This window comes from Streptopelia decaocto (assembly GCF_964273445.1).
Source record: "Streptopelia decaocto genome assembly, chromosome: 3".
Classification (NCBI taxonomy): domain Eukaryota; kingdom Metazoa; phylum Chordata; class Aves; order Columbiformes; family Columbidae; genus Streptopelia; species Streptopelia decaocto.
Window position 1 is genome coordinate 45720316 of NC_138656.1, and position 280535 is coordinate 46000850.

Consider the following 280535-nt stretch of genomic DNA (forward strand, 5'->3'; position numbering starts at 1 on the left):
TGCTCCAAGTGTGTGCACAAAGCCTCTGCTGGCTTCTTCCCATGGGGCAGGCAGGGTGGGGTGGCCAGGCCCAGGGGAGGAGGGAGGTGGTGGCTGTGCCCATGGAGCAGGTCAGGCAGGGTGGCTGTGCCCAGGGGTGGAGGGATGGGGTGGCACTGTCCACGAGTCTTGGCTGTGGGGTGCGGACCTTCCTCATTCCCGTGACAAGGTGACAGGGTGGCTTGGTTGGGAATAGCCCTAAACTACTAGACCATCCAGTTCTGTATCCTCCCTGGTGGCTTTAGAAGAGCCATAGAAAGGACCACAGACATATCAACATCAGCTTTTAACAGTAGTTTCAAGGGAGCTGCCTTGCAGCCTGGAGATCTTGTTCTTACCTAGCCTTGCTACCCAAACTCAGCATAGGATTTGGTTTCTTAGCTTGTCCTAGGCACAGGCACCACCACTGTGGAAGGACTTGCAGGATGGTGTCTGAGGGTGCAGGATGATGTCTGGGCACGCAGGATGCTTCAGTCACCAGGCAGCTCTCAGAGAGCAAAGGGACACTCTGAAGGTTGTCCTCTTGCTTAGGCAGCACCCACCCCTACGTGCATGGTGGTATCTTCCATAGGAAAAGGATCACCCTGCCTTCCATTTTCAGACCAGCCTTCCTCGTGGCTGCACACTATGTCCTTCAAGAGTAATTCTCCATGTCTTGGCAGGGTCTGGGTTCAGGCAGAGCTGGCTCTTGGGGCAGCACAGTGTTAGGAGCAAAGTGACCATGGACGAAACTGCTGCCTCATTTATCCTTCCCAGAGTGCCAGGAGAACTTCCCTGCTGGCACTGGGAAGAAGCAGGATACCTGCCAGGGCAGAGCTTCAGGGAGGTTTTATCGCATGTAGGAAGAGAAAAGCCTTAACGTGATGTGGATAGCCTTCAACCCTTCAGTAGGCTCAGAAAGTTTTGAGCAGCTATGTTGTAAACAACAACTATGTTTTCCGACAGGCTCAGCTCATGCCATGCAATTCTGCTATGGGAACTGACAAAATTTCACTTAGCCTCCACAGGACATTTTCTTGCTGAGAGAATGTGCTCTGTACTGTGGGATTGTCAGGTACAAAGGAAGGAGCTTGTAAGGGAACTGGAAAGAGGTAGGGAGGGATTTCCAATGCCAGGAAAAAAACTAGACCACAAAGAGTGATGCAGAGTTTCCCCCTCCACATGCTCAGTGGTCCCTGCCAAAAAGTGCTCCATAAGCTCCCTCCTGGGAACAGCAGCTGGAAGGTGGTCAGGGACCAGGGAAGACAGGTGGGTAGGAAGCAAGGTTTGGGCAGGTTAAAATTTGTCACTTTGCTTTTTATTTATATCCCAAAAGATTTTTCTCCCCTCCTTGCTCCATCCCGGCCCCAGCTACTGAAAGGCAGGGAACCTCTAGAAGTGCAGCCACTCCAAGGGTCTTGTACTGGAGAGACCCAGAGACAGACAGCCCTGGTCCCTGCTGCAGCACCAGGTACCCATCTGCTTGTTTCAGGAGGTGCTAAACCCCCTGATTTCCCACTACTCTACATTGCCCATCTGAAAGACAAGAGTTTATCTATTGAGAAGAAGAAACATGCAGGCATTCACTTGACCGCAGGCTGGAATATGCAGCTCATCTCCACTATAGACTTACCAAAAATTTAAAATAAATAAATTAATTAAAATATAAATATCTGTCTCAATATATGCTTAGAAAACTACTCACAGGTAATTATCACTTCTATTACACACATAAGAGACTTTGCCCCCTCTCTCCCCCCTTCCCTCCCCATGCTCAGAGCCCTTCATGCACAACAAAGAGGGAGGCAGAAGCCTGTATTTTATGTCCCTTTTGACCTACAACATGGATCTGTTCCAATCTAGCAGGTAATTAAGTGATGAGGCACCTTTTTAATCCACATTTTATGTTCACAATCAGGTCTTTGGGGTATTGATATAATTAAATCATGTGATCCCCTATAATGAAATCCTTAATTAGGGAAAATATAATTAAACTAGGTTTCTTAAAAACTGAATGTCACAGTGCTTAAGCGTGTTTTTCTTTTAAACATGCACAGCATTTTCTTTTAAACATGCACAGCAATCAGGCTAAATGTCCTGCTGATGCTTTGCTCAATTTTCTGTTTAAAGCAGTACTATCTATATTTATAAGTCTAAATGGAACAAAAGGATTTGAAACTAATTTTTAAATATAGCTTTTAAAATTAGCTCTTGATGCATGACTACCAGATCCCAGATATTTTACTTCGCAGAACAGGAAAAAACCTACCCAAGCTGAGACCTGTGTTTGGCAAATCTCACACTCATAACGTTTACACTTCCCATCACGAAATACTGAAAACGAGACATATTTTTGGCTTATTTGTTTGCTTTTTAGCATTAAACCATTTCTTTATAGAAATTGCCATGCTGAGAGCTGCTGGAGACCCAGAGGAGCTATTCCTGCCTCGGTCCCTAACCTCATGCTGTAAAGTTATTCAGCAAGCTGCTCAGGTGGACGCAGAGTGGGACCTGGCCCACCCTTGGCTCTTGTCTTTCTACCCCTGCAAACTGCTACTTGTTAGAGTTTCAGATTTTGGGGGAGGGATGGTCTTTTTATCCTGTGTTGGTACAGTCCGTGGCACAGCACTGCTCTGATTCGTACTTGGGCTTTGTACCTTATCAGGTTGTGGGACCAGTGACATCCAGGCAGCAGTGAAGGGCACTGGTCCCTGCTGCAGGCCAGGTTTTTTGGTGGGTGCACATCTGATGCACTCCAGATGGGTACTAGTAGGTGGGCACTGTGGAGACCTGAGGATGAGATTTTTGGGGTAAGCGTGTGAATACCCTGACATGAGTGCAGAGAGACATCCCTTCATGCTACCTGGCACATTCATCTACTGTGCTTTCCTGAGAGGGAAGAGATCCTGGTTTTTTGTTTGTTTGTTTGTTTGGGGTTTTTTGTTTGTTTGTTTGGTTGGTTTGTTTTTCTATTTATGATAATACATGGTAGATTGGTAACAAAAAAGCTTTGAGCGTTCCAGATTTGTTGAAAGGATGAAGATCGTAAGTTGACAAGTGTCATCATCCATCATCTTCTAGCTGCTCAGGGCTGCAGGATTTGCTCTGGGACTGCTGGTGCCAGGAAGGGTTTTGTTAGCACCTAAGGAACAGGCAAACAAAAAGCCTGGCTGTGCTTTTGCGCAGGCCTTTGCTGCCAGTCCCTCCCGTAGGGACTCTGGGCTGGTGGTGACACTGTGGCTCCTGTTTGGCCAAGCAAGATGTTTTATACTGGTTTAGGCAGGAATGAAGAAGGAATGAAGGAACAGAGAAGGTTGCAATACTAATGCCTTAGTTTTTGTCTGACACTGGTGAAAAACAATGTTTTAAATAAGAAATATAATTTTATGCTATGGTTGTGCAGAAAGGAAAGAAAGCTTTCTCTGTTTCTATTGCAGCAAAGTCAGCAGTAGCACCTTTAGTAATGAACATAAAAAAAATCTGTTTTAGTTTGATAGCCAGTGAAATGCACTGTCTTTTAAAGTAATTTGTTTATAGCTGCAAATGCTTTGCCACTTTAAGGCAGTGTTTGCCTGCTTGTTTGGGTGCAAGTCAATCTGCTGAGAGGATAAACACCACATCTTAGACTTGCCAGTGACATTCCCTGAGGAACTGAGCTTGTTAGAAACATGTCGTCAGTGACAGGTTTTCAGGGCCCACATTCTTCCTGACTCCTGAAGATAAGCTTAGAAAATATTTCTGGAAAGAAATAGCTCCATCAGAGAGCAGAAGCTTCTGACCAGTCTCCTGAAGGAAGCAGGTGAGTCCCAATCTGGTGGTTGATGCTGATGCTCCAAGTAACATTCATATTTTAGGATTCGTTTTGCAGGAAAACATTAGCAGGTCTGAAAAATAACGAACTTCACAAGACACATGATTTTACCCTTAAATACTTTCTGACTGAAACTGGCAGCGAGATTGACATTTCATCTATGGCTTATCCATGTCATCCTTCTCTCACAGATGGGACACATGGTTCTCCACTGACCTTGTTCAAAACTCTTGTACTTCCCACTATCTGCTGTGTGGCTGGTCATTAACAGTGTTTCTTAAAGCGCATTTGCTAATAGGCAGTGTTGAAGCACACTCCTAACACCTAGTAACCTTTACAAGGGAGCTGTAGTGAGTCAGGTTTCCCATCTGTCTTTCTGAGTTTCAGCTTCTCCTTGACAAAGCAAATATATAACAGTACCTATCTAAGGTGCTTTCATATTTGTATTTCAGTTCAGATCTGTAGTGCAATTCTGAAGTGAATTTTGTGGTAGTCCCCATTTACCATGCTTCGGTTTGTACCGGAGAGCAGTCCCAGAGATCCCAAATTGGAATCCATTTGTGCAAAACTAAACCAGAAGACACGTTGCAAGAGCACAATCTAATTTGCTTTGACCACTAGTGGACATTCAGTCCATGGGATTGGATGAGGGCTAGAGTCGAGAAACTCCAAAGTATGAATATGGTAGAGGTCTTGTCCTCAGCGTCAGCTACACTCGTCTGTTGGTGCACTTGAGGAGGTGCCTCCAGGATTCCTGGTCAGGCTGAAACTGCAGCCAAAGCTCCTTCCCAGCTTTGAGACACAGTGCCATCACTGCAGCAGTGCCTGGGTGGGACGGGGCTGCTGCAGAACCTCTTGCAGTAATCACAGACATGGCACAAGGATGCCCAGTATTGTGGAGTGAGCCATGCGTATGGAACCTCAGCAATATGTACCTAGAAAGCTTGAATGAGGAAGGAGGAATGCAAGCCCAGCAACACAGTGCAATCTCCTGCCTGGTGACTGTAGTACTTGCAGCAAAACCACTGGCAGTTGTGGTTTAGTCTCTGGACCACAGGAAAAAAAATATCTGTTGTGGTTATATCCGCCTTTTACCACATTGCATCATGTCTGTGGTGCAGTATGAGAGAAAAAACACCACTTCTCTGTATTGGGAGATGCAGTTACTAGCATGGAAGCAGGCTGGTGATGCCAGCCTTGCCTTAGCAGTGGCTTTGAACCGGGGCAGGCAGCGCTACAGGGCAGCCAAGGCTTTCCGCATCTTCTGGCTTCTGCAGTACGAAATGTCAGCAAGCACTGGAAACCATGGCCACAGGCCAGCCACACAACCCTTCCTATGTAGCAGCCCTTATTTTCCAGTAACACCAGAGCCCCGATGGGTCATTGCTACTGGTGTCACTGTAAATTAGAATACAAAATGTGGAGAGTAAGAGGAGGTGGGAGACAGCTTGCTTGGACACATATAATCAAAATTCAGTCCGTGCCATGTTGATCTTGTTCTTGTCATGTCTGCTGGAAACAAAAAAGAAAAAAACTCCAGTGCACAGATTCACTAAATAGTAGCATTGCTGATAATATGAGGTGGCTATTGCACACCTCAACCTGAGCACACAGTGCAATGCTGCTTTTCAGAATTTTTTTCTCAGAAAGTGAAAAAACACATCCTTGACTGGTCAGCACACTCATCACAGCCATTGAAAATACTTATTTCAAATACTTCTGAGGTCTCAGTTGGGTTAGTGAGCCTGGCTTTGGGCTCTGAAGGCAGATAATAGAATGCGGGCCAAAAATATGAAGTTCAGAATGCGAGGGAGAAAAATCATGGACTCCACACAATCCAATATGAATTCAAGCAAAGCCATTTATTACAGAAACAGGCCTCCTTATATATGCAGTTATTTCCTGATCACGCGTCCACGCTCCAAGCATGCATTAGCTGATTGGATATTGTCCATGTTCACGAGCTGTCCACGCGCCTGAGTCTCACTGCTGTTTTTCAGGGTGCTGTTTTTCAGCCTTCAAGCTGGCCTTGAGATTCCTTTGGCTAGTTCAGAAATAAATCTCCATCTAATAGAAACCCATCCACACAACAACCTCAAGAAAATCCCTCAAATCTCCCACATCAGAAACCACAAAAGGCTGTAGGAAGAAGCTGGCAGAACTGGGTCTGCCCTGCCAGGGAGGAGGAAGAGTAACACAGGCTGCACAAGGAGAATCTCCCAGTATATAAAGGGACGCTGTGTTAATGAGTATGGTCAGCTATCCCTCATCATCTCCAGCAGTGTGACAAGATTAACTCATTGTGAAGTAACGAAAGTGATATAAGTAATTCAGGGTGAAAACATAACAATTAAAAAAATATAATAAACTCTGTGGTTTAGTACAGTCACTGGTTACAACATTGGAGCAGTGTAGCTTGCAAGCCCCAAATGGTCCTCCCTGGTGTTTACTCACATAGTCAGGAAAACCCATGGTCTCAGGGGAGCAGAAGTGTTGCCCTGCCAGGAGATGGGCTATTGAGGGTCCTGGGGGCCCCTCCAGCCACCCATTTCTGTCGGTCTTCCCATGAGAGACCTGGAAAGAAGTAACAAAGCTGTTTGTGCTTTTAGCATAAGATTCTTATTTTCCTGCTGATTAAGAAAGCAGCAGTCAGGAATAGTGACAGTTATTACCAAATTTAATGAAAACTAATAGCCAAGTTGACATATTTGGGCTATTGTTATTTTTCATCAGTACTGTATTTTAGTAAACAACAATATTTACAAATTTTTTTGTCATGGAAAATGGTGTTGAGACAGGCATCTTTGATAGATTATATTTACCATTGTGTATTAAATTAAACTACTTCCACGCATACACTGTTATTTGTCTATCTTACTGTAATTGCTTGTGTTTAGAAAGAGGCAATTTGAAGGTTGTTTATCTTCAGCTCTGATTTGCAGTCTGAAAAGAAACAAAGAGGAAGCCTTCCCGTGGCATAGTATCAGCATAGACAATCAAGTATAAAAGACAGTAAGTTAACTAAATGATTCAGAATGTTCCTCTGCTCCAAAAAGAGAGTTTTTAGCTGATGTAACCAGAGAGAAATTGTTCCAATGCTTCTCTTTGCATTCTACTTTCCTTAGAAAACAAGTTTACTTCTCAGCACTAGGGAAACTTACTTTCATACAGCAATACTGTTGTCTGTGGTTTTACTAATATGCTCTTCTTGCAGATGAATGCAGTGGCTACCTTTTTTTTTTGGTAAATAACATCTCTATTAACAAAGTACTTTTTTTTTTTTCTGTTGACTGCTTTATAATTTCTCTCATTTCTGAGGAGAATTTTAAGCTTCATCACTTTACAGATGTTTGATATGATTCTCCCAAAGTAAGAAAATCAACTTTATGGTCCTCATTGCTGTGTACATGTTGTGCTGATTTCAGCACCGTCAGAGCAAAGCTTAAACCACATGCAAGTGTTTCACAACAGCAGCATCCTCCACACAAAGATCAAAATAGAGCCTCTTGTTTGCACATTTGAAGATAATAGAAAAATGAGCAATCTTTTTTCTTTTTTTTCCCAGTCAGCATTGTCTGTCTTCAGCACCATGAGATGAAAAGTGCATGAAACACCCAACGAGCTCAAATGAACATGACTCCTAACACTAGCTTTTATGACACTGAAGTGCTGCCGATGCACACAGTTTTCCCAGGAGTGTAGATCCCCCCCAGATTGCTGTTTAACAGCAGGCCCCAAATTGATGCTGCCATTGAATCAACACTTAGAGCACAGTTTCTAAACTTAACAAACTTTGTGCAAAAACTTATTGCAAAAAACATTAACTACTAAAGCACTCCTGATGTCAGGCTTCCCATTGCACCCTCAAGCTTCTTCAGCCACTAGACAATAATGGAAACTTTGCAAACTGTCAGCTATTTGTTTGATAACTGTCATATGCCTCAGGAAGATGTATTGTCAATAGTTGTCATCTCAGGAGAAATGTTTAACAAGAATGCGTGTTTGTTTAGTAAAACTAACGAAGGCTTGAAAATGGGGCCCACTCATAACACACACAGCGTTTCACAGCACCTCACCCACCAGATCTGCTTCTCTGTACTCTTGTCCCAAACACAACACTCTCAAGTTTTATGAAGCTTTTTTCCCAGGCCCTAATTTGATGCAACTCACAGGTTTGTGGGGTTTTTTTTAACTATTCAGAATTTGCTTGCTTTACCATTTGCTTCATCACCACAATGTTTGTGGCTTGAAAATATAATATCCACACTTTTTTTTTTTTTTCCAAACTTTTACTTCCAGCTCTTTACACTCTGTGTGACACTCTTTAGTGGCTTCTCCATACATTCCTTTCTCACAAACTGGCTTCACATTTAATTAAATGTACATCTTTTTTGCATCTAAACATCAGAATTTTATTGACAGGTTTGTTTTGGCAGGGAGGGAGCATGGTGGAGGAAAACTAATTATAAATTTCTTCTTAAGCAAAAAAAAAGGCACTACAGTCCACCAGTGAGCCTTCTAGTGAGAAAGAGCACACAGGATGGGAATTGCTTCAATGCAAAGCACAGAAAAGCTTCTTACTGGATAGTGTTTGTACTTTTCTCTCTCCTGGAGCACCCATACTCACAGACCACATTACAGTACATTCATCTTTTCTTGCCTTCTCCTCTCTGCAGGGAGGAAACTTCAAGGAATACATAGCTGAACAGAGGGTATTATAGAAGCTCACCCTCTTTGGTTATGGAGAAGACAGAACATAGATTATCTAAAAGCTGCAGGGAACACGTGCCTTTCCGTCCTCTCTTCTCCTATTTTCTAATCACATCCTCTTTTCCTCTGTGTTTCTTTTATCTTATACACTTTTCCATTCCAGGGAAGAAACACGAGTTAATTTGGTGGGCTCACAGGTATCCTTGACACAAAAGCTGCCATCGCACATCCCCAGGGCATCTTCCAGCACCCAAACAGCTCTGCCTTTAGGCCTCACAGCTTTTACAAGAGCCCTGCAAAGAACTCAAATCCATTCCTTGGCAAGCTTGCAGGATATGGTCCCACATCCTCTGCCTCGTTATCTTCCAAACCCTTTATTACTCAATATGCTCCTCCAGCACGCAGACCTCTTTCCTTGTTACTGGAGTCAACAACCTTATGTTCTAACAACTACATAAAGATAATATCACAGATAAAAACAAATAAATCTTCCTTTCAGCTGCAGCATTACCATCCCCAACACAGAAACATCTTTACTCCCCAGGACTAAGGAGCCCTCCTGTCCCCCATTTATCTGCACCTGTCCAATTAGCACCTCATTAAGAAACACACCTGCAGTGGCTTTACTTCCAGCCACTGCACTGTAACCATTAATTCTCTGTGGTACATTACATGAATAGCATCCTCCACTTCAAAGCCACTGAGACTTTTTCTTGGTTTTTTTTTTTGGTTATTAATTGAGAATTAACCTAGTCTGAGACTTCCACTGTAACAAATACGTTGTAATGTGAATTCACACCTGAGTAACACTGGAAATTCATGCTGGTGTCTGTGAGGTGTCAGTCTGGCACTTTGGGCTGTTTTGTGAGTTGTGTATATCAAGGACACAACCCACCCTAGTGACATGTTGCTGGAGAGAGGGGAGTTACATCACGTGGAGTACAAAAGCACAAGCATCTCTAGGTAGAGCGACGTGAAATTTATTTTCCTTTTAATTATTTTCTACGAGACAGCACTATTTTAAATTCACAGGCAACTGGAAAGGACAACAGAGTCCTGTATGATTAATCTCACAGGCAAAAAATAATTAAGACATTCTCTCTGTACTGCTGAGGACATGTAAGTAGAGTTCTCTCTGATCTTTTTATTTTTTATGTTTTTGCTGGTATAGCCTCTGAGAGGCAACAGCCAAGGGAATTTGTAACAGTAAAACCTGTGCCAGATCACATCACAGCTGACATCGTACCTCCAGCAGTGGCCTCCCACTAGATGCTCCAGGCAAAGACAACAAGAGAAAGCTCCAACCCAAACCTCGTTCCCAATGGGCAGTCCCTCATCCTTTAGCTGCAAAAATACCAGGATCACAAAGAAATCAAGGGCACCACTACTTGAAACTGTATGAGGACTCAGCTGATTGAAATTCTTAATAAAACTCCTGGTGTCTCTCATGAAACAAGCTTAGGCTCAGCTCCCAGTGAATTGGAGTGGGCTTCTCCTGCCTCTCAAGGCCTTCACAGAGCACATATCACTCTTTCTATGCTACTTGAAGGAGAAAATTCTTCTTAAACGTTCTAGAAATTGGTCCGTTCCCTAAAGCAAGTTCAGCTTTTTGTGTGGATGAACATAGGATCTCCCTCTCTTTTTTTATTAGGATCTGTTCACAAAAAAACCCCACTAAACTATTTCTTTATTTTGCCCTCAATGTAGAAATTTTGCAGGCTGATCATCACTGTATGAATGAGCCTGTTCTTATTTTGGGTGTAAATTTTCTCCCCAATTATTTAACATGATGTTAAAATTGAAAAAAAAACCACAAATGTTCAGAAAGAATGAACTAGCCTTCTCTTAATATTTCTTAATTATCCCACAAATATTTTTTGATAAATGAAACTGAAATAAACTCAAGATTTTCATGGGTTTGTCTTCTGTTAAAATTGTTTTCTGATCAAATGTAATCATAAGTGATAAAGCTGGGACCACTCTGATCATCCTGCCTTATCTTCTCTCTAACATGGGATGCAAAATTCCTCTGAATCAAGTAAACTATGTCCTTTTTTTTTTTTTTTTTTTTTTTTTTTTTTTTTTTTTTTGGGGGGGGGGGCGGTGCTTAGGCAGGGGAAGAAATGAGGAAATTCTGCTGTGATTTAAAAGTTTCCAGTGAAAGAGAATCCCTCAGAGCCCTCAGTAAGTAATTTCAGTGGTTCATTATCCTCTGTTACAAATCTACCCTTTATTTCTAGCTTGCATCTGCCTGACTTCAACTTCTTGCTCTAGATTTTGTTATACTTTGGCAGACTGAGGACTGATGCATTGCCAGATGTCCTTTCCCAGGGTAGGTGCTTGGGCTGGGCAAGGAGCCCTTTCTGTTACACTGGAGATAAATGTTCTGCTGTTTTTTAATCAAGCTTGTAGCTCTGTCCAGCTCCCTTCCCTGAAGCCAGCTCTTTCTTATTTACCTCCCTTGCAAACTTTGCTCTCTGCCAATCTTTGTCCATAATATGGCTTTTTTTTTTTCTTCCAGATCACTGATAAAAGTGTTGAAGAACTTGGTTCAAGAACACATCCTTTGAGAGCCACTGGAAACATAACTTTTGCTTTCTATTAACTTTGGAGTTGTATCAGCTGCTTCCTGTCCAATCCATTTAGTGCATTTTATATCTTTCTAGCCTCTCCATTAACAAATCTTGCAAAACCAAGGCTTCCTTACACAGCTGAAGTGCTTTAGTCACCCAAATGTACAAATTCACTAAAAAAAAAAAATCACATTGCTTGCATAAGATCTGTTTTCCTTAACTCCTAATACACTGGCACAAACTATATGACTCCCTTTTAATTCTCCATTAAGTAAATCTTACATTAGCTGTTGACTCAATATTATGTGTTTGTTGTCACAAGAAAACAACCTGAAAAAAAGTAAAGGTCAAATGTAGGTAGGAGGCCGTGTGGAAGAAGAACATCTGTTCTCATTAAAAGCACTGGTTTATTGCATGGCATTGCTTGCCGGTATCAGGATGAGACAGCAGCCTTTCGGAGTGTAACCACCCAGCACTCCAACATTTTAACATCAGCACAGGCCTTTTAAACAGCTGCGAGCAACATTAAAGTGCTCGTGCTTCTCTTTGCTTGTGTGAATAACCTTTCCCAGAAATGCATCTAACATGGAAAGCAAGGGTTGCTTCTCTGGGAAATCAGAGGAAAAATAAGGCCTGTCCAAAAAACACACAGCACAGCCTTTTTCTCTTCTTCTTCTTTTTTTTTTTTTTTTTAAGGGGAGGGGGGAGCTGGGAGGAGGATCAAGCAGAGACAAAAGACAATGATTTGTCTTCAAATAGCAGCACTTAAAGGCTAAGCCCCGACCACGGCAGGTGTTTCAATCCTTGATGAGCAGGTGCAACAAACTGGCTATTGGGCCTTGCAATGCCCTCCAGCCAGATTAGACCATTAATTCAGGGAAAGAAAAGGAATGTGCAAAGCCATCGGGGATCTGGCCAAACACCGGGTGACTCTCAAGACGGCCACCGCTCCTAAAGTGCCCAAGGCCAAAATAATGAGAGCCTCCACTCTTGCTGCCTGCCTTGCATCTGTTGCTCAGTCTCCCCCGAGAGAGGGACAGGGTGAGCCCAGCAAAGCGGCTGCCAGCCACCCTGAGCCTGCACCACACGTGGCCTCATCCTGCACCCCATCCCCTGCGGTGCAGCCATGTCCTCCTGCCCTGGGTAGGTGAGCCTGGGCAGGAGGACAGTGAAGGGAATGTTGCTGACATGTCCTCTTCCCCCTTCAGAGATGACGGATGGGTGATGGGGGGGCCAGGGAGTACCCTGCATCCCCTGCCTCATGGACAAGGCATGTGGTCTGGGAAAGGAGCTGCACCACTGTCATGGAGCACACAGGGGAGCGCAGGGTTGGCCACCACAACTTGCGCATCTGGGTTCACCTCAAATTTTGCTGAGAGTTTCCCCTAACTTGCTTCAAGCCTACACTTTGTACTAGAAAGTGTTCTGACAGTGAGCAGGGTCCCAAAGGTGTCCCCTCTGACACAGAGGCAGCCCAGCCAGGGTGAGCACTGGGAGACGGGCTTCTCTCCATCACCCCCTCATCCGGCAGCCAGGACCTATGCTCTGTGTGGTTGTGCCTGTGTGGAATAGTGGTGATGACACAAAAATGCTTTGCAAAATGCAAAGCAGCTGTGTGCCACCTGCCTGGGGTGCCCCGTGCTGCTGGCAGCCAGCCATACCCAACACAGCCCCATGGCTGCCAATGGTGAGCAGTGCACCGTATGCATTCCTGGGGGTCATGATGCCCCCACGCAGGCTGGGAGGCTGATGGGTGAGCATAAATCCATGTGGGGCAGGTCGCTCTTGGTGACATACATGGGTGGCACTTTTCACCCCTTCACCTCCTTCTTGGCCGCTGGTCCCCACACAGCCGTGCATTTTCCTGTACTCTCCCAATATGAGGCGACAGCAGACATGGTTGAGGCAGACCTCAAGATCTTGCTGCTTGTCATTTGTGGATGGGATATGTGGTTGCCCAAAAGCCAGCAAAGAAATCAAATTTGTTGGCAAAGGGCAGGATCCTTCCACCTCCTACTTTTAGATCCATGGCTGCCATTAAAACAGACACCTCATTAACAGCTTGTAACCAACACCAATAAAGCACGTGCTGGTAAATAATAAATATATGTGGTTATCCAATATGGCAATTACAAGCATAGCTGATGTTCTTCGATGACTCAGTTCTGAAATATTATGGTTGAGCAGGATTGCACTAGCTAGTCACAGCTCAGTAACAAGGAGGTGGCAGTTTTGTCTGGTCTTTCTCACCTGTGCAGGATGCTGCCTTCCTTTCTTCCATCCTCACAGGTGACACGAGTTGGGCTTGCTAAGTGGGTGTGAAAAAAAGCATGTTCTTTGCTGCATATTTGCACAGAAAATCTCTTACTGCCTGTAATCCCAATCGTGCCAACATATAGCTGCACCTATAAATCATTTCTGCAAAGAGTCAACCTATATGGCCAGGATCTGGGAATGCTCTTGGCAGAATGCTGAACTTTAAGCATGGGTTGCCTCGTTGCAACAGGTATAGAAGTGGGCATAGCGCGTTTGTGGGATGCGGGCAGTCTCAGAGTCCAGAAACACTTAGCAAAATGCGAATTAAGCTGCTGAGCCCATAGGTAGGTAAGAAAAGTGTAACTCATTCAGAAAAAACAAACACAGGTCTGAAGAAGTCAAGAAACAAAAGACATCATTGCAGGGTATCCCAGCAGGGCTGATTGCGGCAATGGGTGACAGGCAGGGGGTGGGCAGCAGCACAGTGGGTCCCTGTGCATAGGAGCTAGCCAGCTGTGGTTGTCTGCTCCCTGCTTGTGGCTTGTCCTTACAGTGTAGCTTCTGGAGGATTTTAAAAATCCAGCTTGAACTCCTACAGTAGAAAGTGTAAAGCGTTGTTCCAACTGTGACTACAGTGGGAACTGAAACCTGAAAGCTGAGTCTGTTATTCTGGTAGAGGTACTCTCATGAGGTGTTTGTAAAGCAGTGATGAGCTGGGTGGCTGCCCTGATGTCACATGTGACAGGTCCATCAGCATTACTGGGGACCAGAGCATCCTGCGAGGCTTGCACAGCCAGAGCAGCGCTAAGCACATCCAGGGCAGGGCAGGCTATGAGGCAGCTCTGGACAGACACTTTTCCCCAGGTTTTGGGTAATGGCAGATAGAACCTGGGAGGACTATTACAAGCCCATGTCCAGACCTGTCAGGACAGGCTTCCTATGGGCACCTGCATGAAGGACCATCTTGCTCAGACTCCACTGCCTCAAAGCATCTCTGTGCTGTGAAGCCTGCCTGTGGATGAGGCTCTGCTTGGCATGGAAGAGACACCCCATATGCAGCCTTCAGTTTACCAAGCTTTGGCACCACCTTATTAATTTACACTGGTTCTGCCACCCACAAGCTTGCTGGCCTAGAAAAGAGGGCTGAATTTGTCCCAGCTGGCCAAAATACTATGAAAAAGGCTATTTCCATAATCTGCCCAACAAGTCAGTGCTAGAAAGCCCTTAAAGGAGCCTGAATGACTGCTGTTTTGTGAAGCTGGTTCATCAAAGGGAAAGGCTTTAAAAAGTGAGTCACAGGCAAAGTAACCTGCCTTATTCCCTCACATGCAGGGGCAGGAGAACAAGAAAAGTGGTTTTCTTAGCAGCTGCCCTCCGAAACCAAGCGACAAGGCTGGAAGGCTTGGTGGGCATGAGAGTGGGACAGTTCATATGGACACGCATGGGACAGCAGTGATTTTGCCCTGCAATCATAATAAGCATTCGGGGAGAGTGGAAAGGGAAGATCAACAAGCTTTCATAGGGCAAACATACATCCCAGTCTGACAGCAACACATCACAGCCATCGTCTCTCAGGCTCCCTGGGTGGGCATGTTTACAGCAGAAAGCACAGAGCACTAGCAGGGGCATGAGGAAAACATCACAGCTGCAGCAAAGAAAAGTTTGGTTAGACCTCCTGAGTTCATCAGAGCATTCCAGATTTTGGGAGTCAGATGACATCTCCTGTCTATAGCAAGTGAGCCCTCGTACACACAGGATTTGGCAGAGTGTGGTCCTCCCCGAATCCTGCACACACCAGTATCACCGAACAGGCAGCCCTGATTTTCTGGCTCTTCATTTGCCTTGGTACATGGTCTAATGCACCTGTCAAAATGCTTTTCAAATGAGCTGCCTTGTGCCCTGAACCTCTGATGCAGTAATGAATGAAAGGTGCAAAGTGGCAGGTTTGCCCTTGTTTTCTCATGTTCTGTGGATATTTCATGGTTTACATTTTGGAGCCATCTTTCTCACTCCTTTCATCTACACAGCCTTTAATCTCTGAGAAATCATTGTTCAAAACTTTGAGAGTTTGGGTAGCTCTCCTTATCCATCCAAGCTGTGCTGGGAGCAGGGTGGGGCTGGGGAGGGAAGATGGCAAACCCCCATTGCATCAAGTCACTCTACCTCACCCAGGATTGTGGGGCAGACAAGCACTGTTTGCATGTCTACAACGTGCTGGGAGGCTGCAGGTCCAAGCACACAATGCTATGTGCCATTTCGCACAATCAAAAAGTGACTGACGAGGGTGAGCTCAGATTACTACTGGAACAGCTTGCACACTTTCAGGCTGCTTCCTTGTGTGTGTTTTTTTATGTTTTTTTGTTTGTTTGTTTGTTTTTGTTGTTTTTTTTTTGTTTGTTTTGTTTTTGTTTTTGTTTTTCTTTTTTTTTCACATCCAAAGCAGTGAGTCTAGAAAGTGAGACCAAAGAAACCTAGGGCTTGAAAAAGCCTGACACACTATCATTTTCACTGCCGGTGCTGCAAACGCCTCCTTTGATACGTTCCAGATGGATGCATTATTTGTGTTGTAATTTGGCATGGATTTTGCTCCCCTATTTGTATAGTGTGCCAGGTGCTTTGCTGCTCATGAACCCAACTCCACTGCTACTAAGGAGCCAAGAAAGCAAACAAGCAGTGGTGATATGCCAGTGGCACAAAACACTCTCATCTCTGAAGGCCAGCAGTGAGGGCAGGGGTGTACGGCATGAGCTAATACCCGAATGGCAGCCAAGAGGTGGAACACGCCTTCTCATTTCCTCTGCTTCATGAGGTTAAAGGTGGGCCTTTCATGTCCCTTAAGTGCAGCTTTGGTTTTGATGATTCAAACTAATCATACATGGTTGGACACCCATATTTATATTAGATTGTGTCTCTCGCCATCACAGAGCTCTCTACCCTTTTAAGGAGGAGCTGGGAATTATCAACTAGTTGATACTCATTTTGAATTGTGTACCCGTTTCAAAAGCTTCATCCTTTTTTCTCCACGGGTGCTTGCTGCTGAGAGCCCATGATCGCTTGTTTCCTTATCTTGCATGCCCCTATCACTCGCATGCTGTCCCTGGCTTTTTTGGCAGAACGCTCTGCAGACAGAGGACTTGTCCAAGTTCTCCTCCCAGCTCTCCTAGTAACCTCTGCAGGAAGAAGTGTCCCATTAAACGTGAGGTGTTAACTGCTCCCCTGCCTACATATTCCAAGATGTTTCCTGTTCATATTTCAGGAGCGGTCTGCAATGTTGCAACCCCCACTGGGGCCGTTCTGTCAGTCCAAGCATTTAATTAGCTAATTACAACCTGCTGACATGAATACACAGAATATGGTGTTCGAAGAGCAATTTTTTTTTCAATTCATTTATTATTAACCCCCAGTAAACATCTGATATGCTCTTCCCTGAGGGGACAGAGTGGTAATTGGTCCCTTGAACACCGAGTTCCCTTTCTAATCTGCCTGAGCTGGAGCCGAGTGTCACCATCTGTCAGTGTTTGCATATACAGCCCACCGCGCGTTTCATGTGGTGAAAGGGGAGAAAGAGAAAAAGGAAGCAGGAAAATCTCAGGGAAGGATTTTGAACATGGTCAAGTCCCAGCTCCTCTGCCTGTCACTCACCACTCGCACATCTGCACTCAGCAGGCGGTACAGAGGGCCCAGCTGAAACACCCTGCCCAGGGTGCTGCGCTAATTGGGCTGGCCCCCGTTAGCTGAGCTTTCTTCTGCGGTTCATCAGGCATCTGCATAATGTCTGAGGTAGGGGTGGAAATGATTCTCCCCTCCAGTGCTCTGACCAAAGCCCTACAAAGCAGCAATAGCTGGGTTATGTGTTTCAAGGAGGCAAGGATGCCTTACAAATGTAAAATGTCATGGGCGTTGTCACGGAGGCATCCCAAAAGTCAATTTAGGCAGGCAACAAGCTCCAAACAGACTTTGTTCTAACCAGAGCTGTTTAGCAGAAAACCAACTACAAACAGAGTTTATCCAAAATTATTCAGCACTCCAACAACATTATAAAACACAAGTTTGGATACTGGTTAGGAGTGCAATCACTGCACGACTGACTCAAACTCAAGGGGATCAGATCTCAAAACTCTAAAACGATGATTCAAAATGCGCACCTTCCTACTCTTTTACAAAGCAAGGACTCTCAAGGGTACCCTGATCGCTGACCAGGTCGGCAAGTTGTCTCAGTCCCCAGGGAATGTTCCTTAGTCCAAGGAGGAGAGTCTTTGACTGCAGACCTGCTGCTCCAAGAAGACCAACTCAAAGGAGTCTCCACCTTCCTCCCACTGTACAAGACTACCTCCTCAGAAGTGTTAGAAAGATTTAAACCAAGCTCCTAAATATTAGTATAAAAAAAACTCAGAAAAACCTGCCAGAATAATTGTTCATGGTATTTTAAAGCAACCAGGCTTCAACTGCATCCATGCTGCTCTGGTACCTGCTTTCCATGAATGCAGCACTGATTGCCAAAACACAGTAAATGCTGGGAAATATCTAGAAAAATTGAACTTTTATACTTTGATTGTGCCAGTAGAGACATTTCTGCATAATGTGATAAGGAGTCTCTCCAATGGGTACTTTGTCAGCAGCATTTTCACAACGGTACATGTCAGGCTTCCACAGTCAGAAAGCAATGGCAAGGTGGAGACATGGAAACAGGTGAATCTGAGAAACCACAGGAAGAAGGGATCTTTGGTTGTAGGTGACAAAAGTTAGCTTATAGTATCATCAAAAGTTTTCAAGATTTCAGCAACATGAATCTTTCTTTGGTGTTATAAAAACATGATTTGCACACATCTGTCACGGAGGAAAAAGCAGCATAATCCAGGGGAAACATAATAATAATTTTTTTTTTTTTAAATGTTTCAAAGGAGGAATGGGGGAAGAATTGGAGCTAAGTGGTTGAAAGCCAGATGCCCGCCTGTAGTCAGCTTGTCTTGGTGCCACCCTGCCCAGACAGAGGAAGCTGGTGGTTACCCAGAACTTGTCCTGTACAGGGTGAATCAAGCATGGGCAGGTGCAGGTATCATCACTGATCCTGACTAAGACACTGTCCTGGTTTTGTTAAAAACAAGTTTCTCTTTCAGTGAATTTTGCCTGTCAGCTAAAGCCTTCATATTAACTGCATTTTCCTGGAGAACCAGACCCATGTTTTGGTAAACCTAGCAATGGAATGCAAACATATTGATAAGCATGGATGGACATCTCGCGAGAGGGGCGATGAGAAACAAGTGACCAAGAAACTGACCAACTGTGTATAACATTCCATTCACGTGAATACTTCATATAAAAGTGGGAGATCACGAGGATCTCGTCCCTTTTCCCTTTTCCTTATGGCCGACCTTAGGAGAGGATCTAGCTGGTCGTCCCTGAGAACTGAGGCCTGGTGAGAGACTGAATCCAGCTCCGCTTGGTTGCAGAGTCTAATCCAGGACTTTGGTGGCCAGCTCTGCAGTTGCTGAGACTTTCAAGATTGGTTTTGTATATTTTGTATTATTTTCTCTATTCTTATTAGTAGCATTAGTAAAACATCTTTAATTTTTCCAACTCTCTTCTCTCTGTTCTTCTTTCCCTCCCGATCGCCTGTCCTTAGTGGGAAGGGGGGAGAGGGAGGGGCAAAACGGGGGAAGGGGGGGGGAGAGGAGGTTAACAATACATCTGCCAGGGTTTTATTGTCACCCCGCAATCTTAACCCTCGACAGACACAAGTGTTCAACCCTGGGAGCAACAAAAAAATTATAGTGCAGGGCCTGGGTGTTTTAGAAAGAGTCTACTTCTGGCTACAGTTCTTTGGCTTCAAACATGGGGTTTGACTCTGACCCCAGCTTGGCCTTTTTGTGGTGGCCTATGGGCACATGGCACAGAATGTATCACAAAGCCATTTACTTTGTACTGCATTGTAGTAATTTTGAATTGTTTCTAACGTAAAGCATAAGAAAATGTTTTTGCTTTAGGAGACCTTGTTCTTTAGAAAGTCTTGGGCTGCAGTTCAGGTAAAAACTAGTGACATTCTGGCACCTTGGAAGATCATTCGAAGCTGCTGAGGGAAAAACTTGTGCTATGCAAAGTGTTCAGGAGGAAAATGCATGATCTAAAGCAGAAAGTCAAACATGCTGTTTTTACCTAGTACAACAGCAGGGTTCACTTCAGCCTTTAGGTCTGAAAACCAAGCATGACCTTCATCTTACTTCAGAGACATTTGGGGGTTGCACCTGGTCTTTCTCCTCCTGCAAAAGGAAGTTTCAGTTCTAATACGATTGTTTGCATGTGGTCCACTACAGCAAAGTTGCATGCACATCTTCCTTTGGGAAATGCTTTATCTTGAAGGTGCCTCTATATGGATGACGTGACCCTCAGCGTACAGGCTAGCAAGGGCAGTTGTGAGCAGCCTCTCCTGAGAGAAATCCTGTCAGTCATCTCTTTGGTGTCAGGGCACCCCCTCTTATGTGATCACAGGTGTCCCATTTTGCCCTCCAGTAGAGCCTGGTGGATACCATTCATCGGGAAGGGGACAAGCTGTGTGTCTCTGCCCTGGGGGAGGTGGCACAGCCATGGCAGTGGCCGAGGGCAGAGGGCTGCTGGCAGTGTCACATGGGGAAGTGTCTGCTCTTGGACATTCAATTACAGCTGCCTGGGGTGTTGAGGCATCCCTGACACAGCTCCACCACTCCACTGCCGCTCTGTTCTGCATGCAGCTGCCCTGGGGGCTAAAGCAAAGTCTCTGCTGCCCCTCTGAACACCACTCAGGCAGGCACCAGCCTCACACTTTTACACCTTCCTTCCATGGACTGGCGATTTCCATGCACAATCCTGGTCTTTTTGGATGATCAGAGGACAGGGCCCTTGTTGTGGGCCTCGGCACATTTGTGTTAAGCAGGTTTTGGGTAGGTGACATGCACAGATGGATATAAAACATTTCAGCTGTTCTCTTGTTGTTTGCTGCAACAAAGGGATACAATAATTTCACTGAACCCTGCTAATAGTGTAGAAAATGCTTCTCTTCTCTTTTAGCTGCCCGCTCTTTTTTTTTTTTTTTAAATATAGCATTATTCAAACAGGTTGGATACTGACAACTGAGATCATGATAGCAAAGACAGCTTAAAAACGTATCATGAATTAATTATTTTCTCCCATGCTCAGCAGTATCACTTATCAGGCCTTCAATGGGAGCACTGGCCCAGCTCTCTTACCACGTGCACACTAATGGCTTGCTCCTCTATTATCCCTTTCGATCAGACACAGGTGGACAACAAGGCCTCCTCCTTGTCTGTTGAAAAAGGTGCACACTGTTGTCAGGGTGATTATATCTAATTACATCCTGGTTAATTATCAGACATGAATAATTATAGCAGAGCTACTCTCCTCCAGAGATAGGTGCATCTTCCAGATGTCTCACCACGGTCTCCACAAGGCAATTTCCTGAGACCTTTTGTTGGGATGAGCCGGCTACAGGAAGGGGGTGCGAGGGAACTGCTGGGACCCATCAGAAACCTAACAGTCCAGTGGTCTTCACTTGCTATCCCTGATCTTAGAGCTGACAGGGCTGGCTTGCTTTCTGTTATTTAGACTGGTAACAGAGTCATGCACCCCTACAGCCACGTTGTTTGGGGGCAGATGCATAAAGGAAAATGTGTCCCCCCCTTCTGCCACATAAATGCTGGCAGGCTGGCTACTGCCCAGCGGCTTGAGCACAGACACATCCCACCTCTGTTCCCTGTCCCCCTGCACTGTCAAGCTGAGCCCAGTGCAGGAGGTCGGTCCCAGGCCCTCTTCAGGAAACCTTTCATTTTCTGGCAGAGTCCTAACATGGGTCTAAACCCCCCAACAAGACTTTTTGAATTATTGCACTGGCTTGGCTATCAGAGCTGAGACACTTCTTGTCTCTCCTGGTCCCATTTACTGTTTGAGAGATGATAGCTGGTAGATAGTTTCAGAGTATTATTTAGGCAAAACCTAAATAAGGAACAAATAGATACTATTTATATTAATAATAACAATGTCTATCTCCAGCTAAATAAGTCTATGGTTGGGAGAGCTGTCACTGCACAAGCTTGTGAGGTCAACTCAAATGCAACCAGTTCTCAAAACACCAACCTGTCTTCAAATGTGTCAGAGAGCCACCTACAGTGCAGATACCAAGGTGCCCATTGTGCTGTGGGTATCCAACACATGATATTGCTCCCACTCTAGTGATATTTGCAAGAGCAATCCTAACGAGTGTATCTTGATGAACTAGATCCAGTGGCAGAGATAATCTCAAACCCCATGTGTTCATGTAGCCCACTCCACTGTCCTACTCCCCACCCTGTAACTCATTCTGTAAGGTCTCCTCAGCTTGGCTCTAGTTGTTCTGTGAAAGATGGGAATATCTCTGACAACCTGAAAACAGCAAAATAATTTTTAAAATATTGAATCTATTGGATTTGGTGTAAGATATTACTGTTTTCACTTCAAATGCTACTCCAGGACCTGCACTGTGGATAAAAGTAATAAAGAAACAGCAGCACAAAAAACATCCTAGAAATTTAGCTAGATAAATGCATGTTAAGCATTCCCTCCACAAACCCACTCCTACCATGCCAAACCACTTGCTGCTACAGGCTGAGCAACTGATGTCTGGTGACATTGACAGCAATGATACAGGTACAAAACATTTTCTGCTCTTTATCATCTCTGAAATTGATACTTTTGCAATTCATTCTCTTCCCTCTTGCTTCTGAATTGTAACATGGGCCAAATAGGTTTCTATTTGCTAGCTGTATATCCCAACTTACCTTTAGGATATTTATACCATATCACCTCTTTTTCACCTTTTTTAAAAGGTAAATTGTCCAGCCTTTTCAGTCTCTTCTCATGTGGGAAATTTCACATGTCCTTTTCCATTCCTGTCACCTTGCTCTGAACTCTGTCTTGCTTTGGTGCAGGCTTCTTGTGAACTTGGGAGTATTGGGTGACCAGTCCTGCATATGTTATTCCAAATGTGAATGCATCAACTTACATTATTAATTGCTTGTACTTTACACATTATTCTTTATCCTGTTTCTTTCGCATTCTAACATCTTGCCTGACCCATAAATTAGAGTTGTGCTCTGCATCCAAATGATCACTGAGCCGTCCACAGTGACACTCAGCTGCCTTTCCCAAGCTGCTGCAGGTAATTGAGAGCCCTGTAAGGCACATGAGCACATCCATTTTCTTCTCCCCTTCAGTGTGCAACACTTTGTCTGAACAGACTTGAACTTTGCCTGACACCATGTCACCCATTCATCTAGTTGGATTAGGTGCCCCTGAAGTTTCTCACAGCCTTTTCAGAATTTGACTAATTCTTTATTCTTTGCAGATTTGGTGGATTCACAGACATCTTTTTCCAGATCCGTCCCGAATATCCTGAGCAACCCGAGGCAGTATGGAACCTAAATAATCCAAAAGGCAATTTTTTGCAATGATGAAACATCCACATTTGAAACAACCCACCTTTTGGTTCCTATCCCAGAGTTAATTAAAATTCTTCTAAAAACAAACGTTATATGGGACTTTTTTTTCCTTTTCCCTCTCTCAGAACCCAGGGCTGTCCCATCCTCATAGCTGCAAGCAGAGAAAGAGAGAAAGCAAGAGTCCATTAAGGTTAGTGAGAGGAGGAATCTTTCCCTAAGACCACTGCAACACACTAAGGATAGCTGTGGTTCCCAGTGGTATCTACTAACAGCCCTACACTTCCTAGGGGTAATTCCCCTCTATTCTATTGTAATTAAAACACCACCATTTTCCTTTATTCCTCTGTCAACCTATATTTGCCTGAAGTTTCAGGAGTGCTGTGTGTCTGTCCCTATCTTTACTTCTGCTTTATTATGAAGAAGAACAGTGCACGATATGGTGTTGCCCAAGAGTGTCAGACTCAAACATGGCAAGGAGGAGAGAGACAGGAAAGGTGCCAAGCATGAATTAAGTCTGCATTCTGCCAGAACAATGCTGCATCGTACAGATGTGTCCTGAAGCACACAGCACCCTAGTGATAATTTCACAGAATTAATTTTCCCAAAATGAAAAAAAAAAAAGGCAACAGCACAGAAAGGATGAGGCAAATTACCAACACTAATCAGTCTCCCTCTCTCTCTTCTCTTTCCCCTTGTATGATAATTATGATAATTAACAAGCTAACAAGCTTCTAGAAAAACAGTTCCAGAATTTCAATGTATAATTAATATTTACATCCATAACAAGTTGTCATTTATGGTGCATGTTGATTTTCTTTTTTCAAAAGAAACTGCACTTTATGCTCAGAAAAGAAAAATCCTTTGAGAATATGCACTAAAAAGGCATCCTAAATTCAGAAACCTTGTGCTTATTTGCTATTTATTTATGCAGGGATGGGCAAGTGTTTTAACATCTGGGTTTCTTACAAATTATGAGTACACAGATGTAAACTAATGCAGTTTCCCTTTTTATTGTTTGTTTTTTTTTTTTTTTCCACAGAAGAGAAGGACACAAATCCACCACCATACCCAAATTTAAAAAACCAGAAGCATTCACAATTCACTTGTATTTCAGGTGGATCCTCACAAATAAACCTTGTATCATTATTTAGTGACCTGTAAAACCAAGTTCAAGTGACTGCTCATTTGCAGAAATTTTGCACCCTTAGTATGCAAAACTCTGCCACTTGTTGTTCTGTGTTTTCTCCAGGAAAGCCAGATCTGTAGTTTTCAACTGGCTGGGAAATACAGAGCAAGAGGAGAACACTTCACTAAAATAGGCTCAAATTTCTCAGTCCTCATGCAGGGGAGCAGCCATGCTCGGATATCATAGTGATGATGGACAAGAGTTGCATAGAGAAATAACAGTCAACAGGCACTTCCCCTTTGAGTATAAAAGAATCACCTGTGGAGAGCTGGATAAACTGGCTGCAACAAACACCTTAAAGCTGCAGCTTCTGCTTTACAGCTGAAAGATTTTATAACCTGAGAAATAAGAATGGTACTGTCTCAAGGGCAGGTACCAAATAAGTTCCTCTTGACCCATCTGTATGTGAGGGCTCTCATCCCACCCTATGGCAAATGGTCATCCTCAGACTCTCACAACATGATGGTCCTTCAAAGGAGTAACTGAAGAAGACAGGACAATGACTTACATAGCATCAAAAAATAGGTTAAATGATGAATCCAGTCTCTGTGGAGATACAGAGAAGAGAAGCAATGGGAGATACAGCCCAGAAAAATTCTGGGAAGACTTACTGTCCTTATTCATTAATATTTGACACAACAACATATGTTCTTTCGCCGGGGATGATTTTCAGGTTTTCTCTTCCCCACAACTGCAATAACCAGACTTTCAAAGGAGGCATGGTTGGTGTGTGAAGGGCTTGTTTCAGCAGCCCAGCCCCACAGCAAGGACAATTCTGCTGTGGGGTGGGAGCCAAGTCATCTTCTGGCTCCCTCCGGTGGAGACAACCCATGCTCCTGGTGTAGTTGGTTGGTGGAAGGACTGGGAATGGGGAACAAGGGGAAAAAAAAAAGAGGGAATATACACCTGGAAAACTAGGGTGGCTTTGAGTCTCACTAAGCCACAGGTATTCAAGAAAAAGAAGGGCGCGGTGAATATCCGCAGCCTAGAGCAAAATTCATAGACGTAGCCAACTTCAGCAGGGAGTCAAGACTTGGTATTTAAGTTGGAACTGAAGGCAGATTTCTATAAAAGGGAAGTTGGACCTGAATTTTGGCATTTACTTCCTTGCTAGATGAGATGAAACATGTGGCCTAGATATACAGTCAAGTCCACAGAATGTGAACTGATTAAAATAATTCATTAAATCAGCCACTCACATGCAGCTGTGGAAGTATGCATAAGCATTCATCTACACCAAGTCATCATTTTGTACACTATTTCCGAGGGAAAAAAAAAAAAAAAACAACAACAATAAGGAACCTGTGCTTCTTCCAAACTACTATGCAGATAGATCCCTGCCTAATGGAGTCATCTCGTGGTTGTTTCCCAGGGGACCAGCCAACTTTGAGTCAATTCTCTACAAAGAACAGAGATTATGGCTTACACCCACTGTGGCTGGATGCTCACAAAATTGATTAAACACACATAAAAATAGGTCTTGTGTACAAAACTAGAAGACTCTTAAACTCTGACTTCTGTAGTTATTTCAAGCTTGGAGGAGAGTACTTTGCCACAATGAAATGTATAAAAAGTATCATACACAGGATGCTCAACAGCTGTTGAACCACACATTTGATGAATAAGGGCAAAATAATGACCCAGGATTTAGATTTCTTCCACAAAACATCTCACCTGGTACCATATAGCATTTTAATTAAGAAACTAGGACATGACAAGGTAAATGCTTTTATATTAAATTTGCTAAAAATTAACTGATAGTTCTCCAAGTGCAATTTGAAATTGGAAATCTTTATCATAGGAGTCAATCTCCCATGACTGTGACTTCTATACATATAATGTATAATTATATATATTTTTATCAGTTGGAAAAATGAGTTTGAACATTGCAGGTGACACAAAACAACACTCTTCTATTTATCTATATGCAATTTAAGAATTATGGTAGAAGTCAGGCCATTTAGATGGCCCTGCTAAGACACAAAACATTGCAGTGCACTGAAACTCCACTTCTACTGTGGAAACCAAAGCATTTCTCTACTTGGGAGTCAGTCACTTACTAACTGTGCACTGATCCAAGAGTGGGAATATTTAGAGGTTGCTTAGGCAAGGAAATAGTTCAACATTGTTCAGCTATACAGAGGCAAATTAATAGCAGCAAAGAAGCCTGCTGTCAGTAGGGAGAAGGAAAAAAAACTGCTTAAATAGTGACTAAATAATAAGCTTCAGATGAAAAAGAGGAAATGCAGGCACAATTCTTGCAGGAATTTCAGTTGAATCAGGGAACCTTCTAAGGCAAGTCTACCTAGACATGATTCTGAGGAGAAACTACCAACTAGAAAAAGGAGTTGAATGATTAAGAGCGCTTCACCCTTTTCCAACTCCTGAGAAGCATAAGAAATAGAAGAAAGGTATATAAATGTGCTTATTATTTCTTCAGATCTTTATATTTTGTATTCTGCTAAGTAGTTTGTAAGTATGGGGTCTGTATACAGCAAAAGACGGGAGAGGAAAGGGAAGAAAGGGGAGAGGGGAGAGGAGGAGCAAGTCCATATCCAACACCAGGGACCTTGACTACACCCATTACAAAACGTAAGGACAGGTATAATTCTCCTCACTTTACTCATGAGAAAGTGAAGCACTATCTCACTCACATGCTCTTTCTTAATGCTCGCAGAGACTTCTCTCTTTAATCAGTCATCCTTGCTGTAAATTTAAGTCATAACTGGATAATCTTTCAGATTCTGGGGTGCCTTTGTCAGAGGAATTCCTTGACAAAATATCCTGTGTTGTGAAATTGAGAGTTGCTAAATTAACAAAGGACTGACTAAAGATATAATTCTTTGTAGTAGAAATCCTGTTTTACCAGCAACTATTTTTAAGGAACATTGTAACAAAAAAACACATGCTTGTACATTCATGTTATTGTATTTTATGTCAAATAAGACTCTGGATTTATTAACACTGTGGCCTGTGCATGTGTCTTATTGGGAATTTGGACCTTAGGCTGCATGCTTGCTGCCCTCAACCTCAGCATCCCAAATGTGTAGCCACCATTTGAACTAATTTCCCCAAATCTGTTCCATTTTTGCATTTTGAGTGTACACGTAACTCTTAGCTGCGTGCAAAAAGCCCCACACATAACAAGCAAGCTCTCATTAGAAAAGGAGCCCAGGGATGTGCCAAGGACACAGCCACAGCCCCCAGCCCGTGTTTCCTGGAGTGTGGGCACGTGCCCTCTGCCCGCCTTTCCCTCCGCAGCAGGTTGTGCCTTCTGGCCTTCTCTCTGCACCTGTGTGGAAGTAAAATGCCCATCATATTGCCTTCTTACAGGCCATTCATATAAGGGAAATTCAAGAGCTTTGCCTTAGTCGGGACATGCCAGCATTTGATTCAATGGCAAACCTGATTTATTTTTTCTCCCAGTAGGTAAGAATGCGCTTCTGTGCAGAGTAACAGAAGACATCCTCCACCACCCCCTCCTCCCTGCCTATTTGTTTTCTCTCAGTTAAGTCTGTGAGGAAATCCTCTTGGTAAAGCCAGTTAATAAGATTAGATAAATGTCTTTGAAACCAAAATGCTGATATAAAAATCAGAACAACAGAGCACCAGCTGGCTTTTCTTTTGCTCATTCAAATGCAGCTGGAACACTGAAGCCAGTAACGTGCAAACTGGGAGTGATAATCAATAAGCAGTGAAACAAGAGCAAGACGCCTCTGGAGGAATTTTCCCTTGGTGAGATAGATGGATTAACTTTAATTCTCAAGGCAACTCAACAAAAAACATTTGCCTAAATTCAGACACAATTTCAATACTGCTTCAGAGAAATGTGACAGCCTGAAGCAGCAGTGAAACAAGATCCTCCAGTCACAGCCAATGATACCTTTTTTTAATGCAAGGTAGCTGCTGCACAGTACAATAAGGAACACATATTAATGATGTATAATGATTAAAGACTGTTTAGTTAAGGACACCAGGTGAGAGAATGATATTGCTGACTATTGTATCTCTGTGCATACAGAGGCACACAGTTCTGGGCAGCTTATCCAGCAGGGTGCTGTGTACACAGCAGGCTAAAGACAGAAACATTAACTAAATCACAAGATTCGGATCATTTATCTTATCGTCGCATGGGGGAAGAGTTTATCTTTCAAGCAGGCACACCTGCTCTCCTCGTAAAACTTTACTCGTGCCATTACCAAGCGTGTTATTGTTTCTTGTTCAAACATGCCGCTGTAGAAGTGGGACGGAGCCGAGGGTGGGTGTCTGTCCATCCCTCTTTGAGCAAGCACCAGGCCCTGCATCTGCACATCCTCACTGGCTGGGGAACACCTGCCCCAGCTCGGGGCACCCGCGCATGGCAGCAGCGGACACGCTCCGTGACCCATTCACCTTACCCGTGAGAAGGGTGCTGAGCTAAAACCAAACACACTTCAGAAGCTTTTAGAGAAGCAACACAAGCTTTTCGTTTGTGTTTCTGTCCTATGGGATAAAGTGATGGGAATTAAATCTGGGAATGTAATTAAATTTGAGAATTTAATTGGAAGTGTTAATGTAGTGAACTGGGTTGAAAATGTCATTGACCAGGATTTCAGAAGAAACCTGGAATTTCTTTTTGTTAAGACAAAATTCACGTGAAATGTCAAACCTCTGGCCAAAGGGAGAACTCTGTGAGGGTGGTATCAAACCCATGTGAATGAATGAACCCGTGTGAATGAATGATAACAATTGGATTAAGCAAAGATCATATAAATACTAAAAATTGGAACTGGCCTCTGAAGAAGTCATAATAAGAACGAGAAAGTGTGCCACCAAAGTCGAAATTATTCCAGTTGATCTGACCTCAATCTTACCCAACAAAACAAAGTAAAAATACCCCAGCCATTAAATATAATGGAAACCACAGAAAATGAGGCTCTTCTGAAGTTATAGACATCACAGATGTTCTTGTATAGCCCGAAATCTAGATGAAGGCTTCACCATCACACTTTGTGAGGAAGGGGGATGTAAAAGGTGGAAGAAAAGGTAGGATGGCTAATGGGAAGTGGGCTGTGGAGATGGAAGCCACTGCATCCTAAAAAGCTGTAAATCAAGAAAGAGACTAAGTAGAAGCCTGAAAAAAAAAGCGTCATGGGAAGCTGCAGGGTCAGTGGCAATATTTTGAAAAATATCTCAAGTGAGGAAGGGGCAAGGGAGATCTAAGTAAGTGCATAGCATTGATCCAGAGTAAAAATCCAAACCCTGCCTGCCTACTTAAGGAAGACCAAGAGGAAAAAGTCCTTTACTTATCAGATGATCATAGAATGACCAGGACCCATCAACAGGAGATGTTGCAAAGGTAGATACGGTCCTAGTGTGTAGCATGTGAAGTAAAGCCAGTGCAGACAGGCAGATACTTCTGCCGTTATGTCAGGTGGTGGCGTAACCTCCTCTGCAAGACTGGGAGGGTTGTGCAAGTCTGGTCCCATGGATGAGGAACTGAAACCAGAACAGGTGCATGGAAAGGCTACTGTGTATATCCAGGAACTAATGAACCTATTTTATGAGGCTGAGCTTGTTTAGCCTACAACATGAAGACTGAGTAAGGATATGGTTCTTTATAAATACATCAAAGTGATGTGTAAACACGAGATAGAGAGAAGAGCTACCCAACAAGGGGACAATACTGGCACAGGAACAAATGAGCATGAATGGGCCATGAAAAAAATTAGATACTAGAAGAGGGTTTCTAAGCAACCTGAGCAAGGTTCTAATACAGCAGCACAGCAAACAGAAAAGTAGGAGAGACAAATTATTTCTGGTGTTTGATACAGCTGAAAAAGTGTGCAATCTGGTTGGCTGTAACAGCACTATATAGTACCTAGGAGGCCCCTTTTAGCCCCATCCTTGACGTTTCTAAATGCTTTAACTAATTAGACAGGAAACTACAAATACAAAGGTTAAACTCAGGATCTTTGGAAAATTTGGATATAAACACCTGAACAAATAGAACTTACATTAGGCCAGTCCGTAAAAGTCAAAAGGAAACGATAGCTTCCTCTCGATTGCTAACAGCTGCAACCCCTGCCATGCACCAAGGGTGTTGGCAAGTGAATCCCATCATCACAGACCCACCGACGTACACAACTAATTCGCACTCACTGTTTCCTATGAGCCTGCAAAAGACACATCTATAGATCTTCATGCTGCAGCTGCAGGGATGCAAGGCTCCATCCATCAGGCACCCTGCCTTTCCCACAGACAGGACTGCACCTTGCTTGAATGTCAATGAAAACAAACTATCAAAATACCCATAGCATAGCTTTTACATAGTCCATGTTAAACTAATCTCTGTGAACTAAGTACATGTATTCACAGAGGTGTTTACTCACTCCTTATTTGTACATAGCATCACACAATGAAACTGAGAAATTCAGTTCAGTTGCTTTATAATCTCACTTTGGAAATCCAGTCAGAGCCACAGTGCAAATAATAAACAAAATGCAATTGTAATGTTCAGGTCCCTCACTTGAGATCACTAATGTCTTTCTTTCTGAAGCACATCAATCTGGTTTAAAGTAAGGGATACTAAAAATCCATGTTGGACACTATCACGTATTACCTGGTAAAAACAGTCAGCAAAAAAAATGCCAATAATTCCCCAGCTCTACACATATACAAATCACACGGGAGACTTAAGCCAAAAAAAAAAAAAAATTACAAATCAGGTTAAATTGGCCAGTATTTCTAGCAGGAATAATAGATTGTAAATAAATAAACAACAATGGTGTGTAGTAAAGCTTTACAGCTCATAATGTGATTCCTCATGTCAAGCAACTACTGATTAATCTGAATAGAAATTAACAGCAAACTGGAAGATAATTGTGTAGCAGCTCTGTCTCTCCTGGATCCAGAGCGCAGGTGTTGGGCCACATCTTCCCCTGAGGATAGCACAGAGACCATTATTCTTACCCGGAAAACGCCCTGTCCCACTTTTACAGCAGAAGACTCAGGAGGACAGAGAAATGCTATCAATTTGATGGCCATCAGTTCTGTAATCATCCCCCAGCCATCTCCCCAGAGATGTATTTAGTATCAGATGCATTTTTCAACCAAATAAATATTCCAGACTTCAGTGTTAATACACCATTAAAATGACACCATCACGCTACATAGAATACTATAAATTAGACCTTGAATATAAAGGCCAGACAGAAATAGCTATTACTTTCTCCACTGCCTCACTTTTCCCATCTACGCCTACCCTCCCGAAGAAAAATATTTGTAAAGGAAGCAGAAAAATTGCTTCCTTGTAACAATGTCTGTGATTGCAAACTAGATCCTCTTTCTCTGCTGATGCAGGTCCCTAAAATATCAAGAAATAAGAGCCAAGAGGGCAAGCTGCAGGATGTTTTCAGTTCAGAGCACAGTGCTGAAGAGGTGAGCTGGGTTTGCTTTACCTTCCCTCCTACCTCTTTCTCCCCTCCCTCTTCTCTCATCTCATGTCCCCGTATCCCCTCCCTCTGGCACTATATAAACCAGAGGGCAGGGCATCCAGCTGCTTCCACAGCAGAACAATGTTTGGGCAGAGTCCATGTTGACACAAGTGCATTATATCCTGAAGGGTCAACTGTAGCTTCTTTTTTTTTTTTTTTTCTGGTTACTTTTTCTTTACCAACTGCGTAGAATTAATCTTCCACTTTTGCACAAATGCCATTGGTCCAAAATTGATGAGCTCATCTAACTGTCACCTCCTATCATTGTAATATCCTGCTGGTTTAAGAGTATCATTATTTTCCCATTAAAACAATTAGAAACCCTCCCCTTCCTTAACATTTATTAAAAGTTACACCTAGAAGATGCACGTAGGATTGCTTAGACAATCAAGACCTCCTTCTCCCATCTCGGGCTTTTCTGAGCAAGTATTATCTCAGCCAAAGGTCAAACCCAAAACCATGGTATAGCAGACCATGGTCCAAGTGCTGCCTAACTTGGTACCACAGTTTCTACTCTCTTGTGCAGTGTAGAGGTGTCCAAGGGGTTGGTACACTGCACATGACCTCTCTCCACAGCACACCTATGCTACTCAGTCCTGTGGTACTTAAGAATGGTAAATTTACATGGGAGAGCCTACAGCGGACAGCCTGTTTGGGAAGTACCTTGGGAAATGCTGCATCCTACAGCTCTGAAGGGGCAAAACAGCTTCACGCACCTGGAGGCAACAGCTCAGCCAAAACACTCTGACTGCTCTTCCCAAGAAGCAGAAACGTTCCTCACCTTTTCAGAAAAGATCCTACTTCACAAGCTGCGCTTAAGGTGGAGTTTAGTTGGTGGAGCTGCTTGTGGAGAGGTGTATCAGACACAGTTCCACCTGTTACACAAGGAAGCAGCATTACTAGAAAAGCTCCTCCCAAATTTGAGACTGACATTCTCAGGAAATGAGGCCTGCAAGTCTTCTAGGTCTTCTGAAGACAGTGTTTTCTCCACACTGGAAGAGATTTTTTTTCCAGTGGCAATATACTCTAAAATCTATTAAAAATGGACTACCTGATGGTGCTTGAGTTTTCCTTCTCTAATGGGATCTCCACAAAAATCAACATGAGGAACTTCAGAAACACACCCCAGCCCATCCCACTTCTACATATAGACTGCATATCAATAGTTCAGTGTCCAGGCATTTAACCCAAAACAATCAAACAAATTAAAGAGACTCTTTTAAAAGAAACTTCCACCATTCGTTTTACCAGGCAAAGTCTTTTTGTGTTCGTTCTTCCAAAACAAGTGGCAGTGTAGGCACTGTACTCTTATGTTTCATTGAGTGCTCCTTCAAAACAGCTGTATGTTCTATATAAAACATGTTTACATAGTAAATGTACTTCCTGTAGACACAACGAAATGTTAATGAATAACCATTCCTGCATTTCAAATTTTGCAGGGCTGTGGGAAGGATCAGTCCATGACAAAATAGTTAATGTTCACCCACTTTCTGGCACATGAAATCTGTTACTACAACTAATCCCTTACAGAAAAAAGAAAACATGAAAAACAAACTGGCGCTGCCTGGTTGTACTATGCTTGTGTGTGCGTGTGTAGGGAAACTGTGAGATTGCATATACATGGGAGAGGAACAGAGGAGGTATTCAGTGGAGAATGCCAGAAGGCATGGACTCCTTTTGGTAGGCAAGGCTGTTGGCTTTAATTGCATATATTGTCTTGGATTCTCACCTTCAGAAAAAATGCCAGTTTGATCTCACACAGTATCTACTACCCATATTTACACCGCATTGCCTGGGGCCCAGGGAAGCAAACAATAGAAATTGACTGAAAGGAAAATACCTATCTGAAAATCTATGTGGCTTAAAAGACTTCTCAAGTAACAGATCTGCATTTATCCTTGAAAATTTTCAAAAATCAAAATTCAGGTGAACTAACCTATAGCATTGTCCCTGTAAAAGCCTCAAATACAAAACTGATTTCTATTCTAGGTTAAGTTCTTTCTGAAACACAAAAGTATTAAAGAATTAAGAATTTGCTATAGAGCTGTGAAATCCTACAAATGATCCCCATTTCTCTGTGAAGTAAGCCATTCATTCATTCATTAGGCTTTGCTATACAGAAATTTTATCTGAAATACATAGATCTTTCTTCCAAGTCCCCTGGAACATACACAAGTCTGGAAAGGCAGCGCAGATATGAACGAACCCACTTCAAGGGAAACCCAAGCAGCAAGGGGCAGATCCTTAGTGGAGTAAAGGATTTGCACTGAAGTAGATGGGACCCATTTACATCAGCCAGCAATCTGCTCCGCATCTGCAGACCAAGTTATGAAAAAAAGGTGATACACCATACACGGACCAGATGCACTAATGTAGTATAAGGCAAAAACAAGCTCTGCTGGGGATGTTCCAACATTTCTACATGAGATTTCACAGCATACAAAAATTATTTCATGTGAATAAAAATCTTTTTTAACTGCAAACTCTCTGCATGGTTTGAAAGTGCTACTGTGGACAAGGTTTTCAAAGGCCACCCAACAAGCCATGCTCAACTATATCTTCTTCACAGGGTGGCATATGAATAGCACATTTCAGTTCTAACAGACTGAAAAATCATTACCAAAGCAATAAGGCTGAGACCTCATAGCAATTTTCTTGATAAACACACTCCTTGACAACTATTATTTTTGTTCAAAAGATATATTTTCCTTTTCAGTGAAGATTTTTTTGGTGATATCACAGTAATTAGGACAATCTGGATTTTCTTTAGCAATGTCAATACCTTCTTATGTTTTGCAATAAACAATAATTTATTAAAATAAACTATTTATTAAATTCAAAGAACTACTCCTCCCAAACTGCCTGAGGAGAAGGGGAGCTAATGAGCTTCTGGCAAATTTGAAGTCTTCAGCAAGTAATGTGGTGAATGTAATGAACTTCTACCTAATTATTAAAATGTTGTTTGCAAAACAGATTTTCAGAGGTGTTCAATTTCTACAGAAATTATCTGAAACAAATGAGGAGAGAAAAAAGTTTCACCAGAAGCAATGTCTACAAATGAAGACACATAAAACAAAGCTGATGAAACCAGAAGAAAACTTGATTTTTTTACACACATTCTAAGAAAAGAGGTAAAGTAAATGTTAGGATGCAATTCTATTTTGAATTACCAAACACTGCCACCATGTGTTCACTTCAAAGATTATCAGGCTGCTTGAAAACAGCTGCATGATAAGTACTAAAAATAAAATAAATCCAATTTGTTGCTCTCTCTCTTATGTAAAATGTTTGTGTATAATGCAAGTGATGACAATCCCAAAAAGGTTTTATATGTTTTTAGCCACTTCTGTGACATTTGTAGGGAACACATGGCTCTGTTTCTAATCCCTCCTGTCATCATTGTGGAAAGCACAAACTAGAGAATGACACAGAGGAAATATTGGACAAGTTTTGTTTCCACACACAGATTCCTACCAAAATTAATGCTTCATTGTGTTTGTGCAGTGCCCACCTCAGTAAACTTCTAGCTCATGTTGATGGTCCCCAGAAGGTACACAAATGTTCACACAAATGTTCACACAATTACAACATAATTATTTCAGAGATCTTTTTTTTTCTTCCAATGTTTACACATATGAACAAAAACATTGATATAATTATGGAGACAGGGCTTCCTACATTTTCACTAGTTCTAATGTAAGTAGCAAAGGATTTCTACTCTTACCTGAAAACTATATTCATTCCAATTTGAATTAAGATAATTCAATTTCTTATTATTTAATACAATTTCTCACCTGAAAACTCCCCTTAAGGTGGAAGGCAGGCAGACGCACTGCATTTCACTACTGAAAAGCTAAAATGATCAGAGATGCTCCTCTTCTCATTTGGATAGGATATTCAAGAAGAAGCAAAGGAATTCCAATGACTTAGCCAAAAAGATGGATACCTGATTTTCTTCAAAGTTTTCACAACTTCTGTAATAAATTCTTAAGTTGGGATGCCTAACATCAGCTTGTAAGATCAGGAAGTATTAGAAACAAATTCTCAGCTACTTTTAAATAATGGAAGAACTGACTGAAGAATCACCACTTGCTCATCAGCATTATCCAGGTAAAGAAATTATTTGAAACACCTTCCTCAGAGGATGCTATAGATTCCACATCTATGTCTGTATAGATTCACTGAGTGAATACTAGCTCCAGAAAAATGCAGAGCTCAGGGAACAAGGCCAACAATTAAAACAGACAAAAGTGATACTTGGATGAAAGAACCACACTTGCAAGAAAACATTCTTTAGTACAATTCTAGATATTTGAAATTTCAAGAATGAAAGAATTTTGAAAAAAGACTGAACAACTACGTGAATGCCTAATGGGTGACTGCAGTTTTGAATGGCTCAGCTCCAGAATGAATTCCCTTTAGGGCAACAAAAATCGGAACACTTGCATTTAAACATGATGTGTTTTGTCAGCATTACTTATGCATGCACCTGCTAGATGTCTTTGGTTATTTCAAGCTTATTTTGCTCTCAGAAATTATTTCTAATATCTTAAAACATTAAATGACTCCAAACAGATGACAAAGGTGAATACCTGAAATGGAGAAGTCATTTCAAATAACTGATAAAGGACAAAACCGACAATCTTTTCCATGTCTCTTACCATTCATTCTTCAATGGGCATTGTAGAATAAACACTTACTCTGCAGCTCTATTCTGCAAGTCTTTTAACAGCAGGAAGAAACCATAAGCCCCACATGAAGCTTTAACGGCAAATGACAGCACAAAGTCAGAATAAATTTGATTGTCCCACTCTGTTCCAGATTTGTCTAACTACTGATGGTAGCAACATTCCCATCAGAGAGTTTCAGAGGCAGGAAAAACAAACTGGAAAAGCATCTTTGACAAAACTGCCAGAAGTCCATCATGTTTCTTACTGCAGACTTACAGCAGTAAATCACATATATGGCACTAATTAGTAAAGGAGAAACTATCAATGTGCTCCACCTTAGGTAAAAGCACATGAAGAGAATAGCATGCAAGATCATTTTAGCAAAGTTTAAATATAGGAGCAAAAGGAGAACTTATGTTGTTGAAAATATACATCCATGGCCTATAAGGTACTTTTCAGTACATGAATCTACTTTCAAAAGGAGAAAGTATGTCAGCTGTTTACATACTTCTAAACCATGACTCTGTATTTTCATTTCTTGATTTCTTTCCTACAATAAATATGAAAAGCTTCCATATTTTTTTTGCCTTGCAATACTTATAACCACCCCCTTACAATACTTAGCCCCATCAAAGCAAGTGTCATCATACATGTCACTAACAAGCTATGCTTAGTTAAAACTTCTGAGCAAAGGCAATAGGTACAAAATAAGCCTTCAAAATATAATTAGGATTTGCCAACTCAGAAGTTTGAAAAAGCTGAAATTTCAGACTGTGGTTCATATACAGCATTTGATTCATTATTATATATTCATATGTTTTAATCTTTTTTTTTTTTAATCTATTTCACAATTCTTCACATCGTTTAGTTCCATAGTCAGAAAAAACCTTGGGAAGTGGGGAAGTGACAGAGTTACATGTCAAACATGCACAATATATTGCAAGAGTAGCATAAAGGAAGCAATATGATCTTAGTTTATATCCATCCCCTACACCAAATAAACTGGACTGGTAATTGTCTTATTGTGATTTCCAGTCAAGAAACATTGCAAATAATCTCATTAAAATGTCACTTGAATCTCTAACACTTTGTAAAGCCAAACACTATCCAGACATTACCCTCTGGTTTTTAGTCTCCATAGGAGAAAGCAAATGGATAGAGATAGGTGGTCTTTTCTGAATCCATTCCTCAACTGACACATTCCTTTGAAATTCTTTGGGGATGATAAAAGGGGATAATTTATTCAAAAAAAAAAAAAAAAAAGAATCTTGTGTGCATCAAGAGCATAACTTTTTGAAGCACAATCAATATGTGTCTGTGAGCATGTGCATGTGAGTGTTCATACTTCATCTACATGAAAGTAATTCACTAACTAGATATGTATTGGGAATAAGCAAATGAAATTAAACAAATGAAACACATATTGTGCTGAAATTATTCCACTCGACCTCTTTTAAATCCTGGTACATAAACAACTGGTTACTGTGTTACCAACTCTACATCAGTGCAAGATCTAACTCTATTTTGAGTTAATAACAACAACCACAACTGCCAATGACCACTGCTTTATGCTAAATATTCATTACTTCTTAACCTGTTGATCACATTGTCTGAGATTATTTCTGGTGTATTTCAAAGTAAAAAAATACTTTTTAGATTTAAAATTCTCCAGAGCTTTTATTAATACACTTTTTAAAGATATTTTCAGTATAATAGAAAACTACCAAAAAAAAAAAAAAAGTCAAGCTACAAAATGCATAATGTCCTTAAAACAGAACTTGCACTACCCTGATTAAACTCACAGTAAATCTTTTCCACTGGATTTGGCAGAGAGTCCATTCTTCAGAAGCTTCATCATTCAACTCCAGTCTCAACAGCCATCTTCTCATTAAAATACTAAATTTTGCATCCAAAATTTTACAATGATTGATGAAGTTTGTCTTTAAATTAGACTTGTCAAATTTGAGGACTTAAGAACTGCTAAGATATATATAACAATGTCCCAATAATCTTAAAACCATTGAATTTATGTAGCTAGCTGCATTAACATTAACTTTCTGTCACTGATTTTCCTTATTTTTATCAAAGCCTTGTTTGTAAGTGCCACAGTTTCATCCCACTTGTTTTTCTCGGGGTTTGTGTACGTCACCAAGTTCTCAGTGTACTGCAAGACTGACTTCAAAAACCTATGAGAAATAAAACCAAAGATGAAAAATTTGTTGATGCATTGAAAAAGAAAAAAATAAATAAAGAAACATATCTCAGTGTCTGGTTTAAAGCTGCTATGTCTCCAGATTTCCAAATCTCCCCCACGATGATCAATACATTAAGGTTTCTTCTACTTGTAGAAGACAACAACTCCCCCATTCTCACAGTAAGAAGTGATGATTTTCAGAAACGCAATTAACACTGTCATAGAAAGAACGTAGTGATGAAATGTGTGACAGAATTTTCCCCAAATGGCTTCCTTTCCTTTCTCAGTCCAATGTTTCACAATGCCTATGAGTCCAGCCAGCTCTTAATTGACACACAAGGAGCAAAATTACCAACTTATTAAATACAGCTTTTACGTATTAATAACTTTGAGTGCGTGACCATTTTCTCACTATACTAAGGAGGAGTCTAATAAAAAAATCTGAATAACTGGACTATATATGTTTAACTAAGTTATTTTAGTTCTTGAGCAAACATTGTCTAAGATATGATGACCGTAATGATAGAAAGAATGATGACAATTTACTAAGACTAATACTATTCCTTATTATTTTTTTCTCTCCAGGATTTATATTACGGATCAAAAAGGAATGTGTACAACTTCCTATTACATCTTATATACTCACTTTAGATACTGCTGATAATCAAAAAGATTCTTCTTGCAAACCAAATGCACATTGACTAGTTCCAGAGTAATCAACACTAAGATGAGCCGTAACACTGGAGACAAAAACTTAATGCTAGAAATAAGCACAAATTTTTTTAAATAAAAAAACTAAAACCAAACTAAACAAGAACCATTAATATAAAAAATTCTTCAGACTTCTGGATCCATACTAAATAGCCAGATATTGCATAGTAGGGGGAGAGGGGAAATACTATAAAAAGTCCTTCAGCAAAGAGCAGAGTAAATATCAAAGTGATAAACTAAGACCATAAAGTACAAAACCTCAAAAAGAGGAAAAAAAAAGATAAATACATATACTTAGGACTCCAAAGCAAGCCTCACCAGCACCCATTACTCAATAGATAATAAAGTGGAGTTCAACTGAATTGTAAGTATGTATTGTCAGCTGTCAGTTTCAGCTATGTTTCTTAAATAATATGGTTAATATTTTCAGGAACACAACCTGACAAAAAATATAATATTTATAGCTTTCTCAGTTTTTAAAGTAGATTCATAAATCCCTAAAAAACACTTCTGAATAGGAACAAAATTAATGTAATACTAAACAATCTCTCTTGTATCTATAAAGATGCTGACCCAGGTATAATGATAAAAAGCAACAGAACTGAAGTAGGTAAAGTCTTGAAATCACTTTAACTCATTGCATTCAGATAAAGCATTTACAAGCTTAAATAGGAAAAGCTTGCGACTAAAGAATGCAATCTAACATTTAAATGATACTTTTATTTGAAAGCTTACAACTGACAGTGAACTAACCTAGCAATGTTAAAAGTACCCATCCAATTATTCTCCAAGTTGAGATTTTCTTGTTATTTCAATATCACTATGTAAGAGAAATTTGAGTTGCCACTTTGAAACAATTAAGAACACCACACAAATACTTTTGACTTGAAACTTCTAAGACAAACCACTGTAAGCCAGCAACAGCTGCATGCAGCCACTCTCTCATAAACCCAACCACAAAGTAAGGAAAAACCACCAGCCAACCTGTTCAGCATTCGTAGATAGTTGTGCCTCTGGCGAGAACGTAGAGTCTTGTTCATCCACTGTTTGTATCTCAGCTCAGCGCTGGCAATAACTTGTTCAGACACTTGATGGCACTGTGTGCTTATTTTACGAAGAACCACCAATACTTCCAGAACAGGTCGCGGCGAATAAAGTGTGCAAATATGTGTATCGCAAAGTTCAATCAACAGCCTCCAAAACAAGAAGGAATTGTTAATTTCAATCTTTTGTTAGCTGGATTTAACATGAGATATATTTCATATTCAGTGTGGTTTGATTCATAACAATTAACTTAGAAAACCTGGAAATAGATGACTCTTACCTCATGACAATAAGAAGCAAGGATCTGCATAGAAGGGGTAGTGATTGTGTTCTCTATCACTTTAGTGAATATAAATGCAAAATTACTGTTTTGCAAAATTATTGATTAATGTTTTCCTTTTCAGATCAAGGAAATATAACCACAATAAACAAAACTGCCTGGCTGAAATGATACACTGAACACATCAAATCACAACAGGGTTGGGGTTGAAGCCTCCCACCACAGTCCAATTCACAATGGATTAACATCCACCATAATAAAACTCACTCAAACAAATGGTATTAATTAGTACTACCATTAGTGTATGGTCTTTCTCCTGAGCAGAACAAGAAGCAGACTTAACTTTTTGTAAAATGCACATGGTGAAGTCATTGTTTTGATAAACACCACACGAGATGATGCTTTGTTAAAGCACCCAAATATCTTTATGGTGTCATATTCTAATCTGCTAGCCTAATGTATCATACATCACTTTGAACATTCTGTTAGTATAGTAGTGTTTCTTAAACTCCCTCATGTCCAAATTCTCTCTGAGACAGCAAAACATTAATGACTAAAAGTGATAAAAACAGAAAACACCAGAGGCAATGTAGGCCCACTGATGAATGGGGTGGGTGCCCTGGTGACAGAAGATACAGAGAAGGCAGAATTACTGAATGCCTTCTTTGTCTCTGTCTACTCTGCTGGAGGCTGTCCTGGGGAGCCCTGTACCCCTGAGACCCCGGATGATGCCAGGTCAATGGAGGAGTTTGCTTTAGTCGATGAGGACTGGGTTAGGGAGCAATTAGGCAATCTGGACATCCATAAATCCATGGGTCCAGATGAGATGCATCTGCGGGTGCTGAGGGAGCTGGCTGAAGTAATTGCTAGACCACTCTCCATCATCTTTGCCCAGTCTTGGGAAATAGGAGAGGTGCCCGAGGATTGGAGGAAAGCAAATGTCACTCCAGTCTTCAAAAAGGGCAAGAAGGAAGACCTGGGTAATTATAGACCGGTCAGCCTCACCTCCCTCCCTGGGAAAGTGATGGAATGGCTTGTCCTTGATGCCATCTCAAGGCATATCAAGGATAAGAGGGTTATTAGGGGCAGTCAGCATGGCTTTACCAAGGGTAAGTCATGCTTGACCAACCTCATAGGCTTTTATGAGAATGTAACAAGGTGGATGGATGATGGCAGAGCGGTGGATGTGGTCTACCTTGACTTCAGCAAGGCATTTGACAGTCTCCCATAGCATCCTAGTTGCTAAGTTGAGGAGGTGTGGTCTGGACAATAGAGTAGTGAGGTAGATTGCAAACTGACTTTAGGAGAGAAGCCAGAGAGTGGTAGTCAATGGTGCGGAGTCTAGTTGGAGGCCAGTATCTAGTGGAGTGCCTCAGGGGTCAGTACTGGGGCCAATATTATTCAATATATTCATTAACGATTTAGATGAGGGAATTGAGTGTACTATCAGCAAGTTTGCTGAAGACACTAAGCTGGGAGGAGCGGCTGACACGCCAGAAGGCTGTGCTGCCATCCAGCGAGACCTGGACAGGCTGGAGAGTTGGGCGGGGAATAACCTGATGAAATTTAACAAGGGAAAGTGTAGAGTCCTGCATCTGGGCAGGAACAACCCCAGGTTCCGGTATAGGCTGGGGAATGACCTATTAGAAAGCAGTGTAGGGGAAAGGGACCTGGGGGTCCTGGTGGACAGCAGGATGACCATGAGCCAGCACTGTGCCCTTGTGGCCAGGAAGACCAATGGCATCCTGGGGTGTATTAGAAGGGGGGTGGTTAGTAGGTCCAGAGGGGTTCTCCTTCCCCTCTACTCCACCCTGGTGAGACCCCATCTGGAGTATTGTGTCCAGTTGTGGGCCCCTCAGTTCAAGAAGGACAGGGAACTGCTGGAGAGAGTCCAGCATAGGGCAACAAAGATGATTAAGGGAGTGGAGGATCTCCCTTATGAAGAAAGGCTGAGGGAGCTGGGTCTTTTTAGTTTGGAGAAGAGGAGGCGAAGGGGGGACCTTATTAATGTCTATAAGTATAGAAAAGGTGAGTGCCACGAGGATGGAGCCAGGCTCTTCTCGGTGGCAAACAATGATAGAACAAACGGTAATGGGATCAAGCTGGAACACAAGAGGTTCCACTTAAATTTGAGAAGAAACTTCTTCTCAGTGAGGGTGCCAGAGCACTGGAACAGGCTGCCCAGGGGGGTTGTGGAGTCTCCTTCCCTGGAGACATTCAAAACCCACCTGGACATGTTCCTGTGTGACCTCATCTAGGCATTCCTGCTCTGGCAGGGGATTGGACTAGGTGATCTTATGAGGTCCCTTCCAATCCCAAACATACTGTGATACTGTGATCAGGCTTCTTTTTCATAAATGAGAAAAGTGCAGACTGATGGTTAGGAAATGGAAGGCACACATGCTACAGTTAAAATCCTCTTTGCACTATCCTGACCACACCTAATGCATTTGATTAGGAGAGTTTTGTTCCAACATATTCACTCATGGGACTCTTAAGACTGCTACAAGAATACAAATTAAAAGTCAAATTGTTTTGATCATTATTCCAAGTCAGATATATTTAGAACATACCTCCAAGTCTGACAACAAGTATAACAAGCTATCTTCTATTTCAGAATCTTGATACTAAAGCATGTAAGAATAGAACTATGTAGCAGTATATTACTATTTTAAATGTCACACAGCTGTGACACCAAGCACATTAAACAAATTTCTGATGCAGTTTCAGCACACAAAACAGATTAAAACCAACTTCATCTAGTCAGTACATAAATAGTTAAAACATTTTGCTTCCCCAATCTGAAAGAAAAATGGTTATTTTTTGTGCTAATTTCCAAATTAAATCTCTGCTGTAATAACATCCCGAATCTACGTCTCATCTTCATTTTGAAGATGATATTCAGCTGCATTCTTAAGATTTTTAGATTAAATTAGCAGCAATGTCAGAAGAGTGTATGAAACATTTCAAGTATTGTTCTAAAACCAGAGAAATTAGTAACTTAGGTTTGAGAGTTCTTCTGTTGGGCTGCATGCAGGAGCTGACAGCAAGCACCAGGAGGACATCAAACTCACCTCTCTGTTAGGACACTACTGACTGGATCATCTGAACTATAGCAATTCTGGGGCATATATTGCTGCAACTGAGATATAATTTCAGATATCATAAAAATGAAAGTATTAACTTCAGCATTTCCTTCCAACCTTAAAAACAAAAGAAAAATAATAAGATTTGAAATTATAAAACTGTGTAGTACTACTTATTTCTCAAGTGGCATAAATTGGGATAGCAGTGTATTCAATGTCCACTGTCATGAGCTGATATTATGGTTCCTTTCCCTCCATTTTATTCGCATGATTTTATTTCTCCAATAAAAAACAACCTTTTCTCAGTCTCAGCAGCCTTCTAAACCCCTCTTAATCCTTTCTTCTTTCATCAAAATCCTGCAGTGTATTGAGTACATGCCAGATGCATTGAATTTTCACCTCTCAGTTCTGAAGAAGTATGATTTCTTCAGTTATTTTGTTAATGACTTCCTCCTGTTCAAATAACATGAGAATGCTACATTCTTTTTCTAAGTAACAACTCACATAAAGTCTTCCACTTTTTAAGTTACCAAGCCCTTTTCCAGAGTAAGCAATTAATTTCTGTTCTACATCTGGTGAGGCATCTTTTTGTTTTTATTGTGATGTACTCGAGCTCTAATTTACCTTCCTAACAGCCCCTTCAGCATATCTCCAGAAACAGAAAGTGTACATTTCAGATATCTTCTCATTCCCTTCAAGTTAGCACACTGTTTATAGTTTTTATAGTGTCTGTACTGATGTGTATAGCACAGATTAAGCCAAAAAGAACAAACAAATCTTCTCACAACATGGCTGGTGTCTATCATCTTCCTGGTAGAGTATTTGACTAGACATTTCACCACCTCAGATCCCATTTTTCCTAATTATTTTGAGAACTGTTTCTTTTTAATAGCATATACATACCCCTTAATTGTTTGAACGTGTTCCTCAGGCACCGTTGGCAATTCAGGCCATAAGTGAATGCTCTTTGTACATCCCAGCACCTCAAAAAGTATCATGAAAAATGTTATGTAATGTGTAGCCTCTGACAGACAAGACAACATATTTTACTTTTCTTAGTGGCTATTTAAAAAAAAAAAAAAACTGCAGTGGGTAGTAAGTTACTTGTTCAGTAGTCATAATTGTGTAAGCCAATATCAAGTGTTAAGGTTTATGTTAGGGCAAAAGATCCTGATGTACACTTTCATGATAAAACATAATCTAAACAAACTTATTTACTATTATTTCTTCAATTTATTTTATATAAATAATTAACTAACATGAATTTTGTAACATGGTCTGAATGCTGTTGAAAATGAGCAGTACTAAGTGCATCTACTGTGATTTTGAATCAATAAAAGAACATCTTAAAGCAGTTCAATAATTCATAAACTGATCAGCAGAGAACTACCACAACATTCAAAAGTAGATTCTGCTACAATAACAGAATCTTAATCAGCTGGCTTTTATGCAATAAAAATCTGAGTTATAGCCTAATCTAGGATTCCTAGAGACGTGACCAGAGTACACCTGACAAAAGAAAGCACAAGGAGATAAAAGTACAAAACAGCAAACATTCAGGTAAGGATAAAGCTATTCAGTGATCTAGAGCATAAACACCAACTGCATCAACAGAAGGCTTGTGCTTAACTACATCTCATTTTAGCAACTGTAAATTCCAAAAGATAAAACTAAAAAATTCATCAAAATTATGTAGGATTTTGACTTTTTAGGACAATCAAAGCATGAAGACAACAATTAGACCAACTTTAAGGATAAAAGTGCTTTCACGGTTGGAAGTACCTACCTGTTTCTTGAGTCGGGAAATAGGATGAAATCGAGAACGGTAGCAACTTGCACAGTTCATCAGTGGTTTTATGACCATGTGTTCCTGATTTACAAATTCATAGACAATACACAACAGTTTCTTTAAACTGTCCTAATCACATGCAGACCTAGACTTATGCTTAATTCTACGCAAGCCACCTGTAATACTAAAGTCAATAAAGACTTCCAGTTGTCTGAGGGCTGAAAGCAGTAACCAGCACAGTGAGCGTTTAAAGCTTAACTTTTTTGACACATTTTAACTATGAAACCTGACAGCAGCTGAGAGAAAAGCAACCATGTATTCTCTTAATGCAGCACTATGCAATATATCTTGAGAAACTAAAAAGAGCTACAACTAATAAACAGAAGATTTATCTCACAGGTTGCTGCATGATACTGAAAGAAGTACTCCCAAATATTAACAGGAAATTGGGGGTAGCAAATATAATAATTGATAATGTTGAGAAACATGTATTGCCAGACAAAAAGCGTTCACAAATTCACAGAATAGAGTGTGGATACAAATTACACTTCCACCAGTGAGCCACCACAATTTATAGGGCCTCAGAAAAAAAAGAAACCTTCATATATTACATATCTCAGTGGCTGAGCTACAGCTGTTCTACGTACCATTCTGATAATTCAGCACATAAACATGCTAGGTATCAATACAACTTGACAAATAAAATTAAGTGGAATCACTGTAATTTATGGATCAAACATGTAAATAAGGAGTGGTTAAGCAAACAAATTAAGGTAAAGTATGAAAGGACAATCTTTTGGAAACCTTTTTGCATTTATTTCACTACCAAACTAGAAGAAAAATATCTTCACAATTTTTTACTTGGAGGAATACTTAATTTCCACAAAAAGCTGTTGTCAAGAAAGATTCAGTCACGTAAGACTCCCTAAAATCAGATTTGGCATCCAAAACAACTGAAAAAAAAAAAAAATCTTCTGAGAGCATACTATCGATCCCTACCTTAAAAGCAAATATGTCCTCATCTGAGAATCTGCAGACAAGAGTAATTGCAAATGCAACTATCTGATTAGCTACTTCTCTGGGAAATGCTTTTAGATTGATCTCTCCATGGCTTAAACGATCTCTTATACGCGGACCCTCCTGGTGGTTCAAGAAATCCCAAAGAAATTCCTGTGGAAACATACACCAAGCATATAGAATTTATTTTATGTGTATTCACATAGAGCAGAATATATTCAATGTACAGGATGCCCCTTTCCTATAGACATGATCACAGAGGTATTTAGATGGTCAGAAAAAGCAATACAAACTATGCTTGCAGAAAAAAAAAAGGCAACTCGTCCATTCATCCATCTTGTTAGCTTCTGAGGAAATTAAAAACTAATATACATGCTATTATGTGAGAGATAACAACAGAGCTTGTTCAGCTTTGTGTCCCAAGTCCTCCACAGCTGAAATGCCTCTGGCAACAGGACAGTAAGCTCAGGTCTCCCATACATTCTCAAAAAGCTGCTAAATTCAACACCCCTAGCTTTCACGTTCACTATCTTTTCGGCTGGCAAAATGCAGGATGTGCTCTGCTAAGTTTGCAGCTATGTTTTGGTGCCATCTGCCCAGGTCGTGTAAGATGTGTCCCAGAAGCAATCAGAAATAAGTTTTTATTTTCCCTGTACAAGGCAACAGTTTTTCTTCTGCTTCATACAGCTGACCTTCAGAAGTCTAAAGACGTATCTCCATGACTTCCATATTTCAGACACAAAGATGGTCTTATATCCTAACTGCATATAGCTTTTCAGATACTACTTTCTACCTTTCACAATTAGAAATGTTACAACCTTCTGTTTCTAAACTGATAGAGATAAGCTATGTGAAATAAATGAGTATTAGGCATAATCATAAATATATTACTAAATTTAAACACAAACAAAACAATGACAAGGAAAAACAAACAAACAACAAAAAACCCCAATCAACCAACAACAAATCCACAAAGAACCCCCCCCCCCCCCATAAAGACCAAAAGACCCCCAAAAACAAATAAAAAAAACAAAACAAAACAACCTTTCAAAATACTTGCCATAGCAGGTTCCTCAAGAACTGCAGGAAGCTGGTTGAGTTCTTCATTATCCAAATGCTTTGCTAGCATCTAGAAAAAAAGTACTTTGAATAGAAACTTACTATTGGAAGCCAAACAATCAAAGAAAACACATCAACTGAAGTAATTAGTTTCCCTAATTTTAAGCAATTATTTCTGCCACTCAAGAATCAAGGTGTCTAATTATTATTCACAGGCAATTTGAGATAATTCAAAAGAGTTGCAAATTTGAGTATTTCTGCTTGCAATGTTTATTTGGTTTTATTTTGAATAACTGAATCTAGGAAAAATGACAGAATGTTTGTTTCTGTGAGATATTTCAAGATAAAAAGAATTAGAATAAATTAAAGTCTGTTCATTAAAATTTGTATTAATTTTCTAGGGGATTCCAAATAGAAAATATTTACTGTCCATCATCTTTTATTTGGAAAAAATCAGAACTGAAGTATTTTCCAACACAAGAGCTTTCCGGTCTCTAGTAATAGAAAACAAGCATGTGCTTAAATTCTGACATAGATATCTATATTAAAAAAAAAAGTCATAAGTACCTCATCGAAAGTGGTGTAGAGAGCAGAAGGCTAGAACAAAAGACAACATTATTTGATTTTCAAACAGAAACAATTAACTAGACATGTATTCCACGCTTATATTTTTTCATTTGCAGGAGATACCAGAGGTGCATTAATAGCAAAAAAAACCCTTATAAATGAAAAAAGGGACTGTTGGATTTTGTGCAACTTTTTTTTTTTTAATACATACAACATGATATCCTTTCCACCCTAAACTGTTTCTGAACACTAACCTTCAAGCACTTTTTCAGACCTCTTTTACTGACAGACATCTTTACAAAAAAATAAGAGGCATTCATGAAACTCTACTGTAAATTTGTAAATAAAGTTCTACAATTGATTGAAATTTTTGGGGTAAAATCTGTAAATGTTTAGACACTATGCTTGTAGAAGAATTATTCTGCAAAAATCATTAGCACTAAATCATAATTGACTTTAGACAGAAATTTTACCTCAGCTGTTAGCAATCGATTTGGACAGTTATTAATTGTAGTGAAGAGCAACCTAAGTCCAGCTTCCAGCTGAGGAAGTAAGAGAATCACACAGTCAGCATACCTGAAAAAATAACAGAGATACCCAAAGGGGTTTCCCCCCTTATAAATATAATCAAAATAGAAATTAGAGCCATCTCAGAGTTACACTGTCAGGCCAAATGATCCAGACCAAAATTCATTTGTAATGCACTTTATAAACAAACAGTAAATGACTACCTGTGCCCAACAGAAGCTGACCACTGAATTCAAAGCAGCTCAGAAATGATACTAATTTACAAAGTGGATCGTGGAAGAGGAAAACAAAACAATACACTATTTTTCCTCTCTTTTAAATCAACATGTCAATATCTGAAGATTTGCTTCCACTTGATTTGTAAATCTCTCCTTTTTGGCTGCATCGACAATTTTTTTTTAGGTTTCAAAACACAGTTTATAATCCTAGTTGGTACAAAATACTCAGTTCACAGACTTTCTGGGATATTACCATAACAGTACCTAACTATATGTTGTTAAGCAACAGATTTAGCAAAAAGCTTTGAAATCTACAAATGCTGCTATTATTCTACAAATATAGATTATTTTTATATTTTACTAAAAATAAATAAATAAAATTGACTGTTACCTGCTTTGCTTGAAAGCTGTTAAAGCAGCCATCCAAAATGGTAACATTGTTTTCAATACGAAACTGGACAGTTTTACTAGCTCTTCAGCTATGGAAAGTGTTTCGTGACAGAGATCTGCAAGTTCGCAAAACGATATTAATAAACAACATACAATCTGCGGTTTACTAATTCACTCTTAATACAAGGTATTTCAAAAAGATGGACTCAATTTTAAATCATTATGTCTCTGCATGGGTGTCCTGAATGTGGAGGTGACCTTTAGAATGTGCCAGGGAAAAACCAGTTGCTTCTGGTATGACAGGACAGGTTGGTAACAAAAAAAGAAAATGGACCCATGCAGAGATATAGTGATTTCAAACTGGGTCCATCTTTTTGAAACACCTTGTATTTCACAAAAAAATATAAGATTATTTCAGCATTGGTAAAGGGAGACTAAAAAGCTATCCAATCTGTTTTAACTATCCAGGTACAATGGCAGTCATATTTAAGATGAGAAGCTGAGTTTGTAAGATTGCATTTTTAGTGATAACATAAAATTACAGAGTAAAAACAGCTGCTTTTTACTGAGACTAAAAGACTACACAGCAACTGGACCCAGGTTCTGTTGGGTTATTTTACACCTGCTTCAAATACTTTAAAAAAATTGTAATATATATTTATCATTTTAATTCAGTAAGTAGTATGAACATTTGAACATGAGCACATTGTTCCTACTTTATCAATTTTCTGTGCTGACATTTAATAAATTAGCACTTCATACTACAATGCTGAATCTCACACTTATGAATTCACATTATAAATATTTTATCCAAGAGAAAGCATAAAATGGCAAGTGCAACTTGACTGCAGTAGGTGTTTTTTTGAAGAAAATCAAATGCTATAGGATTTATACTACATTGTGATTGGAATGTTATCAGCCTGAGTTGGTTCTCAAAAGCCCTCTTTCAGTTCCATGAGCAGATGTTCCACCAGCAAACTGATTACGTAGCACAAACTGACCATGACCACCATTAACACCAACACTCCCCATATGCTGTTGTTGCAGCAATAGCAGAAATAAACTAAATAAGGTCTGTAGCCAAGGAGATAAGAAGATTTTAATCTGACACTTCAGGTCCTTTCCTAAGACAAGCATCACTGTACAGAAGATGTGTCACCATCCTTTACCCTGTTTCAGTACTACCTTCCCTGCAAAATACTGGGCACTCCTGCTGGGACCCTTGCAGCTGGAAACACATAATTCTGGAAAGATCTAGATTCTGTAAAGGCAAACTAGATGACTGTTACATGAAATGAACTGTCATAATAATAATAAAATAAAAACAACTGGAACACACAGTTGAACTATTTTAGAAGCAGTAACATTACGCGTTTCAACGTGTTATAATTATTTTAGAAAGCAGTATTTTTTTATTCAATAGTCAAAGTGCCTCCTTATCAAAGATTTGTTTTACAAGCATGATTTATTAATCTAATGACAGGGTATACAGGTATCTTAGTTAAGAGTGTATCTTAGAACTGTGTAAAATACATTATTTTCAACAGCACTCTTGGCCAATTAAACAGCAGAAAATATAGAATAATAAAAACTTGCTAATGGTTAAATACTTGCCTGGAAATATATCAAGCTCCTCTAAACTAACGAAGAACACATAAGGTCGATGCACTAAAATGCATTTAGTTTGCAGGAGATACGTCTGTAGCAACTGACCCAATCCTGCAGTTAAAAAAAGCAGCATAGCACAATATCTAGGGAGAATACCATAATATATTAGAAAAGCTTAGACAACTAAAACTTTTGCAAAGAAACAACATTTGTGGGACAGGGAAAAGGGGTTTTTTGCTTTTTCAAAGAACAAAACCTAAGCTTCCCGTCTCTTTTGACTAGGGGCACTCAATAATTAATTGCATTCACAAGCATGAAAAGCACACTGTGGAATTAGGAAAAACCATTACTGTATTATACATTGGCTGCTGTTGCTCCTCCTCCCACCCCATTCCTCTGCCTCTTATTCCGAGTTATTCCTGACTACCCTCACAGGCAAGGAAGCGGGTTGCAGAACAAGACCTTAACCTTTCTGCTGTTCCTGCTCATAAAAACACACTGGTCCTAAAACTGAAGTAGTCTATGGAAATCCCTTTTCCAAAAGCAGCAGCAAGGCAAAACAGTCAGGATATTGTTTTACTAATGGCTTTTCAAACACTCAAGTCTGACTGGTAAGAAAATGAGATTCTTTTTGGTAACTTACTTCACAGGAATTTCTTGTGGGGATGCAAACCCATGCCACAAAACATTACGAAGGTTCAGACCATATGGAGATCCAATGAACACCCTCAGTACATTCATCTAATTAACAAAAAACGTGATTACTGCATGAATAAATCTATTGTTTATTACCCTGTACCCTTCCCTGACTGAAAAGTTTAGAAGTTATTGAGAAACTACAATTTCTACTATCAAAATGACTGTCCAGAACTTGTCACAGTAATAGCAACTCGTTATTTGCAATTCCCAGTATTGTCTGAAAGGAAATATTTCAGATTACTTCTACATGCTATAGAATATAATAACGGAAGAACAAAACTATTAGACATTTTAAACAGTTAGGACAGGTAAACAAATGAGATCAAGTTTAGCTCTTGCTTCTTGTAGGATAAATCCAAATAATTTAATACAAATTAACATAAAATACAGAATTTGCATTCAAAGCTATATTCCCAAAATCACTGTCTAACAAAAAGGGAAACTTTGTTTTTGTTTTTATTCCACATGCCATCTAAATTCAAGAAATGATCATGTTTTTCATATAGAAAAGCAATCAAGACCTTATGAGCTTGCCTTAAAAAATATTTCCATTTACAATATTCACTATTTTGCCATATATCCCCATACTGTAACATATATGACACGAAAGTTTTTCCACTATATTACAGAATTTGCAAACTCTTCTTCAGTGCAAGCAAAAGCTATACTTGGAAACCTGCCATTTGGCAAGAAGAAAACTAGCTCGGTATTTATACTTATTTCAAAACTATAAACTTACTACAGCTTGTCCAAAGATAACTGCAAGCTGCTCAGAAGCAAGCAAGTCTCTTAGAAGGAAAGGGCAATCTTTACCAATCAGTAAATATACCTATTAGAAAAAAAAACAAACAACACATAAATAATTCAGTATACGTCTTTGTATTTCAAACATACAACTTGACTATTCCACCCAGTAACCATTTTCATTATTGTAAAAACACAAATCAAACAAAACCCACCAAATCCTTTAAAAGGTTTTGAATTCTGTAATTTCATGACAAAGTAAAATTTACAGAACATATCAGGAAGGACCAGATATCCTACTTAATGTTTCCACGGTGTAGTGCAGGTACTGCTCTTCTCTTGGAGAAAGAAAGAAAGAAAAAAAAAAAAAAAGAAGGAAAAAAAGCCAACCAAACAAACCAAAAGTAAAGCACAACAAAAACATGTAATTAAGGGAATAAACTCTGCCCAGGACACCATACTTCATTCTTGCTCTAAAAAGCCATAGGGTTTCCCATTGTTACAGTAAGAAGACTTGTGGTTTGTCTTCTAATTCTGGGTGTTCCTTAAACTAGATTTTATCATATTTGAGCAATCTCAGTATCTCTAGTTTCAACTGGTCTTTGTATTTCCCTGATGTTTTTTTTCCAATCTTTGGTAATTTTTCATTACTTCAAAATTTATCACCCCTCATACTTGGGCAAATTGGTTTGTCTAGGTGTGAATTAGCCCATTGTTCTTTCTCTGGCATTTCCTTCTCCAGAGCTTCTCACAGAGATTTAACCACCAGCTATTTTATCTGTGGGCAATATACCACAGCAGCAAAGCCACTTAACACAGCTGTTGCTCCCTTCTCCCTAATTTGCATGCCCATAAGTAGTGGCTGCATCAATTTGTGCGGTCATACAGTGAAGCAGACCAATGAACTGATCCAGCTGAAAAACAAAAATTGGGGTAGTGGAAAAAGGTGGAAAGGTACCTAGATCAGTTCATCAATCTAGCTTGCTAATGGGCCTTCAAATATTTGCACTCATATAACATATAGAATACCAGTAAACAAGGTAGATGGCTGTGAAGATTGATTGAATAAACTTAAGTAGTGCTAACACTAAATGTTAAACCATACCCTAATTCATGTTACATCAAAAAGGATTCACAATACAAGTTTCTTAATACCAGTCAGAATTCCTAAGTCTAAGTCATATCATGTACGTACTCCTTGTCTCATGCTGGTCATGGAACTCCTGCAGTATTACTTTTTAAACTTAAAAAGAGTGCATATCTTTACTAACTGTTACAGGGTAAAGGAAGAGAATGTGTTAACAAGACAAACATTCAGTACTTCAAGATGGATTCCAGATCTATCCAGCTCATCAGTTAGGTCAAGAACTTGAGCTGTTAGCTGGCTTCTACATGTTTTTGCAGTGTAAGACTTGTGTTGAAGCACTTAAAGAGACATATACTCTGTGAACAGAGCTCTGAGGAAAGAGCCCATTTCCAGCTGCATGCTTCTGCCATTCCTCACAGAAGTTATTACATCATCAGATCTTCTGTGGAAGCTGTGCTGCTTCCTGTTTTGGTTAAATAAATCAGAGTAACAAAGACCTACTGTATGTACACTGATTAAGCAAACTTTGTTCTTTTTAATGAAGTTGGTTAGTAACAGCACTCACACAAGCAACTTTACATACACAGCTGAAGGAGCCCCAGAAGATGCTTCCATTACCACAACTGGATCCAGAAAAGAACATCTGTCCAACTCAAAATACAGCTGGGCTACCAGTATACTACTACAGTACAGGGTATTCTCACTTTTTCAACGTGCAATTAAATCCAAGAGATCATTCCCATCTTATAAAACCAAACCTGCAATAGACTCCTCATGCTGGCACTTACATCTCCCAAGGCTCGCTCCAAGCATGATGTTAGTTTCATTAAGCCAAGAGCAATTCCTGTAGTTTGTGTATCTTGTAGAACATCAAATACTTCAAGAAATAACTGTATGATGGGGGAGAGGGAGAACATTGTGTTAAATCTTCAGAAGGAAAAAACAAATTGTCAAAAGCACAGAGAAACGTACATACTCCTCTATGACAGTCACTGTGCAAACATAGAAATAAAACCATGCCAAGGAGATAGAACTGTAGATGCCAGGAAATAAACTACCCTAGAGTAGATCTTGTATTTTTAGCTGCAATGTATCTAGAGCCTTACATCTATAAAAATTATCGACAGTAACTTTACACAGTAAAACTTGATATTAAGTATAGATTATTAGGAAAACAAAATCTTAGGCTAGAACAGGCCCAGAGCACCTCATGTTCTCTTTGTGATAACTTACACAAAATCTAAGCACAAGGTCAGGAAAATTGGAAGCAACTAGGTATTAAGAAGAACAAGTAGTTACAAATTCTAAGCATTTTGTTCATTGACATCTCTTACATTAAACTTCCACAAAGGGTTCACGTACCAAAATACAAGTTGCCAACAGACATTTCCATACCTCTGTGCAGTTTGTCCAGTTGAACCATAATGCGTACTGAACTACAAATTGCTCCTTGGTCAGAGATTTGAAGTACAAATTAACAGATTCACATACAGGTCCTAATGATCGTATGCTTTTGATATAATCCACACTTCGATCTTAAATTGAAAAACAGAAGGCAATTAGAATACCCAGCTTCCTGAAGGTACAGTATTTTAAAGCTCACTAGGAGTAAATCCCACTACAGCTTGTGTAACTTTTAGCACAGAGAATTTTATCCAGACTATTTTAGCACAACTTACACACTACAATTTACTGTCCAAAAGACCATACAGATAAGATATAGAAAAGTAAAAGTGCAGTGTGAAACCAGATAAAACTAAGAACCTTCTCCAAATAATAATTTTAAAGAATAATGCAAGAAAATATGGAAGAGTAATGTTATTTTCTGGTTTTGTTGCAATTGGAAAACCTACTAGAGAACATATTATTAAATCCACATAATCAAGCTGTAAGCTAGTGCAGGTTCAGAGGGATCAGTCAAGGTACTTATATCCTTTAAAGAACACAGATGGATGTACTACCTTACAGAGTGGTATCACTGGTCCTCTTCAGTGGGACACTTTAATAGGAAAATAAATTCTTCTGATTTACTTAGAGATATTGCTTGAGACAGAAACATGTATTATTTTTACCATTTCTGGAAATTTATAACAGAGCTTTAATGATGCAATTTGGAAAATTAAAATTCACCGAGTTCATCAGGGTATGAATACTTTGTTCTGGTTAAAAACCAGTTATTCTGTTCTACACACAGATGGAAACCAAACAGTACTTCTGGAAAGGCTAAAGTTGGGGAAACAAAACCAGAAGCAAGAGCAGGAATACTGATGGCCCCAGAGTGTTTTAAATTTAGTGTAAAAAGGATATAAAAAACACAAAAGCAAGCAATTCTGCTTGAGGAGAGAAGCAGAACTGAACCCCTTATATATAGGTGCATGAAGCTGGAAACCAAGATGAATGAGGAAACAAAGGAGGAGCTACTGATGTAGCACAGATTACAGGAATATTAGGAGCTAACAACAACCAAATACCAAGCACAGACGAAAAATGTAAAGCTCCTTGCGGATATGAACTGTATATACTCTAATCTGCAGCAAAGTTAATGCTGTATTGTAACAAAATATTATAACTAAGCTAGGATTGCTATGAACTGTACTGAGATACTACATCAGTCTTAAATGCATCATTATAACAGCAGGCAAATACCAACCTGATTCAAGGTAAAACACATGCTCTGAAATGGCTTGCCAAAATACTTCACCATTTTCAGATAAAATATTATTAATATCATAGATGTCTTTCTTCTCAAATCCAAGTTTGCAAATCACATAATGCACAGGTGGAGAAAGACAAGTAGTGACGAAGTCTGACACCATCTAAGACACACAAAAAAAGTCCTCACATTAAGAAAGTACAGGAGAACAAAGAAAATTATTATTAAAGTATACCCATAAGCACAGTGATCCAGACAGCAATACACCATCTCTAAACAAGCTGTAAGTTTTGCAATGCAATTTTCATATGTGCATATGATTAAATGAGCTGTCCAAGCAGAACCACTCTGTGAAAAACTGAGAGGAAGAATTGCTCTGTTTGCATGCCAGGAGGGTCTATTTTCAAATGGTTATATCTACTGAACTGATGCCAAGATAGATGGAAGCAAAAGATCCCAGTTTATATAGTTGTTTTGCCTAATCTCTGAGCTTTCAGGGAAACTGATGCTGCTTCAAGCAAAGCCAAGAGCTTCAGTCCTTATGACCAGCAAAATAATTGGGTGCAGGGGAGGAACATGTGAATTCTGTGTGAACTGGCAGTAATGGTAGAACATTGTGAGCATAAATATTATTTGCATAGTAGTCTAAACAGAAAGACAGACTGATTCAGAAGCACATATTTAAATGAAAGAATTGGCAACGATAGAGCTGCTCATTCTAACAAGGAAGAAAATTCTTCTGATTTAGTAAAAAAGTTACACTTCCTCATTAATCAAACAGAAAAGATAGACAAGAAATCGTTTGAAGTTTAAGAAATAGAAAAAGATTGTACTAAAGTTAGATTAAAAACATTTTCCCCTCTTTAATTAGGCAACAGAATTAACCCTCACAGTACATAATTTCTGAATTAGCGGTTTCAAGGAGAGATTATGTATTCATACGGGAAACAACACAGAACAAATATGACAATTGCTATAAGGAACTCCTGTTAGCTGTCATCAGGAGTATCCTATCCGCTACTAAAAAATAAATGTTCATAACACGTACTTCAGTATTTCACTTTATTTTGAGAACCCCCCACTCCCCGTTCACTGTCAAGAGACAGGAAGCCAAAGCAAAATTTGAACTACCACAGCCACCCTTTGTTGTCTAAAATATACCAAACCAGGAGCAGGTACCTGACTTTTTCAGGGAGACTACGCGACGAAGTCCCGGGTTTCCGCCGGTGACAGCGACGCAGAGGCACTGCTGCCCCTGCTGCTGCCCCTGCTGCTGCCCCTGCTGCTGCCCCTGCTGCTGCCCCTGCTGCTGCCCCTGCTGCTGCCCCTGCTGCTGCCCCTGCCCCGCCGCCCTGCCCCGGCCGCAGCGCCAACACTTCCCCAGGGCCGGCAGGGGCCGTCGAGAACCACGCAGCTCAGTGGAGACAACGGCGACCGCAACCCCCATCCCAGAGTCCCGAATCCCCCCTCTCGTTCACGGAAGCAGCCTCCCCACCCCGCCATGGCGCCCCGCTGCCGTTACCTCCGTCATCGCTGGGCCCACCCGCTCTACGTCATGACGCTGTGCTAGCGCGCGGCGTCACGCCTGGCTCGCGCGGGAAGAGCCTCGTTCTGGCATGGGGCTGGTCCACGCCGCGGAGCACGAAGGCGGCTGCTTCCCGCGGCCTGTGGGGCCGGGAGTGGGAGGAGAGGGGGCCGCGCCCGTCTGCCTCGCCTTGGGGAAAGCGCTGCTGCGTGCCGCCAGCCATGGAGAAGAGCTCTAAGACGCCGAAGTTCTCCAATGCTGCCCTAGAGGGAGGAAAGCAGCGCGAGAGCCTGTCGGAGAAAGACAGCGTGAGCGGCCGCCTGGGCGGGAGCGGGACGGCAGCCTCAGGGGGGTTTAGCTGCTGGAGGCCGGTGCCGGCGGCACGGCTGTGTGGGAAGGGAGCGGGTGTGAGGGCGGAGGAAACGGCCACAACGGCTGTGCGCGTGTCACGTGGTCTGGTGGGATAGGGGTACCGGCCGCCCCTCCAGCCACAGCATGGACCTCGCTTGAGGCCGGGGCGCTGGCCCGGGGCCGCAGGGCTTCAGCTGGTGAGGGAAGGAGAGATGGATGGGCCTTGGGTGCTTAGGAAGGATGGTGCAGTGTGTGGAAGAACACAGGGCTCGGTAACTGCTTAAGAGGTGAGTCTGATTTTGTGAAAACCTGTATGAGAAATGCTTTTCTACTGTTTCCATCTGTTTTACATCCGGTTTGGGACAGCTCATCCCCTTTCTGCTTGATTGGATGTCGTTTTCACATCCATCTTGCAGCTGGTTTGCTGCCTTTGGCATTGGGAGACAAAGTTGTTAAAGCCTTGTGAAGGTAAAAAGAAGGCTAAGGTGGTCCTCCCTTTGATCTTTCCAACTTGGGGTGCTATTTTAAGTTCTCTAAGTTAGGAGAAGGTGTGTTCTCTTCTGAAGAAATAAACAAGAGCTGTTTCTTTAACTTTAAAGCAACTATTGGTTATTAAAACAAACTTATTAATGAATAGCATTTCTTTCAAACAGCAAAAGCTTTTTTCTCTCACCAATTTTGCTTGCATATGTCCAATTTTAAACCAATGTAATAGAGTCCAGTAACATAAGAATAGGCTTTTGTATAGTCAAATGCAAAGTTGGTTCTTGAAATTTTGAGAGATTCTTTCAGGAGGGATGCAAATCCTATATAGAAATGCAATTACAATGTTGTGCTGAAGCTTGGAATCTCAGTATTTGTATTGTGAAACACGGAAGTAGGTTTATTTATTAACTGTTTGTGTAGAGATATCAATGAGGTTTTTGATTACTTCAATATTAAATGGCTTCTTGCAATGAGGTAATGATTATGAAAATTCCTGTCACTAATAATAGTGGTTAAACTTGTAGGTAACAGCATTGTTAGAAGCTGAGTGCTATGGACGTGAATTTTCTTCCATCAGTAATGGTATAGGCTAAAGGTCTTGTGACTCATGCCAAACCAAGCCAGCAAAGAATTACTGATTGGATTGCGACCTTTTTTACAGCTTCATTTCTAGTGACATGGATTGGGATGGCCATTTGAGCAACTCAGATGTCAGAGTGGAGGTGGTTTTTATTCTGTTAGGGGACCTATGATAGGCATATAGGGTCAATCATGGTTACAGATCTGAGTTTAAGTTGGAAGATAATGATTCTCCACAGCCTAAGTGCAAATGTGTTTCATCCTTGTGTTTTTGGTGTAGTGTAAGTACTATTCAGAGTTTGCGTTGTTGTCATGGTATCAATAAACACCTGCAGCCAGTTTGCACTAGGGCTGCCAACATCATCATTTTTTAACAGAATTATCTAACACTAAGGAAGCAAAGGAGATATTTAGGTAATACTCATTGAGAGGGCTAATGTGTTAAGTGATTTCATAGAGAAGAAACTCCGTTGCTTCCCTTATTCTTGAACTCTCCTGACTGAAAGGTTTGTGAGCCCTTGAGTAGTGCATCTTTTCAAATAATTCTTACTAGACTTTAATATTATCCATATTTTATTCCCTATGCTTCTTAGTGTAAGCCTTGCACTGTGGTGTTACGTCACCTTTGTGCGCTTTCCTAGGTCCTAGTTGTAGTCAGAAAGTGAAACAAGGGACTGAACAGTCAGCAGAACTTGAAAGTGATTAGTTAGGAGGTAGCTGGTATGGAAGACCACTGCCTGTAGCATTTGTTATAATCTCATTGGTTCCATTTGCTTTTCTGTCTCTGTCTTGTTTTGTTATAATTTCCAGTTCTGTTTTAAGGCAGCCATGAAGGGCGTGTGTAAATGAAGCAAGCTTATAATTTGGGTTTTGTGTAGGCTGTTTGAATGAAAAGCTCGAAGTTGTGGTTAGCAGTCCTGGACACATGGTTTTTCACTTGGACAATGAGTGCTAGTATGGTGTGTCTGCACGACTGAGTTTGAATGTGAACTTCAGCGTCTGTTGCAGCAGGTTAAGGGGTAGATTTTAGGCTAGACATGCGTGGAGAAGAAAATTTTTTTACAGTGGGGGTGGTGAAACACTGGAACTTGTTGCCCAGAGAGGTGGTAGATACCCCATCCCTGGAGACATTCAAGGCCAGGCTGGACGGGGCTCTGAGTAACCTGATCTAGTTGAAAATGTCCCTGCTTATTGCAGAAGGGTTGCGCTAGGTGACCTTTGAAGGTCCTTTCTAACCCAAACCATTTTATGACTCATTTGGATTTCAGCAGAAAACAAATTAAAATTGAGCAGAAGTTAACCACTGTTCCTTTTTTTCAGTCAAAGTGGTAGTGTCAAAACAGCCAGAAGATGATACCCATTTTCTAGCTTTTCTTTTTTCATAACATATTCCTAGATTAATTGTGTTTTTCCCCTCTTAATTGTACACCATAAAGTATTATATAGAGGCTGGTAAATGCTAAAATATTGACATGTGATGTGGACTTTTTAAATTCTTTTGCACAGATGAAAGCAAAAAGGAGACAATCCCAATACCTACCTTTTGGTATGGCTCCAGTGGAAGAAGAGCATTACAGTGATTCAAAGAAAACTAAGCAGTTTGCATCGAGAGCTAGTAGGGCTTTAAAGATAAGATATGCTAATACGTACCAGCTGGAGCCACATAACAAATTTCGGGATTGTTTAGTAAGAGGCAAAGCTCAAGCAATACTAACGGTATAGTATTTTTTAAAATTAGTTGTCTAATTGCAAAAGTAGCTTGTCTTGCAATGTCAATGGAAGAGTGTAAGTTGCATAAACTTCAACATATGCATAAATCTTTGCAAACTTCAATTTTTAGCAAACAAATATAATGTGAATGTGCTGTTTTGCAAAGTGCAGAAGGTCCTCTGCAAGGTCACCACTGAGCATGTGCTTTTAAGATGAAGCTGAAAGTTTCTTAAACTCTTATCCATGTCTAGATCAAACCGAGCTATGGCACAGTTCAGAGTACCCTAATCTGCAAAATATCCAGTTATCCAAAGATCCTGACCTTGAATTTGTGGAATTTTATACCTCGAATTTGTAGAATTCTGTTCCTTCAATAAGTTCTACTAATTATCACATGACCTGCATAAATGTACTTGATGTACTTGACAGTCTGACTGCCACAAAAAAAAAAAAAGCCAAAATGAAGGAGAACGATCTGTTGATAATATGTAGCTGATGGTTGAGATAATATGTAGCTCTTAGTGATAACTTGGATACTTACAACCAACTCTATTAATTCTTCTGTCTGGAAAACATCCGTTGGGTATTTCAAACAGATATTTGAAGCACTGTTTTCCAGGGAACTGAGCCCATATGATGGAGAAGCAATACACTAATACACTCCTGTTTGTTAAATGGAGATTGGCTGGATGTCTCTGTCACTTTCAAAAAAATAGATAAAACATTTTAGAATAAAAAATAGTGTGGCTTTTGCTGTTTGAGAGCATCATCTTTATTGGGTACTCTACTCATTGATACTAATGTTCTTGTAGTAGAAATGACTATAATTTTATTTATTTTTTTTTTTTTTACCAAAAGACTACCAGGGTGAAAACTAAGATCTTTCCAAATTGTTTTTGATAGAATAAACTTGGAGAAGGCAAATACGATGGAGTTTCTAGCCCTTCCTTGTGTGCTTCAATCTCAGAAGAAATATTAAGAGCTGTGAAGGAATTGGACTTTGACCGTTATAAGTATGTGGTATCCGTCCTAATTGTGGAAAAGGCAGGTCAGGCAATGAAAGTGAGCCAACAAATTACTCATAATATCTTTTGCAAATTTAAAATATTGCTTAGAACTATACGTTATATCTTAGGTGTTCATCTGCATTCAGCAGCCTAACTATTGTGAGGTGGTTTTGAAGCCTTTAGATTCTTCATGGGGAGTAGTATGCCAGGTGATCGTTTAAGGTACTGCTGTGATTCTACCTGTGAAAATTGTCTTCTTTTTGAGTTCAGGAACAGTGATAAGCATCCCACGCTGCTCTTGCCTGCCAGCCAGTTGTTTCTGCTGTGTGCTGTGCCAGTACAATTGCATGATTGCAGTGAATTTTCTTTTTCCAATGTACTGTGATCTCCAGTTGGGTTGTGGCATTAAATGCAAAATACTGTGCAGTTGTAGTGCAGGGTGACATGGAAAGGAACAGGTGGAAGGGAGATGGAAACTGTTTCAACTGTTTAGCTGCCCCCAAAACATACTCCTGGGACTACAAATTAACATTAGTAATCTGAATTTGGCACACCCAACACGAAAGTATTCTGGGCTTTCCTGTGTTGTATGCAAACTTACATGTATTGCAAGCTCCCATTGGCATTCAGCACACTTTTTGGTGTCTTGCCTGGTGTTAGAGAGCACTTCTAGTTTGGAGTGTTCATTGTCAGCCCTTGCAGCCTGATGAACCATACCTGGTTTTAGTGGGTTTATGTGAAACAAACAAAAAAAGCTAAGAGTCCAGTAATTGGGCACAAGTAGACTGCTTGGAGGTGGAGTAGTTGGGAGTAGGGGGTATGACTTCTCAGTTATATATGTTCCCAAAAACTAGTGTCTGTTCATGTTGCTATTGAAGGAGTGCTGTTATAGTATGCTAATGTACTTAACAAGCAAGCATGAGAGAGAACTGAGATTTTCGTGCAGAGATTTTTTTGGATCTGTCAGGGTGGGAGCTTTACTGTGAAGCAAGAACATGTTTTTTATATCAAACAGGACTTGCTAATTTTTACTGTAATTTTGAGGTTGCTTTTACTACTCGTAACTCTCATAATGCAAGTATATCAGCATTTGTATAATGCTTTGTGTTCTTTTAAAAATATAAAAATGGTGCTCTATATAGATTCACAAATAGCTTTTTCTTTTCTTTCCTTTAGGTTGCCAGCAGATGGGTCTGGGATGCTCAGAAAGACAATTGGGTTTCAGCTAAGTGTGAGACTGAAACATTTATTGCACTGGCTTTGGTCATGGCTTGTTATTACGAGTAATATTCTAAAAGCCACAGCTGGTTTTGTGTGTCACGGTACCTGGTATATTTGAAAATTTTCCGAACACTTCAGTACTAATTTTTGTTCTAATGCTGTTGGTACATTGAAATTGACATATAGTTGAGATAATTTTGCTAATTTTTTTCCTGCCTAAAAAAAAAAAAACCACACCACTTTTGAAATGTGTATGGTTGAGTACATATGGGCGTCATCTGTTGTAACGCTCTGCTGTGGAAGTTGAAGCAGCTGGTGTTAAGGACAAACTGCAAAATTTTTAATGTTGCTTGTCTGTTGCATGCCTGGAGTTGTTAATGTTTACAATAAATTTCAGGTATCCATATTCTTTGAAAGAAAAGGCCATGGGTTTTTTTTTGTTTTGTTTTTCCTAGTTGTATCTTTGATAAAATGCCAGTTTATGTAGGAACCTGGCTGGGAGGGAAGCCATCTCTTATATGCTTAGACATTTGTGTGGATTTCCAATAGTTTGCCTCAAATGAAGTGTTAGTTTAGTCTTTAGCTTCCCTGGGCCTTAAATTCGCATTAAATATCAACTGTGTTCAAGCTGGTGTTTAGGTGCCGAACTGGATGAATTGATAATTTTATTTGAGTGGCTGCTGACAGCAAAGGCAGGAGGACAAAATGGTCGGTAATGAGGCTATTGATGGCTGGTCCATAGAATTGGCAAGGATAGAAATTGTTATATTTTGAAAAACAAGACCCCAGCAGATATGTGAAGTGCTTTTGGAACTGCCGCGTGTGGAAGTCGAGTGCCGATTCCTTTTCCACGTCGGTCGTACTGTTAATAGCTGATAGCAAACGCGTGCCGACACGGACAAGGCGGTGGTGCTTCTGCACGCCCCTTGGCCTGCTAGGCTCTGAGCGCCTTTGGGGCCGAGTACGGGCAAAGCGCGAGGGCCAGGGAGCAGTCTGAGGTCCCGGGGGTGTGTGGGCGCAGCCCCGCAGCGAGGCGAGCCCCTAGGGGCGGCGGCCGGGACTCCCGCCGGGGAGCGGCTCAGCGCTTTGTTCGCCGGAGCGGGGGCCGTGCGCGGCCACGGAGCCCGGCTGCGCGCGTGCGAGCGGGCGCGCGCGCCGCCCCGGCGCCGGCGGGACGAGGGTCTCTCGTGCCGGGGAGGACCATGCTCCGCCTCAGCCCGGCCTTAGCGGCGGGAGCGGGACGTGGTGCGCGGCGCCTTCGGCGCGCAGCTGGCTCGGCGCTTCCGCGCAGCGGCGGGGCTGGCTTCAAGCGCCCCCCTCGCAGGGGCGAGCGCGCTCGTGCCGGCTCCTCCGAGTGCGCCCCCCGCCCCCCGTACACCCCTCCTGCGGGGGCTGATGGTTCACAAACGTAGCTCGTCCCCGGCTGACGTTCCCGGAGACGGGAGCCTGGCGGCGGAGCAGCTCAGCCCTGCTGGGTGCCAGCTCCCGCGCTGGTCAGCGGCGGCGGCGTTCGACGCTAACCACCGCGGGGGGATGCTGCCCCTCCGCCCCGCGCTGCTGCCCAAGCGCTACCGCGGCGGCTCGGCTCCGCGCTCGCGGACGGGCCGCGCGGCCGCCCGAGCGGCGGCAGGAGGAGGAGGAGGGCGCGGCGGCGGCGGCAGCAGCAGCGGCAGCGGGGCCCCGGCGTTGGGCCCCCGCGGCGGCGTAGTTGGCAGCGGCGGGGCGGGCCGGGTGCCCGTCCGGAGACGCGGGCCGGGGTCGCCGCGGGCTGCCCGGAGGGGGGCGGAGCAGGAGCTGCGCGAGCCGCCGCGCTCGTGCGCGAGCTGGCCGGTAGGGGCCGTTGCCACCCCCCGCAGGGGAAGGGGGGGCGGAGCCGGGCGCGGCGCGAGGCCGGGTCGCGCGGCGGCGGCGCTTCTCCTCGCCCAGCCGGCGGCGGCCCCCGCGGCGGTCATGGCGGCCGTCCTGTCCCCGCGCCTCTGCGACAGCGACCCGGCCACGCCCGGCGCCCAGTCCTTGAAGGTGAGAGCGGGCGGCGGCCGCGGAACTGCGGGCCCAGCGCGGCGGCCCGGGGCTGCGACGCAACAGCCGCAGCGGCGGGAGGCCTCGCCCGGCTCCCCGGCGTGGGCGCCGTGACCCCCCTGTCCCCAAGGCTCCCTTCACACTTCCCAGGGGATCCGGGCGGCCTCTTGTTGAGCTTTGGCGCCCTCCGCCGCCCCGGGCGGAAGTTCGAGTGCGTGTCCGGGGCTGGGGGAAGGAGGCTCCTCGGGGTGCCCGGGCTGTCCTCCTCCCGAAAAGTCCTTACGCGACTTCCCGGCTGCGGCGTGGGGGCTCGTTCGGCACCGCTGGCAGCGCCTCAGCGTCGCACCCGGCAAAGTTTGGGTATAGTCGCAGGCTGTTCTGCGTAGGCCTGCTAAGTAGTGCCCACTCTTCCCGGGAACTCCTTGGGCTTGTAGCACCAAGTACTTGGCTCTTGTTTCTGCAGCCGCGCTCGGCTGCAGATCGGCAGTTACTTTTTGAAGACGTCTTGGTAATTCAGGCTTTCCGATTGCTTAGTAGAGGATTGATACATCGATTTTGTAGTCGATAGACGTACCAGGAATTCGTTAATATAACCTTTTCCTGGAGTGTTTTAGTCTGTGAGCCTGTGACTGAATTTGCTGAAGTTTTCAGCAAATAGGAAAGCAGAGATGGAAATAGAGGACATTTATCTCTCCTGTGGTATGGGTGCTCATATTTTTAATGATATCGAATTGAATAAAAGAAAATTTCAAAGCAAAAGGAGAAACTGATGCAAAGCACTTCCTCTTAACTGTCAGATTGAGATCTATCTTTTAAAAATGTTTTGAAGTCTCGTTGTAGCTGTGGTGTAGCAAAGCATGGGCTTGGCCCTGTTCATGTTTTTGTCTAATAGTTAAACAGGTTTGGAGTGCATTATTGTTCTATGTGGGAAGTAGGAATGAACTACACAGACATAGCTATGACACAGCTGTCACAAAATAGTGCAATATTGGTTTGATTTGGGACTGCTACTTGGTTTGTCTAATAAAGTTTATACGTGGTTTTCTCAGAAATACTAGGAAATAGTATTATTAGTAATACTAGTGGAGACTAGCTACTTACCTGCTTCTTTAAGTATAGCTGCATTAAGAAAGCATGGTTTCATTAAGTTTTACTTTTAAGTTTTTGTTCCATGGTATGAAAGGTACTACTGCACAAGAAAGAAAAAATGTAAAGAATTGTGAAAAACATGAAATAAACAAAAAATACAGGAGACTAATGTTTTTTCCCTATGGCTTGTCTTGTTTATAGTACTGTGAAATGATGCATAACAAAAGTAATGCGTTCTCATTTGCTGGAATCTTTTTAAAGGATATACATGGTCATGTGATACATGAAGCGTACTAGAATGAAAAACATCAGCTAAGGTTATATTAGCTAAGGCCACATTACCTTAATAGTTGTTCTTATTGTTATCTACTACATGAGTATAGTTGTGGGCTTGATCTGTTTATTTCTGACAGGTTTAATTCTTAAACTTTTCACAAAAGTTACGAAACATGATTCTTCCATACTACTTCACTTTAGGATTTTGGTTACTTAAAGAACTATCTTGTTCTTGCCTCTACTGATGTTCACAATAGGTGATTCACTTGAACACATCTGCCTTCTGTTTATCAGTTGTAATCATGCAAGGCTGATCACTGAACACTTTGAGAGTTGTTGATACTGAGCACTAGGTAGGACTTATATAGCATTATTAGACAACAAAGCAGTGAAAAGGACAAGAAGGCAAATGGAATTATTGGTCTCCTAGATTTTACAGAACTCTATTTTTTAAATTTTTTCTTCACCCTTCATTCCCTTTCTTTATTTAGATCCTATGAAATCTGAATAGTGACACCTGTAAGTTAACTTCTTAATGTTTCCTTGTAATAGCTTTGTTCTGAAAACGAAATTTGTCTCTGTATCTGTTGCTATACAACTTCAGTTTTCTCTCTTTTTTTTTTTTTCCCCTCCCACAAAAGTCTTTGCCACTTGCCATAATCATATATTTTGTAAGCTATATACCATTCCTTTTATTTTAAACTGTATGTCTGGAAACTCCTGTGTTGCATTTGGTAGTAGGTAGTATTTCCCTTGATTTTATAAGCATCAGCTTTTAGCAAGGGCTTGGTGTTTTTTGCTCTGCCGTTGCTGTTGCTTTTGAGAGATAGCCTGAGTAAGTGAATTACTCTTGTCTCTGACTGCCACTGGTGAGGGAAGTTTGCTGGGTCCTTACAGCTGTCTGGCCATGCTGATGCTGTAGGTAGTTTACATCAAGAACGATGAAATTGGTGGTCAGAGCCACAGCTCTGTCTTTTCAGTGCTTCACCTATGCAACAGGTAAGAAACAACTAAATTCTCCATCTGTGCCACTATGTGTCATGCGGCTAGTTTACAGCAAATAATAGTTTGCTGTGGAAACTGTTCTATGAGTTGTTTGTAAAGAGTGTTATTAAATAGCTCAGTAGTTCAAGTATTCTTAAACTGTGGATTGCCTTGCAATATTTTTTTATGCTTTATGTTATCTGCTGAATACTCTTAATTTTTTAAATATTTCTCTGCATTTCTGTTTCAGGATGACACAGAAGAAAATTCCAATGATGGCAGCCAGCCATCCAAAAGACGACGTATGGGCTCAGGGGACAGTTCTCGGAGCTGTGAAACTTCTAGTCAGGACCTCGGGTAATACCATTTTTTACAATTTCCACTTTTTTATTGCTAGTCTAATTGCATTGTTCAATATGCTTCAATATTAGCTTTTCTTTCTTTGGTTGTATATTCTTCATATATCTTTCTAAATTGAGGCCATGACCTGTGAGTAGCTAGCTGTCTTTTTTTCGCAGCATATTTTAAGACGTTTTCTTTTATAACAACACAAAATGTGCTGCATCTAATTTACAATCAGAAGCACAGCTTATGTGGTTTTATAACATTACAGATTTTTTGGATGAATTTTAACACTGTAGGACCTTCTTTTCCTTGTGTCCTGTCTGGTATCATGGGTATCCCTTTCTTCATGTTTTGTCCTTCAGCATATTGATGAATGGTGCTTTGGAGAAATATATGTGAAGTGGGGTGTAACAAAGTGATTTTGAAATGGGTTAACAGGATGCATTCTAAAGTACTGGTCCAGCTTCGTAGATGCTCATTGATCTAAATAATTTAATTAATCAATTAAATTATTGAATTTCTCAAAACGTAAGTACCCCTTTTAAAGGTTCTTTGATTTGTTCTAACATTGGTCTTAGATACAGCTATTTTCCTGCTGAAAACTTGATAGAATACAAGTGGCCACCCGATGAAACGGGAGAGTACTATATGCTTCAGGAGCAAGTCAGTGAATATTTGGGTGTGACATCATTTAAAAGAAAATATCCAGGTATTTATTTCTAAAAGTTGTTTGTTGTTTTATTTTTCTAAAAATCTTGGTCTTTATACAGTTTGGATGCAATCTGTATCTCTTTGACTATAGCGTGAGCCAACTGATTAAAAAAAAGAGACCATGGCAAAAGCAGATCTGAGTTATGTATGTTGTACTCTCTGTTTTTGTTACTGGCATATGGAAAATGTATCTTATGGTTTTCAAAGTAGTTTAAGACTTTTTGGTATTGCCACTGAAAATCTGTGAACAAGTCTGATATGGGGCTTAGATCAGCAAGTAACATTGGAAAACTGACCTCAATTTTATTTTGAAGCATTTTGTTCGTGATTTCCTACTATATAGCGATATGTCTATGTTCTTTTTCCTGAGCTGTGGCAACGTTTCTACGCTGTGGAAGAATTTTAAAAAATTAATTGGGGATGTTCTAGGATTTGAGCCTTCATTATTAAGAATTGTCAAGTCTGATTCTTCTGTCATGGAATTTATTTTTTAAAGGCATTTTAAAAGAAAAAAAAAAAAAAAGGAATATACCTTCAGTGCTTGATAGTGTTTTCTGCATCCATGCTCATATGTCAGGTTTCTTCAGTATTTCTGTAAATCGTAACTACAGGCAGGGTACTCAGGAAAGTTGACCGTGTCCCTACAGTGTATAGTAAATTTAAAATTAATGTTTAAAATTATTTTGTTTGTAGGAATAGTAGTATAATACAGACTCTCGCTGCCTGGAAATAAAGTTGTCAGAATACTTTGGCACTGTTTACGGGGGAGTTTGAGTAACGACACACATTTTTATTGCTGTTTTTTGTTTTCTTTGGAGATTTAGAAAGACGAGATCTGTCTCATAAGGAGAAACTCTACCTCAGAGAACTAAATGTTATCACAGAGACACAGTGCACACTAGGTAAGAAAACAAATTGTTGAAGTCTTTGTTACAATATTAGAAATATGACATACTGAAAATATGATTCAGTTTGATAGAGAGTAATTGTATCACTCAAAAAGTAAATTCCAAAATGAAAACTGGTTTAATATTTGTGTAAATTTGCCATGAGGTATCACTATTCAAGATTTATGATTAAAAAAAAAATTGAATCTATTCTAGTTACTTAGCAAAATCCATTCTATGTTGTAAATTAACTTTTAGAACCCTTTTCTCCCCCTAGAAAGGAGAACACCATAATTTTTCAAATTAAAAAGTACGTCAGTCTTGTTCTATTGAGTAAGTTGGAGTTCAGCAAACCGTAGTGTATCATGGTTCAGCTTACGTTTTGGAAGTTAGAAAGGTGTGTATTAAAGCACTTCAGTGTACTTGAAATGGAATTATATCATTGCGACTTATGTTGAGAGAGCTTGAAGTGTTTTTCTCTTCCTCTGCTAATACATGTGACTTGAAGCATATTAGAGATTAAATGGTGCCGCTTGCATGTTTTTCTGTATATCTTGGGGCTGTAAAAACATAGTTTCATTTTGTATACTGACAGTGTTTGGTATACCACCTTTATTTCCCACCTTCCAGCTCTCTTTAATTTTTTGTTTGCTTGTTTGTTTTTCTACTTAAATATGCGGGAGAGAACAGTGTCTTCTTTTTATCAGTAGAAGCAAAATGCTATATTCTGCCTTATTTATCCAGTAGAGATATGTGCTGAGTTAGCTATCCTAATTTTTTAAGGTTGTATTTCTAATCAGTGGTAGTAACATAAGTCAACCTCCATTCTGTTGTCAGTGGTTGGAGATTAGTTGTGTTGGAACCTCTAAAGGAGGAGTTCTGCTTTGTAGCTGCAAACTGAGGCATTCCAGCTTCTGAACTTCAAATGCTTTAATTAGGAGTCAGGAGTCTGTGTGGTTTGCTGCTCTGAATTGCCCTCGTAGTGTTTCTTCATTGATTTGTATAGAAGAGGTTGTGTAAACATCGTAATTTCAGTTATGGTTCTGCAAGTTAATGAAACTAGCACTTCACCAATATTGGAAACTGAAACTAACAGTTGACCAGGTCCCACTTAGAACAGAGGTTCTGTCTCATAGGGAAGTTTAGTAGGTGGCTGCATCATTGTGAAGGGGTCTGTAGGTGTAACAAGAAAAGAAACGAGCCTTACCTCCTTGGCTAGAGGCAAATTCCTGGTCAGCCTTGAAAGCTAAATGGCACAAGTTTCACTCCTTGAGAGAGAAGAGCATTGTGCACAGCAGGTTATTGTCTTTAGCTACCGAAAATCGGGAGTTGTGGGATAAAAATAACCTACAGTTAGTTTTGCCAGGTAACATCATTATTACTTTTATCTATTTTAGGTCTAACAGCTTTGCGTAGCGATGAAGTAATTGATCTTATGATTAAAGAATACCCTGCCAAACATGCTGAGTATTCTGTTATACTGCAAGAGAAAGAACGTCAGCGAATAACAGATCATTATAAAGAGTACTCTGTAAGTCACTAGCATATGTTAAGTGAACCAGATCTGTAACATGGAGTATAAGAAAAGGCTGTTCTCAAACTGATAGTGAAATCTATGTGAACTAATAAAATCATTTTTATTCTAGCAAATGCAGCAGCAGAACACACAGAAAGTAGAAGCCAGTAAAGTTCCAGAATATATTAAAAAAGCTGCCAAGAAAGCTGCAGAATTCAACAGTAATTTAAACCGAGAGCGGATGGAAGAAAGAAGAGCCTACTTTGATTTACAAACACATGTAGGCACATTTCCATTTCTTATCAATGTCAATAGGTAGCTACTTGCTTGTTTTAGTAAAGTTGACCATGGTACCATTTTAACTATTTTAGTATCTAGGCTTTTGATTTCTTTTGTTTCAGTCACGTAGGGTCTTAAACCATTTTGCTGTTAAATGGGTAATGCTGCTAAAATAATAATCTCAAGTATATTTAATGTGAACACTTTTAACTTGAAAATACTTGTCCCAGGAAGCTTTAGAAATTTCAGTGTTACTTTGTGGTCTTGCCTTTAGCCTGACGATTAAAATTAAGAGGGATGTTTAGCTTACTAAAAAGCTTCTGTTGCTATTGTGTCTAATGATATAAATGGCTAAGTCTTTTTTGGAATACTTCCAAAATTTTGCCTGAACAATACCTGAAGTTGAAAAGTAAGCTGTCCTCTAAAAGAGTGCTGCCTGTCAATTTTATACCCTTGTTTTTGTTAGGTATAACACTGTTTTTGTATTAGATATATTTCATGCTTCTCTGTCTGACTTAAAAAAAATATTAGCTGGCATTTTGGAGCAGGACTGTTCTGGTTGTATGGAGACAGTAGAGCAAAAATTTTCTCTATGCGAATTACTATGTGACAATCTATTAAGGAAAGTTAACATTTTTCTGATATTGCCCCATGTTAGAGACAAGATAATGGACAGGGTTGGGGTTTTGTTGTTTTTTTTCTTTTATTTCTCTAAGGGAAAGAAGACTTCCGTGTAAGCTTCTCCTTTCCATTTATGTGCATTTTAATGGGATTTTTTGAGACTACACTGTGGTTTCAGGATTAGATGGGCATATTCTTGCTACCTGCTACCAATATGGCATAGCAATGATAATTCATGCTAAAGATGCTAGTCACAGAAGTTAATGTTTACTGTTTTAGTTGTTAGGTGTGATTTTTTTTAAATGATTTTGCATAATACACTGTTGGAAGTAATATTTGTTTTGCTTACTAGACAGCTACTGATCGGACTTAATCCGTAACACTGTGTTGTGGGTGGTATTTCTTACCATTTTAGCAAATTGGATTCCCCACAGGAGAACTTGCGTAGCTGTTACAACTCAATAAAAGGGAGAGTCTGGCTAGTTAAAATAAATTGGGGGGGGGGGGGAGGGGCAGGTTAGAGGGTAAGGAAGATTCAAAATTTTGTATTTGAAATGAAAACTTCATTGTTTTGCATTAAACAATACAGATTATCCAGGTGCCTCAAGGAAAATACAAAATCTTGCCTACAGAGAGAACAAAGGTTAGTCCTTATCCAGTGGCTCTCATACCCGGCCAGTTCCAGGAGTACTACAAAAGGTATTTTATAAGCATCCTAACTGCAGATTCTGTTGCACTGATCTGTTTTCTCTACATCTAGCAGATGGAAAATATGTCAGTGTACTGACTATAAGGTTTTGAATTAATTTTTTGCTTGAGACACTTGCTAGTCTAATAGATGCATAGCATGACAGCTTTTGTCAACAAAACATTACTGGCTGCAAGAGTTATTGTCTCTGCTGACGTATTGCGATGCCTGAGATGTGGCCTGCTCAGATACTTGCTGTGGTAGGTGGAGACACTGATTTCACTCTTGCTCCTTGCATGTGTTTACTTATCATTCGCCTCTGTGTGTGTGCTGAGATTAATGTTGCTGTATCAGAATGTTGTAATGCTGGCTTGTCATCAGATGTTTTCTATGTGACAGTCTTACTGTCCTTTTAAAAATTTTTAGAAAGTTTTTAACTTAAAAAAAACCCACAACTGGTCTTGTGGGCCAAGTTTAATGTTGCATTTGTGAGTCAGAGGAAAAGGTGTTAGTAGTTGGATCTTTGTATTTTATGACAAATGTGTACTTGACTGTCTACACAAATTTAGGACTCTACTGGTGGCATGTTCCCATTTCACAAACACATACTGATTTGAAAATTTTTGCCTAAGTCTTACCAACTGTACAACAGGGAAATGCTCATCCTATAAATGTGGTTTTCTTTAAAGAAGCTCTTCATCTGCATATGCCTTGCTCATTCCAATACGTGTGTGTACAGCCCATCCCAAATTTGCATGTTACAGGGCATTCTTGAAGGACTTGAATTTTATTAAATTAATTTAATTATTAGATATCTTCTTTGTTTTGCGCTTGGCTGCAAGGGAAGCTGCTTGTCCTTCTTAATGGAGGACATAACCTTTCAAAACAGGCATCAAAATAATATCGTACCTCTTACAATTCTTGTCCTTGATAGTAGAGGACTTTCACTTTTTTCTTAGTATTTCAGGTAAAAAAAGGTGGATTACACATGTTAAGCTGTATCTAGCTATAAGCAATGTGATTAGATCTTCACATTCTTCTGAAATTACATTTTTATTTGCATTTTTCGTTCTTCAGTGACCAAGTAACTCAGACATACAGCTATAATCTTTACTTGCTTTGCTTTGTACCCTTGCTTTTTGCGTGCCCTGGATTAGAATTGTTGTACACATGCTACGTGGATACTGTATGTTTATAAACAAAGTATAGTCTGCTGGACATAGTAACCTGGATTGATTAGAGGTTCAAGTGGCCTTTTATGATGATGTAAGTTTGGAACATTGCAAATATACTCTTCCTGTGTTCCACAAATATCAGCTATGCAAAGATGACAAGTCCTAGATGGTATTACATTTGTGAGGATAAATTAATATGTTTCCTGTGTTTTCAGAGCTTCATGTTCTTATGCGGCTTCCTGGAAAAAAGCAGCTTTTCTTACTCTTTGTCATTGAAGTCCGTATATGCTGTGTTACTTAATATTTATGCATGAAGTACACATGGATTAATTTTTTTTTTTTTTTTAAAAACTTAAGATACTCTCCAGATGAACTTCGTTACCTGCCGTTAAACACAGCTCTTTATGAACCTCCTTTGGATCCAGAGCTACCTGCGTTAGACAGTGATGGAGATTCAGATGATGCAGAGGAAGGGCGAGGTGATGAAAAACGGAAAACCAAAGGCAATTCGGTGAGACAAATTAAAAGTATTCTTCAACAAAAAAATCCTTTGCCTTCACTTTTGTTAGTTTCAATAATTTCTTTGTAGAATCTTTAGCATTTGCAAAATGAAGGAGAATCATAGACTAAAAATATTCCCTTTTTTAGTACTTCTATTTATTTTATAACATTGCTCTCTGGCTTTCCATTTTGCTCCATTTTAAAGTAAATTAAACCAATACTTGGAATCTCAGGCCCTTTCTTCCTTCGTTTTAAAGAAATTTCAAGAATCTTTGTTACCTTGCAGCTCTTAGTTATGCCCTTTTCCCCAGGGCGAAGCTGCTAGCATTTCTGAGGGGAATGAACATTGTAGTTCAGATTGCAGCATATTTTGCTATTTAAGTCCTGCAGATTCTTACCACTGAAGCAAAGACGTTGATAGTCTGATAACTTTTTCTTCTTGTGGTGAAGCACAAAGTACTCAGTACAGAAATAGTTACTTAATTACAATTTAAAGTAAAAAGTGCTGATTTTTTGCTTTACAATACATCTTTAAAAAGATGTTTACAGTCCATTTATGCAAATGGAAAATTACCTGTTACTGGAAGTTAAGGGAAACTTTCACATACCTACCTTCATAGTAGTAGCTCAAGAGCATTTGAGCTTCAGATGAGCTGTCCAAGTAAAAGTGAACCAGTGGCATACTGGTGTAGTTAGTATGTTGGTGACAACCACTTTCCAGAAGCTTAAGAGAAATGGAATGTAAAATCACAGGTGCATTTAACAGTTTCTAGTTCAATTGACAGACATGTTAGAATGCGGGTATATATAATGCTAAATTTGGCCAGATAAACATTTATTTGGTTTGGATAGTCATAAGATACTCATAACTGAAGAATAAAGGAAGGTGTCAGCTTGTACTCTAACAAGGGAGAGATAGCTGTTTGTACACCCTTTCTGCTTGCAGTTTTTGAGGGGTGGGGGGCGGAAAGCCAGCATATAAACTTAGCATACTAAATATGAACCTAAGACTTTGGTGTAATCATAGTCCATTTTTTTACAGTTGATCTTTAAGCATTTCTTCTCAGTTCACTTTTCACTGACTTCCATTCCCATTAATGGTAAAATAACTAGACCAAGCAGACTATCCTTTCATTTTCCACAGAAGTTTAGAAGTCATTTTGGTGGCAGAATGCAAAATGGAAAATGTTGTCCTTGTGTTGGAAAAGTGTAGGGAAAATAAAAAATGAGGCTCCTGTGAAGTGGGTTTGACTATGGGAGTAGAGGTTCTTTGCTAGTCGTTGGAGCATAGTGTTCAGGAAAAATACCTGTTGAACACAAAGGTGGGCAGTTGTCAGGCCTTTTTTTCTGCAGTTTTGGGCTACCTACCATTAGTCAGATCTCCCTGGTGAGTCCTACAATATGTTTTATGCTTTTTCCTTTAGGACCTCCCCATTGCTGGAGTCAGGTAGCAATTTTCCTGTTCCAGTGTTTTAATGAACCTTTCCTAAATAACCATGGCCCTAAAAAAACAGTGAAATATACAATTTCTTTTTGTCACGGTTTGTATTACTTTTGTGTTACATTCCTCCTTTGCCTGTGTCTGTTTTGTCTGTTTTGATTTTAGGCCCTGGGGCATAGTCTGATTACTACTATGTTTGTACAGAGTGCCTTTTACTGTAGGGCACCGTTGTTATTTGGCCTTTTTGTTTTTGTTGTAATAAATATGTTTAATCATACTGCTTTATTCTGGAGCTTTTTGAAGGCCCTAATTAACACTTTCCTGGGAAAAATCTTGTGCTGCTGCTCTTAATTATGCTTATATCAATCTCACCCTCTTTGAACCTCTTCCCTGCTTTCCAGTCTCCCCATTCCTCAAAATGGGGGATATAACTGCAGCATAAATTATGTTGTTTAGTACTGTATTAAATACCAAAGCGTGTTTTGCCTTTGGCATTCTTGTGCTGCAATCCAAATGAAATATTTAGATTGTTCCTGGTGAAAGTAACAGATGAGGGTGGCAGAAAAAAAAAAAAACCTTCACATGTTTAATTCAAGGCAGTGCTATCTTGTAATACACTTTAAAAGCATGGCAAGGGCACTTTAAACTTTTTGCTGGCCCTTTATTTTGTAAACATCTTGCATATAGTGGATTTCTTGCTGACTTTTGAAGGAAAATGGTTCAAAGAATTACACTGTTATGCTCCCCATTCTGGTGTCAAAACCAATTGCAAGACATGAGTACTTTTGCTAATGCCAGTGTCTTAGCATGAGAAAAAATAATCTAGAACATCTTTGCTCATAATCTACATTGTGTTGTACTCCATGCTTTTGCAGAAGGAAAAACGTATCCTTCTCAGTTGGCTCTAAGGCATAGGAAAGACTTGTCTGTCTACCCAAAAAAATAAAAAATATAGCTATGGTATTTTTATTATAGGACAATTCGTCTGGCAATGTATCTGAAGGTGATTGCGCCACAGACAACCAGGAGGATTCTTTTCAGGGAAGACAAAAAACAAGAGACAAAAGTGCTACTCCAAGAAAAGATGGTTCCAAACGTTCTGTATTATCCAAATCAGTTCCTGGGTACAAGGCAGAAGAAAAGAGCCCCTGACTGAACTTCTTTCTTGATGAGCCTCTCCCTGAAATATTTGGTTTTATTCAATAATATGGAACTTCTGCTTGCTGTACTTCACTAGCTGCTCTCCTGTTGTGCGCTCCATCTGTTTGCTTCCTTACTTCCTTTTTGCTTTAATTTCACGTGGGGCTTTCCTTTACTCTAGCAATACAGTGGCCTCTATTTCTGTTAACTTCCAGATTCCCAGTCAGTAACACCAGAAAAGTCCATTGTGGGTTTATCATTGGAACTCTGCAGTTTTCCGTCTGCCTTAACGTAGCAGTGAGAATGACTTACCAGTTCAAAACTAGCATTCAGTATCCGTTATTTTTTTCTACTGTTCAGTATGGCAGCATATCCAGAGATCAGTGCTGTAAAGTGCAGCTGTGTGGCTGAACATATTGTTATGATATTCATCTTAAATACAGCCTTTCATCCTGAGATTAACAATGCACAGGATGGAAGGCAAGAAGCTTACTACAGTTGTATAGGCAACACTATGTAACCATTTCAACAATTTATGGAGAATAGCTTTTTATGTAGTTCATACTATGTAGAAACATTTGTGGGCGATATGCTTTTATCCAAGCTGAAAACTCGATGAGGTTATTAAGGCATTTCAGCTGTCAAGCAGGGATTGCCAAACCTAAAACCCAAATCATCAGTGTTACTGCGTAATAATTTCAGAATTTAAGATAAAAAATAATAGTAAGATAAAAATACTTCTCCAAAGAAATGGGTATTGACATGCATTTTTTGTAATTATTCTGCATACTAAGAGAGGATCTGTATATAACACTTTCAAAGCACATTATTTCCTAGTCCTGTTCTGCTGAAAGGAATTTTCTATTGAATAGACTCATAAAGAGGGAAAACACTACATTAAGATAGGCTTTAGTATTTAGCAATCAGGAATGCTTGTTAAGAGACACAGAAAAAAGAAAATCTTTGTCAGTGACAAGATTGTGCATACTGAGAAACTGTCTCAGCAAAAGTGAGGTGTTGATGGCTTGTATTTTATATTCATAAATATTTACTGTTTGTGTTTACCAAGTTAACAGTAAATAAACACTAACCTTAAGAAGCTAAATTCCAGCAAGAATTAGACAGCTTTGATAAATTTTCTCCGCATACGGTATCTGTACAAGTTCGTAACAGATAGTGAGCTCTAGTTGCGTTTTCTCTTTTCAGGAATTTATTAAGAAATATGCAAACTATGGAGATTTAGACTGTGGTACCATATGTATATTTTTTTATATGTAACTTTACAAATTATTGTAGAGACAGAATGCATGCTGATATTCCCATGAACATGAAATCCAAAAATGGAGCTTGACATTTTTTTAGCCTTGTTTAACTTGACATTAGAGATAGTGTGCCACTGGTTTACGAAGTTTAACTTAGCTGTGAGCTGCCTGAGTGTTCGGTTAGTTAAATCTATTTAATGGCCTTACAAATGCATAGAGAGGGGACTGGTGGAGCAGAACTTTTTTGCAAAGTTCTGAACTTCAAATTGTAGAAGAATAATGGTAGTGTACAGCATTGCATTTTGAAAATGGATCCCCATAGCAATTACTTCTTGTTTCAGAATCGTGTTAGTAACAAATGTTTTACTGTAAACTTACAGTGCCACATCTTTGCAATGTCAGCCTACCCTGCTTGTATCAGCCATCAGGCTGTTGATAAGTAAAAGGTGGTGATGTTATGTTGGGAGGGTGAGAGGATTTGCTTTCATGTTTGTGGGAACATTTAAACACTTTCAGTAAACCCAATTACATGAGCTCTTTTAACTGATAGGACAGAAAGATTGTTGTGTGTTATTATATAAAACCACCAGATAATGATATACCATATGTGCCTAAACATTAAGGCACTTCGGGCTGAAAGCTTAACTGATTTTAAATGTTGTCCCTGTGAATTCTCAATCTTTGTAATACTTTTGATCTGTATTGTTCTCTAATATTTGACTATTTTTGTAGGATAGTAATCTTTTGGTTATATGTAGTTGAAATTGAAGGATAATTGCTATGGCATCAATGTGCAAATATATAGTTATAGACACATTATGAATTTTACAGGATTCATGCATTTCCAGTGACTTATTTTTGAGTAAAAGAAATAATGTATTTTATATGGAGCCATTTTTATTGTCGGTTCTTTAACAAAGAACGATTAGCATGTGTTTTACATTTTGTCATGTTACAAGTAGTGAGTCTTTGTTGCAGGACTGGCTATTACAATTGCACACACAGGGTACTGTTAAAAGTACAGGATATTTTTTGCACATAAGACTGAAATGTATTGAGAAACTATATTTTGCAACACTTCTTTTTCAGGTCACTGTATATGAAAATGGAACGCTTTGCATTCAGAATAGGACCTTATAAAAATGGTGTAGTTGGAATGCTTACTTTGAGACCTGCACCACAGCAGCATGAAAGTGAAAACTTACAGAGCAGGCAGTCATCATTTTGACCCTCCATTAATTTTCCCTCCCTTCCTTATCCCAGTAAGATGAGGACGTAGAAAGTAAAATCTACTCTAATCAGATGGGCTATTATGACATCCCATTTGGATTTGATAGACTTTTTTCATAACATTTCTAAAAGCCATTTATGGTGGTAGAACTTGAACTGTTTTGAAATGTGAATAGTCTTGCTTTTTTTTTTAATTTTCATTTTTGTAAAAATACTTCCATACTGTTGGAACTTTATTACTAATAGGCTGTGATTCTCACCCCCCAACATGCACGATTTCTAATGAACACAATTGAGTGAAGTAAGAATATATGGAAGCATTGTTAATAAATGCATCTATATCAGTGTCTAACTTTAGAATTGTGTGTTAACTGCACATACCCTAACGCAGGTACAGTGATTGAAAAGTAGCTCACTTTAGTTTTGCTGGAGCACAAGGGAGTATGCTGCTGTACATGAAAGGCAGTAAAATACAAATCTCAAACTAGAATTCTGATTAGAAAAGTGCACTTGCTAGTCTAGAAAGGTTTGGTTTACTTAGAAATAGATAAAAACACAATTTAAAAAAAATTAGAATGTAGCCTAAACAACGGAAGGGTAAATGCTGCCACACTGACAAGGTTTAAGCATGTGCCACTTTTGTTGGGAGGAGCAGGGTATAAATGTATACATGTAGGACACATAGAATAGTTAACAGTAAAAGAGTTTATGTGTGGTTTTGCTTCCATTATATTTATTATTTTGTAGAGACGTTTGTGAATGTTAGACTTCTTTTATTGTTTTATTATATTTATGTATAAAACAGGTTGACTCTGCTTTTTTAAAATAAATAAGCAAAAAAAAAAAAGTACGAATGCCTCTGTCATCTTTTGAAGGAAGTTACCTATAAACATCTGGTATGGTGTTTTGTTTTCTTAAATAAAACTCTTTAGACCAGACAGTTTGAAGCAGACTGTAGCCATGTTTTAACTTAAAAAGCAGATTGAAAACTTCAGAAAACATGAGTCAAGATATTAATTACCTTGCTAGGTGCTACCAAGAAATGGATGGGGAAATAAACACACTTAAAGATACATTGTATTGCAAAAGTTTTCAGTATTTTTTTTTTTCATATATAGCTTTCAGTTTTTAAAAATTTATTTTACAATGAAATTTCATTCTTCTCCCCACATGTGGTTGGTAGTTGACTGGGTCTCTCCTCTTTTACTGATGAGCCATTCAGTTCCTTAGAAAACAGGGTATGCCTTGAACTCCCTCTAGTAGCTGCATCTTTGCAGCAACATTTTTTTAAAAACTCTGGCACTAGTGGATTTAACATCAGTGAGTACTATGGTAATTTCAAACCACATTTCTCACTAATTTCATGATGCAGAGGTCAAAGTTCAAAAATATAACTACCGAAATGTTTCTGAAATCTGTAATGCCTTACTTCTTCCTTGGTCCTCATCAGGATACAACTCCATTGGTTCATCTCTTGGGTTGGGACACACAAAACATACATCAATGTTACTCATTGTAACAGCTTGTTATTTCTCTCTTACCTTTTAAATTGATCTCATGGCCCCAAATACACTCCAGATGGTCACTTAAGAAAGATTATTAATGTAAAACTGTAGTTAAATGCCAGGGTGTGTATTTCTTACAGAAATTATGACTGGATATAAAAAGAAGGGCAAAACAGATATAACTGTGTACAGCATAGCTAACTGGGTATTTTGAAAGAAAACAGACAAAAATCCAAGTTTGTTGCTTTTGTAGTTAATTCTCTATGTCTGGGGACAAATGTAATGCAAATGCAAAGTTGTTTTTAATTTCTTCCATAAATGGAAATCTACATGGAGATTCATGAAGAAGTATTCTATATTGAAAAAGAAATACTGAATTTTTTTAATGCTATGTCACATTTAATTTACATTGAGGGGTATCTTAGCTGATGAATTCATAGGAAAAAGTGAGTACATGCTTTTTCTTCAATTTGATTTACATATAACTTGCTACATGTGCCAAACGTAAAATTTTATGTAGGTAATCTGTGATGTATTTCAATGCTGCTGCTCATCAATTATTGTCATATGTTTTAAGGGTCACACATCATAACAGTTCATTAATTTTAAGAGTTAAGGAGATATATGACATTTCCTGTTAGATCTGTGAATTCTTCTGGAATGAATTTATAGCCCTCTTCTACCCTTCCAGCCAAAGGTCATTCCAAATGCTATATGTGGAATTTGTCTGAAGGGTAAGGAGTCCAACAAGAAAGGAAAACCTGAAGCTCTTATACATTGCTCCCAGTGTGACAACAGTGGTAAGTATCTGCATATACACTAAGCGGATTCCGAAGGGAGTTTGACAGATCTTTTTGTGGAAATACGTAGTGTACTACAGTTGTCTACCAACCGTTCAGTTGCCTTTTCTCTCCTTGGTTACGACTCCATCTCTATCTAACGTTACATGTACTTGCACGGGCCGTGCACTGTGGGATCTCACCAGGAGGTGAGCTGAACTTTCGGCATCTGTAAAAGCAAACAGTCTAGCTAATTTTACATTTTGTTTCAGATACAAAAGTAATAATATTGGTTTTAATCTAGGCCACCCCTCTTGCCTTGATATGACCCCGGAGCTTGTTGCTATGATTAAGACTTATCCTTGGCAATGTATGGAGTGTAAAACGTGCATTATATGCGGACAGCCTCACCACGAAGAAGAAATGATGTTCTGTGATGTATGTGACCGTGGTTATCACACTTTCTGTGTGGGGCTTGATGCTCTCCCTTCAGGTAATACAGTAAGAGTTAATTGTTCCCTTCCCACATCCTCTGAGTACTGGGCTTTCTCTGTAAGAATTAATATATGCATTGCTTTTGAAAGTACAGTTTAAAACAAGGGAGAAGGGTAGGAGTAAGTAACATTCACACTGTAGGACCCAATCTTTTTAATAAGCTTTATTTCTGTATATTTGGTTGTGCACAGTTTAACCTGGCAATTCCTGTATAGGAAACATAATTGGCTTTTACAACAGAATCTGAACAGACTCTCTCAGAACTAGGTGTTTTTTTTCCCATATCCACAGAATACTGAGAATGATTACCTGTTCCCTTAAAAGAAACCTGTAAAGAGGCTGTATTGCTGCATATTGCTGGATATAGCTTTCACATTAATAAAGTGTTTGTGCTGTTATTTCAGTTTCTAAATTTAAAAGTATGCTCAATATTTGTAAACACCTATTTAAATCCCTTCCTTTCTAAGTTTTTCTTAAACATCAAAGCTGGAAGTGAAGTACATAGATGCCAGGCAGCCTGTACCTTTAAATTACATAGTCACTCTTATCAGCTGGCCAACTCAAGGCAGTGTCAAGAAAAAAACTGGTAGTACTGTTGTTTGTCATGTAATACTAAACCTGTGGTGAGTTAGTTCATGAATAAGCATTCAGTGGCTGCAAGTTCTAAAGTGACAGTATTGCCTGTAACTACAGCACTTCAAATGCACTGTCCATTCGCATTTTGGGAAGCACGGGTGGTTCTGTGGCGGACTTAACTTTCACGCTGACCTAAGGACAGAATCTAAACAAAATGGATTATAAGCCTACAAATCTATAAAATTACCAAAGCAGCCTTTATGATTCCAGCTGTTGTAATATAAACAGTTAAATGCTTCTGTTGTTCGTTCAACCCTTTATTTGTTCCCTTGATAAATAAGTTTAGCTCAAGCTTGGTGATGAACCCCTGCTAGCAGTTTAATCCATGCTGCCTGACTGCACTGAAATAACTGACCCTGGTTTGGGGAATGGGACCCTGTACCTGTGGCAGAAAAGCAAACATTTCCCAACTGCTGTTTGCTTCTACTCTAACTGCCCATAACCTCAAACCGTGGTCATTCACATGAAAATACAACTTGCAGACTCATCAGTTGTCAAGTTCTTTCCTAACAACCACCTCCTTAGCAGTGCTGGCACTTCTTGAGGTCCATAAATACCAGTGTAGGCAGCTGTTACATGTAATGAGTCTGTAATGGAGGATGAATTTTACATGCTGCTTTCTATACCTTTTAGAAAATATGCTTTCATTTGAAAGAAAAGCACTGGTTGTTTACATTAAAGGAAGTACTGCAAATAGATAAACACATATTAGAATGGTGAAAGGTGCATAACTGGATGAGTAACAAAGGTAGTTTCCCAATAATTGATAACTTTCTTTTCTTAGGTCGCTGGATTTGTGATTGTTGTCAGAAAGACCCTCCTGTACCCAGAAGAGGAGGAAGAAGGGGGAAGAACAGCAAGGAGGGCTAAAAAAACCCAAACAATTTGCTGTTCAAAACTTAACTGCACAAATCAAAGTGATACTTTGGTGCTATTTAACTAACCACTCTTAAGAGGAACAATACCACTTTTCTTTTTACCAAATAAACTTTTAATTTTGGCTATATGATTTTTTTGTGATACAAGTGACTAATCATGTCCTGTAAGATGTCTAGACAGAGACAGACAAGCCAAATTCTCACTTAAAAAGAGAAGGCTTTCAGTAATGAAATCTAAATTGTACATGCACCATTTCTGTAAAATTATAGTAATGTACTTGTTTATTTCAGTGCACTCATCAGTAAGCTCTGTGAAAAGATGATTACAGAGCAATTTAAATACACACTATTTGCATAGCAACTGGTTCTTTTAAAAGACTCAACCAAAGCAAAAAATACTCCTGGAATAACTAACTTTCAAGGAAGAGTGGACGTGACGACGTGACCTGATCTTCTTACGATGTACTGTGAATTCCTTTCAGCAAATTTTCTTTGCAAGCCAATGACATTCATAAAGATGTACTAAAAAAAAATAAATCACAAAAAGCTATAAAGGGAGGTATAAGAAAACACCTCTCAAGTTTGAGATACTATATGCTGTGTTGCTTTTAACGAAGAATGAAAATGTCATATTGACAAGTAACAACAGCTGAAGGCTCACTCTCCCTGCAGTAACAGTAAAGAAGTAACATGCACTTGATTTCAGGTCATGGATTTGAAGAGGTGATGAGTGACTGGACAGCCCTCTGCTTGACAGATGGTTGACTTGATGTAGAACATAAGCAGTCAAAATATAGATCATCTATCCCCTTAGGTGATTGATTGGTTTTTCCTTCCTTTACACTAGGCTCCTCAACTTGGATGTATACAAAAGCCATTGCTAATTAGTTTTACTGGAGATACTTGTTTAGAAAAGGAATAATTTTCAATATGCTCTTAAGTTGAGAGGCAACACTGAAGTGCAGCAGTTTGTTATTTTCTTTATAAAAAAAGGATAGAAAATACTGAATTGGAGTTGATTTTCCTAAGCACCTGTTTAAAGTTAATTTAACGAGATCCCAACTGTACATTCATTTTAAGCCTTTGATCTCCAAAGAACACTGCAAATACTCATTGTACATATAGCGGAGGGATTTACAATATAAAATTAAATATGGCTTTTTCCCCCCACTTCCTTTATGGTGTAGGAAAAGTAACCTGAATACCTCTTCAGGAAACAACAAATGTTACAGCAAGTCATTCATGTTCAATTTCACAGGCTGAAGTGTGATTTAGTCCAGTGTATTTCAATTTTAAAAAAGAATTTCAAGTATTAATTTCAAGATTCCAATAAGTATAGTCCAGAAAACAGACTCCTCATCCTGAGATTCATCTTCTGTAGAGTGTGAGTACTTCTGGTTTGCCTCCATCTCCTCAGGGTTGTAGGAAGCCTCACCAAATGGATACTGTACAACTGTTCGATCATAATACACTTTCATTTCAAACTCACTCTCCAGGTGAGAGGGGTGACCGTAAATCCCTATTCCCACGGGGCGGCGGAAGTGCGCAGGGACGTGGACAACATCTTGGCCGCAAGTTACAGACTGTAACTCATATTCGTCAAAGCTGGGGTGAAGCGTCATGTCAGATACATACAAGTCTGCATCACCTTTTAAACTCTGCATCTGAAGTACTATCTTTCCCTCGTGATTTAGTCTCAAATAGCTGTAATTTCCTGCTCCGATCTGACCTTGAACAACATGAAGAAGAATCCATTCTTCAGGAACATCCTCTTCTTCAAAGGTATTTACCACAAATAGTACTTGAGCTGCCACAAATATTACCAGGATTCTTCTCCAGCGTGCTGCCATGATCTTAACCTCTATTCAGATTATTCTTGTGTTCTGTGCACTACCCTGTGAACACAAAACATAATTCAGATTTTAGCATATTCCATTCCTGGAATGAACTGATTTTTTTTAATTTGATAATTTGTAGAAATCCCCTCTAGTCCATACACAGTTAAGTAACTTCAGTTAAGAATTGTCATTACATTTTCTTCTTTTTTAGTAGTAACAACAACTGTTGCTAAGATTCAGAACTCTGTAGGATTAAAATAGCTTGAATGTCTTAAAGAAGTTAAACAGAAATTAATCACGCAGGTGTTCTTTCATCTGGAACTGACACAGAGACTTCAGCTTCATTGCACTTGCATGCATGCCAAATTTGACAGATATGCAGAAGAGCTGAAACCCAATAATGATTTTAGCCTCAGTTTAGAAAAAACAGTAAAAAATAAGGCTTTTGCATGCCTGAAGAAGCTTAACTTTGTATCAGGTATTTAGAGCATCCTTTTTTTTCTCCCATCCCCTCAACTTCAGAAGACAGTAAAGGTGCAAATCCGGATGTATGCATTGAAGCAGTATGCCTTCTGACTTGCAGTGGGAATGGAGTTAGAATTAAAAAGTTATCTAGTGAGATAACACATTATTTCTGCTGTGTGGATTGTTTCTAGGACTAAACTTGGCATATTTTCCCTGAAAAAATGCATTTACTTTCCTGAAGATTTTCTTACCATACAAATGCTCAGCTCTTTACAGCACTTGCTTACAAAACAGAAGGATGAAGTTACAGGAGCAAAGGGGAGATGGAAAGGACTGCTTCAAGATTAACACTCTTGTACCCTTTCCCACCTTGTTGCACACACCCAGTTGAGTAGCCTGAGCGTGCCGGCAGCACTCCGGTCCTTTAACCGTCGCACTAAGTGTGTGTGTACAAAGAAGCAAGCTCCGATCCTTGCTGAAGTCTTCCAAAGCATACAGCTGGCTGAATTTGATATGCAAATCATGGGTAAGTATAGGAACCACAAGTATAAATGCTTTCATGTTTCAGATGAAGATTTTCATCCTCTCATTACTTCCATAACAACACTACAATTATCTTAAACATAGAGGCTACCAGTAAGTTGTTTTGTACTCTGCTAGCATCAAAACAAACTGCATTACTTCCACTGAGATGTCACTTAAACCTTAGAAGTTTTACAGTTAAACAAATATTTTTGTAGTTCCAAGTTTTCTGCCCCGGAGGCCTCTATACTGCAAGGCCACAATTCTGCAAAGACAGCATAAAAGAAGCACAGCATTTGCAGAAGCTGCCAGGCTGACAAACTGCCCCCCTTTCCCCAATAGTGACAGGAAAAGAATACTCTTCTGCCTTTTGTCTCCCTGTATCAGGGGACTTACTCTCTGCCACTTCTAAATTGAAGTGCTGATGAAACATTCGAGGAACAGGAAGAGCTCCCCAACTGAGCAGAAAATAATGAAGTTACCTGGGGACAGAGGAAGCGTCCTGCGGCTCTAACAGCACTGAGAAGCAGAGGCGATTTCGGGAGACCTTGGACAGAGCCACGAGCGCCTCTGCCCACCCCGCTCCCTCCCTCCCCGCGGGCGGGACAGCGGCTGGAAGCAGCTGCCGGCTCGGACGAACGCGGACCGACCCTGCCAACCCGCCCCTGCCAACCCGGGGCCCCACCAGCGGCACAGCAAGCGGCACGATGACCGGTACCGACGGACACGGACGGTTCCGGCGTCCCCTCGCCGAGCGAGGGCCGGAGCGCGGCTCACCTCCGACCCGCCACGGGGCAACGGCGAGGCCACGGCGAGGCGGAGCAGCAGCCTTCCCGGACGTGCGGCAGCGCGGCGCGGCCGGGGCGCCGCGGGCAAAGCCCTCCCCAGGGCGGGCTGAGGCGGGCCCGGGACACCCCGGCGGCCAACAGGAGGCGGGCGGGCGCGGAGGCCGCCCCTGAGAAGCCAGTAGGCAGGGCAGAGCGCCGTCCCTCCCGCCTCGCCGCTCCCCGGCTCGTCCCGGGAGCCGCACCGGCGGCGACTGGCCCAGCAGCTGGCGCCAGGCGGCTGCCAGCGGCGGGGCTGGCTAGAGGAGGGGAGGCCTCCGCGCCGCCCCCTCGCAGCCGAGCGCGGCGCACGCCACTCACCGCCGCTGCCGCCGAGCGCTCCTGTCGCCGCCCGGCCTTTGCCCGTCCCCCTCCCAGCGGGTGGCGGCCCCGCTCCGCACTGCTATCGCGAGAGCGGGCGGCGGGGGCGGGGTCGCCGTCATGGCAACGGGAAGCACCTCGTACAGCCCGCCCTGCGTCGGGCGCTGCGGCGGACGTGCTGCGCCTAACTGCGTGGGTTCCCACTGCCCGCGGCAGCGCCCGACAGCGCCTCGGGCCTGTGCGTCCCCCGGCTGGCGTCGTTTGCTGTGCTGTCGGAGGGGCCCCGCTCCGGAGCCTGCGGTTGTGCTCCCTCGGGCCGGGGGACTGTGGCGGAGTTCGGGGGTTATATTATTAATGGCCAAAAGCAGGGGGACCTTGCACTGTGTCAGCAAGCGCCTCTGCTCGGTCTGGGTGTACTGGGAGGGCAGCGACTGCGGCCGTTGCAGGCGGTGGCGGCGCCTGTATGGGCAGATGGGAGTGCCGGGTGTCGTGCTCTGGATTCAGGGCACGGCTGGGGTGGGGGTCCCCACGGGAAGGGCGAGAGTGTTGCAGGCTGGGGTCTGCCAGGGTGGGTGGAAGCTTTGCCTGGGAGCAAGCCAGGTCTGTGGCCGTGTCTGTGTCCTGTCAGGGCAGTGGTCAGCCTGGCCTTCAGGAGCTACCTGGACTGTGGCCGGGCAAGGTTAAAGCTTTGCTGGGTTGTCAGAGGGCCTGTGTTGGGGGCAGTGGGGGAGAGAATGGCTTCAGAGCACCACACACTTGTAAGTCCAGTAAAGAAAGATTTGCTTAGTTGTAAATTCTGGATTATGGATGACGCATTTGAGGAGGATGGTGAGACATTGAGTGACGGAGTATGTGGATTTTTCTCCAACACACTACACATTGTTCACAATGAAATCCTAAAATTAGAGAAACCTAATTTCATCCACACCTGTCTGAATTGTTCTCAATCAGATTGATTTTTAGTGGCTCAGGGTCTTGGACAACTCCAAAGGTAGAGATCCACAACCTCTTTTCAGAAACTTATTTTAGTATTCAACCACACTCATGATGTTTAAAAAAAAAATAAATTAAAATTTTGATATCTAACTGGGTTTTCCCAGATTCCAGCTTGACTTATCACTGTGCACCTCTGACAAGAGTCTAGCTCCATCTTCCCTGTGTTCTCTGATTATGTAGCTATAAACAGTGATGAAGCCTCAGCTGCCTCTTCTCAAGGCTGAAGAGGCCCTTTTCTCTCAGGTTCTCCCTGTACATTACCTTCTCCAGCCCCCTGACCATCCTGATTGCCCTCTACTGGGCTCACTCCATCATGTCAATATCCTTGTACCAACAATCCCAAAGCTGGACACAGTACTGCAGATATGGTCTTACATGTGGCCAAATGGAGGGGAAGGATCACTCCTGTGGTCTCTTACTAATACAGCCCAGGATGCAGCTGTCTGTCTTCAAGGGTGCAGTGGTGGCTCACATTCAGCTTGTCCAGCAGGATCTCCAGATGCTTTTCTGCAGAGCTACTTCCCAGTCAGCCATCCTCCAGTCTGTCCTGTTGAATGGGGCCACTTCATGCTAGATGCAGGATCCTCCACTTGCTCTTTTTGGACTCCACAAGATTCTCATCAGCTTGTTTCTCCTGCCTGGTGACTTCCTCTCACTGACAGCCCTGACTGCCACCATGGGGACTGCTCCACCCTATTTGGCATTGTCCACAAACTTGGTGAGAGCATGGGTTTTGTTTTTCTTATTGGTGATTCTGCTCCATGCACTGTTATGGGCTGGTGGCCACTGTCCTGCTGCATCATAGAACTAAAGAATTCTTTGGGTTGGAAAGGACCTTCGAAGATCATCTAGTGGGCAGGGACATCTTTCACTAGATCAGGTTACTCAGAGCCCCATCCAGTCTGGCTTTGAACACTTCCAGTGATGGGACATCCACAACTTCTCTGGGCAGCCTGTTCCAGTGTCTCACCACTCTCATTGTAAACAATTTCTTCCATATGTCCAACCTAAATCTACCCTCTTTCAGTTTAAAACTGTTGCCCCTTGTCCTGTCCCTACAGGCTTTGATTAAAAGCCTCTCCATCTTTCTTATAAGCCCCCTTTAAGTACTGAAAGACTGCTATAAGTTGTCCCCAGAGTCTTCTTCAGGCTGAACAACCCCAAATGCCTTCAAGCCTTTCTTTCCAGGAGAGGTGCTCATGGCCGTGCTCTGGCCCGTGTCTGCCTTGTGCTGGGGTCCCCTGAGCTGAACGCAGTTCTCCAGGTGGAGTCCCAGGACAGCGGAGCTGAGGTGCAGAATCACCTCCTCCGACCGTGCAGTTTTCTGTGCGGCCCAGGATACGGCTGTGGAGAGCGAAGGCTTCTCGCCGACACCGGCGTGTTTTAGAGAGGTAAAAACGGCCTCAAGCGGCCGTTGGCGGTCGCTGGGCCTGCGCTGCGCTGAGCGCCGCCGGAGGGCGCGGGGAGCCGTTGCTCGGGAGGGCTGTCCCGCTGCCCTGGTTACGGGGCGGCCGTTGAGCGGCGGAGGGAGGCGGTGGGGCCGGGCTGTGCGGCCGGGTAGAACGGGGACCGCGTTGTCCCATTCTGGGGCCGCGGGGGCGGGCGGGCCCCTCCGCCTCCCCCCGCGCAAGGGTGCCCCGCGGCAGGCTGTGTGGCCCCGGTACCCCCGCGCTGGCAGGCCATTCAGGACGCAGCCGTTTGGGCGGAGCCGGCCCCCTGTGGTGCTCCGCCGCGGGGTCCGGTTTCAGCCGTAGGATGGCGAATGACGGGGACTTCTGTTCTTCTGGAGGAAGCTGCAATCCTGACGTTGTCTGTGAAAAATACGTGTTTAAATCCAAGCAGTCGGAGTCTCTTGTTCAGCTGGCATGTAGTCAGCATCACTGTGCTTTCCCGTTGAACCGAAATGAGTTATGCATCTGGAATACAGCAACTGCTCAGGTAAAACCAGAATATATCTCTTCATAGGCTGTTATTTCCAAAGGACAAGAAAAAGGAAGATATAAATGAAATATTTGTGGGTAGCGTAGGACTGTCAGGTTTCACTTTGCTGGTGGGAAGATACTAGTGTTTGTTATGAGTTTTGCTTTGTGATGAGAATAATATAAGCTATTGTGGTGGGTTGACCCTGGCTGGCAGTTAAACCACTACCCAGTCTCCTACTCACTCCTTCCGAGCAGGGTGGAGAGAGAATTGGACAGATAGTCGTGGGTCAGAATAGTTTAATGAGTGAAGGAAAGAGGAAAAAAGAAATTTTACACTCATCACCTCCTACAAGCATAGCATTCCCCAGTCAGGCTTTAAACAATGGCCAGCTTAAAAGGCAACCCCCCAGTTCTCCAACACCTCTTCATCCAATATCCCAGTCCTATTGCTGGGCACAGCATCATATGGTAGGGAATACTCCTTTGCCACTTCAGGTCAGCTATCCTAGCTCTGACCTTCCCAGTCTCTTGTGCAGCCCCAGCCTATTCGCTGAGGGTGGAGGGGCCAGGACAGAGTGGGAAAAAGAGAAAAACTTGATGCTTTGCAACCACAGTTTGTCAACAGCCAAAACACTGGTGTGTTATCAACACTGTTTTAATCATAGAATCCAAAGCACTGCACCATGCAAGAATGTTAACTCCATCCCTGACAAATCCAGTAGAACTACATTGTAGTGGTAATTTAGAAAGAGATTATAAAATTATAAAGAAAAAATAGTTATTGCTTTGTTAATTGTACATACATTATCCATTTGTAATTTTGTATTGTTCATAAACTTAGTGATTAAACTTAGTGATTCATTTAACTCTATCTGCATTTGTCAGCCATTATGTTTATCAGGGCATCATTACTCAATTTCTGCGGTGTCATTTGGAAGTAAAACCAATCCACTTCTTGTCTGCTCTGCTTCTCGTGAACGTGTGATAGTGTGGAATCTTGATGAATGCATGCAAAAGGTGCAAGAAGGTAGAGTATTCTTTAATAACATATACATTTTATGTATATACAAAAGAAGTGATGCAATCACTCACCACCTCCTACAAGTAGACTAATGCCCAGCCAGTCTCTGATAAACAGCCACCTTAGAAGACAAGTCCCCAACACCTTTTATTCCACTACTGCTTTTATAAAAAGATTATGTCTGAGTAGCAGGCATTAGCCACTCAGATTCAGCAGCCCTATCAGTGATAGCATTTTATTTCTCTGTTGCTCTTCTTCCACAATACCCAGCTGCATCAGGCCAACTGTCCAGCCAGTCTGGTCATCATACCTTCTCAGAAGACCCTACAATATGAGCCGACTCACTCAGCGCCCACCGGACCGCTGGCCCCGGGCGGGTGCAGCCTCCGCAGCGGCCGCTGTGCTGGACCGGGGGGTCCCGATGCAGCCGGGGGGCGGCGGCCCCGCCGGCGGCCCCGGGAGCTGGCCAAGGTGCTGTGCCGGAATCTGCGGGGGCTGGTGACCTCGGGGGAAACACAGAGAAGTGCTGCCGAGGCAGTCAGTTTCTACCACCGTGGAATAAAAGGGACAGCAACATTTTTAATCACAGCAGCACTATGTATCCTGCCTCTCCTTCTGCCTCTGTCTGAAACACTGCTATCGTGTGTGAGAGCAATACGAGTATCTGATTTGAGAGGAGAACGGATGAGTGAGAGTTACAATGACCTAACACAAAAATAGCAGAGGTTCTAGTATCCTGACCACCATCTTAGTTTGGAACCTTAACCAATGAACTTACATTCTAGGGAGCAGTGCTAGCTCCTCTTCAAGCCTAAATTGATTGGAAAGTAGAGGAATAATGAAAGAGAAAGAAAAGGAGCAAGATCCCCAGCAAGAAAAGGAGAAAGTCATGACTCACTGGAGTCTTGGTGACACTTTGTCCAGACTATATTGTTGTGACATGATAATTGAGAAGTATTACAGTCCCCTTTCAGTGTCAATATTAAGAACTGCATGGCATTGTCCAGCACTATTAAAAGTTTCCTCCTTGTTACCTGTAGTTAGAGATTTGCCTATGTGTGGGACTTGTCTTTTGTACTCTACTCCATATTGAATTTGCAAATCTACATATTATGAAAATTAATATTGTAAAGAGAAGTGAACATTTTGAGCGCTTTTGTAACAAATTATTAAATTTTAATCAATGTAAGAGTAACATAGAGAATCAAAGTCCCATAAAACGTGACTATAAATTTGGAGGGAACAAAAATGGAAAGTAGAAATAGGCAGCAGCAGAGAGAGTATGTGTAGTTTTAATACAAAGACATGTGACAGCCAGGTTCTCTGCTGCTGGATTTTTTCTTCCTCTCTTTCTCTATATCCACTGGCTCTTCAGCAGATGCTGCATAGCCTTTCCCCAAACTATGCTCTGCACAGTCTTGGCATGTTTTATCTGACCATATTAATATCAGCTGTATCCAGGCAGTAAAGCGCATCTTTGTGTTATTCATCCTGGTAGATCTTGACACATTCATCTGTTGTAGAAACACTCCACAGCATCTAGGATAAAACCTAGAAAAGAACACATAGAGTTGTTGTGCCTGTATCCTAGTTAGTTTGTTGCTTATGAAATCCTAAAATTTAATGAGATGTCCAAAATATCTTCACATAGTTAAAGGTAGCATCATAAAATAGGGATCTCCAGAAACCAGCCTGCTTGAACCAGGGAGATGACCAGAATGAATTGAAGAGAGGGATGAAACATCAGCCTTGTTCTCAAAGCTTGCCTTCTCATCTGATTCTGTAATGGTATTTAGTGTTGTTCTTCCTCCTTCAGCCCTTTTCCATGGAAGAATTAAACACAAGAGAAGGAAAGTGCTCCTTGCTTGATGGCTTAGTGGCTGGGATACTCTTCTGGAAGAAATATTTTTCAAACCCCTGTTTTCCTGGGCTTTAGTCAGGATTTTTGTCTCTAAAATGAATGTGGCACTACTGGATTCCTTGAGCACATTATCCTGCTCTGAAAATCCTGTCCCTGGCAGTATTCAATTCCAGTATGATTTGATGGGCACATTTATTATTAGTACCTCAAAAAGTAACAGACGCTGTCGAGGCAACAATGCAGATGAAGGAATTCTGGTGGTGCATAGTTCTGTGCTTTGCTTTCCAATAGCCTGGTATATTGTGGGTTGTTCTGTACATAGCCTTGACAGAAACTAGGAGAGCTCTGTGGTTAGACAGCTGCTATGCAAAGTCTTTAAGAATCTCACTGCACCAGAGTTTTATATTTCATTGAATCTCAACAACAATAAAATTGTTGCAGGGTTAACACCTCAAGGAATTGTCATAGGAACCCTTTTGGGAACGGTACTTCATGTAAGATTTAGTCCAGATGATCAACAAGTGGCAGTATGTGCTGGAAATCAGATCTATATGTTAAATGCAAAGGTGAGATACCATCCTCTGTAACCATGTTGCTGGTATTTCTTTAGTTTATTCACTTTCAAATAAAATAATGATACAGAAATGCCAGAGTAATGAAACAAAGGCATTTGTTTATCTCATATAGATGAAAATAATCATAAGCTAGTGCTTGATAATGCATCATATGCCAGATAGAAGACTAGATTAAAAAAGCTGAAGTGAAACAATATCTCAATAACTTAGAAGAAGAAAACATTCCGGCGGCATCTGAATAATTACTCATATATCATTCATTCTGAAAAAGCAAATGTAATGTGCAGTGGTTTTGCCAGTAAGACGATATACAGGGCTGCAGTTTCTATAAGAAATATCTTACTGAAATATGGTTTTGAATAAAAATCTGACAATTCTTAGAAACAGGTATTAATGATAAAAACTTTAAACTAATTTTCGTTTTTAGTTTGAAATCTAATCTGTTTTTATCTTGACTTGATTAATCACAGAATGAAACTATTCTAGCTGAATTGGATGGCCACCTGGCTCCAGTGACTGCTGCTGAGTTTTGCGCATGGGAGAAAAGTATCCTTATATCAGTGTCAGAAGACAGAACCTTTAAGGCAAGGAAATCATAGAGCTGCACCTTTGAAAAGTACAATTTAGTGAATATGTGAAGCAATCTTTTTTTTTTTTTTTTTTTTCCTTGAAAGTATTTTCTGAAGATTAAGCAAAAAAACATCTCTGACTTTATAGAGGCCAAGACATCATAGCTGCTTGTGAAATTATTGTAAAAATTAATTACTCTTTTTGAAACAAACAATGCAGGTTTTGCATATTCAAAAGTTTCTACAATTGTGTGCTAACTTTGGTGATTATTATCTTCTGGCAAATGGATATAAAATATTTCGATCAGTTTGGCTGTAACCGAAGTGTTTCAATATGCTGAAATGAATGAAAGCATTTCACTTTGAGTCTGCTGACAGTGACTGCAATTTTCCCTCTCGGGAATATGGTTTTGAGTTATTGCATGCCATGGCTGGGTTATTGCATACTAGTCGTTTTTTTTTGCGAGACAAGATTTTATATGATGACACCATGAATTGCTGCTACTGTACATTATGACAATGGAAGACAGCTTAGACAGTAAGGTGGAACAAGGAGCCTGAGTAAACCCTGGTGTATCTTTCAGGAGACACTGGGTGGCTACCTTGGTTAGATATTGTTTCATCTACTACTGATTGTCTTCTATAAGATTCTAAACATAGCCAAACATTTAGTTCTACAAGCTCAAGTAAAATTAAAGTTTGCTGTATTAAAAGTTTTTGGGGTTGTTGTTGTTGTTTTTATTTTGTGTGTATGTGTGTGTTTTTCTTTGCTTGTTTGTTTTGTTTTGTTTTCCAAAACTTAATTTTAAGTAACTCTTTTTTTCTGGAGAAAATGTTGAGTTTTGTCCTGGTCTTGGACAAAAAATGCAAAGATTGAATTGAAATACTAAGAAATATTAATAATTTCTGCTTTTTGTTTGATTGTTTCTTGTTTATTTTGATCTAAGAAATTAAATCAAGGTAAAAATGGCTGAAGGAAAAGAACTATATGCTTCTTCATATTAATTTAATGAAGACTTGATAAATTATACAAAATCCTAATGAATAAGTTGATTTTTTTTTTTTAACCTAGGTAAATGTTTGCACTAAAATAACAATCAAATGAAAATATTTTGCAAGTCTCCCAAGTAATTTAGTAAGTCTTCAGGTTTTATTTTTTCTGCCTGATTCTGCTGATCAGGGGTAATTCCCCGAGGGCAACCACACTGGAGTCTATAATAGTTTCTGTGATTGCAGGACTTGCAGTGTCCAAAACCTTATGCTCCCCTAGCCATTTGACTTGGCTAAAGAAGTTAGACAGGTGAGAATGTCTTCAGACAAATTTGTGAAATAGATATTAGGAAACAGCTTTTCAGAATAATTATGTTTACATTCAGAGAAAAAGGAAACATGAAAAAAGAGAAAAGCTTTTGAGCTGAACAAAGACTCATAGCCCTGTTTAGAAAGCAGGAACTGCTTGGCTGTGATTTTTTCAGTCATAGCTGTGGTAACTATGATAAACATCCTGGAAGTATTTGTGGAGAGAAAGGCTCATAGAAGTAGCAACCTGAGAGAAAAAAAAAAATTGGTTTTATTTAGCTTTCTTAATCAACTATTAGGTATTCAATACATCATGTAGATACATTCATGTTAGTAGTGCAGGTTGACTAATATGTGGGTCTATAGGTCATAATAAATCTCTTTATTATTAATAATTCCCAGAGCCCGATATGAAAATTATGAAATTATGCAAGCTTCCTGTGTGAAAACTAGTACCAATTCAAGCATGTCTTTTCATTAATTTAGCTTATGTCACTAAGAGATCAACTTAAGCAAAGATGATAGTAATTATTTCTAATTACTTGTATATCCATACCAGGTGAGTTTCACCTTTTTCACTATAGATACTTATCAATTAAACAAAGCCCTAAATAAAATCCTGAAAGAAATCCTTACCATATTGCACCACTTTCAGTGACTGCATTTCTCAGTTTTCACCACATGATGGCCGTTGAAGTTTGCGTTTTCTTTTCCTTCCTTTTTTATTTTCTGAAGGTGTGGGACTATTCTACCGGCCAGTTAAGATATCAGTCAGGAGTATTAACGGGTAAGTTTTCTTTTTTATATATATTTTTTCATATAAAAAAAAATCTCTCTAAACAATAACTTAAAATTGTTATAGAAGTGTTTAGTTGGTTGATTGAAAATAATTCTAGTAGACTACCTAGTAGTAAACATATTTTCTTTTAAAGTACTTCCAAGTAGTCAGTTTTAGCATGCTTTCATAAACAGTTATTTTTGTACAGGATGTGCCTGTAACTGTTCCAAATTACTGAGATACGCAAATGGAGCTCTCTTGTCTCATAGATACAGTTCCACTGTCTGAGTACCCTGTGCTTGTTTCCTTTCAATTTTGTATATGATATGGAAGGAAATACTCAAAGTATATCATATGCAGATTTATTAGAAGCGTCTATAGCTGATGGCATATATTGACTTTAAAGGTGCAAGCTACTTTTGTGGAAAGATGAGAGCAAAAAACGTTGTCTCCAGTACAGCAGGGACCCCTCCTCCAATAGCACTTTTTCTACAGGAACCATATAATTTTCAACAGGACCTGCTCAAACTCCCCTTTTGTTGCTCCTGCTTCTGGTGCTTTTAGTGGTGATTGGAGCACACTCTGGGGGCATAAGCTGCATGGAGAACAGTTGTGCATACATATTGTTGGATGATCTCATGTAAACTAAAAACTAAAACCGCATGGTAGGAAAGGAGAGGAAGCAGGGGTGATTCCCCTCTGGTTGCCCATGGCAATTGATTCCCTTGAAAGCCTGCCTTAACTGCGATATTAGGGTTTGCAGGTGCAAGGCCGTGAGAATAACAGCATGGAAACAAAAAAAAGGAAAACTACTGCTACAGGGGCTCTGAAAACCATGCATAGCAGCTTGGGTGAAGTGTTGTGGAAAGCCACTGCCATGGTAGCTTGGGTAAAAGGCAGGCCACAGACCTGTAACACAAAGGCTAAGGCATGCAAAGCATTGTGCAATTGTAAGAATTGAAGTAAGGGATTTTTTTTTTTCCTCTATGAATAGGAGGATTCAATTTTGAATAATGTATTTTAATTAAATATCTGATTTGTGTCTAGTCTGAAAATAATTTTATCTTTTTCGAAGCAGCATTTCCTTTGCTAAGTCTGCTAGTTGATGAAGAAAATAAACAGATTATCACTGGATGTGCTGAAGGGCAGGTAAGAATTACCCATTAATCTTAGTCTCTGTGTGGAAACAGTCAACTATTATTAATGTATCTGGCTATAAAAAAGCTTCACAATCTGCATATGTGTTTTGAACTGTTAGAACAGTTTAGTAAGCATAATTCAATGCTTTGTGTGTAAAACATATATGGTAAATAAGACCTCTATTACAAAATGGAAACTTCTTTCTGAAAACCAGGAAAGTTTTTAGAAGTAAAATCAGTGATTATATAAGAGGAGTACACTGAGAGGCTATAAATAGGTCTGTTTTAAAGGAAAAAAGGTGAAAAATAAGATTCTCCTATTTTGACTAAGGAAAGAAGCATATGACAACAAATGGAAGAGACTAGGATTTCAGCATGTTGGGATTCTAATCAAAATGTGATAAATGTGAATAAGCAGTTTACCTCCTCTTTAGTTTAATGTTAAGAATATATTTACATGAGATTTTCCAGCTGTTTTCTTTCAGTGTTACTCTTCAGTGAACTGTGAAGAAAATTAAAAATTTAATGATAATGCTGCCTAAAAAGAGAAAGATATAAATGAAATTCATATATATGACTCAGTGAGTAATTACGTGGAGGTTACTTGTGATTTTTAATAGCGGGAAATAGTCAATGAGGAGCTTTTCCAAGACATAAGCATATGAAAATTAGATGTGACTTAAAATTTATATTGGCTGCTTTTGCTAATATTGAATATATCCTTTGATAATCTTAGAAATGCTAATAATTAAATTTCTGGTCCAGGGTGAGATTCCAGATATAAAAATTGATTAGTTACATCAACAGTTTTAAATATTGGATGTTTAGTTTGTATGCATGTAAGCTTTATGTTAGATGTCAAAAAGTTACTGCAATCGCTTTTTCTTTTTTTTGCAGCTTTGGATCTTCAGTTTAATCAACGGTCATAATTACCGTTGCGTGGCACACATCAACTTAAAGAAAGAGCAAGAAAGATTCTGCAATAAAGTGTGGAAATCTGGAAAAGAAATAGGTAGCGCAGTGCTTCTAAAATGCTCTTCATGATCTGTTCTAGTTTTTATTGGCTACTGAGTGTGTGCTTTTTATGCCATGAGAATTTATTATAAGTGATAGTCTCAAACTGTGGCATGGAGTCTTACTGAAGCTGACTGAAGTTGGGTATTGGCATATCTAGAAAAAATTATGGATGTATGTCTGTAATATAATGATGGCAAATGCATCTGCTTATAAAACATTGCATGGTGTGAACTGCTAAGTATTTGTTTTTTATTGAAGTCATTTCTCAAGGCTTAAGTGAGAACTGACTCAGTGCCTAAAAATTCATCCATTGTCTAAGTGGAGTAGTGTTTCTTGGTTACTTTTGAAGCTTGTGGGACTTATCATTATTATTTTTTTTTAACCCATAACAGTACCTTCATGATATTTCTCTGGCTGTGGTATTTCTACTGGTATAACACAGAGTACTTATAAGTCTTTAAAGACTGCACTGATAACCCCAGTAAAGTGACTCCATGCTCCCAAATGAGCCATTCAGACTATCTGCACACTAGCTGAAGCGAGTTGAGGTCCTCCTAAAGGCAAGCAAACGGGAGCTCTCTTTAGGGAAGAGGGAGATCTGGTTTCCCCTGCTTGCTCTTTTTCTGCCTCCACTGAGTGTTGTATTCTTAGTAATCCTAAGGTCCTAATGTAATGAGAAAGATTGCTATATTTCTTATTGTTATTTAAAGCGTGTGAATGTTACTTTCATCTTTGGGTGTTTAGGCGTGATGTAGTGTCTGCCTAAAGCTGAATTCGCTGCTAGTAGTTCCTAAGTGTGAAGTGCACATGAATAATGGATTGAGGACTCCTTGGGAAGATGAAATTGAGGTGGCTTTCCATCTTGTTTTTGGATAAAGTTGTAACTTTACTGTCAAAGTAATTTCCAGGCTAAGTGGGAAGGTACACAGCGTATTTAAGGGGTTTTAGAATACAACTTTTTGAGATGTCAGTTTCTCAGATAAACACACCTAGATCCCGCCAACTCCTTTTCAGTCCTTAAGTAGGCTCTCTGGATTGTATCTCTCTGTCTTTGAAAGAAGATGATACTGAAAATAGCATGATAATGAGGAAAGATATTTAAAGAGGGCTGGCTCTTAGGAAATACCCATCTTTTGAAATAGAAACTTCTTGAGTATGGTCTTAATTCATGCTACTTTACTACTTCTAATTCTCTCTTAGATCCTATGTGTTTTCCTTATTTCATTGTTTTTTGATGGCTAGTATTGTTGATTGTTTTTCTTAGGTGAAGGGCGAAAAAATTCCAAGCTTTGCAAAACAAACAACATGAGACCAGGAGGATCAGTGGAAACATCATTGCCTATCCTATTAATTGAACACTGTGAATTTTTAGTATGTTTCCATAATGAAGAAAACATGTAAGTCTTTTAAAATGCCACAAAGTCTTTGGCTGAAATCTGTTACTAGAAGTTCCTATTGGTCCTTGGATTATTGTCACTGCAGCTTGCTATTAAAAAAAAAAAAAAAAGATACAGTAGGAAAATCAAAGAATGTATTTAGGGATCTACAAGTTTTGGTGGCCTACTCTTAGGCAGATAATATACACAAACTGATACAAAGTTAAAACTGGTTTCTAGTCTGAAAAATAATTTTATAAAAATAGCACTGGGAATATTCATTTTAGCATCTATTGATACCAGTTGATGAGGGAAGGTCAGTTAAACAAAAAATTAAGAAGCCAATTAGAATGAAAAAGCCAAAATTATTTTTAGTTTGCTTCCCTAAGGAAATAAGTTTGATGCAGCCACTGTATGCCCATGTCATTCGCCTTCCAAATTTAAATAACTTTTGAACACATAACTTGTTCCAGCCAGACTTATGTCAGAGAGACATTTCAAAGCATGGTGGTTTTACTCCTTCTCATGCAACTGATTGGCCAGGTAGAGGAGAGATACCTGAATTAATCCTTATATTGCATTTCTTTCCTGAAGAGAAGTGTAACCATATTATCAGGCACCTGGGGGATCTGTTCAGGATACTTCCATGAGAACTGCTTCATAGAACAATTTGGTTTTGTTGTTATTTATAATTATCATTTGCATGAATTTATCAGCCACATCATGTTCTAGGAAACACTTATTCCTTTGCCCTATAGCGGGTTGTACGGGTATAACTGATTAATCCTCTGGTTAGATATATGGACTATTTTTGATACACAGAGAAGAGAAATATCTGGCAGTCATGGTTTATTTTGTTTGTCTTTATGTCAAATTGGGTACTTATTAACAAACAGTTATTTTCATAATGCCTATGTTTTTAGAAGGACTACCATTGAGAGGAAGGAAATGGTGATTTTTAAGATGTGTATCTCAGACATATTTAATGGAATGTCAGAACTCCAAGGCCAGAAGACAACTTATTACAGTCGATTGGTCTTATTTTTTGTATAATACTACTCTCAAATCAATAAAACTTTGTCAAAACTATAGGTTTGATTTGAATTATGACACAACTTTAAAGATGTCTAGTTTTCCAATGATGAAGAGTCCACCATGTGTCAAGTTAAGTTTTTCCAGAAACTGATTCATTCAATTTCTAATCTGAATTACCCTCTTTTCCTGTACAGTTATTGGCTCTTACTATGTTTTTTATTCTGGTAGTCTAGAGTCAGCTACTGTCAAGTTCCCCCCTTGCATAGCAAATTATAGCTCACAAGTAAGTTACCTCTGCACTTCTGGATAAAATACCTTGCACCTTGTATAAGGCATGTTTTCTGTAACATTTTTAACATTTGGTTTTGAACGTTTTCATTTGTTTTTCAATATCCCTTTTGGACATAGTTGCCTAAAGCTGATCCACAGCAGCAGTTTAGTTGAAATAATTTTCTGAATTGAGGTAACATCACTTTCCAGTTCCCACCTGATACTGCCTGGCATTGTACATCTAAGGACTACTTACCTTTTCAGCTATTGCATCACGGTTGGAGGTTTTGTTCTGCTTATAAACAACCATAACCATTAAATTCTTACTATTAATCCAGTTCAATTATTTTTTATTTTAGAGTTTTGTATTTAGAAGTATTTATCTGTTTACTTTTTAAACTACCATGTGTTTGTTTTAGCAGGTGGTTCAGATTTGTCTGAACACCTGAGTAATGCCTGATTTACCAGTTTTCCTGCTTTTAATGAAATGCAATACTGAAACATTTTTGAAACAGTGATGTGAAAAAAATTATGGGTCTCACACATTCGTAAGATTTTTGATGTTGAGTAATTTCATCACAGTGGATGACGTTTTACTATTGTAAAGTGGGTGTAAAATCACTTCCTGTATCTATCTCTTGATACCACTTCTTCAAAAATAATTCAGAGAACTGGGAAGAATATAAGGCTGTTGTCAGAGGGTGTAGGGAGGCAACTAGCAAAGCTAAGGCCTCCTTAGAATTAAACCTGGCGAGAGGGGTCAAGGACAGCAGGAAGAGCTTTTTCCAATACGTGGCAGATAAAACTAACACCAGAGGCAACGTAGGCCCACTGATGAACGAGGTGGGTGCCCTGGTGACAGAAGATACAGAGAAGGCAGAGTTACTGAATGCCTTCTTTGTCTCTGTCTACTCTGCCGGAGGCTGTCCTGGGGAGCCCCGTACCACTGAGGCCCCAGAGGAAGGCAGGAAATTGGAGGAGTTTGCCTTGGTTGCTGAGGACTGGGTTAGGGAGCAGTTAGGCAATCTGGACATCCATAAATCCATGGGTCCGGATGGGACGCACCCACGGGTGCTGAGGGAGCTGGCTGTGGTCATTGCTGGACCACTCTCCATCATCTTTGCCAAGTCTTGGGAAACGGGAGAGGTGCCTGAGGACTGGAGGAAAGCAAATGTCACTCCAGTCTTCAAAAAGGGCAAGAAGGAGCACCCGGGTAACTATAGACCAGTCAGCATCACCTCCATCCCTGGAAAACTGATGGAACGACTTATCCTTGGTGCCATCTCAAGGCATATCAGGGATAAGAGGGTCATTAGGGGCAGTCAACATGGCTTCGTCAAGGGGAAGTCCTGCTTGATCAACCTCATTGACTTTTACGAGGACATAACAAGATGGATGGATGATGGCAGAGTGGTGGACGTGATCTACCTTGACTTGAGTGATGCATTTGACACAGTCTCCCACAGCATCCTCACAGCTAAACTGAGGGAGTGCGGGATGACCGGGTAGTGAGCTGGACTGCGAACTGGCTGAAGGGAAGAAGCCAGAGAGTTGTGGTCAATGAGGCGGAGTCTAGTTGAAGGCCTGTATGTAGTGCAGTGCCTCAGGGGTGAGTACTGGGGCCTGTACTATTCAATATATTCATCAATTATTTGGACGAAGGAATAGAGCGCACTATCAGCAAGTTTGCTGATGACACGAAGCTGGGAGGAGTGGCTGACACGCCAGAAGGCTGTGCTGCCATCCAGCGAGACCTGGACAAGCTGGAGAGTTGGGCAGGGAATAACCTAATGAAATTTAACAAGGGAAAGTGTAGAGTCTTGCATCTGGGCAGGAACAACCCAAGGTTCCAGTATAAGTTGGGGAATGGCCTATTAGAGAGCAGTGTAGGGGAAAGGGACCTGGGGGTCCTGGTGGACAGCAGGATGACCATGAGCCAGCACTGTGCCCTTGTGGCCAGGAAGACCAATGGCATCCTGGGGTGTATTAGAAGGGGGGTGGTTAGTAGGTCTAGAGAGGTCCTCCTTCCCCTCTACTCTGCCCTGGGGAGACCACATCTGGAATATTGTGTCCAGTTCTGGGCCCTTCAGTTCAAGAAGCACAGGAAACTGCTGGAGAGAGTCCAGTATAGGGCAACAAAGGTGATGAAGGGAGTGGAGCATCTTCCATATGAGGAAAGGCTGAGGGAGCTGGGTCTCTTTAGCCTGGAGAAGAGGAGACTGAGGGGTGACCTCATTGATGTTTATAAATATATAAGGGGTGAGTGTCATGAGGATGGAGCTGGGCTCTTCTCAGTGACAACCAATGATAGGACAAAGGGTAATGGGTTCAAGCTGGAACACAAGAGGTTCCACTTAGATTTGAGAAGAAACTTCTTCTCAGTGAGGGTGCCAGAGCACTGGAACAGGCTGCCCAGGGGGGTTGTGGAGTCTTCTTCCCTGGAGACATTCAAAACCCGCCTGGACGCCTTCCTGTGTAATCTCATCTAGGTGTTCCTGCTCCAGCAGGGGGATTGGACTAGATGATCTTCTGAGGTCCCTTCCAATCCCTAACATTCTGTGATTCTGTGATTCTGTATTTAATGAATTAAATTAGTCTATTACTGCCATGCATTAACACATGTAAACCACAAATAAAACTCTACAGAGCGCACAGAAGTCTCACAAACCGGAACTGAAATTATCTGTCCTCATCTGTTTCTTCAGTATTTGGCTGTTTCTGTTATATATATATGCACTTATATATATAAGTATATAAAGTATTAAGCCACTGTGGTGACTCTTTTCATGCCAAGTTTCAGCTTTATATTTTTCCATACTCTTGCTTCAACTCTTGTAGTCTGACTTTACAAATCAAACCAGTAAGTTGACTCATTCTTATTTGGAAAATTTATTGAAATGTCAATGCCAATTTTTATTAACTGTGGCACCAAATCATTTTTAGTGTTTGAGAATGACAAAGGTTATTTTGTTAATATCATCGTATGCTTGATAATGTTTTTCGTCTGTGAGGGTGTTGACTGAAATTGTAACCAGTTGGTCTACTCTCTGGTGTTTGCAAAGGCTGGGTTTCATTACCTAACTACAATGCTACTGCCACTAAGCACACATTGAGACAGACATTCCAGGCTTATCTAGTGTTATTTATTTTCCCCTTAGTTTGTGCTGTTTTTTTCTCTTGTATTTTAACTATGTACAAACACACCTTAAATTTAACTGCATTTTGTGTGTTCATATTACAAGAGGTAAAAGTAAGAATATATGTTGATTTGCCTCTTTCTTTGAATTTACTCATTGTGTGTACAATGCTTTTACAGCATCTCCCAGATGTTACAAACCACAGTAATTTTGGAAGAAAAGTATTTCCTATGCTGTTTTAGGCTTGCCATGAGCACTTATATAAATAAAGGATTATGTTCCATTCTTAGTCTTCAAAACTTCACAATTTGATTGAAAACTTTTACTTTGAGCTACAGATTTGAAAAAATGCTGTAAATGTAACTTTTTTGGGGGGGAGGAGTATTTTTTAATTGTTGCACTGGTATTGGGTAATGAATATTAAAAAAAAACCCAGTTGCTGTGTCTTGTACAGTAATAAGAAAAGCTTCTTTGTCATACTCAGATAATTTTTTCTCCTTTTTTTTTCAATAGATCTTGTTCCCTGAATGCTAGCTATTTTTGGATAGGAAGCTCTACAGGCTTGTTAATAGTGAATCTGGCAAACTTTGAAATAGAAGGTTTTTTGTCTTACAAAGGTATGATTATGAAATATCTGACTACACCATAATGTGATTTCTTTCCTTTGTATCTGATATAAATAGTATAAGAATTAGTTTGTGACATAGCAGAATACAGTAGAAACCAAGTGGGTTTATTTTGTTTTGTGTGTTTTTTGTTTTTTTTTCTTTGTAATTAATTTGTGTTCTTCTGTCATTGCTGACTTGTTTCAGAAGATGTGTCAGCTCTAGATTTCTGTAGTGGGTAGCAATGAATGTTTATCTGATTTTGCAGTTTGAGTGTTAAATATAAAGAATATTATTCTAATCCTACTTAACAATGTATGCTTAAACCATGCAGATATAAACTGAAGACAGTGATTATGGTGGTGTCAAATTAGTAATAGTAACTTATTTTTCCTATCTTAGTGATAGTTTTTTCTTTTGAAATGTAAATACAATTTTATGACACTATGTTCTTTTTGGTAAAGATTACAGTGACCTCAGCATTTGGTTTGCTGGATCGTGTGCGTTAGCAAGGAAGACAGTTAATGGAAAAGTGAGTATACAGTAAGCATTGTTTTAATGAATGTTTACATTTCCAGTTGTTTTCAATAAATATTAATTATGAATTTTCATAACAAATTAATGTACACATTTGCTCTGATATGAATGACACAGTAATTTCTCTGGAGAAGGTTGATTCTTCTTTATGGAATCTACTAGTTTAAATAGCTGTGTGGTTTTAAAGCTCTCACAGTTCAGGTACTGTCCAAAGTGATTAATAAGGAAAAGGTGAATTGCTTTTTATACTGTTTGATGTGTAATTTGAATGTTAAGAATGACTATTGGGGAAGCAGAGGCAATATTTTTGAGGAAAAAAGATATAAGCATTGTTACACCTTGTCTCTCAAACAAATGTTATGATGAACTGCTTCTGAATCCTTCCAAGAAATCTGTGAAAACAATTTAAGTTGTGAGAAAATTTGTGGAAAGTCACTAAAAGTGTTTTTAAGGAAATGAAAGACATTCTTGTTTGTATAATCCATATTTAATGTTAGAGTTTTCTTACAAAACTGAGCTGAATCTAGGTCTTTATACATATTTAACATATAAGTGGTTTGTTTTAAAGAAGGATTTTGCTTTAAATTCAGTTTCTAGCATGTTCTCAAAATGTCTCCAAAGCCAATCTTTCTTCCATATGTGCTTCTTTTCTCAGAACTCTTACTGCAGAAATATGTCTGTTGTAGACAGTATTGGAATTTCTGTGACTGTTAGGTACTGAACTCTGTTAAGACACGTATTTAAGCAACGTAAGCATATTTTTGAAGGACAGCATTAACCAATTTTACCGTTTCTTGCTCTGCAAGACTAAACCCATGGAAATTTTTGACTAATTTTCATAAATGACACAAAGTGATTTCATTTTCCATTATAAATACTTCAGAGTTGGAGCTTAAATTATGAAGTAGATGGAATGTTATTTTATGGTATAATTGCTGCAGGTTTTATGCTTGATCACATCAATGTTCGAAGATATGACTTCTGTGTTGGAAGTTAACCTTGCTGCATTGGTGAGAATGCAGCAGAGTGATTTTCTCCTATGTGGAAATAAAAACAGTCTATCAGTTATTGCCAGGTACAGAATAACTTTAAATGTTTTTTTTCCTCTGAGCTGGGTGACATATTTGTTTTCCTGACACCAGTGCTATTTGTTGACATGGTTTTATTTTACCTGATTTCCTGTCATGCTTTTGTTGTGTTGAGTGCATTTTCCATGAGGAATCACAGAATGGTTGAGATTGTAAGACATCTCTGCATGTCATCTTGTCCAACCCTCCCTCCTCAAGCAGGGCCACCTAGAGCCAGTTACCCAGCACCATGTCCAAATGTCTTTTGAATATTTCTGGACAGGGAGACTCCACAACCTCTCTGGGCAACCTATGCCACTGTTTAGATGCCCTCACGGTAAAAAAGTGTTTCCTGGTGTTCAGATGGTACCTCCTGTATTTCAGTTTTTGCCCATTGGACAGCAAGCATAGAGCCTGGTTCTCTCTCTTACAGCCATATACTGATGCATGGGGTTGTTTGTTCCTCCCCAGGTACAGGACTTTTCACTTCCCCATGTTGAACTTTATGAGGTTGCTGTCAGCCCATTTCTCCAGCTGGTGGATGTCTCTCTGGATGGCAGCACAACCTTCTGTGTATCAGAAACTCCTCTCATTTTTGTGTCATCAGCAAACATGATGAGGGTACACTCTGCTCCTTCATCCAGATTGTTAGAATCCTAGAATAATTTAGATGAGAAAAGACCTTTAAGATCATTGAGTCCAACCATTAACACAACACTACCAGGTCCACTGCTAAGCCATGTCCCTAACCACCACATCTACAGATCTTTTAAACACCTCCAGGGATGGTGACTCAACCACTTCCCCTGGGCAGCTTGTTCCAATGCCTGACAACCCTTTCTGTGAAGAAGTTTTTCCTAATACCCAATCTAAGCCTTCTCTGGTGCAACTGGAGGATATTTCCTCTTTTCCCGTCACTCGTCACTTGGAAGAAGAAACCCAGCCTCCTCACTACAATGTCCTTTCACGTAGTTGTAGAGAGCTACAAGGTTTCCACTCAGCCTCCTTTTCTCCAGGCTAAACAAACTCAGAAAAACGCTGATGTCTTGAAGACAATAAAAAACCTACAATATACACTGAAGTGCAGATGTCCATGTTTATAATAAAATAATCAGTTATTATTAATAGAAATGAGATTTGACAGTTTAATGCAATGATCTGCGAATCTAGTCAGCGCCAAGGCTTGTCTGTGATGCTGGGTTTTTGAGCTGATAACTAATCTACTCTGCATGATTTGTATTTATGAAAATCTCACTGGTATCACACATATACATACACACATGCACACAAATAGCTAAAAGAAGTTTTGACAACTTTTCCTAATCCGATGCTTTGGTCCATTGCACTGACCAATTTTTGTGCTTGGTTTTAAAACTTAGGTCTTCTATATTGACAAATTCTCCATTATGTAAAGGTTTAAAGAAAAATTTGAAAGAACCTTCTAGTAAAAGACTTGGTAAGTAGGAACCAATCTTAAAATGAATTAATAAATTATGTTTCTAATAGCAGTAACTGACTCACAACTGGCTGTTGTATAGTACAAGTCAATATATCTATTTTTGTTTTAAATATATATTACATTATTTTTTTATTTTAGTAGGAAGAATTTTATACTTCTAGTAGTATTTCACATCCTACATATTTATTTGTAGTGAAAATGATGGTAATATGTTTTTTTTTTTCTTCTAAAAACAATCCTCTGAGAACTTTCAGTGGATTTTCAAAGAGTTAGAGTGCAAAATGTTTACATTTTTTCATAAGTGATTCTTTTGCTATAGCATGCAATATATTTTTCTGTATAATTTGTTGTTTCTTTCTTAACTTTGATTACCTGTTTTGGTTAATTTAATTGTCCTGAATAGTCTTTTGTCAATACCCGCAAGTTTAGGAAGTTAATTTTTGCCTCGATGTTCTGTGGTTTAAAATAAATAAAGAAATCTGACTTTCAGTTGGTGCTGGAGCACTTGTAGCTTCTTTGCTTAGCAACAGTAAAGCAAAGTCCAAAAAATACCTACAAAATAATTTCTTTATAATCAACTTTTCTTTTGGAAATATATTAAAATATTGATAGCTGTAGACATGTACAAATATTCTATTTTTACTATATTTTACTATATTGTACTTGTTGGACCTATTAAACTGCCAAAGGTTATATCTTTTGTGTTGTATGATATTCCAAGTATGTATTTAGAATGTTTTAGGTAGAATTTCAGGCTTCTTTGGACACACAGCACTGGTGCCAGTACTACCTCTGCTGATACCTCACACTCAGATGGATTAGGTACTGTAAGGAAATCCCATGATCTCTTATGGCTAGTGGTACTGGGAGCTCCTCAGGAAGGATCTTTTTCTGCCTCATTAGTACATAAAGAATAAGTGGTGGGAATCACAGGAGCTTCTATCCTCAGCATAGGTAAATGTGGCCACAAGATCACTCCCAATGCATCTGAAGATTTTCCCTGGGAATATCAACAGGATTTCCTCTTTACAACTTTTATTTAATTAGGTTGTTTCTGCTAATATGAAATGCTAATATTTAGTTTTGGGCTGGAGGCTGTCCCTCAGGCTTCTTAGTAGACTAGTGTGGAGACATTATTAATGACTTAAAACATGTAAAACCCCAAACATTTGTGTGCACCCACCAGCCAGTTTTTTAATTCCATAATCCACATATAGAGTGTGAATATGTTGTAGCTATTGCGTATGAAGTCTAAGCATAAAATAGCCAACTACAAAACACATTTGTGAATGAATGATGAAAAGAGTTGCTCAGAACAATGTTATTATTACTTCAAAGTTTAAAGAAGTTCCTACTCATCGATATTACTGGAGGAAAGATGTTATGCAATGTAACAGTTTGTATTTCTTTCCTTTTCTCAGTAATCATTATTTTAGAGTGATTGGTCATAAGTGTGTTTTGTAAGGAGACATCAAGTATTTCTACTAGCTTAACTATGTATCTATCTTAATTGTAAAAATATAAAGTTGAAAAAAAAATTGATGAAAATTAAATTATTTTGCTATAGGAGTGAAAAGCATGGTGAAAGATCAGCCATTGTTTTTCCATAATAAAATTAAGTCATCAGGTTATACAGTAGCACCACAGTGAGTATATACAGTATTATTTTGTCTGTTTTCTTAGCGTCTGATATTTTTTCACATAAGACAGCCATATAGTTTCATGATTGTGAAATTAATCACCTGTGAAAAACAGGTATGATGTTATCAAATGAAATAATTTTAAAAAGATGCTGTAAACCAGAATTTTCATACCTCCTGGTCAGTTTCCAACTTCCTTTTAAAATCCACGTTAGGTGTGCTCCCTCTTCCATACGATTAAACTCTTCTTGTTTCTTCAGCTTGCAGAAAGAAATGTTTGAAGATTTTATATGAATGGATTTTGACCTTTAGAATGCATTATCCAACAAATAACTCACAGAAAGCAAAACTTTAAGGTGCAAACTTGAGCATTAGATCATTAGAAAGTTATCTTGTCATCAATGTGTACATTATCTTACCTATGACATTACTAGTAGACATAAATAGTAAGAAAGAAGCAGGATTGTTTTTTGTTTGAAATAAAATATTTCTCTCATGCAACCATTAATGTTTCATATAAGAGAGTTTGTGTTGTTTCTTGTAGAATGACTATGTTTTCTCCAAATATTAACCTGAAGAAAAATGAGATATCAAAGTGGAAGACCACTTCTAAACGGTAGGTATTGTAGCAACTCCATTAGAGGCAGAACAAATTAAAATGAGGATAAACACAGTTCTATTGGAAATAAGGTTTGTAGCTGTTTGTCTCATTGGAACTTTTTAGTTAGGAGTATCATTGGAACTAAAAGGCTTTGTAAATTTGCTGTACAATGACTGCAGCAAGTGATTCAAATTATCAGACTATCAATTAAATTTGAGTAAGTCTTACATGTAAAATAAAATATATACATTTATTTTCTTAGATTTTTGTTTCTAGAAAGAAGAGCAGGTGCTAAATATGGTTGGAGGCATAGTCCCAACACATTCTTAAGCTGCAACTCGAGTCAGAAAAATAACTGAATGTGACACAGTGAGACTTAGTGATTTCAGATCATGTGCCTCGTGCATCCCTAAAATCATGGTATATTAAGATAATGCAAGCTTACTCTGGTGGAATTAATCAGATTATATGTAATGGTACAATTTGACCAGTGGATTTATCATTGCTGTAGACAGAATGCAAAGAACAAATGCATTTTTAGAGCTGGCCTTTCATCTGAATTTGTGTGGTATGTTAAATGGGAATATTACACACATTTTTTTCTCATTAATATTATAGACTTTGTTCTTTGTAATACAAACATAAAAGTAAAGCATGATTAATGCCATGATGTTTTTACTTTTAAAGAACTGTTTCTTAAACACTTAATAGCTCAAAACTCAATTTTTGTAATCATTGCACACATAGGCAAGCCTTTAGATAAGGACTGGAGATGATTTATAGATTGGTGTGCTCTGTTTTATGACAGGTTAAGCTAATTAGCACTTTATTTTTTAATATATTTTAAATAGATGACCACTGTAATTCTTACTTTATATATGGAGATATTCTTCATGTTGATTTTTGTCACAACCACGTGGAGTTTGCTTTCTTTGCATACTTCTATTAGATAGGTATGCAACTTAAATTTGATTTCATGTACAATTCCATGTTAATTATTGGTCTCGTGAATTCATAACAGTTGATGATAACAGTAACTTAAGTATGACAATTTAAAATTCATTCATCTTCTCATCTTGGATTTAATGTAAGTTTTCCAGGAAATATTTATATAAAGATGTTTAGAATATCTCCCAAAGCACGTGTATTTCATAACTGAAATGAAAATATACTTGGTTTAGATATCTTAATAGTTTTCTTCTTTTCTCTTTGTCTTTTTTTCCTTCTTTGAAGTAAAAATAAGGAATATCCATTGGAAAGTTATCCTCCAATCAAATATGAGAAAGAAATATCTGTTACATGTAAACCAACTCCAATTTGTTGCATTCGGTATGCTGGTATGTACAGGCTTTATAAAATGCACAGTTCTGTGAGTCTGCAGATGTAAAACCAAAATTTGTGTGACAGGCATTGTTAAGACCATGAATGTACTAGGTAAATTCACAGAAAACTTCCTGGCAATACCAAGTGCTGTTTGTTCATAATTTTTTAACTTGCAAAACCATGCAAGCTGCTAGCACCTATTCAAAAGTATTCTAATTCTTCTCAGATTTTATATCTTGTTTCCTTTGGATTTATTTTGTGACTTCCCACTGCAATTTGAAAATTAGTAGTCTAACAAGTTCTTTCACTGGAGAACTGATTTTCTGAGACAGTTACTTGGTGTCATTAGGGTGTATTAGAACCTGAAGTTCTGTTTCAAAAGAATCAGAATAGTCATATTTCTTATATAATGACTATTCATTTTTTATATATGAAAATATATATATATAAATTCTTCCATATGATCCAGAGAAGGATATTTTTCTTAGCTGCTTTGGAGAAGTGAGTCTTCTGAAAGTTTTAGTGATTTCCAATTCATATAAATGTTATTATACAGAAAAAACTTCTTAGATAAGCTATCAAATATATTACCAAGTATATAATTATGTCGATGTACACTCTGCAAATCATAATATTTTCAAAATATTTAAAAATGCATATCTTTATAAATATTTTGTGGAAAAGAGCAACTTTCATCTTCAAGAAATAAAAATAATTAGATGCAATCAGTAACTTTTCTAAAACATATTTCAGCTGTAAGTGTTCCCTAGAGAATGGGAAGAAATTATTTTTATGGCTCCTAAAAGAAACTGGTTGCAGAGAGCTTATTTCTAGGAATGTTACGTGCACTTAAAACGAGAAGTCCGTTTTTAGCATAGAAAAGCTTTGCTATAGTTTGGGTGATACATTTTAAGTATAAGCCATCTTTTACTTTTTCTGAGGAAGGAACGTCTTTGTTTCTGTCTTTGTCTTTCTCACACGTGCACACATAGGTCTAAACAATGACAATTTAGGAAAACAAGGTTTGGCAATACTTACAGAGTTTCTTTTCCTTGGAATAAATATTGTATCATTGTAAGCTTGTAAAGAGTTATGTTATTGTTGTAGTCTCTGTTGAACAGATGGTTCCTAGCTTTAGAGTACATTTTTTGTTGCAAATTTGCAACTCGGAATTGCAGTTTAGAACACTCTTTCAAGTGGTCTTATGCATCTTTAAACATAGCAGAAAGAAAATTGAATAGAAAATTTAAGTAAAATTTAAGGTGTAGAGCTGCGTTAATGAGTTAGTGCAAACCTTCTTGGACTTATTACACATTCTTCTGTAGTAGAGGTGTTATAACTTGTTGCTCTGTTAGAAAACAGTTTTCTTCAGGATTTGAGATGATGATCCATTAAACAAGCCTCCAAAATTCAGTGGAAAATTATTTCTTCTCATTCTGTATGCACAAGAAATTTTATGTATTGTTAATTATGTATGTATGAATTTCACCTTTTATCACCTACCTGATATACTTGCCAATCAGATCTCATGCTGAAAACATATACTGTCAAAACTTTAGGAAAAATGGAGGAAATCTGCAGAAGACCACTGTCCTTTAGCTCAAAGACTTCACACCTTTGAGTCTGTGGGACACATGTATCTTGGAATATGTTGTCCAGGACTATTTATTTTTGTGATGAAAATATTTAACAGCATTATTTAGTATGTGCAATTATTATTACTTGGAGGAAAGTCAACTGAAATATTGCTTGTCAGATAAAATAAAAAATATTTTATAGAGTAGTTCTTTGCCAGTTTATTGTACCAGTGCATTTAATAACTGGCAACAGAAAAAGAGATTCTGGAATGCCTCTTCTTAGCATATATATGTCTACCCCATTGTGTGTCCCACTTAAAATTCACTTTCAGTAGATGACTTTCAGATTAGAAATATGGATCTCTTATAGGTTTATATTGCCAAAATATGAGGAAAAATGTTCTTTGGAACATAGTATTCTGAACCTGCAATGTGAATGTAACTTGGACAGTAGATAGCAGCGTTTATTGCTGGTGAAATCAAGCATGATGTTTATTTCTTCTGCCTTTGTAAAGAAACTCAGAAGTTCTGTGAAGGAGGTGTTCCAAGGTACCTCTTTTGAAATACTTTTCACAGTGAACCTAGTAGCATTGATTTGAATAATGCAATTCATTTCATTAATTTTATTGCTATCTTCTCTTTCTCTGCCCTCCTTTATTTTTTTTCCCCATCAGTTGATTTATCTGCTCTTTATTATTGTAATTTTTTCAGGAAAAGTTTTTGAGCAAACAGTTAAATTTCACAAATGACTGCCATTATGGAGACATAGTGAGTCTATCCCATCATTTTGTGCCCCCACTGATTACCAATATAAAAGAACAATCTGACTGCACTTGGATAGATTTTAGAATTACCTTATGAAAGAAATTAATCATCTTTAAGAAGTGATCTAGAATTACTAATATGTGCCTTTTATTCTAGTATGTATGAGAAGGTGATATAGTGTTAATAAGAAGATATTAAAAAATGAGTGTAGAGAAATAGGTTGAAATGCTAAAAAATTCTGCACTTAAATTTTGTAGCACTTTTCTTTGTGAAAAGTGAACTTCCAACTTGTGATGAATAACTGCTTTGAGAATATGTCAGGACAAGAAATGGATTTTGTACAAATTCCAATCAAATTCTGCAATATGAGTTTGTGGTGTTCATAAAAGTATGTGTTAAACATATGAAATTAATAACTGGTGTGTGTTTTGTTGTAATGGCATATGTGATATTTATGATTAAAAGAAACAACATATAAGGTCCTTGTTTTCATTAGACACTCTTCCTTACAGGGGATGGAGAGAAGCTGGCTTGTGGCCTGGCTGACAAGACTGTGGTGATATTCAGTTCCAATCTTACTGATACACATAATGTTTTTTCAGGTAAATTTATGAATTATATTATTAAAGAAATAGTATCTGAGTTTAACCTAAAATAGCATAGTAATTAGATTCCACTTACATCACCTTGAGAAGAGTGGGGTAGAAAAGAATTAAACTGCCTGTCAGATTTTTCCCATTTCTCAGTTTTCGGGAAGGTAAACAGTGATGTATCATGATATAGATTGCATTCTGTATTGCATATGTATTATAGTACAATACATATGCAATCTGCATTGTGTATGTGTTATGATATGTTACAATCATTAAGTAGAATTAACAAAGTCAATATACTGTAATGATAGTGCCTGTGTATATTGCAGTAACATGTTGTAACAGATTATTGCTAAAAAAGTTGACTTCAATGACTTGGCAACAAATGCGATTGGTTTGCAGCTTCGGACTTCTAAGAAAACCTGTTTGAAAAAAAAAAAGAGGACTATTCCTATGGAAAATCCATATCTGCAGAAGTGCATATTCATGCAAACACTTACTTAGGGTTGTAGATAAGCTCTAGAAAAATTAATTCTAAATTTCTACTAGAACTATCTGTTGAAATTTTAGTAACAGTAAATATTATGATTTAAAATTCATGTAGCTGGATGGATCTACTGTGAAAGTTTGTAATGGAAGATGACTGTCCTTTACTAGTAGACCTAAACAAGTGTCAAAGTAGATTAAGTTGGTTTAGAAAATGATTTCTAAGTAAAAAACTCTGAAAAGTGATTTCTGGCATGGCATGAGAAACTGAAAATTCTTTGACTACTTAGCAACAACTAAAATGTCAGTCTATTATCAATATTTTTCTCATTCTAAATCCAAAACACAGTACTATACCAGCTACTAGGAAGAAAATTAGAAAATTTACTCTATCCCACCTGAAACCAGGACATTGGGGTTTTTTGAGTAATTTTCATTGTATTTTGTGGAAGCAGCTGTGGCATTCTGACAACTAATGGGGGTAACATTACTGATATTTTCCTCTTTGTGTGAAGAAATCGATGAAAATATGCCTCAAGGGCAGGGTAGCAAGGTCTTTTTTTTCCCCATAATTTAAAGCAATCATTTTGTTTTTATATAGAACTCCAGTTGATTAAAGAGAAAATGTGCACAAGAGGGCAGCATAAGAACTTTGAATGTTTAAGGTCAGGTGAAATTCATCAGACTTCATTAGACTAAAATGGACCAAAGTTCGTTAAAATTGTTTGACATAGTTTATTGGTTTTTGACCTTTTTGATCAGCATCAATATAATTATAGACCAAATTAATAGTTTCTATTATGTTTCTATTATATTAGTTTCTGCATTATGTTTTTGGATTTTCAATTTCTTTGTAAATTTCTAATCTTGTTTTTAACTCTGTGATACAAAACTGAAAAAGTCTGGGTTTTTTGGTAGAAGCTTAAATCTGGAGAAATGTATAAATGCATTATTATTATTATTATTATTATTATTATTATTATTAATATTAATATTTTATTTTATTTTTTATTTTATTTTTGTTTAATTATTTTTATTAGGTCATGATGGTGCAGTTAACTCTGTTGGATGGAGTCATGACAAGAAGTTCTTAGTTTCTGCATCAGAAGACAGAACTTTAAGGGTCTGGTCAGTCTGCAATAATGAATCTGCCCTAATTCTGGTAATTAGAAACTTCTGTCAGTTTGGTTCATAGAGGACACTGTTTTGCACTTTCATCTACTGCCATTTTAAGAGCCTGCTTTTCAGAGCTACTGAGTGGTGGTGATTCCAACTGATACTATGATCTGCATAGGACATACTTAGAAATGAAGAACATGTAGGTTTAATTGCAGAGAAAATAATCTGCATTGATAGTGCCACTTGTTTGAGGGACCACAATGGATTAAATAACATTTGTTGCTTTCCTACATTTTTAATTACATACGGCTCAATTCCAGAAAATTGTGGGGTTAAAGTTTTCTCATCTTTTACAATTGGGGCAGATGTTAAGTGAGAAGTAGTGGATATTGTGCTAGGCTCAGCAATGTCTGTTTTGAATTTAAATGATTGTCCCACACTCCTGCAAGCCCAGAGGCAAACTAACAAAACCAGGTTGTACTAAGGTAAAATTATACGAGAAGTCCAGTCTTTCAGAGGTGCAAAGCTTTCTATCCTTTGCTACTGGATTTGTTGCAGTGTTGTATACAGAAACCTGAGATGCCTTTTCATGACTCAACCAACTGATATCCAGCATCCTGTTTTAATTTCTTCCCTTGCTGTTCACTGAAGTAGGAGAACTTTACCATAAAATTTATACCAGTGCCACTCATTCTCTAAATATACTTCACTTCTATGCATGACCACAGTGGAAGGATTTAAATTTTCCCTATTAGAATGTGTTCCCATACTCCTGCTATACTTAATATGAGCTTGAGACCATGGCCACTCTGGGGTTCTCCTGTTTGTGGAAACTATCCTCCCTTCAGTTTTGCTAATTGTCCAGAATATCCTTTGAGATGAGGTATATGCATGATTTTATCATGATAATTTATGAAAATTAAAAAAACCAACCTTGGTAGACAAAACTAGTAGGCATGTCTGGAAGCCTTTGTTTTATTGTCTGCTCTGTGTATTCTATTTTTGTTGGCTCAGCTCTGCTTGACTTTATAGGCTACTCAATTCAAATGGAAGTTTGAAGTATGAAGCTAGATTGTATTAGATTCAGTTGACTACAGATACTTTTAACTTCACTGTCAACTAATCTAAATCAATTGAAGAATTCATTTTGAGATTAATAGATGTCAAAAATAGGAAAACCCACTACAAAGTAAACTAAGCATCTGGCATATCATCAAGATAAGAGGGAGACGACACCTTAACACCAGGAATCTCTGAAAAAGTATTTGTTATCTCAGAATCCATTCTTAATAATTGTCTTTGCATTTCAGGGCAAAGAGAAGTTCCAGAAGACAGTACGCTTTGCACAGTTTTATTTTATAGATACATTTATATTGCTGTGTTGTGGAGCCGAATTTCATCTATTACGTTTCCACCCAAACACAACAAAGGACGATCTCAAACGGTGAGTACAATTCCTCATTAACAGAGAAGTGAAAGTACTTGTACTGTTTGACGTGGAATTTTGTGGGTGTTGAGGTGGTCTGGGGGGTGAGAATATTACAAAAGAAAAAAAAGAGGAACAAATAGTAAAAGCTAATTGTAAAAATAACTTTGTTCTGACATAATAAGAAAAAAAAAATGGAAATGTCAAATATATAGTGCATACCTTAACTACTGCAAATTGTGTTTACTACTACTGTTACCATTTGGGACCTCCTGAGCTTTCCCTTCTGCCTGTTTACATCTCAGTGTGCGTTAATGTCTTGAGTTATGTTTGAGTGGCTATGGGAAACTTTCCTCTTGTGGGAATATTCTAAATACTTTCTAACTTTCTGTGACTTTCTTCCTTCTCTGTCAAATGGAATTAGATCACTTTCATGATTTTCCTTTACTTTCCAACTATTATATTGCATCTAATTAATTATTACCCTATTTAGTCCTTGTGTTTCTTCATTGTTAGGCATTCTTCATGCACTTATTGCTAATACTATTCTGGTTAGCATGTTATGGGTTTAGATTTTGAGTGGAAGAGCAAACAATTAATGCTACAACATCGAAGTTTATTAGCTGATATTGTGTATGGTGTGTTCTGTCTGTTCATGACAGTAAACAGCACTGGGCTTCATCCTTAAATGGGAAAAAGTAGCCTATTTTCTTAAGCACAGGCTTAAGTATGTTTTTGAACAGGAGTTCTTTCCTGGACTGAGACATGAACCTGGTAGTTGGAACTTCACTGAAATTTTAAGTGATCATACAGAAAACAAAAGGAGAAACACTTACCAAAATATATCACTCCTTTAAAATACACTTTTTAAAGAACAGAGATTCCTTCTTACTTGAAAAAGCAGCTGATGGATTATCATCTAAGACCTGTTTAAAAGTTTTTCAAAATGGTGCATTAATTGTGCTTTTCAGTCACTTACTTGGTTTTACAGTTAATCCACTGTCATTTCTGATACTTCACTTTCTATTTCTGGTCAAAATCCTAAATGGAGGGTGTTGTTATGGCTCTTATTATTATAGCCATATACTCTATTTGGAATAGGAATAAAGTGAGCAGCCTGGAAAAGTAAATACAGAGGAATACAAAATTTCCTGCTTTGATTTTATAGTATATACATTAACTTAGGAAAGTAAAACTAATAGAATAAAATGAAAACAAAATACTTTCCCAGCATTTCTTTCTTTTATGGAACACTGCATCATTCCTTCAGTTTCTCTCAACTCTCTCATTCCACCTTCTGAGTTTGGAAGAATGCTTGAATGAAACTGATTCAAGAAGATGCTTTATACTCTTAATTAAAAGGGCATGGCAATGCAGTCTGGCTAACCAATAGATTGCTACTGTGTTTCAGAGGTGAAGACAGTACGATGACAAATCATGTAACTGTTTCTTTGTGCATAAATTTCAAAGAACTCCCCATAAGTATTAATTAACTAAGCAGCACAGCAACTTAATTCAATGGTTAAATATTTGTTCAGTTTTAAAGGTGAAACTGAGAAATGGAAATAAGAAAAAAGAACATTATATTTCTTATTGGCTTATTTAAATATAACCTTATTTAAAAACATCACAGAGGAGATTTATTGTAGTTCCGGGAATAGGGTACAGATGTCCTGACTTCTGCTTCTATGATTCATCTCAAAATGACTCACAACCTAAACAATTTTCTTTGCATTCTCCAAAATTACTAACTACTGAATTTCTACTCTCACCAACAGCTACACATGCTGGTACGAAGTGTAACTATTTGCTTCTAAGTGTTTTTAAATTTAATTTTATTTCTTATTTATTAGTTTTAATTCACGTAAGAATTTGAGCAGAACAAAACACCTATGGGTTGTTATCTCATTTTCATAATCTGATTTGTTTTAAAGATTAGAATAAGTGATTTGAAAGCACTTTAAAAGGGAGAAAATTGTGTTCCATTAGCAGAAACAGTACCTTTTAAAGACATTTTCTCTAGCAATTGGTTGTACCAAAAATAAATACAGTAAGGGAAGTAATAGTAAAATATCTACTCTAATTAAATGGGAATCTATACCAGAACATATTCTAGATGGACAGTGCAAAGTGGGTTTAAAATTTAGCATGCTAATGATATAAAGGCGGGTGTTCATTGCAGGTTATTTGTGGAAAGTTAATGCAAACCACTTTAAGCCGGTTTAAACTTTTGAAGTAAATGGGCTACAAAGACCTGATTCAGCAGTATGATACTGAGAATATTCTAAGCTTGGTTCCTTTGAGCTTTAGCCATTAGATCAATCAACTTAAAACTGTTTTTTATCAGGAAAAGAACGGAAACTAGATGAGAAGCACATAAGTCGTAAGATGAATTCTAACATCATTCTAACAGCAACCATCTCAAAATGCTTTACATTTTCTCATCCTTATCTTTTCCTACATCTAATATTCATTACATAGTGTGAGTGAATGACATCTACCCTCTGTAGTGTAAGAGAGAATTTTTTCAGTTACGATAAATTCTAAGCATTCTAGCATATTAAGTGATGATTTTCTTTTTCATGTAACCGATTTTCTTATCTTACTGAACTTAACCTGTGTCTGGATATGTATAATGGGACTTCTGTTTGAAGACTATTTTTACAGTGCATACAAAAATGTTTGTAATAGCTTGACACTTTATGATCTGTTATACTGATGATGTTTGTGGTCTGTCACTTAGTTTTGAGTTTGTCATGTGCAGCCATTTTCCTTAAAACTTCCAGTGTCAGATCTGCATTAAGCTGTTTTTTGAGAGGTTTTGAGAGTTTTTTTTCAGGTGCCTATTCGTCTTATGATTTTAACATAATAACACACTTTCAAACATTGAAGTTTTTTATCTTTCAACAAAATGTTTCTACTTTACCTGGGTCTCCTGAAAAATTATTTCAGCAAAGGACTTCAAATCTGCTGAAAAGCAGATATATCAGTCTCTGCAACTATTGCAGGAAGTGTTTGTATCTTGGAATCTGGTTTTATATTTTATTTCTGAAGTTATACCAGTCTCCTGAAAATAACTATATTCTGTAAATATATTCCCTGAAAATGATTACATGTCCAAAGTATGTGGGATACAAGAGATTACAGAGATGAGTCATTTACACTGTTTCCAGAATTCTAATGACTAAAGGCATCAAAGGAAGACAGAATTGTAGTTTGAGTGTATCAACCTCAATGTGATTTTATTTATATACCTGATCTATAAGATTGTCATCTGAGATTATGTGCCACGTATAGAATTGCAGACCTAGAAAAAATTTGGTAAGAAGGTACTGGTCATCCCTTTTTTTTGCCCCCATCACAAGCTATTTTGTGGCTTGAGGAGGTGCTGGTCTTATCTAGACAATTTTTAGGACACATCTGTGCCACAGTAGCCTCCCCAGTTGACTTGTGAGAAGGAATTTTGCCTTTGTTCCCTTCACAGTCTTGGACTTCATCTCTGCAGCATTTTATGGGGCTTGTAGTGTTTTGTAATAGCTGAAAAACAACTTCACAATTGTCTGTAACAGTGCATTCTTATTTGAAACCCTGCAAAAAAGGAACTAGCTTTTCTAATGGCAGACAGTCAAATTTATCTATTTAAAGTGCTCAGACCTGAGATGGAATTCCTAACCTGGTTGTATATAGTTTTATTTTCAGAATTTGCTTCTGGTAGGAAAATAAAAATATTTTTTCTTTCCTTTTGGAGATTTCTTATCATATTCGTTATTATCCTTTTTTTTTTTTTTTTTTTTTTTTTTTTTTAATGAAGTAACCCTTGTATTGACAGAAATCTGTTGATGTTCTGCAGATGAAAGCACAGTTACTTTGTTGAATGCACCTTCTTACTGACAAATTGTAATATCTTTCAACAATCTAAAAAGCTTCTCTTTTGTGTGCTCTTCATGCCTTTGTCTTGATAAACATTACAACACCTTCTAACCTTTACTGGATTAATTCCTCTGATTAATTCCTCAACAAACCCTTTGTAAGATATATAACAATCTTTTATTTTGAATTAAAATGTAGATTGTACACGTTTGCTTATGTTTCATATACACTTTTTTTCTCAAATTCTGTTCTTATATATTATAAGTGAGTGACATTTAAGTTTATATCTTGTATTTGAATGATGAAATATCTTTCTTCTACAATCTGATTACCTGCCTTCTATGTTATCTGTTAATTCTTAGTTTATGGATGTATTATTAAAGCAATAAAAAGGTAACCCAAATTGTTATATAGACTTTAATCTCCAATAGAGAAGAAGTAATGTACAGCATCCAGCTCAGTGTGTCGACAAAGTCTGTCTAAGTTCACTTGCACTTTGAATTATTAAAAGTGTATAGGACATGTGGCAAATGCATTGTGTTCAAAAAAAATAAGGTCTTAAATATGCTAAAATACCTCTTTACTAATGGTTACTCTTGCTCTGTTCTTTTTTCCCTGTTACAGTTTTGTCCTAACTTGTTTTTTAGGAATCTCAGTTTACTGTGTTGGTTGAAGATTTGCTTTCTAGGTGAAATTCTATCTGGATTACACTCTATGAGGCGCTTAAGTATGTAGCAGACTGCATTGTAGAAGAGAGATACTTCAACTAACTCAAAACAATTGTTCTTGCATTTGGGAGCAACCTAACTGTTTCAGTATACCTCTTTCGGCAGAGAAAATTGGACCAGAAGCAGCTTCGTGCTGCCTTCATTAGATTGTTCCTATTATCACAGAATCACAGAATGTTAGGGATTGGAAGGGACCTCAAAACATCATCTAGTCCAATCCCCCTGCCAGAGCAGGAACACCTAGATGAGGTTACACAGGAAGGCGTCCAGGCGGGTTTTGAATGTCTCCAGAGAAGGAGACTCCACAACCCCCCTGGGCAGCCTGTTCCAGTGCTCTGGCACCCTCACTGAGAAGAAGTTTCTTCTCAAATTTAAGTGGAACCTCTTGTGTTCCAGTTTGAACCCATTACCCCTTGTCTTATCACTGATTGTCACTGAGAAGAGCCTGGCTCCATCCTCATGACACTCACTCTTTACATATTTATAAACATTAATGAGGTCACCCCTCAGTCTCCTCCAAGCTAAAGAGACCCAGCTCTGTCAGCCTTTCATCATAAGGGAGATGCTCCACTCCCTTCATCATCTTTGTTGCCCTATACTGGACTCTCTCCAGCAGTTCCCTGTCCCTCTTGAACTGAGGGTCCCAGAACTGGATACAATATTCCAGATGTGGTCTCCCCAGGGCAGAGTAGAGGGGAAGGAGAACCTCTCTCAACCTACTCACCACCCCCCCTTCAAATACACCCCAGGATGCCATTGGCGTTCCTGGCCACAAGGGCACAGTGCTGGCTCATGGTCATCCTGCTGTCCACCAGGACCCCTAGGTCCCTTTCCCCTACACTGCTCTCTAATAGGTCATTCCCCAACTTATGCTGGAACCTGGGGTTGTTCCTACCCAGATGTAAGACTCTACACTTTCCCTTGTTATCTCAGGTTACTCAAAATTAGCTGGGATATCTTTACCCAAAAATGGAAATAAAGCAGTTGTTCCTGAAGTGTAGGGCAGTTTATTTTTGTAGTTTACTTTAATAAAATACTCTGGAAATAATAAAAAACTTATTGGATTTAATTGAAAAACACTCTATTTTGCCATCTGCTTCACCATCAGTGTTGAAGTAGCTCTAACATCTACTTGGAAAAGCTCAGCAGATCATTGTTTGAGAATGACAAAGAAAGGCAAGAGAAAATTATTGAGCACTTTTCTTTTGAACTGATCAGGCCAATAAACATATTTCTTTTGTCAAATGTTTTATCATTTGCAAATTTTTAGCAAGAAACAGTAATTATTCCAACAAGTGTGTCATACGTGGACTTTTGTATTGTCATTAGACAATTTGAGACATGCTAAACTGGAAGTATAACACGGTAACATTGGAATTATTTTACTGTGTAGAAGTATCTGCATTTAGAATATAATGTAGAAATGTTGAAGTATTGTGGTGTGTTGACATTCACTGACAGCGCCCACCCAGTCACTCGCTCGCTGTCTCCCAGCGGGATCCCCCAGTGGGATGGGGTTGAGAATTGGAAAGGCAAAGGTGAGGAAAGCTCATGGGATGAGATAAAGACCATTTGCTAAGTGAACAAAAAGAAAGAAAAAAAACAAGTGCTGCAAAAGTGATTGCTCACTAGCTCCCACCGGCAGACTGATGCCCAGCCAGTCTCCACATAACAGCTACTTTCAAAAAACTGTCCTCTCAGTTTTATTGCTGAGCTTGGTATTTTATCTTATGGAATATCTCTTTGGATAATTCAAGCAAGTGGTCATGGCTGTGTCTCCATCTGGCCTCCTGCACTACCCCTGCCTACTCACTCTGGGGGCATAGTGGGAAACAGACTATCTTAGTGCTGTACAGACAGTTCAGCAATAGCTAAAACTCTGATGTGTTATCAACACTGTTTTGGTCACAAATGTAAGACACAATATCATACAAGTGACTATGAAGAAAATTAACTTCACCTCAACCAGACCCAGTACAGTTGTTAACAAGTCTGTTTATTTACCTTAGGTGACAACTTCTATGGAAATCACATTCTTATTGCCCAATATATCCATATACATACCTATAACCATGGATGAATGCTTTCTGTTGACTTCAGTGGATTTAAGATCTCTGTTGTCTGTGCCAATAGATTTCAGTAAACAGAAAGATCTAGTCACATTGAATCACAACACAGTTCTACCTATTTAATAGAGTTCAGCAATGAGTCAAAAGGTCTGTGGCTGTAATTTTTAATAATGAAAGAAAGCTTTCTGTTTTGCTTTGTGATTCCAATGGGAGTTTACTGGTGGTGACATATCACAACTTATTTTGTTAACATTAACATTAGTTTGATATTTTTTGCAGATACAAACAGAGAAGTGTTTGCAGATTGGTGCAGAAATTTTCCATGGCCTCAACAATGGAGATTACCAGTCTTTCAGCAGTAAATGATTTCTACTCTTGTATCCTTTGTTTTTCTTATTTTTTTTTATAGTTCTTTGGATTTAATGACATGGAAATCACTTAAGTTAAAGTAATTAGCATTTGATTCTTTAATACTCTTTTTTTTTTTTTTAATTATAGTAAAAATTCTGTCTTTCTTGTGGTATTGAACTTCATCCTTGGACATAAATTTTTAGGACTGTAAGATTTTTGGTACTGCTTATAGGGCACTAAATACAACAGTCTTGATATCTGTTTATCCATCTTTTTGTCTGTGTATATGCTTTTGTTCCTTTAAATTGGTTTAACTTTAACACAGAGAACTGTACAGATATTGTACTTACAGCTGGCAGCAACCGAGCATTGGAAGTTTTTGACCTCAATGCAGGCTGCAGTACAGCAGTGATACCAGAAGCTCATACTAGATCGGTCCATCAGATCTGCCAAAATACTGTATATGCTTTATTGAATTTTATTTGTAGTATGATCACAATTCCATCAGCAAAGGAATTGGAGGCTGAAGATACAAATGATACCCATCAATAGAGGTTTTTATATGTTGGGAAGGATGGGCAAGGTCGTAAGTCAGTGTGATAAAGGCACCTAGATCTCATTTGTTCTCTAATGAAACGCAGGGAGCAGCAAGAATGACTGAACAAGCTTGCTAGTAGGGAAGTGTATGTTACCCTTTGCCTTACTTGCACCAGACTGTAATATTGCACTTCAGCATGTACTTTTCCTTATGCAACTGTTCTCCTCCAAAGTTGAATCTGAAGTCATCTGATTTTTATACTGAAACTTCAGAAACAGCAACCAAAAAAGAAAAATTGCTCAGTCCTGAAATGGACTAGATGTCTTCAGCCCCCTCATCCTTGCTTATTTTTTTTTCACTTGAAGATTGATTTGAATGTTTGGAGATCTTATGGTACAGTACAAGCTTGAATGCCTACTGCATTACGTTTGGTTGAGTGTGGTTCTTCATTCCCACTTGGAAAGTCCTTTCTTCTGTGGGTCCAAAACAGTTCCTTATTACTACTTTTGTAGAACTCTTTATGAGTTTTCCTGAAAGATGTGATCTGGCAAAACACTTAAAATTGTGCTAACTATTTGAGTACTATTTGTGACACATATTGGCTTAAAGTTTTGGCTTTTGTTTTTGCTTGGTCAGCTTACTCTCTTCAGGTTATCTATCTTTAAAGCTGCAGGATACTATTCACTTGGGAAAAAAACCTGGAGGTACATGGTATAGCAAAGAAAATTGACCATTTTTTTGGAAAATTATATATCAAGGTTTTCTGCTTTTTCAGTTATATGAAATTAGTAGTTTCGATAGGTCAACAGGAAAATTACACATCAACTATTTTGTTACAGTTGTATAATTTAAAACTGTTAGAGTTATTATAAATTGGTGAATTTACATTAAGATGATATGCTAAAATATTTTATCGATTTATAAAAATATGCAGAATGCTCTATGTAAATCATATCCCGTTTAAAGTGTGAAACACATTGGAATCTAAAGTGAGCTAATGATGAAGAGTGGTGCAGTAGAAGGAAATTTGTGGAGTGAAAGAGCTAATGAAGATCCACTGCCTACACAACAAAATTTACAAAGGCTTTCCTTTGGACTAGTCGTAGTCTAATCTTGTGGACTAAATGATCAAAAATCACAGAATCACAGAATGTTAGGGATTGGAAGGGACCTCAAAAGATCATCTAGTCCAATACCCCTGCCAGAGCAGGAACACCTAGATGATGTTACACATCATTAGCAATTAATGTATATATGTATTCTTGAAGTACATTTTCTGGTTTAGATTAATCCAAACAAGTTCCCGTGTTCCAAGACTGCTTTGTGATGCTACCTGGACAGCAGTAAGTGGGGACGATCAGGAAATGTGTTCTTTAAATAAATTTTAGATATATATGTATATTTAGAAGGTCTTGTAAAACACTAGGAAATATATATTCTGATTAAGTCTGGGAGAAACCTGTTAGAAAATTATTAAATACAGAGGATATTCTAGAAGCATAGGTGAGCAACATGGCATTCTATTATTTCTGATTTTGGACAGCAGCAGCTGTAAGCAAGTATATATAATCTGCAATGTAATGACTTAGATTTTAAATTATTCTTTTGGTCTGTTCTAAAGATTTTTTGCAAGAATTGACAATGTATGACATTCATTGCAGCCTACAGTGTACCTGATTAAGCTTATTATATAATTTGAAATATGTTCACAGCGGACAATAACTGATATAGAATAGAACGGTAATCTGAATCTTCCTCCAGAACAGTTTAGCAGAAAATATTGCAAATGCATATATGAGTATATTAATATAAAAGATTTGGCAGCTGTGACTGTTAGACAGTACATCTCTTAGAAGACGATAGGGTGGGAGACCACAAAAGACATTTCTAACTCTTGAAGCTCCACATATGATTAAAGCTTACACCATAAAATTGCTTTCAGAGCTTTAGGCCTTATACTGCTTGCTTAGAACATCCATCATCTTGATTTAACTAAGCATATTAATATTTATTATTCAAAACCTCAGTGCATTTTTGTTCCCTTAAAACGCACCTTGGCACCAAATTCCCCTGAAGTGCTTGGAGCATACCATATAAGGACAATACAAAGCTTGTCTTTGTATAAAGATTCTTCCAGCAGTAACAAAACTATGCATCCTTTCTACAGGACTTTCAGCCTCTGTCCTTAAAACAAAAACTACAATTTGGCCGTTGTGTTCTTTGTAGCCTTCACTTCCTCACTACATGCACTTTCAGTTTTGTTCCTTGTGTTCCCTAAACACTCCTCTCCTGTCAGAACCTGATCTTCCTGTGATGTCCTTATGTCATGGAGGAACCCCAAAATTAGTTTTAGGCAGACAACAAGGTCCAAAACAGACTTTATTCTGGCCGAAAGAGTCCGGCAAAACAACTGTCTAGAAACAGGGTTTATACAATTAGTTAGCATTCCGGTAACATAAAATACAGGTTTGTATATCAGTTGAGGAGATTATTGAGGTACAGCAAATAAGAATAATGGAGATCCACAGTGTGCATGCACGCACTCACAAGAAACAAAGCCAGAGCTCCCTGACTTCAGGGTACTACACTCACCTGAATTAGGCGAGGACTTACACTTGCTTGTCCAGTAAGGACTTACACTTGCTTATCCAGCAAGGAATACACTTGCCTATCTGTCAAGGAATTACTCAATGATATCACTCACCCAAATGAGGAGGTGAGGTGCTTCCAGTCCCGGGAAGTTACCTTAGATGGTGTTCTCGTCTAAACAGAGGGGTCTTGGTTTCAGCAGACCTGCAGCTGTGAGAAGACCACACAAACGGGATCCTCGGCGGGCACCCTGTTTTATAGTCTGCTCAGATCTGGCTGTGGGCATTCCAGAAGCTTCTCAGCTTCTCTGCATCCCCCCTCCTCTCCTAACGACCCTGGCCAACCAACTCGGGGGTCTCACAAAAGAGCCATTAACTGCCCCATTGAAGCAGATGGGGATGTGCAACTGCCACATTGAAGGAGAGGGGGATGTGCATACAAAAATAAACTTTTAATGAGTACTATCCTTTGGACAACTACTGTCTTTGTCTTTTACAATTCTTATTTTTTTTTCATATAATTATACACAGCTAATGTGATAACATGTAGAATTTGTGGGGAAATCTGTTGCACAGTGCATCTTAGTTCATCTGTCAGAGCAGGCTGTGATAATCCATAATTTAAGAAGGAAACCTGCTTAAAACAAAGCAAGTGAAAGCTCCTATAGTATTTTTAAAGCTGAGTGCCCCTCTTTGTCTTGCCATTTGGTGAATTTTGTGGACTAAATACCAGAGCATTTTCCATCTATAGGCCAGTTTTCATAACGAATAGAAGATTCCTGGCAGTCAAGCAGTGATTGCGGGAAACGACCTTGAGGTTTCTGTGATGTATTCAGCCAAATCAAGAATGTGAATGGTGGGGAAAGGAAAGAAGGAGTTTTAAATGTTTATATTTAGTTTCTTGGAGAAAGAAGTTTGTAGCCAGCAAAAAGGCCAGGATCTGCCAATGTGGATGTTAAAAAATCAGAGGTTTAAAGAAAGACTGGATTTAATTATTGAAAGATATGAAGCCAAAATCAGTCCTATTATGAATTAATGCAGTTGCTACTGAAGTCAATGGACAGTGTGCCCACTTATGTCAGGACTAAACATGGCTTATAGTTAAATGATGGACTACTCTTTGATCTCTTCCTTTCCTTTTTCCTCCTCTAAACATCCCATAATATCTTGTGTAATCAAAAAATGATCTTTCCTCACGTACCATAATGGATCCCATACCCTGACAGGTACTAATCCCCATTAGTCTCTGAGATGACCCAGAGAGCCTCTCTTGCTGACCCATCATGGTGGGTGTCAGCCTTGGACCAAAAGGGTCATGGCTGTCCTGGGACAACACTGAGAGAAGGCAAGGCACTGCTCTGTTTCTCTGACTGGGTTATAGGGGTTCCTCTAAATGCCAACTTTCCTCTGTGCTCCTTTGTGTGTGTGCAGACAAGCTTTTTATCATATAAACTGACAAAAACTGTTTTTTAAATGGACTAAATTCTTCACTGAGAGAGTGGGTGGTCACTGGAACAGGCTGCTCAGGGAAGTGGTCACAGCACCAAGCCTGTCAGAGTTCAAGGAATGTCTGGATGGTGCTCTTAGTCATATGGTTTAGTTTTAGGTAGCCCTGTGAGGATCAAGGAGTTGGACTCAATGATCCCTATGGGTTCCTTTCAAGTTGGGATATTCTGTGATTCTATAAATATTTAGCACCATCAGAATAGTTATCTGAAACTATTATGAATTTTACAGGGCTCATCCTTCAGCACTCAGCAACCTGAAGCTTACAATCTTTTCATGACCACAGCTGCAGGTGATGGCATCAAACTGTGGGATTTAAGGACACTGAGGTAAGGCTGGATTATGTATTTTGGAACAAAAAAGCCACGTTTCATCTTTATTTAGAATTGTCATACTTGCTGTGGTATAACGGTAGAAATTTGGATGTGGAATCAGATCTACAGTCAGGCCTTTAAAAAAGAAAGTTAAAGGCTAATCGGAACTTATTAATTTTACAAGATCAAACAAATGCTGGTTCCTCAATTGTAGTTGGTTATGTGGAAGCCATTAAATGGTTGATATTTATCACCCATGTTTATCTACCTTTGGAGGTGTAATTGTATATATAAAATAGTATATTGAACTGAATGCTAACAGTATTTCCAAACCAGCATGTCATCATGGCTAGAGGAGGTAAAATTTCAAATCCAGCTTTTAGAAGACAAACGTAATTGTAACAATGTTATTACAAATCATGTAGGCAGTGTTATAAATTTGCATAATACATTAACATAAACTAAAGATAAAATGCTGCACTTTTCCTAAAAAACTTTCAGTATTGTACTTGGGAAAACTGTGGGACAAAGGGAGACAGTGACAAGGAGGGAACATTGCTCAGGAAATGAAATCCTCTGTGCAATCTCTGTTGTGCAGGCTAAAAGAATTATGTCTGAAAGAAAAGGGTTTGGACAGAAGGATTATTTCATATTTTATTTGTGTATATCTGAACATAATTTTCCTAGTATGAATTTTTTAATTAGGAAATGCTTTATGAGCTTTTCATTTATTTCCATTTTTCTGTGGTAAGAATACATTAAACCTATAGGGGGCATATATGTTCTTACTGAAAACATTGCTGTATTGCCTGCACCAAATTGCAGAAAGTAATGAAACTAGAGTCTGCTGGGGTTGGAATCTGTTACCTTCTTATGTTTTTCTAATAAGCTACTCAAACTGTGTTGCTGAAGAGCAATGAAAAAGTAGAAAGTTTTTCACAGATCACTTATCTGTCTATTCCTAAAAACTAATATAAGTAGAGCAGGTGAATGGTAAAATAGTTAAAGTGTAAAATCTGGGCAATCAATTAAATGAATATGTCCTGGGTAGACGGGAATAATTTATGTATGTTCTTGCTCTATATTTAATTTGGCAAAGTTGATGTATTCTAGTGTCCACTGAGTTCTACTAGCCAAACTTCAAAAAAATAATTCAAGTCCTTAATGACACATATTTTAAGGGCGCTTATTAGGTATTATGTATATGTGTACATTTGTTACACATTGCACAGTGACCAATAGCAGTAACTGTTGTGGAGGAGAGATCGAGAAAATAAAGCATTATTTTTCACTTTCTAGTAGCTTTCAGGGGTAAAAAAAAAAAAAAAAAAAAAAAAAAAAAAAAGAAAAGAAATTTTCTCTCATTGCTCAGACCAGATATTGAGTTTTCTGCATTTTAAAATCTATTCTTGAGTTCTTATAAGGAAGAAAACTGTTCACTTTTTCCTAATGCATTCACCAGCTGGTTTTCTCATAAATAAATTTGAAATGGCTGAGTTTGGAAAGCTCTGTCTTAACTTGGAACAAGTCTCCATTGAAGCGTTAGGTCTACTATATAGTCACATTGACTGAAAACTTTTGGTCTTTTTTTGTTTGTAGTTCTTGTTCAATCAAATCCACTCCATCCCTTGCACTGTTGGATGCTTACAGGAGAGATTAGTTCCCAAACAATCTTATGGTAGGCCAGTACCTTTAATCTGTTAAAGTTGTTGGTTTGTAAAGTCAGTGCATCATTTTTTACTGTGTTTTGAATGGTCCCTCTGGAACAACATCTCTTCTCTCTTCCTCTTGTTTCTGCTTAGAGTTTGCCAGAATAGGGTTTGTTTAGTTAAGTCTTTGTCCAGTGTTCTTGAAATAGCAAAGGTAAGTCCACCTTCTCATTTATACTGTTTGTAGTGTTGTGGATAGTAACACTAACTGCAAGTTCTCAACTTGTTTATTGATTTTGTTCTAAATATTTGACCTAGATATCCACAGTGAAAACTCTTTTTCTTACTCTGCTTGTTGTCCTGAACAAGTTCTATCCATTGTAACTTTATTTAATAATACTGTAAAGTACAAAATTCTGATTAAAGAAGGGAAAAAACCTCCAGCCTGGTGCTCTTGAAAGATATAGTTGAAAGTAGGGCAAATAATTTTCAGAGTAACTCTGCACAAATTCCTTTAAACCCTTAGTTGTTTCTTTTTTTTTTATGGTTCCTTTTTTGTTATTCTTCTGACATGCATTCCTTTTCTCATAATTCACTGAGGAACCATACCAGGATGCTCAGGTTATTTTCTGATCTTTATTTTAAGTAAACCTTCAGAGATGTTGTCCTGGCCTGCAGTTTTATAGTTTTTAAATATATTGATTTTTTTCTCTGAATTCCACGAGAATTTTTCTATTCAGTCTATATTATCAAACTACATTTTTTTCTTGTGAAAATTCATTTAACTTATCTTTTAGTTTGTTCTTGAAGTCGGTGAGAGTATTTTGCAGCTTCCGTTTTCATCATTCTTACTGGATAAAGCTGTGAATCTGTCTGTCTCTTTCACTACTGATGATCTGGAGGCATTCCAAGCTTGCTTCAGAGAGTGCCAGAATGTCTTATGGGTTCCTCTGAAGGTGGTACAGGAAAAGGCATTTTAACTTTCTGATGTTGTCAGCCAGCCTCACACAGCCAGGTCATCTTGCCAGTAAATGAGGGAATCTCAGACACTGCTGTTTACTTCTGAATTTACTCAAGACTCCTGCTTCATTTGCTTTGAAACACATGGATTTGTAAAGTTCTATCTGAAGATTTTGAATATTTTTATACTTCTCCTACATTCTCCTCATTATAACTGTATCTAAGAAAAGCTCCAGCAAGTCTATGAAGCAGACTTATGAATAAAAAAACAAAGAGTATTGATCTTTTTGGAGGAAGAACCAACTCTTGGCTACTCTTTTTCCAGGTTAGGATAACGAACTATGAGGTTTATGAATACATGCATTAGCATAAAATAATGACCTTTGAACAACTTCCAAGACATTGTAAAGAGCAATTTAATTCTATTGTCTAAAAGAATGTCTACTTGGAGAACAAGTAAAAATACTTTCTATGGGGTCCAAGATGGAAGCAGTGAACACAGGAGTTAGACTGAGAGGCAATGGGGGTCTGCATGAGAAGAACATTACCATTACCAGCTTCAGGATTACCAAGATGGAGTCAGGCAAACATTTAATGATCATGAGGTACAAAAGGTTGGTGCATCCTTACATTTTCTGAAGGAGTCTAAATGTTCTTTAGGATCAAACATTGTAGACTTTTAATTGTCCATAAGACACAAGAAACTTTACCATTCTACCTCCTTATGCTGTCTCTCTATTGAATGCATTTTAGAGACATCACAACTCCTTCTGGAGTTGAGAATCAAGCAGTGATTCATAAGCATCTGTACCTATTGTCTCCACCACTTAATTTTAGTCTTTTGGGAAAGTCTGGATTGGAATGACACAAGATGGTGAGTCCTGTAGATTGCCCAGGCTCGATATATCAGAAAATTCCAATATACTAAGCCTCCTTATCTGACAGTCCTGCCTGTTTTTAATAACTATGTTCACGAATATATAAGGCAGTGAGAGACAGATATAGTTTGCCATCCCAGCTCTGTAAAAACAATGCAGAGAAAGAGTGTAGAAACTTAGAAATTAAGGAAAATCCATTGCCTTACACAGTAAACATATAACAACCCAAAATGATAGACTAGACTAAATACCAGCTGTCTTAATATGTTCATATGTCACTTAAATTCCCCACGACAATTTTAAATCGTGTTTTACTAGTCTAGCTCCTTTAAATTTCTAATTTCCTCCCACTTGTAGATTAGATAATTTTATGCATTAAAACATCCAGAAGAAAGGAAGTTTCCTTCATTATGTTAGGAGGAAACTTCTCAGTTAGGGTGCATAGATCTGCAAAATGCACACTAAGGAATGCCTTGTAATGTTTTTCTTTTTTGTTTCTGCTCAAAAAAAAAAAAAAAAAGTGCTGGTAAGTTGGTCCTGGTAATTATCAAGCATGTGATTAACATAGTTAATTAAAACTTAAAAACTGCTTAATGTTTTAAGCAATGCTCCTAACTTGAAAGTAATTCCTTCCACTTCTGAAACAGATAGTAACATAAGTAGTATATACACAACTCTGGACCGTATTATACAAACAAAGTAGTATATACACAACTCTGGAGTGTATTATACAAACAGAATAAGATAATTAAAGGTCAATACCTCTGTGCAGAGGAGCCATGCACTGATAAATTTGTTAGTCAGTGAGCACAATTGGCATATGAGTATGCTGGTCATTCAAGCTAGGTGAATAACTGAAGGAAGATTTACTGATTTTGCAGAGGTTATCCCATAGAAACTTTTTTGCGTGAGTGAAGAGCTGCTCAGGCCTTTTCATCTTCTAAGACAGGAAAAAATACTCTTGTTGAGTAAGGTAGCAGGATGGACAATAACAGCTGAAGTTGGGAATTAATTTAGAAGGAAAGAATGGGAGAGTTGTGCTATGCTGTCAGATGTGCTCATTATCTACCCAGAAATGGGGAGAGCAGGGCATAGTTATTTCTGCCCAATTTAGAGGTCTGGGTTGCTACTATGGTAGGGGTGTGGAGGCAGATTACTGTTGCAGGTAATGTGATTGGCAGGGACAAGCCAACCACCACAATAACACCTTTGGAGCAGGAGCAGCCTGCCTCTGACTCATACTCTGAACAGTTGAGAAATAGAAGTTCAGCTGCTCTAATGTTGTTTGCTGCTGAAATAGCCATTCTTCATGTCTTCCTGGAAAAAAGGCAGTGGGTGCTTATTAGACCACAGCAAAGATATTTGAAGAATATTGGACTACTTACGCATACTGAATTTCTTCGGCAGAATACTCAGGTGTGCGATAATGCTTTGATGCATAATCCCAGGCAAAAACAGTTTCACCCTCCTTCAGCCTTTGAAAAGATTTGCCAGCTGTCTTAAGATAGTTTTAGACATTAGGGTAAAATCTCCAACCAGTATTGTAATCCTGCGCAACTAGATCATAAGCTTCCTTGGCAAAGTATTTTAGTAGAATTCTTGCAGCCACATGGAACTCATCTCATACAATTTCTAACAATCACCCTTTGAGAGCCTTCAGGTCAGACATGCAGTTTGAATGGCCCTTCCATTTTCAGATACTTTTCAGTTTGCATCTCCGCTGTGAACTAACTGCTTGACATCATCCTAAGCAAGATACACATTTACACATACTTAGAATTTGATTAATTTTTGGTATCTTCTGAACATAAGGATCCCATGATTTGCCATATATATATGTGTGTGTGTGTATATATATATATATATATATATAATTTTTTTTTTTTTTTTAATCCCCTTGACCTTTGAGGGAAAAAGGGATAAAGCAGTGGCTGGAGTTCCTCCAAGTTTGGGACTAGGGATTCATGAAAATATACAGGATGGGGAACATGTAGTCCCCGCTGGATGCTGTTGGTGAAAACATGCTGAGCTCCTATGTGAAGGGTTTGATGTGTGTTTAAAATGAAACTTGTGTACAGAACATCTAAGGCAGCTACTACTACTGTTAAGTTATATTCAGATTTCATAGAGCCTCAGTGGTTCTGCTGGTACTGAAGATCTTCTGAACAAAAACACCAGAGCACTGGAACAAAGTAATAAAATACAAGGAAAAGTGGTTAAAAACCAACCAACCAAACACACAATTTGGTTTGCAGTCAAGATATATGTTTAATGCAGTAAGTAGAAAGAAATAGACTTATTTGTGAGAGTATTCCCTGATTTATAAACACATGCACCATTTTGGTCTCTTTCTCTTACAACGGCAGAAAACACGTTACTTTTTTTTTTTTTTTTGTGATATTCTACAAGTTGTTTGCAACATAAAAAAATACATATTTTGGAATGTAGACTAAAAGCTGTATGATGGAGAACACAGGGAAAACTTGACTGTTTGCTGTCCCATGCAATTACCAGATGTTTGTCATGGTAACCCCTGAAAAGCTCTGACCAGAAAAGCATTCTTAAGAGCTTGGACAGCATGCCAGCTGGCCACATAAAGCTTGTGATATCCAAAATAAATTTGATCACCACGTGTTGCTACATTTTTTTTTTTGAGTCTGAAATAAGAGAACTCCTAGAAAAAGCTAAAGTTATAAAAAATAATATCTATGTATTCTAGAAAATTTGATCCACTTTTTTACTTTGCTGTGATACCTGGAGATATCTGGATTTAACAGATTGCATAATAAATTGTTGTCTACTGGATTCTGTGGAAAGTTTAATTGGAATCAGTTTTTTAAAATGTATTTTTAGAGCAGAATTTTGAGGGAGTGGGGAAGTACCTATACTTGTAATAGAACATACATCCTGATTTTAATGGAAAAGTTGAACAAGAAAACAATTAAGAAAATAGAATCCAGGATGTTAGTTACTACCGTGGCCATAATAGCACAAGGAAAAGTGGCACTGTCATATGATGCAGATGCTGCTTTATATTGCTATGTTATAGCAAGGAAAAGACCCGTGAAAGCCTTGGAATCCTGTTAGTTCTTGTGCATCCATTCATAGGTAATTGAGTCACAGATGCAGAGGAGTAAAACTCTTTTCAAAGGAAGCTGTTTGCAGCTATTTATTAGGAGACTCTTCCGTGAAAACAAAACACCTCATTGATGAAGTTAGCTTTTACAGGCCCTGAGATTGAGGTCTTACACACTGACAACTAGTGCTGATGGCCAGTGCTCTACTTAAGAAAGAATGGTGATCCTGAAGGCATACTCAGGAGAGAGAGAGGATATGTGAATTTTGTTTATTTTTCTCAAGAGGAAATTTTTGTCACAGGATGCCTTTGTATCTTACCAGTATAAAATTAAAAAGAAACGTTTTCTTCAAACATTTCTACAAACATTGTCCATGTGTGACAAAAAGGAAAGGCACTGAGGTCTGTATTTTTGGGGTGACTGTGAAATTCACAAACAATGCAACTGGGACCCTAGCAGAGACAAGAAAAAAGTGCTTGAGGCTCAGTTGTGGTAGCCATCTATTCTACACAATGAATGATGTTCAGTAAGAGCCTGACTGAGGGCAAAATCTTGCAATGCCACATGTGACCATGAAGGGGAACAGCAGACAGACAAAACACATCATGCTTCATTTTTCTTTCTGTATATTTAAGATATTTGAAGGAAAGACTTGCCCACAGTTACAATAATGACCTTTGTAGGTCATCTTGTCCAACTTCCTGCTCAAGCAGGGTCACCTACAGGTGGTTGTACAGGACCATGTCCAGATGGCTTTTGAATATCTTAAAGGAGGGAGATTCTACATCCTCTCTGGGCAACCTGTGCCAGTGCTCAGTCATCCTCACAGTAAAAATGTGTTTCCTGGTGTTCAGACAGAACCTCCCGTATTTCAATTTTTGCCCATTGCCTCTTGTTCTGTTGCTGGGCACCACTGAAAAGAGCCTAGCTCTGTCTTCTTTAAAGCCCACCTTCAGCTCATTGATGGTTGATGTCATTGTGAGGCCACTCTCAATTATCTTTGAAAGATCATGATGATCAGGAGAGGTGTCTGAGGACTGAATGAAAATAAATATCACTCCTATCTTCAAAAAGAGCAAGAAGGAGATCCCAGGGAACTATGGACTGGTCAGCCTCACCTGGATACCTGGGAAGGTGATAGAAACCATTTCTGGTGACTGAGCATTGGCATGGGTTGCCCAGTGAGGATGTAAAGTTTTGCACTTGGAGATATTCAAAAGCTGTCTGGACATGGTCATCAGCAGCTGACTCTAGGTGAAGTTGGACGAGATGACTTCCAGAGGTGCCTTCCAACTGCAATCATTATATGAGTCCATGGAGGCTGTGGTATGGGAAGCAGGTGCTACCCTTTATATTTTAAGTTACCACTGAAAAAGTAAAGTTCTTTAAAAGTATAAATCAAAGATCTGTTCTGTGACTTGTCCTCCATTTCCTAACCTTTGGAGTCATATATGCATTCGGGAGGAGACTGAGGTAGCTAGAATTCTCCTTTACTGTTGATGGGAAGTTTGAGTAGAGGCTGCTTATTAAATGGACAAAATGCAGCCATTGGTTTTTAAAAGTCTCTGAGTATTTATGCAAGAGCTTTGTGCAACCTGAAGTTGAAGAATGTTTTTACATCTTAGTCACAGTAATTGACTGTCTTTATAAGTTACTTCTCTTTGAACTGTGGTGTTCTCTTAAATTGTGTCGTTTACAACAGTTTTAGGGTAGAACTAGCCTGAGGTGAAAGGCTTGGTTACTGTATACTTAAAATGTCCATTGATATCAGTAGTTTTGTTATACAGAAATTCAGCCAAATATGTGCTATCTGTGAAAGTTCGGAGTCAGGCTCTGTAAAATGATGCATTTTCATGCATTCAGAAGTGTCTTTTTTATGCTTTACTAAGTGAAAACCATTGGATCCATCAAAAAGTACTGGTTTTGTTTAGGTATGCCTGTTTCACCTGAGTGAATGAAATCAACTAGGCATTCAGTGCATTCTTAAATGTACATGAGTGTCTAAAACAGAATAATGTGGTATAAAAATTTAGAGATTTCTGCACATGGGTTCCGTCAATCGAATTAACACATCATCTGTGATTTCACTGGCCAGGAAAAAGTGTATATCACAGGTGCTGGCAGGAAACGTTATTCTTTCAAATTTGTTCCTGGACCTAGCGTACATAAAAAAAAGATTGTGTGACAGCTGTATTATGGCAAAGTATAGAATTTTGTTTTGTAAAAAGAAGGGCAGGTTGATAGGATTCATCATAAAGGCAAAGGTTTTGAAATGGTGCCTCACGGTTATAAAAATAAAACTCTGAAATGAGCTTAATAGTAGGCACCACAGATACTGATTTCTAAATGCTATTTATGTTTCTATCTTTGTAAACTAGATAATGCTAAAGCATTATTAGCATAATGCTAAAGGTTTGGGGCATTGTCCTGGGGTAGTTTTATGTGTTTATTTTAGTTTTAGTCATTAATATTCTTTAATATATTTCAGTTTAGTCAAAAATCCTACTTCAGAGATATTTAAAACTCGATTTGTGGCTTTGTCTTAGTAAATATGTGGACTAAGAAAAATGGGTGAGACTTCAGCAGGACTTTGTGAAAATGGCAGTAAAAGAGATAATTTTAGTTAGTCTCAAGACTGAAATTTCTCTGAAGGTGTGAACGTCGTTTTGAAGGACACAGCAGCCGCTGCTATCCATGTGGAATTGCAGTATCTCCCTGTGGGCGGTTTATAGCCAGTGGATCAAATGACAAATATGTAAGTAATGTTTTTGCTTACTCTTCTCCTAAGCTATAGGAGGTACTCGTACACAAAGTAGTCTTTTTATGCATATTTCTAGGATTCAGCTTAATGTGCAAACCTGAGGTCTATTTCATACACTTCATTTATATGTAGCAGTTACATACAATTCCTGATCTATATGTTCTTTATTTTGCCTGAAAAAACCCTGAACAACCAAATCTTAGTGCTCAAAGTAACTGTTGAAAGCTTGTTTCTAAAAGTTTTTGTAGTACTTGACTCTGAATTGTCACATGCCATCAAAGATGAGAAGAACGGTGTCCCCTGTTGCACAGCGTTCTGTAGTGTGTGCATATCTGGCCACTAGGAACTATGTAGCAACTATGTATGAATTTGCTCTAGCTTGCAAATACAGGGTGGTTTCTTATGAATCAGTCAGCTGAATACAAACCAAAAAGTCATTCAACTGTAATTAGAACTTTAATATTACATGGTATAACTTTGTGGTTTTTTTCCTCTCCAGACAGGTTATCTTCTCATTCAATGTCAAGTGTATTTAAATTATTACACTTAACAAAGAGTCCTGAGTAAAAGTGTACTACTACCTTTTCGTGTATGAATCTAACTTTACTTCAGTAAGTCTTCCATTGTTCGCACAATGTTTTTCTTGGTGTTTGCTAAGAGATCGATCATTGCTAGCTTGTAGTATCGGCCTTTGAAACCGGACTGGGGTCAGGTTAATTGTAAACACTTCTTTTCAAAAGAGCTGGGTAGGAAAGCTGTTTAACTTTCTTCTAGGTCTTTCTAGGTGACTCATCAGGACTATGACACAGGGTTTCTGGTCAGCTTAAAATTCAGAGGAATTTACTGTTGTGGCAAATGTTGAAATACTGTCTCCAATTGTGTGAAGGTTAGAGATTTCATTGGCAGATGGCTGGGGATTGGGCAATAGCTACTATGTTTTTGACATTTCCATGATAATTTATATTTTTCAAGTTTCTGATAATTTGCATTTCAAAATGTAGTTTGCAGTACAGAAGACAGGCTTTTTTGCTTTGTCTGTGAAACAAAATACATTTAGTATTGATCTCAATTCATTACATATGATATGAATATATTTAGTCAAGATTACTAATTAAGGAAGATTTTGAATAGTATAAAAAGAAGTGCAGTCACAAGACCTTTTGTCTTCTTTTTTGCATTAAGGTTATTGTTTGAAATTACTCCTGATACAAGAAAACAAAAGTATAAAGCATGATTTTGCCATTACACCATATTCACGGCACATGGCTGCTCAACATGGGAAGCTGACTATCTGGACTGCATCCTGCTCCAGTTGGCATGTGGTCCCTGGTGGGAACAGTGCCAGTCAATACTTTTTAGTGTGGCTCCTGGGTTGGAATTTAGCATAATTTGCATCGTATGTCTGTAGAGAACTTTCATTGTTCTTGGTGTTCCCTGAGGAAAACTGAGTCAAGTTTCGGACTCTTGCTACAACTGTACTGTTAGGACAAAATACAGTTTTGGTAGCTTTTTAGGAGGCTTCTCTTTGAACTGTTGAGACTGGATATACTTTTGTGTTTCTTCTGAAAAAGAAAATTGAACATGACACTGAATGGTCCATTCATATTGTTAAACAAATAGCATCCTGACAGATGTACTGATGTGCGACTGGAACAGTTTTAAGAATATCAAGAAGCCACATATTTTTGCAAATTGTATTCTATGAGGGAATGTCTATTGGAATTCAAAAAGCTGCATAAAAATTCAGCAGTGTGGATACAAAGTGTTGTCTTGAAGTAACACATTCTGGAAATAAGTTATGTAACTTTCCACTGACCAGCAACTGCATTGTCAATCATCTTGGAGATTAAATTATCAAGTGCAATGCTTGCACCCTATGGTTAACATTTTTTTTTGTTGTTTTAAAGCCAAAAGAAGCAGAATTGGAATGTAACTGAGAGATGTTAATCTTGAATTGCCTTTTATATTTCACAATATCTGAAGTGTTTGACAGAAGAATATGTTTGGTGCATCAATTAATATCAAAATCAAAACCATATTCCTACAGGGCATAGAATCAGAAAACCAAAAAATGCTGTTGTAAACAAAGAGATGAACATTCAGTCTGCCTTTTTCTATACTTAAAAAGCATATGACATATTTTATATGAGAACAACTTGGTATAGCATCCATGTGGCTGAAGTAGCCAGTTGATTTTATTTGAACTGCTTTTGTGTTAGTATGAGATTTTTACGCACTGTAAACCATGGGTTGAAATTGTTCCCCACACTGATTACTCCAACTTCTTTAAGAGAACCTTTGTCAAGATCTGTGCAGGACCTGACAGTCTGATCAAAGCAGGTACCCACACTATCCTGTTTTTGAACTGTCATTATATTTTCCATAAGTCATTGTGGTTAGAAAGTGTAGTAAGTTAACACTTCTAATATAAAATCTTCTCTTTGTCTTAAGTAGCTTAAAGTCACAAGTGACATGGGTTGACTTTTTCTTAACAGAATACACATAATATTTTATGTTCTAACCATTTTACAAGTGGACAGTTTGAGGCTTCTGACTAACAGACAATATAATTAAACATGTTTAGATTTCTGTCTTCCTGGGCTCTGCACAAAGATGTTTACCTAAATATTTGTTGATCAAAGAAATCTTAGTCTAAAAGGAGAAAAATATCTGGAGAGCGTGAAATGCTACTTTTAAAAATAGAAATAGCTAAACTTCTCCTCTGCTCCATGTAGTTCTAGTTTGCTGATTTACTTCATGTCTAATTAGGTTCTTCATTTTTGTCTTTGAAGACCTTTAGGCTTGCTGAATGAATACCAAGTTTCAAGAAATAAAGTAGGGAATGCAGAAATGAAGAATTGGCTCTTTAATTGTTTTTGGATTCATTCTTGCTAGCTCTCTTTGAACTGTAGACTTTAAGGAGAACATTTTGATCTTAGTGCTGAAATGGAATTTACTAACATAAAACTGTCCATGTCAAATTTTAAAGCCTGAGCTCACAGTTCACACTGACTGACCCATATTGCAAACCCAGAGGTTTTTCAGCATAACAGGTTGGTACATCAATAGCAAAAATGCATGGGTGATGTATGAAGTAGTGTTCCATTTTATTTATGCCTTTAATCAAAGTGTAGGACTTTGCCTACTAACACTGTGTTTGAAACACATTCTAAATCCAGAATTAAGTTTATACCTTCCAACTGTGAAGGCAGCAAATGTAGAGAGAATAGGAAGATTGTTTCTTCTTCTTCAGACGGCATCAACACCAAAAGTAAGAGAGGACAGGAAAAGGCAATCTGATGCTTATGCATAGCACCAGAGTACTAACCACTTGTTAATCCCTGAATGTTAACATTTATGCAAACCTGTGAATGGTGGCTGGATGCAAACCTGGACCTATTGGTGTTTGCAAACTCTGTTTTCAGATACACCTTATTGTTAGTGACACCTTATTTTGAAATAGTTACACAGGTTAATATTCTGAATAGAATGTCAGTACTGCTAAGCAATATACGTTAGTATTTTGCTACCCGATATTTATTTAGTCATAAAATTCACTGTCTCAAATCACATAATACCTTTATGACTTTCTTTGTTAGATTAGACTAAGAACTTTATTTGATAAGGACACAAAAAGTATGTATTATGTAACAGAACTCAGTTTTATTTCTATCTATTCTTACATCAAGATGGATACCTTTAAAAATAGTATTTCTTATTTTCTCAGTCTGAAGTGCATTCAAAATGCCATGCTGCTGTCTGTTAAACTCATCATCTACTTTACTCAGCCACATATATTTTGGCTTTGAGAAACCATAGTGAAAAGAACTCTATAATTTGAAGTAGTTTAATTTTTAAAGTGTTTCCCCATATTTTCTCTAGAGTATGAATTGCACTGCACTGGTGTAGAGTGAGTAATTGCGCTTTAGTTTGAATAAGGAGTGTGAACACCACTTCTTGAAGCACATATTCTTCCCATTTACTGTGCTTTGATTTGTATCACAGAGAGGTCTTGGATCATGCAGATCAATTCCTCTCAGGTGAGGCTGGAATAGAAGAGCAACTCCTTAAGTAAACTGAATGCTCTATACACTAATGGTATTTAGTCCACAAAATCAGAGGTAAGATAGCTCAAAGTAAAAAACCAAATGCATTTGGAGGTTGGCTTGTCAACCTCCAAACCTCCTATTTTGTTCTGTACATTTGCTTGTCTTGCTCTGCACTACTTCCTAATGCAATAATTATGATAGGAGTTTGAGATCTGTTTCTTGACTGCCATAAATATATTATTAGTCATGTTAGTCTTTCTGTGGCTCAGTTCTGATTTATGAAATGGAGATTAACAATGGTATCTTTCTTCTTTCCTTTTCACTTTAAAAGAAGAATTGAGATGAGGCCTATCTCCATTTGTCACCACTACAGGCAGTTACTCTGATCTTATATTAAATACTTCCGCCCTTGTCTCTGGTGTGATAAGATTAAATAATGCATCTGATTTGGTATAAAATTGCATTAAATATTCTATATAGCAAAGAGAAAACCACCCCAAGAACTGAAAATTATGAATGATAAAATCATGTGGTTGTCTGTTTTCCCTTTGAGGCCACAATTTCACTACAACTTTTGATGTTCTAATGAATGAAAGATAAAAGAGTATGGATGAGGAAAGAGGCAGGGAGTTGACAGAGGTATTCTGGTATGGATGGATGTAAATGGAAGAGACAGGGCATACTAATAGCTCAGAATCTTTAGTTTGTTGTCTTCTTGAGATTGTATCTTGGAGGTATCACTGATGTTTAAATTAGGTATCTTTGATACAACGGACTATACTGTGGTGTTGACTTTAATTCTGGGTTTGGAAAAATGGGAGGGCATTTTCTTTACTGGAAAATTACTTTTAGAAATATCTGATAGTGGTGTTATCTGGTATTTATTGTCTTGGCCTACGCTTCATATCAGAGGGCTTGCAGAACAGAATGCATAATATGAATCAGTGGTAGGCAGTATCTGGGGTATTTTGGTTTTCAATGTCATTGGTATCCCAGTTTTATGATGCTGAAGTTTTATTTCACATGTCCATACTGTTTAACTAAGATAGGCTTTAAGAGAAACCATCTGGAGAAAACAACATTAGTACTGTTTACTGTGGAAAAAACAGGACTGGAATTTCTTGGCAGAAGGAAATCTATGACAGAGACTGTGACTTCCTCTCTTCCAGCTATTGCTGAAGAAAATCTATCACTTTCCAAAGAAGAACACAGTTTTTTGTTACATTTCTTGGATCTTTGGTAGCATCATTGGCTTTTAGGCCTATTATACTGGAAGGAAGAGGTAAATATTGCTTTCTTGTTAATACAGACATGACTTTACAGTGTGCTGTTACTTTACTGTCTCTGGGTATATCTCTGAAAATGTTTGAAAATCTTAGCCTTGATAGATTATTTTATGAACCATGGAATTTTGTGATTCTGAGCACATTCGCAGCTCTTGTTTGCTTCTTGGTCAGTTGAGACTATTGCTTTAGTTATGCCTCTACACCTCAGACCTGACCACCATAAAACCAGACTAGCAGTTGAGAGCAGTGAAGGATTTTCTTCTGGCTATAGACATGTGCTTATTTAACTACTACAGAACACCCTTTTTCCCAGTGGCCTGTCAAACTGAACTTTATGAGGTACAGAGTGTTACTCTGTTAACCTTTAAGCCTGATATCACAGTATCACAGTATGTTTGGGATTGGAAGGGACCTCAAAAGATCATCTAGTCCAATCCCCCTGCTGGAGCAGGAACACCTAGGTGAGGACGCACAGGAACATGTCCAGGCGGGTTTTGAATGTCTCCAGCAAAGGAGACTCCACAACCTCCCTGGGCAGCCTGTTCCAGTGCTTCATCACCCTCAGTGAGAAGAAGTTTCTTCTCAAATTTAAGTGGAACCTCTTGTGTTCCAGCTTGATCCCATTACCCCTTGTCTTATCATTGTTTGCCACTGAGAAGAGCCTGGCTACATCCTCGTGGCACTCACCCTTTATATATTTATAAACATTAATAAGGTCACCCCTCAGCCTCCTCTTCTCCACACTAAAGAGACACAGCTCCCTCAGCCTTTCTTCATAAGAGAGGTGCTCCACTCCCTTAATCATCTTCGTTGCCCTACGCTGGACCCTCTCCAGCAGTTCCCTGTCCTTCTTGAACTGAGGGGCCCAGAACTGGACACAATACTCCAGATGGGGTCTCACCAGGGCGGAGTAGAGGGGAAGGAGAACCTCTCTGGACCTACTAACCACCCCCCTTCTAATACACCTCGAGATGCCATTGGCCTTCCTGGCCACAAGGGCACAGTGCTGGCTCATGGTCATCCTGCTGTCCACCAGGACCCCCAGGTCCCTTTCCCCTACACTGCTCTCTAATATGTAATTTCCCAGCCTATACTGGAGCCTGGGGTTGTTCCTGCCCAGATGCAGGACTCTACACTTGCCCTTGTTAAATTTCATCAGGTTATTCCCCACCCAACTCTCCAGCCTGTCCAGGTCCCGCTGGATGGCAGCACAGCCTTCTGGCGTGTCAGCCACTCCTCCCAGCTTCGTGTCATCAGCAAACTTGCTGATAGTACAATCAATTCCCTCGTCCAAATTGTTAATGAATATATTGAATAATATTGGCCCCAGTACTGACCCCTGAGGCACTCCGCTAGATACTGGCCTCCAACTAGACTCCGCACCATTGACTACCACTCTCTGGCTTCTCTCCTTAAGCCAGTTTGCAACCCACCTCACTACTCTATTGTCTAGACCACACCTCCTCAACTTAGCTGTGAGGATGACGTGGGAGACTGTGTCAAAGGCTTTGCTGAAGTCAAGATAGACCACATCCAATGCTCTGCCATCATCCATCCACCTTGTTACATTCTCATAAAAGGCTATGAGGTTGGTCAAGCATGACTTACCCTTGGTAAAGCCATGCTGACTGCCCCTTGGTGCCTTGAGATGGCACCAAGGATAAGCTGTTCCATAACTTTCCCAGGGACAGAGGTGAGCTGGGTGGAAGTATGAGAATTTAATCTTTTTGCTAAAGAAAAGTAATTTTAGAGAAAATACTCTCTATTTAAAAGCAGTCAAAACAGGAACTCAAAACAGATAAGAATACTCAAGGTTCATTTTCATATGCATGCAGCAGTGAGGTGCTAAAAGTGGATATGTATAGATTTATACCCACAGGGCTTGTGTTTTCTATATGTATACCTCTTCATCTGCAACTATGACAGTAGCTGAATTTTCTGTATCATGTTTACATATGCCCATAGTCCTGCTAGCTGATGGCATTTTGCTTACAAATTTGTTTGTAAAGCTAATAAAATTCCTTGTTATGCCTAAGCATCTGAATGAAGTTCCTCTGCATAATGTGAATCTTGCAGTATTTCTGTTAGACTGTCAACACCAGCTCTCAAACAGGGAGTGCATTTTTTGGTACAGCTGATACAGAGACAGTCTTAGCAGTCGTCAGAAAAGACACATTTCCAGAGTGGGTGTGATCCATCCATGATGCTTCATAATGAGAGGTGAGGTAAATTTTCTTAGAACAAAACCTTCAAGTAAGAATATTATAAAAGTAGAAGCAACCTAAATACAGTAGTGTTTGGTGCTATATAAATTCCACAGGCAGACAAATAAAAACAACAATATACTTGAGGCTTTGAAACTGGCTAATTAAATAGAAACTATAAAATTAGGAAAAGCTTCTAAGAAGGGTGGCTTACAGAGGCAAATCTGAGATATGGTTTAGATCTGTTTATGTAACCCTTTTAGTGAAGAAAATTCAAAGTGTGTTAGTTATAACTGTCAGCATGCTGATCCATTTGAAAAGCATCCCCTGTATCTTGAAACGTGACTGATCTTGATAATGTTCACTGTTTTAATAATAAAGAACATTATTAATTTTTGCTGTTACTCCTTTTGTAGTTATGTAAAAGGAACTCAGATGGAAACCGCAGTCTTACTGTAGTGGGCAATTTGCTGTGACTACCAGAACGGCAGCTCCATAAGTGACATTAGAAAGGGAAGGGACTCTGAGAGGCCAAATTGTATGTAATGTTTTGGTGACAGGCTTGGATAGACTTTCCACGCTACCATGTGGCAAGTGTATAAGATATCTCAGGACTGAAAAACTTTAATCAGTGTTTAGGATAATTTTTCATTTTAGTTTAAGTAGTCCAGGTGCTTTCTGAGCTTCAGATGAAGGAAGAATATATGGTTCAGTGGGAGACGTGCCCCAGTGTAAAATGGGGCTGGTGGAGTGCAAGGCAAACAATTCTAACATGTAGTGGGGAAGTGAGCATCAGGTTTGATGGCACTAGTGGAGGTGAATGGAGACTAATGTCTCCTTAATAAATCCAGATGTCTTTCATAAAAGTGTAAATAAGATCATTTATTTATTTTTCTATCAAGAGGCTTTAATGCTGCTCAGGGAAGTGCTGGAGTCACCATCCCTGGAGGTGTTTAAAAGACATATAGATGAGACTCTTAGGGACACAGTTTAGTGCTAGAGTTAGGTTATGGTTAGATTCAATGATCTTAATGGTCTCTTCCAATCAAAATTATTCTTTGACTCTATCATTCTGTAGCTCATTTGAAATATTAGAGAAAATAGTTGCAGGGAAGAGATGACTTTGACCAATTCATGCAAACCTTCTAAAGAAAAAATCTCTATTTCCATAAAATCAAATTAGAAATCTTAGATACCAGGTTTTGGGGTTTTTTTTTTGTTGTTGTTGTTTGTTTGTTTTTTGGTGTGGGTTTTGTGTGTTTATTTTGTTGTTGTTGTCGTCCATCCCCCCCCGCCCGTCATGATCCATTTGTTAAATATATGCTCCAGTTTCAAGCCACAACACTTACAAAGGGTTTTTCTTGAAACTGGTGTTGCTTTTCTGGGCCCTGTGCAAGAGCGGGTAACAAGGAGAACTTTTCTGTTATGTTTCACTGATTTGCTTCCCCCTCTTTCCCTTCCCAGGAGGGAGTAGAAGTGTAAGTAGTTTGACTCAAATGCATGTGGCCATGTATTGGACTAAAGGGCAGTGGGAACAGTTGGGGACAATTTTGCTTTGAAGACAGAGTATAAGAAAACAGAGTAAAGAATTTATAGTGAAACTCTGCAGATAAAGTCAATTTATTTAGCATACTCTCTCTACCAATGCAGTAGAATTAAGTAGTTTTCCATTTGGAGAAAATTTCTTCCGTCGAGGAGGGACCTTCACCCTTCTTCCCTGTCTCTTGCTACAAATTTAAAGAAGAAAGCACAAGCTTGTATATACATATAAAATGTTAAATACACTCTCACACTGTGGGTTAATGAAAACTGACTAGTCCAAATTTTCTTCAAACTTCAAGTGAAAGGAAACACAAGTAAGTATGTGGTTATGCGTGTAGGAAACTTGCTTGGAAGCTATTGGTACAGGTAAATGATTTTTACTTTTGGCTGACCCTTGGACAGAAAAGGAAAGGAAATACCAATATATACTGATTCAGTATTTTTATTACAAGAAATTGGTCTTAATATAAAAAAAAGGGATTGACTTTGGCTAAAGTCTACAACAGATTATATACACATATGCATTTTGGGTATTGGTGAGTACTTCCTAGACTGTTTTGCTTTCTTTTTAATTACATTTGGTTTGCTAAAAGTCTGTTCTTTCTCTGTCATTGAATGCATATTTTCAACTTTTCTTTTTCTTCTGTGGCTAGTGTTGTGGTATCATTTATAAGTCACATACTGTTATTTTTTTTTTCTGTATAGAAGAATATGCTAAAAAATTCTAGTAGGTATAGAATAGAAAAACACTTTGAATGACATCAGAAATGTAATAAAACTAGGATGATGGAAGACTATACTCAGAGAGAGTTTATACTGGAGGTATTCCACTTCTTATGAATACCTGAATGTCATTTCTCTTTTTCCACTATTGAAGTTAAAAATAGTTTTACTGAAAAGTTTATTTTCAAACTTGCACCAAGTTAACTTTTATTCTTAGAATTTAGACTATACCACTGACTAGCTTAAATATCTGTGACCAGAGTTACTTAAACAAAAGCTGCTTTTATATAATTTTTATGATGATGTTTTTCTTTTAATCACATTTTACTGTGTTACATATAAAAATTACTCTGATTTAAAATATTTGCTATTACTTTCCTTAAAAGCACAGTTATTGGAAGGGAAGATGATAGCTACCAAAACATAAAGAACTATTCTGGGGTGTAGTAGGGACTCTGCCACTTCTTCTGTTGAAGCTGAACCACCACACCTAAATATTTAAGGTATATAGGGCTAGAAATACAGTATCAGAAAGAAGTTTAGCACTAGTTCTATTAGAATAGAATAGTACAAATGAAATACAGTGGGAAAGCTGTGTTCCCAGCCATGTTCTGTGTGTTTTGTTTACCAGCTGTTCAATATGAAAATAGTCTCTGTAGTAAAGATGAGAATAAAAGTCCCATGCTGATGAGTGCTTCAGTGGTTTGCTACAGGTGGGCTTCTCTCTGTACTTCCTTGTCATTACTTTTTGCTGGCCCGGTGAATCTTGTTATACAATGTGACAATCCAGCAGAGTGCTGCACCCCAGCCCAACACTTAGGAGCATTTATTGAAAGGTGGGAGGTAAGAGTTTGAATGCTTTTTAGATTGAGAAGTGTGATTAGCTAACACTTCTTTTTAGACAACCGAGTACGCACTTGCTAAATTCTACTGAAGCTCCACAACTGCTTCAAGGCATTTTTTGAAAAAAGGGTATGAGCCAAATGGTTGATTTAGGAGCTGTGTGGAAGACCATAAATTACTAGAACACCTGGGTTTCACAAACATCGGATTTGTCTTCAAAAATCAGTGAAATATTATCACACCTGTTTTACAGAGAGGAATTGGGACATAGAAATTAAGCCAAAAATGAATGTGCAGCTCCCAAAGCAACACAGCTTGACTCTGAAGAAGAGAACAGAACAATACAAGTACTGACATAATGCATTGGTGTCAGCATATGATAATTTTGATACCAGTTGAGACATGGTACAGTATTATGACCAATAATCAAATGCTTATTATTATGACCATTTTTCTGAGATGTTTAAAAAGCATGGAGGAGAGCCTTACATTTTAAGGCAGATTTTCCAATTAACAAGCATTTGCCATAACCTTTTAGGAAGGACACAATGATTTTAACACATTACTGAAGACTCTGCTACTTTCCCAGTTATTATGGCAATATCTGTATGGAATGTTACAAAAGATCCAGAGGTTAAAAATGGATACCTACATTTCTGTCTGATTTTAGGTGCTTCATTTATGCCAGTAGATGGTTTTAATTTCATATCCTGGACTGAATCCAGAACATGTGATGTGTATAAACTGGATGCAATGGATTAGATTTATAGTTGGCCTCTTGGTTTGCTTTTCAGTGCTTGTTTGGACTGAAGAGTCTTTGGAGCTGGCTAAGGTTTCTTTTCTGAGTGAGGCATTAAGCGTTTTTCAGGACTTACATTGGTTCCTGAATATTTTCATGAATTGGGAAGACTGTTAGTTGAGTTCACAAGTTTTTGAGGCATATATCTTGTAGCAGTTTGGCATCTGCTAGGGAAAGCTCAGCTGCCTTGGGTCTGAGTGATTAAACTCATTTTAGGGTACTATCAACAAAAAACTTAAGCCACAGAGAAATACAGTGTTGCAATAGTGCCTATGCACAGTTTGGTTTAGTTTATGTTAGGCTGTACTCTGAATTCCAGGCTCATAGTCTTAACTACAGAGATTTAATAAAGACAATGGAATATTTTATTTTTTTATTGAAATGTAAAGTCTGGATTTCCATCTTTGTCTCACTTTTTTGCAAGCTTTACAATTTTATTTCTTTTGAGATGCACATTTTTAATGTACCAAATAAGTCTGTGTATTTTATATGTATGTTATATGTCTTTTCTGATATACCTTGTTATACATACTGTCTGACTGTATCCGGCAAATAATTGTTATTTTTGCTAGCTAAGGCATAGTCTAAAACAATCCAATATGTCTGCACTTGTTTCTCACAAATTTTCTTATGTGGGGGAAATATACTACAGGATTTCCTTTAAAACATTTTCTGTTTTGTTTGTGTAAGATAATGCTAATTTAATACCACAATCAAAGCATTTTCATAGTATCAGTATGTCTATGACTTTCACTGAACTTTGGATTGTTTCTTAATGTAGTTTTGCATTCCCACTTTTTCATTATTTGAAGTTGTACCAATAAGAACTTAATTATTTTGCCACTAAATTTTATTTATTCCTTGAAAAGCACTTTTCCTTTTTCTTTTGAGAAGTAAATGCAGGCAGTATGCTTTTTGTCATTAATGATACCCATATCACTTGAAATAGAATTGATGTATTCTTGAATTCTATGCTGTTCAATTAAAAACTGCAAAGACCTATGTAGAAATGGAAAAATATTACTTAATATAACATCAAACATAAGAGTTTTAGAAACTGAAGTTTTAGATTCTGCATATTTCTACTTAAAAGAAAGGATTTTAATTCTGAAGAACATCCTTAAGAATATATTATTAAAGGGCCTTTTTACCTGTCTGCTTGATTTATACCTAATGTTTAGTTATTTAAGGGGAAAAGATTGCATAACTCTTTCTATTTTTTTTTCATTTGAGTTAACTTAAGCATTTCCTAATTATCCTGAGTTATAGAAATCAGTTCTGAGATGTTGATGTCTTTTATATCTTTTTAGATATTATACAATTTTTCTAACGTCTCTGTAGGCTGAATCTTTAGTCATCTTATACTATAACTTAGTGCTTGTAGAATGTGATATATTTCTTTAAAGTGAAAATATAATCTCATTGTTTTTCAGGCTTACATATATGAAATGCGTTCAAGCACTTTTTCACATAAACTGGGAGGACACACAGAATCTGTCATCAATGTGGCTTTCAGTCCCTCATCTCCACAGGTAAGTCATTGCTTTTTTTCCTCTTTGTAATGAAAATATGTAAAATCATCACTGTAAACTTGCCTTTTACTACTCTTCTGTTTACCTACCAATATGCTGTGCATCTGTAAGTCTGTTCATCTACTTCCAACTATAGTGTGGTTACTGTGTCAGTTGTAAACTCACACAAAATGCTGCATGCTACAGACAACTGCTCTGTCTAACTGCCTACAAAGAAGTGTTGCAGCATGGGAACTGCTGCAAACCTGTACTTGTTGGATGTTGGGAAGATGTACATTCATCTCAAATTACCTGAGTAGACCACTCCTGATACAGAGAATTTAAGAGAGAAATAATTAGGGACAAGGAAATAGCAAGGGGCTCAGGCCTGCTGTAATTACTCAAAAGCTTATAAGTTTTAGAAAACAATTATATTTTAAATGCGCTGTGTCAGAATAAATAGTGAAATAGCTTTCTCACAATGTTTTGAAAAACTCTTGCCATTTTGTTTTGAGACTTTCAGATATCTACAGATAAAAAGTACTCCAAAGAAGCTAGGTATTAGGCAATAACAGTTCCTATTTTTTCACTGATCATTGATAATATGCTGTGTTAACAACATGATATTTCAATGTAATGGTTTAATTATACTGCTGCAATATATACACAGGAGTCTGTTTTCTAAGTTTTATCTCAAAACCAGAGCTTCCCTACAGCTAGTTTATCGTGTGAATTCTTCATATACTGTTGTATACAGATTTGAATCCTAAACATACCATTTTTGTTTTTATGTATTGAAACTTCATTGAAGGTTTCTGCTTTCTACACTTCTCCTTCCATTAAAGAGACAACAATGATCACTATATGTATATCTGAAAGAGTGCACTGTAACCTCTTCAATACTGGTTTTACTTGCTACTATTAAAAATATTTATGGAATACATATAAGTTCTTTATATGTGGGAGTATTGTCACTAGCTTCAGGTTTAGCACTGAACACAGTTCTGCAGAAAAGGATGTTATATACTGGAATCAAGGCTTTGAAGTAACTAAGTTCAGGCAAACCAGTTGTTGATCGGGGGGCAGAATCCATAAATGGTAAAATAAACATTGACTGTGGATCCAAGCCAGACTGATCTAACTCTGAAAGTCTGCCTTGGGGCACAATGCCTTTAATATTGAACTTTGTGAAACTTCCCGCAGTCAGTTTAGTATTATGGTTAAGAGTCAAATCTGAAGTTCAAGAACCAGAAACCCTTTTCTTGAAGAACACTTTCCTGAGAAGCAAGAGCTGTGGATTTGAACTGGATGACAAATTTCCTCGTAGATACAGTTCTGGGGTAAGATTTAGAAGTTGATGTTATCAGGGGCACTTTACTAAAAAACAAGGAATATGCAGAAACTGCTCCTTTGAAGGATTACTGCTGAAATGTAAATTCTGTTAACCAAGTCATTCTGTACAATAAGCACTCTGAAATGCTTTGTAAAGAAATATTTTGGGGGAGTTGCAGAACAAAAGAGAAAAAACGTCCTGGCCTTTCCAAAATTTGATTTAGCAGGATGTTACTTTCAAAGGCACTAGGAGAAGCTAAGAAATACAATGATAAGCTTGTAGAGTGGAAAAGAAGAAAACCACAAATGAATCAGAAAAGAATAATCCCATGCCTTGAAAGAAAGACTTGTATTAGGCAGCCAGACATTCCAACACTGAAAGATTTTTATACCTACTACTACCCCTAGTTATGGATTTAAAATTGACACTACTCTTGTTTCCTTTGGTTTGAACGAAAACAGTTAAGATTTATATTTGGTTCTGAATAACCTCCGCACAAAGCCCCACTGCATTCAAAGGGAAACACTGGCAGGGGAAGAAGCAAGGGGTGAAAAAAGGGAAGTGGCTGATGAGTGAAATTTGAACATTATGGCTAAGATTTCTGACATGGAAAGATCCAGCCAAGAGTGAGGTGTACTGGCAGCACTCCAGTTCAGTGGTTGCTTGCCCAGCACCTGTCCATGAGGTAGTTTGTTCCAACCATTATTATAACTCTCACTTGCATAAATGTTCTTCCAGAAAAGAGGGAAAAACCCTGGATGGGTATATTAGTGATTTTTTTTTACTGACGCGGGGCACCATTGCTTTCATCATGTGGTACTCGGGAATGATTTATAAAATGGTTGCTGGAGAAGTGGAATAAGGTAGAAGATTTGCATTTATCTTAAATTTGTTCTCAAGATTTTGTCACAGTTTTAGCTTCTCATTGTCACTTCCTGGTGTTTATCTTACCAAAACATTAATTAAATTTCAACCTATTTTAGGGAATATACATTAAGGGATGTTATAGTTTTAAACTATAATAGCTATAACTACTAACTGTAACACATTTGAATTAATCTAAGTTAAAACAGGGTGGGAGTCTTATCTTTAAATGTGGGAAAAATAGATTGTCTCTCTTTAAAATATTTTGAAGCTGGATAAAAGCAAATGGATCCACTATTGTCACTTGTTGATTTTAGTGGCTTTTGTGTAGTTGAGTTTTGGTTTCATCTTTGTAAAAGCTGGCAAAACCATCCAAGTACACTCTAGCATATAACTGACCTCATCATTCATTACTACATTAAAAAAAAAAGAAAAAAAAAGAAAAAAAAAAAGCAGAGAAGAAGAAAAGAAGCCCAAAGCTCTGAGACAATATACTGTGCTGGAAGTTATTTTTTCATGACAGAATCATGACTGAAATCAGTATGAGTTGCTACCACCCTAGATGTATGCTGAGAAGTAGGTTTGAGAGAGAAAAAAAATCCACACCTCAAACTAAACTTTCATAGAACAAGGCCTGAGCAACCTGATCTGACCTATTTTGAACAGAAGGTTGGATAAAATGATTTCCTGAAGTCCTCAGAAGGCTACCTGTTTGACATATACAGATATTTAAACAGATGCTCAATGAGTTGATGTAGAGCATTTTATGAAAAATAATTAAAAATATGATTTGCATTGGATGAGATATGGCAAATCTGTTCTATTCTCTTTGTCTATAGACTTAAAGTAAATATATGACAATCTGAAGTGACCACCCAACTGATATACTGACACATGATTTCAAGAGAAAAAACACAAACAAACTAAACTATAATGGAAGATGTCCTCAGCAATCTGGTCTGAGTTCAGTGTTGACCTTACTTTAAGCAGATTGGATTATAAGGTTTCCTGAAGTCCCTGCAAATTAAATTATTCTCTGATTTTGTGATAGTGCACATGGTCCAGAAATCTCTTGTCACTGAAGGAATGGAAATTTTTCTACGTTGCCATGTAGGAAACAAAAACGTTTTTTGATTGCCACAGAAGTTCACCTTGTGGCCTGTTTATCAATAAATATCTACTTTACATGTGTGGAAGGTATTAATTCAAATTGTTATTCACTATAATATATACTTTTTCCATTAATTTATAAGACTGCTTTTATGTTTAGAAGTAAAGCTACATTTCAAATAACATTAGTTTCAGGTACTATTGTGTTATGGCACATTTAGGTTAGATAGTAAAAGACCGTAAGTGCATTACTTGGCAACTGAAGTTAAGTGGACAGTAGAGATCTGTATGTCTCTTTCACAGCTAGATTTGCATGGGAGCCACTGAAAATTTCATAATGATTTTCTGCTGACCTGCTTGAAGGGAGATGTGTTTAATGTTCCCAGTAAGGGCATTTGTTTATGGGTCTCTCAGATAATAATACCACTCAGCAGTAAACCCACCATTTTAGTCAGAATTGCTTACAGGTGGTATTGGATGTGTCTGGAAATGAGTTATCTTTTGTTAGCTACTAAAAAAACATACTTTTCTTGGTGGTCAGCTAAACTGAGGGAGTGCAGTCTGGATGATCAGTTAGTGAGGTGGACTGTGAACTGGCTGAATGAAAGAAGCCAGAGAGTTGTGGTCAATGGGGCAGAGTCCAGTTGGAGGCCTGTATCTAGGGGAGTGCCTCAGTGGTCAGTACTGGGACCAGTACTATTCAATATATTCATCAATGACTTGGATGAGGGAATAGAGTGCACTGTCAGCAAGTTTGCTGATGACACCAAGCTGAGGGGAGTGGCTGACAGGCAAGAAGGCTGTGCTGCCATCCAGCGAGACCTGGACAGGCTGGAGAGTTGGGTGGGGAAAACTTTAATGACATATAACAAGGGCAAGTGTAGAGTCTTGCGTCTGGGTAGGAACAACCCCAGGTTCCAGTATAAGTTGGGGAATGACCTATTAGAGAGCAGTGTAGGGGAAAGAGACCTGTGGGTCCTGGTGGACAGCAAGATGACCATGAGCCAGCACTGTGCCTTTGTGGGCGAGTGTCACGAGGATGGAGCCAAGCTCTTCTCAGTGACAACTAATGGTAAAACAAGGGATTAATGGATTCAAACTGGAACACAAGAGGTTCCACTTAAATTTGAGAAGAAACTTCTTCTCAATGAGGGTGCCAGAGCACTGGAACAGGCTGCCCAGGGGGGTTGTGGAGTCTCCTTCTCTGGAGACATTCAAAACCCACCTGGACACATTCCCATGTAACCTCATCTAGGTGTTCCTGCTCCAGCAGGGAGATTGGACTAGATAATCTTTCGAGGTCCCTTCCAATCCCTAACATTCTGTGATTCTGTGATTCTGTGATCTGGAGATTTCCCTTTTGAACAACTTGTATGAAAAACCTTGGTTATTTTGAGATTTTGATTCACCATCCACTTAATCATAGAATTTTCCAAAACAGGGGTGGCTTTTGCAGTGATATGGAAAAATCTTGATCAGACTTTAGTTTGCTAAGTTTTGGCTTTGATAGTCTTGTCTCATTCCTATGTAGGGCACATTTTTTCCGGTATGATATTCTTCCTCAGGACTATCTTGTCACAGACTGAATCATGTGGATTTAAAACCTTTGACCAGTTTGACCTCTAATATGATCTCACTCAAGTCAGGAAAGCTCTTTCACATGGTTCTTTTGACCCTACTGTTTGGCTCAGTCAGTCCCAATTGCTCCCTTATAAATCTACAAATACATCAAAACTAAATGTAAATGGAATTTGGTAATGTTTGTTTTCCTTTCTCCTGTAATTTTATCTCAGAGGAATTAGAAGCCAGCTGTCAGCCTTCCTGATCTTCCATTCCAGGAGATCAAATTCAAAGGCTAGCAAATGCCATCAAATTCTTTTCTGAAATGTATTTTGAAGTTTTGAATTCTGCTGGAAGACTAGAGTAACTTTAAAAAACTCAGGTTCTAAAAAGTTTTCAATAGACATTTGTTGAAAAATTTTTCATTAGAATCCTTTGTCTTATTTATGGCTCTTGGGTGGAACAACCTTCATACTTACGGAAGAAATAGAAGCAGCAGCATGGACATCTAAGGGGAAGCAGTAATTGTGTCAGAAAAAACCTCAGAGGGAATGTATCTCTCATAATGAACAAGAAAGGAATGAGAAAGCAACAATGACAAGACTTGGGAAGGATGTCTGAGGAAAGTGATCAGGACATTTATTTTCAGGGCAGATATTTCACTTAAATTAAAATCTGGCAACTCTACCAGCCAATGGACAGAAATCCTTTTGTATTATCTGAGATAATAAAAACATCCAAATCTATAAAGGCTAGAATTAGCTTACTGAAGTCTCAGAAAGCTAGACACTGAGACTAGGGGTGTAAGCATATTTGTGGAAAAGAACACCTGGTAAAAATCTGAAGACTGGTTATTTTTATTTGGATTTTAACTGACTTCAGAAGGAAGCTTTTGCAAATAGGTTACCATTCATCTTAGAAAATACACTTTCCTGGAATTCTAGGAAATTCACAGATTATGCTGAGCTGAACTGAATATGCCTCTACTATGCCTGTTAAACAATCACAGCTGATTCGCTTATAAAACAGAGTTTTCTAAATGCAGTAATGTCCTGCTTAGGAATTGTTGGTAAAGGAGGAGAAAAGAGATGCTTTTTTGATCAGAAATGGACTACAAAGTTGTTAATTACTCCTGAGTGTTCTACTGTAGAAGTCTTTTTTACCATAGGCCTTTCGAGCATCTGCTCTGCTGTGCTGCACTGCTCTCTTCAGTTTGTAGTCATATGTTAAACAAAACATGTTTCCAGCTGCAATGGTTTAAGCTAGTGTGTTTTACTTCATCTTTTGGATATGCTGGTGCTATATATGCAGTCAGTCAACTGGCTTGAGTGAGAATCTTCTGGTGCAGAGTGTGATTAAAGTTGGGTGACAAATCAGACAAGACTGTGAGAGACTATTTAATGGTATTCCAGCATGTCCTTTTGTGTCTTAATATCAAGTCTTCCACTCTTCAGTTATTTCACAAATCTATTCTCTTTCTTCATATTACTTTAAGCTGCTGAGGAAAAAAATTCATCAGTTTTCTTTATGAGCAGTAATGTGCAGTAATGCAGGTATTGTATGAAGACTGTCTTTGCCAAAGACTGTACTGCAGTTTGTATCTGGTGAGAAGTTATTTTCTTTACCCTCATCCTGCCAAAGAAGACAGCTGCATTAAAAATAAAAAAAACCCTGTTGCTGACCTCATATACATGCTTTCTGAGGTTGAATGTATTTCTCTCCTTGTCTTCTCCTTGAACTGTTTGCCAAATCTGTGTGCTCTCATTTGTGTAATCTCAGTGAATTGAATGAGGATTTGCAATGGATATCTCTTAAATTCAATGAACTTATCAGTTTAATTTTTCTATCCAATTTACTGAAATAGAAGTCTGACTAAATTTTATTAGCATTTTATTTTCATTCACCATCATGTTCAATATCCTACTTCTTTTATCTTCAAATGCAGATTTATTATTATGATATTAATTGTAAAAAAAACCAACCAAACAAAAAAACCCCAACATGGCGGTTAATACAGTTTATCTTAACTCTCATGGGCTAAACACTGTTCCAGTTTGATCAACTTGTAAATGGTATCAAGACATTTGTGTAAAGTAGTTCAAGGCACCTGCAGGTGCCCTTTCTTATTCTTATAATACTCTAAGACTTTTGAGAGGGAGAATTGTGGTTCACTGGGCCAAACACTGGAGTAAAAAGATCTCTGCAAAAGGTAAGAGCACACTGAGTGCTGTTGAGCAAATGAATCATTGTGACAGGAAGTGAGACCTTTGGATTATTTTATGTAACACAGTGCTTTTTTTAAAAAAATGTTAGCAGTCATTGATACAGTTGTGTATTTTACAAGGCCATAACTTGTTAATAATCTATGAGATACCCTTCAAATTTAGAGAATATAACCATTCAACTTTCAACAGTTAAATGGATTTAGAAACTTAGCCAAAGCACAGAAGTACAACTTGTATTTTATCCTAAATTTAGCCCTAGTCCAAGTGGCTTGAGGGAAATGAAGGGCTTCAGCTTTACCCACCTTTAGAGGATTCTCGGAGTGCACTAGTTTCCTTACAGTGCCCAGTTTGGTCTCTGCCTTTAAGTTACTAGCTACATTTGCAAATCTTGGCCCTTGCCTTTTTAAAAACTGTTTTGATGGAAAAGCATGTAGAGCTTTGGGTTGTACCACCCTCTCCACCTCTTCCTGTGGAGAACCTATTAGCATGGCACAGCAGATGATAGTCCTACTGAATTTATTCCAGTCCCTGAGAATTTAGAATCAGAGTTCCTAATTTCACATATATGTCTCTGCTTATAGCAGGAAAACCATTTCTTATGCAGTTTCTAACAAAACCCAGTAATGTTTTGTGCCAATTAGTATAAGAGTTGATGTGGATTAGTGGAAAAAATTGTTTATACCAAAGGAATTCTTGTTAGTACATACGACAACTCTGAAGAAGGATGTCAGATTAAAAGAAAAAGAAAAATAAGTAAAGAAAAAAGGAAAAAGAAAAAGGAAAAAGAAAAGAAAAAGAGAAAAAGAAGAAAAAGCAAAAGAAAGCCTTCTGTAAGCTAGAAAGGACAATGTAATTCAGTTTAATTTTGGGATACTCCAGCCTTTCTAAGTGTATTGCCAGCAAACAACAGCTGTACACCACATGATTTTAGACAAATATGCTTGCACTGGCAAGCTTCTCAATTCATAGCACATTTGTCATAAAATCTTTACTGTACTTCTTGCAAGTGTAGATATTTTATTGAATGGCACTACTAGGTTGAAAGGGGTGGTACTAAACAATTGGTTACTCAGCTGTTCAATTTGAATTCTGATTACCAAGTATCTGGACAGGGAGGGTGGGGATGCCTTATGGACCGGAAAGAGGTTGGATTGGCTGGGAGTAGGAAGGAAAGGCACTAACTGTAGTCATAGGGATAATCTGAGGAACAGACACTTTCTTGGAAATTGTCAGAAAATAAGAGTGAAGAGGGAATGGTGGGGACTAACCATAAGGACTAGAGGGAAAGAATATATGTGTGGAGAGAAGTGATGATATTAGAGAGATGAAGAGAGCCTAGAGGGAGAGAATGAAAAGCTTGCAGAGAGAAACAAGGGAAGATAACTACAAGGTTAAGAATTATTAAGAATTGTTGGTTTTGAAATTTTAGTTAAGCCTTTTTTTTTTTTTTTTCTGAAAAATATAGCAAAAGTGAGATGCCCATGGCCTGGTTTTCAGAGTTGCTGAGAACCAGAGGTTGCTCTTGACTTAACAGTTCTGAAAATCAGCGTGCTCAAGACCTCAGAAAAAAATGCTTTTCAAAGAACATGAAGCTGCCAGATGAAATAAACCTCTCCTACTTCCTTCACACACTACAGAACTGTCTTCCAGGACCCAGTAGTGCCATATTGAAAGGAATAAGTAAGAACCTACTTCTCATGCTCCATGAAGGGGCATGTAGAAAAACATTTTGTGAAGTGGGCTTTGTACTTTGAGTACACTCTCCTCCTCTGTCCTGAGAAGCTGAAGAGAGGAAACTTTGCCAAACAGGAAGAAAAAGGACTAATCATTAGGAGTCTGTTCAGCTATGTTTCTTATATAGAAGTAGGAATCAGAATTTAATTATCTTACACAGCTCTCTAGGAAGCTGTCCTTAAGGTATCTCATTTCTTGCCAACTTGAAAATTGTCACTACCACACATTTCTCTCGCTCACCAAATAATATTCATAGAATGCAGTTGAATATTTGCTGATACTAGGAACCATTCTGGTGGAGGTTTCAATTCTAAAATTACTGGGCTTTCATGTAGAACAGGTACAAAGCTTCTTCCCCTACTTGGATTAAAATTCAGGCATTCCTGTGCCAAGAAAATCCTCCATTCTTACATGGTCTTTAAGAAAATTGAGGCCAAATAGACTGGCAATTCTTATATAAATGTATAGAGGATGTACAGGAAAGCAGAGTTCACTGATTGAAAACACAATTAGATGAAATACAAGGAAAGTGAAGTATGGAATAAACTGCATTCTAAATGAGCTTGTGGAAAAGGGAAAGCTAAATCTTAGCTAACAGATTAAATATTAAAAGAAAAACAGACACAACTTCTGTCTCAAATTAAAATAGCAACATAAAATGATTCCAGCTGTCCAGTGGAGTATGATATAGCCACACCAAACATTTTGGCCCAGCTCCCGGCTGTATCTGAACTGTGTACAGAATAGTGTGGAGAAGGCGGAAAGCAGAAATTCTTTAAAGCTGCCTTTTGTGCCTCTTCTCTTCTAGTTCACTGCATAAAGTATCACAGGCTCAGAACTGCTTGATTCTGCACTCCCTGATGATGTTTCCCTGTGAGCTGATTTGTCACCTGGGGGGTCTTCTACTTTGCCTTCTGCCTTTTAGGCCTGCAGTGTGTGCTGGAGTAGGCAGGGAAGAACAGATGCTGATAAGAGGATCATGTGACCCTTTTCTTATCCCATAGAAACATTCAGCAGCTGGAATCACCATTGTTCCTAGCCACTGTGTTTCTGGAAAGTAGTATTTGAGATGTTTAACAATTACGATAATTCATGTACTAAAATCTCAGCATTGTAATCTGAGGAGATTGCTTCATCTACGCTTTTTCATAATTCAGTCACAACATATCCCTGACATGTTTTTTTTTTACAGAACTGTAGCCATATTCTATCCAGCTAGTTGCCTATGCATTTAAGAACCTTTCTTGAAAGGAACAGACAAGTTTCCCACTGACTTACTGTGCCATGCCATGCCATGCCATGCCATGCCATGCCATGCCATGCCATGCCATGCCATGCCACAAACCTACATCTGGGACTCATTCCAACATTTATGACCTTCATTTCAGCTCCTCTGCTGAGAACATCTGGCAAGACTCTGTCACTGCCTTTTTTTTTTTGTCTCTGATCAGGTAGTGAGTGACATCTACTGTGCACTGAAAAGAGAATTTAGGTCTGAAGAAAAACAAATGACAAAGCTGCAGATCATCTTTTAAAATGTCACCTTAGTATGTGTCATTCTCTAAGCTGAGTGCAAGCAAACCACTTTTTAACTCAGATAAGGACTCTGAAGAAGGATCAGCAGAGGACAATGGCAGTAGCATGAAATTCTAGCCTAACTGATACCAGTGGCTCTGGGAATTTTACTTCTGTTTTTCCAGGGCAGCGAAACAGAATACTGGTTCTGTCTTCTTATTACTGGAAGCAGGAAGAGTGGAAGAAACAGTTATGAGGGAATTACTTGAGACAAAATATGCATTTGGGATTCTTTCTAAACCAGATTGAGATTAAATTAGGTATGTTTTAGTTAATTTTATTAAGGTCTTAAGAAAATGTGCATCATTTATCTTATTATATACTTTATTATAAGTCTCTAATTTTATCCTGTCATATACCACAGCAAAATATGAAATATTTCTGCTTAGTTGATATCTACAATTATCAAAGATGTGAATTTAAAGTAAAAGAAACTAGGGCTCAGTTCTTCAAGAGTTACTCCTTATAGCTGATTAGTGTTCTCTTGCTGTTTCCCAGCATTCCTGCTCCATGTTTATTAATTGCCCTCTGTTCTATTATAGAACATTTAATTAACAGAAGGAGAAAACCACTAACTATGTAGTCTGCGTTTTAAAAAGTATAGGATGTAAAGTTAGATATTTTATATCCTTACGTCTTTATCGTTACATTGCTGATGCAAAGGTAGGGAAACCAGATCCTGTGTAAATCATTCCATGACTGTGACAGAAAAGTGTGCGTGAGAAGTGAAAGCAAATACATATGGAGAATGACGAGGAGGTGGTCTGGCAGCCCATTTACTCTGCATTACTGCCACTTTCCTGTATAAAATCTCACAAAGATCATGCACTCAAGAGAGAAGGTACAGTTCTGATTTATATTTATTTACACACAAAATGGATTAATGTAAATCAAAACAGAGTAACAACGTGTTGAGTACCTGAAGCCTTCCTGTGTTTTCCCACACTGACTCGAGGTCTTCAGACTCGGGGAATAATCTAGTTCAATGCTTTTAATTTATGTTAATTATAGCTTTCTGTATGATATCCGGTTTTATTTACATTGTTTCCTCCTCCAGTTAAGTGTAGTTATTTACAGGAATGGTGTCACTGAGATCAGTGAAATGACTGTTGTAAGCAATAGTCTTCTCTTATCTACTTAACCGGTAGTGTGCGTTTCACATTTTGATTATATACCTTTGGAGGGGATCTACATTCCAGGTGTTCCAGATGATCTCTCAAAGATATCAGAAAATATTTTACCTAAATGTTCCACCTGAAACCTATAGTCATATTTTATCTTATTACCTCTACATGTGTCATAGATTTGAACTCGTTTTCTAATTCCAGTAGTTTCTGTGTTTAGAGTGGCTAAACAGAATAGTAAAAGTCATACATGAACACTTTATGTCATTTTTGCAGTTTAAAAGACCTTTGGAAGTGACCAAAAGCCTTTTACTACTGGTTATGATGTATGCATTTTTAATAGATTTTCATAGAAGATTCTTTTTTATGTGTTTTTAATTAAAATCTAACCTCAGTTCCTGGAAAAATCAAGGATAAGATCATAGTGGATACTGCTGAAAAGCATTTAAAGAACAATGTGATCATCAGGCACACTCAGCACAGGTTCACAAAGGGAAAGTCCTGCTTAACTAATTTGATATCTTTCTATGATAAGGCCACCCACCTAGTGGATGAAGGGAAAGTGGTGGATGTACTTTTTTTCAATTTTAGTTAGGTTTTTGATACTGCCACTCACAGCATCCTTCTAGACAAGTTGTCTGGCTATGGGATAAACACATTCATGGTGCTCTGTGTGAAGCCTGGTGTCGAGGGTTTAGACTGCGGGGTGACAATAAAACCCTGGCAGATGTATTGTTAACCTCCTCTCCCCCCCACTTCCCCCTTTTGCCCCTCTCTCTCCCCCCTTCCCACTCAGGACAGGCGATCGGGAGGGAAAGAAGGACAAAGAGAAGAGAGTTGGAAAAATTAAAGATGTTTTACTAATGCTACTAATAAGAATAGAGAAAATAATACAAAATATACAAAACCAATCTTGAAAGTCTCAGCAACTGCAAAGCCGGCCCCCCAAAGTCCTGGATTGGACTCTGCAGCCAACCAGAGCTGCATTCAGTCTTTCACTAGGCCTCAGTTCGCAGTGACGATTAGCAAGGTCCTCTCCTAATGTCGGCCATGAGGAAAAGGGAAAAGGCAAAGGGAAAAAAGGGAAAAAGAAAAAGGGACGAGATCCTCGTGATCTCCCACTTTTATATGAAGTATTCACGTGAATGGAATGTTATACACAGTTGGTCAGTTTATTGGTCACTTGTTTCTCGTCGCCCCTCTCGCGACATGTCCATCCGTGCTTATTAATAAGTTTGCATTCCATTGCTAGGTTTACCAAAACATGTGGCTCATTCTCCAGGAAAATGCAGCTAATATGAAGGCTTTAGCTGATAGGCAAAATCACTAAAAGAGAAACTTGTTTTTAACAAAACCAGGACACCTGGCTGTATCATATGTTTAGGCAACACATATAGCTGACAATTTCATTATTCTAGTTCCTGACCTCTGAAGAGCACTGTCATCTTTGTGGTACAGTAATATTTTAACTCTGCACCTCAGGCTTTTTTCCTTTATAATTTTGGCTGCTCAGGTTGATTCAGAAATCATCCCTGTATTTATGTCGCAGGAGAAATGCTCTCAGTAACAGCAATACTGGAAAATCTGGGGAAAAAAGAACCCTACATATTATTATTTGGACCACCTTGTTTTACAGTTTTGGTGTTAGGACTAACAGTCCTACTTGTAACAACAAGAACTACAGACCTCTGCAATACTATTGCTATTTTGAGTTTGTAAGACAAAATGTGGAGAAAAACAACTGAAGTCCAGAAGTTTCTGTGATTTGAAACTTATCTGTGCATAAGATCCAAGTGCAAGTATTTCTGTGCAGTATGGAATTTTGAATCATTGCTCTGTTCTCATTTTTGGAAGCAGAAATCTTGGAGTCTTGTTAGGAGCATACAGTATGTTTTAAATGTCTCAGAAACTCCACTTTGATAGGATTATAGTCTGTGTTTTATCACACTGACACAAAAACCCTCCCAGTGGGTTTCATACAAAAATCTTGGAGAAAAATCACTAGATTTCATTAAAGTGGACTGTCATCACCACAATCAAATGATCTATACAATAAATCTTAAGAATCTAGTAAACCTTACATTATTAGCTATTAAGCAGTTATTTACACACACAAATCTTTGGAAAAGCTTCCCATTTTTCTTACTTAGTCCTAGAACTATACACTTAGGATCCTGAGTTCATGATGTCTTCAGTAAATACTGGAAAAACAGCAAGAAAATATTTCTGCTATTTCAATGTACTTCACACAAATGATTTGGTGATATTCTGAAAAACAATATTTAGTTTCATTAGCTGTTCATTGAAACTCAAGATGCTTACTAGGCTATGTGCCTTCTAGGTGTCCACAGAGTGAACCTAAACACTAAAAGGAGAGAGATGTTTCCTTATTTTCATATGCATGTTTCTATTGCTTTAATTCTTTAAATAACCTCATAATCTTAAGATTATTCCACTATTCTTACAGCTAATGTAAATTGATTATATTTAGTGGTCTTTTCTGAATCCAAATAACATGTTAAAATCTACTTCTTCCTTATGATGAATTACTTAGCATAACTTTATTTAAGATAAAAATCATTTTACAAGCTGAAAGAGCCAATTTTTCTGTTGGCATGACTCCATAGACCTTGGGACAAAGTGAAGGCTTTTGCTTATTCTTACAAGACTGAAACTCAAACTTTCATTTTAAAAATAACTTACTCAAGGGAAGTACAATTGCTGTAATGCAGAGACTTTTAGAAATGACAAGTATAGCTAAATCCTGTAGGAATATCTGGAATTGTTCTGTATCAATATTTGTCTGAATGTGTGTGTATATTTATCGCCTATGTGCACCATATCCATTATAACTAGACACATCAATAAAGCACTATAAACTAATGAAAGAAGCACTTTTCTGTTGAGCTGTGAAAACTGTGAAAATTTTTAGTGCCAGAAAAATGTAAAAAAACCCCAAACCAAACCAAAAAGCGGTTGGCTTTTTTATTTCTAAAGAAATTTGTTCTTGATTAGACAGAACAGTTTTATCCATATGCTTAAAATCTGTTATATTATTTATTTTCAAATCTGTCAGTCACATAAAATGTGAATTCTTGAAACAAATAAGAAATATAATTATGTCGTTTTGCACCTTTTACTAACACAGCTCTTAAAAACTGGCTAATGAGATACAAACCTTGTTTCTCACTATTATGCTGAGATAAATTTCAGGCAAAGGCTTTTTATTAGTGTAATCAAAAAGACATAAAGTAATAATAGTTTAAAATCTCAAATTATAAATGTACATATAGATTTATTTTTTCCTTACCTACAGTTATGACAGAATCATCAATGGTCTTAAAGTATATACCCAGAACAGTATTTGTTAGGAATAGACGTTGTATTGCCTCATCTAAGTGTTCCTGCTCCGGCAGGAGGATTGGACTAGATGATCTTTTGAGGTCCCTTCCAATCCCCAACACTCTGTGATTCTGTGATTCTGTGTATTGTAACTACATTAGATGAAGTTTCCTGAGTAGTAGCACAAGTCTGTAAAATGTGGCATTTGCAGGTATAAACTATATGAATCATCTAAGGAATTAAGGAAGCTCCTTCTTCTATGTCTTCCATCATGCAGTTCTGGTTTTACTTATCTTTGAGTTTTTTGTTGATTTGCAGTTTTGTTTTTCTCTGATTTTAAGCATTTGAAAAAAATTAAGAGGGACCTTTCAGAACATTGAAATTTACTGGAGATATTTTAGCATTCATAAACTTCATGGGGAAGGTGAAAATTAGTAGGTCTACTATCAATATGAAAATGTCCTTCACTAGTTAAAATTATCCATATACTGATAGCATATTACCCAGGATGAGTGATAGGCTCCACAGAGAGAATTGTTACCATGTATCTGTAAGGTCTTTCATACTGCAGGCAATGAAAAATTATATATTATGGACACTTTTATTGTAGGAAAGGGATTCTGGTACAGATACTGATCATATGTAGGCAGCTTGAATCCGTTAGATTTAATAGCTCTGTCTCAACAGTAGCCCTGCAAAGTCACCAGTTGGTCTTCACTGGTTTAAAGTAGTTTATGCTAAAATTTAACACGTGCCATTCCAGAATCAGATTATGTTTTTTACAATTAAAATTCTAGGTTTGATATGTGATTATGAGTGTAGTATAGGAGCCTTTGTAGAATAGAATAATCAGAATTTAATTGTCCAATTAGAATTTGGACAGAACACTTGGAGTAAGAAGCCTGCAGTAGTGAAAAGTAACATCCAATTCTGGTTATCAGATTTTGTCTAACTTTCCTATATTAGAGATGTTTTTAATAAATGTATCCTGCCAAATATAATAAATATAATAAAAAAGAAAACAGAAATCATAGAGCTATAATTCTAAGAAAAAGCATAAAGTAAGACTACAGTTCACAAATTTATGGACAGTATAGTATAAAGGTTACTCTTTCAAGTGTACATACATGTTAGAATTTCTTAGGAGTGGTAGATATAGAACCAGCAGATGAATCTTGAGAACTTCCAAGAAATTGTAACATGAACCAAATATCACACTACGTCTGGCAGCATTTTATTTTATTTGGAGCACATAACATTTTCTCCTGTGATTCTAAGTAGAAGTTGCATTCTTTCTGTTTTATTTCAAGGTTGCTTTAGTATGAAGTCTGATACAAAATTAAGAAACACCTTCGTTGGTTTTGCTTAAGAAAAACTCTAGAGGAAGACATTAATTATGACAATAGATGCCTGTAAATCACCCATCATTTGTAATTTATTTACTGTTTAGTAATAACAATTACAAAAAAGTACTGTTTGGGAAAAATAAATTTTTCATTGGGCTGTTTTAGTTAAATATCTGTTAAGACTCATCTTAAGCGGTGACTAGTTACAAAGTCCTTAAGGATTTCCAAAATTCCTTCTCTGCATTGCAGAATACTGTATTTTCAGTGTGAAGCATGAACATGGACTAATAAGTTGTTTTCCTTGTAATCCATACTTGATCTGAAAGTTTTGAATAGATTCCAGCTAGCACCTGAAATATTGGCATTTGCTCCGAAAGGAAACTTTTGAGGTTCTCCCATAAATAATATGTGTACACAGTCATGTTATGATACTTACTGAGTGAAGAGGTTTTAATTTCTGAGTACATTCTCTTTCCAAATTTCAGATTTGCTCTATATTTGAAGTTTGGAACAAATTCTGTCTATGAATGACTCAACTTCAAAATGTTTTGTTTGTGCTGCAGAATATGATACACTCTCCATTGGGAAGCTGCTAGTCTGGCAGGTTTAGCTGATTTTCCCACTGACTTACCAAGTATTACACAAGCTTTGTTGTCCCATGACTTGAGCAGTTCCTATTACTTTTACTTTAGATATGGAAACAGAGAGTTTTAGAACATCTCGTTAATAATTATGTCCTTCATGAAAGTTAAGTGCATTATTTCAAGATTCCTATAAGTGATACAAATGTCTGTATGGAATAAATATGATTCCACTTACTATAAGTGTGAGTTGCATAACATTATTATTTTTAAACAGAATATACTTCTTTTGAAAATCTTTAAATACGCAATATGCCATTTAAGACCATGGTTTGGCTTTTGAATTTGCTATGATCTGCAAAATATTTTCCTGAGGAAAAGGTGGATTACCCAACAATAAGATGAACTTTCATTCTGTGGGTAAATAGAAATGGGGAGGAATAATTCAGAAACAAAAAATGTTTTGAGTCCCAGGCTATACCATGCAGCCACATATAAACATTATAAATCTCTCAGCCACAGAGGATGAGTACTCTCCAGAGGACAAAAAAAAAAACAACCAAAAACAAAAGAACAACCAACCAAACAAACAAACAAATAAAAAACAAAAAAACCCAAACCACTTTAAAAAAAGGAAGCAATATTGAATTAATAAAAGCAGTAGTTATCTAAGTCATTCAGATGCAATGATGAGGTTGCATATTCAGGAGCTGCAGGGTGTGTTAGAATAGCAGAAATAATTTTTTTCAGATAGGTTATTTTTAAATGGCAAATAAATATGAGCCTTTCATGAATATATGCTTATTATATAACCAATAGAAATTGACCAATGTGAAGGAGTTTTATACAGTGAAGTGAGGCATATTATCTGCTGTTTGCATGCAAGGAGAGCTAATAGAATTCCCTGGACTAGAGTGAGCTTTTCTGGCCTCTTCAAAAAGGAAATACAACCACAAGAGACCATGATGGAGTCTGGAGGAAAAGAGGCTGCTCTTTGATTCTCCAGGAGCAAGTTAAAGAAAACAAATGTTAATACATTTGTTGACTTACGTAATTAAGACTTGTATTAGAAGAGAGAGATGATTTTGTTTAACCCGTTATAGTACATGGGAAATCGTAAAGTAGCAAGAAATTTTTATTTAGTTCATTATATAATTTTGTAAATAAACTATATGATATCAGGTGTGTCATCTATGTGACTGGCATCACTACAGCTGGCCAGCTTAGTGCTGAAGTGAAAAGAAGTCGTAGTTTTTAAGCTCCCACTTCTGTAAACATTTCCTGTTCCATTGTGTTATTTTTGGAGTTTTAATGTGCTGTGGTTCCAAAGAAGTGGTGCCAATGAGTAGAGTATAAAAAGCAGTATTGAAAATCACTTACTTTAATTTAGTAGAATATTATATATCAGATGGCAAAGTGCCTTTCAAATTAGCTATGTATACCTTTTTTTTTTCTGACGTTATTTGATTTATTAAATGTTTACTCTTTTGTGCCTAATGGGCATAAAGTATGGCCTGACAGTTAAGAAGGAGAGCAATTGGGAGGGTTCATCAGAGTTATATTCAAGAGCTAGAATGAAGGGCTTCCTAAGAGATAAACTTAAGTTACATGTCATTTATGGAAAATATTTAAATCGTATCCACTGCGCATCCTCTTGTTTCATTTTCCTTTCCACTATGCTTCTAAATTACAAACTTCTAGACTTTAAAAACTGGAATGACTTAAAAATAAATACTGCTACAGTTAAAACTAAGAGTACATTAAAGTGACTGAGATTTATACAGTAGATGGTAGGGACAATATTTCGTAGGAAATTAAATTTTGGACTATGGATAGAGAGTAGGTCATATGGCAATATTCATGACAGAGGTGCTTACAAGACAACAATGACACTTTATTAGTAGTAATATTGAAATCTGGAAATCTAAGTAGACCGCAAGAACAGGCGACCCCTTATTAATGTATCAGAGGTTTTCATACATTTCCAGGATTCTATACATAAGAGTGTAAGGCATCTGCTACAGATGTTGGCTTATGGACTAAATAGCAGGTTATAAAAACACAAATGATTTAGGCTTCTGAGAGCTTACAGATCCTTTTTGAAGATGGGATTGGAACCTACTCTTAAGTTAGTTATTTGGTTAGCATTTATTCATTTGTTAGATCTTTTATTCGGTGTTTGAGCTTTTAGTCCTTCAGCTCAACTCATGGAGGTTCTTACTGTTTTTGTTGAACGGCCTGAGCCACATTCCTCAAGCAAACCCACAATGGGTGGTCGTAATACATTGGCAGTCTGGGAAAGTCCATCAATAACAAATAGCTCTTAAATAGCATGTACCATGGGTGGTCCAAGAGTTTCCTGAGAAGGACAGTTTCAGGATGACATTGTGGCTAGAATGGGAGTAGTCCTCCCTGTTTATAGATGTATTCTCCATTTAATTCCTCTAAGCATGACTAACCTTGTAACAGCCAGGTATAGTTACTGGATTATAGTGAAAGATCAAAATATCTGATTACGCTTCTTGTAATATGTTAAAAAATAAGTAAAGTCTTTAAATTAATTAGTATAGTCACATTCTTCTTAAAGAATACAGTTTTGCTTCGTAATACTGTATACAGTTGCACTCTTGCGCTGCTCTCTTGCCAAACCACAGAATTTTTCCAGACCTTGAAGTTGAAGGGAATTTGTGTGCCAAACTGCTGTAGGGAAACATTGATTTGAATTATATTTGCTTAGTATGGGAGTGAATCACTTCGATTAGATTGTTATTAGAGCAGAATTTCTTTTTCTTGACAGTTTCCTAAGAATGAGACTACCTTTAATAGTACAGCTCCTTTTGTTTAAAATACCAGTGCTGCTATAGCTAATGGTTTCAATGCCTTTCATATATTCCCCATATGTCAGTCCATTTATCCATTCTTAGTGGTTTATGTTAACATATTTATGTCAGAGATGGTGAACTGTGAAATTTAGCCATGACAAATCAGCAAAGTAGCCATTTTTTCCTTTCCAGTAGTCTGGGTAATATATGTTTATTCTGCCTTAAATGTAGTCATATTTCTGTCTTTCTATAAAATGCCAATCATGCAATAGCAAAAACAATTATGTTAAGTGAAACAAAATGAAGAAAAAACAGAAAAAGCATGTTGCTATAAACAACTATTGGAGTTGAATCATATTAGCATTTTGTGAATGTTTTCATTTTACCATGCCAGTTGTTTATTAATTTTGTACATTTTTTGCTCCTTAGACAAATTGTTAACATACAGTTTTCTTCTCAGCTCTCAAGAAAAGCATGTTTCAATATTTTTAAAGTGAAAAGTGAGCAAAAAGATGCATTATTTGCACTTTTTGTGGGCTTGTTCTTGTCTGTCTTGGAAAATCTGGACACTTCAGCAACATAAAAGAGATGCTGAATTCATAGCAAGGGTATAGAATTTTCATGTTATATCTTTTGTTAGTTTATGAGAAGAGACAGTTGGAGTTTTCTACTGTATCATGTTGCATATGTACAACAAACCTGACATGAGTCTTTGTGCTGCTTAATTTTGTGGGAAAAATAAGACCATAAGGAAAGAAACAAGAAACTACACTGCATTGACATTATTAATTCTGGCACGCAAAGTGGCCTTAAAGTCAGTTAGGAATGAGCTATTGGTAATTTTATGGTTAGTTATGTAAGCAAATAAGCCAGTATATTTAGTTATTGAAATCTCTAGTGTGTCTCTGTTATTATGTCCCTATTTCTCTGATAATACGAGAACAGAAATAGACTAGTGAAGTCTTTCTTTTAGCTCTAATTAAGATTCTTTTCATTTGCCATTTGCCGTTTAGAAATCCATAGCTGACTGGGCAACAAAAATGAAAGGTTGTTCCAAGATCAACAATAATAATTGATTTTGCAAGTGCAAATTTGACAATATGTTTGAATTTACTGCAAGTATGCCTGATGAAGAATTCAGAAAAATTGCTCTTCTTTCTAAAATTCCTAGAAACCCACTATTGCCTCACAACAGATTGATTTCACAGTTGATTTCTTGGATGGTATGGTCACTCCTCTATAGATTAGTGTTTATGAAAGAGTAAACTATCACTTTTTGATTTTTAAATTCACGTCCCTATTGTTTGGTATACAAATAAGTAAGACGTTCTGTATATACACACACTCTCATAATGTATTTCAGAAAATCTAGAATTTACCATATTATTCTGAAAAAAGCTTTAGGTCTAAGTCATATTGCCTCGCTACAGATACTCAGACATGTTCAGAGTTCTTACACAGAATTTGAATGTTTCTGTTCAGCAAAAATATGTGTCTCTGACTGAAGATGAAGGTGGGCGTTGAGAATGCAGTCTTGTAAACTAACATTCTTTGTAGGAGGTATATTATTAGCATGGAGGAAATGAAGTTGTCATGGAGCTTGTTAATGGTCCAATTCCACCCCAGATCCTGCAAGTGTTGGCCTGATCTATGCTGAAATCAGCCTCACAGATTTAGGAAAGCATGTTAGGAAAGTTGTTTACCATGTGTACCCATGTAATTTTAAACATTTGTGGCTTCCATTACAGCCTGCTTATAAGTGTGATTGTCCGTTGTCTTTGAAGTTATTAGTTCCTTCATGCTATTGAAGAAATGCAGGTATTTTTAAAACGTTAATTAATTCTTTGGGCAAAATGAAAACTTTTTTTTTTTTTTTTTTTTTCCTAATGGGTGGTAGCAAATAAATCTTTTGTGAGATTGCAGAAAATGAAAGTAAATTAATGATCTATTTATGCCTTTATGTGTATTTGAACATTTCTTAAGGGGAAGTTAATTTAGGCAGGAATCTCTTCCTGTCAGTACAGCTGAAAAAATATTTTTACACAGGTAGATCCCATATATGATCTGATACCATGCTGAGGTTGACAGTCTGGGAAGAATTAAATCTTGCAGAACTGTTGGCAGCACTTTTTGACTTCCTTATCCAAGCTGCTCCATAGTAATTTCAAGTAGTCTCTGATGGGTTGGTGTCTCTGCTGGACAATGCATAACCTTGGCTTGAACACTCCTTTGCTTTGGAGATTCAGCACTGATGATAAGCCATTTTTGGCTTACTTTTGTGTCATCACAAATGCTGTCAAACACAGTTTGGAAAGAAAGTATATATTGAGTTAGTTACCAGTAAAGGTCCTGATCATAACTGGACCTATTGAAAAACAACTTAATATTAACCTTGCCTGTGCTACCGAGGTGCAACACTCAAAGTGTTTCTAAGGACTGTTCACAAAATCCCTTACCAGTTCACTGGTGGATTTTTCAAAGATATCGTGGTAACAGATTTTTCAGAGAGTGAAGTACCTGTAGAATGGCTCGTGTTATGGGTGCAGAGGAAGAATAATGACTGGTAGCCTGATGCTATCAACAGTCTGTACTTCTGCTCTTTGTCTTATATCAAGTGACAGAACAAGATCAATCATAAAAGTATTTACAACAAACCCAAACTTTTACCTCCATCTTTGCTGTTTTGTTTTGAATGACTTCCTATGTAAAAATAATAGTGATGGAAAACGGATGGGTTGCCATGGTCTCAAGAAATTTTTATATGTAAAGAGTTGCATGCTTGTCAAAAGCTTTGACATGGCAGCGAGGCTGACAGATACACGCTCACCACCTCAGCTTCTGTGTAGCATTTGATCTGCAACGGAAACTGCCATTTGGAAACAGTGTGACAAGTCAGTAGTGGAGCTGGAGAGAAGTTTAGGAAGTCAAGGAAGGGAGCCAGGAGACCTGCATGGTTAAACAGGGAACTGCTGGGTAAGCTCAGGTGGAAGAGGAGAGTTTATAGATCATGGAAGGAGGGGCTGGCCACTTGGGGAGAATATAAGGCTGTTGTCAGAGGGTGTAGGGAGGCAACTAGGAAAGCTAAAGCCTCCTTAGAATTAAACCTGGTGAGAGGGGTCAAGGGCAACAGAAAGAGCTTTTTCAAATATGTGGCAGATAAAACTAACACCAGAGGCAATGTAGGCCCACTGATGAATGAGATGGGTGCCCTGGTGACAGAAGATACAGAGAAGGCAGAGTTACTGAACGCCTTCTTTGTCTCTTTCTACTCTGCCGGAAGCTGTCCTGAGTAGCCTCATACAGCTGAGGCCCCAGAGGAAGTCAGGAAAATGGAAGAGCTTGCCTTGGTTGATGAGGACTGGGTTAGGGAGCAGTTAGGCAATCTGGACATCCATAAATCCATGGGTTCAGATGGGATGCACCTGCAGGTGCTGAGGGAGCTGGCTGAGGTCATTGCTGGACCACTCTCCACCATCTTTGCCAAGTCTTGGGAAACGGGAGAGGTGCCTGAGGACTGGAGGAAAGCAAATGTCACTCCAGTCTTCAAAAAGGGCAAGAAGGAGCACCTGGGTAACTATAGACCAGTCAGCCTCACCTCCATCCCTGGGAAACTGATGGAACGACTTATCCTTGGTACCATCTCAAGTCATATGAGAGATAAGAGGGTCATTAGGGGCAGTCAACATGGCTTCACCAAGGGGAAGTCGTGCTTGACTAAACTCATTGACTTTGATGAGGACATAACAAGATGGATGGATGATGGCAGAGCGGTGGATATGGTCTACCTTGACTTCAGCAAGGCATTTGACACAGTCTCCCACAACATTCTCATAGCTAAACTGAGGGAGTACAGTCTGGACGACCAAGTAGTGAGGTGGACTGTGAACTGGCTGAAGGGAAGAAGCCAGAGAGTCATGGTCAATGGGGCGGAGTCCAGTTGGAGGCCAGTATCTAGTGGAGTGCCTCAGGGGTCAGTAATGGGGCCTGTATTATTCAATATATTCATCAACGATTTGGATGAGAGAATGGAGTGCACTATCAGCAAGTTTGCTGATGACACCAAGCTGGGAGGAGTGGCTGACATGCCAGAAGGCTGTGCTGCCATCCAGCGAGACCTGGACAGGCTGGAGAGTTGGGTGGGGAAAACTTTAATGAAATATAACAAGGGAAAGTGTAGAGTATTGCATCTGGGCAGGAACAACCCCAGGTTCCAGTATAGGTTGGGGAATGACCAGCATAGGGGAAAGGGGCCTGGGGGTCCTGGTGGACAACAGGATGACCATGAGCCAGCACTGTGCCCTTGTGGCCAGGAAGGCCAATGGCATCCTGAGGTGTATTAGAAGGGGGGTGGGTAGTAGGTCGAGAGAGGTTCTCCTTCCCCTCTACTCTGCCCTGGTGAGACCACACCTGGAATATTGTGTCCAGTTCTGGGACCCTCAGTTCAAGAAGGACAGGGCACTGCTGGAGAGAGTCCAGTATAGGGCAACAAAGATGATGAAGGGAGTGGAGCATCTCCCTTATGAGGAAAGGCTGAGGGAGCTGGATCTCCGTAGTTTGGAGAAGAGGTAACTGAGGGGTGACCTAATTAATGTTTACAAATATATAAAGGGTGAGTGTCACGAGGATGGAGCCAGGCTCTTCTCAGTGACAACCAACAGTAGGACAAGGGGTAATGGGTTCAAACTGGAACACAAGAGGTTCCACTTAAATTTGAGAAGAAACTTCTTCACAGTGAGGGTAACAGAACACTGGAACAGGCTGCCCAGGGGGGTTGTGGAGTCTTCTACTCTGGTGACATTCAAAACCTGCCTGGACGCCTTCCTGTGTAACCTCATCTAGGTGTCCATGCTCCGGCAGGGGGATTGGACTAGATGATTTTTCGAGGTCCCTTCCAGTCCCAAACATACTGTGATTCTGTGATTCTGTGAAGTGGAAAGGAAGCAGGTCAATGAGAGTGAATTAAATGTAGGTAAGGAAGGAGTAGCAAAGGAATGAAAACAAAGGGAGCCACAAGAACAGAGTGGGCAGAATTAGCCATTTTGACTGACTTCTAGACATTTATTAACGATGTATTTCTTTGGGACCAGCACTAGGGAATTTTCTAAATCACCACAGATGAGCCAGAGAATTTTCAACAAGGTACATACATATATATTTTTAAATAAAGGACTTCATGAGCATCCATTGTGTCTGCTTGATTCAGAAAGTTTCTTGCCACAGAAAGTAGTTGAAGAAAATTCAGAGACTGCTTACCCTGTCTTATTATAGATTATCTTTGTGCTATAGAGGGATTTTGTGGTCACTGTGTGGGCAATTGAGTATTGGAATTTCACATCAGATCTGCATTCAGCATGCACAAAGCTAAATATTCCAAGTTTCAAATAAATTTGGTCTGTGTTTGACATTAAGCATTTGTGTTGAATGCCCATTTTAGGCTGTTTTTTTTTTTGAGACATACAAGGCATACTATTATAGCTGATGTAATATGGTCTTTTTTTTTTAAACTGAAATGTTATATAAATAATAATAATAATAATATAGCAAAAATCAAATGTTTTGAAACTAGTAAACCTTTTCAATTAAAAAAATTGAGATATTAAAGAATAATAGTTTTCTGCCTCTTTGCGTTTTTGAATCACAGTGATTTTTTTCCACTTGCTTGTGAGTCCTTGTTATGCTCTTCAGGGTAAACATATAAGAATTTCTCCAGACCTGTCTGTCTGTAAGTCTAATAGAGTCTTTTGTTGTTCTGCCTGAGAACTTTATCCACAATTGACCAAAGATTATTACATTTATGTTTATAATCTTTTCAGGAGTAATTTTCTTTGTCATTCAAATATAGATTTTTTTAAAAATTATTTTTCCATTTTAGCCTTGTTTTAATCTTGTTGGACTTGAAATAACGGTGAACTGTTAGACAGGTGTGGAAATAGATCTGGAATAGTGAGTAGATGCTTGGAGAAATAGTAGAAATAGTAGTTTGACATTATCTGAAGTTAAGATGTAAAGAGGAATACAGTAAAGAGAAAAGGGCGGGCAGCCTTCTGTTAGATGTTGTAGGGAATTGACTTGGAAATGAGAATGCTCTTCTGTACATCTGATTTATGAAGCAGGAAGATAATCAGGACAGAGAAGAATCAAAGAAGCCAAGAGAGACCTAGACTCCACCAAGAGCATTGTCAGCTTTATTGAAGGCAGCTTGATAGACGGAAGCAAATAAGGATGACACATTTATTCTCAGTTATGGCTAGGAATAGATCATTAGAAGGATTGTCAGGAATAATTTCAATGAAATTCAAGTGCAAAAGGTACATTGGAGAAGAAGACTGAAAACGAAACCAAAACCCAACAACACGTCCCCACTCCCCCCCCCCCAAAAAAAACCAAACCAAAAAACAAACCCAAAAAAACACAAACAAACAAAACCAACAACAACAAAAAAAACCACCAAAAACCCCACAACATGAAATCTGACTGCAAACAGCACATTCTTTGTAAAAGAAAGATGATCTGTAACTGGAGAAACAAGTCAACAGCAGGCCTTTTAAGGACACAAAAACTAAGGAATGTTTACATTGGAAGGAGGAAGAGCCAGATGAGATTGATATGTTAATAAGTCATAGGGAGAATAAAGAAAATAACTTAACGTGTGAGATGGCCTCTGAGGCAAGGGAGGGAGAACAGAAATTTCTCAACTGACAAGGAAGAAAGCATTGAAGTAGGGAAAAAGAAAAGGAAGACAAAAGTTAGAAAATATGCTGGAGAAATAAAAATGGTTAGGAAAGAAGCAATGAGGATTACAGACATGAAATTTCAGGCAAGATAAGTAGCATTATTTAACCAAGGTAGTAAACACACCAAAAGCAGACTAAGAAAATTCTCAGAGTCTTGATTGAAACACTTGTTGACAGTTTCTATAGTTAAAGCTGTTTGGCTCATCTGCTCAACTGGAACAGCACAGTTAGCCAGGTCTGGGTTAGATTGATGCTCCTTGATCCATATGCATACTAAACAAACTTCTTCTGTCATTAGGATGGGAGTTAGTTGCATTTTCCTATTGCAGTTCCTTGTAAACCCTGTTTTATCTTCAGTAGAATTTGTCTTTGAAATCTGTTCTCATTGAGGTAGAAGATATAACCATTCATGGAATATGCAGAGATATTTACAAATGTTCTTTGTTTAACCTTGTTTGGTATTTTGTATCATTAGGCAAAGTGCTGTGAAACTTATGCTTTTGAGTCATCTTATTTAAAAGCCTCTGGAACTCTTTCCTCTCCATTTTAACACAGCTCAGTTTGAGCCTCTTATAAAAACTTCATTAGCTATGTAGGGCAATATAATATTCCTTATGGATTAAACTTTATAGGAATGATGGCAAGTCTAGGATATGCTGTTCTGAAGTGATTCATCAGTCTTACAACTTTAAGTTTTGACATTTTCAAATGAAATAAGAACCAAGGCAAAGGACTTGCTTTATGGATACAATTCTTACTAGTGATAACTTATGCAATTAATAAATGTTTGGATAGTTACATGTCAAAATAGTTACACTTTATGTTCTCCTTTATGAAATACTAGATTCCCATAAGGCTAATTGCACCATCCTTCTCTACACTTATATATGGGACATATTATTAATCTGGTTGGTTATGTTTATTCAAAAGGTGCTTAGCACTGTGCATACCATTCAGACCTTGATAGTTTAAGGTTCTTGACTTTGTACTGGCTCTTAAAAAAATAAAGAAAAGAGTATTTGTTTCTGTTTGCAAAATCATTTGTACCTGAAGGAAATACATCTACTAGGTAAATATGTAATAAGATTTCTCCCTGTTTCTTGTCTGTCCATGACCAAAAGGCAGGCAAATTTACAGAGAAAAATATATCTAGATCACAGGTTTGTTCTTTGGAGTATATTGTATTCACATGTGACAATGATTTTACTTCAAATTATTCTTCAAAAGAAGTATTAGCAATTTGGCACATCAGAGTACTAAAATATTATGTAAAGTCATGATATACAATTAAACTCACCAAATATAACAAAAAAGAAACAACAGTAGAACAGAATCTGGAAGGAAACAAAGAGCAGTTATGTATTCACACAATTTTAATGCAAAGGTTTAAAAAACAAGAAGGTAGAAATTATTTTTATAAGGTGAAAAAGTTCTTAAAACAAGAGAGTTTAGAACAGGAAATAGAAGGTGAATAAAAAAAGATATGCCTTGTATTTGCAAGACAATGATATTAGAAATGAGATACGTTTCACCAAGAATAGTAATAATTAAACACAAATTTTGCTCTGATAGCGATATAGGAGAAAGTTTGTATTAAAGAACAGTGGATTCTCATGCAAAGGATTATCTGGATGTCTGTGCATAAGGATGAGCTAACAGTAGCAATAGTGTCCAACATACTTTTTTGAGTAGATCAAACTTTCCAGACTTCAGAAACATAGTTTTAAATCCCAGAATTCTGTGGAGGAAATTGTTTTACTAAGTATTCTAATTTGTACTGAAGTGGACTGTGAACTGGCTAAAGGAAAGAAGCCAGAGAGTCGTGGTCAATGGGGCAGAGTCCAGTTGGAGGCCTGTATCTAGTGCAGTGCCTCAGGGGTCAGTACTGGGACCAGGACTATTCAATATATTCATCAATGACTTGGATGAGGGAATAGAGTGAACTATCAGCAAGTTTGCTGATGACACTAAGTTGGGAGGAGTGGCTGACACGCCAGAAGGCTGTGCTGCCATCCAGTGAGACCTGGACAGGCTGGAGAGTTGGGCGGGGAAAAGTTTAATTAAATATAACAAGGGCAACTGTAGAGTCTTGTATCTGGGCAGGAACAACCCCAGGTTCCAGTATAGGTCGGAAAATTACATATTAGAGAGCAGTGTAGGGGAAAGGGACCTGGGTGTCCTGGTGGACAGCAGGATGACCATGAGCCAGCACTGTGCCCTTGTGGCCAGGAAGACCAATGGCATCCTGGGGTGTATTAGAAGGGGAGTGGTGAGTAGGTCGAGAGAGGTTCTCCTTCCCCTCTACTCCACCCTGGTGAGACCACATCTGGAATATTGTGTCCAGTTGTGGGCCCCTCAGTTCAAGAAGGACAGGGAACTGCTGGAGAGAGTCCAGCGCAGAGCCACAAAAATGACGAAGGGAGTGGAGCATCTCCCATATGAGGAAAAGCTGAGGGAGCTGGATCTCCGTAGTTTGGAGAAGAGGTAACTGAGGGGTGACCTAATTAATGTTTATAAATATGTAAAGAGTGAGTGTCATGAGGATGGAGCCAGGCTTTTCTTGGTGACAACCAATGATAGGACAAGAGGCAATGGGTTCAAACTGGAACACAAGAGGTTCCACTTAAATATGAGAGGAAATTTCTTCACAGTGAGGGTAACAGAACACTGGAACAGGCTGCCCAGGGCGGGTTGTGGAGTCTCCTACTCTGGAGACATTCAAAACCCGCCTGGACACATTCCTGTGTAACCTCATCTAGGTGTTCCTGCTCCAGCAGGGGGATTGGACTAGATGATTTTTCGAGGTCCCTTTCAATCCCTAACATTCTGTGATTCTGTGATTAATTTACACTAGAGCCATTTTCTAATACCTGTTAAAATTTAGAGAAAAACTGGAAAATATCTTAAATAATTAAGGAATTTCAGTCCTTTAGAATACCAAATATACTCCCAGTATTGAAAACTCTGGGTTTGACAAATTTTCATGAAATGTTTATAACAGATACACAGTGCTGTTTTATTTGGCAGTGGAGTCTGCTTTTCAGGCCAAGAGCTTGGGGTTTGAATGGCCTAAATAGGACATTATACAATATGTATGGTGAAAAATCCTGATATTTGGTGACAAGATCTGTTTCTAAACACACATTTTTTTGAAGGTTAATCATTATAGCTGGACTTAATTTTACAGTGATTTCAAAATATAAGCCAGTGTGCTTTCATGTTCCATGTGCTCAAAATACAGGATTGAAACTACAGACCTTGCTCTGATTGACATTAGTGGAAACAGCTGTCTGCTTCATTTGGAGCAACATTGTGTCTAGAGGCTGTCATAAAATGATAATAGTAGTGAAGCCGAGTAGAGTAGTACATAAAATCACAGCCATGGTGTTATAAAACATAACAAACGGGGATCCCAAATACACAAACCAACAGAGTTCTTTGTGGAAAGGTACATATACAACAGGAGGTTTTTGTTGTTGTTGTTGTTTTGTTTTGTGTATGTTTTGTTTTTGTTTTTGTTTTTTTTCCCCCACAACTTACTAAAGAAAATGATAAAATCTTGAACATATGAAGATTCTTGTAATTACTTTCTGTGTAAGTATTTCACACAGCTGCAGTGGGACTGATTTCTGTCAGTTTTCATGCACATCTATGTATCTGTTAATGAACTTGACAGAATCAGTTGTGTAAGGACAAAATTAGAATCTGATCAGCAAACCCTGGCAACAAACAAGACCCCAGACTTTTATAGCCTCTGCAGTACCACAGGACACTTTTCTAATCTTCCACTGTTTACTGTTTGAAGCTCTTAGAGCATATGCCACCTCTCTTCTTAACTATCCAGTAGAGGTAAAGCTCTTCTGCTGTAGTGCTTTAGTTATATTCTGCATGTTCATCTTCTACATTAGCTACCAGTTTTTGGTTTCTGTTGCCTCTTGTGCCTAGTGCCTAGTGCACTACAGAAGGAGCTCAGGAAACTCGTAATAACTTGGATCAAAACCTGATGCTTCTGTATGCCACACATGAACCATTTAGGGGAGTATAAAGAAAAAAGTACAGAGCTCTGCTTCCTGTGAAACAGCCAGTGTCTGCAGTGCCCTCAGGCTGTGCTTAATGCCAGGAGCTTCTGTGGCCAGACAGGGCCTGGCCCCATAATCAACCTTTTCCAAGCTTCCCTCTATTGATAGCTCTTCTGCCAACAGGACCACCGATAGGAAGATGTCAACTTTTCTGCTCCAGAACAGTTTTTTTTCAAACTGTTTTCCTCTAGTGCTGTAAATACAGAGCAAAGCAAGACAGTGTGTTTCCAAGAAAATTACTTCATACACTTGGTAGTGATAACTTGATTTCAGGACCTACTTTGCTTACCAGTGCAGTCTTTAACTTTGGTGATAAACTTGTCTAATGGCTTGGAATGAAGCTTCCACACAAAGTTCATAAATCTGCTCCAGACTACAGAAATATTGTATGACTCTGTGGGTTAAGGCAAGTTTACTTGGCAGATAATTAATAATGGAAAGGAACCTGCAAATAGGCAGTGAAGTGGACTGGCATAATAATGTTGAATGTAATCAGATCCCTTTCAATCCTGGAAGACGCATTTCTTCCCCCTCTAGCATGATGAATTCTGTGACCTGTGTGAAGATGCGCTTAGCATCAGTCTCTGCTCAGTACTTTTGTGGAAGAATATTAAATTTTTTCATATGCTGACATCCTTAACTTATTGGAGTAATTGACATTTTCTCCTTCTAGAGACCATATCACAGAAAGGGATACTAGCTTGCTGTGTAACTTTATGTCCATAGCCTAATAACTTAATCTTTTAATGAAAACGACCTTTCACTAACCATCGTAATCCCTGGAAAATACAGATTCAGGCTGTTTAAAAAGAGCTATTGCACATTGTTGTTGTTGTAGTTGTTGTTGGTGGTTTGTTTGCTTGTTTGTTTTTGTTTTGTGTTGTGTTGTTTTGCTTTGTTTTCTGACAAGATTTTTCTTAAGTCTTTCAGTAAATTCCTCTCAAAAGTAGTGGCAACTTTGTGTGTATCTGCTGTGAAGTGCCTGCAGAGAATTACCAGCAGCAAGATGTCAGCTCAAGCCAAAAAGACTCCCAAGAAAATTATGGAAGTGCTTCTAAGCCAGTGATCTGTATACTTGCCACCTGAAGATTGACCCAGGCTTTTATTACAAATGATACCCCTGCTAAAGTGAATATGTCCTTCTAATATCTCTGAGTTTGTCAAATCAGTTAGACTGAAATTATACTGCTTGGAGTCACCCAGAGCATGTTTCCTTAAAAACTGGGAGGTATTCTTCAGAAAGTGTTGTGCATATTCACAGCTCTATTCTTTCCCTTTGTTTTGAAGTCATTTTTCAAAGGGAGAGGTTGAGTTTGTAATCAAAAAGGGGGACACTCTCTACAGCTTTTAGGTCATGTTCAGACAACAGTACAGAGAACAGAGGAGTGCAAACATTATAGACATCCCTAGTCTAAGATGCTTCACTGCAGATGCACACACAGACTGTGAATGTCTGTGTAGACTACTCCAATTTAGAGTTCTTGATAAATGGCCTCTCTTTATCAGTAAAGACTGAATACCTGATAGCAGTAAGGGCATATTTATGTAAGTGTGCATGAAGAATCCAGGCTTACTTTATTCACACCAGTGCTCATCAGTGGAGTACTGGCAAGCCAGTTTGTGACCTGGCAGAGTTTAACTCTTTTATTCCAGCACTGTAGATTAGCTCAAAACTCTTGTCTGCTTTACTAACTCACTGGAAGGTGATAACAAACTAACACTGCTACTTTGCCTGTGAACTCACACAAATAGGATTGTATCGTGCTGGACTAAACCATATGGACATATCACCTGATTCTCTGTTGACTCAAGAATAACAGCACCATGGTTCATTTCACAGTATAGGCATGGTCTAAATTTCAAGCCTTAAAGTTCTTTGTTTTTGTTTCTATTACAATATAAATAACAGTCTCTCCTTATAAGACTTACAGTTGTTTTAAAACTTGGGTTTAAATGTAATGTATACATTCTAACCACTCCCCAGAGTTACTTAATGCAAATGTTTTTGTAAGTATGTTTGAGGTACAGCACACTGAATGAGCTTGTTACTTGACATGCTACATTTAAACTTCTCATTTGGCTGTACAAATCGTGCACTTAGGAAAAACACATTTTAAGAAAGCTATTCATCTATCTTCTGTTTTTCTTTTGTGAGCTAAGAAATTCCAGGAAACTAACTCTAGTTAGTATTCTGTTAGCACTCTGAGTATTTTGTGAGTGTATATTATTTTAGTATTTTTTTTGTTCCAAATTGCAATGTGGCATTGCATTTTTCCATTCAGAATATTTCTCAATATGTACAATTTTGAAAAGTTAACAGCAATTGGGAAATATTCAGTACTCTGAAAATTCAAATATTATTAGTATTGTGTGTTCACCCTGCCACTTGCCAACTATAAAGAATGTTTACCATAGTGCGTATTTAGGGGCTTTCATATTTTATAGGATTATAGTCAAAAGCGTATGTAGGAATCTGCATACTTGTCAACAAAGTGATAAATAAGATAAATCACAATACTTTGTAAAAAAATTATTTTGTATTTTTACACAAAGATATTTTACATGATGTTCACATAAATAATATTGTATTTCCCTCATTATTATAGAACAACCAGATCATTTTTAACAGAAATTACACTGAAGTAGAAAACAAAAATATAATTCAATGAGTGTGTAGCGACTTAGTTTGAAAATAACAGAAACCTGTAAAAAATATGAAAAATTAATAATGTGTACAGAAAACCAAACTAATAATTCATAAAACATTTTTACTTCAGGAAGATTTTAGCTTCCTGTATTAAATAATGTTTTTTTTCCCAACTGTAGTATATCAGCTTAATTTTCTTTTATAAATGAAATATGCCCTACAAAAACCTGTTTTTCTCTTGTAAAACAACATACTATATGAGTCTTTGACTTAGTTTTACCTTTGTAAATGCAAATATTTGAGCTCCCCGAGCTTTGGCCATGGAAGCTGTTTCAGATTATTTTTTATGATTGTTGATCTAGTATCTGGCCAGTGAAAGCTATTTGTTCCTCATAGTCTGGCAAGTCACTCAATTCTCCATGTGCTGAGCACCGGGATCTCCAGCACTGAGTGCACTGAAGTCACATCTGAGGAACATGTCAGTAGCAATCTTCTGTTCTGAGAATTTTATTTCTGGGCAGTTTATAAACTCTGTACATAGTATAAGTCTTTGTCATGCACCTCTTCCCTCTTCCTGCTTCCCACTTCCCTCTTGCCCATATATATAATGAGTTTTCAAAGTGCATAACTTCATATATATTCACTACAGTTTTCCAGTGTGATATATTTATAATATATGCTGTCCAAAAGGTATCAGTTTAATGAGGAACTGAGAAACGGCAAAGTGTATGATTTATAGGAACTTAAAATATAGTCCTTATTTACCAAATGGCAACAAACAACATGAAATCATGTTCATACTATGAAATAAGTAATTCCACATGTAGATCTTACTGTTTCATAGTCAAATTACAATGGTGAGGAATCTGGAAATTGCACCTTTAATGGGCTCATTTCAGCTGCCAGACACATTAAACTTCCTAATTTAACAAAATTAAAAGTGGAAAGCAAAATCAGTCTATGCTGTCCTTCTATTCCTGCGTTCTTTTGTGGGACAAGAAGTGAAGAGTAATCCAGATGTGATGACTTACTCTTAGTAACAGTGCAAGGTTACAGAGAAAGAAAACATGTACACTCTCATATTTGCACAGGAATAGATGACTATGGAGGAGAAATTTCTGCTTAAATATCACTAAGACTTACAGTATGGATTTCAAAGATATTAAGGTGAATCTGCACAAGATTACAATGAGAAATTCCACACAACAAGAATGATCTACATTTATGTGTCCACAGTATTTATGTGTGGTTTATATGTGATGTTCTATTTTGCTATTAAAACTTTGCATCTCAGAACACTTCTTGTAATCACTATTGTCAACAATGATCATCTCAAAATATAAGTCTATTCAGAAAATTTTAGAATACTCATCTGTGGAATAGCAAAAGTGCAATGAATGTTCCCCCTCCTCAGGATGGTTATACATACTGTAGTGATCGTGAATGGAAAACCCATGCCATATGGCTGATCCTGCCATAGAGTCTTCTTGCTGCCTTGTACCTTCCTGCCCTGTAAAAAGTCATTTTCCGTTCTTTGACAAGTAGGCTTGCCCAGTTTAAAGGCAGGAAAGCACACAGATTTAGGGCTCATCTGTGCTTTTTATTGTGTTAGATGCCAAGTGCCCATGTCTCCGAGAATACAGTCTGTGGAGACTATAAAGTCACATTTACATTTTTATTAATGAGTTACCTGTACACTTTCATGTGCAAACTGTTGCAATTTGTCACTAAATAGTGGGAATATACTTTTTTCATGTGTTGATGTGTCATTATGTTTTATGTTTTTTGACTGCCAACAGCTGTACTTCATTCTACATGGAAAACACATTTGGCTTTTTTTCTTCAAGGTTCATCTTCAGAATTACATTCAGTAGTTGCTTCCAGAAGTATTTTTGACACAGTGGAATCTCCTTGGGACTTCTGCTTTTTCTTTGGGAAAGTGATAATATAATACTAGTGAAACGATTTTTTATGAAATTACATTTCCACTACTTTCATCAGGAAGCTACAGTTCTGCAGTTTATGCATAAAATTACATTTCAATCTCAGGTTAAACTTTGTTGCATACACATGTTTATGGATGGTACAAATATACATTTATTTCTTTTCTACTATTTTAGGCCAGAGGAATAGACATATGAAATGTTTTAATTTAATCACTGTACCTTAATAAACTTTGGAATACATGCCTATCACTTAGTCTGCTGAAAAGTCATTAGTAAATATTAAGAGGCTTTAAGAAATTTAACCTACATAAAAAGGTCATACTATATTTTGTAGAGGCAGGGCAGAACTGAGGTTGTTTAGCATGACCATTAATTTGATGTTCTTTAAAAATTACATTTGTGTTATTTTTAGTATAAATTACGTATTGACTTACTACATCTCAGCAAATTTTCTGGTATGAGCATATAAGTTTACTAACTAATCACTGTTTATTTTCTTCATTTAAATTGTGAATCCATAAGTAAACTAAAACCCAATAAAATGTACGATGCCTTCTTTCACTGTGGTAACTGCTTAATGTTTTAGTGATATGCCTGCTTTTATACCCCTTTCTTTCAGACAACTGATCTCAGACAATGTTTATTTCTATGGGTAAGAGGTCTTTGTATCATTTAAAATCTTTTAAACTACAATGACAATTTGAAGTGTATATGTAGGTACCCTGAAGAAATACATCCACTTGCAGTTACTTTCAATTGGGTCTAAATCTGCCAGGCAGAAATTATTTTGTTGTCCTGTTCTGCACCTATGTAATCAACAGTTAACACCTACTTTTTAAGAAAAAATATTGCTCTTTCTCACAGCTTTTGTAACACAGGAAAATTATGCCTGTTGGAGAAATTTTATAAATACCATATGGAGATAGAAACAACACTACCTGAGGTGAATCATATTGAAAATTCCCATTTACTCTTGCTAATTGTTTTGAAAATATTGAATGCAAGAAGTCATAGAATTTCCTTCATAAAGAAGATTTACTCTTTTGATAGATGTCTTTCTCTTGTGATACATTATTTCATTATACAGTGACTATTTTAAATGTGGAAGTTGTATGAGAATGTCAGGGATTTGGAAATAGGAAAAAAGGGAAAAAAGCAATATAGTTTAAGTAAATATGTTCAGTCACTTGAATGTAGAATAATAAAAGAAGAAATGCGAGCCTGTTAAGTTGTGATCCATGCTTCAGTTTTAGGAAGAAAAATCCTTTCCTCTGGTATATCAAAGATAATTAGGGGTATAAAACAACCACTTTGAAGGGGGCTGCCTGACTATGCTTGTATGGCTAGGTTTGCATGAAAAAATTTTGGTATTTTAGTGTATTTTATTGTGAGCTAATGTCCAGATTTTGAAGTGGAATTTGAAATTATATACCTGAGCAGGACACTAGTAAAAACTCTTTTTCATGTTTCCCTCAGTTTTTCTCATTACTGAGTGAAGAGATGGGATTGTAATGTCAATGATGTCATGAAAACATTAGCAGCCTCAGAGATTAAGGCAGTCTTTTGAAGAATGTCTGAGATTACACTCAAGTTGTTTCAAACCCATCATTAAAGAAAATGATCTGGAAACCATTCCTGATCATTTGTCCATCCATATGAGTTCTAAGTGTATTTTGCAAGCTTTCAAAAATTGCTATTGTAAGAATATAGTACAAGTATATTCTACATTAAAAATGGTTTATTAGGCATTTTTATACCACTAATTATATATTTTAATTCTTTTGAATTTAACTCAATTTTTATTTAATGTGACCAAGAACTTGACTAACCTTGGCATCTTTCTCATATAATAATGATTGAGGCCAATAATGTACTTCATTGAACTATTTTTTGTTGTTCATCATGGAGTATTTTCAGATCCCTGACATCACAGAATGGTTGAGGTTGGAAGGGACCTTTGGAGGTCATCTAGTCCAACCCCCCTGCTCAAGCAGAGCCATCTACAGCAGGTTGTTCAGGACCATGTCTAGTCAGCTTTTGAATATCTCCAAGGAGGGACACTCTACAATCTCTCTGGTCATCCTGACAGCAACCCAACTACTTCAAGATTGCCTTCAATATATTGCAACTATGACAAACTCTTTATTAAAGTGTCCCACATTTAAGCAAAAGTGGTAACCATTGTTGATGGTATAAATCACAAACCCCTAGAGAACAATTGCAAGTTTTTGTAGTTGCTAGTGACTTACCTTATGATTCCACTGGGAGCAGGGCTTCATTCAGGAACTTAGACATTCTTTCAGTTTTTTATCAGAAAGCAAAGAAGCCTGACTCTGAGTATGAACTCTCAAAGGAAGTCTCATATATGAATGCTCACAGGCTGTTTGAATACTGTAAATTCTGAACAAATAGTATACGTGTAGGTTGTGTTATTCTAACAATGGAAGCATGTGATCGTTCTACTGCTTTTTATGTACATGAACCAGTGAAGTAAAGTATTTTTATTCCCTCAGTATAATATCCTGAGGCAAACCAGCTGTACTTTACATTGTGTTGTGTGTTTTTATATGTTAATTGATGTGTATTTATAAAGACATGGTAATACTAACATAGCTCTCTTGTTTAAATGCAGCTTCCTGAACGTTTGTAGAGTTCCCCCCAAAAAAGCTCTGATGTGTTCTTGATCTGAAATACAACCAGCACATGACCAGCTTCTGAAGTTTAAAGAAAGTAAAAGGAAACTTTACATATGTGCATGGATATGAACTCATGCATATATAGGCCCATATAAACATGCATTGTTAATGTAAGGCATGATTTTATCAATGGGAGGTAAAGCAAGGCTATAGTAGAAGAGGAAACATTCATGGTATGTTTCCTTTTTTTCCAATGGGAGCACATATGCACATTCACAAAGTGGGTGGGTGTTCTATTACCACTTGAAGTCAGAGACTTTGTAACCTAGGTCATTTCAAGAAAATGCACGTATATCCCACTCCTTCTTGGGACAGGGGTATTGTTTATATGTATGATGTTTGCTTTTACACATGGAGTTTTTGTCAGTTCATTTGTGTGCTTGCCACAGAAATGGAGGTTTTCTTGGTTTGCTTATTTTTGTTTTTCTTTTCTTCCTATGCAGTATGTGACCAGTATGGTTTCTCTTGTTTCTTAGTACAAAATGGTTTTGAACTACAGCTTTTAGTACCGTTCTTTTCTGAACTTCTTGGGTCTCTTTTTCTTTCTTTTTTCTCTAAGCATTTTTTTTTTGTAAACTGTGTGCACAGTGGTTACTCTGTTGAGAGACTTTTCTCTCCTTTTGGCTTCTTCTCAAAGTCAGTTGTCTTGACGACATTATGTCATACTGAGCAAGATGGCACTGCCAAAGCTCTTGGTATTAGAGATGTACTTTTCATCTTCTGGCTTTATATAGGCTGGTGATGAGCACATGCACTGTTTTGATTATCTTAGAGACTCCCATAACTAAGATCAATGAAAAAGCATACCCAAAAAGCAGGAGTAACAACCTAAATTTTTTTAACTCTAAACTCTGAACTTCATTTGTTGACTGGGGAGGCAGGCAGATAGTGCAAGAAAACCAAAACTGCTCACTATGTTGCCCAAGAATGATGGCAACACCAACTGTTCAAAAATCAACCACAAAATGAAGTGATAAGCCTAAAAATAACCTAAGGAAATCTGTTCAGAACAGGACCCATTGTCCTTCTTTAGGACTTCTTAGTTTAGAGAGGAGTCTTCCAAAGCTTGCTCTGTTTGTGCAATGTCTTCATGAGCAGCTTAGTTAGCCATTATTATTAACTAATATTGCTATTTTGAGCAGCAAAGATCTCTCATGGCTTCCTCCCCCTAGAGCAAACTAATGATTCTTACCTTTTCTTAATGATCAATATCTGTTGGCATGTGCTTATCTATAAGACTTCAGCAACATAAAGAGGATTTACGTGAAAAATGTGAAAAGTCAAGGTAAACTAGATCTTGAAAAAAAGTCCCAATATTGCAAAAATAAAATTATATTTAGCTATAAATATGACAAGAATCAAGAGCATAAGTGAGCTGTTGTGAGATAACAAGAAGATTAAGATAATGTAGTGTGACTGAAAAGTCTAAAATATTTCTGTTCTTCATTTCTTATTGATGTTGGTACAATGGAAAGAAAATGGGAGCCAAAGAGAATTACTGGTATAGAAACAAAAGTGATTTTGTCTGTGATGGAAATAAAATTGAAATAGCTTAGTGTGATTGGCATGATACCTCTAATTAAGGCAAATTAGAAAACCTCTTCTTAGAATACAGGCATAATTTGCACATTAAGTCATACCTCCAGTTGCCAGGTTTTGTACTAAGTGCATCGAACGAAAGATGGTATCATAATAATGTGAGATGTCAATTTTTATGGTTTGTCCAATCTACATAAGTGCTACTAAGTCATCACATGGGGCACGGTGTTCATTTTTGGGCATTGAATTTAAATAAATACTTCACTGGCCTCAAGAAATGGTGTCTCTTATTTGACTCCAAGAGGCTTGATGCAAGCACAAGCTAGTCTTTGCCAAAGAGTGCCAACCTTTTGTGTATAAGGACTCTAAGATTTGGCAATTCGAGAAATTTATGTAGAATAATATGTCATAAAGTGCATTACTGGTGAGAGTAAAACCACAAAATCACCCTTGTCAATTCTCACATGATGAGGGAAACAATTTTGATTCTTATGCTCTCTGTGGCACTTGTGTCTCAAATATCATTAGTACTATGCTGCGTTCTTTGTGCCCCTCCACCAGGCTCTGCTCAAGGCTGAGTTTGTCAGTAGGTCCCTTGTGCATGAATGAGCTGAACAGTATGTGAATTCCCAGGCCAGGAAGGGTTGCCATGTTGCTGTGCTGCAGTCAGATGAGTAAATGGAAACTAGGTGGCACATATGTCCTCTACCAGAAGAATCAGCATGGGCTACCATGTAATCTGGGGCTGGGCACACCAATAAATGGGATATCCATCCATTTCAGTGAGTGAGGCAAGTGTCCCAAGGGATGCAGGAGCTGTATGGACTGCTGGCCAAGCTGGATTGAAACCCTGCAGTCTGCAAAAATGAGAAATATAAGATTTTGTTGTCAGAGTTGTGTTTGCCCTTTGTCTTCTGAAGCTACCTCAGCTCTGTTTTTCAAACAAGTCAAAATACTTGAAGCTCTTAATTTGATAGCAAACTTGCTAATTAGTTTAGTGGGAGTATGTTTATATAAGTAAGTCCTCTGAAGTTGCTGTTGGCTTTCTGTGCATCTGTAGTCTTTCAAATGAAGTCAGAACAACTGATGAAGAGGCTATTTTTTTTTTTTTTAATCTTGAATAATTTCATTGGTATTTATTGTGTTTTATTCCTCTTGTCTGTTTCTTAACCCAGGAAAAGATTAAATAAGTTCTTCAGCTTTCCTGGGTTTTGTTCCTTTCAGTTCTTCCTTGTTGAATTTTTATGTTTGTAGTTTCTTAATTTGAGACCTGAGATATGCAGTAAGACACTTACCATGCCTGCCTTTTGAACAAATATTTGGCAGGCAACTAGACTGTTATTTTTTTTCTTGGACTCTTCATTATGAGTACATAAGATTCATTTCAAATTATACTCCCAAAACTGGAAATACTGATTATACAGATTTTTTTTTCTTTATTGAGCCCTATCCACTCTAGATTTCCTCGCTAATATTTTCTACTGGATCTAAATAATTTGAAGAAAATTTACCAGATTTTTTTTTAAATGTAGATAAACTGAATGACACATAAATGTGTGATTTCAATTAAAAGTGAAAAAGAAGGATGTGCATTTGAAAAGACTGGATAATTCTGATGGAAGGTTACTTTAGGAATTTATATATAGTATATTTACCTAATTCCATTACTGTTGTAATTACACCAATGACAAATTGAAAATATATGTCTTATACTGAAAATTGTTTAACAATGACAACTGTGATTCCAAAGCAAGACACTAAGCCACATGTCTAAAATGATGATATGTAAAACTTAAATACCTTTGTGGTATGGAAGGTGAATTGTGGTGTTCTCTTGTTACAAGAGATGCAGTCTGTAGAGAACTTTCCCTTCTAATCACAAAACAGAGTAATGAATTGCACTTTCCTTCATTGCTGTGCTTTCATACCATGACCATGTGCTGGGTGTATCGTTTCTGGCAGAGAAAAGTGTAGTTTATCCTCTAGTGTCACACCTGTTTCCTTGGTACAAACACACTCCCAGTAGGAGAGTGAGCCCTTCCTGCCGTTTTGAAGCAAGTAATATAATGTGTTTGATAAACACTAACCTGAAACAGAATTAGCTGCTTCAAACTGTCAGTCTCTATGCATTCTGCAAGCAGTCCCCTGAGGTGTTAGACCACTGGGATGGAGGGTCTGTTGAAACTGAACTTTATTCTGGATCCAAATTTCATAAATAGAACACTGTATCAAAAAACATTTGTACTTAGTGAGTCCTTTCCTAAGTTCATTTTTTATGGCTAAGATGTTTAGGAGTTTTAAGCTAAGTATTCTTTTCCCTTCAGCTTTCTGCTTGCTGTGAAATCAATAACAAGAATAGTAATATGTTTTGCCATGAAAACAGGTATGATGTCATAAAGCCCAAGCCAATATAATGGTTTAATTAAAAATAAAAAGCTGGGAGAAAGAAAATATCTGTAGTGAGAAAAGTTCACACTAAAGAAAGGAATAAATTATTTATTTAGGTTAATGATACTAATTTTGTATGAAACACTCTCCCAGTAGTTCACCTGTCAAATCACACTTCATATATGAGAGTCCTTAAAACATTAATGTTATGTTTGTTGAACCATTCTCCAATGTTGCCACTGCTCACCCAATCCTTGTATTAAGTCTGACTTATTTTTATTTTCAGTTATTTTTTAAGTTATCTCCTTTTGTTCGCATTTCAGCAGCTGGGATTTACTGTACTGTTATATATTTAGTTGTATAAGGAAAATTTATCACTACTTTGTTCTAGTGCTCTGCACACGAGGCCCTACTGCCAAAACGGCATACTTTATGGAACTGAAATATGTAATATGGCCTATTAAAAGAAAAATAGCATTTGTGGGGCTATGTAACTTGTCATTAATAGCATAGTAGCATCCCCCTATCATTAGGCACTACTTGGTCACTCACCCCCCTCCCACCCCGAATACAGGAGATAATCAAAAGAGAAGGGAGAAACTGGTGGAAGAAGATAAACACAGTTTAATAAAATAACAAAATACTAATACGCTACTAGTGATAATATATATAGAACAGAAATAGAATATAAAATAAAAGATACTCAGTGTAGTTCCTCTGAGGGATAGGATCCCATCATCCAGCTGCAGGCTCAAGTGTTTCTGTGCAGATCAACTGAAAAGTTGCAATTGCAAATCAGTTTGGTAAGGTTGTGTTTTTTTTTAATCTTTCTTTCATAAGGACAGAAATGCTTAGCTTGTAAGCAGAACAATGCAGTGTGTGGTGGCCTCTGGCATAGCACTTTTTGGTTCTATGAAAAATCAATGATTCTTGTTTTGAATAGATTTTATAGGTATTGATTTTTGATGTTTTGATATGTAAGTTGTTTATACAAAAATCACTTGAGGTGAAAAAATAATAGATACTTTTTTTTTTTCCCCCCCTAATGTTTTCAGTATTTGCACATAGAGCAGAAAGATGGACCAGATGACCTCCTTGGGTCTTGTAAAAATTCAATTTGTTTATGATTATTTTATTTTCAATTGAAAATTAAACAAAGTTTCTATATTATCTCCTAGAATAATGAATCTTGATTTACAATAGAAACCATCTCTGATTTCTCAGCTTAGGTCATTTTTTTGTGATAAGATGAAATAAAAATAAAAGCATTTTCTTTTTTTCCACAAGACAAATGGGTACAGAAACCCAGAAAGGATACATTACTTAGTTATTCTATAGATATATCATTTTTCCAATAAAAAGTTAAAGAGGTAGATAAGGTGCTCATAGAAGTCTTTGGAAAGATGTAATAGTCTTGGATAGCTGTAAAAAATACAGTTGAAAGAATTAGACTGGACAGTTCTGGGTAGTCTATACTTTAAGATTACACAAGTGAGAGTGAGAAAGAAGAAAATAAGAAAACAAAATTCAATGTTTTGGGAGATAACAGTTGTGAGAGATTAAAAGCATTTGTCACTGGAGATGTTGACGGAGGGAACACAAAGCCAAGAAGATAATTTATTGACCACAGAGCTACTTTATCCAAAGGAAGAAAACAAATGAGTAAACACGTCAAACAAAGAACAGATCAAGAAAAACAAGGATGAGAAAAGTTCACCAGATGAACTGGTTAGAGCGTGAGATACATATTTGGTTCCAGCTCTTCAGATTTTTATCACTAGTATGAATAACTGTAAACCCAAATATGCAAGGAGTAAAAATATTGAGTAAAAGGTACAATTTGTAGATCATCACTTTCTGAGCTACAGCAGGTTTTCAAGTATTTGTTTGTAGAAATAATTGCAGGAAATATTATTACTCTTATTTTGTAATTAGAGTTTTGTGAGACTAGTAAAAGAAATTGTAGCAGTTGAAGGCTCTTTATTCATGTCTTTGAGACTTGCCTCTTCATAAAGGTTTGTGGATTTTTTCAATGTACTTTCTTGAAAAGGAAATTCTTATACTACATTTGACACCAATAAAATCAGAAAACTGCATTTGTTGGTATGCTTGATTTAATTCATAGTATTTTCCATCTTCATTTATTCCAGCTCTTTCTTATTTCTTCCACGCTCCCTTCTTGAGTCATACACAGTGAAATCTGTTTGACTCTCTATGTGGTTTAAACATATGCTTTGGTTTTACAGACTGTTGATGTGTTAGTGGATGTTGACACAAATTTGAAAATAGATGGAAAAGAAAAATCTAAGTAAAATGGAATTTTCAGATTAGCTGGGTTGAGAAGAGTCTTTAGGTTAAGTTGTTCCTTTTTAGAAATGAATCCTGGACCTCTTAACATAGAAGTAACTTAAATATCTTCTTAATGATCTTTATTCAGTTCATTGCCCTAAAGCAAATTTCGGTCACTGGAAAGATCTATATTAAAGCCATATGTTCTTTTCTTTTGAACTGCAGCTCACCACAGCCACCTTGGATGGCAAACTCCAATTGTTTCTACCCTGACATTTGCCAGCGTGTGGAGCTTTGGCCCTGGTGCTCTGAGAATAATGACTTGCTGAGAGAAAGGAGGCTGGTAACTGGCCATAGGCAAGCAGCATCATATTCCCTTTTAAACTACAGTTTTCTTCTGACTTTGTTTTCTGCAAGTTCCTCAAGCTGTTCTCAAAGTTTCTCTGTTGTACAATCTGTTACGTTTTTGTAAAAATAAGGGCAAAATATCGAGAAAAGAAAGAGACTACACATTCTAACTTCATTCTAGCAAATCACCACAGAAGTGGCTTTCAGAGAACTTCTTGTGTGCTTATGGTTAGGTGTATTCTGTAGTGCTTTGCTAGACTGGGACCACTTTACTCTAGATTGAAGTTGCAGTTAAAATAACAACTCTTCCATTTTAAAAGCTAGATCTACTTGTCACCAAATATTTAAATTAATCTGAAAGAGAGAAGAATTGTATGTCTGAAATGCTATGAGAGTCCTTCTGTTGTACTCCTTTGGGGTTACTGGAATCAGCATGGCTGTGGTTTGAAGGCAGAATTTTACTGGTTTACCCTTTATCCTACATTCTGTAAATTTCTTAGGGAAGATGTCAGAAAGATGTCTTTAAAATATTACCTTGTTGCTACATTCTGATATTAATAAAACAGCTTTAAATGTAATAAACTATTTATTTTAATAACTATTTTCAAATTAAGTAATGTGAAAATTAAGTTATGCAGAAAAAAATTCCTTTCTTGTGTTCTTCCTAGTTTACTTCTCTTGATCTTAGAAAAGATTTGGTTTTTTTTAAAACTAGGCATTCTAAGTGTTCATTGACTCTAGATAAGAGTAGAGAGCATGTACATGACTGGTTGAAGGAGGTAATTGTTTTCTTTTCTTTGCAAAATTGTGCTGTCATTTCAGTTAAAATTGCCAAAACAAAATCACTAAACTCTATGAATCAGATGACATTAAAAAGAAAAAAAGAAAAATGTGTTTAATAGGCATCCCCAATTTATACACATAATATTTAGCATAAAGAAATCAAGATATTTTTATAAGCTTTTAAATTTCCATAACAAATATCCTTTTTAAAAATACTTCAGCTGTTTTTTTGCTAAGCAAAATCATATTCAGGTATTTTCCACAACACAGCAGTCTCAACAGTAACTGTGCAAGTGTTCTAGTTCAGTTAGGTCATATTCAGCAGGAGTCTGAATACCAGAACTGGGATTGGTATGACCAAAGTAAATGTGGAATATTTCACCTGAATACTTTTTCAGTTCAAAATCTGATTAACCAAGAGATCACCTTCTATGCTGTGGCTGCCTATTAGTACACTACACTCACGAGTTATCAGCAAGACTGGACTTTTATCTCCACCGCAGGAGTCCTCAGGATGGTCATCTTAAAATTTAATTTGGCTAACTTTCTCACCTGCAGGCTCTGGACTCCACACCAAGAGTCACTATTCATATATGGAAAAACAGCATGGCCCATAGCTGTATTTGCAAGGAAAGTGCTCCTAATCCCTGGGTTGCAAGCTGGTTAGTCGTGACTGACTCTTCAGAGTTTCAAACAGTTGCTGAGAAGATGTGAACTGTAATTATGACTATTATTATTTTTTTTAAGCACCACATTTTTAAAACTGAAGAGTAGTATTCTCAAGGCAGAGGACACACTCAGAAAAACTCTGAATCCTTACTGCAAACATGGAGGTTGTCACAGTCCCCATGGGACTGAAGTAAAGGAGAAAGGCTTCCATTTGCTAGATCTCCTGCTTTCTAGGACTAACTGTTGTCACTCCCCAGACAGGCAGTGTGTATCCCAAAACCCTCTCTAAATCTTGGGCTAGTTTAACCTCAGTAGGATGAGTTTTTTCCAAATCCAATGTATTATCTTCTTTCCTTAAAGTAAGACTCAGCTGTCTGGTGCTTTCTGGTTACTTTCATCAAGGAATTTTGCTAGACAAAGCAGCCTTTTGGTGCATTTTGGCCATGACCACAGCATCATCAATCCATGCTGAATAGAGACCTTAATCTCTTCAGGACTTGCAGATATGCAGCTCTTCAGTAGCCCAGGAATTTGTTAACCCCCTTTTTCCTCAAGGGGTGAGAGAGAATCTGCCTTACCACATAGGCACTAGAACTTTTCAAATGGAAATTCACTACAATTTTTTCATATGTTCCAGAAAAGAAAAATAAAAATCCCCCCGGGCTCCACAGAAATGCTTGAATTCTTGTGGTTTTGAGAATGGAAAACTTTAGCTGACACACTTCAAGTTTGGCAAAGTTAAGTTCTTGAAAGCAGGTTTTCTAACTGCACATAGGAGGAAAAAAACAGTTGTAGATGCTGTTACCATCTTATGATACTATATTTAAAATTTTCAAAATCACTAGGTTTTTCTTCTGAGATCTTTTTGATAAAAGGACACAGGACAATATACTTAATTACTAAAGAGCTACAGTCATAAAAGATTACTCTTAATAGAAGCACTATACCATTGGTTTTGAACAGGAAAACCTGACAGTTTATATTTTTAATTTCTGACATAAAGAGTGAAATGAAGCAGTCCTAAACACAGATAGGAAAAGTTACTGGTTAGTTAAGACAGATAGCATATCTCAGCTACAAAAAATTGACACAGACAGTTGTAAGTGTAAATATTTAACAGGCCACTGTGAGGAATTTCGAGTTTCCTTTCAGACTACTTTTGGAAAAAAAGTGACTATAGTATATCTCCCAAATATCTTACAAAAATCAGAAGTCTGACTTTGCAGGAATATGTAGCAATATGTGAGGAAAACATCTCACAGAAGAAAGTCTAGTTTCATTAAATATTTATTCTGTCATTATGTAACATCTGTCCTTGAATGTTCTATATGTTGGGGAAAGCAGTGGTGTTTTTGTGACTTTCTGTGTGCTGTTATGTGGGGGACTTTTCCAGCTGAACATCTTCTACTGAATCTCACAGAATTCTTAAAATGGATTAACAAAGCAGTTTGATCTGGTGCTCTAAAGGTCAGAAAGCAGGGGGGTGGTGGGGTATAGCCAGAAATGTCCTGAAGTGGATCATGTTAAAAACTATTTCAGATTTAGTGGTTTGCAAAATATAAGGTACTACCTATTTTTTTTGTGTGTAGAATGAAAGGAGAAATGGACAAGTTTGGGTTACACTGTGGAGAGGAGGAAGAGCAAGCCCACCTCTGCTTTCCCTTGGCTGTTTCCATTTCCTTAATTCACCATGAAAGAAAGGCGCTTTGGATGTATTCTACAAGACTATATTGCTTTCTGTTATAGACAATGATTACATAGTTAAATACTCCTGGAGTATCTGGAAGTAACCAGTGACACTTATATTTTCTTCCTTCCATTATTCCTTCATTTAATCATATCCAATTATCTTTTTAAAACTGCATGGTGAACAATATTTTCCCCTTTAAATAATGAACAAATCTGTTTGTCTTATGGTATTTTATTGCAGGAAGAAAAAAATGTGAATAAAAAATGCCTAAAACAAGTTAAAAAAATGTGGGGGTGTGCATGATAAATAAAAATGAAGTGGTGTGGTATGAATTAGCTATTAATGTAATTTAGGATGTCTTGCTTCAATGCATGAGTAGCAGTTCTAAAATACATACCAGCAGAAATGGAAAATTAATATAGGACCTTCCTTGAAATCCTTGCAGGTTTAAAAGAGTAATCTTATTTAAGGACAGCAGGATATTTCTCTGAGAGTTATTGCTTTTTAACTTATTGTCTAAATTTGGCTTCTACCCACCAGTGTTCCTGTGATCACTTAAGCCAAATTCTGCTCTTCAGAATTCTGCACTTCAGTAAAGCAAGAGTAATTCTGCTTACTTTTGTGAACATGGTGCTGCTTGGAGTGGACTCTGTCTCAGGCATTTTAATGACTTTCAAGGGAGAACAGTATACTTCTATTAATAAAATTTTTTTGATGACGGAACAGTGTAAACTCTGAAAGCTGGATACACCTGAGGGGGCCTACAGAAAGTTACTGATGACAAGCAAGTTCTGTGTTAACTGTTTTATGTTAATTCTTTATATTTTTGGTGTGACTATGGTATCTTTACATGAAAAAAGATCTTAATCCTAAAGGTAGTGTTTAGCTGAAGGCCTGGTTTGTATATATTTTCATGAAAGCCAAATGTTGCTAAAAGGAAGGTATTGGACTGAACAGAGAGTAAATGATGTGGCATGAATGAGCAGAATTGTAGGCATGATGAATTTGATTTAACATAAAATGGTATACATTCCATTCCCAGATTAAGATCTTCCGGATTAATTTTATGTTGTGGCAAAAGTTAAATGAACCACAATGAAACATTTGCACTGTCTTAGTTAACATAAACAAATGAACTCATGTCTTCTATTCAAACAAGAGAGAGCTTTTGATTTGTTGATTTTGTTTTGCTTTGTTTGATACTGGACAAAAAAAATCTGTTCTGAGCAGGAAAGTATTGTAAGATAATGTGGCAATTAGGTCATCCAGTCACAGAAGAAAGATGAACCCTTGAGAAGTCACCTCCAAAGACAAGCCCACTAGCCCAAAGCATTTCCTTCTTAATAATTTTTGACAGAAGTTTGCCTAAACTGTTCCTCAAAACCTCCGGTGACAGAGATTTCACAGCCTCCCAGGTGGGAAATCCCCTTGGTGCAATTTAAACCTATTACTGTCTGTCTTAATCCATCATGCACAGGGGATAATTTATTACCTTCTCTTCATAGCAACCTTGTGCATACATGATAATCATTACCCTGTATTCCCTCAGACTTCTATTTTCTAGTCTAAACAAAGCCAGGTCCTTCAATCTGTTTTCATAGGTCACATTTTCTAGACCTCTGTTCTTTTTTGTTGTTTTCTGTACATTCTCTAGTCCTGTGTTCCTCTTTCTGGAAGTGAAGTGCTCCTGGAACATTACACCACTACATGCTATGTCAGTGCTGTGTAGGCTGAATATATCACGTGGTGCATCTTAAATATGGCACTCATAATTTGACATCCCACTGTGGTGTTAAGTTTATCTAAAGCTATGTGGCATCACTTACTCATGTTCACCCCCTAGGTTTTCTGGATCCTGCATAATTTCAGCTCATTTTTCCAGTTGGCCAACATCACATTGAATTCTGATCCCGCACTTCCAAGTGCCGCCAGCCCCTCCTAATTTATTATAGTCTGCAAATTGAATAAATAGTGATTCCTGAGTGTGGAGGAAATCAATTGTTTGCTCTCTTGGCTCCTAGTTTATATACTCATTGTCAAGGAAGGTGTTATTTTTATTTCACTTACCCTAGGTGTGGGCCAGGGGGAGAAAACATTCAGTGAGACAATCAGCTGAAATTACTGTCTTATCTAGCAATCTGGTGAAGGCAGGGCCCTTCAGCTTTTACTGATGTTGTTGAGGTCAACAGCATGTGAGAGTCATCATTACTTTGCCACAGCTCAAATTTCTTGTTCCATCACTCATCAGGACTTTGTGTAGATTTATTAGTCCCCTGCTGTAAAAAACAATCAATCATGCACTTACTTACATGCAGGCATTTTAGTCTTATGTGAAGGCATGGGCTTTGAAACAATTTGTTGACCTTCCTCTCCTGTTAGGTTCAAGGAAGTTCCTGCCATGAGAAAGGTAACCGACCCTTGGACCGGGCACGTCATCCACAATGACTTCATGTTTGTTTTATGCCTAATCTCTGCATTCATTTTAAAAGACTTATTCCTCATTTGTGCTCATAGAATTAAGATGAGTTAAATGTCTGACTTTTCTTCCCTCCAAGGGCCTTTTTATAAAGTAGCACCAAATGCTGCCATTTGGCTGTGTTGATTCAGACTCAGGGAATTCAGGTCTTTTGGAAAGGGATGGGGAAGGAAGAAAAAAAAAAGAAAGATGGGGTGGCTAGGGAGAGTGGTTACTACTCTATTCTTCAAGATAGATTTTTCTGATGTTTTATGCACCTTTCATGTAAAGGCTACAGTGTCCCACTACAGGACTGGCCCTTCTAGGATACCTACTGGAGACTCCTAGCTGCTGTTTCTCTCATTAGCTGTGTCAAATACAGGGAGCCTGGATATTATTACACAATATTTCTCTGAAAAATTGAATTAACAGAAGAAAAGAATTAAACAATTTTCTTAAGGCCAGAGGAAAAATGCAGACTATCTGAAGTAAGCATTTCCCCCACTGTTTCACGCTTTTCATGTGGCAATTAATAGCAATAAAAGCAAAGGATAAAAGTTAACCTGATTTTGCTATGCCTTGTTTCAATTTTAAAACAAGAGAGGATTCCAGAGTTCTGAGCCTTATTAATCTTAAAGCCCTGTTATTCCAAAGTTTTTTAGTCTCTACATGAAAGAAGAATTCTAATCATCTGCAAGCATCACCCAGTGTCCTTCTGCTTGGGGACTGAGATGCAAACAGGCTGTGCTCTGCTCCTACATGGAGCTAGCTTTCGCACTGCCAGATCTTCATGGCACATTCCATTATTTTGAGCCACACTGAGACAGTAAACAAGAAAAGGCAGCTACATCTTAAATACAGACCCAAATTCAGGGTTCACTGGAATACAAGTTGAGTAATTCTCGTTTGGGAGTCTGTAACGGCAAACTCATCCCAGAGCTGACTTGCAACTTGAGCTGTGAAACTAACAGCACATAGTAATGTAGCTGTGGTTCTGCCCCCATGTTATTGCTCAGAGATCTGCCAAAATGCCTGGATTAACTGCTTTTTGCTTTCCCAGAACAGTGCCTGCCCCTAAACTTGCCATTTAAGCTCTCATTTTGGAAGTGAGAAAAGTCTGTATATAGTTTACTCTCCCACAAGGCCCAGAGGTCTCTCATTTTACCAGTTTGTAGACAGGACTCACAGGCAGCTACCAGTCCCTGGGCAGAAAGCCTTGCCTCAGGTTTGTGCATGCTGACCAGCTGACCTGAAAGCTGTGACTCGGGGGAGGATGCTGGTTTCAAGTGATAATGATCCCAGATAGAAGGAGACCAGAAGCTGAAAATGTTCCTGGCCCAACTCCGCACACTCAGCTAGGGTTACACCAGGGGTGAGCTTGGCTTAATGAATATAAAACACACTTTCCACAGTGATAGATAAAAAGACATCTTGAGGAAAGGAAATAAAAGCTGAAAAATGAATGAAATGCCTCTGCCGTGTGTGATCCTGGGCTATGAAAAATACGGTGGGAAGGAGCTTTTTTCCCTTCTTTAGTTGTAACCGCTGTGATCAGTGGTCTGACATGGTGGTAAGTTTCCTATTATCCATTCTTCCTCTTTGCTCCCACCCATGAAGTCTTAACAGAATATATTCAACTGAAGCATGATGAGGGATCCAGTAAATGAAAAATACCTTCTTCTGTCCTAACAGAGTAGTACGATTTTTTTTGTTCACCCATCCAAAGGCTTTTTCATCCACTACATGTTTGGTTTTTTTTTTATTTCATGGTAGTAGGCTGCACTTAAACTGCTTAAGAAAACAAAGTTGTGTAATAAGATAGATGTAAAAATTTTGTTTCAAGTTTCATTCAAGAGACATACCAATGTACTTTTATTATTCTTCTTTAGAACAATTTCATGCTTGTGCACTTTCCACGTCGTCAGTAAGTACCTTAATATAAATAATCTTCTTTATTATCTCACTTTTAAGCACCTTCTAAAATGATCTTCATGCTAAGAACAGTTGGAATAATCTATTATACAGTAATTAAAATGAAGACTGTAAGGATCGTGTAAAACCAAATATAGTGTGAGTCGAGGAGATTGGAGATTTAAGACATTTTTCTTCAAAGTGTGTACGTTCACTAAGGGTAATGGAGTTGCACACCGTTTATATATGTCATAGTATAGACACACTACTATCATCCTGCGTAGCCCTTTGGCAGACAGACTGGAAAAACATTTTAAAGTGAATGAATGACAACTGGAACTAACACCCAACAACATTCTTATGAATTTCGTATTTATTGTATGTTATTAATACATGACTCAAAAAGACACCTGTAGAAATGTAATTAGAAAGGGAAATAGCTTTCTCCCAGAGGGAAACTTGTAAGAAGGGTGAGGTTTCCTCTTGTAGTGTGTTTTCCAAATTCCTTTCCAGAAGGTTGCCAAATTATGTGGAAGATACAAGAGCTTTGACTCCCAACATTGTTTAAGATTTCCTAGTAACATATACTCCCTGTATTTTCTCTAAATGGAGCAGAGTAAATGATATCCAGAAAATGAGCCTGGTTAAGTGACTAATTTTAGATATTTGTTTTGGTCTCATTGGTGTTACCAAGGCCATATACAATAACAAAAGGTACAGCTGAATAAGAAAGGATTTTTTACTAAAGATAACTACTCCGAGTTCAGGGGTTCCTAACATCAGGTAACCCACTGAAGAGTCTTCCTTATAAAACTGGCTTTCCATGTGATAGAAAAGAGATATTTCTATTAAAAGGATAAATAAAATCAAACCAGTTGCTACAGCTGCTTCCTTTCCAATCCTAGGCCCTTCACTAATTTCAGTTGGAAGAACTTTCTAACATAAAAGTCTAGATTCAAAAATAATGTCAGAAAAAGACATTCTGAGCTTTCCTTGGTCTGTCAACCCTTCCTCTGCTTTTGCAATTTGCCATTCACTGCAGAAAAAAGCCTCCTCTGGCCTTTATTTTGAGGGAAAATAAAAAGCGGGGAGGGGCTCAAATGAAATGCCTGAGACTCCAGGACTCATCCTTGGCATTTTTTCCTTAAGGAATAGAGCTCTGAGGAAATTCAAAGTTGCCGTCACATTTAGCTCTGCTTCCCTCGCCCTTCCTTTGTGTGCACACTTCAGAGGAAGAGTGAATGTGTATCTGGTTCCCATCTGAAACACAGTTAACAAATAGCTCCATCCGTGGTGCTGGCAAAATGAGAATCTCTTCCTGGGAAATGCTGCTGTACTGTAAAAAGGGCTTTGTTTTGAACAAGGACAAAATGTCAAAGGGCACACTTTGGGGTTTATTTCTCAACATGGGGAGATTTCCAGGAAATTTTACTTCATGAGACAAAAAAATTGAAATGTTCTACTCTCCTTGCTGCTCCTGTCTGGTCTGTCTGCCTCAACATTGTCTTACTTTTCAGTATCGGAGAGATTATAGGAAGATGATTATTTGACAATTCAGATAACTGGGAAGGGGATGCCCAAGGTCACAGATGAGCTCCAGGAGCCAGTGAACAGTTCCTCTTGTGTCCAGGCAGTGCAGGGAACATCAGAGCCTGGGAGTCTGAGAATCCAAATCACTGGATGGGCTGAGAGTTTGCCATGGACTCCACTGCTTGACTCCTGTAGAAAGGTGAAGACCTCGAACAGCTAGTCCACCAGGATGTGTACAGAGAAACCAGGAGTCCAAAGCCTAGGTGAGTTGAATTGACAAATGAGCAGCCAGTCTTCTGCCAGAAATGTGTCAAGTGTCTTTCCGAAGTTGCCATAGTATGAGCCTTTTCCCATGAAAAGTTGCCTCCATGGAAAAACTTCCATCAGATCTAGTTACCTTTCCTATATCAGCAAACTCCAGAGAAGCACAAGACTTCAAGGGGCTAGGAACTAGAATCCTCATTTGCTCTGACATGACATGTCTGCAAATCCAACCTCAAAAAAAGTCCTGCTAATCTGTCCTTTCAGAGCAAAAATCCTGCTGGTCCATATGCTATTCATATAAGTTAATTGCCTTCCTTTCCACTAGTGTTCTCTTAGATGATCTGAAATCCTGAATTTCAAGGCCAGATGTGCTCATCAGCCCATTCTCACTTCCATGTTGCATTTCACAGAAGAACAAAAGATTACATTTTTTACATTTTTGTCTCACAAATCATTGCCTGTTAAACCATTTTTAATTTTAATGAAGGTTTCAATCAGAAGATGAGGTTACGACTAGACTAACTGGAAAAATACCACTGAAAGTAGTAGATTCAGATTGTGTCCTAATGCACAGCAACTACACGGGATCTCCAGGCACATTCAGACTACAAGAAGTACATTTGCTCAGTGCAGCCCCCTCGGCAGCTGCCAGATCTGGTATATCACTTTGTGTTTGAGTGGCCTAAATTTAATAGCAGAACCACAACTTCAAATTGTATTGGCTTTGTTTTGCTGAAGAAAGCTGGAAGGGGGAGAGGCTTCCCTTGAGTCCAAACTGTAGTTTTAAAGTCAATTGCTTGCCATCAAGACCTGTCAGTTATGTTATTCCAAGACCTGCTCATAAAGGGCTCCTGTGTTTCCACCAGGGGATTGCAGACCACAGGGGATTCATGGAGTTCACTCAGCCTGTTGCCACACTTCATGCATCAGAGAGCCAGTGTGCTGAGGAACATCAACCATAGCACTGACACATTGCCCTGATGGTCTGTGCAAGCACAGGCTCTCTTCCGGCAATATTAGTCAGGATAAGGCTATGACAGATCTGTGGGATGTCTGCTAGATATCCCACATACTCCGAATCTACCCAGACGTATTTTCCAGACAACACAGTAGGAGACCAAGCCCTGTGGACATCTTCCCAGATCCAAATCAGAAATCTCTACTGTGCAAAAACAAAGGCTGGAGAAAAAAATTCAGGCACTAAGGTCTGAAGTTTGTCCAGCTTTACAGAGGAGAGGGCAGTAGGAATACATGGAGCTCTGCCTTGGGATGAGTCAGGAACCAGTCATAGAATCATAGAATCATAGAATGCTAGGGATTGGAAGGGACCTCTAAAGATCATCTAGTCCAATCCCCCTGCCAGAGCAGGAACACCTAGATGAGGCTACACAGGAACATGTCCAGGAGGGTTTTGAATGTCTCCAGAGAAGGAGACTCCACAACCTCCCTGAGCAGCCTGTTCCTGTGCTGTTACCCTCACTGAGAAGAAGTTTCTTCTCAAGTTTAAGTAGAACCTCTTATGTTCCAGCTTAAACCCATTACCCCTTGTCCTACCATTGTTTGTCACTGAGAAGAGCCTGGCTCCATCCTTGTGACACTCACCCTTTGTATATTTGTAAACATTAATAAGGTCACCCCTCAGTCTCCTCTTCTCCAAACTAAAGACACCCAGCTACCCTCAGTCTTTTCTCATAAGGGAGGTGCTCCACTCCCTTAATCATCTTGGTTGCCCTACGCTGGACTCTCTCCAGCAGTTCCCTGTCATTCTTGAACTGAGGAGCCCAGAACTGGGCACAATATTCCAGATGTGGTCTCCCCAGGGCAGAGTAGAGAGGAAGGAGAACCTCTCAGTCAAGAGCTTATAGATCAAGATCCTGGGCAATTTGCTTTATGAGATCCCGAATGAGCAGGGAACTTGGACTAGGTGATCTCCAGAGGTCCCTTCTAACCTCAAGCATACTGTGATTCTGTGATGAGCCAAGTAGGCATGAAATACCACTGCATTGCTGTGATTAACTAGTCACAGGGAGGCTGGAAAATGCTTTTAAATTCTAAGCTGACTAAATAGCCTTTTGGAAGGATTAATGCTTATTCTCCGTGATCACATAACATACAACTTCGTGCTAGAACATACACAATCCCAAAGTCCCAAAGGACATTATGTGAATATAAAATATTGTTGACTCACGATTCCCTGGTTTTGTTCTCTGGCAACATCTCTTCGAGAACAGACACATACACAGATATGAGGACCCTAATGGGATTTTTTTTCCTTTTGCTGCATTACTGATAGCAGTGTTTAGCATCTTTATTAGCAAAAATACACACAAATATATTAGTGACATGGAACTCCACGTTGCATCCACAATCTCAGCAGCTGGATTGAAGCACAGGATATTTATGTATTGAAGCAATTTTAAAAATGTTTTATTTTTTTCATTCTGTTTCGCATGATGTTTTTCTTCTGATTTTTTATTCCTTTGTGAGATAATAAATAAAGGATGGGGCAAGAATAGCTTGCTTTGGTTTGTACAAATCCTCACAATTAGATTTGGTGTTAACCACAGATTTTGGTGTCAGGCACAGACTTTTCAAGCCTGCATCTTTTTAACATTTTGACTGCTGCTTAAGGAGTTTCTTTGTTCCCATTTGCTTTGACCCTACTCTTTTCTTGTCAGCTTCCTTTCATCTTGTGCCTCTTTTCCTTATAATCCCTGTTAGCCCTGCTTGGCCACTAGTAAATCTTCTATTTGCTCAACTAGGAATGGATGGTGGCAGGTGTCCCCAGCAGTTGTGCCTGTTTTCTCTGCCTAGGCAGAGACCAAGAGGAAGGTGGGCTCTGCTGCTTTGCAGGAGAGTGGAGATGCTGGAAGACAGAAGTGACATTATTGGTACGGGGGTCCAGGCAGGTCCTCTGAGGTGCTTGGGGACAGGCAGGAGGTAGGGAAGAAGAGAACATCTCTCCTGGATGGGAATGATAGTAGCCAGGGTCTGACAAACATGCTGTTTACTAAGTGCACAAAGCTACTGAGACCTCCTACAAGGAGGGAGCAGTGTGTTAAACTTACTTCTCTGAGGTAGCAGTAACTGCCTGGATGGCAGCACAAGAGTGCTGGCTGCAGAACACTGCCCTGAATCTGCCTGTGCCCACAACCCCTTGCTCATCTTTCTCCTTTCCACAGCAGATTGCCATCTCTGGAGGCATATTTAACATCTGAAGCACAGTGTGGAAGCATTGCTGTGTGCTTTCAAATAAAAGTTGGGTTAGTAGGATTTACAGAAAAATTTCTACATGAGCTCTTATTGCTTTGTTAATTATTTATTCTGAAGTATCTCTATCTAAATATAGGTATTGTAAAGCCTTTTTTTTTTGCATTACTTGTGCATGTACATAATATGTTTGAGTATGTAGGTGGCACAAGTGACTGATAAACTCAGTCACCTGCAGCTATTTTAGACCTTAGATTGAATGAAAAATTAAATTTCCAGGAATTCTGTGTTTTCCAGCACAGATAGTGAATATTTGTTCTGACTTAGAAGTCTCTCTGTCTTATTCACATATGTGCTTTAGCAGGAACAAATAAGTACTAGACAAAGACCTGTTTCTGTGGTAGTCTATTGCTGACTGACTGGGAAGAAACATGGGTGTTACCAAGTATAAATCCTGAAGTTCACAAAAATATTTTTGTTATACTCAACAGTTTCTGATTATGGTATTATCATTTGCAAATCAGGTTCTTGTTCTCTAATTATATTCCTATTAACCTGCTTGTTCTGATGCTTTCAGTTATGTGTTTTCAAAATGCTCTGGAGAATCAATAAAGTCCTTTACTCGCCCTCACTGTGGCAATTTAGTTCCTCCGCAGAGGTGTAAATGGAGACATAGAACTATTAATATTTCATTTACACAGTTAATCTGTAGCAGAGGCTGGGGAATAATCTGATTCATTATTCTCCCTCCAACTGATTCTCAAGCTGCCTGACTTCAGTGCTGTCTCGGCTGCAGGGCTGTGAATTGGCCATGTCACTGGGAAAACAACCATGAGAGTTTGTCCAGGGATTTAAAATCCTGTGCTCCACAGCTGTTGATATTTTGCTTCCTGACCCAGATTTAGGCAACATATCTGTAGTTCATAAAGTGAATACTTTATCTTTCCTGCCTCCATTCAGCTAAAGCTGTAAACAGGACACGTGTAATTTTTCTAAGCTGAGCTGGGCTGAGTGTGGCCGCAGCTGTTAACCAAACTGAGTAACTGTAAACATTTGATTGTCTAAAAAGTACTGAAATGTCTGCTTCACTCTCAGTTGCAAACAGCAATGCTGACCCGCAGGAGCACAGCAGTGTGTTTTCTGGGGTCTGGCCTGAATTAAGAGCTATCAGATGGACAGAAATTCAGCTCTGGGTTTTGGCTCTGACAGTAAAATCAAGGCTGCAGGTGAGGCAGCAGATCAGTTTGCCCAGAATTTTCCAGTTCACTGGGTAAAATCTGGAGGTCCCCATTTCGGTGTAAAATGTTCAACTGCTAAGACATAAAGCTGTGTATGAAGTGCAGATATCTAGTTGGCAGTCTGCAGTAACATGCTGGCCAGATCAGAGATTTATACTAGCCTGCACTATGATTGAGGTCACTGGCAACCTGTGGAAGCAAAGCAGGTTTTACTACAAAGTAAAGGAGTTGCTTTCCAGGTCCTGAATAGAGGGCTGAAGTTTGCCAAAATATTCAGAAATCTCAGAAACAGCCAAGTGGAGACTGACATAGGTTCTTTTTCTGAGACGTTTTATCTTGTCTGCCAAGTCCTTAGCTCCTGAAGCAAAGAAACTCTGTCTTTGGTCATGCAGAGCATGGAATCTACAGCTAAAAGCCAAAGGTGGCTTTGCCCTGCCAAGCTGCTCATATGTGTGTGGCTGCCAGGTCCTTCCCAGGGCCACGGTCCTGGTGCAGGCTCAGAGCCAGGGCGAGCCTCAACTAAAGGAACAGGCCACAGGCACGCAGTGGTACCGGAAGTGATGGAGTGGGTGAAGGTGTTATCCACACCGGTCTCCAGGTACTGATTTTTTAGAGGAAAGACCAATTCTTCTTGAAGGATGCAAGAACAGGAGTGGGAGTTGGGAGCATGAATCCAAGGGGACACAAAATGGTACAAAAATGTCAAGGAAGGCAGAGAAATGTTGGTGTTTTGCAAAACATAGAGCAGGCAGCCATGTACGGACAAGGGCCTGTCAGGCCACATGACTTACAAGAGAGCTGAATAGGAGCTGTGAAGCCACATTTTGAAAGGATGCCTGACTTACGTTTGGCCAATATATTAAACTAAGCAGACCTGCACTGACAGGTTAGTTAATATAGAGGCTGACTTTTGCAAGCCATTGGTCAAGGTCATGTTAGTTGTCAAGACATGCATATACATTGAGGAAAACTAGTTTTGAGGCTAGAAGAAGATGGCACCTGTTTTATTCATGGCTGAATGGGACATGCCACGGTCAAATGGAGGCACTCAACAGAAAGGGCATCAGGGAGCCTTTGGCACGACATATCTTCTTTACTGTGGTCATTGCCACCTTCGCCATTCTGCTTTGCAAAGGATGTTCTGAAATACAGAAGTTTACAGTGTGAATAATTTTTTCCAATGATGTATGACTTTTTCATCATGATCATTATTTTGTCCTTGTTGGTTTCCCTCCCACATTATTTTAAGTGGTTCCATACAACCTTGAAGCTCAGCACCCTCAGCACACATGTTGTTGTATCCCATTGGAGAAGCTGCCTGTTTCCTTACAGGGACACAGGTGATGTTGGTTAGTGGATTTCTCTATAATGCACTTTTGAGATTATTCCCTTCTCTTTGGAAACTTTCTTCCCATTCTGAGGCATCTTTGCTGAGTTTCTCCCCATGTTAATAGTTTGAAATGCATGTATGCCTTCACAAGGAAGTTGGTTTTTATTGTTTTCCTTTTATGATTGAAGGCATATGCTGATCTCACAAGCTGAGTCCTGTATGGAGTGGCATCTTTCAAGCAGACAAAATAATACTGATAAAATTATCAAATTAGAACTCTGAATTATGAATCAAGTTCTATTCAGTGGATGCTCTTGGTTGAGACATGCAATATAAAACAATAGCGGATTAGGCTCAAGATCCAGACAAATGTTATTTAAAATCTCATGTTACATTTAAAAATGACAAAAGAACACATAAATAAAATAAGTTGACTGGAGACCTGATCCTCAGAACCATTGTTTCGCATCAACATTAGACTATCTAACAATTTCAGAGCTGGAAAGAACTCATCCTCCTTTCTATAAAGTCCTCAACAAAAACAGTTCAGCCAGGCAAATATGAGATCTGCAGTGGGTGCATGACTCATTTAACACATAAATGTCATCTGAGCAATGGTAAAGACTTGTACTAATGTTTATGTACAAAAAACTTCATTGTTAACAGAGCAAGAAGTAAAAATGAAACTTCTCCATCCTAAAGCCCTTAACTTTGAACAGGCAAAGGTACCTTTAACATCACAAAAATGGTGGAACATGGTCTCTGAGGTCATAGTGTCCTATACACAGCTACCCTATGGGGTAAACTGAGTGCTGCTGAGCAGGTGGTTAGCTTTAGAAATGAGATTATCGTATTCCCTAAAGTGGTTTGAGATAACTACAATGCTTACTTCCGTCATCAGACAAAAGGATGTCTCTAGCCTAAAATCATGGTACAGTGGCAAACTCACAGCACCAATTAAAAGAAAAAATACAATAAGAACTAATTTTAAGAGGAGAAAATACAAGTCAGTATTTTTTATTACATTCTTATACCATTAGACAGATATAACTTCTGTCCAGAAATTCTAAAGCTGACAATACCTTTGGCCTCCTAATACTGGTTTTAAATAAATCTTTGAAAACTGAGGACATTTCAGAAAGTTTAAGTGTGTTAATGTTCTGCCAATATTTAAGAGAAGAACTACACTATGTTCAGATGAAAAATATTTGATCTGAATTAGGTTTGGGGTTAAATAACAGACAAATTGATACAGATATCAAATGATGACTGAAAAGTAGGGCCATAAATTATGACGGCATGAAGAACGAAAAGTCGTTGTTAAACAAAAGTTATATAAATCTTTGATGTGTTTTCTAATGACTGATATAAAAGGCCTGCATAATGGAACATATTTAGACTTTGTAAAGCAATTTGCTTACTATGGCATTGTATTTGAAATTAGCACTGCACTGTAGCAGCACATTTTAAATTGATAAAGGATTTTATTTGAGATGAATCTCAGGAAACACAATGAAGAAATAATTGTCTCAGGAGAAACACTATCAAATGAAATGTTTCAAAGGGTGCTCTCCAATGAGCCATTGTTGAGCTGTCAATCTTCAATGTATCCATAATATAGAGGAAAAAAAAGTAAAATAGATAAAATTTGCCAGTAGAGCAAAACTGGCAGCCATATAAAAAAGTGAGAACATGGCAGCTGGACAAAGGGTCGCAGTGGACTTACAGCTGATGCTGAGCTTGCAGCCTGAAACTGGGACACTGCTGATGAAATCCAGAAGAGTAATAGAGTGATTCTGCTTTGAATGTCAGACATTGAAGATTCAATGCTGCTGTCAACCAATCATCAAGAAAACTGAAAAATTAGAGAAAGTAAAAAAGAACACCAGAAACAACTGAAGAAATGGAGAAATGATTCATATTGTGGTATTTATGCTGCTTCAACTGTTTTGATTAGAAAAAAAGATGGGGGTTGGTTGCTCTATTTGAATACCTTCCTGCCTGGGCTGAAGCAAGTTCTAAATTTTCTTAGAATCCATAAAAGAAAAGATAACAAGAATCTGTGGCCATCTGTTTTTAACATTGCATGAGGGAAACTATTAAGGGAAGTGGTGGATTCTTCATCTCATGAAGTTACTGGGCTGGGGTGCCTTTGTCAGAACTGGGGGTGAATCAAGTGACAAGAGTGGGGGAAAACAACTTCCTTCACAACAGAGCCATGGGAACTGAATTACTCACCTCCCAGACTGCCTTTAAATCCAACCTAGGCCTGTGGCTGTGGGGAAGGTGCTCGGCCATCTTGCTTCATTCAGATCCTTCCTAGGAAGCAGTTAGTGAACTCTGGAAAAAACCTTAAACAATGACCCCTGATTTCATCTTCATTCTTCTGTAAATAGAGTAAAAATGGTAGATTAGGAACAAAATTTCAAGCAAGAAGCTTTTTGTCTGCTCCCATGTCGTTGGCTCCCCAGCTGTTGATTTTCATTAACAACATGCAGTTATATTTGAGAAGAGAAGGACCTGGATGCTGACAACAGTTGTCATCAGCACTCAACTTCATGTCTGGGGAAGTATCCAGCACAGTGGATAAGAGTTGTGAACTACTTACATCCATTTTAAACTTTTTGTTGTCCAGGAGAACTTACATGGCTATTGGCATCTTCTGCAACTCTGTGGAAGGCCAGCAAAAAACCCAGAGGTCCTCCCTTGTTTCTGTCTACTATTCCTGTCTAGGCTGGTGGGTCTGAAAAGGCTGATTTAGGTGTAGATGTGGTAATTTACTGAAGTCACAGAGCTGTGGGACTCAGTTAGAAGCTCAGAGACATCCAAAAAGTTTGCTTGGATCAAGTACAGTCATAGTTAGTGTTTCAAACCCAGAAGGTGCCCTCAGGATGGGTGTTTTGCAGTTGGCAGGGATTTGCCTCATAAGTCATGAGTAGACCCAATTTATTACTAAAGGTAAATCAAGCAGCAGAGGATTTATTGAGTGTTGGGTAACTGCTGAATCAGTGCTATGTAGTTACTTTTAAACACAGAACCTGATGCCAAAGTTATGCCTGACAACTAGTTTAGACACCTGGCAAAATTGTAGGTCTGGGGGTTTTCACCTGGATCCAATGTTAATTGGATTTGGGAGGTGATACTGAAAGAAACAATAATAGTATGAGCCCTTTCTCATCATTGAGGCTGTGGTTACATGGAAGGGTGAAGTCAGAAGAAAGGGCTGCAGAACCTCATGGGAAGTTGGGAAAGATACATATTTGGGATGGCCAGTGTTTTGAGCCCTTCGGAGGAGATGGCACATAGATTTGAAAGTGAGTGTACTGAGAGCCTGGGGGTGATGCTGACTTGCTGTGAAGCCTTGGGCCTGGGTTAGTTTTGTTTTAGTGCAAAGCATCCTGGAATATTCAAATATGTGTTTTGAAGTTGCTGAGAAACATATTCGTCTTGTGTTGAGGAAATTTAACTTCCAAAGTGGTTATAACAATCTTTCATATCATGAGTACTGTATATAGAGTCATATAATCACAGAATCATAGATTGGTTTGGGTTGGAATGGACATTAAAGATCATGCATTAATAGTTGCAACCCCCCTGCTAAGGGCAGGGACACCTTCCACTAGGCCAGGCTGCTCAAAGCCCCATCCAGCCTGGCCTTGAACACTGCCAGGGATGGGGCATCCACAGCTTCTTTGGGCAGTGTGTTCCAGCACCTCACCACTCTCATGGTAAAGAATTTGTTCCTTATATCTAATCTAAATCTACACTCTTGCAGTTAGAAGCCATTACCCCTTGTCTTATCACTACATGCCCTTGTAAAAAGTCCCTCTCCAGCTTTCTTTTATGTCCCCTTTAGCTACTGGAAGGCTGCTGATATATGCTGATATCATGTCTATTTTGGGGTTCACTGTTGAGCGGTGGCCTTCAAGTAGGATGGTAAGTTTTTAAAAGCTCTTGTACTGGGATTTATTGGGTTAGCATGAGACACCAGACCTGTGCTCATGATGTCTGCCCTTTTTTTCTAGCACAGGTGAGACACTAATTCCATCTGCTTTATTATTTTCTTATGTTGGCTAACTGAAAAGTAACTTTCATTTTTACAGTTGTCTTGACAACAGAAAAAGATTTTAAATCTGCTTACGATATATTTTTCTTATTTTAAAAGCTTTGTTTAGAGTTAGCCGGCACTTTTTCTCAAGTTGTAACCATTTTATAGGCACTTCATGGGTTTTGTTCTCTGTGCAGCATGCCCACAGGGACATTTTTGGTCAGAACTTGGAATAAACACTGAGAACCAGACTGAATTTACCACCTCCTAATGATAGGGTTATTTTAGGGAGTTGTTAAATAGTAGGTACATACTGCTGGTTTTAGTTGTTGCTGTAAAAAATGAAACTTATCCTTGAGGAATTTGTTCTGTTACTCAGAATTAGGCTAGTGAAGACATGATTTACCCCTTTTTTTTTTTTTTTTGTTGCTGATAATCTAGTCATTCTCCACAAAATATTCTCTGTCTGAGAAGTGGATCAAGAACTTCACATCTTGGCAGGGCTTTACCTCTATCCTATGGATGACATATAGCAGAGAGCATGAAGGTGGTCTGTCAGAGCCCATGTGTCAATGTCAGGGAATACTGCACATTGTGCAGTTTTCCATGTAAAAATACGTAAGCATATTTTGAAACACAGAAACACAGATCATTTTACTGTCAATCAGCTCATTTTATTGTAAATAGGCATGTGTGCACTGTTGTGATGCACTATGTTGTATCTGCAATACAGAGGGTCATTCCTGAAGAAAGGAACAGTTAAAGACTAGCCCTTTATTCCTCACTGTCTGTCAAAAACCAATAATAAACAACTATTGCACTCTGCAGCACATTTTGGGGGCAATACTGAACTCTGTTCTCCCTGTCCACCTGAATTTCGTCTCTCCTTTTAACCTGGTGAGAAAGTGTTCCAGAAGCACTATAAGGCAATATTTGTTTTAGACAGGACAAAAATGAGGGGCATTGTGGTAACAGGAGGGAGTAAAGCCCATTCAGAAAAGGAAGAGTTAATTTCTTCTCAGAGTAAAAGTACTGAAATAAAGTTTGCAAATTCATTTACTTCCTATAATTTCATAACAAAAAATGAAGCCAGAGGTAATACCATTTTGCCAAAGATTCTCACTGAACTATGGCTCATTAGTTATTTTATGTTGCTTAGCAGAGTCTGTTTATATCTACAGAAATCCAGCTAATTCAATGAGTCCCTTCTCTCTGCACAGACTTCTCTGTATTTTTGCCCAACTACCCATGCCCTGTGGGTTTGCCATCCATGTGCTGTATACAAAGCTGAGCACACGTGCTTATTTTGATGAGGAAAACCAAAACTGTTGAGATCCATTCCAACTACATTGGCACTCATCTGGGCTATTTCAGAGCAGGGCAGAAAATATTTCACCATGATTTACCCTACCTTTTCTATGTTTTTATGAGCCTGAAGATCATAATAATGTAACTCAGATCCAGGCCTATTAGAAACACCACGTTTGAAGAGCACAGTTGAAATCTCTTTTTATTCAATGAGTGGCTCTTTCAGGCACTCTATTTTGACACAGATTAAAATGACTTTCCTAATTTTTTTCTTATATGTCTCATTCCTGAGGTACTTTGCTGACACTGATACTGAGCACTTATCATGCCCTTCTGTTGGATGGAGAACAGTGGAAGAGCACTTCATCTATGTGGAGCCTTGGGAACAACTTGCTGGATGCTTTAAAGAGGCAGCAGAAGGCCACAGAGGAGTTGATGAGCAGATTGGAGTTGTTCAGGAACAGATTAGTACTTCCAATCTGACATGGACCAGGGGTGCCCTGGGATTAGGATTATGCCCACCTGTTTAGTCTTCTGTGTAATGTTCTGGTGAGGTGCCAGTGACCCTTCCTTAGCTGATTCAGAAGCTTTTTACCAGCATAGATAAATGTGTATGTTACATGTTCGTTTTTTTCTACCTTCAAGTCTCAGGAGGAATTAGCCATGGCATTTCATGACACGTTCTGTGTATCTGCAGCTAAATGGTGCATTTATGTAATAATAGCACAAGAAGAAGGCAGATAAATAAAAACATCTACACTGTTGTTTTCCTAGTATTTTATGGCTTTCAGGAAACTTTGGGTTTGATTTAAGGAGCCTTACTTGTGCTCCCTAAATGGTTTTCCAGTGTGATAGCTTTCAGATGCAATAACTTTCTCTTTAGTAGAAGAATGAACCATTGAGACAAAATCCATCCCAGGATTTAGTCTTAACCAAACAAGCAGCTTGTATTAGTTCCTGTACAGAGTTCAAAGTACACAAATCACCAACATAAAACTATAGGTTAAAACTCCATTCCAGGCACACTAAATATTATGTTCACTTTACTCAAGACATATTTCCTCAGTAGCTCAGGAATACAGTCTTGACTCAGTCTTCCATTTCCATGAAACTCTTTGTTTAAATCCTTCCACAGTGAATTTCATGGGCAAGGAGCCAAGTAAGTAAGTGAATCAATTGTTGGCAAATTTTTGAGTGCACTGAATGGTGAATGACTTTAAGATCTCAACTGTACACCCATTTTCAGCTCTTTGCATGATTTTTATGTAAAATGGAATGATACTTAAGAATGCCTTCTCTTCCCTCATAATCTCTGTGCACTCAGACACACACATTTCCAGTATTTTAAGTCAATATTTGAGCCAATGAATCTTCAGGGAGGCCCAGCTCATCGCCTTGGAAAAAGTACAATGATGTGCCACTGGACTAACATTTAATACATGCACATTCTTATCACAAACCCACAGTTTTGTCTCACCTGAAACATTGACATTCCCCACACATGGCTTCCTCAGATTTCAAGGCTGCTGAAAATGCAACTGTTATTACAACAAACTAGACCCTGCTCAGGAAAAAGTCTTGCTTTCATGGCACCAGAACACCCATCTCTCTCTCACCTTGCAGGTATTTGAATCACTGCAGATTGGCCTTCTCACTTAGACTAAAATAACAAATTGGAAACCAAGCTGGAACGATACCATTTTTCCCCTTTCCCCCCTTTCTCCCCACTAAGTTCCTGCACATGCTAGAATAAACCAAAGGGAGGAAGCACAAACAAACAACTGAGAATTTAATTAATTGACATCCTGAGGTAAATAACAAAGACTTAAAAATAAATCAAACCACCCCATTGAACAGGAATGAATAACATGATTTAACTAACACCCCAACAATAAGAGCAGCATCTTTCATAGATTCTAGGCAAGCAAAGTTCAAGCCAGCAAAATACTTTCCAGTTTATAAAAGTTTTGAAAACTGCCAGGGGATATGTCCTGGCTTTCCTAGCAGTGGAGCAAGAGTGAGCTCCAGCAAATCACATGGAAAAAGCATAAGTGGAGCAGATTTTCCAGGCACTAATTCAGTGCAAAAGGGGGTCTCCCTTCCAATATTACAGAGTACTGATGTGTTAGTGGTCTCCTTTCTCACATCACTGAGCCCTGTTGGATGGATTGCAGGGGGTCTCTTTCCAAATACCATTAAGTCCAAAGAAAAGGAAAGTTCTCTCTTCTCTAGTATCAATCAATTGAGTATTAACGAATGGATATATAGAAGGTCACAGGTTTTGCTGGAGATTTTGTACTGCAGGAGAACATAGAAATGTTTTCTATAAGTACTTTTGCACGTAGCCTTTATGGAAAAAATATGATAGATTTTAATAGAGTGATAGTCTTCCTACAGAATTTAAAAATCAATTTATAGAATTGCATAGGAGGGAAATAAATGTTGGATAAAGTAATTTCTATTGGACCATTTTGACTTTGCTCTTATTACATTCCAAAGGTTTTTTCCATAAGTGAATAAAGTTGAATATAGTGTACTGGATGCTTCTTCAGTTTACCTACTACCTTTACTTTCATATATTTCCATGAGATTGAGGTATATGTGCTGGTATAGTTTTCTTGTAGTGCATTTTCATGATCTTTTCATTCATTTGAAAAAGCACAAAAAGTCAGTGAACCAAAGGAAAAAATAATCTATACTGCTTCTGGTTTGTCTCCTCCTTTCTTTTTCCTCTGACTTTGTTCAACTCCTTTCTATTTTGTCTCCCTTTACATTTGAGGAAGATTTGTATAGCATACCTCTTGGTAAGGAAACCTACCAATTATTGAGAACATCTATCTAACAGTGTGAGAGCTATTCCGTTCTCACTACACACAAAAATGAAGTCCTCAGTGAAATGATTTATTATGCAGACCTCTGCTTATTGAGAATAGCCCAGTAATTTTCTTAGTTTGCAACTAGCAAACAGAACAATTTCATCCATTTATGATATTGCAAGATGCTAGCAAAACCCACTTGGCAGTCTTTGGAAGAGTCCTCAGTCTTTTACCTTGGCCCTTTAGTGACTTTGACCAGAAGCTTTTTAGCTCCCTCCACCTGTGTTCTAACCTGACTGATCAGAGCCTATTTAGACATCATTGCATATGTTGACTTGTTTTGATTGCCCATGTTTACATTTCCAAAACTTTTTACAGAATTTGTATAAAATAACAGAACAGGCTCTCTTTTGGGGACAATGCAGGCAGTATGGTCATTTTGTGTACAATGCCATGAGATAACTTTGTATGAGACATGATATTTAAGTTTACAGAAAAAAAACACTGCAAACACTCATATACAGCCCTGATGGTCTGTCATAGTTGTTTTCTTGGACTTCATGTTCACTCTACAGCAAGCCTCCTGCTAATTCCTTCCAGCCCACTCAAAGGGAGTGTGCTGGGAGCCCAGGTATGGCCTAGGGAATATTTAACATTTCCGTGCCCTCAAATAGATGTCAAACACCGGATTATACTTATGACTGAAAATAATCTTTTAGTTTTCTGGATAGAGATAGATTATTAAGACCAGGGAAAATAACTATTCTGGGAAGATATCTAGCACTCTCCATTGTCTGTGGAAGATATATAGATAACTTAGATTATATGTCTCTGTTTTTGAGACCCAAAGCTAGGTGTGATGAACCAAACCCTAAGTAAAGGCGCATGCATTAGACATCACCACCAGTTCTGGACAATCCCTCAGGATAAACTCTATAGAAAAGTATTACTTTTTCTCAACATCTAAAAAAGTGTTATAAATGTTGTTCTACTAAAGCTGAGGACTTCTTCCTTCATTTTGGGTGTTCTCCGTAGCAAGGAATAACCCAAATGTCTAGTTCAAACTTTCCTATCTGACTTAGCAGAGTAAATAACTGAGTTAATACTTCTATTCTCTCCCATTGTTCTTATATTTCCTTCTTGAACTCTCAGCTACTCAAACATTTATAACAAACCCTTCTGTTTACCACTGTGTTCTAGTTTTTTACAGTTTTTTAACTGTAGGCTTCCACCTGTCCAGCTCTAAGTCAACAACCCACTGCTGAGCACTACTGTGGTCAAGTGCCTTTATTGGCCATGAACAAAGTATAACATATTTCACAGTTCAGAACCTGTGGATGTGTACATCTTAACTGTTGTTGGGTCACAGAGCCCTCCCTACATCTGTTTTCTTTCATTTTGTAAGATCTGGGTTGGAAATCTTGTGAGAAGATGATTTCAGGAGCTAGTCAAAACTTCAAGTGGGTGCATCTTGACCAGCCCCAAGTAATGAACCCCGTGGTACACTGTTTCTCCTTTGCAGGAACTGGAAGTCCCAGGTTTGCATAATATCTGTTTTTATTTCAAAGAATTACTGCCTACAAAGTAGAAAAGGCCTTGGGGGACTGCTTCCACAGTTTTGAAACCACATCAAGTGTCAATGCTGACCTCTGCCTCTCTTTGCATACATGCATGATGAATGTTTCTCCTTTTCTTTTTGCTGTGGAGGCAGCAAGAAAAATGGAAACTGCTCATTCAGCTTGCATGTCAGTCCTTGAGACTCTTGCTAGAAAGAAAATGTTATTTCTAGTTCAGATTTGGCTGCTTAGGGTCTGTTGCTGTAAGAACTATGACTATCCTATGGGGACCATCCCTGTTCTCTCTTCTCAGCAGAAAGATGTCCGACAGATCAGTGACTCTGCATAAGCTGTACTAAAAGTAAAACAAATGGGTCTGGGGTGATAACTTTCCTTCACCAGGAAAAGCTCTGTGGAAGTGGAAATAGAGCTGAACTCAGGGAACAGAGATTCCTGCAGTCAGGAGTTACATCTGAATTTGGCTGTTATTTATATGGGGCAAATGGATATCTGTATTCTTATAGCATGATTTCTGCCCCTGCAGATGTTTGTATGTTTTTTGTGTTTTTTTCTTTTTTTTTTTTTGTTTTTTTTTTTTAATGTGTCCCGGTAGGAAAGAGTATGTTGTAAGTGCAGCAGATGCTGCTACTGGAGCTCAAGGAGAGTTGATACAAACTAAGTAGTGTAAGGTTCAGGAGACTGAACCATGCTCTTACCTGTTGACAAGCTGCATTACCTGCTGCATAAAAGTACAGTGAATAACATCCACTCTCAATGTTGCCTTAAGGAATTATTTCACTGAATAACAAGACCCACAGATATACCAGACATGCAATGCTCACAAGGAAGGTATGAAATGGTTGCAATTTCCCTCACAGTTGCAACCTCATGTCACGAAGGAGCACCGATTCTGAAAGTAAGAAAAGTTTCAATAGGCAAGGGTTTTAATCAGGAAAGACAGACTTTTTCACAAAAATTGTTACGTGATCTTTTTAGCCAGTCTAACCTTATATTGTATATTTCCAATTTTTAAAAACACTGATCATTAACCAAATAACTAATGTACATGTGCATTTTGTAGCATAAGGACTGCTGTCAGATCTAGTTAAACACATGTACAGAGTATATTCTCAACTGCTTATCTCTCTGCTTGTCTGTCAGCCTTTGGTTTTTCACCTATACATGCACACACATACATCCCACACTCGCATGTTTCCACCATGTACTTTCATGCCTAAAGGCTGAACTGCAGGCAGTTTGCAATGTGAGTGTTTTTAGTCTCTTTGTTATTAAACCCCAAAGTATAGCTATTATAGAAAATCAAAATTACTTAGGTATTTCAGTGAGACCTAGAAGTTGGAAGTGCTCTGTGTCCTGGCAGCAGTAAGGATCTGGCACATGTAAAATCTAGCTCCAAGGATGATAGACTTCTGGTATCCAGCCTTGTCTTTCCTAGTACCCAATGGGGAGCCTAGTCAGTCAGCTACAAAATGGGGACAGAAGGCATTTGCAAATTTCTTGAAGAAGATATCTTGAAGAAGATATTAAAAAAAAAAAAAAAAACATGATTGGCAGAAACAATAAAATATCCATAATTTGTCTTGTGTTTATTTCTATGCTGAGACCTCTTATTTCCATTTACCCAATATCTGGATTAATGTACTGTGTGATTTTTGGGGAAAAAAAGAAGACATAAATAGAAACAAAACACAGCAGAAGAACCATGCTGAGATAATGAGCTTGACAGGAGGGCGGCAACAATGAGGATTATGGGACACTAGTGCATTCCCTGTGAACCAAATCCAATTCCTGATATTTTGTCCCATTTAAGAACATGTACGGGAATTGTTTATGGTCAATGGAATGAAACAGAAGGGAAGACAGAGAACGATCTCCTTGGCTGGCCTTTTGCAGGGCGCTCGATACACTTATGACTCAGAGAAACAAACACATCAAAATCCTCAGCCCAGTCCTTGTTTTGAAGGTTGTGTAACCAGCCAGCCACTCCAGTCAGTTTGACACATTTATTTGCTTTATTTGCTTAAATTTCATAGAATCATAGAATGTCCTGAGTTGGAAGGGACCCACAAGGATCATCAAGTCCAGCTCCTGTCTCTGCATATAGCAACCCCACAGTTCACACCATGTGTCTGAGGGCATAATATTCAGTTAATATCTGAAAGATTCTGTGCTGTATTTTGGCATTTGTTTGAAACCCTTTGTTTTTCTTGCTTACATATATATTTTTAATCTTAAAAGTTGTGAAAATTGATTGCACTGAGGAAGTTTCTGTGAGATACTACCTGGCACTGTGGAAGGCTTGAAGGAGAGATCAGAGTGCCAAACCTATGAAGTCCACCATGGAAAATAAATGAGAAAGAAGGCTCAGAGGGCAGCTTTTGTTGTATAGGCTCAGGGACATGCAGGAAAAAATGGTTGATTGGAACAGGGAAAACAGACCCACTCTAGAAAACCTGATAGAGCTTGACATCAGAGAGCTATGACCCTGGGGGTGAATTAAACAAGTCCTGCCTCTGAAGAATGGGAAACAGACTCTCAGGCAGTCTGCTCTGCTGCTATAAGGTAGAAATGAGGTTTTTTTGCTTCTCCTGACGTATGTAATATTTTGCAGCTTGCTGGAGTGATTCTGCTCGTTCAACTGAGCTGTGACCAGAAATGAAGAAGACGTTACTTGCTGATGTCCAGGAGATTTATTTTCATTTTTCCTTCATACTCACTGCAGAGACAGATCTGCAATTGTGTCTAACAAGCAAATGAGGGAGATGTCCTCCAGGAAGGACAATGAGACTTATAGGTGGAATAGGAGGCTCCACACTTTTTCCCTTCTGAGAGATACCAGCCTGTAAGAGCTCCTACTCCTCTCCTGGGGACACCTACCCTTTTGAAGAAGTCTGAGGGACATGTGAGTACTGTCTTGTGAGCCCCTGGACTGACCTGGGGCTCCTGCTCAGATCCCGCTGCCCTGTCTGAGCCCCATGGGAGCAGCGGCTCTGGGGCTCTGCATGTCATCCCTGGAGGAGCTCGGTGCCTGGCTGGTCTGGGAAGGCTCCTGAAGGCACAGCCTGTCTCTCAGTATGAAGCTCAGCAGACATTCGAGCGAGGTAATGCGGTGAGACAAACAATAAATTGACTCACAACAGATAGCCATGACTTCAGTTTGTAAAATGAGTTTACCACTCCCCCCTCTCCTCACCTTCTCTGCTAATGTAATGAATGCACTCATGGTCACAGCCTTTTGGGGTTTTTCATTGTTTTCTGGCAGCAAAGCACTCTGAGTCATCAGCAGAAACGGATTAATAATAATAGCAAATGTCTGTGATTAAGCTATGGACATCACCCCTCTCTAACAGATAGACTCTCAAGATGTGCACAAGTTGGAATTAATCCAAAATTGCTACTGATACTCTGGATTTAGCCTGAATGCTATCTCTTTCCAGGAGCACAATAAAGCTATAATATTCCCATTATCAGCTTGATCTATAGAAGGTTTTAAATATTTTCACACTCCAGATAGAAGGAAAGAAAAGCAATTCTGTATCTCACAGTGAAAGTTCTTTGGCTTAAACCTTATAATTTACTTAAGTGATGAACCATCACTGGGTACATCTAACTAGAAGATATTAATAATACCCCATATATTCTAACACTAATGGGCCAATCAGATGTTGCATAACATTGCACAAGTTTTGTTTAAAACTCTTATGTACTTACACAGTAAGCAAAATCTTTAAAATATTTAAGTGTAATATTGTGAATAAAGTGAAACTGAGAGGGAAAAAAAAAGCTGATGAATTACATTTATTAAAGCATTTTCCATAAGGTTAAAATCCTGCCAGAGCCAGTGGTGTGGCAAGGCAAGAGGTATTTTGTCAGAAATGGCTTTTGGTGGAAGATGGACATAAAGAGTATATTTCTGAAGTGGGTAGATGGATCCTGTGTTCACAGTGTGGTAGAGAAAACCAGAATTTCCCAGGTGTTTTTACATGTTAAATTTTACTCTGATATGAAGAAAAGATAAGATGATCCATTGGCTCTACCTGATCACATGCTTCTCGAGTTCTCCGTGGGATGTCCTTCTGGCTGTGATCACTAACATGCCCCCTACTCAAAAAGAAACATTTTTCAGAGGAGATGGAGAGGTGCAGGTGTGAGTGATGGATGAGGGATCGAGGAACAGGAATGTAAGCCATTTTTGTCATTGCAGGAAACCTTTCTCAGCATTTTCCAGTACTTGGTGCTGCAGAGGAAGCAAACAAAGACATGCCAAACAAAACAAGGCAACAGCATGCTGTGACACCATAACCCAGTGTCACCCTGGAAATAATTTCTGCCCTAACAGCCAGTTTGCACCCCAAGCCAACACAGCTGGTTGTCCTTTCAGATAGTCCAAGCACCTCCCCCTCACCCCCCACCTTCCCTGAGCAATTGCTCATGGTGTCCAGGGAACTGAGATTTGTTTCTCCCACACTGTTCTTTCCCCCTTGCCTTGCCCTCCTTGTCCCCATGTCCTGCTAGGCTCTCAGTGGCAGGGCAGCCCTAAGCATCTGCAAGGAGCCAGCCGGCTGAGCCATCAGCACGCTCCCCCCTCTCACATTCGTGGCCAGAGGAGACTGAACTCTGACTGTGGACTGCTGATGTTTTACACAGAGCAAGAGAATACTCCCAAATGTAGGATACTTCTACCTCAGTCAGAAGCTTTGGCTGCTCAGCTGATTTAATTTTGTAGCTGAAAATATTATTAGTGGTAATAAATTTGTCCGCCCTTTTGGAAATTCAGCCAATGAACCTTTGCTCTCCTTTGTAATGGGATGTTAAAGGATGGGAACAGGCTACAAACCTAAAAAAAATACTGGACCAGAGAGCTACAGAAATTACAATGTACCAGTCATGTGAGAAGAATGCAGTCATCCCTTGCGGGTGTAGCTAGAAATGTTTGTCAAATAGAAATAAACACACACACACACAAAGGCTGTATTGGGTCAGATTCTGATCTCATAAAAAATTAATACCAGACATCCTGCAGTGTCTCCTTTATGTACCACATCTCTGCACAAATGAGCCCAGACTTGGTCCTTCCTGGGGAAACCTGGAGGACCTGAGTGGGTCTAAACCTTGGGCTGAGTTGTACAGCATGTCTGTAGGTAAAAAACAGCTAATATCCTTCCATGAACTGTCTTGCGATGTTCTCTTCCAAAGAGATATTTGCAAAGCACCGACTGAAGTGTGTTTTTTTGGCATGTAACAGTGCAGGACTAAGTAAGAGGGACTTAGAGTTGCTGGAAGGGTCTCTGTGCATTTGCTAGGCTTTGTGCTTTGTTAGACAAAGATGATGATGGCTGCAAACTGTTTTGGCTTTGCTCTTCTTCCCCATGTTGTTTGTTATCACACAAGTCCCTTTGACACATTCACATTTTTGCCTAGGAGCACTTGTGACAGGCGAGGAGAAGAAAAGTGAAGAAGATCCTCCAGAATGATAGTTTTAATGTGGTAATGGGAAAATATTTAAGTACATAGCTAGTACAGAAATTGCAATCATCTCATGCAACTTTACAAGCCAGCAATAAACATGCATTTAAGAAGCAGACTCTGTCTTCGTAGCAATGGCAGGATCTGTAAAATAGGAGGGGTTTGCTCCTCTGCTTGGAAAGAGGGCATACACTTTCCTGGACCTCCTTGAGCACACAAGATCACAGGCTACTTGTGGGAGCTTCCTTCAGGCACATAGGGTCTGCTGGGCTCCAGTGCTATCCGATAAGTCTCTCTGCCCTGTCAACTAAGCAATAGCATCCTCCCATTTTGTACGTCTCCTTAGCTTTGCTTCTTGGGAGAGATGCTGGGCCCATGTCATGTACCAGCAGCTTGGAAATAAGAGGAATGTCATTGAGCCTTGCAGGTGAGCTGTCAAAGCAGTCACAGCAGCATCTGCTCATGTCACACTTGGAATAGGGTGATCTTCTCAATTATACACTTTGCTGCTGCTTTTAGCTCTATTTTTGTTGTTGCATCTGGGATTCTGCGTGTTGTTTGTTTGTTTGTTTGTTTTTGAAAGAAGAAAAGAGAGGATGAATTTGCAAGATACATGACAGACCCCGCACTTGACAGGTGAAAACGGTTTGTTTCTACTGAAAAATCTTTCCTTAGGCAAACTGCAGAACTTCTTTCCATGCCACTGGTCTTATGTCAACTTTATCTTTCCAGCTTGTTGAGATGCTTTCAACAGAGAAATGAAATCTATTTTTCCAACAGAAATGGTAAAATAAAAAAAGTGCCTTCCAGTTAAAACATTCTTGGACAGTTATGCCCAGACCTGTTAAAAGGAAACATTTTCTTCACAAGAGGTATGTAGACTAGAGTGTTTTTTACTTTGCTGATGGTCAAAACTCTACACTGCATGAAGATCAGATAGAATAAAGCTGAAAATCTGCTATTGCCAGTGAATGTCTTTTGCATCTGGGGCCCTGATGACCAGAGCACCAGCCACTCTCATAGGCAGAGTTTGGCAGTAAAGGTGCTCTCTGGGGAAGAGTCCTCAGTGCCTCTGGTTATCAGATTGCTTGCTGTCCTGATGTTTCTTCTTTTAATAGCAGGGAGAGTCCAGGTGCAGAGCATGAGTGCTGGGATAGTCTGTTTTCAAAACTGAGGAGTGTTAAACATGGGTCTATGAAAATGGGGATTGAAGTAGTCCTTTCAGGAGGCAGTCTCCTCTCTTTGATTAACAAATATCTGCACAGCTGAAGGTACTACTGGTATTTCTTAATGAAATATGAAAGCCACTGAATTGAACTACGTCCCAAATCCATGTGACTTCATGTATAGTTTCAGCCAGTGTCCAGCACCAGATGCTCCAGAGAAAGGTGCAAATAGCCTTGTAGCAGGTAGGTAAAGGTTGGTCATCCACAGGAGTTCAAGGCTGGCTAAGACCTGAAGCATTTCTATTTTAACTTTTACCTTTTTTTTAGTGGTAATTTTAATTAATCCTTGTAACTAATTTGAATGTCTGATTGGAGATCAAGCAAAATCTGAAATCTGGTAAATTTTTCTGTTACCAGAAAACATAGGGGTTCTTGGAGGTGCATATTGCTTTCTTGCTCCCAAAGATGTTTGGGTGAATCCCCCCTTACTTTCCCAAGAGTAGGATTAGCTACCACAGGAAATTCTGTATGCTATCAGCTACAACAGTCCTGGAAATGTAAATTCACGTGGAAGAAACATGTAAATGTTTATTCGCCAAAAAGGCATGTTCTAAAAAATTATACAAGAAGAGGTCTGATTGTGTGATAGACAGTAGGTCTGTGATTACCTCTGCAGCACAAAGTGTGTTAATCCTTCTTCTGAGGCCTTGTTCCAACAGTCCAACTTGACAAAAACAATATCTTTAAAGACTGAAAACATCCCTTCTCTCAATATTTCTTTCCTTCTCATGGATGTGACATGTCCTCCAAAAATTAGGTTAAAGATGATGTTCAAAGCAAAGTTAATTTAAAGGCAAACACTGCATTTCAGAGAGCTTCCCTAGGCAATGCAATTGCTGGTGCCATTCTGAAGAAAAGTTACAAGGATCTGTGTGATGGAGGTTGTTTGGTCAAGGATTCATTGCCTGTGCACTGAAATCAGCCTTTAATATGCTCTGCTGTAGTGATGCAACATATATGAAATCTCTCAAAGGATTTTGGACAACTGACACTATTGCTCCAGGCTGCCATTGCTCTGTTCTTACCACCTGAATGTCTTCTCTGCTGCTTTTCTCAATTGTCTTATTTATTTGGATATCTAACATGGGCTGGGGTCACTTGCAATATCTGGCTTTTGCCTTAACAAAAAAAGCCATTAATAACTTCAACAAAAAAAGTTTTGCTTTAAAACAAGTTTAGTGCATTGAGGAACCATTCACATCAGGAAGTAACATGAACATAAAGTTGTGTTGACCAGACTCTGAAGGACATGTGCTAAAATCAATTCTATCAAGTCGTTCTACTCTGAGGTACAAAGTGCTCTCTTCCAAGCCTAACAAAGCAAATGATAGGTTTTTCTTATGTAAGAAGACAAGAAAGTTATTGTCATATCTAAAGCTGGAATAATAACAATTACTTGTTGCAGTAGGAATGTCAAAGAGCTTGCCTGGTTATGTCCACTTGGCATAAAACACCTTTGTTTATGCCAGGCTCAGAGAAATCACTGAAGTCATGTCTTTTGATTGAACATTTTGCACACCAGAGTTTCCCTAGGATAACATAAATAATCCAGAAGATAGTAATGTGATGCTAAGAGACAACTCATAACTTAATAAAACTATTGTCTCTCTGGAATTGTTTTCAATACAGCAAATGAAATTCTAGCACTGATAGTGTTTTTGTCTGCTAATCTTATTGTTCTCAGACTTTGAGGCATTTGACTCCTTGTGTAACAGGTGATCTTACCAAAAAGCTTCTTAACTGGTCATAGAATCATAGAATAGTTTGGGTTGGAAGGGATCTTCAACGGTCATCTAGTTCAACACCACTGCAATGAGCAGGAACATCTTCAACCAGATCACATTGCTCAGCACCCCGTCCAGCCTGGCCTGGGACGTTTCCAGGGATGGGGCATCTACCACCTCTCTGAGCAACTGGTTCCAGTGTTTTGCCACCCTCATTGTGAAAAATTTCTTCCTCATGCCTAGCCTGAATCTCCCCTCCTTTAGCTTAAAACCATTACCACTTGTCCTGTCATAACACGCCCTTCTAAAAAGTCTGTCACCATCTTTCTTATAAGCTTCTTTTAAGTACTTAAAGGCTGCAATAAGGTCTCCCTGGGGTCTTCTCCTCTCCAGGCTGAACAGCCCCAACTCTCTCAGCCTGTCCTCATAGGAGAGGTGTTCCAGCTCTCTGATTATCTTGGTGGCCTCCTCTGGATCCTCTCCAACAGGTCCATGTCTTTCCTGTACTGAGGGCTCCAGAGCTGGAGGCGGTACTCCAGATATGAGATTCACTTGCTAAACTCACACTCTGAAATCAGCTTGTTTTATTTGAAAATCTACATTTCAGAATATTATTAAATGTATGATAAGGTTTTGCATCAGCCTTGTCTCCCCTCTTTCCCTCTCTGCTGGTACAGCACACTTTCCACCGTGAAAAAAAAGCCCTTACAGGTGCTCTGCCTTTGCAAAAATGCTACTTTTTTTCTTAGTGCCAAACAGTGTTTTCAGGAATCTTTGAATCCATGGGGATTCTTGCCCTGAAGTAGCACCTCTGAAGTGTTCTGAGGATGTTTGCTCTGGTTGCATGTCTGGTCCAGTTTCCCCTTTGACAATTTTACCCATAGCTTGTTTTCAGAGCAGATATTTGCATCTACATGCTTGTGAAGTTGTGGGATATGCTTGGCCTGTGAGAACTAGAGCTGTGCTCTTGCTGGAGTTAGGAACTGTTAGTCTAGAGCTGTTGCCCATGTGGAAAAAACTCTTTAAAAATCAACCTGGTGTTAAATAACTGTTTTTGGGGTGCTCCGAATGAGAGTATAGAACATGTAAAGGATTATTAGGTATTTATAGACCCATATTGTGCAGTTTAAGCTGTGTGACTGGTTACCACTCCCCCTCTTTAACAGCTTCACACTTCTGTACAATAAATCCTCACATCATCATTTCTGTTTGTGGTTAGTCAACTCTGAGGGCCATAGCCTGTTCCTGATAATAGACAATTAAGTTACTCTTCAGCTGTAGGATTTTACACTTGATGGTTTCTAACCTTGTTTGTGGGCAGTTTGTAGTGGATAAAGGTTTTGACTGCCACCCTCTTGCAATCCCCCTGGCCTCTGAATATAACTTCAATGCTCTTGGAAGCTAAATCAGTTTCCAGCTCAGATTTCTGCCTGGTAAACAGGCATACCCTCAAGAAAGACATTACCTGGGAATATTACCACATGACCTTGCCTCAGAGATATTTTGGAGTCCTGGCACTATGAACATGAAGCCGTCAAAATAGTTCCTAACCAGGGTAAACACCCTTACACAGGCTGCATGCTTTGCCCGTAGTTCTCTCGTAGCTGCCTCCTCCTGTGACAGTCAGGGCTACAGGAAATCTCTTTGCAAGGATGAAACCACCAAACATGGGCTTTGGGATAGGAGGAATGGGGGTAAGATTTAAAGAAAATGCAAGGGAAATATCCTTTCTCCTGCTGTCATTTTTTCCTAAATAGAAACAGATGTGTGAGTAAAGACTGTCTATTTTAAATTTTGTGAGCATGAATTTTACTGTAAATTTCCCAGGAAAAAGCAGAGACACTGATGTTTTTGATACCAAGGAAAAAATGCTTTTTTGTTTCAAAGCCCCAAAATTATAACACATTAATATCTGTGAAGCACCACTACTCCAGAGCCTCCCAGGAAAATGAGACCTACCACTTCGGCACAGAAAGAAAGAGATCTAATACCCCTTCCAGCTTCCTTCCTCCATGATTCCTCCAAATCAAACAGCCACTCCTTTCAGTCCCTGCTGTGCTGCCCATTGCCTTCCTCTGCTTCCTTTTCTTCTTCCACTGTAATGATGCTTTTGTTTCTTGTGACTTGGCTCTGATCACTGTTTCCCTTTCTCTCAGTTTATGATTACATAAAAAAGGGACTTTCTCATAAGAAGTTTGGATATGAAGCACAGCGACCTAGATTCTTCATATGTGCCGAGGGTCTGGGAGCCAGACTCTTTATAGACAGGCTGAGCTTCTCAGGCAGGAGAGGTAGATAGGGCACTTCAACACTCCCTGTGCTGTCAGAAAGAGTCAGTCTGAACCGGATATAGCATAAAAAGAAGCTGTGGCAAGCTGGGACTCCTCTCCACTTCTGAAAATGGACATCGGACAGCTGGGTTTTTAAAAATTATTATTTTATTTGTAAAATGGCTCAGTCTGGCAGCTACAAAGAAGTAGCAGCTTGGTGACCTAGTCCAACCTGACCTCTGGTAAAACTACCACACGTAATGTCTTTGTTTTTGGCTAGTTGTGAGTAACAGATTACTAGGAGTTTGTGAATAAGAGACCTTAGCATATTTCCAATAAAATACACATTCACTCTATGGATGAATATGGAAAATGAATGCATTTTTTCATAGTTTTAAATTGTGGGAAGAAACCTTTTTTACAGGACAAATCAGTGGGGAATTTGGGGCATGCTAAATATACCAGCTTGGGCTGTCATTACAGGCAGTAGGGAGAGAGGAACATGCAGGAAGCAGTGAATCTCCACTGTTGCATAAACCTAACTGTCATGCTTGACCTCATATGTTGGTGTTGAATTATGTTTTGGAGCTGAGGAGTTAAATGTCATATTGCAACAGCAAAGTCTACTGTCCATGAATTTCATGCTATACTTCATTCTGCTGGATGCCACATCAGCTACAAAGTCTTTGGAAGCCCTAGAGATGTCGCTGACAGATCCTTATTGCTCCATGGGAAGCGTTTCTAGGGAAAACCAGAGGGAAGGCTGGTGAGCTCATGCATTACAAATGACCAGTGGTCTTGAGCCTTGTGTGGTGTAGGCAGGAAGGGGCAGCTATGTTGACCATGGCTCTTCTAGTGACAACCACAGCCTACCCAAGCAGGCCTCTTAGCCATTTGAGACTGATGATTTCATTTCTCCTTTTTGAGTTGTGCTCATTTTCTCAGGCCTCAACTCTTTGTAGCCAGATCCCTGGAGTGTTTTACACTATGCTAGAATACTTTTCAAATGTCTCTATTCCCCCAAACCAAAAGTGTCCAATTATCCTAGGAAGAAAACCTTCGCAAACATAGCCATCAAGCTGAATCCATCATACAGAAGAATGTGTCTGAAGTATGATGGATACACATACTCTTGGGTAGAATAAACTTCTATATTATTAGCTTGTGTTTCAAATGATGGGGTTTCCATTCATGCCTAGCCACTAAATAATTTGTTTTCCGGAAGATTCTCTGCAATAGGACACAGTAATTCTAGTAGCTGTATATTACCTAATTTAAATACTGAAAAGCCAGCCCCGCAGGATGGAAAATGCCCCATGAGTTTATTGTGGCATTTCTCCCTTTTGTATTTTTTTCCCTTTTTCTACTTAGAAGTACCCTAAGTTTCTAGCCTTACTGAACTAAAAACAGGGAGTGATTGTGCTGTTCTTTCAAGTGCTTGGAGATGTGGTTAAGGGCTCTAAGAGGCTGCTTTCTCCTTCCTCAGTGCAGCCACTACTTCATGTTTCTCTCCAAGCAAAATGAAAAATGTAACATAGACTATTTTGAAATCTGACAAAGATTCTCCCCTACTCTCCACCCTCCCTCCGTCCCCCCCCCCCCAAAAAAAAAAAAAAAAGAAAAGAAAAAGACCCTGGAGTTTTATTAAAGATTAGTTTACACACTGTTACATTTATTAATACTTTGACTCCTAGCCCCATAAAACTGCATGAAAAATCATGGCAGGTCAGACCACAGGGACATCTACCTTCTGAAAAACTAGTTGTGCTTGGGCATGTGGAAACTTGCTGGCAACATATGAGAAATCCAGAAACTGCCCTTGTGCAAGCTGATGGTTTTCTTGGCATGGACTTAACCTCCAGCCATGCTGTTCTTATGGTATAGTCTTGAGCAGTCATTCAGTGTGGGAATTCTCATGATGTTATTTACAGCTTTGTCTCTGCCTTTCTGCAAACCACATTCACAGATTTCCAGTCTGGCACTCTCGAAGCAAAGAGCACACATTGAGCACCACCTGTGAAAAGTCTGGCTTAAAAGACTGGATGTGTCCCCCGGGCACAATGGGGAAGGGAAAGAGATAGAGTCTGCCTCTGTGGCACCGTTCAGCTGCCTTAGCCATGAGCTCATCTGCTCCCACAATCTCCTGCCTACAAAAAGGCCGGCACGGTTCCCTACAGATAAGTCTCTTACTGTACCATCTTGACTTCTCTATAGGGACAACATCTACTCGTTTAAAGGCATGTGGTGAATTAGGAAGTATAGGCAACCCCATCCAACAGTTACTAATTTTAGAGAGCTCAGAGCTGGAGCTTTAATCCTGCAGTATAAGATAGGATTTATATTATATATCAATAATGTAATGTTTGTGCATGCATGCACTTCACATGTATACATTCAATTTCTTAAGTCTTTAAATAATCAAAATGAAAACCAGAATACTGACATGTGTACAGGCATCATTTGGCACTTACCTCTGACACTTGCCACAGGCCCCATCCTCAGCAAATCCCTGTGAACAACCATCCCAGACACATCCTAGGTTGCTCCCAGCTTCTCAGTGCTGCTGCTCAGGCCTGGCCATTCCCATTTTCTGTCATAACTTCTCAGGCAAGCCACAGCAGATGTATGTGTCTCCACTGCTTTTGTCTCACATTGACTCACTATATTGTCTATCCCTACTGTTTCTAGTCTTACTCTCCTTCATTTGGATCTTCTGCTAATTTCATTCTTCTTCTTCACTCTACCTTCCTGAGAAAGCACCTATAACATTGTCCTCACACCTTTCTTTATGGTGCCTCCCTGTCCTCTTCTGCCACACTTTGGGTCCCTTTGCTCTTCAGCTCCATCCTCTTTGCAGTCTCAGGTTTCCCTTCCCCAGCTGATCCCTTGCCCTCTTCCTGCCTCCCTGCCCAAGTCACTTACCTAGCTGGTCATTCTCCTCATCCACCCAATGTCTGTTCCTATCCATCTGCACACCTTCCCCAGCATGGAAGACTGCATTCGCACATACCCTCACCCCATGATTCCAGGTTTTCTTGAAGGGCAGGAGATACCATCTACACCCATCTAATCCATTGCAGGCTGCTACGCAGTGTTACACTTGGCAGACAGGTAAACTGCTCTGAAGTCAAGACTTTGGCTTCATACTAGGAGGAAAGGGCTAGTCTGGCTGGATCCTGAATATGAAAAGATGTGGGAGGGGGTTTATACGGAAAGAAAAGAGAAGCCTTGGTAAAAAAAATAAAAAGTAGTGTAGGAATGATTGATGTGCCCAGGCTCAGCACGAAGCTCCGTGAAAATGTGTCTGTCTCACTAGATGGCACTGCAGAACAGTTTGGCAGCAGTTTGCAGGTGCTTTGACAGAGAGAAAGATCAAGGGAGGCTTTTTGTGTGATGGGGCAGCATTCTGTTTAATTCATGAAAGGGTCTGGGTTAAGTTTGAGAAGCTTAAACATTTTCTCTGCATGGATGGAGAGATATTTGGGAGTAGAGAGTGGGTTTCTATCATCCCTAACTGAAATTTGAAAGACAAACTTCCAAAAGGTTTTCCAGCTTTGGGATCTGACAATGCTGAAAGAGAACAAACTGAAACATCAAAGGGTATTTGGCACCAGGAAAGCAAGGTGCTGAGCATCCTGATAATAATCTCTGCTTTCTGGCTAAAGAAAACACTGGAGTATGGGCTCTTACAAGCCCTTATGAGATGCCTTGTAGTTCCCATTTCTCTTCTCCTTGTGAGTGGCCAGGGGGCCAAGGACTTCTCCCAGATTTTCATTTTGGAGCTGAGGATAAATTCACCTTGGAAGGATGAGAGTTAGAGAAGTTATATATGTGTAGAATAAAATGGAGCTATCAAACAGGAAAGATCTGTCCCCTGGAACTAAAAGCAACACAAAGTACTTTCCCCTCCAAAAACATATGTGAGAGGGCTGGGTTTGCAGTATCTATTTGGGTCTGAACAGGTAAGAAAACCTTTGAGGCTCTTTGGGTTCCAAGTGAGGGAACAAGCGAGACAGTGAAGAGAGCTCGATTTGTTTTTCTTGTTGATTCTTGTTGCAGACCAAGGAATGAGCATCAGCTTCCTCCTTGGTGGCCTGATCACCTGTACATGTGCCAGTGTTCTGCAAAGGTGCTACACAAAACTGCATTTCAATAATACCTTCCGCTCCCATGGGCAGGGTCATATTTTGGCTCTGTGGCTGTAAACCTGCTGCCACTCTCCGTCACAAACACACACAGCACTACATAAAGCAACTCCTATTTATTAGTGATCTGAGAGAGTTTATATTGTGGCCTAACAACACATGAAGTAATGTGCATCAGCATGGCCTGTGAGTCTGACTCATTTCAGGCAGAGGAGATGGTTTCACCAGCAGTAGGAAACAGGTGAGTGTCGCCCTGGAATAAAGCACCTTCTGTGTCCTTTTGTTTTCTGCTGGTCAGGATTCCTCACATAGCAGTTCTACTTAGCGACCTCTCAGATGTGCTCTCCAGCAGACAGTGCCCTGGAGGAAGGAGGCAGTAAATTAACTTTGCCTGTTACTACAGTAAATGTAACACAGCTTTTATTCTTTTTTTTTTTTTTTTCCCAGAAAGGAAAGGACAGCTGATCTACCATGTGGTAAACCAGATTTTTTCCCTTCAGTACTGATCTCACTAAAGCATCATGAACTAGAGACTTCACATGGCCTTTAGGCTTAAAAATGCTGTGGACAAACACATTACACTTGTCAAGGCTTTCCCCACACACTGTGTGCTGTGTTACCAGGAAGCTTACCTGGTTTAGGGCATGTGTGCTGGCTCCCCAAGCCCTGTTCCCACCTCTGTAGGCATTGCAGCTGTCTCCTTCAGGTGAAAGTGACAGTAAGAAGTAGTTCCTTCTTGCTGCTCTGTCTTGGTCTGGCAGCTGAAGGCAGAGAGAAGTCTTGCTGTGGGGCTGTTGGATTTTGGTCTCTGACAAGCAGTGTCTGGGCTGTGTGTGGTCGGTGTGCTGCTGTGGGAGCCCTGGGGCAGAAAGGAGCAGTACGGTTACATTATGACCTCCAATCCAAAACATGGGTTAGTTTAAGCTTCCTGAAAATGATGTGACTGTCCTAAAAACCTTGAGCTTCAAAGAAACCCATTTGGGTTTGCCTTATTGCACTTTCATCTCTTGGAATTTAAGTTTCAACTATGTCAAACTTTTCAGATTTTTCTGCAGCTATAAGGGTGAGAAGCTTTGTGGGAGAAATAAATTCATAACATCTTTGTCTACAAAGCTTGAAATAAACACCAACATTTGTGAATTGCAAGAAAAGCGCCTTGACTCAATAAAAGTCTAAGAGTGGGTAAAGTTGCCTGCGTGACAGAGCAAGAGTGGAATGTGGCTGCTTTCTCTCAAGAACAATGAAGTTGCCCTCTGTTTTCTGATGCCCACCACACTCAGAGTAAGCAGGTCCATACCGAAGCTGTGTAAATTGTCTGATGCTAAGACATGGCTATATGTTATGGCTACATCAGCTGGTTGGTTGTGGGAGCCAAAACATTGCTAGCTCAGTTAACTGTGGCCAGAGAGTAGGTGACTGAGAAAATGAAGATCTGAAAGACAGCCTCAGAGTGATACAGATCAGGCTGCTCTGGAATAATGTCTTTTTGTTGTTGAAACTCACTAACATAATCCAAAATGTAGGTTAACCTATCAGCTTTACTTTTTATTCCCCCATCATAAATTTTCTGATGTTATTTGATGTAATGTTGTCCCTACAAAATAATAGCACATTTTGGAGGCATTTCAGCTTTATTTCCCCTCGAGGGCTATATCAGTCTAACAGCATTTTTATTTTAACTGATATAACAGTATTGTTTGTATTATATATTCTTATTCTTAAAGATAGGCAATCAAACAGTAAACAGATAAACCTCCCTAGCTCAGGCACCTGAGCTAGAACACTACTGCCTGATTCCCAAAGCATATCTCTGTCTTGTCAAAAATATTGCTTCTTCAGATATGTGGACACATACATTCACTGCAGGAAAAATTACATTGCAAAACTAACAATGCAGTATTTCCTTCAAATACTGAACAGCACCTGAGTGCTAAGAACCTATAAGTATGTGCAGCAACACAATATGTTGTTACATCAGAGTAGTAGGTAATCTCTTCTTTAATATTTTGTTACATGTGACTGGATTTTTTTCTGACAACTTTACTCATAGTACCTTTATCCTTGGCACATCTCATTTAGATCAAAGACTAAGGGACTATTTAATATGAGTACATGGTTGTCGTTCAAGAATTTAACATGTTCCTTAACCTAAACTTTAAATTACGCTGTGCTATCTTTATTCACATATAGAACTATAAGTTTAAATGGCACTCTTCTGTTGTAAGATGAAGTTAGATTGCACAACTGAGCCCTGATGGTTGCCTGTCTCCAAAACATTGAAGAAAGTCACTCTTACCATGATTTAGGGTTGTATTCAACTCATGTACAGTCAAACAGAGAATGAAAGAAGGGAACAGGTTAGGAGAACAAAGCTGAGGTGACCAGCTCATATATGACTGGAAAAATCTCTCTACCTTCACTTGCTCAGCTATAAACTAGAAGTGATGACTACCAGCATAAAGACCTGCAGACGAACCAATAGGCTGATGTTTCTGAAGAAATTCAAAGATTCATGTGATGTTTTCAAAAGCACAGATTTTGCTTGCTCTCTCTCTCTCTAGTAAAGGCAGTGATAATTTCAAATGTTTGAAAAGGCATTTCCTTTCTCTGGTTTTCATATTATAACAAGGATGGAAGCTACATTTTACTACACCTAATATAGTAATGGAAGGATGGATACAAGGTTTGGTTTTCATCACGGAGTGAGCAAGTGAGGAATGCTGGCATATGGTTATATGCCTGTGTTAGTTATAAAAGCAGCTGAAACAAAATTCAATGAACATGTCCTCAAAGGTCCTGTGAAGTCTTAGTATATTTGAAATGAATCCTTCTTCAGTGTTTGCAGCTGATTTCATGGGGTAAGTCATTTGTAACCATGGTAGAGCTTCCATGAAAGGCAGCAGACTTGTAGGTATCATGCAGAATGAACTGAAGACCAGTGAAGACACATCAACTAGCAGAAGAAGAAACCTTTTTTTTCCCTCAAAAAATAAGTCAAGATGGGTGCTACGATGCTTTGTCAGTAAGTACTGCTAAGGTGGGCTATGCTTGCTATAGCAACCAGGTGTGTTCACAGGTCCTGAAGGAATGTTCTTATTCCCTTCCTTCACAGTGCGAAAATTGTGCTGGGCATATACCATACTGCTTGAAGATTAATAAGGTTCTTACCAGATGTGCCCCACAACAATAAGCTCCAGTTATTTCTCAGGAGTTAAATGGGTATTTTAACTGTTGGAATAAAAGTCTATAAACCTGCTAATTCAATCCTGGGCAATTCAGGTGTCTAGGGCAAAATAAAGGTGAGTAACTCTGCAAGAAGAAAGCCCTGGGTCAGCTGATCATCATCCATTGTTGGAAGTTTTCATGGTGTCATGCCAAAAAGTCACAGGGGACTTGGGACAGGTGTCAGCATTAAAAGACTCTCAGATGATGCAAACTCCACATAACTGGCAAATGCACACTGGGTTTGTTAACAGAGATGCAAACGTAACTGCTTCTGATAATGATGAAATAACTGATTAGCTATGGTTCTTATTTATTATATTATTGCAGTAATGTTATATAGAGAGTGTGACACAGGGTGCAGACTCTCTTCCATTCCCCTTTCTCACAGGTCATGTTGCTTCTTTCTTTACAATGAATAGGATGTCACAATCCAGGCTCACACTATTCTGATCAATTAAGTAACTAAAGGGATCAGGCACAGCTCAAGACTTGCATGTCTATAGGTTGGAAGTGCAGCCCTGTACAGCAGTGGTTCCTGGTTCTTTAGCAGATGCACTACTGAGGTTTTCTGGTCTAAGTAAAGTTCCTGTCTGCCAATGTAAACTAGTGTAAGCCTGTGAACAGCCATGCATTTCTTAATTACTTTTCAGGTACCCATTGAAAATGGTCTGCAGACATAATAAAAAATCAGATCAAATCCTCATGGTTTCAACCAGTACAGTGGGACATACTAGTTATCCTGTATGTACTGGGTATATATTTGAGAACAGCCAGCCCTGAACATCTACATGTTTAGCAGATACTTACAAAGAAGAATTAAACATGGTGTGCCATGGGTTAGAAACAAAGGGGAGAAGCTCCTTTAGAGTGGCTGACTCATTCTTCCACAGCTGTGAATCTTTCTTTTTTTGCTGCCTCTTTCATACTGCTGAAAAAGACTGTCCCTTCTGCCTGTGAGGGAAAGGCTCAAGCTGATGCTGGACTCCACCTGATTTTCCTCAGCAGCTAAGCCAGCTAGATCCATCCAGATCTGGGCTAGGATGCAATCCAACACGTAGCATCTACAGCTTGACTTAGCAGGGAGTTTAAGTTTCAGCATAAGCGCAAGACCTGATCTAAGGTAATGGGGCAGAGCACATGGGGTTCTCTCCTATGTGTGTTGAATATCAAGATTTTTTTGTTCATATTGCTTACACTGCACATGTGCCCCTTACAAACAGCCTTGGCTATGTATACCGGCACAGATCTATGGATGAGATTGCTTCTTAGTGAGTAATACAGATTTCCTCTATATAAAGGCAATAATTTGTTGCCTTATTTTTTTCAAGAATTCATTTGTGTCTAGTTTGTCAGCCTATGGGGACATACTTGACTCATTCAGTGTAATTAGAAGGTATGGCTGGGAGGGACAGGCTCACAGGTGACAGTTGACACAGCCCCAGCTGTACTGGAGTTTGCAGGCTGCAGATAGCAGGAAACAGACCCTTTTATTCTAGGGCAGCAGGAGAAAGCAGGCAGACAGTGTCAGAGCCCATGTGTCAAGTATCGCATTCAATTTGTTATGCTGAGGTCAGGGGGTGATTTGTTTTTGCATATGAGATCATTATGTCAACAGGACGAGGAGGCAATGAAATGCAAAACAAAATTCCCAGTCTGAGGAATCTTATCGCTTAGCTCATAAGCCAGACAGCATGGAGTCCCCAGAAGGGGAAGCAGCTATACTGGCAAAAAAGCGTCTGTGTTCTTACATACCGTTTTATTTTCAAACATAAATAGGCTGCACAGGAATGAAAGCAAATCAACTCCACTGCTGTGACCAGCTTCTACGCATGAACTCTCGTCTGTGCTGTCTGCATCCAGCAGCTGTCACTCAGCTGCAGTGCTTTAGAGCAGGACTAGCAGAAATCACCCTTTGTACCCAGGGACCCCAAGCCAAGGCTCCTCCTCCAGAACTCTTGTCTCTGAGAAGCTGAAAGCTCTGCTCTCCACAGCAGTAAGGAACACTGCTCTGAAAGGCAGCATTTTGCTTTGGTAGCACATACCTACTGCACAAAAGTGGAGTCTCAGATGGCAATTTCTATTTTCCCAAGTAGCAAATTATTTGGAGCAGTTGTCTTGGAAAGGGGTCTCTGCTTTTCACCCAGCCTGTGTCACCCTTATGGAGTCTGTATTCTCCACTAAACACTAGTGGAGCTGAGTCCTCACTCCCAGCACTGAGGTATATTAGTGACTCCACTTATCTAAATAGGGACGTGCTGATAAGAGGAGTCCAGTTCTCTTTTTTTTTTTCCCCACCTGAAACAAGATATCAAAAGATATTTACAGTGTAATTCACCTCTACACAAGTGGCTGTGCCAGCAAAATTGGGTCCAATAGCTGTCAGAGCATCAAGATGAGTTTAACAAAGTTAGTGTTTGATTTTGTGCCCTAAGGAATACAGAGTGCTGCAACCCCGTACTGGGAACACTCCTGCTTCCCCACTGTTTCACTGTACTTTGTCCCTCATTTCTGCTCCCAGCCAGGCAGGGGAGGGGATCTGGCATGAGGCACAGCGCAGGTGACAGCTGGAAGGACATGAGATTCCCTTGTGCTGGTGGGAACACCCCCAATTACACAGGTTGCACTAGCAGGGTGGAGAACCAGGGTGAGAGGAGATTCCTTGTACTGCTTCCAGCACTCACTAATACATCTGCAGGAATGGGGCAGAGGCTGACCCTCAGTAAATAGGCTCCTTGGGGATGAAAGGTGCTATATAAGCGAGACAGCAAGCACTCTAAAGTTTGTTGTTCTCTTTTTCCCCTTTCCTTGATCCTTTGTCGATTTGGCTGGTTGGATCTGTGCTGTTACTGTGTCAGGATTCAGAGAGAAGGCAGCAATGAATTTCTCACTGCTACTGCTCCAGCCCTAATAGCAAACAGCTGAGTGAAGAATGAGGTCCCAGCTGAAAAACAAACCAAGTTTTCCCTCCCTTTACTTCGTCTGTTGCTGGAGCAGCAGCAGCTCCAGTGTTATTGTAAGCCCCTGATGTTAGATGCCAGTTCTGGGACTGTAAGTGTAGTTATATTTAGCCTGCCACCACTCTATTGTTGGGGAATGGCCCACACTATACTGACTTTTCTGGATAGGTAGAGCCTGAATTTCAGGCCAGGAATAGTCAAATTCATTTTAAAGGTAGTTTCCCACATCCTATTTTACTGAGCAGAAAAATCATGTAGCACAAAGGAAACAAAGCAGAGTTTGATTGAAAACATATTTGCATTATTTTTGTCTATTTCTTAATAACTGGTAGCTTTCTGAAGAGGTGAAGGCAATTTTAACTTATTTTTTAAAGCAGCCAAATGTTTTAGCGTGACTTACCTTATTTGAACAGAGTGAAAGTTGGCAGATTTGCTTCTAACTCTCAGCCTCATCAACTTCTTGGGCTCCTCTATAGTAGTTGAAGTTATGCCAGCCTTTCCATTATAACATTCCTCTCTCTTCTCATTTCCAGGAGTTTCAAACTTGGCTGTAAAAATTTGCTCCAGGATAAAATCTTGGCACCCAAAGTCCCAGCCCAGGTATGACTTCTTAAAATCACTATGGGCCAAACCCTGAAATTAGTTTCTACTTAGTTTTTAGTCACTGGCATACAGCTTTATGTTCACTTCAGGAAAGCTTTACATGAGAACTTGAAGGGTATGTATTAAAGGAAGATTGCATTTCTTCAAGGGAAAACTAGTTAGAATAAATAAACAAATATTTGTAAGATATATGTCTGTTGTCCAATGAGCCAGGTTTTCAAAAGGGCTCATGGAGATGCCATTTGCTTACTTCCCACAGAACTCACAGCCACATTGTGGAGCTCTACATAAAGTGAATGACATGCCTTGTACTTTCCACAACTCTTGGCAAAATACAGGAATGAATCCTGGCCAGGACTGTGTTTGTGCATTGCTCCATGCTGTTTCCTGAAGGCCAACCTGAGTAACAACCTGTATTTCACAGCCTACCTGGTGGTGCATGCCTGTCTGCAGCCTCATACAGAGCAGCATGTCCCTGGTCTCCTTACATTGCTTACATTGTCCCCTGTCCCTGAAGAAGGGGCCCTTCTTTCAGAGAGGTCACAAGCCTGGGGTGATCACAGTTGAACTCAGCTGGATCTAGGGGCATAATGCCAGCCCATCTCAAGTCTATTGCAGATGTCTGTGGAGAGTGCCTGTAGCAGAAGTCCTTAAGGGCCAAGTCCCTAAGAGGAATTAGTCAGATCATAGGGGCTGTGTAACAATCTGTGATTTACAACTCCAGTCCCATCAGCAGTCAGACTTTTACTGTTCAAGACAGAGACATAGTAATTTGCTTTTTTCACCTACATAGGAAAATAAGAGGTCTTCATATTCAACCCAGAGAGCAGCAGTCCTGTGTCTGTGGTGCCTTGAAAAACAACCAGGAGTCATACTGAAGGGAGCCTGTTTTGACCTACTTGCAATGGTCTGAAACCAGGTGTTCTGAGAGTGGGAGTTAGACCTACGCTGCCTGCACGCTCAGGCAAAGGCTCTGCAAAAGACAAGAAACACCAAGAAAACCCATGCTGACACTTCCACAGAGGCTGTCTAAATTTCCCATGCGTCCATGCTTGTAACATTTGGCTTTAATTAGCATGAAAAGGCGACAGTCTAGTCTGTCCTGCAAGGCTGCCTTGCAAAAGAGGACTGAGGTCTGTCTGCCAAGGCACATGGAGGAGTGGCAAAGAGAGAATAACACAGACTGCCTACCCCTCCAAAGGCAAATAAATAAAGAGAATATCCACTAGCTGTCTCATCCCAAACATCCTTCCGTCTTTAAGAGACATTTCAAAATCTAAGTTCTTAGACCTCCTTAGGACAGCTGTCCCAGTGACTCATTCCTATGTTGGTCTACAAAGACCTTTACAGGTCCTGTGTCTGTTAAATAACATAAAACCATAAGGATGTATGTATTGGGTCCAAGCAAAGGACCATCTGAAAGCAGATGCACAGCAAAGAGCATAAAAAATGTTTGTGGCTGTACATCCCTAAATACTCTTCTAGCCTCCAATAGCTTGTGGCTTATAAACTTCCTCAGTTGTAAATGGAGTCTTTCTATTTCATGACCTTTGACAGCTTTTTATTTCATTAATTTGCTCAATTTTGAACTCATGTAAACTTTGTAACAACCAACAGTTCCACAGTACAGCGACACATTGTGTGAAAAAAACCTTTCCTTTGGTTTTACTGGATCTGTCATTTAGAGTTTCTTGTAGTGGAAGAAAGAGAGAGCAGTTGCTCCATGCCGTGGCTTTACCCACCGCTGTGGCACATGTACCTGCAGCTGGCCGGGGTGTAGCTGTGTGGCTGAGCAGGTTCTGTAAAATCCCAGCTTGAACGTTGGGGCTGCATACTTGGGTATGCAGAGATAGGAACTTACAAGTACATGTTTGGAGGGCATGTTGCCTGTTTCACTTAGACTGGTAAACTTCCTTACATTTATGGTTTTCAGGGAGCTTCTGAAGGAACATTATATAAAATTAACTGACTCAGAGAAAGCTTGTGTTGTGGTACAGTGCCTGAAAATACTTCAAAATAACCAATTGGCACTTGCAAAAATATTTCTGCTTTGAAAATAGAAATGAGGAATAATTGCAATGGAGTGACGGACAGATAGACCCTTGCTGTTTTTTTTTCTGCTATTCCACATGGTGACTTCTGAATATATCAGAGGGGCAACTGTTGTTTGTCGTAGGCCAAAAAATGTTTGCCAGGCATCCTCCCCTGAAGATTATAATTGCAAAGAAAACAAATTCTTTTGCTTTGCTAATCAGTGTTGCGGTTATCAAACCTTTGTACTTGAAGGATGCAACAACTGGAATCATTCAGAGGCAATTTGGATCTGTGTTCTCTAACTTATGTAAACCATAGAAATGTTTTATATCACCTGCTAACACTTTTCCGTAACCTCATACTTTCCATAGTTGCGTGTTTCTTGTGAGGAAAAAGAAACCTCTTCCTCCACCCACAATACTACCACATATACCAGCCGACATCAGACAGCAGCTGTTTCTAGTTTCAGTGAAAAATATAATAAAACCAAAATGTCTAGTGTGGTATGCCAAAAAAAAAAGGAAAAAAAAAAGAAAAAGTGTTGTTCCAAATTACCCAGAGGTATGAATGTTGTTAGAAGGAAAACGTGTCCTTTTCCAATCAGCTTTCCGCGAAACGTTCATGCTCCATCACTTTCTATTTATGATCTGGTGCTAGTCACTTCTCTGGTTGAGTAGGGGAAAAAGCTGCAACAGAGGAAAGTGAAAGGATATGTGCCTGTTATTTGTCTATATGGCACCTAGAAATCTTAGGGAGCTCACGATAATATAATGCTAACAGGCATATATGCAGCCTAACAGACTGCACTGTATGCACAGAGAATTAAAAAAAAAGTGTTATGAATGATTTTAACTGGATGAAAATCCAAGTTCCTAGTATTCACTGTAGAATTTCTTTTATTCTTTTTCTTTCTAGCTAAACTTTTAAGCTGGTAATTTTTTTTTTTATTCTGTGGCGGGCAATTTTGGAAAGGTTGCCCTGCTGACACCTTCTTTTCACACTTGTGCATTTCCCTTCATCTTTGAGATTTGCAGTTTCTGTGTGCAAAAATGAAGTCAGGAATTAATTATTTTTAATGCTCATCTGGTAACTTCAGAGAATGGCTCTCTTAATTTCTTTTTCTGTTGTTGCGTAGAAAAGGATGTTCATGGAGGTCAGTGGATACCAGTTGCTTCACTTTGTTCACATCCCTTTTTACAAGGAACCAGGATTTATTCTTCTGGACAGCTCTAAATCAAACCAGCTGCAATGTCTAACTGATTGGCTGGAGGATGCCATCTTTGCCATGATATTTATGAGCCTGTTATTTGAATATAAGAACACATCTAGATGCCCTCACACGCACTTTAATTGCACAATCCCCTTTAGTTAATTTAAGCACAAAATTAAACATATTTAAAAATAAAGAAAGAATATATACAGTTGCTTAATTTTCAAAGCAGGAAAAGCACAGCAAGAGGAAATATCTATATTGCTAGGACTGGATTTGCAGCCCCACCTTGGGTTTTAGCTACATCTAACGTAAACTGAGAATTAAGGGGTAGATTAATAATGGGACTCATATGTGAGCCAGATGAGGGTGGAGTGCTGATATTTAATGTACACACATATGAAAATTGAGTCTGTTTTCTTTTTGGTACTTGCTTTTGTATAAAGAAACCTTGAACACTTTTGTTTAAAGAATCCTTGAAAACTTTTGTTTAAATATTAATTTGAAATATTTTTAATTACTTATGTCCCTATATTTGGATGTTTATGTGGAAGAAAGGAACCATGTCTCATGACTCAGTTTCTCCAGAGTAATAGTAATGGCTTATATTTTAATATAAGTAAAATATAGTTTCTAGTGACTTAATTTTACAATTTTATGAGACAGACTGAACAAAAAGTTATACTTTTCTACCTGTGTTTTATTCCATGAATGAAGAATCCTTTGCTCTGGGGAAATAACTTTAGGATTTTCCTGTGCATACTAGACATAAGAAACCTGCATCTGCCTTTTTATAATGAATAGATGAAACATAACAGGAAATTAGAAGAATTCAAGATAACCTCAGCCAGAAACTAATAAATATGGTGCATATTTGAACACGTAGAACATTCATTAAATGCTAATGATAATAATAATGCTTGAAAAACAACTTGAAATGGAACAGAAAATCTCTTGTGAAAGACAGTTCTTCCAGTAAAGGAAACATTCCTTTGGTGGTCACATCAATCTGGTCCGTTGCAAATGCACATAATACATCATGGTTGGCTGTCTCCTCAGGAACGCCTCGGGAACAGGTTCAGAGGGGTGTTGTAGAGGTCAGGAGAGAGGTGTTAGAGCTCTGCTGTGTGCAGAGAAACTTTGCACAACCCTTGCCATATTTAAGGCAAGTCTGTCTAAAACTGGCAGTTTCATCACATCAGGAACATCTCTAAATCCTTACTGTAAAAATAAGTGAAAGGTGTTGTTTTTTTTCTTTGTCCTTAGGTGAAGAGTTTCACTAACAGTGTTTTAAGACAGAGAAGAATAGCTCATCAGTTCAACGAGCACTGAGATGTGCAGAATATTCCAGACTATCCCAAAGGGTTTACTGAATCACTGTCTCTCTTTTTTAGAAAAAATGTAAGGGGATCTGTAAACCAATATTACCAGTGGTTATGAATATTTTCATACTTCAACCTTGAGCTTCAAGAGAAAAAAAAGGTTTAGTCTATCCAGGAAAACAGAAAGGGAAGGGAATCTGAGCACTGCAGCTCTGAAATTCCGTGGTTGAGATTTCTATTGCCTGTGGAATCACCTTTTATTGCAATGTCTAGCCTGGGAAAATTCTGCAGCATCTGATTTGATACTTTTTACTGTTCTTTGAACAATATCAACTGGATCAAGCATCATGACTGAAGACAGTTTCAAAACACTTTCTTTTCTTCACTGGTGTTTTTGAAAATCAGCTACCATTGTCAAGAGTATGCCAATTATTTCCTCTCTGGCATGAGGCTCAGGCAGGAGATTGTATGTGTACTAACAAAAAAGAATCCCAAAAATTCAAACCCAGTTAGCATCTTCCTGGGGGCAGGTCTGTGGCACCTGGCTGTAAGTACATCCATGATGAGAATTGTTCCTGGTACTGGAGCCCCGTGCCCAGCAAAGCAATCAGTGGTTTCAGTGTGGAGAAAAAACTCTCCAGTACATTAACAGCGGTAGGTGAATAGGAAGTTAGCACTTCTTCTTATCACAAAATTAGCATCCAGTGCTTGAAACTTTCAAGCAACCCAAAGTTACTTCAGTTCCACTACTTTCACCAAAGGCACATGTTTCTGGCTACTCTCACCTGTTTGCACCTCCAGCTTTAGCTTTTCCTATTTCCATATAGCTGCCTTCATGTGTTCATAACAATGATGGTGGTAGGGTAGGACAAGGCAGTTGAAAGTTGGTAAAGGGGGATATTAACAATCAAGAACATTATTAAGATGTGTGAGACCTAGGAGTTGTGATAAATTTCACACCACTGGTCTCCAATTTATTTCAGTATTTTACTAGTACTGTGTCACAACAATCACTCAGAGTTTGGACTGTAGCATGGCAAGGTGTTTGAAAATCAGTGAATCAAAATGCTGACATATTAGCCTCTCCTTCCCTTCCAGCCCCCTAAATAATATTTCACTGGTGTGATGGGGAAAAAAAGTTTATTTCCAACTAGTCTCAGAGCTGATCTTCACCCTAGACATGTTGCAGCTACTGGGTTCCTGTTCCTCACAGTCATACCCCTTCTCAGCTGTGGTCATATATAGTTGCAGTTTTGTCTTTATCCACTGACGCTCCATATTCTTTTAATTTCTTTAATCAGGTGTTATTTGTATTTCTGTAATCCAAAGCTCACATAGGGTTGGTGCAATGGATGACTGCCCTTAAATCCAGTAGAAAACTTTTTATCAGTATGAGTCAGTTGTGACAGAAATCTCCAGACAAAGTTTATAGTTGAATAGAAAGCTAAAATGTAAATATCTGCCTGTGGGTACATAGCATGTACACCACTTGCTTGGCTACCTGGCCTGTATTTAAGTTTAATCCTGTGCTCCAGAAAGTTACTGGGAATCTTTTAATTGTTCCCAATTCAGCATTTGACTATCTATTTAGAGGACGTATTTGTATTTGAAAAAAGTTCAAGGTCAGAATGGCATTTCTCCTTCTTAATATGAAACTTATAATTTCTACTGTATTTTGCACTGGTTTACATATGCATTTCCTCATAGGACACTGCATAGGAAAAGAAGTGAGGAGATCTGTTCCAGAAGAAGCTGTGAGGATTAAGGTGAAGATTTTGTTTACTCACACTTGGAATTTGGCAAGATAATGGGAATAATGTCAGATACAACATAGATCAAAGTTTTATTTTATAAAATTCCTGTCTTAAGGACAGCACATCCCAGGAGAGCAGGGAGTGCAGTAGGAGTTGTTTTAGCACCAGAAAGGATTACCAGCAATATTGTCTATGGCATCCGGTTTCCTTTGGAGGCATTCAATCTAAATGCTATCCATTCCTTATGTTATGTTTGGGAGCCACAGAATTTAATGAAAGCTGAGCAATTAGGTCTTAAGCATAAGATCACTCTATATCAAATTTAATTGTCTCACTTTCTGTTGGCCTTGAGCTGAATCTAATAACTTCTGTTTGGTGAAAGAAGCTTTTAGAAAGATGGAAAGTTTGAAGCTGGAAGCATGAAGAGTCGAAAATTCCTTGGTGCTTTATTCCAGTTGCTAAAACTACAGTAACTATGGCTTCTTTCTCAATTGCACTTGGCTGACCTCTGTCATCAGACATTGTTTTTCTGTCATTGCTTTCTCTCCTATGTTATATTCTTGTACTTCACATTTTCTCCACATAGAGACCTTACACCTACTGCAAACAAGGCATGTGTCAAGTTTCTTTTTGCAAGACTGATTTATTAAATGTTTCTCATCTCTCATATTAAATCACTTTTTCTACCCCTTAATCTTTTTTGTGACTTTTGTCTGAACTGCCTTTTTTCAGAACTCAAAACAGTATTGATTCAATTCATGTCCTTTATCTCTTTTTCAATTGTACTGCCACCAAGTCTTCTAGAAACTCAGGGCATCAGCTTTCTGCAACTATGAGCTGCATTTCAAGATGGATTGTATTAGGAAGAAAACACCTTTTTTTAAAACTGCTCACCTGGGTTCCTAGCCCTAGACCTGAGAAGAATGCCAGTACAAACCCAGATTTTTTGTCTTTTCACACATTTTTGATGTATTCAGCCTTGTGCATGAAGGTTGCTATCAGCTAAGTGGCCTTGTTGCTAAAGTTCATTCTGCCTCAAGGCAGGGGAATAGACCACCTGAGGCCTTTTTCAGATGTGTTTTACAAGCTTCTTCCTTTTTTTTGTGTCTAAGATTGTTGTCACACTAGCTGACCATTTTTCTTGCCCTTCTGCAAATACTGGCACAGTGTTAGCACTCGTGCAGTCTGCTGGATTTTTTGAGGAATATGAGATTTACCACATACAGTGAGTGGAGTGAAAGGAAGGGAGAAGGAGGGATATACATTTTCAAATGGAGACTTTTCTGACTAAATAAAATACAATAAAAATCCTTCTAGAATCAGGAAAATTACTTCAGTGAAATTATCTGTCCTTTCATTATTTATCTATATCTCAGCAGTTTCCTTACTGTAACCAGTTAAAATTAACATTTGGATCACTATGTCTTCTGCAGGCACTTTAATTATTTTTTAAAAATATTTTTATAAAGGTGGTAGAAACTGATTAAATCTGCTACTCTCAGTTATTCTGATTTTCCAACAATACATAGGGCTGCTTATGAGACAATTGCAGGAGCTAAGAGCCTTACACTAGAAACTAAAAACTGGAACTAACTACTCTTTAATTTAGCATGACATTTTTTTTTCCTGTTGCCAGGCAGTACAGCCATGTTCTAATCCTTTGGCATGACTTAGGTAGATAAAGCCTTATAATCAAAACTGGCCAGTTTTGCATGTGCCATAGCCCAAACAGAAATGATGGGCTGACGCAGAAACTGCTGGCTGCTACTCTACCTGCACTTTACAACCTAAATATCCATTTCCGCAATCGACTATACTAGTGTAAAAAGGGAGTAACTTCATTACAGTCGTTTTCCTGTCTTACATCGGTAAGACTGAGAACATAATTTAACTCATCATCAATTTGCCTTTAATTGTTGTATCTTACAGATTTTTACAAGTGACAAATGTTCTGAATTATTTTTCTATAAATGCAGACTGCACTTCTACTGCCAGCAAGCTATTTTCTTCCTGCCACTTGTAGTTTGCCAAAAGAACAGTGGGAGAGAGACATGCTCATGACAGCAAATATTTTTGAAATTGGATATCTCCATAATGGTGTAGTCTACAGGAAAAAAGAAAGAAAACGTCCATAGCTATACTTTAAGCACTGTGTCAGCAGTCTCCATCAGTGCATAACAGATTAGGCATATGCCATTTTGGTATCACAGGATTGTTCTTATTTTTCAAAATGTTACTGCCTCAAATTTTCTGATTTAACAGCAACAGGTTTGTTTGTTTTTTGTTTTTTGTTTTTTTTTTAACCCAGCTTTTCTTTTGTTTTGCTTTTAGATTAAATAAATTTTTAAGGCAAATTTTCCTTTCATAAACTGGAGGTCGATGCATAATATATACTTGAGAAATCTGCATGTGTTGACACAATACGTAATTATATGTACTGTGTGTAAGTGATGGAGATAAAAGATGCAGAGAGTTTGTGAAGCTAGTACAGCATGTACAATTAGCAGAAACTCATTTTGCTGGGATACGGAGTAATATTCAGTCACTTGCTTATATGTACATTAGCAATTGTGTATGTTTGCAACGCAGATGTTCATAGATAAGAAAGGGCACAGTTCTGTCTATACCTGCCTGTCCATTAATGCATCTAGATTAAGTCTTCATGCAGTTATTTCTGCATGAGGTGCAAGTTAGGTTTTTTTAAGTCTCATCCGTATAATAAAAATAAAATATTCAGTGAAGGAAGTTTTTTATCCTGGTCTCTTATTTTGTTACTTAAAGTAAAATGAAATTATTTTAGATGTTATGGAAGTCTGATGTTTAAAAATACCAAGTAGTCCCTAATATACATCCTTCTAATGTAAAGCAGTTGTATGTTTAGAAATGTGTATCTTGCTTTCCTTAGTGACTTTTACTTGACACTATAAAGGATACCAATGATTGCACCTCCATATAACTTCCTTTATAAAAGGAATGTAAGGCAAAGAAAAGAAGTGCTAGCAAAAAATAAATTGGTCTTGCAATGCAGTCCAACATTGAAAGCTGTTGATGCATTTCATGAAGACACAGAGTCCCTCAGAAGCTGAGGGCTTTCTGGAAGTAGCCAGAGACTGCTTCTGTTAGGCATTAAGCAGAAAGTGCCTCAGTTTCCTGCCAAATTTCTTTGCATTTCTGCCCAAAATGTTGGGCCACGAGGCTGCTGCTACCTTTGTTCTCATCTTACATAGCTTTAAGAAGTATCCATTTTGTGCAGCATGATAAATCTTTTTTGGATGTCTTCTGCTTTTGCAGCTGAGCAGATTCAAAAATGCTGTGGATTCACTAGCTTCCCTCCCCCTTCTCATCAGTCTGACTCTTTGGACTGTGTTTTTACAAGCTCTATGATTTTAATTTTTCGATGCTTTTTGACATTTTCCTACAGAAAGTCAGTACAGGGTGCATTTTGTCACCAAAAATGTCTGTTGAAATAGCAGTTCATATGAGTGACTAAGAAGACATGCCACCTCTGGAAAAATTAAATCAGCAGCCTTAGCTTACAGCTGGAGAGAAAAATGTTTGGAGGGAAAGTGCTTTTCTGAGAAGAAATTAAAGAAAATGTTGAGGCAGCCAAACTGGACCAGTATGGAGACCCTGATCCTGGTAACAACAAGTCCTGCATACTGAGAACTTCTGGTACTTGAACCAAGTAATCTATTGAACTTCAGATTCAAGCAGAATTCTTCTTGCTGTCTCATCACTTCCAAGGGACTCTCTAAGTCCTTGTGATAAAGTTCTTACCGACTCCTGTGTTGGTCTCTTATTAATTATCTGGTTAGCTATGCTCTTCTGTTTTAAGCAAGTTTGGTAGCAGGACTTGGGAACACCCATCCTCCACAATAAGGCTGAGTGACTGACTGTTCAAAGGACACTTGCTTTGGGGTTGCTGCAGGGAGGATGACCCAGCATGCCCTCTTTGCTTACATTAGGACAGCTCAGGACCGCACATTGTGCTCAGATCTTCTGGTCTTGCTCTCTCATGGTAATGTTTTCTGCAAGGGATTACACTTGAAATGAGTTTTGAATTGAGTTTTTCCTCTGAAAACTATTTATTTTTTTAGTGGGTTTTTTTTTTGTTGTTGTTGTTGTTGTTGTTGTTGTTGTTTTTTTCCTAATGCTTATATCCAAGGCCAACATGACTGTTTAGAGGTGTCCTGGTTTGGGATGGGTTGAGTATTCATGCTATGTTCCACATTCTGGTGTGATTTACTTTGATATCAATACAAAATGACATAATTGTTCTGCATAACAGAATGGTTCACCAAAGCTGGGGGAGATTCTGTTTCACAAAGGAAAAACACTACAGGGGAAGAGCGGATTTAACAGGCTAAGGCTTTGCTGTTGTTAGCAGCAATACTAGTAAAAACATGTCATGGGAAAAATAAGAAAGCTAACACAGATCATTTTAGAACATCACATAATACCATACTTTACCAAATGCCTTTTTTGACCTTCAGCACTGATTTTTTCCATGCTCGTCAGTTAGCATTCATGAATGACTGGCTTTGTAGAATGTGGGGTTCATTCCCACCAGCAATACTATTTTTTGCTAACACAGCTAGAAAGGCTGGAACAAAGACCCAAAAATAAGTTGGGGCAGGATGTAGCTGTAGTGCTGCTCAGGACAGGTAACAGCAGTATTTTACCCACCAAATGATACAGACACACGTGTGGTGAACTGAAGCTGTTGCCTTCGAAGGCGTACAGCATATCCCTCTCTAGAACTTAGGTAAAGCCTTCTTTAGTCATTCAGTCTTTTTCAGTCTAAGGTGCTTGAAGCTGTGATGAAACAGTTGATTCTTATGCACTACACTGGATTACAGTCATATGCTAATTAGTTTTTTATAAATATTGTGTTAAAATTATTCATACCAATTACACATGGTCCTGGATATGTGTGTGAATAGTCCTGAAGGATCTTCTGTACCACATGCTTCTGCTATACTTTCTACACACACTCATCATTTCATGTGTACAAATAGTATTGCATTCGCTAAAGGAAAGGCATCATCTTTCCCTTTGATGAAGAATGTGTTCAACACTTTCAGCTTCAATAAATAAAAGAGCTTCCAGCAAACTTGTGGTTAATCTTTAGTCAATTGCCTTACTAGTTGTATGACCTTTCATTAATTTCTGTGCCCAATTCAAGTACTTGATGTTGGCCTATAAAGCCTACACCTTGCTGAATGTGCATCTGTTTCTTCCTGCTTTATTATATCTGAGTCTTTTCAAGGAAAACCAGAGGCACCTGAACAGTCTCGAAGAAAGATCCTCAGCTGTGGAATTTTTTTACCTGTTGTTTTGACAGATCATGAATCAGCGAACCTTAAAGGAAAGGTCTCTCATTTGTTGCAGTCTTCTCTGAACAGGAGAGTGGGTGGAACAACATTTTTGGAAAACCACAGTCTATATGATTTATTAAGTTTTGAAAAGTGTACATCTGTTCAAGGCCCACACATCAAGTGCATTTTATTAACAAAGAAATGTCTTCTGAAGTAAAAAGCTCCTTACAGGAGTACAGTATACTGTGTGGCTTTTTCTTCTACCCTGGCTTCCACGTGTTCCTGGGACTGTGTATCTCTAGCTCACCTACTAACACCACAAAACTCACGTTTGATTTGGAGATAAATGTATTGAGGTTAGAAAAAATGCTAGTATAATTTATTTCACATAAATTCAAATGCACTGAAACACGATATGAAGATTGTTTCTTAACTTCACCTGGGGATCCAGGAAGAGCTTCTTTGGTACTGTTTTCAGTCACTTTGTTTCTTGGTTTTCTCCAGCATTAATGCAAATGAAGCAAAAGATCGTACTTCAGAGCAGTAATACTGTAAAGAAAAAGCTATTAATTACCCTGTCAGAGGTAATATATGTCCAAGACCCACAGGATATATTTAACTGGTTATATTTATTGATCACAGTTCTGTTAGAAATTCATGAGCACTTTTAAATTCAACCTATTGGAAAAACTTTGATTTGCCAAGTTTTTTTGTGTTTTGTTCTGTTCTGTTCTGTTTTGTTTCCCCATACATCTAAGCATCATTAAAACCTCTTTTTAAAAATGAAAAAGGAGAATAAGAAGAATGTCAGGAAAGACTTTATCACCATAAGGGTGACTGAGCACTGGCACAGGTTGCCCAGAGAGATGTGGAGTCTCCATCCTTGCAAACAGTCAAAAGCCATATGGACATAGTCTTGGGCAACTGGTTCTAGCTGCCTCTGCTTGAGCTCGACCTCCAGAGGTCCCTTCCAATCTTATTTTTATGGCTGTATTTGAATTTGCACAGATTTTATCTACTTTCTTTTGAAAAGCTTCTAAATTACACACTGAAATGATTAATTTATGCATCAATTTCATTGTTGTTCCACCAAAGTAAAAACATATCTTGTGAGACAATTAGGTCAACTAACTGTACCTAGCAGTAGTTTCAACCAACAGTCAAAAAAAAATGCTAGTGAAGGCCACACAGAGGATCATATTTGTGTTTTGTTTTGGTATTTAAACACTAACATATCCCAGGCAGCTCAGAAAACGCCATATGGAATGTATGGGGAGGAGGGAGTAGCCACTCTTCTGAGATGACTCTTCACGGAATGACATTTCTTGGAAGAATACCAGGCAATGCTGCAAATAAAGCACAGCATATGTATAAAGATACAGTTGGCTAGACCACTAAGGATTAGGTGTTCTTCTTATTTTTTTCAAAGCAGTGGTGTCTTCTCTGCAAGACAAAACTCAGTCCCCAATATGTAGTTATTGGCTGTAAAGAAAACAACTAAAGAAAACAACTTCCTGTGGCATTTGTTAGTTGAGCTCTGTTCGTTTGTTTGGTTTTTTTTTAAAGCAGACAGAGCATGACAGATCTTAACACTAGGCATACACATACAACTGAGTATAATGATATCAGATTCAGCATAAGCAACTGAATAATGAAGAAAAGATGATTGTAGAACAGATTTTGCACCTATAGAGAGCTGTGGTTGTAAAACAGATGATTCAGTCTGTAGAATTACACTAAAAATATTTGAATGAGAAATTTCCCTTAGTGCACAGGTTATGATAAATGCTAATTATTTCGGAGTTGAGATCTAGATTAATTGTCACATCATATATCTACATAATGTTTTATGATGAACTGTAAATTTTTATGAAGTAAGTGGGAGCAAGCTGGTTGAAACTTTTAGTAGCTGAATGATACTTTCAGCTTACATGGATACTTAACAACCCGATCTCTACTGGGACTTGGAACATGAAGGTGGAATTATTAATTTTGTTTTATAGTACTTGAAAGTTACTTATTCAATTAACTTGTAGACTTAACATTTTAAAAATGGAAAATACTCAGCTCATTCTCAGAGAATGCAGAACAGCAAACTGGCCAGATGCTTGAAGACCCTGGCTTCTATAATTTTCCTATGCCATATTTTTCCCTACCTCATGCTAGATATATCACATAATTACACAATTTTTTTCACAGCATCATTTCAAAGTGCGTGTACATCCTTGGCAGTGGGTTCACACTGAACATGATGGAAATAAAGTTTCTGAAGAAGAGATGGCTGTAGAGTTTTCAGTAGTTGTACACTAGAACTAGGAGTTCCTAGTTGAGGATTTTTGCCAGAGTTTTTTTCACCTGACCTTTTCTTTCAAAAATTTCTTGTGACTGGGCTCCTCCTAGAAATTGACAGGGAGGCACAAAGGTCAATTCAGCATGTGTGACGAGAGATTTCTCAACGGTGTAGGATAAATCACTTCCTGATGTACTAATCTCTCTCCTGACTACAGAGTAATACTTGAGGGCTGCCTCTGATAAGTCACTACATTTTTGAGCAGACACTACTGTTTAGACCAATCTCATATGTTAGTTATCAGGTCAGAACCTGCACCTTGGATCAGGCGCAGATGGGCTCTGACAGATCTGAACTTCCTTCTCAGGAATGTGGTCTTGGGATTATGATGGATAATGGAAATACCAAATGGAAACGTCAAATGAGCAGTCTGTAGCAGTAGTAGAAACAAAGAGAGAAGCACATCAGATATTGTGAGTTCTTAGGAGTGCAAAAGAACAAAGCCATGAACATCATCATGCCACTCCATAAATTTACAGTTTGTTTGCACCCAGAACACGGTGTGAGGTTCTGATGCCCTCATCAAAGTAGTTGCGTTAGAATGAGAAAGGTTGAAAAAGGCTAACAAGGTTGCAGAGAGAAGCTGTGGAAACTCCACTGTTGGAGAGATTCAAATGTCAACTAAACGACATTGAAGGTGACCGTGCTTTGAGTAGGAGGTTGGACTCTAAGACATTTTAAGGTCCTCTGCAACTTTAATTATTCTGTGATGAAAGGTAAGGAATAGCATCCATATGAGGACCAACAAGTAAAATTTAGTCTCTTCAACTTACAAAAGAGACAAATTTGGGAGATACTATAAATGTCTAAAAATCATGATTAGTTTACAGAGGATGGGTGGAAGATCAACTGTTTCACTGTCTTTTCCACTCTGAAAGGGAGGCATCTTAGAAGAAATGCATGCTGCTGTCTTTAAAATGAACAGGAGACAGTTCTTCATGGAGCAGATAACAGACCTGTAGAACTCCCTGTTAAAAATTTTACCTCATCTTAGGGAGAGACAGAATACATATTTGTATTAATTTACTAACTGACAGTTAGTAAACATGTATAATTACATTTAGTTACAGAAGTCGATGATCTGACCGTTGTTGGACACATGGAAAGTATTAGGGGGAACTGTGACATACTTGTCTTGCTCCTACTCTTGCTTACTTGCTGATGGCCACTACTGGAGACAGGATTGTGGGCTCTTATTCTTGCATTTTAAACCGAGAGCATGGAGTCCTTGATTTTTAGCTCTTCCTGGCAAAATGACATTTCTATAATGACTGTCACTAGCACTGAAATATTTGTTAGTCTTTGGCTAATTGAAAATGTAAATACGTTTTAAACTTTTGTGTTTAGGGGTATATATACCTGTAAAATTCTGTAGTATATAATACATATTTAACTCAAAAGTAACTCTATCAGTTTGTTGGTTTTTTTTTGGTCCTTAGCTTTAGAATATGTTATTCAGTGTCACACTTAATGAGTCAAAAATGCACACATTTTTGCCAGATTCCTTCTAAAATAATAGTAATCCAATAACAGTTTGTTTACATAAAAAATGTGCAATTCAGTGTAAGAAACAACTGTGGCCTTCTTAAGTTTTAATTTACTTAGGGGCATTCCTCATACTTATCTACTGTTTGAGTTCAGACATAAAAAATACGTGAATGCTTTTGATATTCAATACATGGATCAGAGGGTTTACCTGAGATGTCATTTTTGGCTTTGATTTTTTTATTTTTGTTAATATATGTGAAAAGTGTGGCAGGTAGCATACAAAACAGTGAGTTTGAGCATTGTAAAGCATATTATGTTGGTTGTCCTGGCAAAATTTTGCCTTAGGCTTAGGCTCATTCAGGAGGATAACACTTCCTTATGACGAAAACTTGCGGTTGGGATGTAGCTTCAAGATTGTAGCTATCTGGTACTCTGAAGTGATTTTGGGGAAAATAATCCATTTTCACTCCAAGCACACCAGTATAAAGCCTGACAAATAAGTCAGTCTATTATATTTTATCTCAATATTTTACTGAAGAGATACTACAGAAAGAAAAAAGCAAAAATGTGCAATGGTTGGCTTATACTCATTTAAAAAGTGAGGCAAAATACTGGAACTGATCTCAAAAGACATTGGAGGAGTTTGGATATTTGGGTTTATAATTAGGCTAAACACATGGTCTGAAATGTCCTGTAGCACAAAACAACGTTTGAAGTTTAAGTATAGCATTTTATGTTCATGATCAAATCATTGGCAATGTGCTTACTAGGTTCAAAACCACATGTACAGAAATGCAGATGAGATCAGACACAAAAGAATTCTCCTGCAGATGATGTCAGAGAAGATGACTCAGTGATTCAAAATGATAAGAACAGTGAAGAATGATAAGATGTTATGATAAGAACATGATAACAATGAGGATTGAGTGCACCCTTAGTAAGTTTGCAGACAACACCAAATTAGGTGGAAACGATGATCTGCTGGAGGGTAGCAAGGCTTTACAGAGAGATCTGGACTGGTTGGGTTGATGGGCTGAGGCCAATTTTATGAGGTTTAACAAGGCCAAATGCCGGGTCTTTCACTTGGGTTGCAACAACCCCAGGTAGAGCTACAGGCTCGAGGAAGAGTGACTGGAAAGCTGCCTGGCAGAGAGGCATCTGGGGGTGTTGATTGACAGCTGGCTGAATATGAGCCAGCAGTGTGCCCAAGTGGCCAAAAAGGCCGACAGCATCCTGGCTTGTATCAGGAATAGCGCGGCCAGCAGGACTGGAGAAGCAATTGCGCCGCTGTACTCAGCACTGGTGAGGTCCCACCTTGAATACTGTGTACAGTTTTGGGCCCCTCATCATAAGAAGGACATTGAGGTGCTGGAGAAAGTGCAGAGGAGGGTGATGAAGCTGGTGAGGGGCCTGGAACACAAGTGTTATGAGAAGCACTTGAGGGAACTGGAGCTGTTTAGCCTGGAGAAAAGGAGTCTGAGGGGAGACCTTATTGCTGTCTACAACTACCTGAAAGGAGGTTGTAGCATGGAGAGTGTTGTTCTCTTCTCCCAAGTAGCAAGTGATAGGACAAAAGAAAATGGCCTCAAGTTGTGTCAGGGGAGGTTTAGATTGGCTATGAGGAAAAAATTATTCATGGAAAGGGTTGTCAGGTACTAGAACAGACTGCCCAGGGAAGTGATGGTGCCACCATGGTATTTAGACGAGGTTCTGAGGGACGTCCTTTAGTGCTAGAGTTAGGTTAGGTTATGGTTGGACTCAATGATCTTGAGGGTCTCTTCCAACCTAAATGATTCTATGATTCTATGACATTTTCATCAGTGTTACAGCAAACACCTTTTCGGAACATTGTGGGATTTCTGGACATGATTAGTAGACATCTGTCAGAAGGTTTTGTTCAAATTACTTCTCTTCAGATAAGAATTTTGTTTAAGAACAGAACAGGAGATTAATAGGTTTGGAATGATCAGACTATAACCCAAAATTATGTAATATTTTATTTTGATTAATATTGCCATAAAATATTATCTTGCCATTTGTTGTTTTAGCAGAAATTATTTCCAGTATTTTCTAACTTTCATTAAATACATACCTGTGAGTTTTCAGAAAACAGGAGTAGAATCATTTAACTAGAACGCTTAATGTAAGAGCTATAGCTTCCTTGCTTTCTCTCAAATATCAGATTTTAATCTACTAAAATCTATCTAGTTCTTACAATAGAAGAATGGATGGAATGACAGAATAAAACTGTTACAAGACCACGGAGTCAGTTGTGCACCCTAATGTCTCCCTCTGCCTCTTCTGTAGCCTGTGGACAGCACCAAGACACTGTTGTTTACTGGGGAGTGCAGCCACCACATTGGCTTTATTCAGTTAGCTTATTGGTTCCTTGTACATGAATACATCTAATCCTTGAAGTTTCTTTCTGCTTATCTTTCTAATATATGACTTTTTAATAAGCTCCTTTATCCTCAAAATGAAACTTAAAAAAATAAAACTTAGTTTCCCACCCAAATTAATACACTATCCTTTATTTCCAATTTAGACAAGTAGAATTTTTCCTTATTAATATGGCTCCCAAACAACTATTGCAAATTCACACTTTCTTAATCCACTCTAAGTTCTCTCTCTTTGCATCCCTTGACTGGCTTCCGTTTCCGTATTCTATCAAATGTAGTCTATGTATCTTCCCTTTTCAGGCCCTTCGTGGCCAATCTTCATTCCCATTGTCATTTTTTCTTCACTGCTGGAAAGTCCTATTCCTGCTTTTAATAAGGCCTGGCCTCATCACATGTTGGTTTTATTTCAAACAGGATGATAATTCTTTCTTTTTTTCGTACTACTGTTTTTTGTTGGGAGGACCTCCCTAAAACCCAAATCATTGCTTTCCTTTAAGTCTCTCCTTGGGATCCTCCTTTGCAGGAATACCTGCAGAAAACTTGACTTCTCCTCAGCCAATAATGTGATTAATATCATCCTGTTCTTCTTTTAAGTTCCCCTACATCTATCTTATCTTTCATTGCAATATTAAATATTAAATATATTTATTTGGCATAGGATTTGTCCTGTTCTGTTTCTGGTTACCTGGCTATGATCAAGACCCTTTATCATTTCAAAACCAGATAGAAATAAGCAAGAAAATCATAAAACACGAATGAAATATTGAAACACACACATTCTCTTTTCCACATAGGAATTTATCAGTATTTCTCCAAGGTTTAGAAATTTGGTTTTGAATAGTGCCTGAGAAATTTCAATGCTGAGAACATACCCAGAAATATCAAATTTGCAGACTTGAAATTGTAAGTTTGTGAGGCTATGATTTCAATGATTTGTTTTTGCAAATGCAGACTGTGCCAGATCTTACAGGATGCAGGCGGGAGAAATACAAAGAACTAACAATCAAAAGAGCATAATAGTTCTACACAGGTGTCAGGAAGCCCTCATTTTAACCATATTGTTTTCTTTTGCCGTGTTCCTTGTCACTAATGGATCCAGATAAGTCACAATTATTTTTATTTACTGCTGGCACTTCAGTCATGCCTTATAACCATTCCCCCAAAGAGCAGTTGTATGCGTAGGCAGATTGAATACTAAGCCAATGCACCCGAATGCCGTAACACTCAGCTTCATAAACATGATATAGTCCAAGTTCCACCGTGATGTAATCAACAGCATCATTAGAGAGCCAAAGAAAATAGATGATATGTCAGCTGATACTCTTAGGCCAAAATATATTCAGGAAAAATTCTTCGAAGCCAGACCAGTAATGCAAAATGCATTCACTATTTGTAACATGTCAACCAAGTATTTGTTCTGAGTCACTGCACGCCTTAAATGCAGATCCTCACACTATCAGCTTCCTCCCAGTTTTCACTGGTAAGCATGTGATGTTAATTTACCATTACATTAATTTTACTTATGTGTCTTCCTAATCTTTGAAAATTATAATCTGGACTAAGTTCATCAGAAAAAATCTTAGACATGCCAGTAACCATCTATTTTTATAACAACCAAGCTAAAGGTAGAATTTTGTCTGTCTTCCCTGCCACTGACTCCCCTTGCAAAACTCACCAATGAATATTTTTGCCCCAGTGTCCCCATCCCAGCTGGGTATTCTGGCCATGCTAGGCTTTGAGGCAGGGTTCTCTTCTGTTTGCTCTCCTTCTGGTTCCATAACGTTCATGCTCATGTGTCGGGGGTCAAGACCCCAGCATGGGTTCGGGCCTACAGCGACGGAGGAAGAAATGCAGCCATCCGATGCGGATGATAAACATGCTTCAATTTATTGATACAGAGTGCAAGCTTTTATAACAGTTCTATTAATTATGCCTACTTGTCAAACACCGATTTGATAGCATACGCAATGAGCCCATCCCAACATACATAATGAGTCCATCCCCTTCTGTGGCCCCCCTGGTATGTGAATTCCCTCGTTATCTCGGAGCTGCCTCCTGGGACTTGTTTATCCAGGCCTTTCTCAGGAGCTGCCTCCTGAGACTGTGAGACTCGTTTATGCAGGCCTTTCCCAGGCAATACCTTCTCACCCACCCTTGCTCAGCTCATGCTAACTAGAGAAGATCTTTTTCATGGAGAGGGACTCTGGGGTCATGCCCTTTCTCTTTTAGCCATTCTCCAATACTCATGGGCTTCAATAGCATCTCTGGTGACTGTCCCCTCAAAATTCAGAAGGACTGTGTGCCCACCTAGTTAAAGCACTTCCATTAGCATCAGGAGATGTTAATCTGAAATCCTGGGGACAGAACTTAGAACAGGCCTCTCCATACCTTGGGAAGTATCCTAACCATAAGAAATTTCATCCTCTCTTTTACAGCCATGTTTTATAGTCAAAATGTCCATGACTACACTCCCAGCTCCCCCATGTTTCTCTGGATTGGGTTCTGTCATTGTGCATTGGATGAAGAGGTAGGATGTAGGACACTTTGACAGTGTGCTGTAGTCCCTACGGTGAGAGAGCTCCCCCAATGCTCAGCCTAGGCAGAGAGGGCAGCCCTTCTGCACAGAGAAAGCAGCACAACTTGAGATACTTAAGGAAGATCTGTGAAAAAAAATGTAGATGTCTGTGGCCTTTAGACACTCCAGGAAGCGAAAGAGAGTGTTCGATTCTTTATCTTGGAGTTAAGAACATCAATGATAATTTGTATGCTTATATCCTTTTTTTTTTTTTTAATCTTTTCCTTGAACATATTACAAAGGCCTGGGATTTGTTTAATCACCTTTTATTTTCTAGTTTCATAATATTTCGAAACAATTTTGTGTTCTTGTCTTCTGAGAGGCTCATCCCAAAAATATTTATCTTGGGTGAAAGCAAAATTAAGCAATGTAGCTGGCATCTGTCATGAATTAGTGGATTGAAAAGCTACAAGAAACAAATTTGGTTATCTGTGATTGTTATCATTTGAAATGTCTTTTCATTTCTCTGTGATACTAGCTGTCTTGTGCCTCTTGCTTTCCAAGTATATAGCTACTACTAAGAGCCTTCATGTATCTGTGATCTTTTCCAAAATAATAACCACCAGAAGTCAAATATGCAAATCAAATAATCAACTAGTTATTGTGGGGGAAAATTTCTTTGCCTTCTAACCAGAGAGTATTTGTGAATGATACATTCATTATCTCATCACATGATGATCCTTGAAGAGATCAGAGCAACTTGTGCTATGTATTAATAATAACATAGAACAAAAGTATCCACTCCACAGTGTGTGTCTAAATGCGGGAACTTGAGTAGTTTTATTGACCTCTAGGAGAGTATGTAGGTTCTTAAAGACATGCAAACTTTCATTGAGGCCCAAATAAGACAAAATGTATGAACAACATTGCAGATCCCTTGTATGGTGCTTCTGTAGTCCCTGTGCTGTTGAGAAAAATAATGCATTTCAAACTGCTGCTTTACAGCTCTTTTTTCCTCTCCGGCTTATCTTCATTTCCATTTCATAGTTTCTGGGGAAAAAAATCTTAAAAGAACTCCTTTCATACTATCTTTTACAGCAGCTCCAGGGATTACTACTGGAAAATTAGTTCACTGCTCTTATAGACCCATAAATCCTTTAAGTAACCTTTCCCAGAGTGGTAAAACATACACTTTCAGTAAAGCAAGCATATATAATTTGGGACACACAGCTGTTCAGTAGTAAGCTACTGCATTGACTTTAGCTATTAATTAAGATCCTTGAAGGAAGGAAAAGCTGAAGATGGACTAGAATATTCAACTATGGTTCAACTCTGATTCAACAGAAGAGAACAACATAGAGTATAGAACATATGACATGAATGTGTTCAGATAGGGCAAAGGAAGTCAAGAGAAAAAAGTTTTAAGGGGAAAATAATCAGAACAACATGAAAATTTGGGGTGACCTTTGTCTGAAATTGCTTTGAAATCAACAAAGTCCTCTCCTGACTTGTGTTCTTTGAGTTTGGTTCATAGTGGAAATCATGGTAGAGATATTGAAAAAAAAGGAGGTCTGACTGGAAGTGCTTGAATGACTTTGAGAAATCTTTCACTTTAGTTTTGATAAAGAAAAGGTTTTTGTGTGTAAAATATATTGGAACATCATGTGGATGTTGTTTTGACAGGCGTACTAACATGACCCTAATCTCGTGCCAAATACAATTGATAGACATTCTGTACGGGATTAGTTGAATAGAACTTCAGCTATTTGAAAACTGAATATCTGGCACAAACTACTTGTATAGGCTCTCTGTACTGTCAGAGCAACAGCCAAATATCTCTAGAGGAAGATTCAACCTGTCCTGAGTTTGTTGTCTATGATAAATAAGATCAGTTACCCTTTGGATGTGCCACTGTTTATCTCCTGCATATAGCCATAGTCTAAGCATTTGCTTTTAGACAGTTAAGTCAGGAGATAAATTCCACTGTCTCAGTGTACATGAACAGACCTTATAACACTCATCTTTCCTTAAGTGAAAGATTTGTGTGATTGTCAGTATCTATTAAAGATTTGTTACAACCAGAGAGCAAACACAATGCTTTTAACTTTTCTTTTGTGGATACTTCAGTAACAGCAATAAAAAAGCAATGTTGGGAAATTACTCAGCAAGCCACAAACTTCATTAGAAAGAGTTTGCACAATAACTTCAGACAAGTTGAACAAGTAGGCTAAGAATTCAATTTTTCAATTTTCTTATTCATTTATATTCTCTGCAAGAGTCTTTTTCTAAGGAAACCATTACCCCTTTTTTCTTGAACTCTAAAATACAACTCTCTGTTAGGGGCTGCATAACACATTACACCTGTCATGTTGGCATGCTCTGTGAGAAAGGACATAAGGTTGCCTTGCTTGTTTCTCTCTGCTTTCTGCTATTTCATTTTATTTTCTAATTTTTTCTTATTATTTATTTTTCCTGCTAGAAAAGAACTATACCACAACATTGCTTATGAAATTGAACATATAAACTGTGGTAAGAGCATTGACGTCAGCCTTTTTGTTCCGTTTATCGCTTCTGATTGCTCTATTGATACTAGTTGTTCACTCTGTGGAATTTTAATAATTTGGCCCATGAACATAGATAAAAGTCTCACTTTTATCCTTCATAGATCTGTCACTGTTTCATTACTTGATATCATCTGAAGAACAAGTCAGTGTGGTATCCTCTCAGCTCCTACTGTGCCAATGCTACTGTAACAGGAGATACGTTGAGGTGCTGGGCATTTTTTACAATTGCAGGAGCTTTGATATTCTTTTGCCTGGAACATTACAGCAGCCCTTACTTAAAAGGTAGATCTCTAACCAGTCTTTAAGCGGGCCTCTCACAGAAAAGTTAAGTGACAAAATGTCCCACAGTGGAATGCACAATCTTCTTTTAGATGCTGAAGTGCTGACAGCCACTTATTCAATCATGTCATCCAATCATTGTCTTCTCAAGTGCCTAATAAACAGTTATTGCAATAAGAACTAGACCAGAGGTCCTTTGTTATTGATCAGTTCCCCATTCATGGGGGTGCAGAACCTTGTCCCTTTTGTATGCTTTGTTTCTAGCATGAATCTTCAAATTGTTAAGGGAGGAGATCCTGAAGGAAAGGGTGGGATGGTGATGGGTACTGGAGGATTCCTCTCTCCTCCACAGCTGCTGCACTCCACCTCTTGTACACCTACTGTCCTAGGTCAGTGGTAAGGGTGCTCGCCGTAGGATTTCAATCTTCATATGCAGTGGAGGGGACTAAAACCAGATATTCCACATATTGTTTTTTCAGGGTTTGTTTATTTGTGGTTTTTTTGGTGTGTTTGTTTGTTTGTTTGTTTTTATACCCAAGGCATTATATAAAAGACATCTTTCTTCCAGCTTGGTTTTAAAAGAAAGTAGCAGCCACTGTTGTGTATTTTAAGGATCCTCTAGGTATGTGTGGTGCACTCTTTAGCAAACTAACAGATTGAACCCTTAAGGTACTTAAGTTTTTAAACAAAGAAACATCTATTGTTTTTATTCTGATCATGGTGAGCTAGACTGAGCTACCTTGAGACTTTTCCACAAGTCCTGAAGGACATCAGATATACCTAGGGATTTTTGGAGTCAGATTCTCTAGTTTGCCTGCCTACGAGGTTGAGTAGCACCTGGATTAGAGTCAGAGATTTTTAGGATTCATTTTTGCATCCCTGTCCTATTTTGCGCCCACAAAGTTCTCAAACAACAGCAGAACTGTGAATGTGTCAGTGCTGCTGGTATTGAATGAGAACTGAGAAAACAATTCTGTTTTCTGAAGTCCTTCTTCCCTGCTTTTACGGGATTTCAAGACAGTTGACCTGAATCTGTAGCTGCCTTTTTTATCTAACAATAAATTATAACCAGAAACGTTGCCTCGAATATTTTAGAAGAATCATGGGAGGACCACAAGTTGCTCAAAAGCCTGCCATTCAAGTAATCTGAGGACGCTGAAAAAGGTTTCCAGAGATGTGTGGTTAATGTTCATCATTATGTGCATTTTTTCCAGTATGACTAAAAAACTTTTAGCCCAGTCTTGCATTCCTGCTCACCTAATCCAAATGATGACACTGTGCAATCAGTCACAGTGAACAAAGTGTTTTGTAAGCAGTCAACACTTCATTTTCTGAGCCTCGTCTAGGTCCACTAATCCTTTATCTGCTGAGAAACATGGCATTCCCTTTCCTGATTTCTGCTGGCTGTCCCTGCTTTGTAAATCACATATTGAAAGTACTCTCTGATAAGTACAGAGTTATCTCCATCATTGCCAAGTGTTTCACTTGTGATCACTTCTGGTTTTGTACTTCTTTCCTTAAAGATATCTCTATATAAAGTGGAATATGTAATTCTACTCTTTCCTTTCTGGGGGTGGCAGGGGCTGCCCATGGGGGTCCGTAAGGGCAGGACCCAGCAGCCAGGGACCTTCCCACTCCCCAGGCACGAGCAGAACAGCCAGGGCACCGGGGCAGCCCCAGTTCCAGGCATTGGGCATCTCCCTGGGGATTAAGCTGGGCCAAGGCTGGGCCGGGACATGGACTGGGGAGGGGTTGGGATTTGGGTCCAGTGAGGGGAACCAGGGTCAGATATAGATGCGGGAAGACCCAGCAAAGCTGAAGGTAGGAGCTTCAGCTGCGGCAGCCCCCAAAAGAAGGGGGGCAGCCCTGGCTGGGGCGTTTTCCAGATCTTCTCTTGCAGCAGCTCCTGCTGTGGGCAAGCCACCAGCTGAAGCCCTGTTACAGGTGTGCTCAGGACAAGTCTCAACAAGGACTCATTGAACAGATAATAGAAATGTTTCTATTAACAGGAACATATAAAATATTACTGCTTCTACAATGTCTTAGGTATATGAAACATTTTCTTGGCAAAGGGTGAGATAAATTTAAGTACAATGTGCAAAGCAGGAGGTTTCACATAGCTGAGTTGTATGGCCAGGGCTCCTCAAGCAGTGGTCTGTGGTCAAGCTCCATCTGCCAGGGACAGCCAAGTAACACCATGCCACTGATGCCACCAAATGAGCATGGAAAAGGCTACTGGCCACTTAAGGTCAACACTCAGGAAGTTCCTGTGCTACTGACTCATCTGAATCTGATACCAATTTGCTGACTTAGTCTTCCAAATCATAAGACAGTAGGGAAACCCGGGAACATCTCATTCTGATGGACAGAGGAGGCTGGAGGTAACATCCTTCATGTGTTTTTCAGTTTTCTCCCTAAGCTGCCCAAAGCTTCTGGTCCCTGTGCAATGCAGAATCTCTTTGCTGCTTGGTCCTTAGTTTCCTACTCCAGCCATTGCTAACTGCCTTGCACCATCAGCGACCTATTCGAACAAGGTTTCAGGTATTAAGGGGAAGATGGCAACACAGATGAAGCAGGAACAAGAGGGACACCTCACTGATGAAATCATAGAATCATAGAATAATTTAGGTTGGAAAAAACCTTTGAGATCATCGAGTCCAACTGCTCACCTAGTACTGTCAAGTCCACCTCTAAACCATGTCCCTAAGAACCTCATCTATGCACCTTTTAAACACTTCCAGGGATGGTGACTCAACCACTTCCTTGGGCATCATCTGCATACAAAGAAAAACCCACTGCCTTGCTTGAGCATTATAGTTCCACTAATAATATTGCATCCAGTGTATGACATGAGAATGGAAAAAAGTGAAGGTATGCTTCTGAGCTCATCAGGATCTGGGCTTGGAACTCACAACTCCTGCTCCAGTTTAATGTCTGTAAAACTGGGACACCCTACCACCCAAGAAGACAAAAACTGAGCTCCCCCAGTGGCACTAACTACTAGATTACAGGAGTCTTTTATTTGGTCAGAAATCAGAAACAGCAATCCAGCTGCTAGGGAAAAGACATTTTTCCCATGGGTAGCAGTGACTACCAGTTTCTGCTACATTCATACACAAAGGCAGCTATCATTCAAGAACTCTTGCCTATCATAAAAAATTACTTTGTGACTGAGAAGAAGAGCGATTGATAGCCTGAGAAACAGTCTTCTACCTGAAATCAGAAGAGCTACTGGAATCCACACGTCTCTGTCATTTTCATGGTATCTGAGTGAAAGCAAAATATCTCTTCCTTCCACTAATAAAAAAACCCCACATTTGGGAGAAATGAGAATGTTCATAACTTTAACATTCTGTGTCCTTAAACTAATTACAGTAGATCGACTCGACTGTATGTTTGGAAATTTAATATTTTCATCCACATGGAATTACTTACTGCATAAAATAGACTAAAGCAATAAATATTTTTAGTCCTAAGAAGATACTATGCATTACCAGCCAGATACATATGTATGAAGAGAAATGTCTTCTAAGTAACTATTATAGAGATTCGGCTTGGGAACTATCTTGCACCTTTTTGAGAAGCAGTTGTATTCAGAGCATCCCCTCCCCTTTTTTCTCTTCTCCTGATAAACGTGTATATTCAAGATATTTACTTATCACCGTGTAGCTTGTTGCTTTTATAAGTTCTGCAAAACTTCATCCAAAGTACTTGAGGATCTAGAGTAAATTGTTTCCCTAGTGCAAACACACATCTATGTTAACAACAATGTAGAAAGCAATTCTTTTTGTGATATCTCACTGTGATATTTAGAATTCATGCTACTACATCCTTGGTTTTCTTCGCTAAACATCATAACATGTAGTTTAAGAGATCATTTAATTAAATAGAAATACAAATGGTAGTTCAATGTCAGAGTCCATGTTGTAATATTAATCCTAAACTACAGAAGAAAAGAGTGAGAACTCTTTTCTTAGGAGTTTCCAAAAAGCTTTGCTGAGTTCTACCTCCTAGGAGGTAAACAGTCAGTACTTCAAAGCTCAGCTGTTTCACTTCTTGTTCACTTTAGAATTAACGATATTTCTGGCTAGTGATAAGCTGCCTCTAGGGTTTCTAATTAATAAATACTGACACCACAGGATGCAAAATAATAACCTGGTATGGGTTTGTTTTTCTGATTCAAATGAATCAAAAAACTTTCAGTCTGTTAACTTTGTCCTTCCAAGTTTAATGTTGAATCAACCTTGAATCAACCATTGCCTGTCTAAATCATTCAAGTTTTATGCCAATACTAATATAATCTGTCTTCTACAGCTGGCACACTGTTGGCTTAAAAGCATAAAGCTGTCTTGCAGTCTGTATCCTGTGTCTTGAGTACTTGGGCTGAAATGCAACTGATTGTGTGCCCAGGACTGATTTTTCATTAAATATGTATCTCAGTGATCTGGCAGCACACAGATCTGATGTGAATGACTTGAAAGCCACAGATACTTCTGATCTCCGCCTAGCTTGTTTTTTTTTTTTTTTTTTATGAAAAAAAAAAAACCCACAACAAACCTGTCACTCTAGGTTTGAAAGATAAGCTGTAGTTTAATTTATGGACTCAGAAAAACTATATAGGAAGTTTCACATTGACTTAATGGGTTCATTTTCCGCTACACAAACAAACCCAGTGACTAGTCATAGCTCTGTGATTCTGCTTGAACTCTTAGAGACATCTGGCCTTTTACAGTTCCCTGATAGAAGGCAGGCATTTTTGCCTTGGTGTATGGTAACATAACGTGTTATTGTAATGACTTAATTACCCACAAAGCAAAGTGATGGGTTAACACAATAGCCATAAAACATTTGGAGTCTGGTGGGGAAAAATATGTCTGAAGAAAAGATCAAACAAGAGTTTGTTTTCCTTTTCTTCTCTTGAAAATTCTCATGGTAAATACAACTCAGAAGACCTTACAGTAAGAGAAATCTTAATCTGCTATTTCAGTTACTAAGTATATAAAGAGACTATGAGATGAGATGAGACAATTATGTCACTGAATGAAACAGAAGAATATAGCAGAACATTTTTTGCAGTCTGTACATAAAAGCACAAGGGAAATGTGTAATGACATCATTACTGTTAGCTTGCAGAATACGAGAACTAAAGTTCAGGTAGTGTAACTGTAATACACAGAAGAGCATAAATGAACATACTTGACCTTGAGGCTTAATAAAGCATAAGCTTTAATTAAATCAAATGACAAAAAGTTATGTCAGATACCTTTGATCTTCTTTTTGTTTTAGCAATTCTCTTTTTCATGACTATTGCTTTAAAGCAGTGAAGAACCCATGAAGTAGCTTATGCCTTTTAACTTCTAACAGTAGAATAGTGCTATCAACTTTGGAAATGACTTTGCATTCATATTATAAACTTTGCTTGCACTACTAGCTGTAGTAAAATACGTGGCAGTTTGGCATTTCTCTTATTAACTTTAGCTGTGCCAGTTTCTCCCCTCTTTTGTATTCTTTTTAGGTATGTAAGGAAACCTGAGTACCTACACACTAAGTAGAGTCACAAAGAAAAGGTATGTAGAACAAGCTATTTTCTTAGAACTTTAACTTTTCTTTTTAGTAAACGGTAGTGACCTACTCGGATGTGTGCTCCTGTACCTGCCACTATACGTTTTTGGTCTTTTTCATTAATCTGCCTTTTTTTTTAGACCTTTCCTTCATCACAGTATCCATTGGCATTGGGTTGCTGTATCTGACTTAGCAGGTGCATATCTGATGGGACAATGTGTCTTGATACTACATAGCAGTAGGTGGATGCTGAGGTGGCAGGTCTCTGTCTACCTTGTATAGCAGCATTTTGAGAGGTTGGAGGTTAAGAAATACCTACTTAAAATAATTTTCTCCAACTAGACTCTGTTTCTTTGGTGGTGGGAAGACATAAAATTTAGAACATAGATAACTCTCCTTTCCTGTAGAAAAAACTAACCCTCAAGTAGAGAATCACAGTTAAAAATATACACTTCTAAGTGAAACACAGGGATTGACAGTAATTATGATTTTGCAATTAAAGCTGCTTTGGTCAAGTGCTTGGGCACATGTTAAATTTCATGCACATGTAGCTCTGTTGAAAACAAAAAAATCTAATCAGGTTGTTATTTATTGGGTTATGTGTTTTCCTGAAGTGGCATATAAGTTGGGAGAAGAAAAAAAAGGAACAAAAATAATTGAAAAAAAAGTGGTCCATGAATAAGGTGAAGGAGGATGAAGAGAGTTGTGTTCCAGAGTTCTGCTCTGGCTTTGAATAATGAAATTATGTATAGACAAGGACACACAGTACAGCAGAGTGAAAAACAGCTGACGTTTCTCCTTTCTGTAGTTAAATACTACAAAATAAAAAGTATTGGAGAAGTTTATGAGCAGATCTCCATAAACAGCATGAAAGAAAAGCAGAAATTCTGTTTCCTGGGCTCTGTTTGTTGCCTTATCTTCCTCTTTGGAAGACAGATGGTCTGGAAAGTTGCAGCATCTCAGGCTTGTCTGTCAGGGTATGGGAGATGAGAAAACCCATGACATTCAAGCACCTTAGCTGTTCTGGAATAGTTACAGAAAAAAGCACCTTTAGCCTGGATGTAGACAGATTTTATAAATAGCACAGAGGTATAGGAATAATAAAATTAATCAAGCTCTCCTCTAGTCTTACAGGCAGCAGAAATGTGCCATTAGTGATGGCAGCATCCTCCCATTTCACAGTTTATTTAACAACAGGACTGAGAGAGGACTGTTGTAGATGCAGGCTGCATCTAAAGTTTCAATGCTTTGAGAGAGAAATGGACAGTTTTCAGCCACTGCTCTGAGCTGCTTCTCTGTTTTGTGCCTTTGCCTTTCTCATCTGTCACTCTGCTTGGCTTGGGTGGGAAGAGAGGCAAATACACGGCAGTGTGAAATTTCATCACAGCACTGCTCGTCCCACTGGCCTCATCATTGCTGTCCACTTCAGTGGTGCATCCCTTCTGCAAACTCAGAGTGAGGGTGTGAGGAGGAGGTTCCTAAATGTAACTTATGGTGCAGTAGAAAAACCAAAGCCAAACCAACCCAACAAAACAACAACAATGAAAATTTAACCAAACCAAACAAATAACCCCAAACAAACAAACTTGGATTTTAAAGCAATTCCACTACCTAGACATACACAATTTAGGAAATCAGTTTGCCCTCTGGAGATTCTCAGAAATCGGGTTTCACTTCCAAACCCCGTACTGACTGCAGGGTGGTTTGCAGAGAAGACACATTCCTTCTCTAGGAAAACTCAGTTAACTGTGCAGCCAGAGCTGGACAAAGAAAAAGCAGGTGCTCTCCACTGGTGAAAGGAAGTGGGGGGAGATGATGATTTATGTTTAGGAAAGTTAATTTTTTTTTTTTTCAGACTTAGGAATTTTTTTTTTTTTTTTAATTTTATTTTTAGTAAAAGGTTTCTAAGGGGGAAAAAAGCTGTGGTTTTAAGAGGATTTTTTCCCCAAGACATCTTGATTGTGCAAGAAATCTCTCTCTCCAAAATTTAGTTCTCAAGTCTGGAAGTACTTGCTTTTTATTTGTTCACTTTACTCACTTTATGACACCATTCCTGTTCTCCCTATTTCTTGGTAGAGACATGAGAGAAACCACAGGCACTGTGATGCTGACTTGACTATTCTAGCAATGTGTAGGGGCCCTGATCTATAAGGGTATTTGATCTGTGTGGCTATTTCTGTGAAAAGCTGCATTTAATTAATTTTCCCCTCAAGCATAAGGACTTTATTTTTATTTCTTTAAAAAACAATGGCAAATTCCACAAGTAGGCCTCAATTCATTTGTATTTATTTTATCTGTTATTGTATATGCATGCATGCATACACAAGACCTTTCTCCCTCTGACTTCACATCATTTTCAAGATAAGCTAACATTTTTAAGAAAAATATTTTATAAAAGACTAACGCCTTTATCAAGACATGCTACTTACCCTCTGTATAACTACCACTCAGTACAATCTAGCATAGCTGTGGGGGAAAATCCTGTATCCCTTTTAAGTGTGTTCATTTATTCTATGGAGTTGTTTCATTTATCGATCTGTACAAAACACACAAACGTTCTCAGAAAGAGCTACTGCACCCTGTTTCCATCTGAAGTAGCTATTTTTAATTCCCTCATGATCTGTTGAAGAAGAGAAACAATAAGAAAAGAAGAAATAAGAATCTTTCTCCTCTCTTCCCCAAAGACTCACAAACTGGATTTCTTTATACAACAGGCAAAAGCAAACAAACAAACAAACAAACAAAAAAACACACCACACACACGCAAACCCCCACAACACTCCAAATAAACAAACAAACAAAAAACCCTAGTAAGTTACGTACATCTGTGGGGAAATTTAAGTTGATTTATAATGACTATTGCTTGAAAGATCCTTTTGGTTCTAGACTGTATCTGTCTGTCTGTCTGTCATACCTAGAACTGGAGGACCTCTGTAAGTCCACCTTCTACATGTAAGTAGAAAAATGGATCCATGTTTTTCCTCTGTCCTTTCCACTGAAAATTATAAAAACTGCTGGTACCATGTAACTACCAAAATACTAGGCTAGGCTCTTCACCTGGTAGAAGTATCTTTTGTAGCATAGTAGTGCCCCTGACACCACACTGAGAAACTCTTCTTTGCTGATAATTCCTCAAATAGCATATTCTTACTTATTTTACTGTCTTCCATTGAATCTTCTTTTTCTATTTTATCCCTTTCTCGTGCTTATTTGGATTACATGGTCAGACGGTATGGCAAATGGCCCATGAGGAGATTGGCTTCTGTTGAGAGTCAGGTCTGTGAAACAGCATGATTTCAGCCGAATGCTTATCTGATGGAGTCACTAAGAGACAGGGAGTCTTTTTCCATTCAACAAAAATCTGAGTGGAAACAATGTTTTTTATGACTTCTTCTCCAAGTCTACATAAATCAGGTCTCCACTTCCTCACATGTCATTTCTCAAAATATGGGGTTCTAGTACATAACCAGTTGACTCAGGTAAAACACCACTGCCATCCAAATGTGACATTGCTTTTCCAGTAGGCCAGAGAAATGTTTCTCAAGTAATGCATAGCAAAATAAATCTCCTCACAGAACTTATTTTATGAATGTTTTTTTCCACTTCTAGTGGCTTACTTTTTCTCTCCTCTCTACATTTTTCCTTCTCTAGCTCCTCAGCCTTTCCTTTTCTGCCCATCTTTCTGGATTCCTGTTGTAGATCATCACTTCAGGGAAACATCACATGCTCTTTGTGCTGAATTCAATCTGCACAGAGAGCCCCATGGTTTTGTGCTGCCAATCTTAAAATTACATAAAGAGAGAAGTTTCTACAACTCACTTTCCCTTTCAGTCACCATTATCACTACTGAAGGAACTGAAGAATCCTAGTCCCAGCCTTTCTGCTGACCAGGAAGGGAACTCATGTGTCACAATCAGATGAATCTCAGGACTGCGGCAACTGGAATAGCTTCTTCAGCAAAGCAAGAGGGAAATTTCTGTTGCTGGTGAAGAATGATATTTTTTGTCCTGTTTGTGAAAACACTTCCTCTTTCATACCTGTGTCTTTCTTGACTATATGGCCTTGTTGTTACTTTGATCCTTCCTTCTCTCCTGCATATTCTTCTTCCTTTGCAAGCTTCTGAAAAATGTTTCAATTCTCAGTGTGTTTCTTTAATTCCTCCTCAAATAACAGCCCCAGCCCATAATGTTTTCCTTTATTATGTTTTGAAAAGATGTAAATCACATGCAGGGCAATGTGGTAACTACAGACAGAAGAACCAAGAGGAAATGAGGAAGAAAAATAGGAAAGTATTCTGATGGTCTTTTCAGTAGTGCATAGGCAGGAGAGATGCTTAAGGAGCTGCTACTTTCTTAATGTACTTTCCACAGCTTTGTATATCCTTTAAAATTACTTTGTGCACACAACTTGGACAGTGTTAACATCTGGAAATACAGAGGTAACTGTATCCAGTATCAGAGAAGTCTACTAGTTACTCTATGCCCTGCACCTACAGCATGCTAGTTTATATATCAACAATGGTTGTTTCCTGTTCTTGTCGCATAGGGATCTCAATATTCACAGTGCAAGTGAATGCAAACATCATGGGTTCAATCTCATCTTAGTGTCTGACCCAAAAAGAGAGTAAAATGAGTTTTGGACACATCTAAACTTTCAGCCTTTTCAAACTCCAGGAAACCTTTTGTAAAGTGACCAAAACACATTTGAATCAGGGCAGAGAATGGAGAAAATCTGCCCTCTGAAAACAATGTTTGTGGCTAACTCTTGAAACAGGCTCAGAGGGACGTGCTCAGTAAATATTTAGATCATTCTAAGTGGAGTATGGAGATACAATGGCGCCCTAATTGAAACTGTGTGCTGCTTTGTAGGAAACAAGCCCACACTTTTTTTTTCTGAAATGCACATCAGGTCCATTCCTCAGCTGCAGTAAACCAACACAACGTTGATGCAGTCACTAGAGAAAAACCAAATGAAGTTGTACTGAAGGTTTGAAACAGGAACATTCACCTTCTCCTGACTGGTTGCAAATTCAGTGTTTTGAACAAAAAAAATATGCCTGCATGTATTTGCTGTAATTTTACTACCAAATACAGCACTTGAGTGTGCAAATGCCCCAACTGACATGCAAGTTAACGTGGACAGTTTTAACAGAGCTCATCCTGAGTGCAAATTGTGCTTTTTCTGTACACTCTTCAGGTCATCTAGTAAATGGCAGTCACATATCTTGCATTTGCTGTAGCAGGGAACATTTCTTCATTTGCCAGCTTCAGAGAGTACAGATTGGCACCTTTTTTTTTTTTTTTTTAAAATAAACTTTTTTTTTTTTTTTCTTTAGAAAGGGTATCAGGGTTTAGATATAATCAGTCACTCCTTAATTGATTTCAAATGTTGAGTTTCAACATAACATGAATTGAAACACTGAGCTGTACTTCACCCACTCCAGGTTTTCTTTATAGTCCTATATTTTGTCAGGCCTACATCTGTGTCATACAGTACTGATGTGATACTGCCCTCCTGGCATAGTAGTGTGGGCTGAATTGAAACTCATCATGTGGGTAATGTAAAGCAGAAGCTATGATTTCCTTTGGAGACAATGACATCTGGAAAACCTGCCTCTGACGTTACTGTGAGAAGGATCTCATCGGGGAGAGCTGAGAAGCTGCAACTGTCAATTCTGCATATCATCATTTTCCCAGCACGGGAGTCCTCTCAAAGTCAAACAATTCACTCTACGGAGTCTGACATGTTTAACAAGAAGTAAAATAAATGCTATGTTGCAGATGTGCAGGTCCAAAAGAATTATTTTATTTCATGTCAGACACACGCCTCTCATTCCAGGCATGTAATTAGATCCACCACTAGGACATGAAGAACTGAGAGAGGAAAAGGAATCATGGGCAATCAGAAAAATATAACAGGTAAGGGAAGTGGGCAATGAAATAACACATAGCCTATGAAGGCTCTGTGTTCCTCTGGAAACCACTGAACCAATCTCAGATGATTTCCTTTGCCAGGTTAGAGTGGTACAGGAGATTTTCTTTTGACAAATCAGGTGCAAAGCAACTTGGCAATAGCAAGGAGCAATTCAAGGAGAGAACAAAAGAACAAAGACACAGTCATTACAGTCATCACTCATGCAGAGAGAGGAGAAAGTGAAAGGAGTTTTATTGCCGTCATGTACAGTATCAATCATTGTGTGTCAGTAAAGTCTGTTCTTTGTGTTAAATCCAAAAAAAACAGTCAATGAAAAAAATCTGCTTGCGCTATGCACTTTCTGCTTCGTCAGCCAAAGATGGGTGCACCACTGGTAGCAGAACTTTCCATATACTGTGGAGAATGCTTCACATCTCTAATTCTTCCACCAGTCTATTTTTTCATATATGCTTTTTTTTTTTTTTTCCCCTGCAAAGTTGTCAAGATTTTGTCCAAGATATCTGACAGAAGCCAACCAACATTTGACTAGGTAAGCCTAGTCCCCATTCAACCTATTCCTCCACCACTTTCTTGGACTGGTGAACTAGTTCTAATGGAACACAGTTTTATATTTCTTGTCTAAAATATTCCAGAAGGCCTTTTACAAACCATGACCAAGAAAGGAAATAGCTGATGGAGATATTTTTTACAGTTGGCTAACCACAATATATAAACATACAGTTATGATAAATATCAATACCATTTTTTTTCCCAATTAAAATATGCATTACATAACACTCAGGGGACTGCTGTATTCTCACTATTTGCAGACTTTTAACTTTCCATTGTTTGCAATTTTTAAACTAGATGGACTTGAAAGAGCCATGGGAGTTCTTCAGTGACTGTGTGACTGGTTAGACCTCAGAAACAAATGATACGCTTTCTTGAAATGTCTTAGAATATCAAACTTCCTCCAAGTGACTTCTAAAAAACCTTGGAACACACATAATGTTAAATTTTCATGGTCTTAACTGCAGCTTCATGAAGTTTCTCTGAACTTTGTTAATGCAGAGCTTAGGAGAACACAAAAGCTATAATACCACTCAGTGTAATATAAACTTCACCTTCTGAAAACAAGGAAATGCAATTAATCTACCTTTCCTCATCTCCTCTGCCTCTGGAGCACCGTCTTGCACTGTACACCTTCTCTGTCCCTGCTCCTAAGCCCCGTGCTCTCTCCTTATGATGTCATTCCCCATAAATTCCCTCTGACCCAAGAAGACACCTCAGAAACATCTGAAAACTTATGAAGAGATCATTCTATAGGATCTACGTGAGAGATTCCTTGCCCACAAGACCTAGTGACTTGCTGTGCTTTTTTTATACTCAGCTCTGTTGGTCAGGAAGTATGTCAGTATAATCCTAGCTACTACATCAGTGCTAATTTCCTTGGAAAATATTTGTAAAATAAAACTGGAATCTGTATACAGATTTTTCAAGCACCTTGAAATAGTCTTTTGCATCCAAAATTATTGATGTTGTATCTATTGGATTAAAGCTACACTACAAGATCTTTGTATGCTTCAAACTTTAAGCCCTGCATGCACATATCATTTATGTCTCAACATAGCATCAGAATGTGATCCATGCAAATTCTAAGCCTGTCTTTATGACCTCTTGTATTCTTATTTTCTCATTTCCTCAGAAGAGAAATCTATCTTGCAGGCCAGAAAGCAGGTATAACGCATTTCAGTCATCTCCCAGTCATGATCACCCATGGCTCAGGACACTTTTATACACACTTTCTGTGCAGTTGTACATGCCCACGTGAAACTTCCCAGAGGTCCTCCTTTAGGCTGGAGGCAGGAATACCACAGGTTGCACAGAGGCCTCATGAGGTTTAGTTTACCATCACTGAAGGAGGAGCATGTCTCTTTGAGGCACTGAGTCAATGCATGTGTGGAGCTTCTTTGCTCCTCAACAGATGCTAAACCTCAATATTCACATGACACTTCTTTCAGCTCATTTTCCTAGCTTTGAATTTCTAACTTAAATCTTGAGAAATTTTGTATTTGAACCCCTTCTGACTACCTGTTTGCCTAAAAAGCCATGGCTATTTTGCGTTTGAGATATATCCAAAAGGTCTTGATTCATTTTGAGAAAGGTTAAGCCAAGGTTTGAGACTTAGTTGTAGATTTAAAATGGAGGATCAAGTGGCTTTGCGTGCTGCTCTGTGGGTATGGGAGGGGGGCACTTTGGAATTGATTGCTTAAATAATGTTGAACCTGGGACATTAACCCTGCCTTGCAGCCTCAGGAGACCAATGATTTTCCAGTAAGAGCTATATGGGAATTTTTGAGTACTTGGAACAGCCATCTTTGAAGTAGTAAACCGCTGACAATCCTAACTATAATTCAGTCTTTATTCTGGCACTGTTCCCATTTAATTCTGTAACATTTTTGAGTAAAGCAGGATTAAAAACTGGGTATGGACATCAGAATTTGTTGCATACACTATAGTGCTGAGACACTGCATGCTGCCATGTCAACTCCAGAAATGCATGTTTTCCTGGCAAGTTTGATGTATACTTTAGTGACCTCTTCACACCCCCTTCCAAATGCAGCTGCAATGAGGATACAAGTTAGCAGTTGTCATTTGAGATTCTTCAGGTTTCATGGGTGAAAGGCCTAACAAAAAGTCTTATATGTTTGTGGTGCAAGAAGTATCAGGCATTTCCCCAATACATTTTGCTCTCAGCTTAGCTTTGTTGCATAAACTGGGCACATAGAACTGACTCGAAAATATGTCAGACATGCAAAAGTTTCCTGAAAAATATAAAGGATCAGGTACACTTTTTTAGAAGTTTTTGTGTTATGCATGCCACTTCTCTAGAAGAGCTAAGTTCTCCCACAAGACTCCTTTCTACTTGCAGAGGTTCATATGAGTACCACATTTTATCTTCATCTTGCCTGTTTGAAACACGAACTGTGTATTTACTGAGATTTTTGTTTCATGATTTAAGCTTCAGAAAACTGTACTTATGCCATCTTAGTTTATGTCTGTCCATAAGTAAGTCCAAATTAATTTTCTAATCAGTACAGAATTAAAGCATTTTTTTCTTTGTTCAAACATACTTCAGTCCTTTGGACTAGTCAGAGATTTAAAGAGAAATTTCTTATTAGAATAATCACTCAACAGATCATGATCTGACTAGGAAAAATTCCTTGATCCTCCCTTCTTAAGAACATTCCTACACAGTGAGGGTCAACTTCTATTTTCTACTGACATAAATCTCTTCTATTTGCTTAATATTTGGTACTGTAGTTAATCTGATACTTGTGGATTATCCCCAGGCATCCAGTAACAACTGCTATATACATGATAGGAATGTTACAGGCAGCGCAGATAACAACTTCTCTATGTTAAGGTTGTCCAATTCTCTTTTTATTAGCTTTACAGTTTTTGCCATGCTAGTACTCGAAACTAAAATTTTATGGTTTTGAGGCTGTCTCAAAGCT

General features: G+C 38.8%; 5 protein-coding genes across 14 annotated transcripts; 3 read left to right on the plus strand and 2 right to left on the minus strand.

The window, feature by feature from the left end:
- Positions 1–37805: 37805 nt before the first annotated feature.
- On the minus strand, positions 37806–57375 carry ERMARD (ER membrane associated RNA degradation). Of its 3 annotated transcripts, none has more exons than XM_082049833.1 (18): positions 57360–57375; positions 55835–56000; positions 54580–54719; positions 53973–54074; positions 52093–52182; positions 51298–51395; positions 50661–50797; positions 49048–49162; positions 48384–48486; positions 47911–47940; positions 47345–47413; positions 46267–46437; positions 45265–45348; positions 44382–44461; positions 43467–43595; positions 40053–40262; positions 39004–39117; positions 37806–38349 (listed from the first exon to the last, which is right to left on the minus strand). In XM_082049833.1, the coding sequence occupies exons 1-18, from the start codon at positions 57366–57368 to the stop codon at positions 38190–38192; spliced, it is 2007 nt and encodes a 668-aa protein (XP_081905959.1). In that variant the 5' UTR covers positions 57369–57375; the 3' UTR covers positions 37806–38189. The 3 variants fall into 3 exon arrangements, with proteins under 3 accessions (XP_081905959.1, XP_081905960.1, XP_081905961.1); XM_082049834.1 differs by lacking the exon at positions 57360–57375 and adding an exon at positions 57017–57105; XM_082049835.1 differs by lacking the exon at positions 52093–52182.
- A 208-nt stretch (positions 57376–57583) lies between these two features.
- On the plus strand, positions 57584–62879 carry DYNLT2 (dynein light chain Tctex-type 2; the record flags this gene model as incomplete). The annotated part of the gene is made up of 4 exons (XM_082048939.1): positions 57584–57820; positions 60285–60494; positions 61392–61550; positions 62672–62879. The coding sequence occupies 4 exons, from the start codon at positions 57584–57586 to the stop codon at positions 62780–62782; spliced, it is 717 nt and encodes a 238-aa protein (XP_081905065.1). The 3' UTR covers positions 62783–62879.
- A 1232-nt stretch (positions 62880–64111) lies between these two features.
- On the plus strand, positions 64112–83304 carry PHF10 (PHD finger protein 10; the record flags this gene model as incomplete). Of its 4 annotated transcripts, none has more annotated exons than XM_082048024.1 (12): positions 64560–64735; positions 67335–67441; positions 68008–68138; positions 68965–69042; positions 70425–70558; positions 70674–70823; positions 72033–72142; positions 73664–73817; positions 76224–76379; positions 81077–81185; positions 81469–81657; positions 83080–83304. In XM_082048024.1, the coding sequence occupies 12 exons, from the start codon at positions 64667–64669 to the stop codon at positions 83163–83165; spliced, it is 1473 nt and encodes a 490-aa protein (XP_081904150.1). In that variant the 3' UTR covers positions 83166–83304. The 4 variants fall into 4 exon arrangements, with proteins under 4 accessions (XP_081904147.1, XP_081904150.1, XP_081904149.1 ...); XM_082048023.1 differs by having other exon boundaries at positions 64561–64735; positions 68959–69042; XM_082048021.1 differs by lacking the exon at positions 76224–76379 and having other exon boundaries at positions 64112–64735; positions 68959–69042.
- Positions 83305–83441: 137 nt separating this feature from the next.
- Positions 83442–87233, minus strand: LOC309437516 (UPF0669 protein C6orf120 homolog). Of its 5 annotated transcripts, XM_082048026.1 has the most exons (3): positions 86776–87208; positions 85846–85978; positions 83442–85068 (listed from the first exon to the last, which is right to left on the minus strand). In XM_082048026.1, exon 3 carries the CDS (start codon positions 85021–85023, stop codon positions 84466–84468), a length of 558 nt encoding a protein of 185 aa, XP_081904152.1. In that variant the 5' UTR covers positions 85024–85068; positions 85846–85978; positions 86776–87208; the 3' UTR covers positions 83442–84465. The 5 variants fall into 5 exon arrangements, with proteins under 5 accessions (XP_081904152.1, XP_081904153.1, XP_081904155.1 ...); XM_082048027.1 differs by lacking the exon at positions 85846–85978 and having other exon boundaries at positions 87144–87233; XM_082048029.1 differs by lacking the exon at positions 85846–85978 and having other exon boundaries at positions 86717–87208.
- Positions 87234–89894: 2661 nt separating this feature from the next.
- Positions 89895–196376, plus strand: WDR27 (WD repeat domain 27; the record flags this gene model as incomplete). The annotated part of the gene is made up of 24 exons (XM_082048940.1): positions 89895–90077; positions 90947–91088; positions 93385–93509; positions 93989–94102; positions 96122–96173; positions 97243–97313; positions 98201–98315; positions 99585–99717; positions 104652–104755; positions 105208–105275; positions 106222–106355; positions 107727–107803; positions 109374–109452; positions 109991–110062; positions 111281–111384; positions 114225–114314; positions 115832–115953; positions 117221–117354; positions 124283–124380; positions 124692–124813; positions 129218–129315; positions 138517–138619; positions 151505–151603; positions 195742–196376. The coding sequence occupies 24 exons, from the start codon at positions 89895–89897 to the stop codon at positions 195787–195789; spliced, it is 2487 nt and encodes an 828-aa protein (XP_081905066.1). The 3' UTR covers positions 195790–196376.
- Positions 196377–280535: the final 84159 nt, after the last annotated feature.

Coding starts and splice junctions, on each gene's coding strand:
- ERMARD (XM_082049833.1), bottom strand. Junction 46,438..47,344: donor TTCTTGAGGAACCTGCTATG/GCAAGTATTTTG, acceptor ATGTTTCCACAG/GAATTTCTTTGGGATTTCTT. Junction 39,118..40,052: donor TATCTACGAATGCTGAACAG/GTTGGCTGGTGG, acceptor GCTTATTTCTAG/CATTAAGTTTTTGTCTCCAG.
- LOC309437516 (XM_082048027.1), bottom strand. CDS start 85,023: ATGGCAGCACGCTGGAGAAGAATCCTGGTAATATTTGTGGCAGCTCAA.